This window comes from Triturus cristatus, chromosome 7 (genome assembly GCF_964204655.1).
Source record: "Triturus cristatus chromosome 7, aTriCri1.1, whole genome shotgun sequence".
Classification (NCBI taxonomy): domain Eukaryota; kingdom Metazoa; phylum Chordata; class Amphibia; order Caudata; family Salamandridae; genus Triturus; species Triturus cristatus.
Genome location: NC_140590.1, coordinates 469,741,807 through 470,030,164, shown reverse-complemented (window position 1 = coordinate 470,030,164; position 288,358 = coordinate 469,741,807). Strand labels below are relative to the sequence as shown.

General features: G+C 45.2%; 1 protein-coding gene across 1 annotated transcript; it reads right to left on the bottom strand.

Moving 5' to 3' along the window:
- Positions 1–145,491: 145,491 nt before the first annotated feature.
- On the bottom strand, positions 145,492–258,022 carry TRIM16 (tripartite motif containing 16). The gene is made up of 6 exons (XM_085616799.1): positions 257,364–258,022; positions 198,505–198,600; positions 186,003–186,236; positions 185,283–185,454; positions 158,236–158,331; positions 145,492–146,732 (listed from the first exon to the last, which is right to left on the bottom strand). Exons 1-6 carry the CDS (start codon positions 257,934–257,936, stop codon positions 145,864–145,866), a joined length of 2,040 nt encoding a protein of 679 aa, XP_085472925.1. The 5' UTR covers positions 257,937–258,022; the 3' UTR covers positions 145,492–145,863.
- Between the last annotated feature and the right edge of the window lie 30,336 nt (positions 258,023–288,358).

Genomic DNA, 288,358 nt, shown 5'->3' with positions numbered 1-288,358 from the left:
ATACCCATCCAATCTGTCCAAACATGCCAAGAAAAACTTTAAGCATAAACTACTGACTCATCACCCTGTAACTCTCATAGTTAACTCCTACCATAGCCTCACCTCGCGTATAAAAACTAACCTTATTTTCTACTCCAAACGCCCCTCCAAATGGAAAAGCATCTTCCTGAATTATCTCACAATCACTAAATCCGGCAATATCCCATACGGTTTCAAATTATCTACCTCCCCATCCCCAGCTTTCAGGGGAGAAATTGACATCTCCATTTTCAAAACCGGCAACATTCTCATTCAAGCATCCGAACACCACCTCAACCCTTTTGACCACTTCTACAGTTCCCTGACAGACCTTCTATCCAAACCTGCCTCTAAACCCTCTCCCCCAAACGTCTGTCACCCATATTTCCCTCCCACCAGCCCAGAGCCTACACCCCCTAGACTCCCTAATTGAATATCCCAACACCCAAATCCCCACCCTATCTAACAACCAACATCCCCAAACCCTCCTCGCTACCGATGACCTCTCCACATCTCTCGAATCCCTCCCCCCTGAAAGGTCCCCCTCCCGATGCCCACTGCACCTACCACAAACTACACTCACCCCGCGCACGCGGAGGTCATCAAGTCCTGGCTCCTGCACCCACTACTTCCCACCGCTTACCCCACTACACCTACACCTCCACCACCGAATTTCACTCCTCCCCCTCATCATGACCTTACCTCCCCGCCTCCCCTCTCTCCAACATATCTCCTCCCCCAGCCTCATGAGCTACCTGCACGAGAGACCCCTCCACCCCAACTTCCTACCTCACTAGCTCCCCTCTGATCCCACCACGCTGTATCATCCCCCTCCACCCATCAGGCTCTTGTCTACGTCCAACATCGAACCCCCATGCTCCACCCTCTCCTCACCGCCCGAGCTAACACTCAACCTTATCGCTCTGACACTTTCCAACTTTGAACTGAATCTCTCAACCGTTCAGACGGAACTCATGAGACTTAGAAAAGACTTCAGCGCTCTGAACAACAAGGTCCTCCTCAATCAGAAAGGCTCTGCCTGCCCTTGCTTCACTCACCCCTTCCAACATAACCACTGGAAACTATTCCCCTCTACAACAGATCTTCTAGGCTGCATCGTGCTATGAACAGTCTCTCCCCCTCTGCCACTACGGACCTACACAACTCTTACCTCCCAAACCCCTGATCCTTGAATGCACCCTTCATTTCTCCAGCATCCCAGTGATTTGGGGAACGAGCAGAACCCCCTCCTCTCCCATCTCGCCCAGACCCCCAACCCAACCTACCACCATACACTCGTGCACTACAGTCAAAGCCAACCCTATCCTGCATGCTTGTTAACTGCCGTTCGGCTGTCCGACACGCAACTGAAATATCCTCCTTAGTGAATCCATCGACATCGCCTTCCTTACTGAAACCTGGCTTAATGACCACTCAACTGCCATCCTACTCACCCCCCCCGGGCTACTCCATCATTAGGAAAGACAGAACAGACAGAATTGGAGGTGGCCTAGCTATTGTTTACAAAAACGAACTGCAACTCTCCCGTGTAAGAAACTCCGAACACTTAACCTTTGGCGCCAATCTCACTATTCAGGGTTTCCCCACCCTCCGGGTGATTCACTTCCCCCTCACTGAGGAACTATCCGACCTTCTTTCTCAATCCTCTCTCTCCAACTTGAAAAACCTCTTCCTTGGAGACTTTAACATCCACTGGACAAATACTGCTGACCCCACAGTCACCCATCTCTTCAATCTTCTAGAAATCAATGGTCTTGTTCAACTTTGTTACTCGCCCTCCCACACCAAAGGTGCCACTCTCAATGCCACCATATCCAATAATGACCTGGCTTCCATCTCCAGCATCCTTCTCATTGACTGGTCTGACCATCGCCTCATCCTGTTCAAGATCGAATTCGCCCCCACCCCTCCCTATTAAAAGTCACCTACCCTTGAAATGGACAAGAAACCTCAACCAAATCCCTCCTGGTGAACTCAAGTCTAAACTACAAACTCAACTTCTTCTCATCCCTACCTCCCAAGACGCAAATGAGCTCACTGAACTCTTCAACAAGACCGCCAGCGAGGTCATAGACCTCCTAGCCCCTCCCAAACCAAAAAAGCAAAGAACCATTCCATATAAAACTTGGTTTAACTCTGATCTCTACGACGAAAGGCGATCACTTACACTGACGGAAAGATCTTGGAGACAACATCCCTCTGCTGCCCACCTTGCCTGTCTCAGGGCCGCTAGATCATCCTATAAAAACACATCTTCAAGGAAAAGGCCTCCTTTTTCCGAATACAACTCGATTGGGCAAAAAACAGACCCAAAGAACTATTTAACATTGTTCGCAACCAAACATCCACAGCCCCCCCAAACGTACTACCTCGACAAACAGATGTGAGGAAATTGCCAACTTCTTCTCCGAAAAAATTACAAAATCGATCACTCCTTCCATCTAACGGAGATCCCACCCCTCTCATCGCTGACAATACACTAAACGATCCTCCCGTCTTGACTCTGTCTCCTTTCCCTTCCACTCTTCCTCTCGCTACTACCCCTACAGAACCCAACCTTCCCCCCAAAACTAAAAAACTATGCATCTTGTTCTAATTTCTACCCTGTGACTGAACTTGAAGTCTCTAACATCATAACAAAACTTAAATCGTCCTCACACACCAAAGACCCTATCCCTTCCAGTCTTATCAAGAATCTCAAACACATCATTGCCCCTTACTGGACCAACATCATCAACACTTCCTTTTCCACAGGTTGTGTCCCTGACTCACTTCAACTCGGTCAAATCACGCTTATTCCAAAAAATCCCACCTCAGACCCAAATGACCTGAACAGCCTCCGCCCTATCTCTAACCTACCTCTTCTTTCCAAAGCCCTGGAAAAATGTGCCCTGCTTCAACTAGATAAACACATTAACAACTTCAACCTTCTAGACCCCTTGCAATCCGGTGTCAGAAAAGGCTGCAGCACGGAAACCGCCATATTTAATATAACCAATGACATCCACTCTTATGACATCCACTCTTCCCTTGACAATGGTGAATCCTGCCTCCTCATTCTCCTTGACCTCTCAGCTGCCTTTGATACAGTCAACCGCAACACTCTTTTCAACTCACTCAAGTCCTTCTTTGGCCTTAACGGTCAGGTCCTTAAATGGTTCACCTCATTTCTCCAACACAGAACTCAACAAGTCAAAATGAACGACTGTCTATCCAACCCCTCTCCGGTGTCTCTAGGCGTCCCCCAAGGCTCTATTCTCTCCCCTTCACTCTTTAACCTATTTATGGAACCTCTTGCCCTCATCCTGAAACAAGCAGGAATCAACTACCACCTCTATGCTGACGACACACAATTGTACTATAAGATTAGGTCTCACACTGATGAATTTCATCTTAACCATACCTTAAACAAGATCCAACACTGGTTCCACTCCAACCATCTCAAACTCAACCTCAAGAAAACTGAAATCATCCTCTTCTCCCCTAAAAACAATGGACTCCCCATCCAAACCTGGATCTCTGACCTCATTGCACTCAACTGCTCGCTCTCTTTGTCAAACTCAGTGAAATCTCTCGGTTTTACCATTGACAAAAATCTAACCCTCAATGATCACATAAAAATCTCTGCTAAAGGAGCTCCATTCACTCTCCGTCACCTGAAGAAAATCAAACCCTTTATCCCACCTTAAGACTTCAAATGGGTCGTCCGATCCCTGGTACTCTCAAAAATTGACAATGGGAACGCTATCCTCACAAGAACCCCCAAAGTCCACCTAGCCCCACTCAGATCTGTGCTCCATCTAGCAGCCAGGCTCATCACTGGCTATAAACGTTTTGACCACATCTCCCCAGCCCTGAAGGCTCTCAACTGGCTTCCTGCTGAAGGTAGATCCTCCAACAAGACAGCATGCATCACACATAAAGCCCTACACCAGAATGGTCCGCTGTACCTCACAAACAAACTTAAAAAGCAGGCAACTCCAGAACGATGAGGAGCACAAACACTTTCTGCCTCATCACCCCCTTATTGAAAAAGAAAACCATTCAATCTCGCTCCTTCTCTGGAAACGCACCGATCGTCTGGAATGCCCTCCCAAAGGAACTGCGTTGCAACCCCTCCTACATTGCCTTAAAAAAAGCCCTTAAACTGCACCTCCTCGGCAAATACTGGGGTCCTTAATCAGACCTTTGACCTCCCCCGACCCTACCCTCCTCTACTTCACTCCCTCCCCTTCACCTCTCCCCTCCCCTGTCTATCCCCTCCATCCTACTCCCACCTCCCCTCCCTCCTCCCTCTTAAAACCCCTCCCGGCTGACCATCCCCCCCCTCCCAATCTGTTTTACCCCGCTTTTGCTGTTTCAAAATGTCTATCTCACCCACAGCTCAGCCCTTAATCTCTCCCCCCAGCCACTATATATGTAAATGTATCTGCTCTTGCGATGTCTCTGTTTATTAGACCTCAACTGAACGTTTGTTTTTATTTATTGTTTATATTGTGTTTTGTTTGAGCAACTCCTGTAATCTTGTTTTTCACACATGTAAAGCGCTCTGATCCCCCCGGGTCTAGCCAGCGCTATATAAAACCTTTCAAATAAATAAATAAAATAATTAGATAGTAGGCCTGGTGGAAATAGTGGAAGTCTGCAGTGTCTGCGTCTTAGGTTAGGAATAACATGAGACACTGCAGGCTGGTCTGGCACTTTAGGTTAGACCTGACATGATGGGGGAGCCGATAAACAAAATATGATTGGTGGGTCCAAGGGAGTTTAAAGACCAGCACGGGCAAATCCCCAAATACCAACACTAGAACAACAAAAGAGCCCGTGGGTCTATGCACGTCTACCTAACAAGGGAAAGCAGATACCAGTTTACAAACCCCGATAGAGGATCCTATCAACAAGGACCAAGTCCCATCACCCACCGAGGTGGCATGCTTCATCATCTGGGACCTCCCATTAACCCCACCTGGTGCGGTTAAAGAGCTACTACTCCTTTAGTTACTTTAAAAAGGAGGAGCTCAGGGATGTTTTTAGCTAATAAACAAGGAGGGGATCACTCCCAAAATAGAAGGAAGCTGCCTCTGGTGTAGTGAAATGAAGTGCAGTGTGTGAAAAATGTGATATTAAAATTGATTACCACGGGAAAACTGCTTTATTAAATATCCAGTGATATCAACAATAAAAAGACGCAGAAATGATAGAGTAAAACGTGTACAACAAACAATAAGGAACACGTACTCTAGGTGTAGGTCTACATGTTTCAGCCAACTAGCGTCTCAAAAAGATGACTGTGGCTTTCTTCAGGACCATAATGATACACTACTGCAATGTGAAAAAGTGTGCAAGGGAACATAAAAGGAACGATACAACCAACAGTGGTACCTGCTCATCATTTGATATGTGGCACTGTCTGGGAGTATTCAGGTCACCTGTTAAGAAAGACAAAATGGTCTCTATTCAGATAAAGTCATTGTTGACCTAGGGGAAACATACAAACTGTTGAAAACTGGATCAAAATAACATTGAAGGTAGATCTATAGCACACGTTACAGAAATGAACGTCTGTCTAGAAGAGGATCAAAATGCCTCCTTACCCGTCAAGAGATCGGGGAGCGTCCCACACTCCTGGTCACAACTCAGGGCGTGAGGCAGCGCTCTAAAAGACAAGAGGAACAGATACACCAAAATATAAGCTGCTCACTGATGTCAACGTTTACTAAGGTTAGCTATACGAACTCAAACATTGCAAACTCCTGGTCAATTAACTATGACTCAGAAAAACTCAAGGCCCCTAACAAAAGATCTAACTCTGGGGCCATCCAGTGAGTCTAAATTAGAAGACCCAGTCGCTCCCTAATGATGCCACTGGGATAAACACGGGTATTCGTGCCTGGCGGCAATAGACACTAGGGCTGTAATTGAAACGCCACAGAAAACAGTACATATCAGGAATCTAACGGTTCCAACTATTAGTCTTCTCAGGCCCTAAAAAGATTAGCAGACAGGACCTTAAAACCTCTAGAGTAGAGCTAGAGTGTTAAGAAAACGCCATAATACAGCCATAATAAAGCGTATAGCCTAAGTCAGTAACCTATATTCCTAATGTTCTAATGCTGTCAAACAGATGGAATAGACAGCATAGTTTAACAGTAGGTCACTCTGTTTAACCTGAGTGCTCCACACAAATGCCCAGCAAATATACAACTACAGGCTGAGCGTTCCCTACAACAACGCAGTAAATATCTCTAGCCATACAGCTCATACATTAACAGGGCTACGCTAGTGCAGAGTGCTAAGAGCTTCGCCTACCTGTCCGTCGCTACCCCGGACCTCCTTCCTGGATGTGCCGAGTGGTAGCCGGAACCGTGTGGACGCGACCCTTGAAGCCTCACAGAGTCACATGAACCAATCGCGTACCCGGCCCCCAGCGCGTGACATGAGAGTTGAAACGTTAGGAGGGGCCTATTAGCGGACAGCGGATCGTGTCGGGTAATGTAGTTAGACAAGCACCCTGACCCGCTCCGAGTAAATCGTTTTATCTGCCACAAACTCGCACGGTGTAATTACGCACATGGCCCCTATCTGATCGGAATAGATCGTTTATTCTGCCACCTAATAACACCATATGATTTGATATAATTGCGGTCATTGAGTAACCACACAAATTGTTCTATATCAATTAGTGTCCCGCACCCGCAGTGAGTGTCCCGCACTCGCAGAAGTCCCAACTGACAGCCAAAACGGGGGGGGGGGGGGGAGGGGGGGGCGATGCAAAAAGAGGGAGAGGACACAAGCCTAGCCATATGGTGTAAGTCCAAGCCACACAGCAAACAGGACATTATGTTTAAGTCCTACAAATAGGTTATCGTCGCCACAACAATTATGATGATGATGTCAGTAAACAGTAAACAGTAATTACACATCGAACGTGGCAACAATAAACACAAAGGGGGGGGGCGATGCAAAAAGAGGGAGAGGACACAAGCCTAGCCATATGGTGTAAGTCCAAGCCACACAGCAAACAGGACATTATGTTTAAGTCCTACAAGTAGGTTATCGTCGCCACAACAATTATGATGATGATGTCAGTAAACAGTACTTACACATCGAACGTGGCAACAATAAGCACAAGGGTGGACACGCAAAAATAAAACAACACAGTCTGTCAAAATGGCAAGAAGACTCCTACATGTCCAAAAACACCCTCAACCCAATCACAGTGAGGTCCACGGGATTGCCTCGTTGAGCCCTGACTGATCACTGTTCAATTTGAAGACCCAGCGCTGTTCAATTCTAAACAGAAATTTGGAAACATCTGTGACATGAGGGGATCGAAGGTTGTTCCAATACCGTCCACCTGATGTCATCAGAGCTATGTTTCAGATCCAAAAAATGTTTAGTTAGACATGTCGCCTGTCTATGGCATCTTATGGTGCTTCTATGCTCCATAATCCGTATTTTGACCTTTCTGATGGTCATACCCACATACTTCTTGTGACAGGGACAGGTAATCAGGTAGATAACTCTCTCGCTGTTACAATTGGTATGTTTCAGTTGTCTCCAGGGTTTGTTACTGCCAATGTCGATCTCAGTGGTATGTTGTGTGTAGGCACATACACCGCAGTTACCACAAGCATAATGACCCCGGACTGGTGGCAAATTCCAAAGTGTGTTAGCTGTGGCAACCGGCATATCCCTTGGACGTGTATGAACCAAGGTATCGCGCAAATTGGCGCTTCTCTTGAATGAAAACAATGGGGGAGCTAGATGTAACTGCCCAGCATTCAGAATACGCCAATGTTTGCGTATGATCTTCTGAAGTTGGTTCGACCGTGTGCTGAATGTTTGTACACAAGTGAGTCTGTCCATCGGGGGCTTTGGTGTAGATGGTTCAAGTAAGGCCTCTCGGTTGTTATTAAATGCCCGTTTGGATGCACGACGGATCAGACTAGGAGGATACTGGCGGGCCTTCAAATTCCGAGACAGGACAGCGGCATGCTGTTTGTAACTATCAGTAGTAGAACAGTTACGCCGCAGTCTCAGGAATTGCCCAAACGGTAGGCCTGCACGAAGAGATTTCGGATGAAAGCTGTCGAAAGACAAAAGAGAATTCCTCGCCATCGGCTTGGTGTACAACTCACTAGCCAGGCCATTATCCGAAGAAAAGACCCGGAGGTCTAAGAAAGGCAAGCTGGATTTTCTGGCTTCCATAGTGAAATTTTTTTTCAATTACAGCCCTAGTGTCTATTGCCGCCAGGCACGAATACCCGTGTTTATCCCAGTGGCATCGTTAGGGAGCGACCGGGTCTTCTAATTTAGACTCACTGGATGGCCCCAGAGTTAGATCTTTTGTTAGGGGCCTTGAGTTTTTCTGAGTCATAATTAATTGACCAGGAGTTTGCAATGTTTGAGTTCGTATAGCTAACCTTAGTAAACGTTGACATCAGTGAGCAGCTTATATTTTGGTGTATCTGTTCCTCTTGTCTTTTAGAGCGCTGCCTCACGCCCTGAGTTGTGACCAGGAGTGTGGGACGCTCCCCGATCTCTTGACGGGTAAGGAGGCATTTTGATCCTCTTCTAGACAGACGTTCATTTCTGTAACGTGTGCTATAGATCTACCTTCAATGTTATTTTGATCCAGTTTTCAACAGTTTGTATGTTTCCCCTAGGTCAACAATGACTTTATCTGAATAGAGACCATTTTGTCTTTCTTAACAGGTGACCTGAATACTCCCAGACAGTGCCGCATATCAAATGATGAGCAGGTACCACTGTTGGTTGTATCGTTTCATTTTATGTTCCCACACTTTTTCACATTGCAGTAGTGTATCATTATGGTCCTGAAGAAAGCCACGGTCATCTTTTTGAGACGCTAGTTGGCTGAAACATGTAGACCTACACCTAGAGTACGTGTTCCTTATTGTTTGTTGTACACGTTTTACTCTATCATTTCTGCGTCTTTTTATTGTTGATATCACTGGATATTTAATAAAGCAGTTTTCCCGTGGTAATCAATTTTAATATCAAATGTTTCACACACTGCACTTCATTTCACTACACCAGAGGCAGCTTCCTTCTATTTTGGGAGTGATCCCCTCCTTGTTTATTAGCTAAAAACATCCCTGAGCTCCTCCTTTTTAAAGTAACTAAAGGAATAGTAGCTCTTTAACCGCACCAGGTGGGTTTAATGGGAGGTCCCAGATGATGAAGCATGCCACCTCGGTGGGTGATGGGACTTGGTCCTTGTTGATAGGATCCTCTATCGGGGTTTGTAAACTGGTATCTGCTTTCCAGTGTTAGGTAGACGTGCATAGACCCACGGGCTCTTTTGTTGTTCTAATGATGGGGGAGCCTACAGGCACAGAGTTTAAGCCTGCAGGCCCTCAGCTGAAGGCACATCTAACTATGCCTTACAGAGCTTTCAGAGTCTGCAGTCCCAGTGCCAGGGTTAGGTCTGGCTGTGATGACGCAACATCCATGCACAGCAAACTGGATTGTACTTGCTAGGTACCTAAGGGACCAGTTCATTAGCCTAGGCCTGAGAGTAATATAGAAGCTTGCAGGCTCGGTAGATGTTTATGTTGGCATGAGAGCAGGGGGTGGGGCTAAAGACCCCGAAGGCTCCCCTTGCTTTGACTCTGATGGCTGGCCTGGTGGCTTGGTGCTTTCATCAAGGCCTGTTTGCAGACGAAGTGCCTTTGACTAGGCCTAACACCAGTAGAGAAGCTTGTGGCAAGTACCTATGGATAGGCCTGAAATTAACACGTAAGATATGTGTCCATTGCTTGACTGTAGGCCTAGAGGTACAGAGAAACATACATACCTATTGCCTTAGGCTATTTCTGACAGATGAAGGGAAACGCTGGCCAGACTCTGCGGATATCAGCTAGAAAGTGAAAGACGTCTCCAGGCCTCACCTTTGTGCTAAGAATGACATCGATGGATGTTGCATAACGATGCTGTCTGACCGGGCGCCTTCCCCGACAGTCATAGTGGGGGATGCGCACACGGGGCTGTTGCTCGGTTAAATATCTTTTTTGACTGGGGCTGCTGGAGTCCTTGTAGTGAAAGTAGGCCTGATAATAAAGGGGCTGCGCCCCAGGAAAGTAGATCGACATAAACATTTCTTGGTAACTGCAGCGCTCACTCGCCGAGATAGCAGGAGCTGGCATTACAGAGCCGCGGAGGCCCGAGCATCACTCTCTCTACAATGAGCTCACCCGGTGGAGATCATTGCTGGGATAAACAACCATTGCACTGGGAACCGGGCTCATTACTACCGGAGACTGATGAAAAGTTGTGCTATGGGGGTAACAGGGTGAAATAGCGTGGTGTCTTTGAAGTGATGCAATGTGCTCTCAGTTGGGGCCCGGCTCTTGGCCAAGGCTGTCATCGCAGTCACTAATGATGGAGTGAGGTAGGTGTGTGTGTGTGTGCGTGTGTGCGTGTGTGTATGTGCTCGCGCGCCCGTGAGCGTGAGACTGCTCGCCTCCCAGAACGGTGTGGCTACGGTAAGACTGTGCTAACACAGCCCAACTATGTGAGAGCAACATAGACAGAGAGACACCTAGTTGTGACATCCTGAATGTTTGGGCAGCTGAGCACCTGAAAGGTTTCACTTGGCCTCTGCTTTTATTACAGAAAAACTAAAGAAGGTACCCAGGGCTGTGCCGCTCTCGAGGCCACCTGGACTCAACGTCTTGCACATAGGTGTAGGGATTTTATCCAGTGCTTAATTTGTAAAAAGAGTAAGTGCCAGAACCCTTCACAGAAGGCCAGTGCAGCTTGCACCACCCATTACCCCTGCCAGCACTGCCAATGACATACCAACATAACTACCAAACATAGCACTCCTACATGTGTGACAATTCAGATTATTCCAGGCCACTCAAAGCTTTAAGAATGGCCTTGGCAGCAGGCATTATTCATTTTTAATGCATATTAAAGTATTACACACTGTTGTTGTGCTCATCTCATTATTAGACAGACAGCTTCACTATGTGGTGCACTGTCATTAGTGCAGGTGCTGTGCAGGGGAAACCACTGGCTCAAATTAATCACTGATTTTATCCCTGATTTAAGTCAAAATCAGAAGATGGGGCCTGCAACATTCCACCGAGCACCAATATCCTGTTTACATTAATGATATCAAGAAAGGCAGAATATAATGTAATTAGGCTGTCCTACTTCCCATTAACACTTTTTCAGCACACGTTTTGTGCGCCCAGACACTTTCCCACACAGAGATACCTTACTAGACGCTTATTCAAGGAAAAGGCCATATCATGCCCTCTCAAACTAAATTAGGAGCCTGGGCTCTATCTCTTTACAAGATACAACATTGAGATTTTCCCATAGAAACACCTCTCTACGGGTTTCATCCTAAATAGTTATGATTATATTATATTTTCGGGGCTGGAGTTGACAGGTAATGACCACATGCCCGATTAATAATAGCTGAAAACACAATATTTAGTGCGGTCTGCACTGTCACTCACAGTGCTGGAACATTTTTCAGAGTGGGGGCTGCCATCAATGTTACATCACTGAAGCCAAGGGTATTAAGAAAAGTCCAGGTGTTTCACAAAGAACGCGTATTGCGAATGAGCCAGGTCCACTCAGCAGGAGAGTCGTAAAAGTGTGGCATGTAGGCAGAGGTGTATTTTGGAGAACACTGTCACAAGTATATTACTAAAGCATGGTGTGGTAGTACACTGTCAATTACAGACAGCACTTTGTCTTTTGAAATGGCCTCCAGATTTTCACTGACATGCAGTTTTACTGATAAATATATGTAGTGCACAAGCAATAATGTGTGGAAATCGGGTTTCAGCAATTATTTATCATTTGCACATGTCAAGTACTGTGTCTTGATTTGATTCTGTGAAAATATTTGTTTCCATCACACTTCAGAATACAAAAAAATTACAAAAAATGTGCTTCATTTGTGCTTTCCGAACTACTGGTCTATTTTGAAATATTTGTACAGTTCATTTACAGGTATTCACATTTTGATGTGTGTTAGAAAAAAAACAGACATCCCTTCTCCACTCACTCCCTGTACCCAGCAAGATTGTCAGAGAGTTCACTTTAAAAAATCCTCTAACTTTGAGTCAAAGAAAAGGAAACACCAATCTCCATGTTAAAAGAATGAACAGAAATTTGCCAGAAACATAGGCTGACATTTGACCTGTCTTTGAATGGTCCCCAAATGTGACAAGATAAAAACATTTAAAGGGATTTTTATTGCTCATCAACCTTCTGAACTCCAGCACACCCCTACTTTCAGCACCTAACGTGCCTCTAAATAGATGCCCAGAAATATCAAACTTCCAATACACAGACAGAGGGGTGGGAAATTCCTGAAGTCACTAAGTTGTATTTTCACTCTTCTATTGACTGTGGATGGGTAAAGGTATTCCAATGCTATCTGTCTCCTGCAGTGTGAAGGGACTAAATAAAGAAATGAATCAATTCTTCAAACACTGCATGGCTATTAGCTCAATCTGGTTAATGTAAAGGATTTAGAAATATGGTGGCTTCCATGTTGGTTCAGGGCCTCTTTACTGGAATTGCTGGCATTCCTCACCATTAGCACACCTAAAGGTATGAGGGCACCTTATATGCTGCATCAGCTCCCAAGCACTTACACGGTAAATGGAAAGTGCAGCTACTCACAGCCCTGCTTGAGAGGTAATATAGAAAATTTAGCACTTTGGGGAGTTATACTTTGTCTAGGGAGATGGACAGGGTATATAATAGAAGTTTCACTAGTGGGTCACATAAAGTTCATTGTGAAAAGTGGGGGCTGTAGGCATGCCCCAGTGTTTGAAAAATAGGGCATTACAGGAGGGGGCCAGTATGTTAACTATTAGAAAAATGAAATGTTAGCAGCTCCATGCAAGAGAAGGGAGAAGGCGAACCAAATGATGGCTGTCATAGGCCTGCTGCTCCAACATCAGAATGTTTCTCTTTTCTCTAACTAAGATGTAGAATAGGCAGTGGGTAGAATGTTCCAATAGCATTATAGCCTTCATTTGGCCAGGGGCTATGCCATCTGTTTAATACTCTACTGTCTGTTATAGCCTCGGGGCAAAGCCCTCAAAGTGGGCTATAACATTATTCCTACATCCGTCATCCTCGTCATGGTAATTACTTGTGAGGCTGTCCCACCTCGCGACAGTGAGTGCTACCCAAGCTTTCTTCTATTTCAATTATGACAGAAATACCCCATGATCATAAAGGTCCCTCCCTCCACTTCCTCTTCCTGCTACTCGATGCAGGAATTAAGGTAAGAAAATGTGACACTAACCATGACCAGCTGTAGCAGATGCATACAGGGTGCATACAGCTTCAAACGCTTCCCCACTCAGGTGCTTCAGCTAGAGCAGGGAACAAAGTAAAGCGCTTGTTGCTTTGCTGAGGATCAGATTGAATGCTCTTTTCTCGCACCCTAAATGTGTTCGCAGGAGTGTGTGCTTCGTGGTAGGCGTGCACTTGGTTGTTTTAGCACCAGATCTCATGATGTGCGAGATCTGTTTGCTAAGCAGCCTATGTAAACAGAGGTCACTTCTCTAGCACAACTTGAGGGAAAAGATGGAGCCTTTCCCAGGCTCTTCTACAGCAGTGATATGGCTGAGAAAGAGGTTATCACTGTACCAAGAACTGATCTACAAGCAGTGATAGATGATTTGGTTAGTGTGACACTATTGCAGATTGCACCGAGAAGACTGACATCTCTTCCAGATGATGAAGAGGATTCCGAGACCAGTCCTAGGAGGAGATCTGTGCAAGGAGCACAACTGCATGACATGCACAAACATATAAGGGACATGTTAGGCTTTCAGCCCAATGGCAGCCAAGAGGATGATGTTTTTTTCTCGATACAAAACCCTTGTTGCAAATGACATCCGAATCACAATGTCACTGAAGGTGGTATTTAAAAGAGGGGAAGGAAATTCGCAAGTCAAATTTTACCTGCTTCCTATCAAAAAAGTATCCATTACAGTCGTTTAAGAGACATTTCCTCAAATTCCAAAAGTTAATGCAATTTTGGCCAGCATTACATTGCCATATTCCCTCGCAATAGAGACTGCTTCCTTATCAGAAGAAAATGATAACAATGCAGAAGCTCCTCTAAAAATGGATTCCATGGCTCGAGTTTGACCCTTGTAGTTACAACATATGCAACCTATTCATCACAAACCATGCTAAAAGATTTCCAACGTCTTTACGATTGCCTCCAACAAAAGAAAGATCCATGGAAATTCTTGCAAGCATGGAGATTTTGGAACAAGTTTTTTCAGATGTTTAATTTGACTTCTTCAAGTCCTCTGCCATTTCTGCAGGAGTGGCAATTGCGGCTTGATACCAGCTTTGGCTTACATTGTGGAAACTAGAAAAAGCCCAGAAAGTATTGATTTCACATATAAATTATTTTCATGCAACACAAAAAGATGATGGACAGAATGTTGAATATTGTCAAACATTCACTCCCAGTCACAGATCTGGGTTTCTTCCATTGTTATTTTGCTCGCCACCCCATTCCAGTTTATACCCAGCCATATGCAAATTACCTTGACCCTGTTCCCCATGGGAACAGTCCAGCCCGAACTGCCAGGTCAGGTCCTTCCTGGACCGGAGAACAAGCATCCTGGGACCGGTTTCAGGGCATCACCCCTCATCAGCCAGGCTAGCTTGAAACTGTTGGTGTAGCGAACACAGGACCCACGTCTGGGCATACCATTCACACTTAGGGTAAAAATGCACCACAAACAGATGATGGACGGATTGTTGAACAGTATCAAACATTCACCCCGAGTCACAGATCTGGGTTTAATCCATCGTTATTTTGCTCGACACTATGCCACTGGATTCAAGCTAGCCTGGCTGATGAGGGGTAATACCCCGAAACCAGCCCAGGATGCTTGTTTCCAGTCCAGGGAGGACCTGGCCTGTCAGTTCGAGCTGGACTGTTCCCATGAGGAACAGGCTCAAGACTCAATTTCATAAGGCACAATCTTTCAAAGTGTAACCCCCATGTCAGTAGGAGCACTCTTGGTGAAAATGCCCCATCAAAGGAGCGGGGAATTCTTCATGTGATGTGCAGAATGCTTCCGGGAGGCTGACTCAGGGCTTCCGACACTTGAGTAATTTGGCGACACATCTGCTGTAACCATAAATGAACCCCTTGGCTTACAGATATTTACTGCTTTGATTTTGGAAAGCAATCCTTTGCTTTCTTTCCATATGAATCAATGTATGTATATGTGTAAATTGTTCCAGAATACCCCTTGTTTCACCATACAGGTGCAATTCATATATCATTAATTTTATTTGGTATGAAAGGAAGTGCTTTCTTTGGCAAGTCCTAATCTCTTTCTACAAATTCAAATACAGAGCACAAGGGGGCATATTCACAAGGAGTTATTGCCGCGTTAGTGGCACTTCTCTGCTGATAATGCGGCGATCATTTTATCGCCCTATTACCAAGCTGTCGCTAACAGCCGTTAGCGACAGTTTTTAGGCAAAAACGTCTGTTGTAAAGATCGCCTCTCCATGATAATTATATGCAGGAGAGGCGTTCCCATGCAAAAATGCCCGCAAACAACACTACTCCATATTCACAAGGGGATCCTTGAAGTTCTGAAGACCAAAAAAACTGTCTCTAGCGGCAGTTAGAGCCAGTTACTTAAGACCAGAAAACAGCTGGTCTTAGAAATGGGGATAACACTTGGGGCCTCATCTCAACAGGTTTTGGTGCTGGATAGCGCTGCAAGCAATGTAGTATCGCTGCCCTGAGACAAAACTACAGGGCAGGAATGCGCACCATCAATAAGATTGCGCATTCCTGAGCCCTCAGTCATGAAAAGTGTTGCAGCGCTGTGACAAGACAGCGTTGCAACACTACTCACTATGCCCTTCTTGTGACAGCATGGATGCCCTGTATTCACTGGACAGTGCTCCACGACGCAAGTAATGACAGATATGTCAGGAATCCTGATGTATCTGTCTGTACTAAAGCCACACATTGCTGCAGTCGTGTCACAACCATGATGCAACTCCATCAATGCATGGGGCCAGCCTATCCCTGTGGCACTGCATCCCCCTCACACATGCCATCAGGCAGGCGGAATGTACTGACGCAGTGCCATTCATGTGGGATGCCCAAATGTCAGCGCTGTTGGAGATCCATCGGTAGTGGTTGCATGCTGTGGTGTCATCGTCTGTAAGCGAACAAGCGAGATGTACTTCGGTGGCCTTGATCCAGCCGCGATGGGGTGCGATGATGGCAGTGGTATCCGGTGGGGAAGGTGAGAACGTACTGTTACCAATGATGGTCGGTCCAAGAGAGTCCGGTGTTGTGGCTGTAGATGAAATTCCCACTGGCGAAGGTGACGTGCTCAACCGTGTGTCCTGCTATGTGGCTTGTTGAGGTGTCTTGCTGCTTGCATCTGATGTAGCGGACCCAGGAGGAGGTGGTGTCCTGGTCACTAGGGTTGTCCAGGTGGAACTTGAGCTCACCAAGTAGGATGTCGTCAGTGGATGGGAAACCCTGGGGTGCATTGAGGTCTACAATGGTTATGGAGAATGGGGGGCAATGGCCCGGATGGCCTGCACATGAGGGTGCTGCAGAGGATGTGCTTGGGCTTGGTCCGTATCTGGGAGTTGAGGTGGTCCATTGTCACCCTTGGGTCATTAGAGAGCGTGGTCAGTTGGAGTGTGCTTCTGTAGGTGATGGCAATGCCTCCTCCTTGATGGTCGGGTGCTCCTTGCGGGTGATACTGCAGCCGTCAGTGATGGCGATGTCCAGTCCGGAGCAGAGGCTGGTCCTGGCAGGCGAGGTGGTGTCCAGGGTTGATGGCGAGGAGGGTGCTGGTGTCGTAGCGGTGGAGTGTCCAAGAGGAAGACTCCTTGGTGCTAAGCGCAGTCCAGGGGCAGACGGACGCAAATGGCATAGCCTATGGGTTGCCTTTGGCACGGGAGACAACCACTACAACTCAGGCAGTACATCGTTAACAACGCAACTCCAACAACGCAGGTGCCTTTGCATCGCATTTGGTTACAACGCATTGTGAGGTCAGTAATGGGGTCATTTAAAGTTTTTCGGGTGGGTATGGGTTTCGGATGTAAAATATGAAAATTGGGGTGTGTTTTGGCATAAAATATGAAAATTGGGGTGTGTATTTGGGTCAAATTAGATTTTTGGGTGTGTTATGGGGCTCAAAATGAATCAACTGCATTGGGAGGTTTACCTGCAGGAGCCTCAGCCAGGTGGGATTTCACAAGCCTGGGTACAGCAGTTACTGCCAAGTCCGCTGGTAAACCTCCCAATGCAGTTGATGCAGCAGGGCCCCCTTAGGCGTGAAGTTGCAGCGCTCCCGCCACACAATTTCAGCGCAGCTCAGGGGCCTCAACCTCCACAGCGTCCAGCCAGCCCAACATCATCCAGCCTTTGATGCAGAGAGGTGGCACCCACTGTTGGTAATCCCCTCCGTGCACCCTGGTGTAATGGTGGATCATAGTATGCGATGCAGACCTCCCTACATTGGGGCGCAGGAGCGCCTCTATTATTAACAGCTCCTAGGTGCCCAAGGCGGTCTTCTCACAATGGTCAGCAACGTGTCTCCATGCGACCTGCCAGGCTTCACTATCAGGTACGGGCGAGCGTCGCACCTCAATGTATACCACCATGGCTCATCGACTCCACAGCTCCTCGGCATCCCACTCCAGGATCCAGACGCAGGTCCAGCGAGGCATACAGGCTCCAGACGCAGGTCCAGCGAAGCATCCAGGCTCCAGACGCAGGTCCAGCGAGGCATCCAGGCTCCAGACGCAGGTCCAGCGAGGTATCCAGGCTCTCATCCTGGTCATCCTGAATGTTGGGTGGCTTGCAGGGGTTGTTGATGTATGCTGCACTTGGCCCAGGCAGCTCCATTCTGCATTTTTTTTGGTTTTTATGCCTATTTTCTATTGGATGTTGACTGATAGGCTAATTTTTGCATTAGAGGCAAAAAAAAACTCACGTTGGGCTGGCTACATGAGTTTTTTTGCCGCTAATGAGCTTATCAGTAGTTTTCGCCCACTAAAGCCAGATTTCCTATCGCCTTTGCGCTGATGTTAGCGGCAGTTTTCACCGCCGTTCCCTGATACTATTGCCATGTAGCGACGGCTTGTTAATACGCTGCTAACATGGCGATCGTTTTCAGGGTTAGGCAGCAATAAAAAAAATGCCGCTAATTGGGGTTCACGATAGGTATCGCCGGTCCTTGTGAATATCCCCTAGAGGTTTGTTGAAGCCATTGTCATAGGTGTGTCTGTGGTTTTTCTACAAATGAAACCTCTCCATAAGAGTAGCCAGGATAATAAAATACCCACATTTTGAACCATATCATGAATGGCGCAGAGTGAGAAAGTGAAGCGAGCAAGCCGAACATTGACTAGAATTATTCATGGGGAGTGTTCTTCCCAAGGAAATTTTAGATAGAATTGGAACCCAATTGGTGCATTTGACAGCACAATATTCAAAGAATTTAACAAAAGAGTTATGTGTGCAGGCAGATTAAAAGGGAATCCTTAGGCATTTTTGACAAAATGAGCCCAAAAATTAAATTTTGAAATAATTTTGGCTACAAAAGTCATTGGATTTGTTGTTAATTCTGAAGAGGCACTCACAAAATATTTCAATAATTTTATGGTGTGCCAGAAATGTCTGATTCTCTTTAGGGGTGATGGAAGCCTAGTCCCTTCAAAGAACCTGGTAAAAAAGTATGCTAACGTGCAGCATTTTTCTGTCCAATTTATCTAAAAATTGATTAAAAATAGGATTGGACATAATTTGCGTAATTTGTTGTAGCATAATTATGTAAAATTACGTGGCATTATGCAGAATTTCACAAGGGGCATAACCCTGCATTTAGAGCTATTTTCTTAGCACAAAATGCACCAGTACTTTCAAAATGGCCCTGAGGATGCATTTTACCCAGAAATAGTGCTAAATGCAAAAGAACAGGGACAGCAGCAGCCGCTCGCACTCTGTTCCTGTGCTCTTGGGACTGCTTTTTTTGCCCAACATTAAGCAAAATTTTGCAAGCAGGTGTAGTCGCATAATTTTTGGTAATTTCATTTCACAAGAGTAACAAAAAGTAACAAAATCACTCAGATTACTCCTGCGAAGTTCAAATCTCGCCCTGGCCAATTTAAAAAGCATTAGGAAATATGGGCAGTTTTAGTAATCAGGCTAAGAAATATAACATTTTCAAGATATACATACTCATCCACCTTTCTTCAGTTTCACCTTCACCGTAATTTGATTATTCCATCCTGCCATATCCATATAGTTTTGAAGTTATAACGTAGAGAAAATACTTGAAGGGGGCAGTATATGAAATTAATAATATCAGTAAAGCTTTATCAATATAGATTTAGAAATGCCACCTGATGGTTTGGATAAAGTATTAATTAACAGCCATAGTAGCAAGATATCGCTAGCACCAAGGAAATAACATTAGTAGTAAGGGCATCCAGCTCAGCACGAATTATCACTCAAAAATCAACTTTACATATAGTATGAAATTAAAATAATTTTGCCCCCAAATATCAGATTCAAACTTCCTGAAAGGGCACAACTTTTGTTCCCAAGAACCAACTTTTCATTTTAGGTAAATAAAAATAATTTCGCCAGAAAAGCTTGCACAGTTTAAAAAAAAAAAAAACTTTCTGTCACTCACGATATTTCGGTCCATTCGTCGATTTATGTTAAGCAAAAAGCTGTAGGGTGGTCAACTGTACTGAATAACAGACAAATATTCCAGATTCATGAAAACATCTAGCGGTGGGCTCCGGCACTTCAGCAATTTTATCTCTGCACTTGATATGTCATGCATCAGCTTCTCCACCTCAATATGTTGTCAATGCTTATGAAACCAGCATTCATTATTTGGGCCATTCCCTGATTTCCAACAGAGAACAAACAACATTTTAGCAGCACGCATCACTTGCATCAAAAGTGCCTAATTTGCTGTATTTAATCCCCCCAGCACTTGATGCGTCAATTCTGATAAAGTAAGCTTGGACCTTCTGGGATCAGGAAGAACATGACCCCCTTAATATGCCCCAGAACTTCCTTCCATCATGTTTTTAGCTGTGACATTCACAGAAGATGTGTGAAGGGTCCTGCTCCAGAGGAGCATTTCCAACATCAGTCTGGTGCAGAGAGGAAATGCTTAAGTAGGCATTGTGGGGTAAAGTACTACTAATACATGATTTTGTAAGCTGATTCCCTACATGGAATGTTTATGAAGGTGTGTGGATGTCCTACCACAGTTCAGACCAGTCTTACACTCCAAATACCTTGCTTAATGTTGTCTTCCATCTTTCTCAATAATTCATTCATCTCTATCAACTATTCAGTACTGGAGGGCTGTTATGAAATATTTGGCTAACTAATTGGCCGGGAACAGACCCCAATAATGCAACTGCTGTATTCTATGCAGCTCCTGTTTTTTAATTCCTCCCTCCATTATTTAAGGATTTGACCCACCCTTGGACAGAGAGATCAGACAATAATCCCCACTTCCACATTTCCATATCTTAAATGAGTCCTCTAACAAATATAGGGCGAAGTGCAGATTATGGTGAATTGGTGTGTTAGGGGACAGAAACAACTTTAAGTTCCCTTACATGGCCACACAATTCTAGACCATGAATTAACAGCCTGTATCTCTTTTCTAGGTAGGCTAGGTCCCACAGTGTCTTGCTCACCACTTTCTGACCCACTAGCAGCCATATCTTTTTACATTCTCTAAATGTCCTCTCCACTATCGCCTTAAGATGTCATGGTTTGTAGTACTTCAAAAAAATCAGAGCAGGCTACTCCTCTTTGCCCCTCTACGGGCCTAAAGACATTTCTTATTAATCCTCACTTTGCCCCCGCCCAAGCAAAGTTGATCTTGAGCTGTAAGCCCAATAATTCAGGCCTTGGACTAACTACCTGTGGGATTTGGAACAGATACAATAGTTGAGGAAGGACATTCACCTTTATCACATGAATACTGCCCAGCCAAAATATTTGAACAGTCAATGCCAACATCTCAGATCCTTCAATGTTTGGCAGCATGTGCTGACCAACTGGCTGCATACCAGCCCTATAGCTTCTTTGGCAGATATAAACTTAAGTTTTTTTCGAGTTGTACATTTCACCAGCAATGTTTGCGGTACCATTCAACTTGGTCTTCGGGTATAGAAATGTTCAAGAGGTCACATTTATGCTTACTTGAATTGAATCCAGACACCTTTTAACTGGTTAAGTAGGTCGAGTAGAGGAAGTATTGTTATTTTTTCCAGATAGGTTTAGCATAATGTCCTCAGCATTAAGGCATAGTTTAGAAATGTCCATTGAGGATGTAACCCTCTTAATCTGTGGGTGCACGCAAATTGCTAAAGCAGCTAGTGGGAATCATAAGACATCCTTGTCTTCTCTCCCTCAGCAGGAGAAAACTATCTCACCTCCTGCCATTTACTCTGAAATTTTCACTCAGTGCTTTATAGTTGACCACCATCCACCCTAACAACTTGGGGTCCAGACCTATCTCCTAGAGAATTGCAAACTTAAATTCCCAGGTCATGTGATCAAATGCCATTCAGGAGTCAAGGATACTAGATTTATAAGGATACCGTTCCTTGTTGCCTTCACAACTACAACTCTTCTGATTTTGTCTCTCCCCTGTCTATGTTTGATAAAGTCAGCCTGGATGGCCTATCCCAAAAATGGCATCAGATTGTTCAGCCTAGTGACCAGAATTTTGGAAAACATTTTTACATAAGTATGTAAGAGTGCAAAAAACCTGAAAGATGGACACTCTTCTGGGTGTTTCCTTGGCTTGTGAATGAGAATAATGTCTGGTTCTTGCATTGATGTGTCACCGCCTTTTCTCCAATGAATGTATTAAAGACGTTGATGATCTCTGTGCCTAATTATGAGAAAATTGCTTTGTAAAATCCCAATGGAAAAAGTACTTGGTCCAATGGTTTGGTTGGGCTACATGTGTTTCATTGCTAAAACGATCTCTGTCGTAGGGGTGTGCATTTCTAGGGCCATATCATTTTTCCCTGGAAACTCTGGTAAGGCTTCCCATCTCTTTTAATCATAAAAATGTAAAAATTCCAAACTAATCTCACTTCGGTTAACTACTCTACATCGCCATGCAACTACTTCCCTAAAACCTGCTTCTCCTTCCCTCCTAACCAAACCACATATCACCAATGCATTTCACCACTCTCCTGCATCTCACCAGTCTCTTTGGAGACAGATAGGGTCAACCAAAATTTGTGATAAAGCGGTTGACACTGTCACAGCAGTGGTGCTACAGTCTAACATCACTGCCATGCCTTCTTGTCCCTTCTCTTCTTTGTTGTTTTCCAGCTGTAATGGTTCCCTTCTTCTTGGTAATGGCTTCTTCCTCAATGTGCAATAACGACTGCCCCACTTCCAGCCAAATAACTGTAATTACCTTGCCACACCAGAGGCATTTCAAACCACAGTGGGGCCACCGCCTGTACAGAGTGTTTTTCTACTGAAAATGTGTCACTGGGTGGAGGTCTCTTTCTTCTTTTGAGTGTTTGTGTGATGACTTTGTGTAAATATTGAAGAGATGCTCTTGAGATTTTCTGGCAGCAGTAGTTACATGCTGTCTCAAGGTGTACATTAGCTTATTCTAGTAAGGTTGTCTGCCCAACCTATGTTCTCTAATGATGCCAATGTTGAATTCTGGTCCTTCTTTCAGGATTCCTCTAAAAATCTACTCAAGCAAATATTCACCATTGCCATTTCCTTCTTGAATTTGGTGATGTTATCCATTCTAGATCTTTTCTCAGGTCTTCCCTTTTGCCTAAGAGCATTTTCATCTGTGATTCCAGGTGTGCCACTCTTGAATGTAGGTTAGGTTGTGTGTAGTCCACCACTGCATTCACCTTAAGCTGACACTCTGAGGCCTTGACTTGATCATTTTTTTGGTGCCTGTTATCAAGATAATGCACGCCCACTCAAGGGGGTGTTGTTTCATTGATTTTTTGGTCCGCTGGCTCAGTAGACATCCTCCTTTGGCTTGTGCACCAGTAGATGACTTCCTTTCAGCTATTGTAAACTATGACTGATTAATTTGATTTTAATATTTTGTTCGTGCGAAACCACTTCTTTATGTGTGTGGTTCGTGACAGGATTATGTTGTAGATATTTGTGAATATTTGGTACTAGTATAAAATGTGTCGTGCATTTGTCCTCTAGGAATATGTGACAATGCCTTCCATTGGTCCTGAGGAGACCATAATTTAACATGGCCGAAACGTGTTAGCCTTTGTAATTGGAGGAGTCCTTATGTATGAGATGGACCATGCTCTAATTAATTTAGACTGCAAGGTGCAAGTTAATAAACGGATGGCTCTTCGTCTGACACTGTGATTTTGACTACCTCCCTGTAGATTATGAACTAACAGGCACATGCATCAAGCACAAAACCGGTCGCAAACGGGCAGATTCTCAGAATCTGCCCCTTTGCGACCGGTATTTTTGCATTTGGGATGCATCATCCCAAATGCAAAAATCGCTATTTAATGAATCTCAAAATAGCGATTCCTTAAATAGCGATTGCATGTAAGGAATCCCTAATTGAGATTCCTTAAATGCAATGCATTACAGTTTAAAAAATAGTGATTTCGCTATTAGCGTGAGCAAATTACCATGAAGCTGGACTTCATGGTAATTTGCGAAAACTTAGAAAAATGCACTTACTTGCATTTTTCTAAGTTTCATGTTGCCCACACACATGCCCTTAGTAGAGCATGTGTGTATGCAACATTTGTGCAGAGTTAACATACATGGGTGCACCATCGAAATTGCGGGAGCAATTTGCGAGTACCTACTGGTACTCGTAAATTGCTCCCGCAATCTCCAATTCATTCCTATGGGCCCGGAGGCCCATAGGAATGAATGGGAAGACATTCCTTAATTGCGACTCGCAATTTGCTAGTCGCAATTAAGGAATTTGTGGGAATCGCTATTTCTTTAGCGATTCCTACATGCATAGGGTTTTGCTATTCCTTAATTGCGATTCCTTAATAATCGCTATTAAGGAATCGCAAAACCCTATGATGATGCATGTGCCTGTAAATGATTAGATAAATACCAATTCATTCTAAACTTACATCTGGAGACAGCAAACAAATACATTTTAAAATATAATTATTTTGTATGTAGGGGTGGGCGCTACTAGTGAAGTTTCACGGAGTTTCATAAAAACTCAGTGAGATTCCACGGAGTTCCACAAATGGGACTGCTTACGCTGCAATTTAGCACTGGTAGTGCGAGCGGCACTAAACAATCTAAAACAAACTAAACAAGAATTTTCTGGATCCTTGTGGGAGGAAAATTCGACCACACAGCAATTGGCAGAATTTAGCTGGAATTCCATGCTAAAGAGTAACACAGCATGACTAATTTTCAACAATTTCGTGGGCAGAATAAAACATTCTGCCCATTCCTCGTTGTATGCTGGGTATATATGTGATGTAATGTATGTATATTGTCCAGCGACACAAAAGTCTAAAGAAAATGTAATAAGCAAATTTGTGTTATAGACTTTGAATAAATTATGTTGATCTGTTGGCAATCCAGATAAATTCGGATGTACAATGATAAATAAACATTTAATTGTAAAATCAAATACCGTAGATGCACCATAGTTTTCTGTTCTCCTTGTTTGTCACTCTGAGGCCTTGAGGCACTGATTAATATGCTGCATGTCACATTTCAGTTCAGAGATGTCTTTGCTTAGATCAACTCCTAGATTTAGGCTGACTGTCAGTGATAGTGTTCTTAAGGTCATGTTCCAGATCAGCCAGTGACGTTTTTAAGTCATTCTTCATCTGAGTTTAGTTGGCCGTGATCACCATGCTGCTCATTAGATAGTTGTGGTTCAGATGTTGAAAGCATCTGCCAATCCCATCAAGTTTCTGCCTCTTATATGATTGCTACATTGATAGGACCCTTCAACAGGTGTATTCTACAGCATTTTAAGCTATTAATCTGGTATGGCTAAATGCCTAACAAACACCCTATGCATTGTAGTGCCTTCTGGATACTGCTGGGCTGTTCTGCCTCCCTAGCTGGTACCGACGGGGAGAATACTGGATGTATCTCAGATCACTTTAAGGAAGTGTCACACTAGTCACTCTTTCTCCTACACTCCTCTTCTACCAAGTGCTGGGCCCCATTTATATACACAAATAAAGTGGACCCCAAAGGTCCTCACACTCTTGTTGCAGAATTTGACTGTGTAAACAATCACTCACGGATTGCTTTGCCAGATCTGTCTCCCTATTACCATTGGTTGGAGTGTGCTTTCAGAGCTGGGGACAAGCCAGAAATAGACTGATCTTGTGCACCTTGGCCAGAATCCATCTTGCTCCCTCTAGTTCTTTAGTACTGCCAGGATGGGTCGTCCACTCTCCATTGCTTTGCTGTGCTGGGGATTCAGGGTCTTCTAACTTTCCTCTGTGTGAATTTTGGGGCACCAGTGAGTTCCAGATGACTTTGTCCCATTTGCAGTGAGACGTCAGCACATGCCACTTCCATTACGTGTGGCCTCCATGTTAGCACTGCTATCAGACCCATCAGACCCATCAGGCTTCCATTGTGATGCAATAATTCATGCCCACACTTTGTGCATGTTGGGCCCTGCCACAACTCCCAGGATCTCAATGACACCGCTGCTGGATCCCTGTGTGGGTTTCTGCTTCTGGGTCCTGGTACCTCTCACTGACACAGAGTGCGATGTGCATTGTTGCAAGACAGAGTGGCTTCTCCTGTGTCATATTAAGGGGTACTCCGCATAGCGCTTTTTCCAATTGAAGCGTGATTCCCAACAATGCCCAGTGCACCACACCTCTTTTACTTGGGCTCTCAACTGGCACCTGCACAAGTCAGTAACATCTGCCACTTTGACCAAAGACATTTGACTCTGAATCACAACAGATGTTCTCCAAGGTGGCCATCTTGACTGGAATTTGCAAACAGGCTTTTGCGCAGGATGAACGACGGAGACGACAGTGGTGACTGCTTTGAATGAACTATGCTGGTTCTCGGATGATTGTCCTTCTGCTGCCCTGATATTACTCGGCTGTCAGCAACAGTCATCACTGTAGGTCACCCAGTTCCTACATATAGGCTAAAGTTCTCTTGCCGTCAAAGATTGTGCTCCATGTTGGTTTGGGGAATTTCTGAGAGAGAGGATGCAACAAGTTGTTTTGACTCCTTTCTCCTCCTCTATCAATCACTTTCCTGTGGCGCTCCACAGGGATCCATTCTTTCTCTACTTCTCTTTCAGTCTTAACATGATTCCTTTAGTTCACCTCCGCATACCGTCCTTTGGTTTTAATTCTTCATGTATGCCGATGACATCCAGATTGTTTTGAATATCTGAGGTGATCTAGTCAATGTGCTTCAAATCTGCTTGACTGTTCTGGTGCTGTAGAAAACTGGATGTGTTTCAACCACCTCCAACCTAATGCAGATGAGGGAGCAGTCCTGCTGCTTTTCAACCCCTTTTCCTTTTGGAATTTACCCTTTTGACTGCAGTCCTTGGGTGACAAACCTGTCCCTGAGTCCTGTGTAAAAAGAAAAAAGAAAAAGCATTACATTTTACTCACAACTTAGCTTGATTAATCAAATTTTGGTTTTGAATAGAGGAGCGATCATACATCTAGCCATGGCATAATTCTATTGAATGGCTGTGAACAAAAGGGGTATTTTCCCAACTCTCGATCTTGAGCCTGAAGTTTAAATGGCCAACAAACTCCTCCGTCTTGCTGTTTTTGTTGGTATCAATGAGACCGCTGTTGGCGGTGAAGTCTCCCTACCCCTTGCTATCCGGGCAGAACCAAACTAGCTGAAAACTCAGTAAAGTCTTAACGTTTTGGCTTTTGTCTTCCTAAGTGGACCAAGCTCTCTGTACTTAGCATGGTCTTTTCATGAGATGTGTCCGCCAGCTCCAAGATGCCCTACGGCAATGCTGTGCTTAATAAAACTTCATGGATACGTTTTTGCACTTGGAGGGGTGAAGAATGTAAAAGTTTAGGAAGGAGCCAAAAAGAGGACATGACATAGTTTTATGTGAAGCACATACATTTAAAAGCTAGCTCATTCCTGTGCTCCAAAATGTTACTTTTTGTAGGAATTAAAGATATTAGAGACAAAAATGCATTGATCAAATAAATGGGCCTTGTTTACACCTGTGTCACTACTGTAGTTTCATTTCCCAGCTAAAGCCTTAGGGGCCTATTTATGAGCCCCTTGCGCCATCAGTGAGTCATGTTGCGTGACGCACCGGCGGCGCAACCTACTGCGTGAAATTTACAAGCAACGTAAAGCCCTGCATGGCTTTATGTGTGCTCGTAAATATGCTCATAATTATCACCCCTTTTCCAGCAACACATTGCGTGTTAGGAGCGTGACATGGGTTTTGTTGTGAGTTTTGCCATGCAACACCCATGTCCAATGATGCATTTCCAGGTTTATGAGCAATCGTAAACCTGGAAATGCGTCAGAAAGCTATGCCACATAGCGAGGTGCAACAAGGAAAAATGTTTTCATTTCTCCTTGTTTTTTCCTCTTTCAATGCGTGCTGCATTCTACAGCACTCATTGGAAGAGGAAATCACCTCAAGTGATTGTTTTTGTGAAGGAAGGTGCCTCTTCCTGTACCGAAACAATCTCTCCATGACGCAGGCATCCTTGCACAATGGTGCAAGGGTGCCTGCGGCGGCGCATGGCAGCAGTTTGTGCGCCAGTGCTGGGAAAGTCACACAGTTGCGACATGTTGCTGTTAATATCTTGCATCCTTGTGCCTCGACACTAACGCAGCGTGGAGCAAATTAACTTGAGGCACCGTGCTGCATTAGTTTCTCATAAATAAGCCCCTTACATTTGCCAGGATACAGACCGTATTACCAGTACAGTCAGATTTGTTTGCAGTGTCAGGTGGCCAGAAGAGAACTCACAAAAGCACAATACCGATGTACACTACCTTTGCAGCTTCGTCCACTGAAAACTCAATAACAAGTTCAGCAAAGTCCTCCATGCTGGAGAGGAACATTTGTAGCGCTATAGGACACATAAAATAAGTAGACCTTTCTATCACACTGGGATAGAGCAGAGGCGCTCTAAGGCATGGGGAAAGTGCGCCGCCCGATAGAGCCAGCTCTGTCCTGCAGTCTTGTCCTGGTTGCCTTGAATAATTCTTAAGCAGATTGTTTTAAATACCGTTTTCCTTCAATTTATTTTTAATGTGGGTGATGTGTGAGAATCTATTACAGACATTTTGCAGAGAAATGCTGTGTTTATGTTTCATGCGACATCAATAAAAAAGTATATTTCAGAGCAAAACAGGACGTCACACGTGAAAAACGGGAGCGGGTCACATACATTATTTGCAGTAATGTCAGTGAGCTGCTGCTGTGCTACAATATTGAAAACACAAGTCTCTATCCCCGAACACTAGATGCAAACACATTAAGAGGGAATGAAAGAGCTGAAAATGCATCATAAATCCAAAGCTGTTCCGAACAGGGGGCCCCAAGCTACGTTTGGCCCAGGGCCCCCTCTTCCTTAAGATGTCCCTAGGATATAGTATTACAACCCAGTTTAACTGAAGACTCCTAGATGACGGAGAAATTGTGACGCTTTGAGTTTCAGTCCTGCCAAGTGTAAAACGTCACTTCCCTTCTCGCCCGAGCTCCGGCGAGGAATGTTACAGGCAGCAAGATGCACGTGAGAAGGATGAGGCGGCTGTCACAGGAAGGCTCGTGCTCGCATTCCTGGAGAGCTGGAGACAGTGTTGTGTTAACCTCCCTGCTCTTGCTGTATCAGTGATCACAGGGTCACTTGCTTACCCCATTACCCGGTGATCCGTCATGCCTCCCCAGCCCTTCCTTAGTGCAGCCTCCCTCTGAGCAGGGGAGGTCCATGGAGGAAGGCCTTCTGGGAGGAGAATCCATCTGCACAGCCAGATCTGTAATCAGCTTAGAGAGGTCTTGTCCAGGGTGCGGCCAGACTGACAAATCACTGGGAGGTCCCCGACCCTGGCGCCCACTCCTGTTGCAGATTCTGAGAAGGGAGTGGAAAGTGAGGAGCTGGGTCTGCTGATGATATTTTGTGAGCCTAGGAGGGCATTATATCAACTAAAATGTTTTGTTTTATAGAGTGCTTTTATGCCGGTCTTTTGGCTTCGGGCTGCTATAAATTTCAGGCGTTAATATTAGCCAGCTTAATATAACTCTGAAGAGTAAACAGCAAATTCAGCTCAGAAGATATTCAACCCACAACAAGAAGGTTCTAGATTTTTAGTTGAAAGCGCGTTAACCGTGATCGCTCTGCTCAGCTGCTCTACGGGATTTGGGAAATGGGGGATGTTTTTAAATTAGGTAATAAATTGGAGATGATGGAGGACTTTCCATGTCCGCAGAAGTAAAGGGAGCACCTTGAGGGGGAGGATACAAAGAATTTACTCCAGTATTATTTTGGCACTGAGAATGCAACAAAATGGTATTCATCAAGTAAATGCTCGCCTGATCACAAGCAATCATTTGCTCTCGGCCAGAGGAAGTAAACCAGTGCTCATTTCCATCATTGATGACATCCACTTGGCAACCAACCACAGACACGCTGTGGCTGTGATCTCTCTCAATCTGTCCATGGTTTACACAAAGGTGATCTTTCTCTCCTCCTTGACAAGCTGGCTCAGACAGTGTTGATGGGGACATTTCTGACTTGTCCTCTGTAATTTCTTTCAGTCTATAGCGAATCCTTCGCAATACCTTCTGCAATGTAGGAGTTGATCTTTGGCATCCGACAATGCTCCTCGCTGCTACCTTTAATTGTATCTGTATGTTCTACCCCTCACAGTAAACCTCTAGTTTCCCATGCTCCAGTTCCTAAGTGGGTGGCACTAAGAACCTGCTCTGTCTAGATCTGGGCATAGTCACCACTTGAGGGACATTCAGGTGTCAGTCGACTGGCTATAGCGTATTGATCAGAATGAGATTGTGATTATGAGTCGTAGCAACAATATCGAGAAACCCCCTCTCTTTGGGACCGTTATTGGGATCTCAACAAACCATCAGAATTTAACACAAAAGCACAAAGAAGGGTCAAGGCACCCCAGTCCTGCACTAGTCAAAACCGTGTAGTGGCAATAGGAAAGAGTTCAAACGTGGTGCAATGAACCAGAGACGTGACCCTCCTGCGTCTCCAAAAATGGGGAGAAGGATCCCCAGAACAAAAATAAACACAAAATGGTTCTGCACTCAACCACACAGGTAAGTTAATAAGCAGTGGATATTATCGTCCATAGTCCATCACAAGAGTGAGCAAAATGGTATCTCCCAAATAAACCATTGTATGAGTCGTTCTTTTCTTTTTTTTTATAACTTTATTTTTCAAATGTTCTCCTTAATACATAATGCAGAAATGATGGTAAACTTTTTAACAAGGTTACATATCAAGTCGTTCTTTTCTTTGAAAAAGTTTCTTTTATTCTTTATTCAATTGTCGTTTCTTATAGCAGCACACAATTGACAGCCAACGTGTTTCGTCCCACCTGGGACATCTTCAGGGCTAAAAATATACACAAAACAAGACTTATTTACAACATGTACAATAATTAAAACCAATACATATTTACACCGCATAAAGAACAAGACATTACAAAGTGTTATTTCCTACAAGTTTGTATGTGAAATATCCAGTAGTGATTGCCACATACTGTGTATTCAATATCGGGGAGATAACCAAACACAATATCTTTTAATGTTAATATACACTTTTGAAGTAACATGACGCGTACTGTACACATATTTACACATTTACAGGGAGATAGTCAAAAACGAAACTATCCGCCGGTTTGCATGAACTTTTTGATTGACATAATACCCTATCATTATCCAGACAGTTGATGATTTATCATTTATACTTGTTACCACTTAATCATTGGGAAAAACAACAATAAGTCAAATGGGATACTAGTCTAAGTGATGTTATAACAAAGATTAACTCTCAAACCTTAGCAAGTAAAAAGAACAATGTTTCGCACATTCTCCATGTCGGGCTTTTAAGTAATGTGATGTTGATATGAAGAGTAAATCGTTAAAGATATTAGAGGAAAAGCTCACAATTGTTGCGTAAATATCAGTTAAACTAGTAAAAGATGCAACAAAGGTCTCCTGATATAATGCCAAATTTCTCTGAATTTTCTTTCATGCTCATGAATGGTTCAAAAGTGTAGTACTTCCTAAAAAACACACGTATTATAGAGCATGCTGTCTCATAGTGACAGTATGTCACCTAATATGCATAGGTGTGTCTTCTCATACCCGCAACCTTATTGTGAAGGTGTGGTTCCCATATTACGTTTCCAAGAGAACAATAGTCACAATCATTAATTGACACATGCTCAGAAATTGAACCTATGGTTAGAACGGTCTTCATGAAAAAGTCATCGCTCGTAACTATATCAAAACATACAGCGCACAACAAGCGACATTGATCTAGACACACATGAAAATCCAACGCTTTATTAAGCGTTGATTTGAAATAGGCACATGTTTATGATATAAACATGATAGTTTACTTGAAAACATAAATACATTTGTGCTTGATAAACACACATAAGTGCGCAGTTGTCCTGAACCAAAGTTATGACCAGAATATTTTTTCCTTTTCGAACTGGACGCAGAGCAGTGGGGCGATGCTTCTCCACCTTAGCGGACGAGCCTCCCCTGTTGAAATCCATAGTTCCACACCAATTCCTGCACGTTTTCATCCGGAGTTTCGCATGGGGATTACTGCTACTTTAAACAGCTGAGCTCTCTGTGTAAAAACCAAAACTTATAATTCCGTCAAGGCCAGTAAATCACATTAAAAGGTCCATCAATATTACTCCTAATGAGTTCCTTTTTGTTGCTTTCCAAGCCAGAGTAAAAGTCCACAACATCCAGGTATCCGAACTGGCAGTCCGGCTTCCCATTCTGAGTGCTGTTGGATGTTAACCTTGTGGCTAGTGTGTGAGGGAGGGATACACCTGTGCCCAGCTTCACATTACAGGGCCACTGTGGCCCACAGGAGGCCTTTCTTGATTTTGGTATTTTACCCCATGCTGCCCTGGTAAGCTCCAAGCTTCAGTTTCAGCAGTTTGGAGGCAGGACCCATTATTTAAAAACCACCAGAAATCCTCAACAGCAGCTATAATTGCAGCTGTTTCTGTAGTCTCTATCTACTGCACTTTTATTGTGTGTGAATACCGCTGCACTAGTAGAGTGTGTAAAGCTGAACCCGTAATAATCATAATTGCAGCAGATTCCCACTTGCTATTGATTAAAGACACAGTGTAGGAAAGTGCCTCTTTTGGCATGGTTAATCCCCACTTTTTGCGTGATACCTGATGTGCTTTCAAATTGTAAGTGCACTGGGTCCCTGCTAACCAGGGGGCATATTATCAAGGACGGCGTTAAAATTATCACCGGTTTAGCGGCAGAAAACTGCTGCTAAAGCGGCGATAATGGGCTTGGTAATATGTCCTGGAGAATTCAAATAGAATCCCATGTTCACACCAGAACATGCACTTCTATTGGAATTCTCAAGTGCATATTATCAAGCCCATTATCGCCGCTTTAGCTGCAGTTTTCTGCCGCTAAACCGGCGATAATTTTTAACGGCCTCGACATGACACACAGCCCTGTGGTGCAGAGGCAGGCAAGGTAGGAGAAGGGTCTCCCTCCGGCCTTGGTCTTGCGGATCCGTGGGATTGTAGCCAGTGCCAGTTTGGGGGAGCGGTGATGTCTGGTGGGAGCGTAGAAGAGAGACGGTGGTTGAGGTATGCGGGTCCAGGCATTGTGGAGGGCTTTGTAGGCATGCGTGAGAAGCTTCAATGTGATTATGTTGTGACTTAATTGTCGTCTCGCCTTTCCCTTAGTTACATCTTCCCTACTGCTCAGCCAGGATGAGAGTTGGAATGCTTGGTGATGTCATGGAATGCATGGGTGCCTGGTGATGTGCTGAGTGTCAGTTGGTGTGTGCAGGCTGAGCAGCAGGGAGGCAGCTCCTGGTGGGGCGATCAGCTATCTTACTTACCATCTTCCTCATCTATATCTGGAATTAATAAACCACCATGTTATAACTTACTACCTGACTACATCAACATTTTGGTGATGATTTGAAGTAAGAACCTGTGTGTGTTGGAATTTGAACTAAATTTGAAACTGCTGTGGAAACCTGAATCCTGTTACTAAGAAAACTGATAATGAACTGCACTGCTGGAAACTTCTAAAGAAATTTGTCCTAAAGAAACTTGTAACTTGAAGGAAATGAACGCTCTTACCAGCCCCACCGGTGTCCTTTACTACCTGGACAGCCTGCTTAGAGCGTTTGACCTTTCTTAAATCTAGGAACTTGGACATTGGGAGTTTACGTGCATCCTTATTTGTGCAGCAACCTACAGTTACTGTCAGAGCGTGATTTTTATTTTTCACAATGACTGGCAAGACTTCATACAGCCCATCTACAAAGTCTGGCAAATCTCTGCCACGGCGTGAAGATATTGATGTGGACTGATTTCGGCATTGTAAGCCATTTGGATTAGTGAAGATGTGGCAAAGGGACTTAGCACTCTTTTTTTTGGGTGAGTGGCTCTTTCACTGTGTTTGAGGATCGCCGTTTGCCGTCATCTTATGCGGCATTTGAATCTGCCGCAGTCCGCATGATATTGGCCATAGCGCACACACCTTACCTTAGTCTGGTGTTGCGTGAAGCTCCTGTGATGTTTTCGGCTTCCATTATCGAATACGAGCTTTCTTGTGACATCGTACTGCTCTGCCATGTTGTGAGAGCATGCACCTGCTGTGAGATACCCTAAGCTCTTCATCTCTGCGTGCTGCCACCTTTGTTTCTAGACATAGCGATGATGTTCTTCTCACAGCTTCGTTCAGTCTGTGGCTCTCTCTTTGTCTTGCTGTCACTCCGTATGAAGTATATTTAGAGGAGGCCTCTCTACAAACTGGAATTTATTAAATGCAAGCCGTGGTACAGATGACTCCCTGAGGACTTCTTTGAATTCTGTATGTGTGGTAACGTGCTATGCTCTTTCACGTGGTATTGCTGAAGAAGACTTGGAAAATTTGTGTTCTTAGCTGACGTTTATTTACAATCCAATGTGATTTTATTAAGAACTGAAGGGTTGTTTTGTTGGTATTCTATGCTTTTGATTATACATTGTTTAGAGTAAGTGCCTTGGTGCAGCAGAAGGGGGTGTTTTTGAGATCTCGCACATTTGTGGGAGTTCTTGCTGGGTATGTTCACTCCTTTTCTTGCTCTAAAGGTATTATGTCATTATATCAAGTCCTGCAAATTTTTGTGGCACAGTTAAAGATTGGAAAGTTTCATACGTTTCTGCATTACAAGCACTTATATGTTGTTATATGCTGTGCTCATTTTCTTGACTTATTGTTGAGGGTGCTGTTATTTAAGCTATGCAATTTAGTCAGATCTTCTTTGTTTTTGAGTTTCGTGGTATTTTACTGCAAGTGGTTGCTGAATTTAATATTTTTAAGGGTTTTGTTCCCTGGTACTGCATGGTAATGTTGTGTGCTTGGTACTGAGATATAGGGTTATTTATCCTTGTGCTGCGTGAAGGGTTGTGTACTTCGAGGTGTTTTGCCTGAGACGTTATGTCTTGTCAGGTGAATAGCACACTTTTTGCAGTATAGGGTTGGACGCCCTAGAGTTTACTGTGTAGTGTGTGCTTTGCCTGAGACATTTTGTCTTGTCAGGTGTACAGCGCAGGTTTTGCGCTATAGGGTTGGTTGCCCTAGTGTCTACGGTGTATTATGCGCATTGCCTGAGACAGGGAGTCATGTCAGGTGCATGGTATATGCTTGGTTGCCTGAAACATAAGTCTTTTCAACTGTACAGGAGAGTATTTGTGAGTTGCCTGAGACACTTTGTCTTGTCAGGTTTACAGTGTAGTGTATGGATTAGAGGTTTGCCTGTCTTACAGTTTACTGTGTAGTGTGTTTTACCTGAGACATTATGTCCTGTCAGGTTTATAGGAGCGCGTATGTGTGTTGCCGGTGAAGGTAGTTCATGTCATGAGTACATTATAGTGTGCTGTGTGCTGGCATCTTTTCTCTTGGGAGGAAAAGGGATGGGTGTGAGTGATTTCAAGGTAATTATTTTTCATATTTAATGCATTTTCATAATTTAATGCCTTTATGACTTCAGGAATGTTCTATCAATTCTTCTCACGTTTTATTGCATTTATGAATTCTTTCATGATTTAACTCGTTTTCATAATTTAATGTTTTATGACTTCAGGTATGTCCTATGTTGTAAAGAAGAACGATACGTAGACCAAGTGATGTAGAACAGGATCACAGCTTTATTTATAAGATCACTTCTTGGTTACAGCTTGGAAGATGTCAGTCAGATCCCCACCCCACCAGGAGCAGCCTCCTCGCTGATCAGCCCTTCCACACCAACTGATTCTCCCTTCCAATAGAAACACCCTCCACATTCTATATGACCTCAGCAGCAAGACAGAGAAGTTCTGTAGGGAGCGTGCATTGAGTAATTAGTACATTACAACACATCTCCCCCTTATAGTGATCGAAAACATTCAAAATGTGTGAAGGTGATAAAACACACATCTCAGCAAAGGAGGATGCATTAACAACAAAATAATTACACATCACCCCCCTGCTATAATGATCATAACAATCAAATGCATGGGGATTGTGAAACATACAAATGAGTGTAAAGGAGGATGCATAAAACAACAAAATTACTATACACATCTCCCCCTTATAATGATCATAAACAACAAAGAATGTAAGTTAAAGAAATACATTCTTAAAAACGTAAAAATCGTGGATACTATCCACCATAACACACACCCCAAACTGCGGGTACAATACCGTCACACCTCACAGAGTACCCATTGCGCCACAAACTAAGGCACAAAACTGCGGCAGAACAGGGATCTACAATCCTCAACTGCACATACTAATAACAGGACAGGTCTACCTCAAAGAAGAGGAATAAGGTTCTACCCATACTAAAACAAGGTAAATATAATACAAAACACTCTTGAAACACTTTTGAAACTTAATATGGGTAATATTACCCCACCTGTAACGCACAGTCCAAACACCTTCCATGAGGAAACAACCACATACAGGGTATTACCAAAACCAATAAGTCAAAGAAGCCACACAAGAGGTAGACTTCCCACGTGCACACCCGTAACGCACAGTCCAAGCACCTTCCATGAGGCAACAACCACATACAGGGTATTACCAAAACCAATAAGTCAAAGAAGCCACACGAGAGGTAGACTTCCCACATGCGCACCAGTAACGCACAGTCCAAATACCTTCCATGAGGCTACAACCACATACAGGGTATTACCAAAACCAATAAGTCAGAGAAGCCACACGAGAGGTAGACTTCCAACGTGCGCACCCGTAATGCACAGTCTAAGCACCTCACAAGAGGTAACAACCATAAACAGAGTATCATTAAAACAAGTAAAACAGAGAAGCTTGGTAAGAAGAAGTCTCCTCACGTGCGCACCCGTAACGCACAGTCTAAGTACATACTCAAAAGGCAATCCTCATACTATAAGAAAACATTTTGCAAGATGAGATACACAACACCCTAAAGCATCATATAAAGAAATACTGAAAAACGAAACACCCCATACAAGACAAAATATGTACTGTCACATGAAAACAATAAACTAAAAAAAATGAAGTAGTCACCGTGGTCATACTGAATCTTGGAAACGTGTGAACAGCAACATGGAAAAACAGTACCTTGATTGAAGATTACCCTTAAGCACACTTGGTTTCCTTTGACATCATCCATAACCAAAGTCCACGGTGTGGTGCTCAAGTGGAGATGGCAGGAATCCGCAATCCAAGAAGACCTTGCAAAATGTGGAAAGCAGAAAGTTGCTGCAGCAAGAGAACATGAAGAAGACGTTAGCGATGGAATCTTCAATTAAAAAAAAACATGGTTGGTAAATCGGTAGCATAAGAACAGGCACCAGCAAGGAAAGAGGAAATAGCGGTCGCCAACCACAAGATGGTGGCACGCTGATGACCTCACAGCAGAGTGGCTCATGGTGCATCCATGCACCAAGACGTCCGAGGAGATAACAGAGAACAGGAACATCACTGCTGAGGATTGCAAGGTCATGAAGAAGAATGTCACCAAGGGAACAGCGCGAGAACGCCGTGTAGAAGGTAAACATGCTAGCGCTTCCATTTAAATATTCTGTGGGCCAAACTGCCAGAAAGTAACGAAAGCTTGCAGGGCACTCAAAAACCAAATAAAATAAAAATTGATGTCCCCAACAGCTCCTTTATTAACATACTAGCGGTGAAGTCCAAATGACAGAAGTCAGCAAGTGCGAACAGGATTGTGCACAAGATCAAACAGGTCACTCTTTGAAATATCCATGGGACAGCTCACTTCCAAAATTAACCTTGATACAATCCAAGACAGGTGGAACACAATACCATGACACTCCTCATGTGTGCTAAAGATCCTCCCAGCAGACGTTCCTCACAAAGCACGCAAGAGAGTCTCCTATTATAAAAAGGCAGGATTCAGCTCACACAGCAGACTGAGATGCTGTCCCAAGGCAATTCAACTCTTTTTGGGTTCAACCGAAACTGGCAAGCCCAGGACAAGGCTGATCGCACACAGGTAGAGAGGAATGTCAGGAACTTCTGTTAGTCTAGTTACTTAACACTCACCCAAGTTCAGCCGGCAGGCAAACAGAAACTGGCACACTTGAGGGCGACCAATGGCAGGGTCACTGGTGGGGCTCTGGTTCCAGTTAGCTTGAAATACACAAGTTTCACTCTTGAGAGAAATTCTTTTACCTTAGAGTCCTTAATGTCTTTGGTTCCTTTGGTCTTGCTTACTCCACACGTAAGGTTTTTCAGATCGTCGCCAGTGTTGTAAAGAAGAAAGATACGTAGACCATGTGATATAGAACAGGATCGCAGCTTTATTCATAAGATCACTTCTTGGTTACAACTTGCAAGATGTCAGTCAGATCCTTTAAAGTGCCCCACCAGGAGCAGCCTCCTCGCTGCTCAGCCCTTCCACACCAACTGATTCTCCCTTGCAATACAAACACACTCCACATTCTATATGACCTCATCATAGGCTGAGCAGCAAGGCAGACAATTTCTGTAGGGAGAGTGCATTGAGTAATTAGTGCATTACAACACACTACAAATTATTTGCATGTTTCATTGCATTTAGGACATTGTTGAATGTTATGTCTACTATTTGGTGATGCTGATGTATTTACTAATTTTTGCAACCTTTTAGACTTGTATTTTCAGTTTGTTGAATTCACATTTTTACATTCCTGCACATAATGTTCTTTACTTTTGTCTTTATCTTGGTTATAAGCTGTATCTTTGTTCTTTGCATTACTTTTGTCTTTTGTTTCTGTAAAGAAAGGAGATATGTTGTGACTTAATTGTCACCTTTCCTTTCCCTTAGTTACATCTTCCCTACTGCTCAGCCAGGATGAGAGTTGGAATGCTTGGTGATGTCATGGAATGCATGGGTGCCTGGTGATGTGCTGAGTGTCAGTTGGTGTGTGCAGGATGAGCAGCAGGGAGGCTGCTCCTGGTGGGGCTATCAGCTATCTTACTTACTATTTTCTCATCTATAACTGGAATTAATAAACCACCTTGTTATAAATTACCACCTGACTACATGTGGACTTCTTTTACCCACAACAGATTCCTTGATTCACAGGTATCCAGTGAAGGTCTCTCAGGTGGCCAGAGATGTGGCTACAATGTGGGATGTTCAGAATGAATCTGGTGGTGGCGTTCTGGACGTTCTGCAGTTTTATTTGGTGTTTCTGGGTGGTGCCGGAGTAGAGTGCATTGCTGTAGTCATGTCTGCTGCTGACGAGTGATTGGGTGACCATTTTCCTGGACTTGTGGAGATCCACTTGAAGATCTTACAAAGCAGGTGGAGCGTGTGGAAGCAGGAAGACGAAACGGCATTGATTTGGTGGTTCATAGGGAGCGAGGAGTCCAGGACGATGATGAGGTTTCTTGTGTGGTCCATGGGTGTGGGGGAGTTCCGAGCACTGCAGGCCCCCAGGAGTTATCCCGAGTGGAGGGGGAGGAGCCCAGGAGGATGACTTTGGTCTTATCTGAGTTAAGTTTGAGGCAGTTGTTCTTCATCCAGGTGGTGACAGCCTTTAGCTCATTGTGCAAGTTGCTCTTGGTGGCTGTGAGTTTGTTTGTGAAGGAGAGAATCAGCTGGGCGTCATCGGCTTAGGAGACGATGTTGAGTCTGTGGATGATGATGGTTGAAAGCGGGCCATGTAGATGTCAGTCACGGCCGGCATGACTCGTGGGTGGGGCTGGGGGCTCGCGCAGAGAGGGGGTCGCGCGGGGGTTAATATAAAATAAAAAAATATATTTTTTAAAAGTTAACATACCTTTGCCGGCCCGGTACTGCATCGTCTCTGCTTCTCTCCTGCCAGGAACAGGAAGCAGGCAGCCTCCCTCCTCTCCCCTAAGCCAATCACAACGCTGCATTGTGATTGGTCAGTACGCCGACCAGCCAGGCGCTTATGGAAAGGCCATTTTCTCCATGTAGGCTGCATGCAGCCTACATGGAGAAAAGTCAGAGTGTGCATGACTGGCTTGGTCGGCCCCAGAGGGCCGACCAAACAGTCAGCGCCCTCAACAGTGGGAAAGCCATTCCTCCCCTGCTGTAGAGCAGACCCACCCAACCAACCAAACCCTTCTGCTTTCTCCATTTTATGTTTCTACTTCTCGCACTACGAGAAAGCAGTGGGGAGATGCTCCTCCGCCCTAGTGGAGGAACCGCTCCTGGTAGATGTTGAAAATGGCGGGGCTCAGAGAGGATCCCTGAAGCCCTCCGCACCTAATCTCTGTGGGTTCTGAGTTGAACGGTGGAAGTCTGACTCTGCGTTTGGCCGGTGAGGAAGGAGCGGGTCGATTCCAGGGCTTTGTCGCAGATGACGGCATTGTGGAGTCTTGTGCAGAGGTTATGGTGGGATAGGGTGAGAGCCAGCGCCCTCAGAGGAGAGAGACAAAGCCTGCTCTGGGCGGGGGTGCCTTCAGGACAGTATTGCCTTCCTTGGTGGGAAGCTTCAAAGGTGAGGCCGCCATTGAAATCCAACCCAGGAACCTCCATATAGTGAGGAAAGCCAAGCCCCCTTTCCTGCGCCACTTTTGTCAGTAGTTAAGGCTGGAAAATTAGTTAGATTAGTAGGAGGGGCAGGCGATGTGAACCCCCTCCTGAAATTCCACCATCTTGGGATGGTGGAAAACAACCTATCAGGGCTAGGGTAGTGCACCTTTCAACAGAGAGTGGTAACTAGAAGGTGCAGACATCCTAAAGGTAAGTAGTCCACTAGCTTCTACCTGTCTCTTCTTGTAACGCCCCTTAAATTCAATATTTAGATGGCACCCCGAGACCTGAAAATCAGATTCTACGGACATGAGAAATCCCGGACAAAGAAGGCCCGCTGCATCAGAACTGAAGCCCTGTTGCAGAAGAAAAAGGTTCAAAACCCTGCCTGCTTCTCCAAGGACTCGACAATTGCTGCTGCTGCTGTTCTCCTGAAACCTGAAAGAACTCCAAGAACCCCGGAGCACCTCCAGCCTTCAAGAAATCACCAAGAAGCTCCCTGGAAGTGAAGGTATCACTCCTCTGCACTCCGCAGGCACCGATCCCATGAAGGCCGGTTTGTCGACTTGCTATCGCCCAATGACCTCTAAGCAGCACTAAAGCAATAAAAGGTACTACAGCTCCGGAGGGCCAGATCTGACTTCCCACCAAGTTCGGAGTCACCAGGAACTACTGGACCCGTGAAGCACCAATACCTGGGGTACCGGACCCCCAATGACAAAAAACAAGAAGAAGGGTGCACCCTGGACTCTAAAAATAACCGGAAGCAAGCACCTATCAAGAGACGTCAAGTCTCCCAAGATTCACTTCCTAAGGGGCCCATCTTTCCTGAAATTCCCTCTCCAAGTTGCCTGCTCCTGACCACGAGGACCTCAAGACGCACCACGCCCAGCTAACCTGTTCCTGCACCAGGCTCTATTTGCCCTGGTAACGACCACCCAACTGTGCTCCCGTGGTCTCCAAGCCCTTTCGACCACCTCTATCCAAAGACACCCACCGGACTTACCTATAAGTCCTCCTGCGCAGTGTGTTTTCAAGTGGCCCCCTCCGTCTTTACACACCAGCTTCCAAGACCCTTAGCATTCTGCTCCCAGTCGATATGGGATGCTCCCAAACTTCTCCTTCAGGAAATTTGGAGCTGGTCCCAACATCGACCTAAAATGATAAGGTGAAGTTTGTGAAAGGATTGTCTGATATTATATATGTTTCTCTACTTTTTACTAATTGTTTTCAATGGTACGTAATTGCGTGCAAAAGTGATATATTTTCCGATCTTTGAAATATTGTTACTCCAAAAGTACTTACCTTAGAATTGTGTTCTTGGTCTTAAACATTACAGAAAAATCGACTTTATTGTATAAATTGGTCTCAGATTGATTCTTGAGTGTGTGCCTTATTTATTACCTCAGTGAATACAAATGCTTAACACTACCCTCTGATAAGCCTAACTGCTCACCCAAACTACAACAAAAAGAGCATTAGATTTATCTGCTTTTACCTCTGCATACCATTTGGGGATTCTCTGGACTCTCTGCACAGTGTACTCAGTTTGTGTACACTGTATAGAGAGCCAGCTTCCTGCACACATGCATGACATCTGGCAGTAAAATGCACCAGCGATATTTAAAAATGGATGCACTTATGTCAGATTGTTGTACCCTGAGAGTCTACATTAGTGTTCTCTGTCATCTTGGTTGCACCCTTTCCATCTCTTATTACAGCTGCATATATATATGCCGCATAACGAGTTGAGAGGTAAAGAGGTCGGAATGACTGGGCCAGAATTACAAGTTGTGCATAGTAGCCTTCCCTTTAACCATACTTTAAGAGCTACACAGGCCAAAATAGGCAACAACTATTGCAGACCTTTTTTTTCTGGGTCAAGTTCTGCTTAGTTTTCCTTATTCCTTCCTGTTTAATGCTCCCATTTACCACCGTCTTTGAGCAGGTAAGTATTAATGCATGTGGGGGGTCCGTAGCGGGTTGCAAGGTGTGGGGTCGGGGGTTCAGGAGGAGGGCCAGTAGGGTGGGGGAGGTTCTTCTACCTTGGGCCTCTTCATCTTGATTGGGGGAACTTTCTACTTTTTGAAGATTGCTTGAGGGGAGCAATGGTCTGGAGCTTAGCGCTGATGCGCTGGAGATGGGGGCCATTCTTAGCTCCCGATGCTGTTTACAGGGGTTGGCAAGAGCTTGGCTGCGCCACTGCTTGTAGGTTTGTTTTACCAGGTGCAGAATCACACCGAGTTATTCTTGGGCCAGTGTTTCTAGAATTTACATTTCAAGGACATATGTTATGTTATGTTATGTTATGTTATGTTATGTTATGTTATGTTATGTCATGTTATGTTATGTTATGTTATGGTATGTTATATTTATTCACGGCTACTCAAGAGTGTCCCGGCGCTTATGGACATTTCAGGTCCGGAAACCCCGAGCACTCAGAATCAAGCAGTATCTAACCCAGAGACACTGCTTCACCTGACGCAAAATCAGCCCCGTAGCATCTGTGGTCGTGCGATGGACTTTCTGTCTGTGATTCATAGGCATCTAACATAACAGCGATTTAAACATTGTGTGATTAATACTTTTGAAAACTATATGTAACAGTTTGAAAAATTATGCTTACAAAAAGCATGTAGCAAGCCCACAAAAAGTTATCAGTACACATATTTCGAATAACGACCCACAATATCATTCCAGAATGTTTCCCAACCCAGAGGTTGCCTAACAAAGTATCAAAACGTGGAGCCCACTGCGGCCAACAGGTGACATATCTAAAGAGAAGAAGGCAGTAATATCATTCAGTTTAAATTTCAGATCAGCCAGATCAGAAGTAAAGAGAACATAAAATGATGGCGCCCCCTGCAGAATGAGGTGGGGTCCCCATGGACCTCTGTCTCTTGCATTTATTCATAGGTCTTAGGTTGACTGAGTGGCCACCCGGCAGTGCTTTATTTAAGGCGGTGGTAGCAGGTGGGGCCCACTGCCACAGAGCCTATTTTTGCTCCATACATTTTGATCCAGAGCAACGGAGAGAAATACGCAAAAGAGGGTAAAAAGAGAAAGGCAGGGAAAACAGAGACAAACGCAGAAAGGAGGAATGAAAACGAACAGGCAACACTGAAAGTGTGTGTCTGGTGGTGGATAAAGAGTCATGAGGTGGAATCCAGACTATTCAGCCGGTATTCGGCACCCCAACCTTTCGGAGTGCCCGCTGGCTTCTTAGCAATTCTTTGGTCCCTCCCTGGCACTTATTCTTTTACAAACTAGGCACTTAAAGGAGCATTTACCGAAATGGGGGTAACGGCCGACATTTTGCCGATGATCCAAGATCTCTGGGATGTACTGTGGGAACACTATTTTATGACGGTGGATATTCATTCACTTTTGGCCGCTTGATGGCGCTCCTACTCCATAAATACAAAAAGGTTACGCCCTGTTTCAATGAATATTGAAGTTGTACAATACATCTTGACTCGTTACGGTAAATCACAGACTGACATTTTGGAAAGACTACTTACTGTTTGATTGATTCTGACAAGTGGAGTTCTGCGGTCGAGATTAGCAGACTGAGTTGCAAAGTGGGAGATGCAGTCATTCCCATGGCTCCTTTCAGCAGTGTGCCCATAAGACCTCTTGAATGAAAAGATGGCCAGAGGTCAGAGTGGAAACCCCTGAGTTCTTTCGAAGGACTGTGGGCGACGCGTCGTGTGGTCACAGCTGGAGATTGCTCCCTTACCTGAGGTAGGGCGCATGGAGTACAAGGTGTGGTATTTTAGCTATCCCATTATTGCAAACCTATTTCCATAGCATAACCAGCTGGCTTTGTAACAGGTGAGTTACTGCATAAACACCCGTCTCTCTCCCAAATGAGATCAGACATGAATCTCAGGGTGGCACGGTGACTGCATGGGGTTCAGATATGTATAGGGGCGGACACTGCCCATCAAGTCCTGGGCACCCAGTCTGTGGTCATTCACAAATCGCACATGTACCCAGTGGCGGCTGCCCTAGTGGGCGCCAGGGTATGGGCCTATTATCTCGCTCAGCTATTGTTCAGCAGGTTACAGCTTTTACATGAAAACAAACGATCTCACAAATCGTTTGAATCTAAAAGTTGCAATATTAACAGAAGAGGGCTAAACAGCTGTATTGAGCATGTGTCAGTGGGGGCTGTTACAGTCCGGCCTCACTCAGACACAATGCATACCTGACATGCTGCACTAGGGTCATACAGTGCAGCATGTGTGATAATTGAGCTTCAAGGTTTGTCAATAACAAGTCCTCTTGCCCTATCAGAAACTGGAATAGAGGAAAATGTCTATCTCAATACCGTCAACCCTATTCCAGCTTCTGATTGGGTGAAAGCTCGAGGGCTTGCCACTGGTGTGCTCAGACGGAAGGGTGAGCCAGAAATCGTGGGGCTGCCCCAGGTCAGTTTTTGTGCTAGAGTGTGTGCTTGTCTTTGTGCTGGGGAGGGCATGTCTTTGTGTGCATGTATGTATGTTTGTATGTGTGAGAGTCTCGTTAAGTGTGTGTGTGTGTGATTTAAAAGCCTGTGAAGGGGTTACCAAGGCTGAGGCCGGGTGCTGCAGGGTACATTTGGGGCTCGAGGCTTCCCACCACTTCCAAAATCCATCAACCGACAGTGAAGGATTGCAATCTTGACTAGTCCTACTGACTCAAAACATTTATAGGAAAGTACAGCAGTGACGAAACAACAAGAAGCCCTGGATGGCCTAGGGTATTACTCACGACAGACTGCCAATACTGTGTGATCCCTGCTACTGTCCTATCCTGAACTACCTTCGTCACATACCCGAAGTTTGGGTCTGTAGTTAGTGATGGCCCTCCTATTCTCTCATTTAGGACATTCATATCAGGGTTGGGCTGTGGAACAGTGCAATTTAGGCACCACCCCACTTACGTCATCTAGATACATTTATGCGCTAGAATACAACATTTGTACACAAGTGTGGTATAACGTAACTAGTGTGTGTGAAGTAACGGAGGCACTCAGGTTCAGTTTAGCAGTAATCCTTTAATTATCTAAGGAGCGCAGGTGGACACATCCATCTTCCAGTCCACCAGTAACAATCTCCTTCTACAACATTCAGAAGAACAGAACATACACTTGAATGGAAACATTCCATCAATGTCACGAGGATGTAAGGAGGCAACCTAGTTGCCAAGCAACACAACAGTATGTGACTTCTTTTTAAATAAAAGGTGTGCAACTACTGAAACCACTGAGGATTTACATGTAACTGTGTGAGGCTAACTTATAGACTAATGTAATGATGTTAATATACATGTAGTCGTGTTTATCATACATCATGAACCCTCACAGATTTACAATACTGTAAGGCGCTTCAATGTTGATCCTCGAGCTAACTTAGCTTGACATTAGACCTCAAACTGAAATGTTTGCTTTAACATTGCTGGTGTGCTGTCTTCTTTCCTCTGTAGGCGCGATATCATGATCCTTGTTAGCTAGTGAAAGACCTATTGTTGTGTATTAGACGTCTGACAGTGAGGCCTGGGAGAAGAAAGCTGGCAGCGAATGAGGGGCAATGATGTTGAGAGAAAAGCCTGCTGTTCATGGTGCACCTGCGAGGATGTAACATGCAACGCCAGTGGACGCATGCCTAGTTTCACAGAGATGGGAAGCTGAAGGGGTCTATCGACTACCCTAAAACTGCTGTTGGATTGAATCTCAGTTGTGGGAACAAGATATGAACGTTCTAGAAGCTGCAAATGTCATTTTTAATCATTGTTTCATAGTTAGACATACTTCATCCTGACTCTGAGAGGGAAAAGATCTTTCTCTGCTGGTCTTTTTCCGAGTGCAAGCTTCATGCTGAGCACTCATCCTAACTCGTGAACTTCTAATGAAGTTCTATATTGTGCTAGCGCCATCTATGCTTTCCCTTTAGAATTGCTCTCAAATCTGGTTTTAGTTTATGGTTAAACTAGAGAAGGGTAGTTCCTTTATGAAGCACCAGATTGCAACTATTTGCATTTTTTGTATTGTGCTTTTACTATTTTCTACCTCGTATCATTCTGACCTAACTTAGTGGTACATTTCGGTCTTCAAACTGCATTATTATATCTTTTGAGTTTATTCCTACTTTGCATATATACTGGATGGTGCTAAAGTAAACCTTTACAGTTACAATTATTGATTCCTGGTCATCATTGTGGAGTCACATTGACTTCAAAGAATTGAAATGCATTTCTGATGTTTGCTCTCTTACAACGCTTCAAGTCGTCTAACAAAGGTCCAAATGACCAATGGGAAAATATATTTGATTATTTCACTAAGAGATTGAGGTTCAGATACCAATGCTTGATCAGCTGCAAGAACTCTGAAGCAAGTGCAATAATATGCACCCAGCAATGTGTCCTAACCCAAACAAGGCTTAGTGCCTTATTTAGAGTTTGGCAGACAGGGCGCTCCACCACAAATGTGGCAAAGTACCCTGTCCATGAACCTCTTGGTCCATCCACTCAATTTAGGGTCAGTGAATCGTCATGTGGTGCCTCTTCTGCCGTTGGGGGCAGAAACCTTAGACTAACTACCTCATGGACATTGGGCCGCCGCTCTAAGTACTTCAGACCATCAGACCTATTTTGGGCGGACATTCAGACATAATTGTTTCCTATTTTGGGACCAATATGAAAAGCCTGGGGGTTCAGAACAAGAAAACATAAAAATTACGTCCATATGCTGGGAGACCAAACCAATAGTGTTTTATTTGTCAAAAACAAACTCCTAATTCAATAGTCTGCTTGTAAAAAGCAAAGAATGTTACTGAATGTCCACAATAAATATGGCGGCTGCTTAGAAAAGCTACAGCGCCTTCAGAGGAACAGCAATTGGGTGGCTCCTTTGGAAGAACAGAGAACTCTACCAGGCATGCAGAGATCTCTAACTTTGTGAAAGTACCTGAAACCGTCTACCCTGTTTAGGGCGAATGTTAACAGAATCTGACTCGTTCTTCTAGATCACTTCCCAGGTATACACTAGGTGCAGCTATGGGGCGTGGCACCGGCGTGTTGCGTGATGGCTGCCTGCTGAGGGAGCTCCGCAGGCTAGACTGCAACATTCAACAAATACCATCCTTAAAACTCAGTCTGAGTTCGAGGCAAATATATGCCCTGATTGCTAGACTTTCTTCTGCTCAAAAGGATGCATTTTGCGACCTTGAAATTGGCGTAGAACCCCCAAGCTGAGGAGCGGCGCGGATCGGCAGAGCTGCCGAGAAAATGGCCGCCGCGATCTGAATCGAAGCCGCGGGTGCGGACCATATCCGGAGGTCGTGAGGCTGCTGTGACATCACCGGCTGCGAGCGAGGAGCCCCGCGCGGCAGGGACACTATCGTGAGGTGGCTTTTGGGCGTTTATTGGTCCGCGCATGCTGCGAGGCAGGAGCGGTAATCACCGTCTGCTGAAGGCCGGAGGAGCAGGCAGCTGTTAACTGACGAGCGGCAGAGGGACGCGGTTGCGGAGGCCCGCCGGAGCTGTGGATCTACCTTCCCGGAATCCAGACACAGACAAGGTAGGAGCGGTGGGGTCCTATTCGGCTGGCACCGTGCTGGGCATCGCGGGGTGGCCCGGGCCTGTTTTGCAGCTAAATGGGCTGTGGGACCTGTGGCTAGCACCACGCTTGCATGGGCCTGTGCGGGAGGTTTGGGTCTAGCCGGCCCCCTTCAAATAAGGCGCTCCCCCCTACATTGCTGCTGCGGGTTTGGTGCAGCACGCGGAGGGCTACGAGCATCGTCTGACCCCCGCCTTGCAGTGAACGCGGGGGGCTGTTTAGTGCGGTGTGTGGGCTGTCCAGCTCTGCCTTCCCTTTGCGCAGCGAGCGGGTCGGAGCCTTCTCACGCAGCGCTCATCTCTGGCTGGTGACCACATTGCTAATGTATACCCACCCCCTGGGGAACACTGTCAGGAGTGATTCAAGTGCTGCCTGAAACAGACTGATCAGGGCGGAAAAGACTGCTCTCCTGTTTTTCACTGGAGGGTGAGCGATCCTGGACCGGCCCCCTTCATCTCTGTTGAATGTTGCTTGCCCTGACTCTCCGCTCACACCACTGACTGCCATACCGCCAACCAAGTATACTGCAGCCACAGACCGGTGCAGCGTCGGTGATCTGTGAATATGGGCAAAACAGAACCCAAACAAACTAAACTTCCCTTCGAGAGTAAGAGGCACATACGCTCGGCGGAAACGCCGATGGTGACGGGCGCCGTTCAGGGTGCACCAGACAATGTTGATGACCCAGAGTAGGACATGCGGTTCATATTACTCGAGGTGCGTACTGGCTTAAAAACAATCTCAGCAAGATCGATGCCCTTGCAACCAGCCTCGACGCAGTAAGAAAAAAAAAGGTAGACGTGCATGAGACCAGGTAGAATGTCTTGGAAAACAGGCTGTCGGACACGTACGACGCCATTGCTGAAACGAGGACACAGATTCTGAACATGGAGCAAGTGTTTGAGGTTATAAACTTGAAGAATGAAGATTTAGAGGCGCGGTCGCGCCGGAACAATGTTCGAATTATCGGTCTTCTGGAATCGACGGCCATCTCGAAGATGGAGATCTACATTGATAACCTCCTCCGTGAGCTGTTCGGTGTGGTGTTGTCTCCGGTTATGATCGTGGAGAGAGCGCACCGATCACTTGTTTCCCGGCCGGCCCATGGAGCGCCACCGCGCCCGATAATAGCACGCCTCTTAACTATGCGGACAGGGATGCTATACTCCGGGAAGCGAGAGCTAAAAGTCCTATCATCCATCAAGGCAACACCCTATTCTTCTTTCCGGACTACACCCCGTCTGTGCAGGCTGCTCGCAGGGCGTTTCAACCGGTAAAACGAATCTTGCAGTATGCCTCCGTCCCATACGCCATGTTGTATCCTGCCTAACTGAAAATCACTCATGAAGATAAAGCACACTTCTTTACGGACTCCAAATCGGCCCTGATATTTGCAAAACACATCTGTCCGCGCAAATCTGTCAAGACTGCCTCCCAGATTTAACCTCATCACCACCTCACAGTGATGCTGTCTGATAGTCAAACCACACTGGTGCCAATTAGGAGAGATGTTATGTATGATCACTCTGGTTGTCTCTCTTTTGTTTTGCTGTCCACTGTAGTCAATCTGAATCGCAAAGTATGATGTCGGGACACCACCAAGGCACGTTGTGGTTGGATCTTTACTCTCTTAAGACATGTCTCTAAGAGGATGGAAGGGCTGCTTCATTGGTTCTTATCATATATGTGTTCTCAGAGAGAGTTGATTATGCTATCAATGCAGTCTGGCCACCCTGCCACTCGGCGGGTGTTCGCTGCCATTCCTCCCCCCAAGAGGGTGATCCCCTACCTGGTTGTAATTCTAAATATAGTTTGGGGTAACACAGGGATGGGGAGGGGATTGTTTTCTCGACTTAATTGGGAGGTTGTAGTGGGAGGGGGTGAGTAGGGGGGCACCGGGCATTCGAAATTAGCCAATGTAATTATACAGCCTTGACAGAGAAAGTTCTTCACGATTGTATCGACACCATGTTTACATTTTGTACTGTTTATTGAATGCACCATGACATTCAGATGATTAATGTACCTGTATATCATGATACCACAGGGATCTATGGGTGAGAACTACAAAATAATAACGTGGAACATTAGAGTGCTGAATTCCCCAAAGAAATCCCGGCAGGTGCTTGCATATCTAAATCGCCATGGCACCCAAATCGCAATCCTACAAGAAACACACTTGACCAGGGCTTCGGCTGCAAACTTTGCACGCAACTGGGCAGGGTTTATGTTAGCCTCCTCTTACTCATCTTACGCTAGGGGGTCAGCATACTGATCAAAAAAGGTGTCCCGTTTACGCCTCACCGCACCCACACTGACGAGGAAGGCAGATGCGCAATGGTCCAGGGTAAACTGGAAGATACATTAATTACTCTCATCACCGTGTATGGTCCCATAGCTGATGAACCAGAAATATTCCATTGCATGTATAGTGAACTCTGACGGTGGCCCAGGATGGCTATAGTGTGGGGGGGACCTCAACACATACCTAGACCCTGCATTAGATAAGTCCAACCCACAGAGCAATCGCACCCCTAAAGTAGCTCGGAGTGTTAACCAGGCTATGCTGGAATTTGGACTGGTAGATGTATTGAGACTGCGTAATGCTATGACTAGAGAGGCCACACACGCCACGCCTGGGCACAACAGTTGGTCCAGACTGGACTACTGGTTGCTCAGCGAGAGTGCAGCGGAGTGGGTGACGGAGGTCACTAACCATCCACGAACGCTCTCTGAGCACAATCCCGTACAGCTCACCATATGTATCCCTACTCTAACCCGCCGCCCGTTCACATGGCGATTCCGATCGGAAGCGCTCCTTGATCCACTGTATAATGATACTGTTCGTAAGGCAATAGAAACTTACTTCCTGGAGAACAAGGGCACTGTTGCTAGTGCCGCCACATTATGGTAAGCGTTCAAAGTAACGATTCGTGGGGTCTTCATGAGCACTGCCGCCGGTATACTGAAGGATTTATGGACCCAACTTCGCAAGTTGAAAGTCACCCTATAAAGCCTCGAGAGAGATTACACAGATAACCCTTCTCTAGATACGCTATCGCGCATCCAAACTCTGCTTCATGAATACGACTCAGCTGCGGACACGGAAAAACGATACATCAACCGTAGACACGTGGCCAGGCACTATGGTGAGGGAGGGAGACCGGGCCGCACACTAGCTGGGAAAATCAAAGCGCGGGAAGACCACTACCATGTCGATAGAATAGTTGACTCTCAGGGTAGGGAGCATTACACTCCACTGAGCATATTAGAACAGTTTAGAGACTAATATGCTAGTATGTACACGTCTTGCGGGACAGGACCGGACTCCGCATCTGAGGAATATCTGGAAAACATTGCGTGCGCATGGCTGGCTGACAGTCACAGAGAGTATTTGAGTCAACCGATAGACATGGCGGATATAAAGGCCGCGATGTGTGCCCTGCCAAATACCAAGGCTCCGGGCCCGGACGGTCTAACCGTGGAATTTTATAAGGCATATGTGGACCTCCTGGCTCCATATTTACTGGAAATGTATGCTGAGGCGCATGATGCTGGTGGGCTACCTCCGTCCCTTTGGCAGGTTCTTATCATTACTCTTCTAAAAAAGGATAAGGCCCCCGATGCCTGTGAATCTTATCGGCCCCTCTCTTTGATCAACACTGATGCAAAAATATTAGCCAAGATTCTGACCACGAGACTCCAGCCATTAATGCTGTGCTTGGTACTGCCAGGTTAATTGGGATTTATACTGAAACGCTCCACCTCTCACAATTTGCAAACCATTTCCGCTATGATGCAAGTTCTCGACCCTAACCTATGCGCTGCGGCAGTCATGCTTGACGCAGCCAAAGCATTCAACTCTATAGAGTGGAACTACATGTTTCGCATTCTACAGCGCATGGTTTTTCTGCAATTGTTTTGGGGTGGGTCCGGATCTTATACGCGGATCCATCGGCCAGAATTCGAGTTGGGGAGCTAACATCTGAGGCTTTTTCTATCGAGAGAGGCACCCGACAGTGATGTCCCTTATCGCCACTGCTCTTTGCCATCGCTATTGAGCCACTGGCATGTGCAATACGGCAGAGACACAGAGAGACCGCCCTACACTTCAATCACCGGCCGGTCGGCATTTCGCTCTATGCCAATGATATGTTTTTATTTTTGAGGGAACCTGAGTGTTATTTGGTGCAGGTGCTCCGGGAGTATACCAGATTCGGATTGATCTCAGGCCTCACCATCAACTGGGAGAAATCACTCATTATTCCCCTGACAGCAATCACCTTGGCACCTACTTTGGAATACCCGATAATATGGACTGCAGACCCAGTGAAGTATCTGGGAATCTGGGTCCACCGGGACCCTGAGATAGTGGTTAGGGCGAACTATGAACGGGCCTGCACCACACTGGATCGCCACATAGATATGTTAAATGGTAGCGGCAGTTTCAGTCGATAACCTTTTAAGTATTGCCCGGCGGTAATCGCCTCTCATACCACTCGATAATTTACCAATGAAAGAGGCAGGCGCCGGAGACTGGAAGGCAGGAAACAAAGTTTTATTCCGTCGGAGCAGAACACATCAGATCAGACAGCAAGGTATCGTCACGAGGTGCTCTAACTGCATCTCTGAGACCTGGTCTCTTATACACAGGTGCTTTATTACATATGGTACATTCTTATTGAGACTTTGATGTACGGAAAAACATTCCTTGGAACCCCCACTTCAAGCTCGTTCCCACACATATCTACAGTAGAAGTCCCCACCCCACCCACAGTAGGAGATGGCTATCACGCAGCTGGACATTCCGCCAATTCCCGGGGGTGTGTGCAACCGGCCGGGTCTCAGGGGGTAGGGCCTTTGATCCACCGTAATCCCTTTGATGTGGGGTGTTTCCCTTACAGTAGGGGCAATAAACTGCATCCGCAGGGCTAGGTGATGGCCTGGGATCGGTTCGGACAATGGGGCGCAGAGGAAGGGGGTTTATCAAAGAGGGGCATGACCATGTATGGGATGTCGGTCAGGTGTGGGATGTGGTTCCATGGCAGGGTCGCGCTGAATGAGAGGGTTTATGGCCCGTGTATGAGAGAGCGGGGGTGGCCGGCGCGCGGGGGATACTTGCAGCGTCAGGGGAACGCGCTGGCGATCGACAATGAGCGGGGGAGAGAGTGGGGTGCCTAAAATGGCTGTCGTGTGCTCGCTGTGCGTGGCGCTGAGGAGAGGCAAGATGGCGCAGATAATGTTCAGTTTGCAAGCTAAATTTCCACAGTCCTCCCTTTTAACATATCTTGCCAGCTTGCCTGGCCGACATTTACCTTCGTTAACCTTCAGCTATAATATCGTTAATGTCTTTCGTACATTCCTTAAAGATACAGAGTTTTTAGGGCAGGCAGGAGTAATCTGACACATTTGCTCATAGTTACATACAGGTGATAAAGTAGGCGAGGAGGTAGTACATACAAAGTTACATCAGCTGTGCCGCATGTCAGGCCCAGGGACAGGACTAACTACCTCATGGACATTGGGCCGCCGCTCTAAGTACTTCAGACCATCAGACCTATTTTGGGCGGACATTCAGACATAATTGTTTCCTATTTTGGGACCAATATGAAAAGCCTGGGGGTTCAGAACAAGAAAACATAAAAATTACGTCCATATGCTGGGAGACCAAACCAATAGTGTTTTATTTGTCAAAAACAAACTCCTAATTCAATAGTCTGCTTGTAAAAAGCAAAGAATGTTACTGAATGTCCACAATAAATATGGCGGCTGCTTAGAAAAGCTACAGCGCCTTCAGAGGAACAGCAATTGGGTGGCTCCTTTGGAAGAACAGAGAACTCTACCAGGCATGCAGAGATCTCTAACTTTGTGAAAGTACCTGAAACCGTCTACCCTGTTTAGGGCGAATGTTAACAGAATCTGACTCGTTCTTCTAGATCACTTCCCAGGTATACACTAGGTGCAGCTATGGGGCGTGGCACCGGCGTGTTGCGTGATGGCTGCCTGCTGAGGGAGCTCCGCAGGCTAGACTGCAACATTCAACAAATACCATCCTTAAAACTCAGTCTGAGTTCGAGGCAAATATATGCCCTGATTGCTAGACTTTCTTCTGCTCAAAAGGATGCATTTTGCGACCTTGAAATTGGCGTAGAACCCCCAAGCTGAGGAGCGGCGCGGATCGGCAGAGCTGCCGAGAAAATGGCCGCCGCGATCTGAATCGAAGCCGCGGGTGCGGACCATATCCGGAGGTCGTGAGGCTGCTGTGACATCACCGGCTGCGAGCGAGGAGCCCCGCGCGGCAGGGACACTATCGTGAGGTGGCTTTTGGGCGTTTATTGGTCCGCGCATGCTGCGAGGCAGGAGCGGTAATCACCGTCTGCTGAAGGCCGGAGGAGCAGGCAGCTGTTAACTGACGAGCGGCAGAGGGACGCGGTTGCGGAGGCCCGCCGGAGCTGTGGATCTACCTTCCCGGAATCCAGACACAGACAAGGTAGGAGCGGTGGGGTCCTATTCGGCTGGCACCGTGCTGGGCATCGCGGGGTGGCCCGGGCCTGTTTTGCAGCTAAATGGGCTGTGGGACCTGTGGCTAGCACCACGCTTGCATGGGCCTGTGCGGGAGGTTTGGGTCTAGCCGGCCCCCTTTAAATAAGGCGCTCCCCCCTACATTGCTGCTGCGGGTTTGGTGCAGCACGCGGAGGGCTACGAGCATCGTCTGACCCCCGCCTTGCAGTGAACGCGGGGGGCTGTTTAGTGCGGTGTGTGGGCTGTCCAGCTCTGCCTTCCCTTTGCGCAGCGAGCGGGTCGGAGCCTTCTCACGCAGCGCTCATCTCTGGCTGGTGACCACATTGCTAATGTATACCCACCCCCTGGGGAACACTGTCAGGAGTGATTCAAGTGCTGCCTGAAACAGACTGATCAGGGCGGAAAAGACTGCTCTCCTGTTTTTCACTGGAGGGTGAGCGATCCTGGACCGGCCCCCTTCATCTCTGTTGAATGTTGCTTGCCCTGACTCTCCGCTCACACCACTGACTGCCATACCGCCAACCAAGTATACTGCAGCCACAGACCGGTGCAGCGTCGGTGATCTGTGAATATGGGCAAAACAGAACCCAAACAAACTAAACTTCCCTTCGAGAGTAAGAGGCACATACACTCGGCGGAAACGCCGATGGTGACGGGCGCCGTTCAGGGTGCACCAGACAATGTTGATGACCCAGAGTAGGACATGCGGTTCATATTACTCGAGGTGCGTACTGGCTTAAAAACAATCTCAGCAAGATCGATGCCCTTGCAACCAGCCTCGACGCAGTAAGAAAAAAAAAGGTAGACGTGCATGAGACCAGGTAGAATGTCTTGGAAAACAGGCTGTCGGACACGTACGACGCCATTGCTGAAACGAGGACACAGATTCTGAACATGGAGCAAGTGTTTGAGGTTATAAAGTTGAAGAATGAAGATTTAGAGGCGCGGTCGCGCCGGAACAATGTTCGAATTATCGGTCTTCTGGAATCGACGGCCATCTCGAAGATGGAGATCTACATTGATAACCTCCTCCGTGAGCTGTTCGGTGTGGTGTTGTCTCCGGTTATGATCGTGGAGAGAGCGCACCGATCACTTGTTTCCCGGCCGGCCCATGGAGCGCCACCGCGCCCGATAATAGCACGCCTCTTAACTATGCGGACAGGGATGCTATACTCCGGGAAGCGAGAGCTAAAAGTCCTATCATCCATCAAGGCAACACCCTATTCTTCTTTCCGGACTACACCCCGTCTGTGCAGGCTGCTCGCAGGGCGTTTCAACCGGTAAAACGAATCTTGCAGTATGCCTCCGTCCCATACGCCATGTTGTATCCTGCCTAACTGAAAATCACTCATGAAGATAAAGCACACTTCTTTACGGACTCCAAATCGGCCCTGATATTTGCAAAACACATCTGTCCGCGCAAATCTGTCAAGACTGCCTCCCAGATTTAACCTCATCACCACCTCACAGTGATGCTGTCTGATAGTCAAACCACACTGGTGCCAATTAGGAGAGATGTTATGTATGATCACTCTGGTTGTCTCTCTTTTGTTTTGCTGTCCACTGTAGTCAATCTGAATCGCAAAGTATGATGTCGGGACACCACCAAGGCACGTTGTGGTTGGATCTTTACTCTCTTAAGACATGTCTCTAAGAGGATGGAAGGGCTGCTTCATTGGTTCTTATCATATATGTGTTCTCAGAGAGAGTTGATTATGCTATCAATGCAGTCTGGCCACCCTGCCACTCGGCGGGTGTTCGCTGCCATTCCTCCCCCCAAGAGGGTGATCCCCTACCTGGTTGTAATTCTAAATATAGTTTGGGGTAACACAGGGATGGGGAGGGGATTGTTTTCTCGACTTAATTGGGAGGTTGTAGTGGGAGGGGGTGAGTAGGGGGGCACCGGGCATTCGAAATTAGCCAATGTAATTATACAGCCTTGACAGAGAAAGTTCTTCACGATTGTATCGACACCATGTTTACATTTTGTACTGTTTATTGAATGCACCATGACATTCAGATGATTAATGTACCTGTATATCATGATACCACAGGGATCTATGGGTGAGAACTACAAAATAATAACGTGGAACATTAGAGTGCTGAATTCCCCAAAGAAATCCCGGCAGGTGCTTGCATATCTAAATCGCCATGGCACCCAAATCGCAATCCTACAAGAAACACACTTGACCAGGGCTTCGGCTGCAAACTTTGCACGCAACTGGGCAGGGTTTATGTTAGCCTCCTCTTACTCATCTTACGCTAGGGGGTCAGCATACTGATCAAAAAAGGTGTCCCGTTTACGCCTCACCGCACCCACACTGACGAGGAAGGCAGATGCGCAATGGTCCAGGGTAAACTGGAAGATACATTAATTACTCTCATCACCGTGTATGGTCCCATAGCTGATGAACCAGAAATATTCCATTGCATGTATAGTGAACTCTGACGGTGGCCCAGGATGGCTATAGTGTGGGGGGGACCTCAACACATACCTAGACCCTGCATTAGATAAGTCCAACCCACAGAGCAATCGCACCCCTAAAGTAGCTCGGAGTGTTAACCAGGCTATGCTGGAATTTGGACTGGTAGATGTATTGAGACTGCGTAATGCTATGACTAGAGAGGCCACACACGCCACGCCTGGGCACAACAGTTGGTCCAGACTGGACTACTGGTTGCTCAGCGAGAGTGCAGCGGAGTGGGTGACGGAGGTCACTAACCATCCACGAACGCTCTCTGAGCACAATCCCGTACAGCTCACCATATGTATCCCTACTCTAACCCGCCGCCCGTTCACATGGCGATTCCGATCGGAAGCGCTCCTTGATCCACTGTATAATGATACTGTTCGTAAGGCAATAGAAACTTACTTCCTGGAGAACAAGGGCACTGTTGCTAGTGCCGCCACATTATGGTAAGCGTTCAAAGTAACGATTCGTGGGGTCTTCATGAGCACTGCCGCCGGTATACTGAAGGATTTATGGACCCAACTTCGCAAGTTGAAAGTCACCCTATAAAGCCTCGAGAGAGATTACACAGATAACCCTTCTCTAGATACGCTATCGCGCATCCAAACTCTGCTTCATGAATACGACTCAGCTGCGGACACGGAAAAACGATACATCAACCGTAGACACGTGGCCAGGCACTATGGTGAGGGAGGGAGACCGGGCCGCACACTAGCTGGGAAAATCAAAGCGCGGGAAGACCACTACCATGTCGATAGAATAGTTGACTCTCAGGGTAGGGAGCATTACACTCCACTGAGCATATTAGAACAGTTTAGAGACTAATATGCTAGTATGTACACGTCTTGCGGGACAGGACCGGACTCCGCATCTGAGGAATATCTGGAAAACATTGCGTGCGCATGGCTGGCTGACAGTCACAGAGAGTATTTGAGTCAACCGATAGACATGGCGGATATAAAGGCCGCGATGTGTGCCCTGCCAAATACCAAGGCTCCGGGCCCGGACGGTCTAACCGTGGAATTTTATAAGGCATATGTGGACCTCCTGGCTCCATATTTACTGGAAATGTATGCTGAGGCGCATGATGCTGGTGGGCTACCTCCGTCCCTTTGGCAGGTTCTTATCATTACTCTTCTAAAAAAGGATAAGGCCCCCGATGCCTGTGAATCTTATCGGCCCCTCTCTTTGATCAACACTGATGCAAAAATATTAGCCAAGATTCTGACCACGAGACTCCAGCCATTAATGCTGTGCTTGGTACTGCCAGGTTAATTGGGATTTATACTGAAACGCTCCACCTCTCACAATTTGCAAACCATTTCCGCTATGATGCAAGTTCTCGACCCTAACCTATGCGCTGCGGCAGTCATGCTTGACGCAGCCAAAGCATTCAACTCTATAGAGTGGAACTACATGTTTCGCATTCTACAGCGCATGGTTTTTCCGCAATTGTTTTGGGGTGGGTCCGGATCTTATACGCGGATCCATCGGCCAGAATTCGAGTTGGGGAGCTAACATCTGAGGCTTTTTCTATCGAGAGAGGCACCCGACAGTGATGTCCCTTATCGCCACTGCTCTTTGCCATCGCTATTGAGCCACTGGCATGTGCAATACGGCAGAGACACAGAGAGACCGCCCTACACTTCAATCACCGGCCGGTCGGCATTTCGCTCTATGCCAATGATATGTTTTTATTTTTGAGGGAACCTGAGTGTTATTTGGTGCAGGTGCTCCGGGAGTATACCAGATTCGGATTGATCTCAGGCCTCACCATCAACTGGGAGAAATCACTCATTATTCCCCTGACAGCAATCACCTTGGCACCTCCTCTGGAATACCCGATAATATGGACTGCAGACCCAGTGAAGTATCTGGGAATCTGGGTCCACCGGGACCCTGAGATAGTGGTTAGGGCGAACTATGAACGGGCCTGCACCACACTGGATCGCCACATAGATATGTTAAATGGTAGCGGCAGTTTCAGTCGATAACCTTTTAAGTATTGCCCGGCGGTAATCGCCTCTCATACCACTCGATAATTTACCAATGAAAGAGGCAGGCGCCGGAGACTGGAAGGCAGGAAACAAAGTTTTATTCCGTCGGAGCAGAACACATCAGATCAGACAGCAAGGTATCGTCACGAGGTGCTCTAACTGCATCTCTGAGACCTGGTCTCTTATACACAGGTTTATTGCTTTATTACATATGGTACATTCTTATTGAGACTTTGATGTACGGAAAGACATTCCTTGGAACCCCCACTTCAAGCTCGTTCCCACACATATCTACAGTAGAAGTCCCCACCCCACCCACAGTAGGAGATGGCTATCACGCAGCTGGACATTCCGCCAATTCCCGGGGGTGTGTGCAACCGGCCGGGTCTCAGGGGGTAGGGGCTTTGATCCACCGTAATCCCTTTGATGTGGGGTGTTTCCCTTACAGTAGGGGCAATAAACTGCATCCGCAGGGCTAGGTGATGGCCTGGGATCGGTTCGGACAATGGGGCGCAGAGGAAGGGGGTTTATCAAAGAGGGGCATGACCATGTATGGGATGTCGGTCAGGTGTGGGATGTGGTTCCATGGCAGGGTCGCGCTGAATGAGAGGGTTTATGGCCCGTGTATGAGAGAGCGGGGGTGGCCGGCGCGCGGGGGATACTTGCAGCGTCAGGGGAACGCGCTGGCGATCGACAATGAGCGGGGGAGAGAGTGGGGTGCCTAAAATGGCTGTCGTGTGCTCGCTGTGCGTGGCGCTGAGGAGAGGCAAGATGGCGCAGATAATGTTCAGTTTGCAAGCTAAATTTCCACAGTCCTCCCTTTTAACATATCTCGCCAGCTTGCCTGGCCGACATTTACCTTCGTTAACCTTCAGCTATAATATCGTTAATGTCTTTCGTACATTCCTTAAAGATACAGAGTTTTTAGGGCAGGCAGGAGTAATCTGACACATTTGCTCATAGTTACATACAGGTGATAAAGTAGGCGAGGAGGTAGTACATACAAAGTTACATCAGCTGTGCCGCATGTCAGGCCCAGGGACAGGAGGAGGGGAGTTTGTTTGAGCACAAATAGGATACTGTAAAGCAAACAGGATGTTTCTGGCAAAACAAGGGATATTTCGTACATTACTTAAGGCCCAGACTTCGTGTGGATCGAAAATAGTCAGTATAGTCGTGTACATGGCTGGTGTTGTATGAATGTCACTATACAAAGTTACATTTTCTTAACTTCTCAGTGTACAGTCGGAAGTGATTGATGCAACATCATGAAAACTTGATAGGAAGATAGTTAATATAAAAAGGTGGTTGGGAGAGGATTTTCAACTTGACATGGGTTCTTCTTTCCAGTGTCCTTTTTTTATAAAGAGCCATCACTGGTAAGCTCTTATTGTTGTTCTTCTTTCGTTTGCACTGTTGAGCACCGGCGGTGGAGCTAAGGTCCAGCTCAAATCCAATTTCTCACGTGGCAGGGTGTGACCATTCACTGTTCTCCGATCACAGCCCTGTTCCTTAACACAGTTCACCATAGGTACTTTGAGACAGGGTACCTGCTTTTTGTTCTTCTGTAGGTAAGTCAGATTCATAATCCATATAAAAGAGGGAGAGAGAGAGAAGGGTGTGACGTGCTTCGGGATGCCGAGGGAAGAGGGGGTGGAGTGGGATCGGATCAAAAATGCGGACCAAGGGGAGCAGAATCTTCCAGCACTGGGCCCATCAATCGGGCCCGACGGGTTGAGACTTCAGGCACGCTGGTCAGTGAGCCCTTCGCGCTTATCATCCTGATAATGGTGTCTCGTCTCACGCCCTTTTTGCTTCGTAGCTTCCCCCTTGGTCGATGTCATAGATGTTCCATGGTCTGCAGCCAGGCTGTGCGTCACGTCCGACCCCTCCCTTCCGATGGCAGCACGTTATCTTTAAATGAGTACAAGAAACAAAATCTTAGAGAGTTGGCAGGGAAGACATTTACATACTTCATCCTCTCTCCCAACCACCGAGTAGTTGCGGACATGCTTTTATCGGTTGCTGTATGATTGATGTCTGTTAACTCTGATGTTAGTGTGTGTGTTACTAATCTATTAATCATTGCTGTGGTGCAAGTTTCTGTGGGGTGTCCCTGTCCATCGTCTGGCCTTCTAGGTGCTGATTCCTGTGCCCGATACTTGTTGCAGGAAGCCTGACATCCGTCAACCTTCTAGTCTATTAAAAATTCAAACCGGCTTCTCCGGTAGAGACTCGTTCATCTCAACACAAGTTTTGGTAATACACATCTTCCTCCGAGGACTACTAAGTTTATGAAAAAGTAAGTGCGAGGTGCTACTGTCATGCGTTCACGAGTATCCTTTTTCGGAGAGGAACATAAGCTAAGCATTATTTTTTGCTGGGGACAATAGGTAACCCTTTATCAGTTTAGGCGATGTATTATTAGAAAATAGGGTCATCAGCTGTTTCGTTCAAAGTACTCTGAGACAGCTAGTATAGGGCTGGGGTTATCTTTGGGAGAACAGGGTGCTTTAGACGTTCTATTTCGGGGTAATTGGTCAGGGGTAATTCTGGGTGGTGGAGATGGTGTCTTCTAAAAAAAATAAAAACCACTGACATATAGTCCCCGTGCTGAGGGCCAGATTGGGAGACATCAGTCGTCTTACCTGTCCTTTCTTTCTCAGCCGATTAAGCTCAACATTTGCAAAAAGGAGAGGTAGTAACGTGGTAAAGTATGGTCGTTTTTGTTTCTGTCAATTTGTTCGAACACCACCGTGTTTCAGGCCAATTATACACTTACCGAAGAGGTATGTGTCGTTAATTTATTCAAGAAGAAAGAGGGCAAGAAAGAGCCTTTTGTGAGGGAGGGGGAGAGAGAGAGAGAGAGAGAGAGAGAGAGAGAGAGAGAGAGAGAGAGAGAGAGAGAGAGAGAGAGAGAGAGAGAGAGAGAGAGGGGTGTGCATCAAGTAGGCTATTTGGCATACATACGACACAAAACGAGAGAGACATGGGTAAGATAATAGGCCACTTGGTGCACACACAACATGGAGTAGCATGGGTCTGTTCCATGTAAGAAAACACAAGCGGGGAAAAGACATAAATTCGGTGATCACGTACACACAAATGCCGGATAGGGTGTGACAGTACATGCATCAAGCGCAGAAACTTAAGACGGAGACTCAGGGCTACGTTGAGTATGGGGACCTCTCCTTTCCTGTCCTCTTTTCCTATGCATGCTGCGTACTTTCAGTATTTTGTAGTTTATCCCAGGGGGTGTCGGACCCTTTATTCTCCTCCCTTTGATCGGTGGGCGAGCACTTCAATCATACAGTGACGCTCTCTTCAAGTGACCCAAGCATGAAATGCATACACATTCATGCCGTATAATCGTAGCACGCACGCACAATCATATCATACAGTTTTTCATGTTCCCAATGGTGGTCTGTACTTTACGCACTATCTCACAATCGTTTGTCTATGTTTTCCCTGATATTGAACTTGGTGCGGTCATTGTCCACTCCACTCTTCAGTCGGAACTTCGTCGTGACCTATAGAGGGGAAAAAAGAGGGGAGGGGATGTGCAGTATTCAAAAGTACCCTAGCGCGCGCAGACACGAAAAAGTTCTACTTACCACGTACCAGGCTAGTCGCAGGAATGGGTAATACCACAGACCTATTATTCTTTTTGTCCGAGACAAAGATGCTCTAATTTATTCATTTCCTAAATTCGGGTTCCCTTGTCATACATGCATTTCTCAATCGGTCGTGTATTAAGGTGCAAGATACCATACCTTGCGTTCGGCATATACCCTGAGCTATGGTTGACCATTGTTTAACAACTCTTGGAAAAAGATAGGTGTGATGGGTACAAATTCCGTTAATCAAAAAGATTCAGGCAAATGGGGACTGCATTATCTGTTTTCTATTGCTATGGAGTAACAATCATTTATTCAAAAGAAGAAATCTTTATCAACCTATGTGATTAGTCATGACACTGATTCCGTAATTCTTTCAAGAGGCCCTTTATTTTAAACAATGTCAGTATACAAGATACGGGCCTACAACCGTTCAGGCCGGCCACGGCGTGAGAGGCGTCGAGTGTCATGAGCAACACTACTACGGCATAAAATCGGTTCCCTCCCCGCCCCTCCCCGACCACCATGTGTGGAAGCATCGCATATATATATATATATATATATATATATATATATCTCTTTTTAACACAAATGTCACGTGACTGGAACGCCAAAAGGGTTTGTAGGCCTCTCCTACATCGGCGCCATCTTGGGGCGAGGTCGGGCCAGAGTACAGTCTAAGTCTTTCCATGAATTAGCTGTTGGACCAGAATTCCTTTTGGTAGTTCGAGAACTTTCGTTAGCGTCAACTTTGCGTCAGCATGGCGTCACTGCGACCCCGTAGAAATGCCATGGTTCGTTCTTGGGGCGGGGCAGCAGGCGGGTTCTTCCGCCGACGCTTCGAACCAGTATTTCTCACTGCACCAAGCGGAGGCAAGGTGGCTGCCGTCCGGGGCAAAGAGCAATGGCGGCGGTTTGTCCTTACCGGAAGTCCGTGGGAGTCGAGTGTCAAATGACTCCAGCCGATTCTGCAAAGCTGAGGGGAGCATTTTGTCAAGGGTGGGGCCCACGCCCAAGCAGACAAGCTTTCGAGTCCAGAATTGTCTCACGGTGGGCTTAGGCCTGGATCCGGAGGAGCCGACCGCCGGAGTCAAAAGGCAGCAGCAGTAGCAGCTCTTCGGTACAGCCACCGGGTGGGTCCAGTAGCAGCGACAGCAGAAGTTCGGATGGTATCGCCACCGGGATGATTCCAGTAGCAGCAACGACAGCAGTTTGGATGGTATCGCCACCGGGGTGGGTCCCCGATTACTTGGCTGCGGGGGCCCACTCCTCGCGTCGGGCGCTAGTGGCGATCCTGGTGAACCCGTGCTTGGGCGGTTGTCCGGTGGTCGCGTGCAGCGGCAGGGTGCAGCTCAGCTGGCCGGTGAGTCAAAGACGGTTGGGTGCAGCTTAGCTGGCCGGCGAGTCAAAGACGGTTGGGTGCAGCTTAGCTGGCCGGCGAGTCAAAGACGGTTGGGGTGCCCTCATCTGCTGGCGAGCCTCCACCTGGGGAGGTGGGGGAGGCCTGTCCGCGGCGCTTCCCCCGGCCAGGGCACCCCTCCGTTATTGAAGAAAGAAGAAAAGAATGGGAAGATCCGCCCAGCGTGGCAGACTCCATCTTGGCGCTGTTAGAGTTTTGGCGCTTCGTATAGCCTCCGGCCTATTCGCACAACCGTCCGCCACTGAAGTCGATGGATTTGGCATGGTTTTTATAGCCCAGAGCTGACTAAAAGGACCGCCCAAAACAGGCCAATGTTGCAATTTCGAGGAAGGAGAGGCGAGGACGGTGTCACGTGGACGTTAAGGCTTTGGGATGGAGGTTGCAGCAGACTGTCATGTAAATAGTTGTTTTAAAACGTGTTTTAACCTGTTTACCCTGTTGGTGTGTTTGTTATATCTTATAAGTTATTAAAATGTTATAACTATACTACTTCGTTGGAGTGTTTGTACATATTTGCAATCTGGCGACGAGCACAAGGAGGTTACTGCGTAATCGGAAAAATAACATAGCCCAATTGCGCGCGATCTAACCCTAGTTTGGTGACGTCGATGGTGGGTGTCAGCAGGCTTCCGTTTGTGCAGGATTTTGTCATGCTTATTGGGCGGGGTGGGCAGTAGGGCAGACATGTTTAGGTAGCGAGAGTAATGGAGTCGGGCTACCTCGTGGCCGTCTCGACCGTGAGCTTGGCTCCTTCCCTTGGTTTCATATGTCCCACAAAGGGCTATCTCCTAGCGTTACTTTAGTTTTGTAAGGTCAAAAAAGGATCCCACCAGTGCCTTTACTATTTTGTCGATTCCTGCTCGTTCATCCTTTGTTAGTCGATTCATTCTGGTGGACTCTTTCTTTCTTATCTCAGGGTCATCCAACGTTATTGCCGACGTTGTGTTCAGTACAGGAGGCTCGGCCGGCGCGGAGGCCGTGAGGACCGAGGCCCCTGTACTGCTTTCGCTCGTGTTTGGGGGTTGTGGGTGTTGCACTATTGATTGGGAGGGTGCGTATGGAGGGGGCATGTAAATGATCGGGGGACCTAATAGTAATTCATCATTCGTTCGCTGCTTAGAGGACAACTCAGGGTAGAGCAAAGAAGGGGTCCTAACAGCGTACTGGCCTGATGTTTCGGGCTCCTGTCTTAGTTTAGTTTCCCTTCTCTCCTTTATTTCTTCTTCTATCTTTCTAGCGGCAAGGTGAGCTGCTTTTCGTAATTCCTTTTCTGCTTTTACTTCTTCCCTCTTTTTCCGTTGCGTTGCTTCTTTGCGCCACATGCCGATACTGTCAAGCATAGTAGGCGTCGTCTTATTGCTACGCAGAGCTATTTCTAGCACTTCTATCTTATGGTCGTCGAAGGATCCCATCAGTGGCCACTGACTCTCGGGGTCCTTCTTGGTATATTTATGCCACAGCTTGCTATAAGCTACGGCGACTAGTCCATATTTAGTGAACATGTCCTTATTAGGGGTGCCCTCCAGTGGAGCCGGATGGTTCACCTCTAATAAGCGGTCCGGGCAGAACCAACTACCAATCAGTGGGGAGAAGATAGGCATGACGGGTTTCAACGGGGACAAAAGTCAGCACTACCTATCTTTTCACTGCTTGCAAAGACTAGACAGAATATCTCTATTCCTCGTTATTTGTAAGCAGAGAATACCTCCAAAGAACCAATATCGAACAACTAGTGTTCGGACAATCAATCAATCAATCAATGGGGAGATAAAGATAGGCACGACGGGTTACAACGGGGACAAAAGTCTGCGTTACCTACCCTTCACTATTTGCAAAGACTAGACAGAATATTTCTATTCTACGTTATTTGCAAACAGAGAATATCTCAAAGAGCACTATTCTTCAAAACAATCAATGTTCGGACAATCAATCAGTGGGGAGATAAAGATAGGCACGACGGGTTACAACGGGGACAAAAGTCTGCGTTACCTACCCTTCACTATCTGCAAAGGGAGAGAGAGAGAGTATTTCTACTCCTCCCCGTTTGTAGACAGCGAATATCTCAAAGAGAACAATCAATGAGCAATACTAGTATTTCAAAACTTCAAACAATCAATCAATTATTTCGCAATTTGTCGTGTATCACGACCTTACCCGGACCGCGTGGACAGTTTCTCGTCTTCCGCCTCCAGCGCCCGATCGTCCTCTACTCTCCGTATTTGCCGCGGCACTCCTGATGGTTCCCAGTCAGGACCGTAGATCACTCGAGAGAGAGGTCTGCTCGGAACCAGTGAAGTTCGGATGATCGGCTGCCAGACGAGGGTCTATTGGGCAGGAGCTCTCCCGATCGTTGCAGTCGTTCACTCTGTCGTCGGGACCTCTCCCACTGGATCCACGTGTCGCTGATGGGCCCCACGCTTGGGACGCCAATTGTTAAATGGTAGCGGCAGTTTCAGTCGATAACCTTTTAAGTATTGCCCGGCGGTAATCGCCTCTCATACCACTCGATAATTTACCAATGAAAGAGGCAGGCGCCGGAGACTGGAAGGCAGGAAACAAAGTTTTATTCCGTCGGAGCAGAACACATCAGATCAGACAGCAAGGTATCGTCACGAGGTGCTCTAACTGCATCTCTGAGACCTGGTCTCTTATACACAGGTTTATTGCTTTATTACATATGGTACATTCTTATTGAGACTTTGATGTACGGAAAGACATTCCTTGGAACCCCCACTTCAAGCTCGTTCCCACACATATCTACAGTAGAAGTCCCCACCCCACCCACAGTAGGAGATGGCTATCACGCAGCTGGACATTCCGCCAATTCCCGGGGGTGTGTGCAACCGGCCGGGTCTCAGGGGGTAGGGGCTTTGATCCACCGTAATCCCTTTGATGTGGGGTGTTTCCCTTACAGTAGGGGCAATAAACTGCATCCGCAGGGCTAGGTGATGGCCTGGGATCGGTTCGGACAATGGGGCGCAGAGGAAGGGGGTTTATCAAAGAGGGGCATGACCATGTATGGGATGTCGGTCAGGTGTGGGATGTGGTTCCATGGCAGGGTCGCGCTGAATGAGAGGGTTTATGGCCCGTGTATGAGAGAGCGGGGGTGGCCGGCGCGCGGGGGATACTTGCAGCGTCAGGGGAACGCGCTGGCGATCGACAATGAGCGGGGGAGAGAGTGGGGTGCCTAAAATGGCTGTCGTGTGCTCGCTGTGCGTGGCGCTGAGGAGAGGCAAGATGGCGCAGATAATGTTCAGTTTGCAAGCTAAATTTCCACAGATACATGGATAGTGCTGCTGTTGTCCCTAGCGGATCGTATCGCTATCATCAAAATGGTGTTGCTACCCCGCCTCTTGTACCTTTTTCCTAACATCCCAATACAATTAACGCAAGGGTTTTTCACCACGTTATGGACCTCTATTCTTCGGCTGATCTGGGGAAGCAAGCAGGCCTGTGTGGCCTTGGACATTATCACTCTAGATTAGACTAAAGGAGGTTTTGGTGTGCCGGACCCCTATATATATTATCTAAGTGCGCAGGCGCAATATGCGTACTATTGGGTAAACATACATGACTTCATACCCCATGTGGCAGCTGAGGACGGGGACGCCTCGCCAGTCCCTCTCCACAGTATTATCACTCATACGCGGCGTGACACTCCAAAAACAGAAATAAACACGATTGACACTACAATAGCAGCTTGGTGTGCTATTGGGCAGCTTGCGAACAAACTACCACTCTATGCCCCTGCTATGACGATAGAAAACCACGCTGTGCTCTCTGCGACGCAGGAAACCGGCGCCATGCTCTTGCTCAGGGTGGCGGGACTGACCACTATGCAAGACCTCAACCCGGGTGGCACTTTCCTGACCCCTGCAGATCTGCTGTACATTAATAATCCCACGTAACTCTTTCAATTTGCCATAAACCGCCTGAGACATGCTATTAGAACGCACTACCCCACATACCCGGCTGAACCGCCGACACTCCAATCCCTTCAAATGTTACTGATTACCCCCACGCGTAAGAAGTTGAGCACAAGACTGTACATGGCAATAAAGGACGAGAAGGTCGGTAAGCCAGACGGGAGTCTGGCAAGGCGGAATGCTGTACTGCCCATACCGATGACGCTGAAAGACTGGGAACATGTGTGTGGCCTCGCTAGCAAACTCTCCCCCAACGGGAACCTCCGCATCATACATTTTAAATAATTACACCAGACGTACCACACACCCCTTTGTTTATATAAATTTGGGCTGTGGGACAATAGCAGATGTAAACGTTGTGGGCAGATGGAGGCTGACTTAATGCATCTTGCTTGGGAGTGCAAGAGGGTGGCTTGCTACTGGGAGCGGGTGGTGCAACATATAAAAGACATGTCCGGTTCGGATAGCCAGTGTACATCTTTAGATTGCCTTTTAAGCTACGTCCCTCATGTAAAGGGTGTCCTGGGGAAATTCGTACGAATTGCTCTGCTCATGGCTAAGCGGGGAGTTGCCATAACGTGGGACAGTAGACGGGCACCAAGTGTTGCAAATTGGATTAGAGACATGGTTTATTGTAAAGAGACGTTGGAACTTTATGCGGAGGAACTGCCGATTTCCTCTAAGCCCAGAGGCATTTGGGAGCCACTACATATGTATCTGCAAAGACAGACCAGTGCAGTCACACAGAGTGCGGCGTACTGAACCCCGTATATTCAAGAGTTTCATCCGCCTTGTGGAACATTGGTTGTAGAAATCTGATTTGTTCTATTTTTTTTTTCCTGTGGTGTTGATTGATCACATGTTATACCTGGCTGTTCTGACACAAACGATAGTGTATAACGCAGTATTGGTGTTTCTTATTTTTGAAATGCAAATAAAAAGATATAAAAAAAAAACACTAGGTGCAGCTATCCACTCACCTGGACAATCACACACTGGTTATTTATCTGCATAGTAATCAGGCCCTACTGTGTACCTGATTTTAGTGCTCTCTCATTAACTGATGTTTTCACTTTCTTATCGATGCCCTTCCTGCTGCATTTGCTGTGTTCTAGTGTGGAACTGGGCATTTTTATCTGCAATCAGCACTGGCGTGCTATGTTGCCAGTTAAAAAGCAGCAGTCAGATGTGTCCACCTGCAACTACGAGGAAAGACTTGTTTCATTACCGTGCCACCAAAGGAGGCAACCAGCAGCATAAACACAGAGGAGCATATTCTCAAGGATCTATCGCCAAGTTATCAGTACTTTATCACAGCCAAAGTTGCGATAAATTGATCGCCCCATTCACAAGCTGGTGCTAACAGCCGATACCACCAGTTTACCTGCGATAGCATCCGCCAAAAAAATCGCCACAGATGACCCTGGCAACTATCGCTAATGAGATGCAGACTAGGCGTTCCCAAGCAAAAAGCCGCGACAACACCACACCGCAACATTCTCAACGACCAGCCAGATCAGCGATAAGACCACGAAACAAACAATAAGGCGCGTTAGCAGCAGGAAATTAACACCTGCTTTGACCTGGTGCAAAGTCGGACGACAACCTACACCAGAAAAGGGAGCCCAGCCCACAGCTACACCTGAAGAACAACAGATGCCATGGAGCCACTGATCATGCAGCTCAGAGCCCCAACAGGGCTACAATACCCACCGCAACCACCCCCAGGACTGCCACCCCTCTTACCCCCCCTGACCACCACAGAGGCAGCACAGACAAAGGCAGCGGACCTTCAGGAAATGCACCAGCCTCACAGACCTAACACCAGACAATGTCATTGCCCACTACAGGCACAAATTGTCTGGTGATCCTCCGCATCCTGACCATCATTGCCCACAGGCAGATGGTACCAACACAGCGTACAACCAACATCCCACCTCAGCTGCTGCCTGTGCTGCACCTGTTGGCCTCTGGTACCTCCCAATCAACAACCTCCAGAGTCGGAGGAGTCTCGCAGCCAGCCCTATTCAAGTTCCTCACACCTGTCCTGGATGCCATCATCAGCTTGTTACCCCAGTACCTATACATCCCCCACAGTTCGCAGGAACAGCTGGAGACCAAGCAAGGCTGCTACGCCATAGCTGTATTCCCCCATGTGTTGGGGCAATCCACTGCACACATGTCCTACTTGTATCCCCTGCCGACACTGCACATAATTACAGCAACAGAAAGCACATGCATTCCCATCAATGTGCAGGCAACAGTGGACCGCCGGGAAATCTTCACCAATGTCGTCGCCAACTACCCAGGCAGTGTGCATGACTCATACAACTTCCGACAGTCCATCATCAACCGGCGCTTCCAGGATGACACCTATGGAAATGCCCTGCTCGTTGGTAAGTACCAACTGAATACACCACACCCCCCCAACTCCACAATCATGCAACATACAACTCCGGAAATGCACATGTCACAGACTCATATTCAACATGCCCACCCACCAGACACGACAGCACAACTTACTATGGCAACCTGGGATGGCCATGTACATGAGCCATCAACGGCATGGCATCTCAGCCACACAGTAGCGGAATGTGGGGAGAGGTGGGACCCAGGCATGTGCCAAGGAGGTAAGTGACCCATGAATGCGAATGTACACAATACCAAGTGTGGCGGAGATGTGCTGGATAGCCTGCAGTATGCAGACCACAGACATATCCATGTCTACATGCACTGCTGGTGTTTGGAGTGTAGTGGCCAGTGGACGCAACCATGTCACCCCAGCCAGTGGGGAAGATTTTGGAAATGTAGCTTGTGACGTCCCCCCTGTAAGCATTTGCAGAGTGGGCTGGCCCGGCGTACGCCAGGCTAGCGCACCAGGCTAGCGTAGGGGTGTGAATAAAAAGCATGTAGCTCTGGGCGTGGTTCTCTTCCGGAATGCCCAAAGTGACTGCCAGGGTGGCACCTCCCAGCACACCACGAGGCTGATGCCGTCGCCGTGAGTGGTGTTGCCTGCGATCCTGTGCACCTGCTGCACCCCGGCCCGCTGGTCCCCGAACCCGTCTTGCCCGCCCCTGCGCACCCAGGCCTCACTGCTCACCTGCCGACACCGGCGTGTGTCAAAGAGGGCCCACCACGTGCCGGCGCACACTCCAAACCCAAGGCCTGCGACCTTGGCAGCCTCCTCAGACCATCGCGGCCTCTGTGACACAGGCCCGCAGTACTCCTTTCTCGTTGACATACTCCACTGGCCTACACAGCTGCTAAGTAGGTCACACATTTGGAACTGAGTCTTGATTATGCAATGGCAGAGTACACAGTTCATGGTAGATTTGATGTCACTGTACTCCCTTCGATGTGGTGCCACCAACTCCGTGCCTAGCATCCGAATGACACCTGTCTGCGGTCCCTTGCTGACTACTGTCTTCAGCCTACACAGCGGTTGAGTAGGTCACACAGTTGGAACTGAGTCCTGATTGGTGTATGGCAGAGTTCATATCATTGTACGCAAGGAGAGGAGTAAGAGGAAGACGTGGTGCAGTCCGTAGGAAAAAAGGATCCTCGTTACGGAGGTGTATGAACACTACCAACACCTGCTCTGGTGCCACTAACTCTGTGCATCACAAGCCAACGACATGTGGCTGTGGGCCCATGCTGACCGCTGCCTCCGGCCAACACTGCAGTCCAGTAGGTCAAACATTTGGATCTTAGCCTTGATTTATTTTGGGCAGAGGTTATATCATTGTACTGGCCTCATCGCAGACTGCATCCCCTTTCAGCTCTGGTGCCACTAAGTCTGTTCCCTGACATACATGGACACTTTCTGGTTGAACTTTGGTGGTGACTGAGTCTATGGACTGGGGGTTGTCTTCATCATCATGTCAGTGATACTGACTTTGTGGCAAAAACGAGGCTGTAGCATTCCACTCCTCTATTTGCCGCTTCCGGCTGGCTTCTGCCCTCTGCATCATGCCCTGGAGGACACCTTCCACTGTCCCCCGCAAACCTCCGCTACATTCACCTTGGACATCAACGAGGATCCTCTCTGCTCGCGTGGCCATATCTCACTGCACCGCAAGTCATCGTGCCGTGGCAGTGTGCCTGTGCCGGCCGCAGTGCATCCCAGGTCACTAACTCTGTGCAGCTCAAGTTATGGACCTTTCTAAATGAATATTGGATGGCCTCTGTGTCGATGGCCTGGTGCACATCAACACCATGTGTCTGTGGCCCTGTGCTATCCGCTGCCTCTGGCCTCAACTGCAGTCCACCTGGGCTCACACATTCAATCGAGTCCTGACCTGCCCGGATGTCGCATCACCGCAGGATGCACACACCACCACCGCCAGGACCAACTCCAAACAACAGGTGCCAGAGTCGGAGGTGTCTTACTACCAGACTATCAGAATTGCTCACACCTGTCGTGGGTGCCATCATCAGCTTAATACCCTGCTCAGCTCTTCAGGTGCCACTGACTCAGTGCACCACACCTCATGGACCATTGTGGTTGCATATTGGGTGAACACTGTACTATCTCCGGCTACCACCATGATGCTTCACAGTTGTTTCTGTTATGCTGGTGTTTTCTGTTTCCGCTTTAATTGTGATCACTGTTCAAGTTGTTGCCAACACCAACGACTACATGAGGGCTGTCTTACACTCACCCCACACACATCCAGCACAGGCGTCACTGTACATGTGACCCTGGCAATGAAAAGGTGTCGAGCGCACGTGCACGTAGCCAGTTCAATGAACTATGTTATGTTATGTTATAAAAAACTTGTAGAGCGCACGGACACCGGGGGGTTTCATGGCGCTAAGCTTCAGTAGTGTTAACGGCGAGAAGGCTTAAGCATATGCTTGCATGAACAGCCAGGTTTTAAGAGCTTTCCTGAAGTTTAAAAGATTATCACAGCTCCTAATCGGTAACGGTATGGTGTTCCAGAATTTAGGAGCAAGGTAGGAGAACCTGCAGCCGCCTTGTCGCTGGAGCTTGAAGCGAGGGAGGATAAGGAGATGAAGGTGGGCGGAGCGCAGATTGAGACGCGGTGTATGTTTGGAAATCATGTCGTTGATGAATTTGGGGCTCCTGCAGTGTAATGCTTTGAATATCACACAACCAGTCTTAAATGCTGTGCGTTGGGCTAAAGGTAGCCAGTGAAGTTCGGATAGGCAGGATCTAGCGGAGTGCCAGTTAGATTTTTTTTAAATTAGTCTTGCTGCCTGATTCTGAACCAGTTGGAGACGGTGAAGTAGAAACAGGGGGAGACCAAAGTAGATGGAATTAGAAAAGTCGAGACGTGAGAGGACCAAGGCGATTACAACTTGTGTGAGTGCTGAGTGAGATAATAGGTGCGAGATCTTGCGAATTTTACGCAGTTGAAAGAAGCAGGAGGAGACCACTGCCCCAACCTGTCCTTTAAGAGACAAGGCGGAGTTCGTGTTTTCGTGTGCTCATGATGTATGCATTAGGGCCCCGGGCCCTACAACATAACATTGTGCCGTGCACAGCGGACGCAGCCATGTCACCGTAGGCAACGGGTGAGACCTTGCAGATGTAGTGTTGTCGTCCCCCACTCAATACGTAAGAGGAGTGAACTGGGCCAGCATACGCCAGTCCAGCGTGGGGGTGAGGATGATTATCCTGTGGCTCTGGGTGTGGTTCAGTGCTGATAATGTGCAAAGGCATGTGCCTCTGTCGCAGTGTGTGTCTCTGTTGGGGAATGTGGGTGATCCCTGATGGGACTTAGACACCCATGTATGTGATCTAGTTTGGCTTCCACGAGGTAGAACCCCACCCGCAACTGTTCGGCCACCCCCTTCTGCCAGTCTGACACCTGGCCTTGGAATGCGATGTGTGCTTCGGTGGGCTGCTGGGAGTCAGCCGTGGTGGTGGGTGCGTCCAGCTGTGTGGTCTGTGCAGAGGGTGGGGTATCCTCGATGCAGCTGGGCTGCCCTGCTCCTGGAGGTCGATTGCCTCAGATGTCCATGAACTGTTGTAGGACGTCGGTGTCGGAAGTGTGGAGGTCCTCTTCAGCATTACTGTAGAGTTGTCTAGTCTGCTCTGCTGAAGGTGTTTGTCCCTCTGCAATGTGAAGGGGAGACGCTTGTTGACATTGTGCTGGCATGTATGTTGACGCATTGTTCAAGTGTACATAGAGACTGCATGACAATGTACATTGTGACTGGGAGGAGTAGACTTTTTGATGCGCGACAGTGGACATTTGGACTACATGACGTGGGTGAGGTTGTACACGTACATTTTCAGCTCATAGTTTCCTGCTATGTCAGATGTGATTGGTTCTTTTCTATGCACCAGCGGACCCAGTTGTGTCCTGTTTTCTGCAGTGTAAGTGTTGCACTGTGTACCACACTGTCGTCCATGTGGATGTGCTGTCATTGCTATGTGTGTGTGCTGCATTGTGGGAGAGTCGCCCCTGCAGCTGTGATTTTGCTGCCCCTTATCCCTTGGAGGCAGTGTGCCTTTGAGTTTTGTGCTTTTAACGTGCTGTGATGTTGGCGACTTGGGTCATTTGTGCTCTTGGACAGTTTTTGTACTCTTGTGCATTGTTTGTATGCAGATGTACTGTTGACATCAGTGGTTGTTTGTGTACATGGATGTGTCAGAGTGTAACCTGCTCCTTTACGGATGTGGTCCACACTCAGCCACCTCAGTGTCGTGGCATGCACAATGTCATGGTGATTGTACTCCAGCCATGCTGCTCGTCATGTTGTGTCACTTGCATTGTCAGTGTGGGTCACAAATACGCATCTTTGCTGTGTTTCGCACGGGTGCATGTGTGTGTTGTGGAATTGGTGATGTGTGGGGTGGGACCCCTTTGGGCACATGGTGGACGGGGGCCTACTTGATGTTTGTATGTGTGCTTCAGTGTGCCACGGGGATCAGGGACATGACCCAGGGTCTTTGTGGGTGTGCGGTGTGCTACACGTCGTTGTGCATGTGTGCCATTGTGCCCGTCAACCCCCGTCCCCCCAGTCCCTATTCGTTACTCACCCTGTTGATGTTGTGTCAGGTCATGTCGAGCCGTGTCCGGACTCCCGCCTCCAGGCGCCGTTGCTGCCTTCCTGGTGGCAGCGGGTTTCTGCTTGGTTAGGCTTTTCACGTCATGCCAGCGCATCTTGTCCTCCTCAACACTCCGACTGCATTCAGGATGGAATGCCATTTTTCCGTCTGTGTTGTCAATGACACGGTGGTGGTGACGGACATTTGTTGTTAGTGTTCTGTCACCTCCGTGACGATGATCCGGTTGTCATGCGGACTGTACCACGTCTTCCTCTTCTCCTTGGCCTTCCCCGAGCCCGAGGCTCCTTGCTGGTGGTCTGTGGGGCTTGTGGGGTTCGCGTTAACCTGGGCACTCGGTCCGGGTGCATCCATGTTGCTACGCAGTTTGGTTTTTTTGGTGTGTTTTTCTTGTTCTGCTTTTATAGTGCATTTTCCCGCAAGAGGCGTGGGAATTGCAGGCCTGTTGCTGGTTATCGCGGATTTTTGTATCGCCATTGGCCTCATCACAACCTTTTTGGCATTCGTGTTTCACTTTTTTCCGGCGTCAGGGTAATTTTAGCGCGGTCATTTTGTGCGTCATCGTGTGACTATTGCATGGTGCCACCGGCTTGGGAATACCACGTTAACACTGAGTTATTTTCCCGCAATAGACTGCGATGTGAAGAGTTGCCTTAAGCTAATTTTGCAATGGTTATCACACGTTCTTGAGAATATCCCCCAGAGTACTTCCACGCCTGTGGCCTTGACAAACGTAAAACTCTTCTTCTCATAAAACCCTTTGACCTATAATATTAGGTTCCCCACGAAGAATAAAAAGAGTTTTAAAGTGCTGGCATAAGTTAATAAAGCAATCATTCATTTAAAATTATTTTAGTCTTATGGCTTAATCTCCACCATTACAACTAGTGACAAGCGAAATCCTACCCGAGTTCATTGTGCTGCCATGTGGCTATGGCTACCGGGTTCCACTGACTCTTGCTGTGCTTGAAAGTTTGATTACTTCTGTGTTTACTAGCAAGGCCTGTCTGTGTGAGTAAGCACAGCATCCTTACAAAACAAACTACCAGAATATTATGGCCGAACTATTGTAGTGAAAAAATGTTATGACCACATTATCAAGCAACAAAAGATCACAAAGGCAAGAACTTATAGGGAAGCATATGCTTATATACTATAGTAAATCTATACTTACATATATATACTAATTTCACAATATTTTGGTTCTCGATATTTAGACTGCAAGATCTTTGTATCATATTATTTTTGTCCTTGATAGTTTGACATAAACCAAGGTGGTCACTACCAGCATTGTACCCATGAAAGTGTACCACACTTTTGTACCGAGATGCATTACCACCAATGGGAGAGTAATGACACTTCTTGGCAGTGATGCATTAACACCAATTGGAGAGTAATGACACTTCTTGGCAGTGATGCATTTACCACCAATGGGAGAGTGCCAGCACTAATCAGCAGGCATGCATTACACCCAATGGGAGTAGGAGCTCTTCTCGTGGGATGCAGACACTCAAGGACAGTGGAGCAGCGTAATTTTGGTTGCACCCTTACACGTCACAAATACTTAACATAACCATGTACTTAGCACATGTTTCCTGTGTGGCCTAACGACATTAATATAAAGTGTTGCACTTGACATCATTATTGAAGTGCACTCATTGTAGATTTAGAGAATGCTTTAACCGCATTAAATAAATATTCTTTGGAGACTTGATGAATGAACCAGCCTTGCCTATTGAAAATGTGTTTACTTTACAAACGAGAATGATTTATGTAATGCGTGCACTAATGTTTCATACATTCCATATAAAATGTAGTTCTTAGCCAAACTTACACATCTGTATTAAAGATTTTACTGTATGCCACATGCAATATGAATCTAATGTACTGACAAGTTTATATTCATTTGTCTTTGAAAGTGCACAAGGATATTAAATGTGCACCATTGATTTAATACTTTAAAGTTGTACTGACTAGGACTGTTTTCCATTCTGCATAAAATAATGTTTTCCATTTCAGCCTGGATGACTTTGTCCTTGCAGGTGCGTTGACATACAATCAATCACAGTATTCTAGGGCGCAGCTTGTCACCCATGAGGGTATTCAGGTGCTGTGCTGTGCGTTATATTCGAAGAGCTAGGTCTTGAGTCCCTTCCTGAAGTCCATCAGTGACGGTGACACACAGAGGTGGAGGGGAAGGGTGTTCCAGGATGTGGAAGCAAGGAGCGTCCTCCGCTGCAGTAGGGGTGGATGCGCAGTATCTGTGCGAGGGCGAGATGAACGCAGGTTTCTGGATGGTAGGTGGAAATTGAGGCGGGGGTTCATGTAGGCAGGTCCTTGGTCGTGGAGGGCTTTGTAAGTATGGAGGGCTGTGGAGAGCTTTGTAGGCGTGGATACATACATTTTTAGTTTGAGAATAGATACAAAACTGTACTGGCAATACATCGAGAGCCTGAGAAGAAGACCTTGGAAAGGGAACATGGAGAGCTAGAGCGTTAACTGAAGAGTCCTATTCGGCATTATTGCATCATGGCTTGGTTTAACAAGGACAATGTTGTTCCCGTGTTTAGGGTGGGGTATTTCATAAATGTTGCAGCCTACGTGAGAATGGAAAAAGACAATGGAACCCCATCTGATGCGAAAAGAGGGGTGGTATCTGAGAGATTTTAGTGCAAACAACTTGGAGTCTACACTGTCTGGGATTGCCACCACTTTTTCTTGGAATTTGAGAGGTTTAGACCTTTATGCTTCGCTTTGATTCTTTGCTGAGAGTGGCTTAGGCTAACACTCAAATTCCTCTGACCCAAGAAGACTACTTATCAAGTTTCTGAGATGCTGACACCTTTCCTTTACCTTCCTTACATCCCTTTACTTCTTGAACATTCCAGTTTTTCCTATTTTTTTCTGCATTTCCCTGAAATTTGAGATCCCTTAGACTATCAAACCATCCTCTTGGTTTTTACTTAAACTTAGATGATTCTAGATTTTACTCACATAAAGAAGAGAGAACCAGAAACTCTTCTTTTAGCACCAAATCGTGCTGTTAGTCTTTTTCATTGCTGTGACTGAACTTCTAGTTTGTCTCATACTGGTACTTATTTAATTTATTGATTTAAAAAGTTTTATTTAGCATGGACATGACCCAAGAGGGTATCAGAACGCTTTACAAATAGGCATGAATAAATAAAAGGAGACAATTAATAAAAACAAATAAATACAGAGCATGTTTGTGACAGAGACAGGCAGTCACCTCAGAGCTGATGGAGGAGGGCCAGTATAACATAAAGCCCAAAGGTCTATAAGCAATAGCATAACTAAGCAATAAAACAAGGGTGTTGAATACAACAAAATTATCAGGAACGATCCAGGATGTAGCAATGCCAAGCTGGGCAAGGAGGCCCGTACAGAGCCAGCTGACAGGACAATAGACAATAGTTAATTTCTAGTTCAGGAAAGTATTCATCAGCAAAGCTTTCATTTCTTTTTTGAAGGACACCGGTGAGGGATCCAGTCTTCTTCAGGAGGGTGGATTTCCCAGTTGTTATTCGGTATCTTTATAGCATGGTGCTAAGATCTGTGTTCCTTACCTTGACTGCTAGCTGGTAATAAATCTTCTTAACTACAGTCACTTATTCCAGGCCCTTACTGTGTAGCTAAATTGGTTACACTGTTAGTTAAAATTGGTTGTAGTAATGCTAACTCCCATCACCTCTCAGGCAGAAAAGAAAAGAGTCATCCGGGGACAAATGGTAAGAGGGTTGGCCCAGAGCGCTGCGTCAACAGTGAGAGCCTGCAGTTTTATTTTATCATTTCAAGCACTCTCTGGGAGTACCTTGCCAGAAAAGGCAGCTAACGAGGCCTTGTGAATAAGCTGTTGATTGCAAAACCGGGGAACTGGAGATCAAGTCCTGCACTCCACCACTCAGCCAAGAATGTTTTTTTGTTACATAAGGCTGTTTTGATTACATAAACTGTACTTAGCACTTCATCTTCCTGCACCTCAGTTCGATTACGTACACATTTTGAATTTACAAGAGCTTTACCAACCCTAAACCTTTATGTCCTGAAAACGAAAAAAGTCCATTTGTGAAGTTTAATTTCCACTGGTATGCCGTGCGTGCTCATGGACGTGCGAGCCCAAACATCAGTGCACTCAGAATGACTGTGCGCATCAACAAATGTCACAAAATGGCACCGCAGCAGGTTAGAATAAAAACCTCCGCCTCTATATCCAGGACCGTGACAAACACCGCAGAATGTGATCATCAAACACAGCAGATCAGTTTCAAACGCGTTTCAAGACAGCCGAGCGCCCGATGGGCAAGGCAGAAAGGGCAGGATGTCCACAGCGTGCTCGCCGTCCTTCGAGTGGCTCGTTGAAATGAAAGCTAAATCATTAAAACATGCAAACCCCGCAGAGCGGCCTTGTTTGACGGAAGCGTACATCCTTCCCAAGTGCCCTCCAGTCTGAGGACGCCCTGTGGCGCTGCCAGGCTTCACGCGCAGGCCCAAAATCCTCAAGCAGAAAAACTCCGCTTCAAACGCCTGATGGTCTAATACCATCAAAGACACGAGTGCTCTTTTCACAACAATGCTGCGCCTTTCAGTGTTTTTTGGAGATAAATTTGCTTTGTTCCGCTTTCAAAACAGTTAAATGTGTCTGGTGTGGGTAGTGCAGGCCCAGACAGTGTGTGTGTGTGTGTGTGTGGGGGGGGGGGGGGGTACAAAACTAGTGGCACTGGCAAGTAATGTTATAGCTAGTGTTAATTAACACGTGGTAATTTGTCATGCCATCTAATGGGGGATGGGGCACTAGCCCAAGAGTGGGACAGAGCGACACCGTGGCGCGGGGAGCTAGAGAGGACTGCGTTGGAACTCATAATTGTAATCAAGATGGGACGCCTGGACAAAGTCTATTCTCACTGAAATGTAACCACGAGCCCACATTTTATCACTCAGCAGTATTAAGAAACATTGACCAAGAGGTTTAGCAGGGAGAGGTACACAACTTCTAGTAAAACAGGCACACGTACATGCACAAGGAGGAACACAGACACAAGTGCAAAAAAAATACACACAGGCACCAATGCATGACGACACCCCATAAACAGGTTCCCATTCACACTCAAATCCACAAACACACATTCACATTGCCAGCACGTTAGGTAACCATGTATATAAGTAACGCATATTTATATATTGTAAAGCACAAAGTGGGGCTATTTGGTGACTACAGAGCACCGAGAAAGGTGCAAAAGAAAACATCTACAAAAAGAAAACATTATGGAAACTTGAGTCTGATAATATGTGTTAGGACATGTGTCCTGTGTTCTTCAATTTCCAGCCCTGATCTGCGTTGATGCTCAGCTGAAAGCAAATCTAAAACGTTAAGTTTTCAGAAGTTTTCTAAACTAGTTGTGATTGGATTTGAATTTAATATTAAAGCTGAGAGCATTACACATCCTAGATCATTGAATTCCCAGGGATCTGCAATCATATTTCACCTACCTGGAAGATCACTGGGTCGGTGGAGGGACGGACTATGAATGTATGGTCCTAGTAGGCAAGATGCCATTTTCTGTAGATATTCTAGGCTTTTTTTCTCAAAGTCCTTAAATTTGGTCCTAGTGCCAACTGAGAGCCAATGACGAGTTTTTACTGCAGGTTAGGTTTGTTCTTGCTTTAAAAGCACATTCTGGCTGCATGGTTATATTATTTGTAGCCTGGTAATGAGATTCTTGGTAGGTCAGTTTAAATTCAGATAGGTCAAAACACAAGCTCTTTTCAGCTCTACCCTTTGATCAGTTGGAGAAGTGGTGGTATATTTTGGAGGGAGAGTCAGAGCTCTGGCAAGGAATTATGACAGGGTAGAGGTAGTAAGCAGAATATTGGATACATAGCCATCCGAGGTCAGGCAGAGTCAGAGGTGAAAATAGATCCATAGAGAAAGCTCTGCTCAAGGGAACAAGAGGGTCAACGCTCAGGAAGGACAGACACCCAAGAGGCAATTTTGCATTCCGACTAACTTAACACCCAGGATGGACGTGCAAGACATATAGATAACAACATTAACAATAAAGGGAATGTGGGGTAAAGCACTCACAAGCCCCACACTGTAAGACTGAAGCTCATTGAGCTCCTCATCCACAACTGCTGGCACAGATACTGACTGCAAATATGCACATATATGATATTCATGCAAAGGCAGAGCTGATACCGATGGTGATGTTATGGAAGTAACTCAAAGACAATACTCACATTGGACAAGAAGCACCACCATGGGTGTCAGCTGTACCCACAAATCCTGGCGATTAAACAGTACATGGAAGGTACTAACAGCATGGGTGTAGAACAAAAATGCACAGCCACAATAGACAAGGAGCTAGCAAGTGGGATTTCTTAACAGGAAAAGGGGAAAACAAAGGGCACACTTGGTATAAAGCAAGTAACAACAACACAAGAAAACTAAATGCTACAACATCAGGATTAGGAAGGTAGCAAACTAGAAAATGGAACAAAGGGAAAGAAAGCGGGCATAAGGAAAAAGGTAAGTACAGGAGGAGAGAGAGTTCAGGGTTGCATGAAAATAGTGTTGGCTCAGAATCGAAGGGAACAAGGTACACTGCAGGCAGTGTTATTTCAGGAACAAAGGAATAGCTACAGTGCAGGAACAGGAAACAAGGAATAACCAGGTGTGGTTGGTGCAGGTAAGCGCGGTCAGTGGGTTGGGGGGAGTCAATAGACGATGACGAGGGAAGATACCATAAAAAAAGAAAAACACTTACCTTGCGCTCGCCACATTGGGTGTGTGAGTGAGTGGTTGTATGGGTGTGTGAGTGGGTCTGTGGATGATGTCATCAGTGATGTCATTTGAGATGTCATAAGTGATGTCATTGACCATGTCATGAGTGATGAAATATGTGAGGTCATAAACAGTGCAATGCGGGAGGTAAGTTATAGTTAGCTCAGGTAACTATAATTGCAGAATTTCTATGGTTTTGTGCGTGTAAAATGTAAACCTAACTATAACGCCCCTGTATCCTTTGGTTTTTTAAGTGAATTTGTAAAGGTTCTTTTTATTCTTTTTCCTAACTATAACATCCCTCTAACCTTTGGTTTTTCAGGTAATTGCAATATTTTTTAATGTTATTTCCTAACTATAACGTCCCTGTAACCTTTGGGTTTTTTGTGAATTTCAAGGGTTATTTTAACTTTATTTCCTAACTGTAACCTGTAACCTTGTGAGTGGCTGTATTGGTCAGTGAGTAGGTGTGTGGGTGGCTGCATGGCTCTGTGAGTGGCTGTAAAGGGTATGTGACTGGGTGAGCTAGTGTATGTGTTAGACCCGGCCCTCGTAACATAGTCAGACCTGACCCCTGCACCTCACACCAGCCCCGAGCCCCTGGCCTGGCCGATCCTTCCCACCAGAACACACACACCCGACCCGGACTTCCCCCGTCCGTAGGCCTTCTTCCTTCGGCCACCCCGGGCCCGCGTGCCCACTTCATGCACCAAGATGGCCGCCCGGCCCCAGCGCGACCCTAGCCTACAGGCGCCACTCCGGCTGGAGGACATCGCGCTCCCCTTGGGATGAGAGAGGGAGGAGCAGTTTCATCACACCTCTGCGCTTCCCTGGGAAGGTGGGTTTCGATCGACCCGCCGGCCTCCCCGAGGGCTGGCTCCACGCCTGCTGGGTGTCTGGGGCTCCTCCCGACCCGGCCCTGAAAGGATCAAAGGACAATAGCAGGAAACCCCCAACAAGCGACCCCCAGGTGACAAGACCCCTGCCTGCACAGACTCCGGACATCAAAGAGGAGTCGCCCTATAACAAGGGGTGCCCTGGGACTGTCCGGCAGATTCGCCTTGGAAACACCTGAGCCCTGCTGAGTGACTCGCGGCTCCCTGAAGATCGTAAGACCTCCGAACTTGTGCTTGAGCCCTGCTGAGTGACTCGCGGCTCCCTGAAGATCGTAAGACCTCCGAACTTGTGCTTGAGCCCTGCTGAGTGACTCGCGGCTCCCTGAAGATCGTAAGACCTCCGAACTTGTGCTTGAGCCCTGCTGAGTGACTCGCGGCTCCCTGAAGATCGTAAGACCTCCGAACTTGTACTCGAGCCTGCTGAGTATCTCGCAGCGCCCCCAGACTCCCTTGGTCCCGCCGGACCCCACGACGACAAGCGTAACCCCCAGCTCGAGGATTGTGAGCTGTGCGCCGGATACGCTCCTGCATTTGATCCATTCCCCCAAAGACTGTCCCGCTACCTCCTAACCCCCCTCCAAGACTTTGTGAGCCCGCGCTCCACTTGTATATATATTGCCTTGCTGATTATAAAGATCTTACCACTCCGATCTGATAAAGATTTGCTCTTAAGAACTCTCGGTGTGGTGTCTCTTTGTCGTGTGGTGCCGAGTGTACGATCCTAGATACGAGATTCCTCCCCTGAGGAGTCTCCCGCCAGTGCCCGGCTACGATACCTCGAGGGTTGGTCTCAGGACAGTCAGGGCCCCCTCCGGGCCCCTCTGAGGTCGCCTTCTAACATTGGTGGCAAGCGACGGGATTCGGGCCCATAATCTAGAGATCGTACCGTGAACGGCTGACGCACTACCGACAAAGATGGCAGAAGGAAACACCGTGGTTCTCGTAGAAGACGACGCCAGTACCGTGTTCCAGGTGGAACAGCTGGAAGAGTACACTCACAGGGAACTAAAGCAATTCTGTAAGGAACTCAGAATCGCTACCACTGGTCTCAACACCAAAGAAGATATGCAAAAGGCACTGAAAGCTTGGGTGGATTCGGGAGCCCCCCGCCCAGAAGGAGCGGTGGAGCCCCACGACGAAGCAGGACCCTCCCAAGGAGAACGCAGCAGCAACCAGGTGCGAGGCTTCGTACCAGACGGGGGCCTATCCCCGGAGGAACTCGCAGACAGAGAAAAAAGTCGCCATCACGAGCTCGAATTAGCCAAACTCAAAATTGAGGGCGAGTTGAAATTAGCCGAGAAAAAGCTAGCAGTAGAACAGTTGCGAGTGCAAGGAGAACTGGAAGAGAAGAAACTCCAACGTGAACACGAGGGAAGGAGACTTCAACTAGAGCATGAACGCAGTTTGAAGGAAATAGAACTGAAAGCAAGAAGCGAAGAAGCGCGGCCCCGGGGAACCGGGAGGCGGCCGCCCCGACGGAACAGAAGGTCCACATCCCCAAGGATGTGGTCAAGGAATATTACAAGAATGATGACATTCAGCAGTGGTTTCGGGCCTACGAGGTCGCCATGACCTCCCACCGGGTCCCGCAGAAGGATTGGGGGGCTGGGTTATGGGGACGGTTCCTGAGCAAAGGAAGAGACACCCTGCTCGACCTACCCACCTCCATGCAGACCTCATATGAACACATGAAAGCGGCCCTCCTCACAAGGTACGGCCTCACCCCGGAGATGTACCGCCAGCAGTTCCGGGACTGCCGGAAGATCCCGGGTACCACCTGGGTGGAATATGTGAATTTCTTCAGCCGTGCCTTCGATGGGTGGATCAAGGGCAGCAAGGTAACCACCCTGGAAGAACTAACTGACCTTATGTTATGGGAACACCTGGCTGCCAACTGTTTTGTGGAACTACGCCAGCATCTGCTCGACAGCAAGCTCACGGACCCGAGAAAGCTGGCTGTCGAGGCGGATCGCTGGACCAACACCCGGGTCTCCCGGGGCCCTGTAGGAGAGTACCCCCGAGCCAGTCAGGGACCACCCCGCCAGAGAGGGGGGGGGAAACCAGGGAGGGCAGAGAGAGCCCCAGGCTAGCCCCCCGAAATCCCAACCTCCGCCTTTCCCGGCACCCCCACCAGCTGTATCCGGCCCCCCCCTGAGACGGGGACACCGGGTAACCATCACTTGTTTCCGTTGCCAGAAGCCCGGCCATTACGCCAACGACCCTGAATGCCCATGGCCCCACGCACCAACCAGGCAGCACCCCCCGCTAGACAGATAGCCAATGTAGCCCTGGGGGAGGAGGTTGAGGAGGCCGAGGAGTGGGAACCCGCCGCTATGGCCCTAGTGTCCTTAGGAGATAGAGAGATGGTCCCTGGGAGCCTCCTGCCCTCTAACACAAAGAAATATGGGCAGCTCGTCACGATCAATGGCCACCAAGTAGAAGCCCTCCGTGACACCGGGGCCAGTATCACCGGTGTTCTCAGCCATTTAGTCCACGAGGACCAGGTCCTCCCCAACGTATTTTGCCCTGTCATTTCAGCCGACAACACAGAAAGCCCATGTAAGGTAGCCCTGGTGCCTTTCGAGTGGGGAGGGGTGGTCGGTAAACTGAAGGTCGCAGTGAGAACATCCCAGCCCGTCGACTGTCTCCTGGGGAACGACCTGGAAAGTTCCCCCTGGGGGCAAGTTGAGCGCAAGACCCACCTAGGGATGATGGGCCTCCCTGAGTGGGTGTGCGCCACCACTCGATCCATGGCGGCTCGACTGACCCCCCTGAGGGACGTCGACGACGCCCCGACCCCTGAAGATGGGATGGTCCCATCCGAGGGCCCCCACATCCCCCCACCAGAAGAGTCGCTCGCCAGTGACGAACCACCGCCTTCCGACTCCACCCCAGACACCGAGTTAGGCGATTTGCCCGAATTAGCACAGTGGCGCCATGAAGGAGGCCCCTCCCGAGAGGAGTTCTGCCGAGAGCAGGCTACCTGTCCCTCCCTGGTCGGGCCCCGGCAACAGGCAGAGGCCCAGGCCGCAGGCGACCAGACGGGGACGCACCGGGTCTATTGGGAGAATGACCTTCTGTACAGCGAACAGAAGTCGGTGGAGCTAGGGTCCGGCCGAGTGCTGGTGGTACCCCTACGCTTCCGAGACCTCCTCCCGGGCTTGGCCCACGACGTCCCCCTCACAGGCCACTTGGGTCAGGACAAAACATACAGTCGCCTCGTGACTCACTTCTACTGGCCCAGAATGAGAGCGGATGTAGAAGCCCACTGCAAGTCCTGCCCCATGTGCCAGGCCAGTGGGAAGAGTGGAGGAAAGCGCAAGGCTCCCCTCCAGCCCTTCCCTGTCGTCAGTACCCCTTTTGAGCGGGTCGAGATCGACATTGTAGGACCTCTGGACCCCCCAACTTCCCAGGGGCACCGGTTCATCCTCGTCCTGGTGGACCATGCCACTCGTTACCCTGAGGCCATCCCCCTGCGCACCGTCACGGCTCCCGTGGTGGGCCGGGTGCTGATGGGGATCTTCTCCCGCATGGGTTTTCCCCGCGAGGTCGTGAGCGATCGCGGTACCAACTTTATCTCCCGATACATGAGGTCCTTATGGCAACAGTGCGGGGTGTCCTACAAGTTCACCACCCCGTACCACCCCCAAGGAAACGGCCTGGTAGAGCGGTTTAACCGGAATCTGAAGGGGATGATCGCGGGCCTGGAAGAGCCCCTCCGGCGTAAGTCGGACCTCCTGCTCCCCTGCCTCCTATTCGCATACCGAGAAGTTCCCCAGAAATCCTTGGGTTTCAGCCCCTTCGAGCTACTCTACGGGCACCCCGTCAGGGGGCCCCGCAGCCTGGTCAAAGAAGAGTGGGAGGCGGCACCCCTGGGCACCCCCCGAGACGTGTTCCGTTACGTCCTGACCCTCCGCAATCAGACTAGGAGGTTCCGGGAAATGGCAGAGGCCAATCTGGAGGCGAGTCAGGAGGAGATGAAGCGCTGGTACGACCAGAATGCCGCGCTAGTCGAGTTTCAGCCGGGCCAGCTGGTGTGGGTCATGGCCCCCGTGAAACCCTGCGCTCTCCAGGATAAATGGACCGGGCCCTTCAAAGTAGTTGAGCGAAAGAGCCCGGTCACGTACTTGGTAGACGTCCAGTCCCCCCGGGACCCCCTCCGGGTCCTCCACGTGAACCGCCTCAAGCCCCACTTTGTGCGGACAGAGCTGAGCCTCCTACTGGCCACTGACGACGGGTCCGAAGAAGAGTCGGATCCTCTCCCCGATCTTCTATGCTCCAAGGAGAAGGACGGCTCCGTAGAAGGAGTGAACCTCTCCCCGTCTCTCACTCCCCAGCAACGTGAGGATTGCCGCCAGCTCCTAGGGCAGTTTCCGGACCTTTTCTCCCTGGTCCCCAAGGTCACCGACTGGTGTGTCCATGAGGTGGATACCGGGGACAGCCCACCAGTAAGACACCGAGCCTACCGAGTCCCCGATCGGGTCCGGTCCTGTATCCAAGCCGAAGTCTCGAAAATGTTGACCCTAGGCGTGATCGAACCCTCAGACAGCCCCTGGGCCAGCCCCGTGGTCCTGGTCCCAAAAGCAGCCGCCCCCGGGGTCGCCCCGGAACTCCGCTTTTGCGTGGACTGCCGGGGACTCAATGAGGTCACCCGAGCCGATGCCCACCCCATTCCCCGAGCCGATGAGCTCATTGACCGGCTCGGAGATGCACGGTTCCTCAGCACCTTCGATCTCACCTGCGGCTACTGGCAAATTGCGTTCACAGAGGGAGCCAAGGAGCGGTCCGCCTTCTCCACCCCGGATGGGCACTATCGCTTTCGCGTAATGCCCTTCGGGATGAAAAATGCCCCGGCCACCTTCCAGCGACTGGTAAATAGAGTCCTGGCCGGGCTGGAAAAATTCAGCGCTGCATATCTCGACGATATCGCAGTTTTTAGTTCAGAATGGAGCGAGCACCTCCAACACCTCCGGAGGGTGCTAACTGCCCTACGCAAGGCGGGCCTCACCGTGAAAGCCAGCAAATGCCAGATTGGGCAAGGTTCGGTAACCTACCTGGGGCACCAGGTCGGAAGCGGGCAGGCCGCCCCTCTACAGCCCAAAATCGACGCCATCCTAGCCTGGGAACCTCCCACTACCCAGACAGAGGTCCGAGCCTTTCTGGGCCTCACGGGCTACTATCGGAGATTCATCCGGAATTACGGCAGCCTGGTCAGTCCCCTCACGGGGCTCACATCCAAGAAGCAGCCCAAGCAGGTACAATGGTCCCCTGCCTGCCAAGAGGCGTTCAATGCCCTGAAAACGGCCATGTGTACGGCCCCCGTCCTCCAGGCCCCCGACTACTCCAAAGAGTTTGTGGTACAAACTAATGCCTCCGAGCATGGCACCGGGGCCGTCCTCTCCCAAGTAAATGACCAGGGTCTGGACCAGCCCGTGGCCTTCCTCAGCCGAAGGCTGTTGCCCCGGGAACAGAGATGGAGTACCATCGAGCACGAGGCGTTCGCAGTAGTCTGGGCCCTCAAGAAACTACGCCCTTACCTGTTCGGCACCCATTTCAGGGTCCAGACCGACCATCGCCCCTTGCGATGGCTCATGCAGATGCGAGGAGAAAACCCCAAGCTTCTGCGGTGGTCAATCTCCCTCCAGGGGATGGATTTCACCGTGGAACATCGCCCTGGTACGGACCACGCCAACGCCAATGGCCTCTCCCGATTCTTCCGCCTCAGCGAAGAGAACCCCCAAGAAGATGGCTAGTTCTCTCCGGCTTTCAGCTGGGGGGGACGCGTGTTAGACCCGGCCCTCGTAACATAGTCAGACCTGACCCCTGCACCTCACACCAGCCCCGAGCCCCTGGCCTGGCCGATCCTTCCCACCAGAACACACACACCCGACCCGGACTTCCCCCGTCCGTAGGCCTTCCTCCTTCGGCCACCCCGGGCCCGCGTGCCCACTTCATGCACCAAGATGGCCGCCCGGCCCCAGCGCGACCCTAGCCTACAGGCGCCACTCCGGCTGGAGGACATCGCGCTCCCCTTGGGATGAGAGAGGGAGGAGCAGTTTCATCACACCTCTGCGCTTCCCTGGGAAGGTGGGTTTCGATCGACCCGCCGGCCTCCCCGAGGGCTGGCTCCACGCCTGCTGGGTGTCTGGGGCTCCTCCCGACCCGGCCCTGAAAGGATCAAAGGACAATAGCAGGAAACCCCCAACAAGCGACCCCCAGGTGACAAGACCCCTGCCTGCACAGACTCCGGACATCAAAGAGGAGTCGCCCTATAACAAGGGGTGCCCTGGGACTGTCCGGCAGATTCGCCTTGGAAACACCTGAGCCCTGCTGAGTGACTCGCGGCTCCCTGAAGATCGTAAGACCTCCGAACTTGTGCTTGAGCCCTGCTGAGTGACTCGCGGCTCCCTGAAGATCGTAAGACCTCCGAACTTGTGCTTGAGCCCTGCTGAGTGACTCGCGGCTCCCTGAAGATCGTAAGACCTCCGAACTTGTGCTTGAGCCCTGCTGAGTGACTCGCGGCTCCCTGAAGATCGTAAGACCTCCGAACTTGTACTCGAGCCTGCTGAGTATCTCGCAGCGCCCCCAGACTCCCTTGGTCCCGCCGGACCCCACGACGACAAGCGTAACCCCCAGCTCGAGGATTGTGAGCTGTGCGCCGGATACGCTCCTGCATTTGATCCATTCCCCCAAAGACTGTCCCGCTACCTCCTAACCCCCCTCCAAGACTTTGTGAGCCCGCGCTCCACTTGTATATATATTGCCTTGCTGATTATAAAGATCTTACCACTCCGATCTGATAAAGATTTGCTCTTAAGAACTCTCGGTGTGGTGTCTCTTTGTCGTGTGGTGCCGAGTGTACGATCCTAGATACGAGATTCCTCCCCTGAGGAGTCTCCCGCCAGATACCTCGAGGGTTGGTCTCAGGACAGTCAGGGCCCCCTCCGGGCCCCTCTGAGGTCGCCTTCTAACAGTATGCATCATTGAGTGGGCGTGTGAGTAGTTTTGAGGGTGTGTGAGTGGGTGTGTGTATGGATCTGTGAGTGTGTGTATGAGTGGCTGTATGGGTTTGTGAGAGGTGTGTGGGAGGCTGTTTGGGTCTGTGAGTGGGTGTGTAAGTAGCTGTATGGGTCAGTGACTGGGTGTGTGAGTAGCTGTATGGGTCTTTGAGTGAGTATGTGAGTAGTTTTGAGGGTGTATGAGTGGGTGTGTGAATGGATTTGTGAGTCGGTGAGTGGTTGTGTGAGTGACTGTATGGGTCTGTGGGTGGTGTGTGAGTGGGTGTGCAGGTGTGTGAGTGGGTGTGTGAGTGTGGTTGTATGGGTTTGTGAGTGGATGTGTGAGTAGTTATATGGGTGTGTGAGTGGGTATTGGAGTGAGTTTATGGGTCTGTGAATGGGTATATGAGTGGTTTTGTGGGTGTGTAAGTGGATGTGTGAGTGACTGTTTGGGTGTGTGAGTGAGTTTGTGAGTGGTTGAATAGGTCTGTGAGTGGATGTGAGAGTGGCTGAATGGGGTGTGAGAGGGTGTCTGTATGGGTGTCTCTGTAGCTGTGTGAAGAACTGGGCCTGAAAAGAACCTCATATGCCCCTTCATCCAATAAGAGTCCACAGTTTTGCACAACATTTCTACTTTCTGTTGGTTAATTAGTAAGTGCCACCTCATTGGGTAAATGTCTAGTGCATATTCTACTCTGCAGCTCTGTAATGGAACACGAGGACATTTCTCCAGTGATATTGTGTGCGTTTTGGCAATGTGATTGTTCCTCATGCATCTTCATCCTGAAATCTGTGATAACATGAATCCTCATACAGAGGAGATGATGAGACTACAAAGAGGCAATTCGCCACCAAACAAGGGCGCTTACTATTAAATATACAAAGCAAGTGCTTCTTTGTTTGGTCGAGATGGCCTCTTATTGTTCGGTTTCAAGAACACGTCACTAAAATCGGTTGGAAATGCACAGGGGGTTTTTGGTAGGCTGTCCATCATCCCAGCAAAAGGCGGGAGGACCATTGCATACTATTAAGCTGTACGGGGCATGCCCAAACAAGCGAGGCTTCCAGGTGATTTTGCACATTTGCATACTTGTAGTAATTTAAAGGCAGAACCATGGACTCTGCTCTCACCAGGAGAGGACAAGAAAGAACCCAATAATCACACTCACTACAGATTGTGCTCTCATAGATCTACAATGCAGACCACTTGATGCTGAGTGCCCTGGAGCCCACCTAAGGCATCCAGTGTGTAGTGTTGGGGACCGCTGGGAGCTTTAATCCTCCTGCGGTCACTGCTGGCTTCCACCTCCAGTGGGAGCCGGCATTGCTCCCATATGCACGGAGCTGCAAAAAATGCTGCTCCTTGCATGTGGGAGCAATTTTTACATCTCTACATATGAAAAGTCCGCTCCCAGTGAGTGGGGACAGTTTTCCTGCTCCCACCCACTAGGAGCGGATTTACTGTGTGCTCTCGCTTGGTGGGAGCTATCAAAGCTCCCACCAATCAACAGCAAACTACTGTGTCCCGGGGGTGGGCACCTCGGGACATAGGGAGCTGGCCCTGGGGTTTGCAATCCCCAGGGCAATTAATGGTTCGAGGAGGAGGGCCACAGAGACCCCTCCTTTATGTAGGGCCATTTGTGGTCCCCAGGGCGGCAAATGGCCCGGGAGAGGGCCACATGGACCCCCGCCCTTATTGTTAAATCAAGCAGGCCCAGGGGAGGTGGTGGTCTACGAGGCCGATATCAGCCATGGAGAGGGGGGCCACATATGCCCCCTCCTCAAAATTAATGTTTAAATTTCACCCCAGGACCCGGCCTACCAGGGGAATCATCTATAAACAAGCATGGGAGACTGCGTTTGTTTATTTTTTCAATTATGTTGCAAATTCCCAGGCCCACCCACGATTTCATGGCAAAATTAAGAAAAAAATATCTTTTGGACCCTGGGGGACCCTACCCAATCACAAAAAGCACTCTTTCTGGAACAAAATCTGGGTTTCTGCCAATTGGGTGTAATTCTGTTCAGCAGTTCGGGCTGTAGTCATGTCTAAATCCCTATGGAAAATTGCATGGGGAAAACGTGTTTTGGGACCCCCTTTTTCTCGGCCCCCACTTGACAAATCACCCTGAAATTATCAAGACTGCAGCTGAAGTGAGTGGCAAATTCAATTTGAAATTTTGGGAAGATTCGTCAAATGACGCCAAAGTTATTAGCAAAACAAAACATTTCTTTGACTATGGAACTTAGGTACTAACTATAACTGCCTATTGGCATTCACCATTAGGTCATATATATTACCTACTGGCGGTCGCCAGTAGGTAGATATAGTTAGGACCCTGTTTCCATAGGAAATCCGCAACATTCTATTTGGAATAACTTTGGCGCCGGTCGACGAATCCTCGCGAAATTTTCAAAATAGGTGGGGCGCTACGCTCCGCTCCTACCCTGAAAGTCTCGGGGGGATTCGTCAAGCAGGGGCCGAGAAAAAAGGGGGGTCCCAAAACGTGTTTTCCCCATGCATTTTTCCATAGGACCTTTAGACACAGCTACAGCCCGAACGGCTGAACAGAATTACTTGAAATTTGGCAGAGAGGTAGCCATAAGGTCAAGGAAGTGCCTTTTGCAGGTCTGGTGTAAATCTGTTCAGTATTTCCTGAGAAAATAGCATTTAAAAGCATATATATATGTGGGCGGAGCCTAACCGCACATCTCATCCTGAGATCTGATTGGCTGTCAGCACTTCATCCAAGAAGTGTTGGCAGCCATCTTGGGACCAATATACATGATAGCACCTCATTAAAAAGCATTGCAGTTAATAGAAGGTTTTAAGACTTTAGTTACATTATAAATCATTTGTTGATGGTACCATACTCATTTTAGGAATTGTGGTATGTTCTAAGGTGATTTCACCATGTGAAAAAGCCTTCTGCTGGGATATCATGATTGAGAGAAAAATATTTTCTCATGCTTTTACCACAGAGGTTTGGAAGGTGATCTATAGGCTAAACTGAGAGCTTATTTTCTGTAAATTCACATTATCTTTCTCAGTCATGTGAGAATGAAGTCTGACATTCTCAGTAAAACATGTACATCAAACAAGGGCAGAGACTGTCAGTTGATTCCTTTGTGTTCTACTGCAGCTTCCCAGAGTGTTCCAAAGAACTACTAGAGCGCTAACAGTCCTACTTATGATAAACGTATGGCACACCTGAAGCCATCTTGCTTGGATTAAAGTGGTAACTCTTAAAACATTTAATTTAAAAAGGAACAAAATGAGGGGGTTCATTTTTCCATAAAAAGTATGATTAGTGCTATAGAAAGAAAAATGAGGGCACATTTTGAGTGACTTCTCAAATCCTCTTCTATTTCATTAAAAAATTCTGACATGCAGACTGAAACATGCACTTTTAATACCAGGAGCAGACTTCCATGGTGCAGTAGTTTTACTACAGTGATCTAATGAGCAACTAGAGTGCTAACATTCAGAATTTATGGCAAATGTGTGACATATCTGAATACCTTCATGATGGAATCAAAGTAAAAAACTGAAAGCATTTCCTACTGAGGAGACTGCAGTACATGAGGAAATTAGGAAACTTCATAACAAATAAATCTCCCAAGATGGCCACCGGAGACAAAAGAGCCCAAATGCAGCACAAATATCACCCATATGTAGCCCACATGTAGCCCAATGACAGAAGTGTGCAAAACGGTCCCCAATGTTGTATATAGGCCCCGGGGGATGGGGTCCCCGGGGAGAAAAGAAATTAGTGAAAGGTCCTAAGTTTTTTTTTTACAGGCAAATTAGGAGTCGCGCACCCAGCGCGGTCCTCAGCATGGCCCCCTGGTGTGCACACGCTGGGTGCGCGACTCCTAACGTGTCGAACACGTGTATGACATCACGTGCAAGCGCGCGAGTGTCGCGTAAAGTAATACATATGTGTCGCGTATGCGCCTGGAGTCTCGTACCGGTTGCATAGCAATCGCGCAGGAAAATACGCACCCATCCCACATCCAACGCGGATCCTACACAACAATCCTAAAATGGCAGCTAGGTTCCGCGCAGCGATTGAGAAAGGTACGCTTTGGGTGCGCGACTCCTAAAAAAATGTGGAAAAAAAAACAATAAAGAAAATAATATAAATATATTAATATATAAAACAACAAAAAAACATTAGTTTCAATATTTGAATTTTTTCCCCCATTTATATTAAAAATATATAATGTAATTTAAAAAATAAAATATGTAAAAATAAATAGTTAAACAAATGTAGAAAATCAGTAGCAAAGAAATAAATATAACTATTATTACATTTAAAAATTGTCATTTAAGAAATCTTTGAAATTCACTGAAAAAAAACATAGGTTTCAGACATGATATAGTTAGCAATTAGCATTTAAAAAGCCTTTGAAATTCATTGAAAAAAACCATAGGTTTCAGACATGTTATAGTTAGGAATTAGCATTTAAAAAACCTTATAAATTCACTGAAAATACCATAGGTTTCAGACATGTTATAGTTAGGAATTAGGATTTAAAAAACCTTAGAAATTCTCTGAAAAAAGCATAGGTTTCAGGGGTGTTATAGTTAGCTGGACATTTCACTCGTACAAAACCATTGAAATTCCCCTGTTATAGTTAGTTCTACTAACTATAACTCCCGCGCCCGTAATCCACTGCTGATGATGTTACATATTAAATCATTCATGACATGGTCAGTGACATCACTGATTACATCACTGATGACATCTCAAATTACATCACTGATGACATCACTGATGACATCATCTAGTAGATGTAATATGTTATGTCATCAGCAGTGGATTGCGGGCGCGCGAGTTATAGTTAGTAGAACTAACAATAACGGAGGAATTTCAATGGTTTTGTACGAGTGAAATGTCCAGCTAACTATAACACCCCTGAAACCTATGGTTTTTTCAGTGAATATATATATATATATTCCAATAAAAGTGCATTCCTTAACCTCCTTTACGGCAATAAAGACTGCATGAACTCCTCTTGTTTGTGCGAATGGTTTTTATTTGTCTCTCTCGTTTATGTCATGACGTGTTTCGGCCGGTAAAACGGCCTTGATCACATAAAGACTGCTTTGTGGTAAGACATTTTTTATATATTTTTTTCAACAGTGTCACGTGTCCCCAAACATAGAAAAAATACTTTTGCCATTCATATATATGTTTGTTGAAACCAGTAATTGATCTAATTTTTCCACTATGTCAGCCGGCACATTTAAATTACATGGTTTGTAAATTCCATAATTTTTTGGACATGGATCTCAATTATTCACAAAATAAGAGTAAAAACCGTAAAATGCAAATATGGCCCAGTTTTAAACACATTCTGCTGAAAATATATATAACCACAGCAATTTCAGTGACTCAATAGACTGTATAAATATATAAATATCTAAATAAATATATGAATATATGATATATAAATAGTAGTCTAAAACCAATATAAAAGGTCAATCTGATAGTGCATTCAAGAATATTTCAGTACTATGACTATTATATCTCCATAAATGCAAGCTAGAGTGCTCAGGAATATGTGTTATTCTTTAGGCTAATTTACCAATTGTTTGCAATACTCATAACTATTGAAGTATGTATCCAAGTTCCCCATAACTTCATAAATCCATGATCTACTGTAAATGTATAAGATGTCTTTCTCCATACAACCTCCTAAAGTGCATAGTGCAATTGTTGCTTGTTATGTGCAAAAAAATAATAAAAAGTGCAAAGTACTATACAGTACATATTTATATAAAGCGCAAATATGCCAAGATTAAATACACATCTATAAGATCATTTGTTGGGGGGATATTTATGTTATTTTCTGTATACTATGGAAAAAATCTAATTATGTACAAGTGATTCTAACAAGGCTGATTGTTGTACATGATAGGGTTATTGACTATCCTATCTTAATCTCAGAATAGGCATTTTTAAAACTATACTACTGATGCATTGTTACATAATGATTACAAAAATGCAACTAGTTGTAAAATCACAGGAAGTTATGGAGGTCCTCCGTGGTATTGAGTCCTATTGGGGCCTTACTGTCAAACTCAATTATCATGCGAGTTTCCAATTGTCTAAGCATACGTTCTCTGTTGCCCCCACATCGAAAATACAGGAATCGCATTTATCACATAGTAGGTCAGGCATTCAAGATTGTTATTATGCTCAATCTTAAAATGACGTGCCACTGGATAAGTGCCGTCGTTGTTTACAATCTCCCTTAAGTGTTGCGTATGCGCACGTGCACTTGCAGCGGGGTACTACCAATATAGTTCAAGCCGCAAGTACAAGTGAGGACATACACTGCATATTCAGTGCGGCAAGAATAATTACCCTTAATTGGTATACTCCAGGGACTAAAACGTGTATCATAATGGGTCTTGTTGATCCCAAATTTACAGGCCCTGCATGACGTGCATTTAAAAAAGCCATGTTTTGGTTGGAGCCATGGTACCCTTGATGTTATTTCTGGGATATTTTTTACCAATTGTGCCCTCATAGACACTGCCCGTCTGAAGGTGACTGTTGGTTTAGAAGTTAAAGAAGGCGCAAGTACTGCATCAGTCAAAAGTATAGGCCAATTTTGGTTGATGATTGCTTTTAATTGCCTTTGTTGCCTGCTATATGTTGTAATTAAGCGAGGGGCGACACATTGTTTATCTTTAGTAGTAGTGTTAGACTCAGGTGCCTGATCTGTTTTGTTTTTATTTTTATCACTTGCTATTGAGGATTCCCTAGTTTCTGAATATGCTTTCTCACTGGCTTCTTTCAGTATGACTTTATTATATCCTTGTGCTCTAAATCTCAATAATGTTTCTTGTGTACACTTGTTCAGTTCATTCCTAGTGCTGAATATCCTTTTTAATCTAAGGAGTTCCCCATAAGGGATACTCCTGATCAAATGGTTTGGATGTGAACTCTTAGCGTGCAGAGTAGCGTTTCCTGCTGTGGGTTTCCTGTGTAAAGTAGATTCCAGCCTGCCTCCAGCCACATATACCGTAGTGTCTAAAAATGCTATGCTTTGCTCACTAATATGTGATGTGAATTTCAGATTGATATTATTGATGTTCATTTATGAAATGAAGGTTTCAGCACTGTGGTGATCTCCCTTCCATACTAAAACACATCGTCAATAAATCGTAGCCAATATAATACATGGGTGGTAAACAATCTAGCACGGGTTCCTCTTAGAACCTGTTCTTCCCACCAGCCCACGTGCAGACACGCGTAGCTGGGGCAGAAACAGGCTCCCATTGATACTCCATGTTTTTGTATATACATGTCTTTACGGAACATAAAGAAATTATTGAATAGGCACCATTTAGTCAATTTAAGAAGCATTAAATTATGACTATGAAATGTCAAGGGTCTAGTATCCAAATAATGTTTGATCGCAGTTAGACCTACATGGTGATCAATGCTCGTATAGAGTGATTCTATGTACAATGTTATTAAAAATAGATCATCATTTCATTGTATATGCTAAATCTTGTTTAAAAAAATCACTCGTATCCCTTACATAAGAAGGGAAGGTCCGCACATGACTTTGGAGAAAATTATCAAAGTATTGACTTGTATGTTCACCTATTCCTCCAATGGCTGATATAATAGGTCTGCCTGGCATTGGAATTACTTCTTTATGGATTTTCGGGATGAGATATAATGTTGGGATCACCGGAAAATCATTTTGCATGAATTTGTGTTCTTGAATGGATGTTAGACCTTCTATTTTCCATGCATGCAAGTCTTTTTTCAATGTCTCTATTGCCTTTTTTTTACTCAGTCATAGTTGTTCTCTCAGCATTCAATATTGTTGAGCTGCTTTTGTGCTTCCTGAATATACTCCTTGCGGGGCCAGATAACAACATTCCCGCCATCATCAGATTTATTTATTATAATTTCTTGATTATTTTTGAGTTTTTTGATCAAGTTCTCATATTGTTGATTCCTATATCTCAATCGTTTTTTACCTTGAATGGTTTTGCGATAAAGTTATTTCGCATCATCCGTTATTCTGTCATGAAAAATGTCTATATCGCATCTTTTGGCATCATTGGATAGAAAGGGGATTTGGCCTTCAAAGGGCTGATACCCGCACTTGGTTGAGTTAGATTCAGTGCTAACAGTCTATCTTGTGTTGATCCCTGTTCTGCTTGGTCTCTTTGATCTTGGTTCATTTCATTGCTCAGTTCATGTAGAGTCAGTAATGTTTGTGCATCAGAAACTTGAAGATTTGCATTTATCGTTGTGACATTATTCTCTTGGTTTTCACCCGAACCCAGTTATTTATTGCCTTCTTTTATCGTAGAGAACTTTTTTAGTTTTAATTTTCTGATGTAACTGTATATGTCAATTCTTGCACATCAATAATTGAAATTGCTCTCCGGGTACTAGGAGAGTCCAAGGGCTAACAGCTGTGTCTCAGCTTTAGATAAAACCACTGATGACAGGTTGACAACAGTATTAACATTCTTTATTATCGTCTGCGCCATTGCGGTTTCTTTGGTCTTCCTCCGCCTAAGTTTGCGCCTTGCTCTGCACCTCTGGTTTCTTCGCTGTTTGGCATTTTTTTCCGGTTCCGTTGGCGCAGTGTCTGCCGGCGATCCGATAAAAAATTAAATTTTTCCACTGGGCTTAGTTTGTTTCTTTCATCTGGTATGCTTCGCGGATTGAATCTCCCGTCATCCGATTCATTGTCACTGGTTAGTGAACTTAATTCCGAACCAGACATTTCTATATTGGCTGTGCTTGTAGTTGCTCCCGCATTTGGATTTGTTGTAGTTTTAGTAGCATTGCCTAACCTTGATCTTTTAGCATTATCATACTTGCGCGAAAATGTGAACACTTGGCCCAGTTCATAATCAGCCTTATCGCTGGCGAACTTATAGGCTTTTCTTGTCTTTATTTTGCCTTTTGTTTTTTTATTCTGTCGTCAATTTATTTTCTAGTTTTGCTTATATAATCTGTTTGTTCTAATTTGCCCAGTTGTTCATTTATATTATCAATTTCTTTTAACAGTTCTTCACGGTCACTTTGTGTATATTTGATAAATTTTTTAACCAAGTTTATTGATGCAGTTAGGTTGTTGGTAGCCCATTCCTTTAACATATTTGGATTTGGATTGTCGAAGCTCGGTGCCAATAAGATGCTTAGCCCACGGGGAACACGTCCTGCCTCCTCATATTTTTGTAGGGACTTCTGTTCCCACCATTTTGTTACTTCCTTGCGCATACATTTTTCAAGTTGTTTTAGCAATAACTTCGCATCAGTTTCATTAGTACTTGTTTGTGCTGTTTGACTCTGCACCGTGGTGCTCGGTAAATTACTGAAAAGCTCATCGGCTGCCGCCTCGCGCTCCCGCATTGCGTCCGCTGACATTTTGACTTATTGTGAGAGCCCCACGTTTCTTCTTGTTCCGCCAGGCAAAATCTGTATAGCCAAACCCTCCCCACCTGCGCTTAAGATGTACTCACTCACCGCTCTTGAAACTGCTACTGGTGCGGCCTCCGACCCAACAGTTGCTGCTCCGTGGCTGGTGATAGATTTCCTCGCTGCGCAGGGGGCTGCCGTCGTAGTCTCCTTCCGGATTGTTACTCGCAAGTTGTGGCTGAAGACGGCTGCCTACTTTTGGAGAGGGGGTTCGTCAACAGGAAGCAGACCCACTTCCGTAACGTTTCAATTCCAATGAACGCACATTCCTTAACCTCCTTTACGGCGATAAAAACTGCACAAACTCCTCTTGTTTGTGCGAATGGTTGTTATCCGTCACTCTCGTTAATGTCATGACGCGTTTCGGCCGGTAAAACGGCCTTGATCACATAAAGACTGCTTTGCGGTAAGACATTTTTTTTTTTTTTTGCCAGTGTCACGTGTCCCCAAACATAGAAAAACTACTTTTGCCATTCATATATACGTTTGTTGAAACCAGTAATTGATCTAATTTTTCCACTATAGATAGATAGATAGATAGATAGATAGATAGATAGATAGATAGATAGATAGATAGATAGATAGATAGATAGATAGATAGATAGATAGATATTTTCATTGAATAGACCAAAAGGTTAAAGTAATGTTATAGTTAGGTCAAATATTCACTAACAATGTAACATTTTAAACTCTAAAAACCACATAAATTCTCTAGTCAAATTTTATCGTTATTGTTATCTCAAGTAACTATAACTCATGCCCTAAAATAACTATAACTCATGTCCTCGCCATGCATAATTTTCTCATCAAGTATTTCATTGCAAATCTTGCTGTGATATTATCAATGTTGTCATAGAAGATGTCATGAATCATGTAATATGTGAGGGTATTAACAGTGATGGCAAGGACGTGAGTTATAGTTACCTTAGGGCACGAGTTATAGCTACTTGCGATAACCAGTGAATTTCTTGGATTTCTTTTAACGTAAAGTAATATTTTATTACCATACGCATAGCTAACCCCCATGGCGGGCATGGCAGCCAACCCCATGACGTGAGGTTGACTGCCATATTGTGCAGTAGCATTAATTTTGGTTAACATTTAAGCATTTTATGGAGGTGTCCCTATGGCTCACATCTATTCTCATTTGTTAACTCTCAATGTAATGAAGTGTGGTAATTATAGTGTTCCAGATTTCTCTTTAATCTGTTTTAAACTAAATCAATCAACAGTCTTTCGAGGCAATTTTTTTGATATTTTTGAAGCAGTCTTTTCTGTGCCAGACTGCCTGTTTTAAGGTCTGATTAGATCCAATTTCAGATGTCTACCTGAGCTCTAGCCACAGCAAACAAGTTAAAAAAAATCTATGCTGCAGATAGTGTTGACCACGTCATATGACATTGTGTGTATGGTTGTTTACCGATGCACGTTCGTTGTAGAACATCATGCTGTTTGTTTTAATGCAGAGTAATAATATTGCAAAAGACCCAGGTAGGAGTAAACTCCGTTTTTGAGTCCAGGGTGAGGCCTGGAATGCTATCTGCTGAGCAATAAACGTGTAAATTGTAAATGTATTTAATAAATACATTTTCAATTTACACGCCTATTACTTTTGCCAATCCTTGTTCACTAAATTACACGTAGACCGCAAAAATGTTCATTGCAATACGAACCAGTGCCACTAGATAGAGCGTCAAACTATATTTAATGCATTGACAGCGTTGCCTGTAGAGAGTATATTGTTTTATTATTATATTTCGTTATATTATCACCCAGATGAAGCGCGCGCACAGGCACCGCGGCCAACATTGCAGTTTGTGGGTTTGCAAATGTTTATCAATAACAAAAGTGTAACAGAAAAAGCCCAGCCAACTCCCAGAAAAGCAAACACATTACACATACATCCATGTGATCTAAAGCAAGGCAAATGAGCATGTCAGAAAATTGCCCGGCAAACATTCCAGACAGAATTATGTTCTCAGCAAAGGCAACTGCACAGGCGAAATAACTGCCCAGGGAAGATTCTCAGACAAAACTCATTTTATTTTTGTAATATATTTTGGCTATTAGTAAAGTGTGAACCTAGCATCAGAAAGCAACAGACCTCTATTAAAAGATGAAAGAGGTTATGGTGGACATATAACTAAAATGAGAACATGTTAACTTAAGGCAGAAGACCTCACCTCGCATAGATCAAGTGCAGTGGGCAGATACGTTGGCATTGTTTACTTCATGTCCGGTTTCGAGTAGGATATAAATCAATTTCATCAAATGACAGCACAGTATTTTGCCAGACGGCCACGCCTCCTTCCCATGCCTTCCTCCTCTTGGTCGTCTCTCCTAATCAAAAGATGATGTACTTTAGGCCCGAGTCTGCCATGTATAGGAGTCTACAACACAGCAGCGATGCCATCGTCTTGATGGGGTGAGAGACTCCACACTCCTACCTCCCCATGCCATATTTGTCAATCCATACCATCTGCTACCAATGCATTTTCCGGTGAGACCATGCCATATTTAATAGCACACCCATTATTTTTTATATGAATTATGGCCATGCATTGAACACCAAGGTTATTATCTATGTTCCACGACTACTTCGGGCTCTTTTCCCCTTCCCCTCTGGTCCAGATCATCAAGCCATGGCCCAGATTCTGAATGGTGCCATGCAATGAGGCGCAGCACACAAAGATGCTGCGTTGCGTTGCGTGACAGGGAGAGAGCAGGAGAGCACCATATTCACAGAGATAGGGCTCTCTCCTCCCCTCTCCATAGCATTGGCGCTGATTTCATCTGCTGTGTGTCAAGCACACACCTTAGCGCCATAGTGCTAGGGTTTGTGCCTGAGTCTAGCATTGGTGTTGGACAGGAAGGGTTCCCTTAGCGATTCCTCTACAAATACCATGCCTAGACAACTTTAAAAGCTGCTCCTCCTTTGTATGCGTACTGTACAGTGCAGCACGCTTGCAAAGTCGGAAAAGCAAGAAGAATTGAAAACATTCCTCCGTTTAATTCCCACTTTTCAGCGGCATTAATGTTTGGCATTAAACCCTTTCTACCAAAGTTAGTGAATAGGGTTTAGCATCAAAAAGCATGGGTGGTTGCATGGGAACGACCACGTACCACCCATATATCACCCTCTTGATGCAAACGTGTTACTTTTACATACAAACCAACGCTAATACCAATTAGTGTTGGTTTGTAAATAAAAAGATTCCTAGCTATCGGAACAGAAAGTTTCAATTCTATTAGGGACTCAAAGGTAAGGATTATGCTATACTTTCTTCCTATGTTCATTTGTATGCATAGCAGCCATATCAAACCAATAACCATACAACAAAGGACTTCCTTTCCCATGGGTCCAGGAAAACAGTGAAGTTCAAACACCAAAAAAAACAAGCATTGGCATAGCCAATAGGTCTCGTCTTTGGGACTTTATAAGTGTTTAGCCATGCAACAGGTGATGTTGTTGCACCAAGGATATTGTGCTGCATAACTAAATATAAGGTCCCAAAAGCGAGACCTATTGGCTATGCCAATGCTTGTTTTATTTAACCCTCCAGAAATCAATCAAAATAAAGTGTTAGCATTCCTCAAAAATCTCTCTTTTCCCTCCCTTCATCAAAGATCTGATTCTCCCAGGTGTGTTTATCAGTAGCACATCCAATTCAGGAATATGTTCGGAACTGTGGGACTTGTAGCCCTCACTTTCATATTAGATCAACAGGAACACAGATCCCAGAATCCGAACAAAAAACCTGGACCTGTAGTGTGCGCTGGGACTCTCGAGTTCTGAAGAGCCTTGGGTTTGTTTATTTTCAAGAGTTTGTTCGCAACCGGTTATCCAGGCGAGTAGATTTATTTGTGAATATCATGTATATGTTATATTAAACTATAACCATCTTCTTCTGATAGAAAGTCACTTAGCGCTTTATTGCTAAATTGCTTAGTTTATCAGAGGCACGCCCAAATAGTGGTGCCAGTCCAAGTTTTTCTTTGCTTTCTAGGACTTGTAGTCCAGATTATAGCATGACAATCAAGGACTACAAGTACCAAAATGCAGAGAAAAAACTTGGCCTGGAGTGTAAGCTGCTTACGGTCTTGCGTACATTCGCAAGGCGGTTTTTGTATTACAATATGGGTCGAGTTTTGTCACCACCCCACGCAAGATTTCTACCTTTTCTGCCCCCCGTATGCCAGGAGCATGGCACCCAAACTTTCCCAGGTCCATATGTGAGTAGTTCATTCAGCCCAGTATTTTTCTTTGCACACTGGGACTTGTAGTGCTGATTTTATAATGGGGTAAGAAGGCCTACATGCCAAGAAAGTACCTGGGTTTGATAAGCTGTTCGTGCATAAACTTGAGATATTTGGGACCTCTGCAGGATGGCCACCACTGGGTTGCTTTTGCACGCTGCCCATCTACATTGGCATCTGATCAGCCCTGCCAGGTTTCCCAACTATGGCTGCAAACTATGGTTTCCCAGGTCCATAGTTGACTAGCTGAACCAGTTCCGGTTTCTCTTTGAATTGTGGGACTTGTAGTCTTGTTTATTCCGTCATAAATCCAGTCCTACAAGTCCCAGCATTCAGCTCCTCCTCTTGCATGAACTTGGAAACTTGGCAGCTGTGCAGATTCCATGGAATCCTGGCAAATGACCCTTCTGGTACAAAGCCACCCACTTCTCAAAATAGAAAATGAAGACAGCCTCATCTCACAATCTCGGCCGTGCCATGATTCCCAGGTCCATGTATGACAACTTCTGCAAGCCAATGTATTCTGGGACTTGTCATTTTATTTAATCCTGTTATAAAACCAGGACCACAATTCCCAGAATGCAAAGACCAAACGTGCACTGAGCAGCTAGGAGTGGCTTGACATTGGACTCTTGGCAGCTGCATGGTATAGCTTCACCACATCCACTCCTGGTTTTCCAGCCGACCACACTTTGCATTCAGCAAAAGACACACAATTGATGGACGGAATGCAGAACAAATCAAGACATTCACATCCAGTCAAAAGACATTCAGGCACTTGTGACCCTGCTTTTCTTGTTAGAAGCATGGTCTTAAAAATACTGTCATACGAAGGGCAATTTGCTGAAAAGCGAGAAGTAGTTGAAGGTGTCACACGTGACCTGAGCTCTCTTGACAGCTATGTTCAGGTTTATTTTAATTTTTAAGTAATTTTCCAATGTACAACAACAAATTGACACTAATCTAATTTAATCACATTTATAGCTCACACACTGAATTATTTATCGGTGCTTCGATAATCAGTGCTCTTGTAATGTGATCTGCACATAATCCGCTTGAAATCAGCATATTTATAGCGCACACCACAATCTGAATTATTTATTGGCGCTTAAATTACCAGTGCTCTTATAACCCGACTCTTTTTTTCTGTTTCAAACTTAGAAGAATAAAGGACTGTGTCAGCCCTGGAAGGATTCATGCCTGTAAATTACGACGGATGCTCGCGCGCCTTTGCGGCGGGGGCTCAGCCTACGGAGCTATCTTCCCTTTGACGCCTGGGCACACCCCACACCGGTCTCCCAAGGTCATGACCCTTTATCTAGAGGTAAACTTGGGTGCGACCCAGGCCCGGTATCTGCGGCTGTACCGAGCATTGACATTGACAGACACCAATTACTTCCGAGGAGCTCCCATGATGCACCGCTCAGGATCCACCCCTGTATTATGCATAATTGATTGATTGTGATAATAATGCAGCAGGAATGTGGTGGGTTCTAAGTTTGGGAGTTATGCGTGTGTAATTACGTGCTTATATTTTATTATTGTGGATTACAAGGGGCATCAATACACATTACCAGAAATAATTGAATGAGGATAAACCACATTGCTTTAAAGCATGGACCGGAGCCACGCGGGGGACGTGATCCTGTGCCAGGCTCGTGCGGGAGGCGGGGCTTACAGAGGACGAGCCAGTGTGCTGGAAGTAAGCGTATAGCGCACTCTGGGAGCTGGGCAGCTTCTAGGCGCCAGAGCGCACAGAACACTAAAGCGATCGCTTGTGACCTTCTTCATGTACAAGGGTCTGCAGGCCTCTGGTTGGTCTTGGCAGGCCGACCCTCTGCCAAGACCCCCCTCTACCCTGGGGATCATCCCAGAACAAGACATATGGGAGACACAGGATACAGCAACTCCCCCTCGGGAGGGTGTTTACAGGTTGTTAAAAATAGTGTGATGGAGAAAAAGCAAGCTCCCCACGGGCCTCCTCGCCCCCCTGAGCTTTAGTGCACTATGTTTCACAGCGGTTGGGGCCCCCTGGTGATCCAAGTTGCGACCTTTGTAGAAAATTTTATCGTCCTTGAGAAATGAGGTGTGTTATTGCAGTTCGGGCCTCCGTAAGGCGGAGTGCACGGAAGGCTCTGGCAGCAGCCGGGCCTATAGCCTTCGCTTCTGACCTTGGAACTGGGGAACCAGGTCCGAGTCCCGGCCTCGGCTCGACCCCCAGTGATTCTGGGCAAAACACTCAATCTCCCCACTGGAATGTAATCTCGTTCTTGGGTAAAGTGCTCTAATGACATTTGGGTAAATTCACGGTAAATAAAAATGCAATAATAAAAAAAAAAACTAAAAGATACAGCTAAATGCGCGCGTCTGTGAAAGTGATCGCAGGGACGCGCTCTGTGGTGGGGGAGGGGCAGAACGAGGCACTTGGGATAGCGCTGTAAGGCTTTATGAGCCATGAAGGCCAGACGGAGGAAACACAGATGGCGGCTGCGCGCATGCACGCGCTCGTGAACGCAAGCTTGAGGCCAGGAAAAGCCTCTGGTAGCACTTTAAAAATCCACTACCTAAATGTCTCTCAGAGCAGCGCATGCGCTGGCTCAGCGAGACCTAAAAATGTCCATGATCAATCAGGTGCCTCCAGCTTCTGAAAACGGTATTCTCCCTCCTTAATCTTCCTCTTTCATCGCTGCTAGCAGCCATGTCAGTTGAGTAACTGAGGAAAGTATCAGTGCTTTGCTTTAAAAGACCATGGGAATGCTGCATCACGCCTTCGCAGCCACTCTTTTGATCGCTTACCCTGTCACAGGGAATCAGGGCCGAGGTGTGTGGCGGTCTGCCAGTCACTAGAGGGCATGAGCCTCCAGCGCCAATTTCCTGATGCTGACAGTCTCAGCACGGAGCGAAGCCCGCGTCATTTACAGCATTTGCTGAGCGCTTGTTAGTTTGCCAAGCTGTGTGCCCCCACAACCTTACTGTTGACACCCTGCGGGGTAAGGTGATTAGATGCGTTTGACTCCTGTGTTCGGGCAGATGTGGCCCAAGCTGCTACCTCTCCTATTTGGTGCCTTTTTATGACAGTGTGAGGGTGATTGGTCTGTCTGGGCCCTAGTAACATTCGTTTGGGCCCGCATTTACTGTTCCTTTGCCCTTCAGGTTGTACTCGGCTGTTCCCCGGTTCCTGGAGACCTTATAAGGTCTGTGGTTTCCCTGGGTTGCTAGCAACCTTATAAGCACTGTGGTCATTTGTAGTTTTGGAGACCTTACACGATCTATTGCAAAGCATTACTTATTCCTGGGTCCTCCCCATACAGATACTCCCTCTTACCTGGTAGGTGGCTACCATCTCCTGTTTGCCTCAGCCGGGTTGCAGCACGCATATACTTACCTCTAGGAGAAGTTTGCAATCATTATGAGGAAGAGGAGAACGTACAATATTTTTGACATTGGATCTCAAAACAGGTTTAGCATCAGGTTTGCGTTGAAAAAGCAATGCTAACCCGTAGCTAAACCTTTGAGAATCTGGGCCCATATGTCATGGCTGCTGTGGGATAAGAGTCCAGTTGGCTCACCTCCTCAAGCAAATCCAGTGGTGATAAACAACAGCCACATTGATAATGTTTTGAGAAAATATACAGGTAAATCGGTATACTGTATCGTATTAAGTGATTACTATGTTTATTATTCATTCGTTTATGCAGTATCCACCCACAAATTAATTTAGAGAAGGGGAGTGAGAAACAGAAGGCAGTGTCCCGGTATCTGCCCACTCACAGCCCACCAATCCCTTGATACGTAAAAATCACACACCAATTTTACATGGCAGTATGACCTGCCAACTCAGAACTGAGGGTAAACCCCCAACCCTCAATAACTTGAGTACACAGGGAATGTAATACTAAAAAATAACATAGTACTTTTGGAGTGGGCCCAGCTGGTCTTCTGAAATCGACCATAGTTCACATACACATAACGTACCCTACATGCATGGGAGTGCTGGGTTGGATAGCCCAAGGCTCGTGGTTCTCCATAAGGTGTGAGGGCCACAAGGCGGAGACAATAAAAGGGTGGTACTTGCACTACCAGGGTTTTATGTGGGCATTAAGTGGGCCAGCAATAAAAAACCCAGATATTGAAACATGTCCCTATCTGGTCCTATATATTTGACCTTAACTTAACTGGCAAATAACACTGAGAGATTTCTGAATAACTAATGTAAAAAGCATTAAGGTAATCCATGTCACCGATTTTGCTCCTTTTAATGCTTGACATATTCTGCTTAATCTTGCATTCCCTAATAGTGTTTGCTTTTTCTAGGATGCTCTGTTGTAGTATGGTTTTTTTTGGGGACAGCATATAATTCTTGTATAGTACATACTTTGCTCCAAGTTCCCAACAGGTGTTTATAACCAGCCGCGCAGCAATGCAAGTTTCTCTCAGTAGGATGAAAAGGAGTTCAGAATACATGGTCATCCTACCCCTGGCGTCTCAGCACAATACACAGAGCAATGGTCTATTTTTCCAGTTGCAATTGTGATTCTGTGAAAATGTGCTCAACCCCCTGATAGCCTGGCACAGAGCAGTCGGGATTCATGTAGGGGCAATATGTAAAGTATTTGTGCAAGACTTCAACAGTAAAACAGTAAAAACACCACCCAAAAAGAACCCACACTAGGCTTGAAAAATAAAACTTAATTTAATAAAGAAGATCAAAACAACAAAAATCTAATTAGGAGAACTGGAGATATTGATTTTTAACGTTTTTAGAGAAAAAAGTGCCACAAGGCGCAAAGCATCAACTGTGGATATCTCATCTTGCTGGAGCAGGAAGAAGGCATAAGTTCAGGCCGACTGCGATGGAGCATGGGCCCTGCTACAGGGACCCTGTTAGGCCCGCTAAACAGAGTACCTTAAATCCTGGTTTGTGGAGCATTGTGTGGATCCACGTCAGAGATGCATTGCGCAGCCGAATCAGTTTGTCAGTTCGGAGATTTGGGAGGCTGCGGTACGAGGTCCTGCTGCATTGACATTGAGGATCCTGTCTACTGGGCTTGTGATGTGAAGTCTGGTGTGGTGTCAAAAATGCAGTGCACAGTCGGGATGATGAGTTGGTTACACAGAGATGTGAAACTGCAATTCAGAGCCCGGCATAGTCAGTGAGGCTGCCGTTGACGAGGGCCTTGGCCCAGGATGGTTCTGAAGGTGATTTGGGTCTACATGCAGCAGCGGCGATGCGCCGGTTTTGCTCAGGGTTGCGCAATGCAGCTGATGAGATGCATCTGTTCTGCTGGATCCACAGGGGCTAGTAAGCAACTTAAGCCCACTTCGAAGGGTCCAGGACTGGGGTGAAACCACTTGACAGGGTAGACTCACAAATGTCAGAGAACAGGTGCAGATGCAAGGTTGTGGGAAGCCTGTTATATCCCGGAGTCTTCAGATGAGACCAGCTAACTCTGGAATCTGGGTTCAAGAGATGCAAGTTCAGTCCTTCTCACCCAAGCAAGAAGGTAGCAGGGCAGCAAAGAAGGAGCCCAGCAGAGTGGCAGTCAGTCATCAGCACACCAGTCCTTCTTCCTGGCATAGTATCCACAGGTCCAGAAGTGTAATGGAGTGGTGGTGTTTGAGGTCTTTCTTTTATACACTTTGTGCCTTTTGAAGCGGGGAGAAGCTTCTAGAGGCATGTCTTTGAAATGCCTAGATGCCCTGCCTTCCCTGCCCTGGCTCCAGATTAACTACAGGGGGTATGCAGCCCTTTGTTTGGATACAAAAACAACAGTTGATGAACAGAATGCAGAACAATGTCTCACATTCACCCCAGTACAGAGATCCGGGCCTAAATCCATCGTTTTTTTGCTCACCATGCCATTCCAGTTTGAACGCAGCCATATGCAAATCAGTCTTGACCCTGTGCCTCATGGGAACAGTCCAGCCCGAACTGACAAGCCAGGTCCTCCCAGGACTGGAAACAAGCATCCTAGGACCTGTTTCGGGGTTTCACCCCTCTTCAGACAGGATAGATTGATTCCAGTGGCATGGAGAGCACGGGACTCACGTCTGAGCATACCCGTCCCACTCAGGGTGACAAATGCAAAAACAACAGTTGATGGACAGAATGCAGAACAATGTCTTACATTCACCCCAATACAGAGATCTGGGCCTAAATCCATCATTTTTTTGCTCACCGTGCCATTCCAGTTTGAACCCAGCCATATGCAAATCAGTCTTGACCCTGTGCCTCATGGGAACAGTCCAGCCCGAACTGCCAAGTCAGGTCCTCCCTGGACTGGAAACAAGCATCCTAGGACTGGTTTCGGGGCTTCACCCCTCTTCAGCCAGGATAGCTTGATTCCAGTGGCATGGAGAGCACGGGACTCACGTCTGAGCATACCCGTCCCACTCGGGATGACAAATGCAAAAACAACAGTTGATGGACAGAATGCAGAACAATGTCTTACATTCACCTCAGTACAGAGATCTGGGCCTAAATCCATCGTTTTTATGCTCACCATGCCATTCCAGTTTGAACCCAGCCATATGCAAATCAGTCTTGACCCTGTGCCTCATGGGAACTGTCCAGCCCGAACTGCCAAGTCAGGTCCTCCCTGGACTGGAAACAAGCATCCTAGGACTGGTTTCGGGGCTTCACCCCTCTTCAGCCAGGATAGCTTGATTCCATTGGCATGGAGAGCACGGGATTCACGTCTGAGCATACCCGTCCCACTCGGGGTGACAAATGCAAAAACAACAGTTGATGGACAGAATGCAGAATAATGTCTTACATTCACCCCAGTACAGAGATCTGGGCCTAAATCCATCGTTTTTTTGCTCACCATGCCATCACAGAAGTTCTCACCCTGATTACTGCCGCAAGGTTTTTCCTCGCAGACATCAGGTAAGCGTTTTTTCCAGAACGAATTGTAGCGAAGCTTTCGGTTTTCTTTCCCGCAGTACATTTACCTTTTCGTTTTACAGATAAATTATTGAAACTGGATGATTATTTGTATTTCTTGATACGTCGGTTGTAAGTAAATTTCCCTTCGTTTTTTTCATGAACTCTTTCATCACGATCATTTTCTATATTCAGTGCATCACTTGGGTTCGAGTATTTCTTCTATTCTAACTTCGGCCACTTGAACACTGCGTCTTTGACTTTCGTTTGCACGCTTCAATACCAGTTCAGTTTCCTTACTGCTCACTAACTTAAACACTCAGACACACGCAACATGCTTTGTATATTGTTTTTCGGTGTTTTTCACGATGTACACGATTTTTCACCATGATGCACATTTCAGTCTAGTGAAAAAAATATTCTCCAGTGATTTAACTCAGTGCCTTGACTGACAAATACGTTGTTTCATGATTTTCAGAGAACCGGCCCCTGAAGAAAGGCTCAGGCCCGAAATGCATTGGGCGGGCTGAAATTTATTTGATTTTTGCAAGATGTCAATATTTTGATTTACATGAACTTAAGTGAACAAAAGTGAAAATGTATTGAAGAAAAATAAAGCAGGCACAAAATTGACAGTGAATAAAACTTTATTTGAACTCAACAAATACAATTTGTTACGAAAGTGAACTCATTTTTTTAAAAATAGCATTTTTGAATGCGGATGGGGGACGCCCCTCTACGGAGGATAGCGCTATCATTGCAACTTTCTAAAAGTGGCATTTTAGGAATTGTGATTTAAATTCCAACTTCATCGTAAGTTAGGAATTTAAATTAGGATTCCAAGGACACCATACATGATCCAGTTGGAAATTACACTTCTAAAATGTAATAAGGCAACCCCAATGTTATTATATGAGAGAGATAGGCCTTGCAATAGTGATTAACAAATTCAAGAGTTTTTCACTACCAGGACATGTAAAACTTAAAAATACATATCCAACTGTTTAAATACATTGCATCCTGTCCACTGGGTTGTCCAGGACCTACCCTAGAGGTGACTTATATGTATTAAAATGGAAGGTTTAAAATTAAATATGCCAATCGGGGATAAGTCAATATTACCATGTTTTAAGGAGTGAGCACATGCACTTTAGCACTGGTTAACAGTGGTGAAGTGCACAGAGACCGAATGCCAGCAAAAACAAGAGGAAAGCAAAAATGGTTGGCAGAAAACTACCCTAAGGCTGACAGGTCTAACACGTGTCCCCCCCCAGCTGCACGTAGGTAGCACTATCCAACCGCTTGGGAGTTCTCATCACTAAGGCAAAAGAACCTGAATCAACTATCAGCATTGGCGTGGTCTGACCCAGGACAGTGTTCCATCGTAAAGTCCATTCTCTGTTGGGAGATGGACCACCTCAACAGCTTGGGCTTTTCACCCCTCATATGCATGAGCCATCTGAGGGGACTGTAGTCTGTCTGAATCCAGAACAGGCTTTGTCTCAACTTCTTCATTGCCCAGACCACAGCAAAGGCATCCCTTTCAATTGCACTCCGCCTCAGCTCTTGTGGATTCAACCTCCTGCTAAAAAAAGCTACCAGTTGGTCTGGGACCTACTCATTTAACTGTGCTAAGAAAGTCCCTAAGCCAAGCTCTGGGGCGTCTGTCTGCACCATGAACTCCTTAGAGAAGTCAGGAGCCTTGAGTATGGGTGCTGTACACATTGTCTCCTTGAGGGTATCAAAAGCTTTCTGGCAGGCCTCTGTCCAGATTACCTGTCTCGGCAGCTTCTTTGAAGTCAGCTCTGTTAAGAGGGCAACAATTGTGCCATATCCATTAACAAATGTCCTATAGTATCATGGGAGGCCCAGGAAGACCCTCACTTCTGTCTGTGTTTTAGGGGGTTGCCAGGCCAGGAGAGTCACAAACTTGGCCTAGAGGGGCTGCACCTTGTCCCCAACCATCATGTGGCCCAGCTACATCACAGAACCCCACCCTATCTGGCACTTACTTGCTTTGATAGTCAGGCCCGCCTGTTGTAAGACCTGACGTGCCTCCTCGAGATGGTACAGATGTTCCTCCCAGCTGGAGCTGTAGACAGCTATGTCATCCAGGTAGGCTGCACAGAATGCCTCCTTCCCAGCCAGCAACCTATTGATCAAACTCTGAAGGGTAGCAGGGGCATTCTTCAAACCAAAGGGCATCACCCTAAACTGGACGTGGCCCTCTTGGGTTCAGAATGCAGACCTCTCTCTTGCCCCCTCAGTCAGAGCGATCTGTCAATGCCTTGATGTTAAATCAAAAGTACTAGGGAATTCGGCAGTGCCCAGCCTGTCAATGACTTCATCAGCTCAGGGGATGGGGTGTGCATCAGTATTTGTGATGGAACTGAGACCCCTATAGTCCACACAGAACCTAAGTTCTGGAATGGCGCCCAGTAGAGCAGCCTTGGGTACCAGCACCATGGGGCTGCACAAGGACTGTTGGAGAGCTCAATCACCCCCAACACCAGCATCTTGGAGACCTCATTGATACTGGCCCTCACCTTGTCTAATAACCTGTAAATCTTATTTTTAACAGGCGGACCGTTTTCAGTGTCAATGTCATGGATGCACAGGTGTGTGATACCAGGGAAGAAGGAGAACAGAGAGGCGAACTGCCCCAGTAACTGTTGACAGTCATTCTGCTGTTCTGGGGGATAAGAGTAGGGGAGAGGTTGACAGCCCCTCCACTGACCCATTGTGTAGTTGGGCAGACAGGAGGTCAGGGAAAGGCTAGCTCTCTTCCTCCACGCACTCAACTGTCACAAGGAGTATGATCATTTCGCACCTCTCAAAGTGTGGTTTGAGGCGATTCACATGGAGCACCCTTAAGGGGCTCCTAGGGCTCTTGAGATCCACCAAGTAGGTGGACTCCCCCTTCTACTTCTTCACCTCATATGGGCCTGTATAGAGATCCTGGAGAGCTCTAGGCTCCACAGTCTCCATATTCCACACCTTCTGGCCAGGTTGAAACTCTACCAGAGTGGCCTTCTGGTCATACCAGAGCTTCATAACCTCCTGACTGGCCTCAATATTATTTTTTGCATTTTTCCAGAAGCAAGGCATCTGGTTGCGGAGGGGCAGCATGTAGCCGACCATATACGGAGGAGGTTTCCTGGGAACTTGCTCTCACCCCTCTCTTAGAAGGCTAAGTGGTCCCCTCCCATAGAGGACTTCAAAGGTGCTAAACCCCACACCATTCTGTGGCTCCTCCCTGTAGGCAAAGAAAAGGAAGCAGGATGTCCCACTGATGCCTCATGGGATCAGGTAGGCCCATTGTCATGCCCTTCAGGGTCTTGTTGAATCTCTCCACAAGACCGTTGGTTTGGGGGTGATATGGTGTGGAGAACTTATATGTCACTCCACACTCATCCCACATGTATTTTATGAATGCTGATATGAAGTTAATAGACATTAACTTCATATCAGCATACATCAAATGTGTCAGACACTTCCTGTTTGGGGAGCCCCACACAGGTAAAAATCCCCATCAGGGCCCTGGCCACCACAGGTTCAGTCACCGACCTCAGAGGGATGGCCTCTGGGTAGTGAGTGGCATGGTCCACCAAGATCCCGATGAACCATTTGCCTAAAGCTATCTTGGGGTCCAAGGGTCCAATAATGCCAATGCCTACCCTCTCAAAGGGAGTGCCAACGAAAGGTAATGGGGTCAAGGGAGCCTTGAGCTTTATCCCTGACCTCCCACTAGCCTGGAAGGTGCAACAGGACCTACAGAACGTATCTGAAGCTGTCTTCATCCTGGGCCAGTAGAAGTGGACAACAAGCTTGGCGAAGGCCTAGTCTCCCTAGATGTTCTGCAAGTTGTATATTATGAGCCAAACCCAGTAGGAATGTCCTGTAACTCTGGTGCACCACCAGCACATGGGCTACATCAGATCCAGGAACCTTAAGTTTGCTGTATAAGAGGTAATTATCCCAATAGGTTATGTGAACTTGCCACCTCAAGGCCTCTAGAGTGCGGCACCCTTTCTGCTCTTTGCATAATTCTTCCCTAGTGGACCCATCCTCAACGTGCAAACCGGCAAGTTCAGACAAGTCACCCAAAGTGGCAATGGCCTCCCCGGTTGGCTCAGGGGTATCCTCTTGAGGTTCCCTGTCAACCTCGACTGGGGGAACTTAGGGGGCTGGTTTCCTGCGACTCTTTCCCCTCTACTTACTTGCAGCTGTCTGTGCCATTGTTCCAGGCTCCAGACACCATTCACCGACTTCCCGGGCATCCATGGACCTTGTGGTTGAACAAACCCATTAAGGCACTCCCAAAATCTTCAAGTATGACCTGAGCTCTTCCTTCCTCCATATAGTGTGATCCAGGTTGTTGCCCAGCAGACAAATCTACAGGAATGGCAGGGCTCAAGGCTACGTTTACAGCACCTGAGACTTCCCTCACCCAAAGTGAACCAGAGCTCACGATTATCAGTGACTATGACTTGGTGGAATGTTAAGGAGGACTTGGTCCAAGGGCACTAGCTGAAACCATACTGGAGTAATGCTGGCTCCTGTGTTCCTCAGAGCCTCCACCTGTTGTGCATTGATTGTGACCAACTGCCTGTACTTGGATGTATTGGCAGGCATATGGGCTTTTGGCACCATATCCTTATCCCCAGGAAAACTAGAGACACCACTGTCTGCTCCCCAAAGCTAACTGGGACTACCTCCTCCCCCAGGACTACGCTCGCCAACCTAGGTGTCTGTCCACTGGTTGGGGAGCTGTGCTATCTTGGGACATTTGTAGTCGCACTTGGAGTGCCCATACTTGTAGCACTCCGTGCATTGGGGTATGAACGTCCTTGTCAGCTTGTCAAAGAATCCCTTCTTTTTAGGCTCAGACTGGGACTGGTTACCACTACTCCCTTGGGAATTATTTTGGGGGCCTTTTGAGAAAGCCTTATTTTTAAGTTTTTCTCCACCCTCTTTCTTCCGGTGAGACCCCTGACCACCCTTGTTGGAGTCTACCCCAGATACCTTTTTGGATACTCTGGTGCTGGCCCAGAGGTTCGGGTCCTCCGCAAGCTTCCTGAGGTCAGTCATCTTGCTGTCAACTAGGTGCTAGTGCAGCTCTGGAAACCAAATATTGAGCATGTGCTCTCTCAAGATCAGATTGTGCAGCCCACTGTAGTCATTGACCTTGCTGCCCAAAGCCACCCATTCAGTGCCTTGCAGAAGTAGTCCACAAAATCCACCCAAGGAGTGGTTGGGGAGCTTCTGGCTGTGCCTGAACCTTTGACAGTAATTTTCAGGGGTCAAGCTAAACTTAGCAATCAAGATGGCTCAAAAGGGAGTGTACCTGGTTTGGTCCCCAACCTCTAAAGTACGAAGTGTGTCCCGCCCAATGGTAGGCATGCGTTTCCCAAGACCAATCCCCCCTAATGCTATTCAGGGTTGCACTCCCGGCTGTTGGATGTGGTGCTTCATTCACCCGCTTACGTCCTTGGATTTACTCCACACATTCCGGTTCGATTGACCTGGACCCTGTCAATCCTGCCATATGTACTGTTAAACCAACGTGGAACGCTGGCCTCGCTGATTACACAGGACCACGGCAAAATTATTTTCTTTCTTGATTCTGCCGCATGCATAACCCGATCTCCCAGTGGACCGCTGGCCACGCTACCAAAGTGACGGGCCATTCCCCGAGGACCGATACCCCCTGTGAAATGATTTCCTCCCTACCCGAGGATAGCCTTGTACTTCCATTGTACCGAACTACTTTGAATAAAGTAACTCTGTCCTAATGATGACCTGGAATTGAAAAGGTCGAAACACCGTCGACTATTCAGCATATACTTGGCATCACTGTGGTCTACTTAAACAGCCTTAACGAAGAAACCCTCATTGTATATATTCTTTATCGTTTCGTTGACCACTATTTCTGTATATAATCCCTGCGCTGTTCACGCTGTTTTTCCACCCCTTTCTGTCACTGCGCAGTTCACTATCACTAGCACATTCAGTGCGCAATTGTGTGTTTTGGTTACTTTCCCATAAACTGTATTGTAGTGCTGATATAACTACGTACAACAAAGAATTTATTTCCTAATGAAACATTCTGTGGTCTCCCATCTTTCCCTTCCTTGAGTGATTGGTAGTCTCCTAGAACTTACCCCCCCTAAATGATTACAGTTTGAGATGTTGTTCTTTAGTTACAGCCTGCACTGGGTCTCTGCTGGGTTAACGGGTCTACTCCATTTCTTCGACTCCTTCTGGGATCTTGAGCACCCTCATGGCTACCTCATAGGCAGAAAAACCTTTGTCAATATCATCATTATAGTTGTGCACTAAATCCTTGGGGTTGCAGAACTTTTTGTGTCCTTCAGACACTGTAGGCATGCTGCCACCAATGCTGCTGGAATCTGCCTTTCTTGCTTTCAGTTCCAGCTCCTTAATGAGTTAAACGCTCAAAAGCTAGTTTCTCCTCCATGGCCAGCTTCTTATCCTCCATCCTAAGCCTGGCCATCTCTAGCCTGAACTCTCTCTCCTTCCTCCTCTCTGCCAGCCCCCAGGGCACAGGCTTCAGGAAGATACACAGTTCCTTGCCCTGGCATGGAGCTCCAAGTTAGGGTCAAAACCCCTCCAAGTTAGGGGTCAAGGCATCCTGTTGGCCCTCATTACTGAGATCTAAGGGCCATGTGTATGAAAAACGCGTTTTGCGATTCTCAAATTGTGATTTTAATGAATCGCAATTAGAGAATCGTAAAATGTAATGTATGTAGAATTTGCTAAATATTTTGCGAATCCTACATATTCCTTATTTGCGAATCACAAATTGAGATTCGCAAATAAGGAATACCTTCCCATTCATTCCTATGGACTAGAAGGCACATAGGAATGAATGGGAAGACATTCTCAATTTGCGATTCTCAATTAGAGAATCGCAAATTGAGAATGCAATTTCAAGGTTACAAGAGTGTCAATAGGACACCCTGTTGCACCCCTTAAATAAGCATGTGTGCACATGCGGCGCACATACATGCCCTAAGGGCATGTTGGTGCGCCACATGGCACGTTGAAAAATGCAAAAAAGTGTTTTTTTCAAAGAAATCACAAATTACGACCAACCTGAAGTTGGTGGTAATTTGCGATTCCTTAAGCCAAAATCGCACAACTTGGGTGCTTCCTACATTGCATTTAAGGAATCGCAATTTGGGATTCCTTAAATGCATTCGCAAAATAGGGAATCGTAAATTTTGCAAGTGGTTTTTGTGTGCTACATTGCACACTGCCTAAATTGCGATCGCAAACGCTGAAATTCTGTGAATTTCAGCGATCGCAATTTGGCTTCATACATATGGCCCTTAATACTCTCCTTGGCTGTCCATCTTCTCATCTAATTCAGTTGCTGTAGCAAGTGACAAGTGGACTTCTGCCCAGGCCCCCAGCGCCTTTTGCAATTCCACCTTCTGGTGGTGCTCTTGTTTGGAAGCCCCCGTCCTTTACAGAACTGTTTGAGCTCGGCCACAGTGTACACCTAGGTGTTGGCCAGCTCAAACTCCATGCTTGAAAGGTGGATTAAGGCACAAAAGGCAAAAATAATATTTTTGAAAAAAATCAAAGAGGCCATAAGGGAGAATTTAACTCAAATTGGTCTTCGATTATATATGTGGGATAGTAGCGCAACACAAAATTATGGTATGTCACTGCACAAACATAAATCCAATCCCACCGCTGAACACCAGTGTAAGAAATTGGGTTGTTGGTTGACTGAGGTGTGAGCTCCCAGGGTAAGGCACAAGCAAACCCCAAATCAAACTGTCAAGAGTAAGGTACGCGAAAACCTCAAATTAACCAGCGCTGAAACCCCTGGTAGCTGGGCACAGAACAATCAGGCATTAGTTAGGGGGAATCTGTAAAGTATCTGTGCAACACTTCAACAATTAAACAGTGAAAATGCCATACAAAACGAAAATAGAACTTAATTTAATACATAAAACAAGATGAAAATGACTAAAATCCAATTAGTAGAACCAGAGAGATTAAATTTTAATGTGTTTAGAAAAAAAAGCAACAAAGGTGTAAAGTGTAAACTGTGGATATCTGGTCGCGGTGGACCGAGGCAAAGTCACAAGTTCAGGCCGACCGAGATGGAGCATGACCCAGCTACAGGGACCCATTTAGCCCTGCTGAAAAGAGTACCTTAAATCATGGTTTATGTGGAATCTGTGTCAAAGATGCATTGTGCAGCGGAAGAGATGCGTCAGTTCCCAAATGCGGAGAGGCTGCAGTGTGAAGTCTTGTGTCAACAACGAGGATCCTGGAAACTGTTATGTAGAGCTGTGAGGCTGCAAGAAGGGATGTGAGGGCCTGCACCGAGGATGCATCACGCAGTGGCGGTTCCAAAGACAATGTGGGCGGTGGAGGCGATGCAGGTCTTTGGGACAGGTCCAATCCACGCAGCAGTGTCAATGCATCAGTTCTGCTCAGGGTTGCACCGTGAAGCAGAGGTGATGCATCGGTTCCACTGGATCGACAGAGGCAGGTAAGCACCTTAAGACCATTTCCAAGGGACCAGGACTAGGATGGCAGATCTTGGCTGGCGTAGACTCAAAAATGGCAGAGCCCAGGGGCAGATGCAAGGTTGTTGAAAGCCTGTTATATCCATGAGGTTTCAGATCACGAGGCCAGCCAGCTAGCACATGGAGTCACTCTAGGTTTAAGAGATGCAGGCCCTGTCCTTCTCACTCACGCAAGACAGCAGCAGGCAGCAGGTCAGCAGAGCAAAAGAGGAGTCTAGCAGAGTGGTAGTCCTTCAGCAGCACAGAAGTCCTATTCAGGTGTAAGTGAGGCCATGGAAAGCTCCTTCCTCTCATCCTGACAGTGATTGCCCATCCAGTCACTCCTAAGCTCATATTGTGTGTGGCTATCTATGAGGACTGCAAAAACAACAGTTGATGGACAGAATGCAGAACAATGTCATACATTCACCCCAGTACAGAGATCTGGGCCTAAATCCATCGTTTTTTTGCTCACCATGCCATTCCAGTTTTAACCCAGCCATATGGAAATCAGTCTTGACCCTGTGCTCATGGAAACAGTCCAGCCCGAAAAGCCAAGCCAGGTCCTCCCTGGACTGGAAACAAGCATCCTAGGACCGGTTTCAGGGTTTCACCCCTCTTCAGCCAGGATAGCTTGATTCCAGTGGCATGGAGAGCACAGGACTCACGTCTGAGCATACTCGTCCAACTCGGGGTGACAAATGCAAAAACAACAGTTGATGGACAGAATGCAGAACAATGTCATACATTCACCTCAGTACAGAGATCTGGGCCTAAATACATTGTTTTTTTGCTCATTATGCCATTCCAGTTTGAACTCAGCCATATGCAAATCAGTCTTGAACCTGTGCCTCATGGGAACAGTCCCGTCTGAACTGCCAAGCCAGGTCCTCCCTGGACTGGAACCAAGCATCCTAGGAACGGTTTCGTGGTTTCACCCCTCTTCAGCCAGGATAGCTTGATTCTTGTGGCATGGAGAGCACGGGACTCACATCTGAGCATACCCATCCCTCTCGGGGTGACAAATGCAACAACAACAGTTGATGGACAGAATACAGAACAATGTCATACATTCACCCCAGTACAGAGATCTGGGCCTAAATCCATCGTTTTTTTGCTCACCATGCCATTCCAGTTTGAACCCAGCCATATGCAAATCAGTCTTGACCCTGTGCTCATGGGAACAGTCCAGCCCGGAAAGCCAAGCCAGGTCCTCCTTGGACTGGAACCAAGCATCCTAGGACCGGTTTCGGGGTTTCACCCCTCATCAGCCAGGATAGCTTGATTCCAGTGGCATGGAGAGCAGGGGACTCATGTCTGAGCATACCCGTCCCACTCGGGTGACAAATGCAAAAACAACAGTTGGACAGAATGCAGAACAATGTCATATCACCTCAGTACAGAGATCTGGGCCTAAATCCATCGTTTTTTTGCTCGCCATTATAGTTTGAACACAGCCATATGCAAATCAGTCTTGACCCTGTGCCTCATGGGAACAGTCCAGCCCAAACTGCCAAGCCAGGTCCTCCCTGGACTGGAACAAGCATCCTAGGACCGGTTTCGGGGTTTCACCCCTCTTCAGCCAGGATAGCTTGATTCCAGTGGCATGGAGAGCACGGGAATCACGTCTGAGCATACCCGTCCCACTCGGGATGACAAATGCAAAAACAGCAGTTGATGGACAGAATGCAGAACAATGTCATACATTCACCCCAGTACAGAGATCTGGTCCTAAATCCATTTTTTTTTTGCTCACCATGCCATTCCAGTTTGAACCCAGCCATATACAAATCAGTTTTGACCCTGTGCCTCATGGGAACAGTTCAGCCCGAACTGCCAAGCCAGGTCCTCCCTAGACTGGAACAAGCATCCTAGGACCGGTTTCGGGGTTTCACCCCTCTTCAGCCAGGATAGCTTGATTCCAGTGGCATGGAGAGCACGGGACTCACTGAGCATACCCGTCCCACTCGGGGTGACAAATGCAAAAACAACAGTTGTTGGACAGAATGCAGAACAATGTCATACATTCACCCCAGTACAGAGATCTGGGCCTAAATCCATCATTTATTTGCTCACCTGAAGAGGGGTGAAACCCCGAAACCGGTCCTAGGATGCTTGTTTCCGGTCCAGGGAGGACCTGGCTTGGCAGTTCAGGCTGGACTGTTACCAGGAGGCACAGGGTCAAGACTGATTTGCATATGGCCATGTCTAAACTGGGGTGGCGTAGTGGGCAAAAGAACGATGGATTTAACCCAGATCTCTTGACTGGGGGAGAATGTCTGCATTGTCAGCATTCCGTCCATCGTTTGTTTGTTGTAACGCTTTTCGCCCTAAGTGGGATGGGTATTCCCAGACGTGGGACCCGTGCTCACTACGCCACTGGAGTCAAGCTATCCTGGCTGATGACGGCTGATAGCCAGAAACCGGTCCTAGGATGCTTGATTCCGGTCCAGGGAAGACATGGCTTGGCAGTTCGGGCTGGACTGTTACCATGAGGCACAGGGTCAAGACTGATCTGCATATGGCCAGGTCTAAACTGGGGTGGCATGGTGAGCAAAAGAATGATGGATTTAACCCAGATCTCTTGACTGGGGGAGAATGTTTTGATTTGTTCTGCATTCCGTCCATCAATTGTGTGTCTTTTGCTTTCTCGACCTAAGTGTGCCGGGTATGCCTAGACGTTGGTCCCGGGCTCCCTTTGCCACTGGATTCAAGCTATCCTGGCTAAAGAGGGGTGAAACCCCGAAACCGGTCCTAGAATGCTTGTTGCCGGTCCAGGGAGGACCTGGCTTAGCAGTTCGGGCTGGACTGTTCCCATGAGGCACTGGGTCAAGACTGATTTGCATATTGCCAGGTCTAAACTGGGGTGGCATGGTGAGCAAAAGAATGATGGATTTAACCCAGATCTCTTGACTGGGGGAGAATGTTTTGATCTGTTCTGCATTCCGTCCATCAATTGTGTGTCTTTTGCTCTCTCAAAGGGGCATGGCCAAAATAATTAAGGGCATGGTTTAAAAAACTTAAACTAAAAATCTGCTTAGCATAGTGTGCCGCCCGACTTGTATTTTGCTGTTTGTCATTGCATCTAGATACATGATACAACAAGTAATATCATACCTACAACAAGTCAGGACTATTGGCTTTGTCAGTGGTTGCTAGTTGCATAAGATACATAAGTAGCAACTATGACCTGTATATAATACTGAAAAAACTTCCACTTAGACCCTGGTGACACCAGGACAGTGTTCCTGCTCCCGAGTTTCGAAAAGAGAAGGTACGTCCAGAGAGAAAATGACCATAGATTTCCCTTCCCCCAACAAAGCTCACCTGGCTTGACCTTCTCCACTAGTGAGAGGAGAGCAGTGTGAGCACGTGCACATGATGTGCCTGCTGGCACTGCAGTCTGGAAAATAACGGGCTGCAGTGACAGCAGGCACAAAACAGCCCGAAAGAGACCTGTTTCGAAGCCCCCCTTTAAAAACCTGCCGGTGCTCAGACCCGGTGCGACCCGGCCCACTTAAAGCCCTGCTTCCAGCCATGGCAATATACTGGCAGTAAGAAACACAAGCATATGCTACCGATCTATCCTCTGGGGGTGTTTTAGCCACCGGGTGGCACTGTTCAACTGTTTCTTTTACATTCGGTTGATGGTGTGTTGGAAGTTTGGCAGGTTGGAGCCTACAGTGATCCAAGTGGGGCAAACCGCCGCCTCAAAGACTACGGAGGCATACGTGATCTGATAGGCCTTAAAGTGTAGCTGCACTATTACAGGATGCAAGCAAAAAAGCTCTAATGCACAAAGAAGGATGGCACACACAGTTTTAATACAGAAACGAGATGGTAAAGGTTCATATCACCAGTTTCCAATTAACTCAAGGATAGGACACCAGCATGGTATGCGTATGTATTCACCCTTTCCAAAGCATCAACTCCGTGCTGCCATGTGGTTGTAGTTTTGATACCGTTACAGGCTCACTTGGGCAGATTGTAGCACGATCGTTATTAACCGCATTGTTCATATCATTGCAGTTTACTTGGTGTAATCGCCGACTGAGCGCCAAGTGGTGGTACGATGCATATGGATGCCCAAATGGTGTGGCGCTAGGTAGCATTTCGGTTTCATGAGTACCGGTCGCATCAACAGTTTTCTTTGCGATGGCACAGTAAGGGCTAGGGTAGCTCTGGGGCCAGGGCTACTTTGGCTGAAGAGTGCAGGACGATTTGGGCTTGTAATGAGTACACTGAGCAAATACTACTTACTCAGTAGGTTGGAGCATGGCCATTCCCTGCTGTAGGGATACAAAAGCATTAGTCCCCTATAGTTAATGCAGATACGGAGATAGTGCCTAGCCAACTAGGGCACCCACTGTAGGGGTCCGTCATTGGTCCCAAGGCCCAGGTTCATATCCCGGCAGATCCACCAAGCATTTCATCCTGCCAGGGGCGATAAATGAGTACAGTTGAGCTGGTTATCAATAACCACCTAGAAATCAGCATCAGGATACCTCCCGGGCTGAAGTAGTGCAGAAATACACTTGTTATGTTTGGCAGAGTCAATGTCAATCGTATTTGGCCAACTTACCTCCTCCTGTGGCAAGGACAGGAAACACATAGAGAGTAGCACCTGCTAGAGACAGAACTGGGATAACAGAGCACAGTCTGAAGTGCTAGGGAAAATAATTTATTTGTCCAGCCTCAGGTGTTAACTTTACTCTGCAGGGTTGGTTGTCTGGCAATGTGGCAAAGACTTGGGGTAGGTCAGCAGATCTCAAAGGGGTCTCTGCAGGTCTATGTGTCTTTCTCGCCGAGTAGAGCCAGTCTAATTTTGCATAATGCCGGTGGTGGATGATCAGCTGACACACTTGAGAGATATTATGGTGAGGTGTGAGAGCCTGCTGCAGCTGAAGGCTGTGTTGGTTCATGCTATTGCCATAAAAATAAGTTTAGTTAGATCAATACAGTCCATTAAAAGCCCGGGATGTATTGAGGCCCTCTTATATATGATAAAGGAGATAAAGTGCCTGTCATCGACAAGTTTTGATGGCTCAGGGAGCGGCGAATGCATGTTCTGATCACATTGGCAGGTGAGTTTCTTACTTTAAACGCGGTCAGTGTACAGGCCTGTGAATGTCGGCATGCACCTGTGTGCTGGGGGATGGTTTGTTGGTGGCAGCGTTGCGGATGTTTGTCGCAAGCTTGCACATGCGGTTTCTGCAGATTTTGGGGCCGGTTAGCATCCCAGCATGTCTCCACAGGGATGAAGTGTCTTTCGGGTCAGGAGGAACAAGTAGAGCCTGTCAGGAGTGATGGTTAAAGGGATTGCACTTAAGCCAGGAATGTTAGCACACATCCACACCAAGCCGATTGTTTAAGGTCACCCTGGGCCGCATTTACACAGCCCAATAGTAGGCCCTTGTGGTGGTCAGTGCCATGAATTACTAAATTGAACTGACAGGAGGCATGACCGTGGGTTACAACAGCACAAGTTTGGGGAGAGCTAGACTCCACCCATGGTCAAGGTGTAGGTTCTATTAGTTGGAGTTAGCACTCTGATTTGACCAGGGATTCGATGCTACACAAGGGCATCACAGAGTTGCAGCCAGAGCACGGGCGTTGGGTGTTTCCCAGGGGGCAGCAAGTGAAGGCAAGGCTCTTTCCAAATCTGTCACCAGAACACAAGGTAGTCAGGGCCAACTTGTCTGTTGGCTGACTTGTGTAGTCACATGTACAGTTGTCACTCCATATGGGGGTTGTTTTTCTCCAATAGAGGGCACAATGCATATATTGTTTCAAACCAGAATTGACACCATTAATGTGTTCACCAGGGTCTAGCAATCAAAGAGGTCGGTGAAATTGTCTGGTCAACGGCGCAGATTATGTGCACTATAGAACCGAGGTTAGGTGACACAGGAGGGTGATTCAAGATACACAGGTGGTGTGACGGCAACGCGAGACGGTCAGCTTATGCTGGGTAGGAGTTTCCGTATCACCAACCAGAAGGGTGCCATGTGGCAAAACCGTAAAGAAGTTTAAGAATGATATAGATGCAGGTCAGGAGAGGTTTGTCAAAGGTATTGCATTTATTGCCAGGCATTGTTAACAACCCATCCACAGCAAGCCTATTGTGTGGGGGCAATAAGTTAAGGCACAAATATACCACAATGTATTGAAGAACATTCGGCATTCCCAGTATTCAAGAAAGGGCAGGTATTGATACATATTGTTCCCCTCCTGTTCCCATTGTCTTGTCTGCTCTCTGGTATACTAGCAGACGTTTTGGAGGGCAAGACTTCACTAGGGGGGTGACTGGCGTAATGCGATGGACAAATCCAATATGTTTCACATTTACTAACGTGTGAAAGTTGTCAGCTGCTGGTGCATAGTTTTATTCATATGCACAGTATTAATTTAAATAATCGCTGTATGGAGTAGTGCAGCTACCAGGCGTTTATGCACCAAGGCATCTTGCAGCGGTGAGTGTTACCATGCTGTAAGGATATAAAGTTTAAATACGACTGCCAGGTCCCGCTGGGGTGTCAGCCCATTGGCCACTTTCAGGTTTCAATCAACCTTCCTTCCTTCTGTGGTTGGTAAAATGAATATCAGTAGCGGGGTATGAAAGATCTCTGATCCAGCTGCAACATGCCTACGGGAACACTGTGCACTTCAAAAAAACACAAGCGTCATGCTCCAACAAGCGCTATACACCGATAGCTGGGGAAGGAAATAAGGCGGGCTGGATAATTTTTACTTCTCCCTGGATTGGCACATCTTGTCAGGAGTCCAAGGTATTTCACTTCAGCCAGGCAATGTTAACATCCAGCCACTCCAAGACGATTATTTAAGGTCAGCTTGGGCCTCATGATACACGGCCCAGTATTAGGCCCCTTTGTTTGTCAGCGTCGTGAATGACTAAATTCAACTGAACAAGAGGAGTGAACGTGGTGTACACTAGCAGAAGTTTGGGAGTGCAAAACTCCACCTAGGGGGGTGGCTGGCTGAATTTGATGGACTAGTCCAAAAGGTTTCACAGCAACTGCACGTGGGAGAACGTCAGTTACCTGTGCATAGTTCTCGCAGATACACCATATCATATTAATTGAAATAATAGCTTTAGCTGCAAGTGGTAAGCTTGAGATTCCCTCAATTTCAACAAATGGTCACATTGTCAGCAACAAAGCTGCCTGGGGGGTCTGGGTGCAGTCACCACAGATTAAACTGAACAGGCAACAGCTTGGCAGGAAAGGAGGGGTGTTGAATCGATTACCCACTTAGCAGCATGACTATTACACAGGAGGATGTCAGCGTATGCTGGGTAGGAGGTTCCGTATCACCATACGTTAGGCACTGCTTACAACGTAGCACATACAAGCAGGCGTTGTTTTATTGCAAGTTGCAATGGGAGATTCCCTTATTACGCCAGTAGCTGCGCACATGGCCAGCAGTATGCAGCCTGGGAAGACTGGGGGTCAATAACACAGATTAAACTGTAAAGGCAAAATTACTGTATGACAGGAGGGATAATGGAAAGTACACGAAGACTCCATTGCTTAATGTCACATATTCCATGGCGGGATAGTCACCAACTGACACTGGGAACCTTTGATTCTAATAGTATCATTGGTAATATACACACGACTCTGTGGAGTATGTAGTCCCACTCTGAAGTGTAGAATGCAAAAGAACTGCATTGCCACTATTTTGAGTGACAGATGCAACAATTTGATCCCTGCCAAAGCAAACCAAATTTCTTAGGGTCAGATGCACAACATACAACCGTTCACTCCAGCCTCACTGAAGGTAGTCTGTTAGCAGAGGTGTAGAACAGGATGTCTTGCGCTAGGGTGCTGTCATTGCACGGGCGACACAAAAGATATTCTGCCGTCAGACAGGGGTACTTGCGGGCTAGGAGGCCAGGCAATGTAGCAGAACCAACGCTAAGGACCTCCCTCCCCCACTGGACTGCCTGAGACTGTGAGTGCAATATTACAGGTATTTTTCCGCCCATACAGAGGCAGAAGGGTACATTTCAGGAATCTGCATAAATAGAGTGGGGGGAAGACCTATAGAGCATCAAGGGTCACAGCTGGTTAGCAGGTATGTGGGTATCTGTGATCGAGCTTTAGTTAAGCAAGCCTGGTAGTTGGCGTAAATTGTCACTCCAAATGGTTGATGTGACTGCAATAGTGTGTGCTATGCGAACAGTCTTGTTCGCCATGGTTTATTAATCGCAAAGGTCTGTGCACATGTCTGGTCAACCCCAACAAAGTAGGTGCACTCTGCTCCCAGGGCAGGTTACGGGCTGCTTCAGTGATGCACGACATACCTCGTCCGCATAGCCAGAGTATATAGGCTGGTTGTGGAAGTGGTCTTCTTGGCAAGCGTGCTGCTGTTCCATAAATTGGGGAAACAGGCGTTAGGGAGCACATAATGCTAGAAGGGCTGCAACTACAGGTTGCAGGGGGTGGGAGCCACATCACCTTGCAGGGTAATATAGCGATATTTAAGAGAGCTCCCTCCTGGGAAGCCATCACCTACTTGCAGGTTATGTGAGGCACTGGTACATTCCCAGAGAAGGATAACCCGCTCCATGCGCAAGTTCGCAGAGCTAGGGGCTTTGGCTTCAGCAGGCATGGGCTATGCCGGGCGAACACCAAAGGTTATTTTGACAAAGATGGGGTGCACCTGGCACAAGTGGGCATGAATCTGTTCATACTGGACCTGAATGAGGCCTGGGACTTAGGTGGCAAGTGAGAATACAGCTGTGTTGGTGGGGGGCTCTTTAGGTGACGGAGGCCGCCTCCAGAGCTGTGGCAGAGTTACAGGGCGATCTGGAAGGATACCTCTGCAAGAGCACAATAGGGGTGCCGGAGCCAAATCCCAGGAGCCTCATGGGAGTGTCCTGGAACAATGACGTCGGCGCCCCATTAGTCCTTCGGGCGGTTGTGGGCCTGAACAACCGGGGGCTTGCCTTGCTACGCTCTGCCCTGAAAGGGGCGTGAGTAATAAGGGACCAATGTGTCACGTGATCCAGTAAGAGGATCACCCCTATGAGGGTAGCGCTGATTGGGTTTTCCACAGTGCTTGGCTCATCAGGCGGGTAGGGCAGCATAGGTTGGTACAGCTGCCTGCCCTTAGATTGCCAGTAAGTTAACCCACCGTATTTGCATACTTTTGTATGGAATAAACCTGCAGCAATATTTTCTCCAAACAAAAAGTTGTGTTGTGTATTTATTCATGCATGCCTATTCTTCTGTGGTGTGGGTGGGGTCTTGTGCCTATAATGGAACTATCAATACCTCAGGGGGTAGGTGCATCGAGCCTCTAACACGCGCCTCCCGGGAACGAGGAATAAATACCCCCTAGGGCCGAGCTGCACCGCACAAAAACACCGACTCTACCTCCTGACCCACAAACACGGCGTGGAACCAGGAGCTGACATAGACAGCGTGACCAGGAGGAACCTAATGGCGTGAAGTCTTGGAGTGCAAAGGATCGCCAGATGGGCAGGGGAGGTCTATATACCTGCCTCCCCACCCACTAGTGCGCTGGAAAAGACATTGTTAGGTAGTGCTGGACCCCCAGTGGGTCCAAAGACTAGACTTGTCGGGGCTTGTGCCCTCATGTGGCACTAAGGTGGCCGCCCTCCTATGGGGGCCCCTGCGTGGGCTGCAGGCAGCCTCAGAGTGGAGCAAGGGATTGCCCTGCACATCTTGCTAGTGTTTATTGACAGGGGAAGCAAGATTAAGTTGGAAATTGCATGCTTCAATGTACAGGAACAGAGGAGGCACGCAGGCAGCATCGGTCAGTAGTGCCATTGGAGGACTGTAAGTGCATTGTTTTAGCTGGTGACACCATCGTGTCAACTACAGGAGGATAAGAATGCTAAGCAACAGTGATGTGCTTTGTCTTGCTTGAAGTACTTGTACAAAGTCAGAAGTCGCACATTTCCCGTGCATTCATGCACAAACTGTCACCTAACATGAAACTTCCTCAGACAAAGCACTGCTTATTATTCGAACACAGGGCTGTGTTTACTGTTCATTTTATAACCAAAAATGTGGGGTGTTTTATCATTTTAATTAGCGTCACTGTGGCTGAGGTACAATTACATTATTCTGGAGGTTTTCTAACACGCATGCAAATAAAGACACGTGCTTGCTTTGTAAAGTGAAGAAATTCTATAAATATTTACATATCTGGTCTCATGGTAAGGGTGCTCTTACCCTAATCGAACCAAGACCCGTTTGCACGGTTTGATATTGTGATAATGACTAACTGCCATAATTGGGGTGCAGAGTGTCCATCACTATCCTGGGCACCATTGCCACTGCACGTGCTAAACTATAGATAATTAACTGCATCCCTTACACAGAAAGTACAACAGAGGGACGCAAGTCCCCACTCTGAAACTTGTTCGCCTACCACTGAAAGTCTGGGTGGCTGGGATTTCGGCTTCACGTCGTGGGGGACTAAGGTGAGACAATGTGTCCAGCTCCATTGTAACTTGAGGATTTTGGGGTGAATCCTTTTCTTTAAATCCACTGGTCCCTGTGTGGGACAGAGGAGGAGTTGCCATGCAAAGGGGTCCAATTGTGAGCAATGGTAGAAGGGACCAACCTTAGCCATGGGTGGCCTATTCATCTGTCTAAGATATGATGCTCTAGCCACTGGGGCACAGAAACGTGCAGAAAGGCTAGCAGTGGAACGTTCTCTCCCATTTCATCCCTAAATTCATTTTAGCATCTTTCTTCTCATCTCCCCTCTTTTTTCAGGTAAATGATTTGTCAGGAAGGTGGAACTTTGGCCATGGCCCCATCCTTAGATGTGTATCACTCTGTGCATCTGCCATTGCTCTATCTGGTCAGTATATAATATTCACATACAGAACGACTGCGACCGATACTTGCTCTGCTATTTCTAGTGCTGTGGTTCCTCTGGGCTTAATGGACAGGCATTGACAAAAACAATGTATGTGTTTTTATAAGTAAAATGTGTCGCCCTTGTGCAAGCAAGGGCAAGAATGAATTTAATGGTCATATATATGAGTGAGTGAGTGAGTGAGTGAGTGAGTGAGTGAGTGAGTGAGTGAGTGAGGCATAGATTAATTAATGGGTAAGTAAGTGGATTGTCTGAGTGTAGTATGAATGCATATGTGCATGGATGGACAACGGTAAATGCCAAGAATAATGACTGCACATATGGATGACTCAGTGAGTGAGTGTATGTGGGGTTAATTAGACCACATCTATCAACCACACATTCATGTCCACTCCCTCATCAATTCATCGAATCTTTTTAACATTCACCACTACATACCAACTTGGGAATCAATGAAGAAGCACTTCCACTAATTAAAAGGCCAAACCTATTGACTTTGCCAATGCTTGTTAATAAAAGCAGCACCATCCGACAGGTGCATGGCAACCTGATTAGCACATTTTCTAAGAGTTAAATAGACTGAATAGCTATATTCATATTTTCAAATGGCTGATGTTGGAGAGAAGCGAAATTCAGCCTTTGCAATTTACTTATAAAACACTGATATTTTGAAGTGGTCACTTGCCCACTGTCAGCGCATGAGCTCGTAGTGAGTGGCTATTGGAAATCATTAACTGAGCTGTCACAGAAGGAGCCTTGCACCACCTCCTAGCGTTCTGGCTCAGTGTTACAGTATGAACAATTTTTAACAAAAAAAGGTCCATATTGAGGCACCAACAAAAATCTAATAAGCTCCAAGGTGTGTTCACGTGTATAATTGAGTTTTACCGAGCTGCAAGTGGGTAGATTAATAACGGGACCAACTCCATTGGCAATGAAAATAAAGATGTGCCTTAGCAATCATTCTTCACAGAGGACAATTACTGACATAGGCTGCAAGTGTATCCATCTGTAGAGTACAGCAAATTATTCCACCCGATTAAATCTTTGCTGGAGTAAGCTCTCACATTCACCCGGGACATGCACTGTGCATTAGTATTATTTTGCAATACTACCACGCATTGTCACCATGTTTTCTGTCTGGCATTTAATAATCAGCTGAATTCAATAACTATTATCCAACACTGTGCACGGCACAAGAAAAGAACAAGACAAATAACTGCATATCCCAAGCATATCATAGCAATGGTTGCTGTATGGCCTATGTCAACAACAATCATAAGCAATGATTGCTTAACAGTGTAGCAATGATAGTAGAATGGTTTGCCTTAGACATGGTCAATAGTCTACCAGGGCAAATGAGGCCTGAACATCTACCACAGCAATGTTGACAGAATGGCCTACCATTGCATTGCCAACAGAATGCTCTATCACACCATCAACCAGGGCAACTGTAGCCAGAATGTGTACCACACAGCAATGATGACACAATGGCCTACCACTGCAATGATGACAGAATGGCCTCTCACTGCAACGATGACAGAATGGCCTCCCACTGCAACGATGACAGAATGGTCTGCCATTGCAATGTTGCAATGTTGACAGACCGGTCTACCACACTGTCTACCAGGGCGGCTGTAGCCAAAATTTGTACCACACAGCAAAGATGACAGAATGGCATACCACTGAAATGATGGCAGACTAATCTACTATAGCAATGATGTCAGAATGGCCTACCAGTGCAACCGTGACAGACTGTTCTACCAAAGCATTGATGACAGAATGGCCTACCACTGCAATGATGGAAGACTGATCTACCAAAGCATTGATGACAGAATGGCCTACCACTGCAATGATGGAAGACTGATCTACCAAAGCATTGATGACAGAATGGCCTACCACTGCAATGATGGCAGACTGATCTACCAAAGCATTGATGACAGAATGGCCTACCACTGCAATGATGGCAGACTGATCTACCAAAGCAATGATGACAGAATGGCCTACCACTGCAATGATGGCAGACTGATCTACCAAAGCAATGATGACAGAATGGCCTACCACTGCAATGATGGCAGACTGATCTACCAAAGCAATGATGACAGAATGGCCTACCACTGCAATGATGGCAGACTGATCTACCAAAGCAATGATTACAGAATGGCCTACCACTGCAATGATGGAAGACTGATCTACCAAAGCATTGATGACAGAATGGCCTACCACTGCAATGATGGCAGACTGATCTACCAAAGCATTGATGACAGAATGGCCTACCACTGCAATGATGGCAGACTGATCTACCAAAGCAATGATGACAGAATGGCCTACCACTGCAATGATGGCAGACTGATCTACCAAAGCAATGATGACAGAATGGCCTACCACTGCAATGATGGCAGACTGATCTACCAAAGCAATGATGACAGAATGGCCTACCACTGCAATGATGGCAGACTGATCTACCAAAGCAATGATTACAGAATGGCCTACCACTGCAATGATGGCAGAACGATCTACCACACAGTCTACCAGGGCGCTGTAGCCAAAATGTGTACCACCCAGCAATGATGACAGAATGGCCTACCACTGCAATGATGACAGATGGCCTACCACTGCAATGAAGACAGACTGATCTACCATGAAAATAATTTGAATGATCCACTAATGCATTAACGGTTGTCACTGACATGAGGCGTTGCTAGAATGGATTGCCATTTCAATCATGCCCTACTGATAGGCCATGCCAGTGGTAGGCAAAGAGTTTGCCACAGCAATGATGGCTGAGCAATGCACCACATTAATGATGACCCAATGGTCTACCGTGGACATGAGAACTCAATATGTAGCCAAGGCACTGATCAGTGGACACTCTAATAGAAGATAGCACTATAAAGGACTACGATATTTAAAATGTGGCAAACAGTTGATGTTGTCTCCATATACTGATGCAATGGCTTGTATCTAACCCACAATGGACCTCTGGTGTCATGTCCTGGGACCTTATAATTCTCGGGCTAAACCTGTGTAAGTTAGGTAGTCATCATGATGCTAACCTAGCAATGAATAAAGAAAGAGTTGTATTGATGTATTTGCTCTATAAAAAGCCATCCTGTTGAATAAACTAACTGCTTATCTGAGAAGATAAGACAAGAACATAAAATACCATAATGTTTTAGAAATAATGTTAAACTTCTCTTATAAGCTCTAGCAAAAGCAGCTATGGTGTGAAATCTGCATTAAGACGTTTTTATTGGCACTGGAGCACTATATAAAATGGCTGAGCAACCAGAGCATGGGTCAAAAAACCCCGTGCAGAAAGGCGAGAGTACCATCTATCAACAGGAAGCGGGGTGTCACCACTCAAACTCTTATCAGCACGAAAGGAATCTGTACTAGATCGACCAACCCAATGTCCCCTGCCTCAGGCTCCCCAGGCCATGGCACCGTCAACTCTATCAGCACACAGACTGATGTTACTCATTTGCAACAATGGAAGATTCTGTTGGGGGAGTTGTATCTCCCGCTACTATACAGAGCACCTTGGACAAAGCACTGGGGAAAGTATTAGCCCACTTTCAAGACTTGCTTAACAAGAATCTTGGCCCCCTACGGGAGAAGGTTGAATATTTTGAATAGTCACAGAATCACTAAGGCTCCAAAACCGGTGGATAGTGCAGGGGAGGATTCTGTAATAATGGCAGATGATAACCCAAGATTGAACCTGCCAACCTCATGCCCCAACATGTATAAAGTATCATCATCTGTAAATCCACATATCCCCTCTCGAAACTCTAAAGTATCATCTGAGCCGCAATCTAATCTGGGGCAGAGGAACTCGCAGGTCCGTAGGAGGTCCAACACAAGAACGTTGGGCCCATGCAATAGCCAGCTGGAATGTCAAGCTTCTGGTAACGGGTAGGGTTCACCAACCCTACCCGTTGTGAGTCGGGATGCAACGGGCAATGTGACAAGAAAACAATTAAGTCCTAATGCAGAGGCCCTAAACTTACCCCCAGCTTCTTCCCCTTACGTATTGGTTTTGGCAGGTGTCCCTGCTCTATTAGAGGATCAGAAGGGGGGGGCGTGGTCTGCAGCCCACGATGGCAGTCGCTTAAGCGACGAGCTACGGGCCGGGGCACACAATCCGGCAGGATATCTGAATCTCCCTACCTGATCAGACGGCGGTCGGAGAGCGGCTGGCGAGCTCAAGCGGTGGGCAGCTCCGTCGGAGTGTTCCGGCGATTTGGACCTCCGGAGGACGTTCCTGGTGCCGGAGTTGATTCCAGGCCTCCTTGGAGCCTGAGCGGAGGGCTGAGCAGCGGGCTTTCCTGAGGTCCGGCGGGGCTGGAGACGCTGATTCCCTCGGGCGGCGCCCACATGAGGCCCCGGAGCAGGGCCTGTTCGGGGATATAATCGCGATCTCCCCGGCGTGGTGCCCTTCCTGGGGGTGGCAGAGACGTGGAGGCTCCGGATGTGATCTGCTGGGGGCTGGGATCGCCAGACTTTTGGGTGATCTAGTGGAGGCTGCTTCATCCGGACTGCGCCCGCGCGGGACCCCGGATCTGGACCTGGATGCCGCCGCTGGCGCAGAGTGGCACTCTCCCCAGGGGACTTGGTGCGAGGAGAACCCCGGCTACGATTTGCCCAGGGGGGGCGCAGCAGGTATGACTTGGCGTTGCGGTGGCTGATGTGGGGAGAGGTTCCTCGGGAGGCCCCCCTGCACAAGAGACTGGCCTGCACGGTGGAGCGGCGGTGATCCCGGGGGTGCTCCTTGGCGGTGTCGGATCGACAGTACTCGACAGGCGGCAAGTCGCTGCCAGTCGGACCCCCCCTGCTGGTCCTCGTTGCTGGGGGGATGCCCTGCCTGTCCTGGCGGAGTTTGCAGAGGAGAGGCCCTTGGAGGTACATCGCGGCTGGTGTGCACCGGTAACTGGGGCATAAATTGTGGAGCACTGGCTGAGTGAGGACTGTATTGAACTGCGCACCCTGGGTGCTGTGGGAGTGCCCCGAGCTTTCAATGGAGGCCTTTGACGCTGTTTCGGGACTGGGGTGTTCATAGTGGCTCACTGTTCTTCTGGAGCGTGGCTGCCATAGTCGAGACGCTGGGGTGGCCCCTGGGCTCGTTCTGGGGGCTTCAGTGTCATTGCCTGGGATAGTGGCTCCGTAGGGACCACATACACGTTTGGAGCAACGCATCGCAGGCCGTGCAGTAGCCACTGCTCTGCCGCTGCCACGGGATATCTGGCACTGAACCCCAATACACTGCAGACTATGGGGAAGGGAAGCCTAGGATACCGCCGCGATCCGAGGGGGCAGGGTCCCTCTCCCCAGCATCGGGGCACTCATCTGCCCAGTCCCATCAGGTGGAGGGAGCAGCGGAAACCGACACGCCATGGGACAAGCTGGTCATGATACTGCGGGAGATTTGTGATTCCCGTTCTGTGTTGGAGGCTCAGCTGGGCATCGTCTCGGTGGAGCTCAACTTGTTGAAGGATGATCATAAGAAACTGGCGGAGAGGGCCCGTACGACTGACCAGAAGGTGGATACCATGGTGCCCCAGGTGCAGGCCCACGACGAGCAGATCCAACATATGCGCCAGCAGATTGACTCCCTTCAGGCACGGGCTGATGATGCGGAAGGGCGGGCGCGCCGGAACAACCTCCGCATAGTGGGGATGCCGGAGGGGACGGAGGGATCTACGCCCACGGAATACATAGAGGACTGGTTAAAGTCGACTGTGGCCCCTACCGGACTATCGGCACATTTCACGGTTGAAAGGGCGCATCGGGTCCCTGCATGTCGCCCAGTACCAGGAGCAAACCCTCGCCCTATCCTGGCCAGAATTTTAAACTATAGGGATCGAGACCATATACTGCAGGCAGCGCGGAACCAGGGCCCTCTGCTGATTGCTAATGTCAGGGTATCCATATTTCCGGATTACACTTTGGCAGTGCAACGCAAAAGGTTTTCCTTCATGGAAGTGAAAGCACGGGCTCGAGCGGCAGGCCTATCATCTGCCTTATTGTTTCCTGCAAAATTGAAAATCCTCTATGAACAGCGATCCCTGTTTTTTGATACCCCTGACAGTGCGTGGGAGTGGCTAGACAAGGTATTCCCCGAGGTGCACCCCATGAGACGTATGGACTCCCATTGCCCAAATCGCAGGGTCCCCCTCGCAGGCGTAAGAAAGGCCTTCTCACACAGAGTTCGATCTCGGACACTCTGGACCGCCAGCAGGTTATGGAGGGCAGGCGGGGGGCCCTCCGCCCTGCCTCTACATTGCGCGCCTCCCGCCCAGACATCACACACTAGTCAATCTGAGGGTGTGCATTCAGACACTGACTCTGAGGGTAGCATTGCATTGTTTCCTTCGGCAGCCTCGCAGCTTAGCAATGATCCTCTAGCCTCAGCAGGCTCATAAATGCAAGTCCTCGAGCTCATGGGATATGCTTCGCCTACTGTTATTATCCTGTCTGGACTAAAGAGTCATGGCGCGTTACACACGCCTAACCTGTTAAATAACGCATTATAGATCATGACCGCCGTTATGACAGAAGGGAATAGATGATTAAGTCCCTGGCCCGGGCTCTGTAATGGGCTCTCACGTGTGTGCCTTATTGCTTATACACGACTGTTAATGGAGTTAGCGACCTTCCCCCAAAGGCGGTAGCATTGGTTGGATGAGTGGAATGTTTATTTTGTTTGCATGGTTTGGTCGAACGATGTTTGTGCGTTGGACCCAGTATTGGGAGTTAGTTAAATTTGTTGTATCTATGCCGCATAGTCTGAAGTTCCCGGGGATGCGGGTGGGGTTGGGTGGGTTGGGCTGGGATCCGGGGGGGTTCCCCCCCTTTTGTCTTTATTTGATGATGGCTATTGTTAATTCTTATACCATGGTTTTGTGGAATGTGCGAGGCATGGGTTCCGTATCTAAGCGTCATAGAATAGCTGCGCAGCTGCATCGCTGTAAAGCCCAAATCATTTGCTTTCAAGAGACACATTTGCTTCCCACTGAAACCGCGAAGCTGCAACGGAGATGGCATGGTCAATTGTACGTGACGGCGTATTCTGCCTTTTCCCGAGGGGCAGCCATTTGGATTAGGGCGGGTATCCCCTTTTCTCTTACTGAAAGTAGAATAGACGACCAGGGCCGATTTGTCCTTATATTGGGTACATTGGACGGGAGACAGGTAGTGCTGGGGTCCCTCTATGCCCCAAACACGGACCAAGAACTGTTCTTAGCGCGGGTATCCGGGGCACTTGCGGGCTGGTCCCATGTCCCGTGGCTTCTGGGTGGTGATTTAAATGCAGTATTTAACACCGACTCGCTCCCATCCTCCCTTACTCAACACGGCAGCGAGGGCGCAGGTGGCAGCCTTAACCCGCTGGGCGCAGGGTTGGGGTCTCATAGATATCTGGAGGGCACTACATGTGAATATGAGGGAATATTCTTTTTATTCTTACCCCCATAAACTACACACGCGGTTGGATCATTTTCTTTGCTCTCCTGAGCTCTCCACTGCGGTAACGCATTGTGAGTTTCGGGGCAAGACAATATCTGACCACAATCCTATTGAGATGCGATTGCCCTTCCCTGACTCCAATTCCAGCATGGAGGATGCAGCCGCTACAACTCGAGGACCAGGTATATCGGGCGGCATTGTCTACAACTGTGGACACATTTTTTGTGGAAAATGATGGCTCAGCCTCGTCTAGAGCTCTTGAATGGGAAGCTTTCAAGGTGACGATCCGTGGGGTTGCTATGGGGACACTGGCGGGGTCACGGAGGGAGGCGCTCAGGGACCTTACTGACCTGTAGGAGAGGCTGCAGGCTCTAGAAGTTGTGGCCCAGGAGGCATAGCTGGTGCGGAGCCATTACAGTCTGCTAGGATTAAACATGCAGAGTTGTTAGAGCGCCTACGTCTGTTGGACTTTGCTGCTTATACACAGCGTACGCGGACAGGGCAGGCACCCTATTGGAACGGTTGATTGAGCCGACGTTGAGTCCTACTCCGGTTCTGGCAGTGAACACGGTTAACAATGGTTACATCCCAGGGGGAGATTAATATGGCATTTCAGGAACATTATGCTTGCTTATATACGGCCCCTAGTGTGGATAGCCTAGCTCCCACGATGCCTTTCTGGCTCAGGTTCAGCTAACTAAGGACAATGATACAGTGGCCCAAGAGATGGCTGCTCCAATCACAGCAGCGGAAATCCGGATGGCAATAAAAGCACTGGCCCGCAACAAGACTCCGGGTTCAGATGGCCTTCCTATGGAGTTTTACTCCACTTTTGTGGATAAATTGGTCCCGCGATTGTTACAACTCTATAATACCTCTCTGGAAACTGAGATTCTGCCACCTACTACCAAGGAGGCGATTGTTACGTCCTTATTGAAACCGGACAAGGTACCGACTGATCTTCTGTCCTACAGACCCCTTTCTATTCTGAACACCGACTATAAGATACTCAGTAAGGTCTTGGCATCGCGGCTACTGCCCTGTCTGCCCCGCTTAATTCACACTGACCAATGTGGATTCATACCCCACCGCAACACCTCCTTGAATATTCGCCGGCTGCATACTCTGATGCACACGGTATCGGCCTCCTTCCCGCTTGCTGGCTGCTTGTCCTTAGACGTGCGCCAAGCTTTTGATACCCTAAGCTGGGAATATATGTTGGCGGTGTTATCTAAATTTGGCCTGCCCCAGCCCTATTGTGCATGGATTAAACTGTTGTATACTGGGCCCACGGCGCGTGTTAAGACGGGTAAGGCGATCTCCCCCTTGTATTCGATATCCCGGGGCACTCGTCAGGGTTGCCCCTTATCCCCCATGTTATTTGTGCTGGCCCTTGAGCCTTTAGCACAGCATCTGCGACAGATTATGGCCCCTTATGGCATTCCGCTCCGTGGGGGTGCATTCGGTATCTTTATACGCGGATGACATGTTGTTATATTTTCGCGACCTGGGGGCCGATAAACACCTACTAGCTGCTGCTTTCTCCAGGTTTGGGGACATATCGGGCCTGGGTCTTAATGCTACAAAATCAGTGGCCTTCGCCTTTTATAATACTCCGGTGGCCCCTACCCTACAATTTGGTGACCTGCAGTTTAGGATTGAGCCTATCACTTTTAAATACCTGGGGATTCATATTTATAGATCGGACGCTGACACAATAGATGGTAATGTAGTTCGCACTGTTAACTCGTTGCGCTCCCAGATCGTCTTCTGGACTTCATTGCCATTGACGGTAGCGGGCCGCGTGGCAGTGTAAAAAATGGTCAGGCTACCCCGCCTCCTTTATTACTTTGTGAATATACCAGTGGTACTGCCGGCCTGGATTTTTAAATTGCTTGATACATTATTAATATCATTGGTGTGGGGGGCGGGCAGGCGTCGATTGGCGCTGGCTAAGCTACAACTGCCCACCTCTGTGGGAGGCATGGGGGCGCCGGATTTTAGGTCATATTGTGTATCGGGGCAGTTACAATGGCTGGCGTATTGGTTGGCAAGTAAGAACATATTCGAAATTGGATATACCCCGGAATTGTTACAACAGGGGCCACTTCAGTCGCAATTGTGTCCAGGTGCACGGAAGTTGCGCGATCCTCCTTACCTGTTGAGAGTTGCATTACAGTATTGGACACAGGCAAAGAGGATGGCGAGGTCACCGTCTCCGTATGCCCCGAATGTCCCCTTATGTGGGCTACCGACTAGGAGAGGGGTCTTGACTCGGAATCAACTGTGGAGAGGTGTGGCTCACTGGTTAGAGGCGGCCGACCCGTAAGCAGAGAATCGGCCAGGGACCAGGGTTCAATTCCCGACGCGGCAGGGTCATGGACCAGGGTCAAAACGGACTCGATAATTCTCGCCTCGGTACCTACTCTAACCAGGAACACACTCGGCAACTCTGGGCATTAAGGTTGCCTCATCTCTACAACGGCCCCCCACAGACGCCGGGGATGCCTGGTTTCACCTTGGAGATACCCAGAAAGGGACCATCTCACAGGGAAAACCAGGATGGGTTCCCCAGCGGTCTTCAGCGCCAGGATACTCCATGGAGTCACAGTGCGCTTTACAAGTACACCCACATTTACATTTACTGTGGGGATGGACTCGGGAGGGAGTGGAGTCAGTCGGGGATTTCTTTCTCGTGGGCCAGCTGATGCAGCATGATGAGTTCACGCATGCCAATTCGGTGCCTGGCACCTTATTCCTCACGCATGCGACCATAGTACATTTCATTCGAACTTACTGGTACACGGATCACGTGGAGCCCCCAACTTTCCAATTGCTGAGGTCCTTACACATTATGGATCATGGCCGATACTTGGTGCGCTGGCTCTATCATGGCTTGAGAGAGCATTTGTCTGTTCCATTTCTGCATCTTAGACAGAAGTGGGACGTTCTCTTGGGACGGAATTTAGACGATAGGGAATGGACACAGGCGCTGGAGCATCCCCGAAGAGTTTCCTGGAATTGCCGTTTAAAAACGATACAGTTGTTTATCCTCCATGCAGCGTATCTTGCCCCAGCAACGATACGGAGGATGTACCCCACGGCATCTGCGGCGTGTCCGAGATGCCAGGCACCAGACGCTGATTTCATACATATGATATGGAATTGTCCAAAGCTGCGGGGGTTTTGGTCAGAGGTAACTCGTGGGCTTGCGGTGGTGACGGGGAGTACTCCTTGGGACACCATTGAGGCCTGTCTGCTGGGGCTGCTCCCCCTCCCTGCAACGCAGATTTGCTGGGCTGGCCCTGATATTGGCGAAGCGCATGATAACGAAACGCTGGAAGACTACCCGGGCACAGCGAATTGACGCCTGGCGTGAGGAGGTGGGTAGATGGGCGGTGGCGGAGGGGGAAGCCTTATATCAGGAGGAGTATAGGGGTCTGAGGAAACGACCGATGTCACTGGATTGGGCTCAACTAGTGGAACGATTCAAGGCAATAGAAGTCTTGGATCCCGAGATATCGCAATATGGCCTGCGAGAGTGGGGCAGACATATAACAGCGGGTGGATGTATGTTAGTCGGTGCCCTACGTGGGTGCCTTCCGTGTACTCCGCCTTTTCCCGGCTGGGACTTATATTCTTTCCCTTCCTCTCTACCTCCAATGATCCTTTCTTTTGCTGGTTTTTCCCCCTTCCTTGTTTGTTTCCTTTCTTTCCCCCCCTCTCCCCCTCCTCTCACCCCTTTTAGCCCCCCCTCCCTCCATTCCCCATGCCCCCCCCCCCCCCTCGGAATAGACCCCTGGTCGGGGTTCTTGGGCTTGGCGCGCACCTGACGCAGGTACATCGGCGGGGTGTTCCTGCCACTCAGCGGCATTTAGGTACTTTGTTTTGTTAGGGTATGGTGGAGGGAGGGTTGTTGTGGGAGGGGGTTGAAATGGGTGTTGCACTAAACTGCATTTATCAAAATAGCCATTAACTGCCTGGGGTACCGGTTTGGTTACCTCTGATGTGACAATATTGCAATCGCTGGGAACTGCTGTTATTCTCTGAATGTGGGGCTATAATCAGGGAACGTGATATCGTAACACTGAACTTCTAGTAATGTCTCCAGCACGATTACCAATTGCATTATGTGCATGTAATTTCAATGTGATACTCAATAAAAAAAAAAAAATTTAAATAGAAGATCAGAAGGAATCCTGGACTGATCTCCGCAATAAGACTGTGGACTGGTTAAACAAACACAAATGGTTTCACCCCTCACGTATGAATGAGATCCTCATGGTCCGCCGAGTAGGGTGGATTGGCCAATCTTCCAAAAACATCGACGGGGACTGTGTTGTGATTAATTTTCGCAGGCCACAATTGGTTCATTGTATTTTAAGTTTTTGTGAACAATCATTTAGTCAAAGCTCAAAAATGTGTGCGATCCCTTTGGGCTTTTTCTATAAACCACTATTTAGGCCTATAGATTATGTGACCAACGCAATTCCTGTTTCCAACCAACTTCAGGCACTGTCAGATTTAGACGCACAGGATTGACAAACACCCTCAGTGGAACACCGTCCTCGCCTCCTGGTAAATCTTCACGATTCTGTTTTTCCTGTTCCCATACCCATTCCAGACGACCCCCTTGTCTAAAGTCAAAGCCGAAACAGACTTAATAATTCTGAGCTGGAATGTCGCTGGCCTCCAATCGAGGCTTAGCAATCAGCACTGGTTAGGCCTGATCGAAGTACAGGACATTGTAATGTTCCAGGAGACTTGGGCTACACAAGACCAACACCTAAATGGGTTTCATTGTTATAATGTCTTAGCTCGTAGTTCTGAATCTGGTCACCCCTCGGGGGGCTAATTTATTGGAATTAATATTGCTGCAGGTGGCAGTATTAAGGTTCTGCCCACTAATAGTCGTAATTTTCAAGTTTTGTTATATAAAAGAAGAGTTTCTTTGTATCTGGTTAATTTCTATAATAACGATTTTATCACTATCTCCAATAGAAATTTTATTAAACTTTTTGACTTTATCTCCCATCTTGACTCCCAGCAAGAATCAGTTAAAAACTACTGGTATTCTTCTGGGAGGTGATTTTAATGCAAAACCTATAGATAAATTAGATAGCTCTGGTCTCCATAACCCCAGTGCTACTTGTCGTAGGGGTGTTGAGCTGGTCACTTTTTTGAGTATGCATAATCTCACTAATGTGATGGACATTGTAAATGAAAATCGTGCTATTAATCCCCCTGTGCCAACATTTCAGGTAAAAGGGTGTTCCTCCACCATACATTTTTTTCTTCATATCCCCCACCTTGCTGACCACCTTATGGAAGCTGAAGTTATCCCTATGAGCCAAGGGGATCATAATCCTATCAGAATAGGACTGAGCCTAGCACCGCGGCCTATGTTTAATTCAGAATGCGGTGCTAGGAATTTAACACCCTCCTCTGACAATTTGAGGCTAATATGGAGGGGTGTAGATAATAATGACCTTTTCCAGAAGATGGTTAAGGGAAATATGCCCCTTATAAATTCGTGTTTATCAACTCAATATCAGCTACCTGAAGTTGTCTATGACTTTGACAAACTTTGCTCAGCATTAAAAACGCTCCTGTCAAAACCGACATCCTGAATGAAGCGAGATCCGAGATGGTTCGATCACGAGTGCTCGGAGGCTAACAAACAACTCCGGGGAGCCTAATTACCTGACCCTTGATGCCCCCTTGAAGTAAAATTGGCGAGGCGGAGGTATAAAACCACGATTTTTAATCGGAAAGGGGAGATTCTAAAAAATCGGTGGGAGGCTCTAGAGGTAGCAGCAAATACTAAAATGGGGGACACATTTTGGGCAGCCGCGAGGGACTTGTGGTCCATGGGTCAGCTCCTCACTCCGATAAGCTGTGCCATAGCGAGTGCGTCCTGGCAAAAGCACTTTACAGAAATGTATGCTGCACCAACACAGGAGGCTGAACACCTTGTGCTGGAGCCATTAACAAGGATACAGATGACCCTACCTGAGGTGGAAGAAGCGATTCACCAGAGTTTGGGCACTAAAGCCCCAGGACCAGATGGTCTACCCAGCAACCTTATCAAACACAAGCCGGACTTTTGGGCCCCCTTACTCCTAAATGTTTTTAACAATTTACCATACACCCCATTACCCAGCTCCTGGTCCACAAGTATTATCGTTCCGATTTTTAAAAAAGGGGATCGTTCCCAACCTAATTGTTATAGGCCTATCTCCCTAATTGATAATACCCTAAACATTTTAGGTAGATTCCTATACAATAAGATTTTAGAATGGTGTGAGGAAAATGAAATTCTAGATCCCTGTCAACTAGACTTTCGTAGTAAGGTGGGCACCATTCAACAATGCCTTAACCTCAACTTAATCATGGGGAACTACACCATTGCACGTGCTTCTCCGGTCTATTTGGCCTTCATGGATTTGACCTCAGCTTTTGACCTTCTTAATAGGTCAAAGCTCTGGTCTATCCTGCTGGCCTATGGATTGGACAATCCTTTGGTGTACTTTCTGGCACATCTGCACAAAGATCTCAAAGCGCGGGTGAGAATTGGGTGTGGGGGTGAGGTTTCGGAAGCCATTGAAGTAGGCAGGGGGGTCAGACTGGGCTGCGTCTTAGCCCCTCTCCTTTTTATAATCTACATCAATGGACTGAACAAATCCTTAAAAACCTTAAACCAAGATGTTCCAAAAATCAATCGGAGGCCTCTCCCCGTACTCCTCTATGCGGACGATGCGGTCCTTATGGGCTGCACCCCGAACTCCCTACGCAGGTTAGTACATGGTTTTGTTAGTTATATGGACAGCCTGGGTTTACGCACTAATTTTGAAAAGTCTTTTGTAATGTTGTGTGGCCCAAGGAAGAGTCAACTTAATACTATACTTGTGAATAATCTGAAGCTGATGAGTACTAGTTCTTCCATATCTTGGGGTGGTCTTTGCTGCGAACGGCTCCTGGTGTGAGCATATGGCTCACGCCAAAAGCAAGTTCTCAAAGGCCACCAACTCGACTCTTAGCCTTCCTCGCCCAAAGAGAACAGGTGCCATGTTAGCCATTTTATAAATTTTTAAGTCTCAATGTGTGCCGACTGCCACATACGGCACTGAGATTTGGGGCTTTGCCAATAGTACCAGTATCCAACAGGAAGAAAATAGATTTCGGAGGAAAGTACTAGGCATCCCAATCTCTACACCTCAATATATTTGCCATAACGAACTTAATTTACATTTTATTGAAGATTTTACTAGAGCGCATCCTGCCCTCTTTTGGTTAACAGTCTGGAAGAACCCGGCAGCATCCCTGACGAGAGAGATTATTAGTGACTGAATGGCATGTGCAGAAGGTAAAGACATACGATGGCTGTCAGGGGTGCACCAGAGCCTTTGTAGTGTCAATAGGGAAAGCTTTTACACAGACCCTAGTACAGCGATGGCCGCAAATAAAGGCGAGCTAAGGAGGGCACTTTACTTATCATATAGAACTGAAAGATATGAGAAGGAATACAATAAACCTCTTGTCCAGAGCTACATGGCCATTGCGGATTGTGTACACCAGTTGGCTAATTATATCAGACTGCCAATGAGCCACTGGGAGAGGAGCCTTCTGTTTCGCTTAAGGGCTGGTACCATCAAATTTGTACTATGTTTCCCTCTTGGTTACCACCATGACCTCGATCACATTCCATGCCCGTGCGATGGTCAGAGTGGACAATTTATCCAGCTCTTTCGGTTCTTCTGCAAATATTGTTTAAAATATATTAAGTGGTTCTTAACTCCTTATTTTAAAAAACACATACCCATCAGTCTGGAACTTACCTATTTAAAATTACTTACTCTAGACGATGAAGAGTTGGTTTTCCGCACTGGCACTTTTTTGAGAATTGCTGCTTGAGCACGATTAACGATGTCCAATTCCTAGGCTTTAGGTCTTTTATGAATGAATTATAATATTATTGTACATTGTATGCTGTTATGGTTTAAATGATTTATTATGACTTTTTAATCTGCACGTTTTTATCCGTTTGTTGTTGTTATGTGCTTTTATGGATACGATGGTATCCGAATAAAGTGTATTTGAACTTTGAACTTGAGTTGTATTGCTGTATTTGCTGTATAAAAAGCCATCCATGTCATTCCGGACCTCTGTTCTACTTTGTTCGTAGAAAATAAAAACAGACCTTATTAAAAAAAAAAAAGCCATCCTGTAGAATAAACTAACTGCTTATCTGAGAAGATAAGACAAGAACATAAAATACCATAATGTTTTAGAAATAATGTTAAACTTCCCTTATAGGCTCTAACAAAAGCAGTTATGGTGTGAAATCTGCATTAAGACGTTTTTATTGGCACTGGAGCACTGTATAATGGCTGAGCAAAATATAACTTACACCTACCAGTGGCAATATACCAGCAAAGTCAGGACACATTTCTACTGTATTGAACATATAATTACAGATGCATAAGGAATGTGTGCAGTACAAAAAATTATTAATATACATGTTTTTGATTCAAAGTAGTACTACAGATCCTATGGGCCCTCCTCCTCCATAAGAGGTTGGCCTCAAAGAATGCTGCATCTAATTATTGCTATGACACATGTGCCAAGTCAACATCTTTGGCAAGCCATCTAAATGAGAGAACTGCTAACAGGGTTACTGGATAAAGGTATTGTAACACGGTACGGTGTCGACTAAACAGTGGCAATGGTTGCAGCAGCAGGGCCGTCAGCTGGAAGGGCATTAACTGCTGTTGACAAAGGGACATTAGATATAAAACTGGAAGGCTCAAGAACTGGACTCGACTGCTTAGAGGAAGAGGGAGGAATGCTAACATTTGACCCATGAATAGTTGTTGTCTCAACTCTAACAGCGCGGATCGATGTATTGACCAATATTTCAGTTTTTGGATCGAGAATTGCACTCGATGATGGAGCATCTGCCACTGCAGAGGTAGTGATTGTAGTAATGGTTTCTGTTGAGGAAACCAGAGATACTGGGGAAGGTAACGGGCTCTTTCCAGGGCCTTCTTCTGGCCCAATAATGGTGACTGAATTTTCCTTTTTTGGTAACCAAAAGGCAGGATAGAGGGGCTCAGTAAATTCACTTTCAAACTTGTGTAACAGATTCATACTGCTGGTAACTCCATAAAAAGACAAAGTCCCTCTTTGATAGTTCAGGTAAACTCCAACTCTGCTGTACTTTGCAGACTTCAGTAGGGTTTCCACATCACCGTGCCAAGCAGAGAATTCTTTTCCATTCCATTTTAAAGTCCAGGAGAAGTTGTTTCCAGTGATGGTGCTGTTTGACTCGGATCCCTTCCGGTCAATGCATTTGTAGGTCATGCCAACATGTGTGTTCTCCCCTTTCAGCTCTACCTCGAAGTAATGGCGTCCCATATACATACTTTCAGCACACAGCACTTGGCGCCAGTTTTCAAAGCGGTCTGGGTGATCAGGGTAAGGATGCTGCCAGGGAGAGGAGTTGGTTACTTTTCGATTGTCGTCCAAAAGCCGGAGATACCGGTGGGCTGTGTTTGGATCCAGGGTCAACGAGGAATAATCTGAGAAAGAAAAAAAAATCTTTTTGTCATGCGACCATGAAGTCAAAGTTCATTAAAGACAGGACACGAGTAATGAAAAAAGAAAGAAGGAATAGATTTAGAGTAATTCTTCACACGTAATCTTGCACTAATCAAGTAATATAAACCCACATTCGTAATAATAAGCCCAGGGCTGTATCATTATGGTCTTTTCTGGTGCAGTTTACAGGCGAGCGCAGGGTGTGTGTTGGTTAAATTATGGTAATTCACAAGAAATACAAATAGGTGAACACATCTGGCTTCCTTCAAGTTGACACCAATTACATCTGGTTCAGCCGGTAAAGCAAATGTGAATGGCGTGTGAACGGAAATGTGATCATATATGCTTTATTTCTTCAGCAACACGGTCATCAATTAAACCTACAATAACAATTGAAATGATATATTATTTATAGTTCACACCGCTTCCGAGTATCACTAATGCTGCACAGCAGTAACTGTATCCACAGTGAGGAGCCACACCTCAGAGGATTGCTCATTCTCTAATGAGAGAGAAACTAAGGCGTGACCTACATACTGTACTGGAAGGAGTGTGGCATCGGGTTCCCGTCTGCGATGACTCGTGCACGTGAATAAACGCCCTCAACTCACGACAATGCCACTGTGAAGAACGGAGTCCAATGTGCTTCATGCTGTCCTTCATTGGCCAATATACGGGCTGTGACATATCCAATGATGTTTCACATTCACCGAAACAAAAACTCCGAATTAAAAGGGCTCAAAGGCAGCTGGCCCGTACAGGTGAGCCGAGTTCCACCTAGGGGTGCAGCGAGACCCGAACTTCATGAAGAGGAGAAGGTTAAGAAGTTAACCAATGGAAGTGGAGCTAACACTTCAAACAATGGGATGGAACTTCCTTAGAGCCAATACAAGAACATAGGGTGATAAATTGTGCATTTTAAACATATTAGTCAAACCGGATATGGGTTACTAAAGTGTTCTTTTAAACGTGGAACCAGTTCTCACAAGGTTATTTCAAGCTGGCAACCTTTTTTTGCCATTTCTCTGAACATTCCTCGGGTGTAAAACAATGAGTTCATGAAATAATTTTAATTCCATCTTCGGTGGCGTTCCTGTCTCACTGTTGACTAAAGATACATTTTCAGTCTGACCATCGGGACATTGCAACATATGCTTGTTTGAGGCCGCACACACACATATAGGTCTCAGAATATTGACCTTAGTGGGTTAATGGACCTGATTTTTGAATGTGTGGCTGGCAAATCTTGGCTATGATTTATAATATATCTTTAATTCCTCCTGAGATTGAATAAGCAAGGACAAATCAGATGGCAATATTACCTCTTATTAATTATTCTGCCCTGCAGAGGTCACTCCAACAGAAACAGAAATAGTGCCTCTTAAAATCATATGTTATGATAACTGCATTATATCAACAATCATGTGTTTTGAAGCTTCCAGCACATAACGTGTTAAATCCACTAAAATAATAATAACTTTTGTTTTGTGCATTATAAAATACAACATTTGTTATGAATTTCTCCCAAGTTCCTTTGAGACGGATGACCATATCTTTTATCAGAGCTTAAAGTGAGGGTTGAGGAAGACTCTCAAAGGATTGAAGCCTATGTAAAGAACAAGTAAACTAATTTTTGTTTTTCCCATAGTGTGCCAGCTGACTGGTTTTTTGGTTCTCCTTTAAGCTTTCTGATATTGCATCCACCTAAATTCAGCCAGGACTATTACCTTTGACAATGGTTGTTAGCTGTTTAAGATAAATGGGTAATACCAATAATTTTGTTATTAATCGAAAATGCTTCACTTTTCAAATGGAAGACTGTGGATTAAATATTATTGAGGTCTGTGGAAGTGGTAGTGGTCTTCAGAGGATCTCAATCACTCCTGTTATGTTAACTTTATGTTATACATGTGATCCCTTTTTCTCTTCACATCGGGCCCATCTGCTTACCTTTAACCTCATCTTTTTCCTCTTCAGCACCCTCTCTTCACTTGCTCCTGAATGCATTTCTTTGCATTTCCATTAATTCACCAACCCCAAACACACAACTCATCCACTCACCTGTAAGCAATGCATTTCATTTTTTAAAAAACTTTTGTCTTGTTGATATTTTGAGAACTGTGTACTTCCTTCACACACATTTGCACATAATCACAATTATAACTGGAATATTTGATGCACTGACAGACACTGCGAGAAACTTGCACTGCCTTCAGTCTCAATTCTAGAGTTCTTATTTGTGGCCTGTTAAAAATGCCTGGAGGCGACTTAGTTTAGAGTATGCACTATACAAGACTAATATGATAAACGAAAGAAAAAAAACCAGAAACACATCCTGAAACTACGTAACGGTCTTAGGGAATGTAAGATTAAGTAGAAAGTGAAATATAAACAGGAACTAAATCACTGACATGAATTGTTCTAACCCTTTTTACCTTAATTGTCCAAAAATCCATCAATTTTTTTGCCAGTTAAGTTAAGGACATATATATTAGGCCCGATGGTGAGCTATTTCAAAGTCTGTTTTTAAATACTACTGGTTCTGAGATCTGAATGGAATCACATATGATACCTAAGCTATCCTCAGGTGATAGTGCTCCATCACACAAGGGCAAAAGTCACAATCCATCATTTCATCTTGATTTCTTCTAAAATGCCCACCGGCCCGGCATCTAGTGCCTGGATGCACCCACTAAATATACTAAAAACCTATACATGCAGGGATCACTTACACCTGGAAGAAAACCCAAAAGCAGCATGAGGCCTGTTTTATAACTGGCTCTGTGGCCAAAGCAGAGCATTGTATAATGGATCCTTTGAGAAACTGGCAACCAGAGAATCTTATGGTCTTAGGGCCTCGTGGTACTTATTGCTGAAATTCATGACAAGTCATATTATGAATGTCGAATCTAAACATCTGACTTGGGAAGGTCAACATAGCAAGCACTGGCGTAGTTCATAATATGGGAGAATTATCAACACAAGCTTTCAAGTGGCACAGAATAAGACAAAGATTTTTCTTCAAGATACTCATTTGAACGGCACAACTGCAATATTAGGAAGAGGCAGGTGGAAATAGCATCATTGTAATCTTTTCAGAAATCATTTAAATACAGCAACAAAGGTAGTTACAGTGCCTAAATCAAGCTAAACTCGTCTGGTTAGAAAGCTGATGAGCCCGAGTGTCTATGTCTATAGTTAGCATCGACCTTGTTTCAAATTTTGACTTCTTTCAAATGTGTTTTCCATCCACTAGGGGCAGTGCCAGATGAAAACAGGTGTTAAGGATAAAGGTAAAAGTAGGTGTACAACTGCAGATTTAGAGCCTTGACTGGACATACACAATTCAGGAGTCCTAATTTAGGGATGGAAGAATGGAAGAAACTTCCTCCTCTTCCTTAATCATTAGAAGAGCTGTGAAAGTGACAAAAAAGAGTGAAGGCTTGTAATCGTGCTGACTGAGGGTGGATGAAACCAGAAGCTGGGCAACAGAGTCATGAATGGCCTTAATCTTTTCATAGAAAAAAAGAAGCCAAATTGTCACAAACAACTTGGAAGATGGAAACAGTCACTTTGACACATGGCAAATTGGCTAGACTAGAGACTACCTGATAAAGAGCCAATGAAAATTTGGATGACTGAGAACTAGAATTTGAAGGTAAAGTGGTCTTAGTAGAAGTCAGAGACAATTTGCAATGTATGCTTTGTTGACAATTTTTAATGCTTTCAAAGGCTGTCATGTGTGCATGTACATGCAAGTTTGATTGATAGATTGATTACAACAGAAATGGGCATCCTGGGTGTTTGTGTTTTGCTAATTGTAAAATTGTATATTTTGTCCATACAAAGTTGGAAGCATTGCAGCCCTATTTCTTTTCCCTTACCATCAACCAGTATGGTTAAAAAACCTCTGCCCTGTCTTATTCTATAAAGAACTATGCTTTGATGATTACCACATCATTTCTGCAGTTTCCTGTATTAATATATACAGCATTCTGGTAGTATGGCACCAGGAGCAAAGACACGTAAAACTAAGGGTTTTATTTAGAGTTTGGCAGAGGTAACTGTGGTGCTTCCGCCCCACCAAACTCACTCTTCTCCCGGCCGATTACAGTGGGTGGGAAGGCACTGTTTTCATCAGTGGAGCCTCCACTGGCTCTGCTGGTGTAAACCTCTGACCTGGCTGCCCATCGGCCAATGGGCCACCAAAGTCAGAATGATGGTCATCCCACAAAAAATCAGGGCAGGTTTTTAATCCCTCATTTTCTCTGTACCGAGCATGGTAGATATAGGCAAGAGAATTGTGGAATGGTCCTCACACAGGGGGAGAAAGGCCTTCTGTGTTATGTACTGAGAAAAGAAATTCCCTCTTTGAGAGCTATATTCCCATTACAGAGAAAGTCACAGCTAGACATGTGAAGTGGATGGTGCTCTGCTTGAGTGGCGGAAGCCATGGGCTGATTCCCCAGCCAATCTGCTGACTGTCCACTAGGTGTTACAATATTGCACTAAGTGTGGTCTACATTGTTATAGTAGGCAGGGTATCTGACACATCAAGCTAGTCTGGTGGTATTTGTGTATAATCAATACATATGCATGATCTTAAATGCCTATTTAGCTATCTTCTATAATGTTATTACAGTGCAAGAGCAAAGGCAGAGCTAGTGACTGCAGGTAAATGGTTAAAATAGCTGGTTCCCATCACTCTCTCCAAACACATCTACACACATCCAAATCCCCTTCTCTATTTTCAATACATAACTGTATCACCAGGCAAAGACAGAGGAGGGGATTTAGAGACAGTGAGGTTGCAGCAGGTAGAAACATGGACAATGTTGGTGGACTTGGTGACCCGAAAGAGAGACTAATATATTGTAAGCTATAAACCTGTAGTTATATCAACATGATGGAAGCATAAAGTCTTAAGTGGGTGACTGGAGATGCCACATTTATGCTTTGCACAAACCAGTGGACCCGGGAGCTTCATATTCTTCTTTTATTGTTTTGCTTAAAAAGCAGTAGCTACTGTTTTTTAAGGTAAACAATAAAAGAAGAAGAATATGAATAAAGAATTTTCTACAAAAACAATTTGATGGAATTTGAAAATATGTACTGTGTGTTTGGATTTGTTTAACACGTGTGTTGAACCCTCATGAACAACAAGTGATATACAATGTAGAATTGTGGTGCTGAACCATTTTGGTTGATTAATGTTTAAGGAGTGTTTTTTTCTCTATTGGAAGGTGAAAAGGGCTGATCTTCTGGTTCTGTGCACCATTTTTACTGTTTGATAACTCTTCCCACCAAAGTGGGAGGTGTGGTAGTTTTTTGCCTCATCCCCTTCTTGCATAAAACTGTTTTTATTTGTCCAGTTACTTTTGTTAGTAAGGATTACGGCTAACCAGAGGATTACCACTCAGCAGGTTGTTAGTGTGGTTTTCGAATCGTCCTCTAACCATTATTATGAGACTGACTCTGCATCTGAGGCAGAGGAGGAAGTTCATGATTCTGGCAGTGAATTTTCTGTCCGATAGGAATCATCTGATGATGAAGACACTCTCAGTGTGGAGGAAGTGCCTCTTTTAGAGGAGGACACTGATGTGCTGATAGTGCAGCAAGAGGCATCTGGATTGTAGCCTGGGGCTGAAAGGCTTCCCATTAGAAGAGCTGAACTCTGGGTTGCCCCAAATATGGTGCAGCCGGCATTGCCTGCCTTTAGTGGTGTTGCAGGGTGTAGAGGGAATACTGATAACTTTTTTGCCTATAAAGTTCTTCCAGTTGTTTATCGATGATGTAGCATTGGATGAGATTGTTGATCAGACTAATTTGTATGCAGAACAGTTTATGAGGTACAGGAATGCCAGACTTAAGCCCCACTCTAGACCTCCCTGGTGGACTCCTACAAATCTGGATAAATTGAAGAAGTTCTTGGGTTTCACTTTTTCGATGGGCTTGATAAGGAAGTCATCACAGTCTTCATATTGGTCTACTAGTCCCTTGATGACAATGGCTATTTTCTGCAACCGTAAGTCATGATCTGAATTTGCTTCAGATGCTGCATTTTATTGATAATGCTGTAGCATTGCTACGAGATCACCCTGATTGTGACGGTCTTTTTAAAATTTAGCCTGTCCTTGATCACTTTGTTGATTGATTTTCAGACACCTATGTCCAAGGGAAAGAAATAGCTGGAGACGAGTCTTTGGTCCTGTACAACGGCAGTTTGGTATTTAGACAGTACGTTCCTTACAAGAGGGCACATTATGGAATTAAGATATATACGCTGTTTGAGAGCAGTACTTGATATCCTTATAATTTCAGGGTGTACACTGGTAGGGATTCCACTATTGACTTCCCTGGTTGTTCCTCCACTTTTGGAGTTAGTGAGAAAATTATGTGGGAAGTTGAGAAGAGGATTTTTTAATAAAGGACATAATTAATACGTACATAACTTCTACACTGGTGTGCAGTTGTTCAAGGATTTGTTCAAAGTAGACACTGTTGCTTGTGGCACAATTCGCTCTAACTGTAAAGGTTACCCCAAACAGCTTGTTTGTAAAAAACACTTCAGAGGGGACAGTGCAGTGCCTTGCGCAGTGATGAACTTCTTGCTGTAAAATGTTCAGACAGGAGAGATATGTACATGCTGACTACCATTCATGGTGAAGGTACTACACCTATGACTGTTATGCTCAGGCTGATGAAGTGTGCCAAAACGTATGTGCATTTTAGACTGCAATAAGCACAAGAGTGGAGTAGATAGAGTAGATCAGAGGTTGAAATCTTACAGTGCTGATCGTAAGGATTACATTTGGTATAGAAGTTGGCTAGCTATGTATTCCATTTAGCACCCTCCGATGCTTTTGTTGTATTCAAGGATTGTTCTCAAGAGGCAAAGGTGACATTTGTTCAGTTTCAGCAGTCTGTGATAGGCAGCCTTGTTGTAGTGGAACAGGCAAGTGTTCCTACAGTTGGAGTAGTGGAGGATGTGACTAGATTGAATGATCGCCACTTTAGTGATCATATTCCTCCCACGTCCAAAAAACACTTTCCCTATAGGAGATGTAGAGTCTATATCCAAAGAGGTGTGCAGAAGTGAGTGGTATGTACTTCCCCGCGTGTACTTCTAAACCTAGGCTGTGTTTGCCCACATGTTTTAAATTGTACCACACACAATGGAGATATAGGGAACACCATAAGCGTAAAAGTAAACTGACTGATCTCTATCATTTTATAAGTTTTGTTCAGATTTCACAGTTGACATTAGTGTGATGTAATTAATGTTGTGTTTGCAGTTATAGTGTTGCATCTACTTCCAATCAGTTTGCGTTTTCATTTCTGTTATAAAAGAAATGTGATGATGATGTGCGTGGACTGGCCCTTGGCTGGTGGTGTGCGTGGACTGGTGGTTGGCTGGCGGTGTGTGTGGACTGGCATATGGCTGGCAGTGTGCGTGAACTGGCGTTTGGTTGGTGGTGTGCGTGGACTGGTGTTTGGCTGGGCGCAGCAATCACAACGTCTGGCGGCCAATGGAGTGTGTGGACTGACGCTTGGCTGGAGGTGTGTGTGCGCTCGTATTTGGATGGCAGTGTGTGAGTAGTGACTTGCTGCTGATCACTACACACACACTGCCAGCCAAACGCCAGTCCACACACTCCACTGGCCGCCAGCCGTTGTGATTGCTGTGTCAGTCGTGTGGGCATATGAAACTGATGGGCCCTTCACTGGCACTGTCTGTTGGTGTGAGTGTTATTGTGCTGGGCCCACAGCTGGGGGTGAGAATGGTCTTGTGTTTGTCATGAATGAAAGGTATGTGAATGGCCTGTAGAATGGTTGGTGCCTTGACCCGGCTTTACAGCTTACAAGCTGTGAGTCATTGGTTCTGTTTTTTTACCTTTCAATTAGTAACAGTGTATTTACTTTTTGGGAAATCTCTAGTTAATAAAATTTACATTTGGAACCTTTTACCCTCGTGCCAAATCTAAATGGGCCCAATTATGATGTCGGTCGAAGTTGCCTCTGACTGACATCATCGTGGAATCGGGACTGACAGACCTCAGGTAGGTAGTCCCGACCGCAGAATTACCATGCAACCGCACATGGTGCAGGCCCATACTCCCCATTTCTCAATGGGAGCTTATGCAAGGCCGTAAACCAGCCGTAGCACAAGATCCCAATGAGAATAGGGAGATTATGTTCATCCCTGCACAGGTGAGATGTCTGCCACGCATTGCAGGGATGGACAAGGAGGCACCACAGGTGACCCCTCGGCCCCAACCAAAGGCTTCAAACAGAAAAAGGCCCTGCTAGGGGCCTCCAAACTCGCTTTCTGATAGGCTTTCCATGTCGGAAATTCCGGCATGGAAAGCCTGATGAAAGCGAGCATCGTAATGCCAAGGGCAAAAATGCCGTCAATTGGGATTATGGGCCGGCCTCTGACTGGCCGACAAGCTCCTTGAGCCTGTCGGAATCCAGCTGGAATGATCGGCTGGCTTCAATATTGACCACCTATATTGTAATTAGGCGGTCGGAATTTAAACCGACATTGTTGGTCGGAAAGCCTCTGACCTAAGGTTTGAGGCTTTCCAACCAAGATCGTAATAGGCCTCTAAGTGTGTGTACTTGAGAAATAGATGGTTGTGAAATAATATTTGTCTTTTCTGTCCTTATCTGCCATGGTGTACATTGTCTGTAGGGAACATCTACCAACTGTAGACATTTTCATAAACTAGACCCCAGGGGTGTACAGGGTGGTGTGTCTCTTTTGGATCCAATCAAGTTCTCTTACCCACAAAGCCCTGCGAACCTCAAAATGTGACTACAATCACACATTTTCTTGCATTTCTGTGCCTTTTTCATACAGAATCAGACGAAAACTACACATTTCCTACCACCCAGGGTTCCCCCAGATCTCCTGATAAAAATGTTACCTCACTTGTGTGGGTGGGTCAAGTGCCTATGACAGGGAAGGGCCCAAAACATAATATGGACACATCATAATTATCGATCACAAAATGGCCTGGTTTTGCAAGGGGTTCACCTACATTTTTATCCAGGGCTCGGCGGCCATCTAGGGAAACCTACCAAAACTAGACATTTCTTCAAACTAGACACCCGGGGGAGTCCAAGGAGGTATGGCTTGCATGTATTTCCCAACATTTTCTTACCTAGAATTCCCTGCGACCCTCAAATTTAGCTAAACAAAAATCACATTTTCCTCACGTTTCTGTGTGGGAAAGTTGTGATATCCCAGGTCTCCTGATAAAAATACTATCTCACTTGTGGGAGTAGCCCAGGTGCCTGCAACAGGAAAGGGGACAAAACGTATTGTGAGGCATCAAAATTATCAATCACAAAACAACCTGGTTTTTGCAAGGGGCTCACCAATGTTTTTGAACTCAGGCTCGGCGGCCATCTACAGAAATCTACCAAACCCAGACATTTCTGAATACTAGACACCAGGGGGAGTCCAGGGAGGTGTGGCTTTCGTGGAGCCCCCAAATTGTTCTTACCTAGAATCCCCTACAAACCTCAAATTAAGCTTAAAAAAAGAATCACATTTTCCTTACATTTATGTGTGAGAAAGTGGTGGGATCACCGGACCGGCACAAATTTCCTACTTACCAGCGATCCTCCTAGTCTCCATATAAAAAATGCCACCTCACTTGTGTGGGTGTGCCAAGCGCCCGCAACACGGAAGGGCCCAAAACGTATTGTTTAGAATTTTAGTCATCAAGAGAGCTCTTGTTTTCGGAGGCGTTTATCACCCCCTATGAGACTTTATCATTTTTGAGAAGACTCACTGCAAACTGCCTGACTAAGGGATATCTCTTGAAGAAAGAATATAGAGAGATGACTAAAATTCCAACAAATTGAATACCCCATTTTGAAGAAGCTACACGCCGAGTACGTGCTTGAAGAGTCGTAGAGCGGGCTTTTCTTCACTTTTATCCTTGCGGTGCCAAGAGTAGGAAGGTGGAAGGATAAACCTCCTATTTAAGAGTTATGCCTAAGCGAGAGATTAATTAATCCTCACATACGAGTTTGCAAGGAGTATATCCTGCAGTTAAAATCGGAGGTGTCTCATGATATCCAGACAGATCCAAAATTCCATGTGGGAAATATTATTTCCTGTCCAGAGGAAGGTGGTGTTTTAAGCAGTGAAACCCACCGAAACGCGTCGACGCAACTGTGCAAAGGAGTACGGTAGATTGTGGAGACATTTGTTACTTTCATTGTCCAAGCTTTCTGTATAAAAATTACATGTTGAACAAATGATCTTGATCTAATGTATGGGCCTTCATTGATGATTAGAAACTATTTTTCTTGCAGGTTCTCCCGATAATTAATTTTGTGTAATAAATGTCAAAATGTTTTTAACTTAAAACACTGTATGATAATTTACTGTATTTGACCATATGTTTGGTTAATTGTAATGAAATATTTTTATAATTGTGAGCACTTGGCCTTTGATGGTGGTGGTGTTATGTTCTGGTGATATATTTGTTCGCATGAGTGTTTTTGCCTTGGTGTACTAAGCTGCCCAAAGGGGATCTTTTCTTGACTTGATCTATTTTCATGCCAAGATTCTTCACCGCTTGTTTGGGTACGGGAGTGTGACCCAGTTGATGGGGCAGCCAATCGTCGTTCTAGATAGAGGGGGCTTTTCCAAACAGCATGAACTTAGTCTTATCTGCGTTCAATTGGAGATAGCTGTTATTCATCCAATTGGAGATAGCTAACATGCAGAGGGCAAAACCTTTTAGATGCTGTCAGATCAGGGCCGAAAGTAAACATCAGCTGGGTGTCATCTGCGTATGTGATTATTTCGAAACCAAAACGATCTGCAATCCCGGCGAGGTAAGCCATATAAGTAGAGCAATTTGCATCTCCACAAGATTCTGGACACTTAAAACTTTTCTCTCAGTTGTCAACGTCCTTGGGCATGCTACAAGGTCGAAAATGTCCAAAATTAATTATGAGTAACTTCAAACAAATGAATGAATTTCTTTTGAAAAGTAATTGCCCACGGGACCATGCCATGCATAAATGTAAAAAAGAATGTATAGGTAATTTGGGGCAGGATCAATTGTTCACAGTGAGTGCCACAACTATAGCCAAAATATTGTTAATTGTCATTATGTTATACATACCAAACACTGCAAATTTAGAGGCCCTTTTCATTGCTTGACATTATAGAGACTGAATTATTATCGAGGTGCAGTGAGCACAGAAGTAGAACTACCCGCAATCAGGAAAAAGTCTGTCCTGCATACACGACAGATTTACAGCAACTGAGCAAATAGCTCTCAAAGAGACGTGCTTATTCTGGCGAGAAAAACCTCAGCGTGGACAAGGGTAGGGGACAACTACTACACACCCTAACAGCGACCATGCCAACAAATCTAAATAGACTAACACTATAAATCTCTGAAATATAGCATAAGTTATATTGTGTCCGTTCTTCACGTGCGGTGTACTTACATTTCAGGAAATCACTTCTGGTCTTTGGTTCCGGCGCTGAGATGCGATGCTTGGCCGGGACGATCGCAGACACCATTGTTTTTATCCCACATTCCTCTGCAGAAGGGAACAGATGAGATAGAGGTAAGTATATGATTTTCTCTCAAGTCATTTTCCATTTCTTATATTTTGCTTTTGACGCTCAAGGTCAGCCACGTTTACAAGGCACTGCATTCAGACTCTTGGCGACATTAGCACGTTGGTACAAGGCTCAGTTCACGTGTCTGCACACAGTGCTATCTTACTCGCTGCATTTGTGTGAACTGGCAAAAACCCGAGGGTGAAGGTGAAACGATGAAAGGAAAGAAAGGTGCGGCTTATCGTGAAGCTTGTAAGGCACTGTGAGGTTGTGGGCTCCTACAGACAATAACGTATTTAGGATTATGCGGCTGCGACATAAATCCAATAGCCCTTTGCAGCACCGTCCCAGAGGCCGGTTTTAGGTTGGCTACCGCACAACTCTTTCCGCCCTTTACTGATTATAGAGTCTGCTACATTTTCTGCTTCTTTGCTGCGTACTTAAATATATTCCACATTTTAGCACTTACAACTCCTTCTTTCACCGGCACTATTGTCACGCCTCTGAGAGGTAACACCAAGGTATCATAAAGAAAGTGTTCAACAGACGCTGGTCGTGATGTCTAATTTAATTTCCTAGTGAAGCAGGAACAGAATAATCTCTGGACAGGCAGCGGATGTGTTGTGGGTTACACTGCACAGAAGACAGTGATTTTCTCACTTCACAATGTCCACATTTGCAATAGCCTGGTCTCTACTATGGCAATGAGAAAATGGTTAACTTCCAGACAAACAAGCTGTGGGTCTTTTACCGCTAAACGAAAGTGGGCTGCATTTGCAGTTGTTGTTTTAGGGGACTACAAATGTTTAAACATTCTAGCCCAATGGGTAACATTAACAAACCTACATAGTTAACGTATCATGTAAGAACATGACCACAGCACACAAATGTGCAGCACCAATACAGCATGTCTTCTACAAGTTTAAAACTGCTCAGTTTGCACACATGGGACACTTTTTCAGCTATCTCATTCACTGATAGGAGCCACCTTTATTCTAGTGCCTGGGCTATCCTGGCTACAGGTAAACTATCTTTCTTTCTAGCTCCTGCCTTTAACTGGAATACTAACCTGCTAATCATAAGACTCATACTCCAACCCCACCAGCTGTGTCAGGACCTTCTAGCACCATGTAAACTACATTCTACCACTATTACTACATTGCAACTCAACGTTTGATGTATCTCAACAGTAGAAGTCGCCCACTTAGCTGTAAAGAGAATTGTCAAGGTCCAGCTGCAGTTTAACGTCCGTGAGATGCTAGGCCAAGAGGAAGGCGAGGAGAAGATATGATTTGGCGATCTATTTCTGGATTTCTGAGGCAGTCAACAGGTAAATAATGTTGACTTCATTGCTGACTCTCAGGCAGGGCTGAGTACCACCAGCATACTGGTGAATGATCAAGGCCAGGTCAGCTCAATGTTTCCCTCCATCGTTCATGTATACGCTGAACCGTGTGGCGGAAGAATGAAGCGTTTCAGGACCTTGCAGCATGCAGGCACCTAGGGGAGTCATGACTGGCGCGCTTTACAATTTGAGAGCGATGTTTCAAGCAGAATGCAAATAATTAGGGTACTTTGTCTACATAGGCATTGAGGGTATTAGGGTATCAAAGAATGTGGACAATTTGGTCAAGGAGTCAACGTCCCTCACTTGTGTCCATTATGCAGAAAGCATCATGGAAAACTTCAAGTTCCTGGCTGGGAACAGGGGCGTCGTGAACCCTCCATTTTGGCAGCTACAGTGGTGGTGGGGCTTTTTATGAGACTCTTCTGTCTGCAACTCAACAGACAGTTTTAACACTAGGGTGTTGGTACATTGGAGGTATTTTGTTTAGCTTGACATTTTTGGGTGGGTCCGTAAATACTCGGGGACGAGGGAGGGTGATTCCCATCTTCATAGTGTGAGGGTTCGAATCACATTGGGTAGAGTCAGATGGGAAGATGTGAGGTTCTAGGACCTTCGTTACCCTGGGTATATAGCTATTCTTCAGGGGTTTGGGGGAAGTGATGTGGAGAAGCAACTTAAGCAATTTATCCTCTCTTAGGGCCTCATATAGGAAGCCAAATACCGGTCGGTAACGGCCGAAATTCGGTAAATATCCCGTTACCGACCGGTATTTAGGCATTTGCGATGTAGGGGGCTGATTTCTGGATTCGGTATTTACCGAATCGGAAATTAAGAAATCGGTAAAATACCGATTCGGTAAATACCGAATCCAGAAATGCTATGTAGGAGGCACTCTAAAGAGTGAAAATAATTATTAAGAATTCGTTATTTACCACCAAATACAGGTTGGTGATAAATAATGAAAACCTTGCAAAATATAATATTTTGCAGATTTAAGAGTGCCATGTGGCAGACATACATGCCCTTAGGGCATGTTGTGCGCCACATGTGCACACATGCAAGATTCAGGGGTGCAACAGGGTGTCAATGCGACACCCTGCCACCCTTGAATATGCTCCCCCCATTACCGAATCGGTATTTACCGAATCGGTAATGGTGACTGGCTTCCCATTGATTGCTATGGGCCTTCAGGCCCATAGGAATCAATGGGAAGGTATGCCTCATTACCGAATCGGTAAATACCGATTCATAATTACCGAATTTTTCCGATTCGGTAAAATTTACCGAATTATTACCTACATCACATTTACCGATTCATAAATACCGAATCGGTAAAATTCGGTATTTATGAATCGGTAAATGTGATGCTACCTACATATGGCCCTTAGTCTTTTAACCTTGTCAATAATTCTTATTGAAACTTGGAGGTGGTCTAGAGGTGAGTTTGCAGACACAGCAGATCTTCCTATTCCGTTTCACAATTGTTAATTTCCGCAAACATAGCATATGGTGTCATGTTATCTCATTCCAGAGAGTGTTAGAGAAAGGTTTTGGAGCATTGCTTACAGGATAGGAAGTTTTAAGGTTGAGAAATGTGAAAACAGCAGTATTAACGGCACTCAAAATATCTGCACACACTGCAGTTTCTACATATCATAGACACAGAGAAACAGTGAAATGATTATCAATCTTAGAACAAAGGCAACCAGAAAGTATAGGAGCTCTTAGGGGAGGTTGTACTTTTTCTCCTTATGAACTCCTTAAGTACTTTGGGGCCAGATGTAAGAAGCATTTTATCACTCGCAAACGGCCCAGCGGGCGAGCTATATAATGCTATTTGGCATGCACCACACCCTATTTGCGATTCCGTATCCCATTACCAAATCACAAATAGGGTTTGTGATTCGGTGTTAGGAAGGGCGTGTTTAGGGTGTCCCTTCCTAATATCGAATCGCAGCAGTAGGTAAGAATGTTTTGCATTCGTGAATGCGGTCGCCAAACATTCGTAGTTACCACCAACTTCAAGTTGGTGGTAACCCATTCGCAAACTGGAAGGGTTCTCCAAGGGACCCCTTCCCCTTTGTAAATGTGGACGCCAACATTTTTTAAGAGCAGGCAGAGGTCCCACGGTCCACTGACTACTATAAAAAAAAAAAAAGTTTCATTTTTTTTTTGTTAACACTTCCATTTTCCTTTAAGGAAAATGAGCTGCTTTACAAAAAAAAAGTTTGCTTTGTTTAAAAAGCAATCACAGACATGGTAATCTGCTAACCTCAGCAGGCCACCATCCCTGTGATTTTTGTGATTCCTAATGGGTCGCCAATTGCGACCTCCCTCAATAATATACATTAGGTAGGTCATTTGCGACCCACTGGGAATCGCAGAAAGTGTTCAACGTACTTTTGTGCATGCCGTTTTGCAATTTCCCAACTGCGAATCGCAACGATTCGCAATTTGGGAATCGCAACACTGTTTCTTAGTACATCTGGCCCTTAGGTACTAAAGTGCTTGGTTAAGCGAGGAGCAAAGTTTAAAGAGCTACAGTCAAAATCAGCAACTCTGGCCATTACTTCACATCCTAATGAGTTTGGCAACCTTACAAATATATACTGTGGAATCACAAAGTCAAAATAGGAATTTCCGGATTAAGGGAATCAACATTTGCCAAACGTTATTCATTATGTGAATCAGGACCAGTAAAATTAGTATTAGAGCTCGCCTTTAGGAAGTTTTCCAGGCACTATTGAAATCAAGTAATCCAGCTTTAATGTCAGGATTCTTTTTTTTTTGCAAGTAACAAGAAGCACGTGAAGTGTTTGTATGCAGAAATGGAAAAAATATTTCCACTCAATTCAGGCGCATTCATTTTCTTTATTCGGTGTTTCAAAGACAACTGTATCTTATGGATTTGCAGGGAAAATGAACAAAGAAAACAGGTACAACACTGAGAAGCTACTACAACTCAGAGTCAGGAACAACTACCTTGAACACTAACGTTTCTGAATCCACTTACGGAGCGACATCACAAAGTGGGAACATTTAATTTGTATGGCGCAGAAGCTCCTGTAACTCTGGTATCGAAGCTTTCTTTCTTAAAGACCTTGTGTGACTTTTCCAAATAATTATAATATCTACATCAAGGCCCAGAGACTGATTCAGTTTATGATGACAATAGTAAGAAGTAATTGTATATGCAGAAAGTACAAATAATTCAATTAATCTTATTATTATTTAAAAGTTCCCGAATCCAAAGTACTGTTGGCTAAAAACCAAGGCTAGTTGAAAGTGATGCTCAAGACATGAGACTAATTGGCAGCTATATTATTGGGTGACGGACTTAGAATTCACAACATGTTTATTATGAATCAAACACCTCGAGGCATTAAAAAACTAGACATCAACAAAGGCCAAGTATCAACCTAAATACATGCAATTTCAACAGCACCATACGAGTGACCAGAAATAACTTTTAATTCCAAAGGCAAAGCACATCAATGCTAAAAGTATAGGGTGTAAAAATGGAAGTTAAGGTTCTTTCATAAGTCAGAACTATAAAACCAGTGATAAAGCCAAGATTGCTGACTATCGCAACTATTTGGTTCAATTGTGTCCAAGAGTGTCACGTCCAATCAATACAGTAAACGCTGCCATTACTTCTATCCAAATGAACCCAGAAAACCTTTGTTTCGATAGCACAAGACTTATGGGACTGGTGGTAGTGAGACGGTGAGTTATTGGAGTTTAGGGAAACTACAATTCCCATGATCACTTACACGGACTTCCTAAGAGATTAGCATATGAAGACTGCCGACACTGGAAAGCTTCCCTTCCCTTCTTGGTGCAGTAAGCAAGGAGTTACGTTTCGGAAGACACAAGGGGGCGTTTAAAGGTAACGAGAATGGCTGACCTCGCATTGACTGCCGTTGTGTATCTAGTTCCGGTGGAAGGAATGTTTGCTGGTTTGGGTCTCAGTGTGGAGACGTGCATTACATTTCCAATCAAGGACATGGCTCACGGCTGTTGTCGGAGTCGTTTATGAAATTAAATTGATCAGTTACGAGTTTTATATTGTTAAGATAAAAAGAATGTGTGAAAATGTAAGAGTGACCCCTCAAAGCCAAGAGCCAGGGTACAATAGTCAATATTCAACAACAGCTACTCTTGGCAAGTGAATAACCAATCCATATATACGCTATTTTTCAAACAATCACACCATACTACTTCACCATTCTGGGAAAGGAAAAACCAAAGGATATGTATGTGTACAATACATTTAATTGAATTAAAACATCATCAGAATGTACACTTCAAAAAATTAATAAAATAATTTGTCATACAAAGATTCAACATATTAAAAAGAGAACAACAAAGAGAGATGAAAAACAACAGACATGGGCATTTGTAATTGGTATTGGTTATTCCGAAAGAATCAATAACAGTATTGGCAACATTTGATTTGTTACAGTCAATACGTTTGTTCCTCGGATGTAGGAATGTTGAATCATTGTATGACAAATTATTTTCTTAATTTTCTGATACTGTTTTAATTCAATTGAATTTATTGTATACATACATATCATTTTTTTTTCCTTTCCCAGACTGGTCAAGTAGTATGGTGTGATTGTTTGAGAAATAGTGTATATATGGATTGGTTATTCACTTGCCAAGAGTTGCTATTTTTGAACATTAAGATAAAAAGAATACCTGCGAGCTACGGTAGCATTTGGATATCGTATCTTCCTTCATGGTATAGCGAACCTTTTAGCTCATGACGTTACAGCGGAACTATCTGCCGAACCAATGGTACTGTGGGTTATATATTTTCGTTTGGATTTCTTAGCTTATAACGTCTAAAAGGATGTTAGCCCATTTACAAAAGATGACAAAAGAAACTATAAAAGGTTTTGTACGTTGAAAATAGGAATCCATTTAATTATCTATAGAAAAGTAAAGGGACCTTCTAATTCAGAAGCATATATGTATAATATTTGTTTATCTTCATTGCCATTAACAGAGGAGTTTGTGTATTGGGAGAAAGAGAGTGCTTGAAGAATTCTCTATGTTCTCCAACCTCCTGTGATGTATTGGCTTAGGTACTACATGGTGGGTATTCCGTGACTATATGAGTTGTTTCTTATGGTGATGTCATCCTAAGCTGAAAGAAACTCTAAAGTGGGTTAACAAAAAACTGTATACCATTCATTTCTTGTTGCAACAGTACAAATCTCTAAAAGTTTGAACAGAGGCTATGTTCTGTAGTTTCAAGGATTCTCCGAGGGACAGAGTCTACTTTATCTTTTGTTACGGGTATAGTGTTCTGAAAGATTTCTAGATAACTCTCATTGGCATCGCTTAGTTATGTATGGTGTATTTCATGATTCTCTCTCTCTTGTCTCTAGGTCTTCTTTCCTGCTGGCCCCTTCCTTTCCTTCTCTCACTTGATCTGATCAAAATGCTGTGCTATACCAGCAATTCGGAATTGAGACGATCAAGACGTGGATTTGTTGTGCATCGCATCAATGCTGAGGTACTTCAAGGCTAACAGAGAGAGCAAGAGACTATTTCAACTGGTTTATGGATGATAAAAAGGGATATGAACTTAATTGGTAAACAGCGGCGGCTCCTCCGCCGTGGCGGAGGAGCGTCGGCCCAGTGCCTCAGAGCCAGCAGGTGAAAAAGAAAATTATATTTTACTATTCTTTTATTTTTCTCCTCCTGGCATAGCCAGTGTATGCAGGACGGGGGGCTGGGGCCATGGAAGGGGGAAGGAGGACTGGTTCCTGCACTGTAAGTGCATGTGTGTTTGGCCGGCCATCTCAGGCTAGTCAAACACATATGCGCACTTAGGTGTCTCCGACTCAGCTGTATTGAATACAGCCGGGTTGAAGAAACAGCACAGACTCCCTGTTCTTAGCAGAGCGTCAAAGCAGCCCACTGAGGTCAATCCCAGCGCTGCTCTCATGCTTCAGAGCAGCACGGGGATTGCACAGGGTATCTATGATGCTGGCCCAGGGGCTGCAGAGACCCAGGAAGCCTCAGGGAACTGAGGCACAAGGTGGCAAAAGTAGCATCAGGTAAGTTTTTATTTTTAAACCTGTGCTCCCCACCCTGACCTACCCACCTCTGTGCTGTTGGTAAAGTCACAGCCACACAGTGAACAGTACAAAATGTACAATCTGTACACTAAATCATATGTTCATGTACTGTTTAATCTTATTGTAGGACTAAAACAAAAGTCTCAGTTTTATACTATAAGAAAGTACAAAAGCACTCCAAGAAATATGGGTGAAGAATCTGGCAACACTCAAATGGACAGGAAGGGTAATCTCAACCCATGTTTTTCCCAGAAGGAGAAGCATTCACAGGAGGTGTGCGATATGGTGATAACAGATCTACTTTAGATGGAATTGGTTACCTCACCAAACACTGTTGAGTTATTGAAGAAAATCTGTGAATAAACATATCACCAATCACAGAGTTAAAACAAGTCATCTTGGACATTCCCAAGAGCAGGCAGCATTCCATTCCTAGGACTGTATGAAATGCTGCAAGCTCTTACCTTCGTCATGAAACTGTGGCATGTTAAAATTCCTATGACAGATTTATGAAAATACACTGTTTCCACAAAGCTCAGATAATTTTTAATTAAAAAAGTAGAAGAGCAATGACAAATCAGCCATATGCCATCAGAGATTGTCAAAAAGCCTTCTGTGCACAACTGTAATGCCTTTTCATGGACCAAAAACAGAGGTGAAATAGATGTCAATGCAGCCTAGCTTCTTTAAAAAATAAATAGTGATACTTTGTTTGCTTTTTGGTTGGTTTAATAAAAGAGCACACCACACACAACATCGAAGATCTCAGTGCCAAGATTAAGGCACAACATTTTAGAATTTGGCTGGATGCCTGGACAAAAAGGCTCTTGTAGGAACAGATGAATCATTTTTAAGAGATAAAGTACGGATGGGAGTTTCTGGGGTGGAGTGACTGGACAAATCTGTCAGTGCGAGTGACTCATGTATGGCTGAGTCAAGGGCTTGAGAAACAAATAAACTAGAGAGCTGTATATTGCAAAGTCATTGGGAATCTTATGGTAGCTAAGAAATTATTTTTGGATGCATCAATATCCAGTCGAAACCTTTCTAATGAAAGGGAACCAACTATAGAAACATTTTCCAAAAGCAACCTTCTTTTATAACTCCAACAATGCAGAAATATTATCATTGATTGCACAGACTAATAAAATGGCAATATTGTGTAATCTGTAATGAGATGAGCTTTGGTGACTCTTTAAGGCAAGTGCATTTTTGGGTTTACGAACTCCTACACCCTAACCCCAGCTCAATTGTAATTCCTTGCCAATCGTGTCATATTTTATATCACAATTGTGATGGAACATGGCTGTGGCCCTACCCCTGAAAATTCTCACTGAAAAATATGTTTTGCATCTGTGTCAAATCACTGTTTTTGTACAGGTACAGTTCCTGAGGGGAAATACAAAAACTGAGAAAAGGAAATATCTGTTCTAATTGTTTTATGCCGACTAAGAGGTATTTAACTCCTGTAACTAGAATATGTCAGGATTTAGGAGAGATTTAAATCCATATAAAAGTTCTATGTTGAGGACAGGAGAGTTCTATAGTACCCTGTAGCACAAAGCTGAGCCTCTCGGTAAAACAAAATTAGTTGGACCTCTACTTGACAATAAGAACTATACCCATGGCCACAAAGAACATTCTTGTATTTACCACAGTTGGTTAATTTGCCGTAACGTCTATGGACATTGTTCACTGCCTGAATTATGGACTAAATAAAATAAAAAGTCTACTTCCTGGGCTTCAAGGATGTTACATTTCTTTTTCAATATAACTTTCAATTGGCATAGTACCGTTTTCTAACAATAATTTCATTAGAAGAGAGCATTTTGTTGTCATCGAAAATTTCCACAAACTAGGCTTGACTCTTGTGCATGAGGCTTGGCTTACACAAGATGGTTGTTTAAGGTACAGATAAGGCGGAAGATTTAAGGTAGGGTTGAAACACAACTGAGAATGCCTTTTAGATTTCCAGATGCCTGACATCGGACTCCATTAAATTTGATAAGGACTTCATCACAAAGGACTGAGAAATAAATTCCTGTAGCGATCACCCACTGGATAATGCCAGACAGGCTCGTCGCCGCATTACACCGAAGCCCGTTTTCGGGCTGAAACCACACAAATGCGCCAAAGACTACAATTCCCTGCAGGCAACGGGGCGCAACACTAGGCTGGCAGTACATAAGCACTTCCTCCAGAGGCGGAAGGTGCTTGACAACAAGAAACTTAGAAGGACCTTAATGGCGGATGGTGCTCCCCGCCGGATTCCAGCGAGAAGCATTTCCGCACTTAGTCCCGAGTCGGGCCGAGTCCCGTTCCTGTTTTCAACACGCGACGCAGCTGAAGCACCAGAGGTGCCCGGAGAGTCGTCCCGCAGCGGTCCAGGTAACACGGGGGATACCCGTGCGTTACCATCTTTAACCGCTTCCCATTTGACCTAGCGAGTCTTCGAGTAGCGACATTCAGGCACAGAGGTGCCTTTCCTCGCAACATTTGGATTCCGTTTGTGTACACTATAATCCATACCAATAATGCCGGTGAGCGTAACGGAAGCACCGCGACCCCTGTGGCTGTTTTGGGTTACGGGTGCTTTTACTTACTTTACTGCTACTTTTAGAGTTTATTAGCGCCAGAGAGACGAAAACATTCAAAGCCAGATCACTGGGAGCGCTACGCTTTATCAAACCCATCGGTTTGATTGTCATTGGCCTTTTCTACTGTTATTTTGTGGCGCTAGCAGGCAGTGTTCTCTAAGGGTCATTACAGGCACTATTGGAAAGCTGGAAACTTACTCCTGATTGATTGGCATTGACCCCCTATGGAAGTTCATAGCGCATAAGTGGCGAGAGGTTCCCCCTTTTTACGCTGTGACAGAATTGCCGTGCTACAAGAGAATTGTACATTATGCTTTGAAGAAAACTTTATTTGCTTATTGAGAATTGCGATAACATTAGTCTTGCTGCAGCTCTTCTGGTGGGTAGGAGTAGGATTGAGTATTTATACCTATATGTGGTAGGGAGATCACCCTTACATCTGCTCTCTCCCGGTTCTGCAGGGTTGTTCCACTTGCGCTAACGCTCCCTCCCAGACCAGACCCTGAAGAAACACTACCGCTGGCAGCATATTCTTTATTTTATCCCCTTCCCTTTTTCCCCCTCGGGCACGACCTCACGCAGCAGGGTTTTTCTTTCCTCTGCTGGGGGTTATGTTCAGAGGAATCGGGGTCTAAATCGGCTACCATCGTCTCTGCTGGAGTCATGAAAAGAGGTTAGTGGCGTGCTTTATGTATATGTGCTGCTGACAACCTGACAGACCTGACAATTCCCAACCCGCTGATAACAGTCAGGGATCACAAAAAACATCAGATTTTCGGTATATTAGGCTTATAAAAGATCACAAATCAAAGTATTTGGTAATATGGCATCTTTTAATCAGTTTGCCTTCCAATCATTCAAGGACTTGAATTCTGTGTTAAACCAAAACCGTGGATGGTTTGATTCATATAAGACAATGGTGAATGTACCACAAGGTTAGATTCACAAACTAATAGCTCTAAAACAACAATTAAAGAATACTACACGGTTTAAGGAATTCCATGTTCATACTCACCAACTGGGAATATCTAAACTCAGACAACTGTTTTCCTGCACCCCAACAAAGAGAACTAACAGTTCATCATATACCAGGACAGAGAGATGTTCAAGGCTGAGAACAACAGTTCAAGTTTCAATGGGATGGGAAACCGAACGGATTTTGCAGATGCACTCAAGTAAGCTTTGGTTAGTTCCTGGTGGTCTGAAAGGTGATAAGGATGTTCTTGAATCTCCTGTTACTTTTAAACTGATGTTCTCACAGTTAGAAGGCAGACATTCCCTTTTAGACTTAGAGAGGTACAAACCTCTGTGCTTGCCTTCTTCTTGCAAGTGTGAAGCTTTATGCTAAACACATATATCTCTTTTTTAGCCTTCTACTGAAGTCTGATCATGCTAACATCTTCTATGCTCCCAAAATAGAAACCCCAGATAGATACTCCGGTACCTAATTCATGTTTAGAAAATAGAAGTTAAGTTTCCTTACGGAACCCCTGTTTGCTTTAATTTGTTTCTTGTAGTTGTGGTGTCACAAGCCTGTATCTCATTTTATTGAGCCTCAACCTACTGAATTTTTTCAGCTTATCTGCTGTATTGCTGTACCTATTGAACTTATTAGTGGTTTGCTTATATACTGGCTTGATTGGTAATCCAAAATTAAACCTTTCTTGTTCTCCTTTACAGTGCCTCACATCTAGAAAGGTCCATACGACCAAATCTTTGAGGACTTTAATAGGAGATTGCGTTGTAAGTTGAAGGGGCATCAGCATAACGAGCACTGCAACAGATAAGCAATTATGTTATTTTACAGTAGCTAGGGAGTTTGATTACTCTGAGCTAAAGCCAGGTTGTGAGGCATAATTAGACTGGTAAATTGGAGGGTCAATCTTAAAAATATTTTGGCAAAGTCTGATAATGTCCTATTTCTAGCGCTCGGCAAAGTTTCAAAGTTGTCGCTTCCAGCAGTGTACAGCATTTGATGAGATTCTCACCTTCACTGAACTTCCCTGACAGGAGATATGCCCTACACAGAAGTTATTTCTTTGATCATTTCATCACAAAAATGTTCTTATGAGAGAATTGTGCCAAAAGTGGGATTTTGCTGATTTTTCTCTTACTACAAACCTCCTTTTAGCAAAAGTCTTCTAGCGCTGTCTGTTGCTTTTTTCAAACTTTGCAAATGTGATCAAGTTCACAAAGATTACTACATTTAATCAAGAAAGCCAAAAAACACAGTTTGTATCTGCTTTACAGTTCTGCGTTTCAGGCACTTATCACATGCTTCTTTTCTTCTCTGCGCTCTATTTGTTGTTATGCATGTTGACTACTTGATTCTTTCCTCCCTACTGGTGGTCGGTGAAGGATAATCTTTGCTGCATACATCACTAAACAACACTTGATACACAGTTATGCTTTAAGAGGGCCACTGTATATTCATTGCTGGACTACAATTTGCATGTGATTGATTGCTTTTTATCAATCCTGCATGAACATATTTGTATAGCTTCTTGTTTATGGTCAAATAAAAAGAACATGTCAAAGAAGAAAACATGCATCTTTATTTTCAACAAAACCTTGTAAACCCTGCTAGTTCTAAAATTAGTAAGTCTGCATGAAACCTCGTCTACTTTTGCCCATCCGCAGAACAGCTAATTTCATATAATGAATTGCACACATTCTTATGTCCACAGCTAAGGCCCTTTAAAAACACTGGTGAGAGTTCACAAACTATCTTAATCTGAAAAAGTTGTGAAGTGAGTGGTAATTGTAATTGTATTTATATAGCACTTACTACCCCTGATGAGGTGTTGATGCGCTTTTGGCAAGTAAATCAAGGTAGATTAGTTGTGGATTAGTAGAGGGAAATTTAAATTGTGTTTGGGGAATGGTGGGTGTGAATGAAAGGTGAGTCTGTTAGTTGGATGAATATAATAGAGGATGGATAGAGGAGGGTAGAGTTTTGAAAGTATTATTTGGGAGTTCATAGTAGTAAAAGAGGTTTGGGAGGAGTCAGAAGTCCTGTAAGTTGGATGAATAGAATAAAGGACGGACAGATAGAGGATGGAAGAGATTGGAATGGGTTCCTTGGGAGTTCGAAGAACTAAAAGCGATTTGTGATGAGCCAGATAGTAAAGGTAGGGGATATTTTGGAAGAGGAATAGGATGAGTCATAGAGAGGTGGGTTAGTGAGGTTTGGGGTATTAATTAACTTTTCCTTTTCTGAAGGGGGAGGAAAATATATAAATATGTAGATACATCAACACACATAATAGGTATACATACAGAGATTTGTGAAGCACTTATAGAGAATAATATAATCATACTTACACATTGTGACAGATGTATTATAGGAAAATAAACCCAAACACTCCTCACCTTATATGGTATTGATGTATTAATCTACTTCTGTATGGATATAATGATAACGTTATACATATATGTATGCATATACTTTTCTTTTTCTTTTTTCTTTAAAAAAATAAAATATTTATTATATATTTTTTTCACTCTAATGAATATTACAATACATATCTATGAGGATGCGGCTATGGAAACCCCCTAACCGCCAGGAAAGATGATTGTACTTATTCCTGAAATGTAGGAATCTAATCTGATTGGAATTGATGTCGCCTGCTAATATGTCCTTTATGTACTACAGTCGAAATGGTTTAATAAAAAGAAATATTAAAAAAAAAAACAATACATATCTAGAGATACATACCAATATGGTTTGTGTTTGTTTGTTCTCATTAATTAATTGCTAATTAATTATAAAAATGTACTAGTTCTTGCTTCCATCTACTTATTGATCAGATTGCCTTGAGATACACTGTCACTGTGTCACCACATGCATCCCTGTAAAAAGGCGATCTGAATTAAAGGGATGCTACAGAGGCAGGGCTTGGTATCTCTCATGATGGGAGCTACCTGAGAGAGCTCTGGCCACTCTGTGGGGAATTTGAAAGATTACCTGTCTTTTCCAGTCCTATAGGGACAGTGTTGGTGAGCAGGTTATTCCCAGACAGATAAAGAGAGAGATGAGTCAAGATGTCCTTTTAAATTCTGATGGCCCCTGTTTGTCCTGTGGTGTAGGTCTTCAGCTAGAGTGTGCTGTATTTGATCTTGCTCTGTTTTTCTTATTTGTTTGTTTGCTCAAAATATAAGTGTGCCTTTGTCACCTGAACTTTTAGGGAAAGTCCAATGTTGTATATTTAATGTAGTCTCCCCTGTGGTTGCTTAGGCTGGTGTAGCTGGGGATGTATGTGGCATGTACTGTTTGTGTCATTTAGCTGTGGGTCTCAGAAGGGATCTTAACTGTCTTGGTATTTTCCCAGATCCTCCTTTCTTGACCCGGGACTCTCACTGATAATGCTTTTCACAGGATGGAGGCCGTTAGGTGTTTGATTCGTCTATATAAAGTATAGTTGGTTGACTTGCCTTATTTAAGGTTAGATGATACAAGTCTTTGCTGGTTATTTGCCACATAGTTCATTTTGGTCCCCATATTTGAAACACTACAGTTTATAAAGGGGTCGTCCCGTGTCGCCACGGCTGTTCCTGCTTGCACTTGAGCTCTTGGTGGTTGCTATTAAACAGAGTGCTAGCATTGAGGGGATTTTTACAGCAGCTGGATATCAGAAATTATTCCAGCAACAAATTAGATTATTCTCATTTTAATCAATGCCGACCATGATGTTCATTGTTGCTGATTTCTCTTACCTCTTGGGGCATCAAGTGAAGTAGGATTCGAGAAAGGTACTGCCCTTTACCATGGGACCTACTACTTATGATGGGTCCGCAGAAACTTCAAATATCTCTTGAGTCTTTGATGCAGGCTTGGAGCCCTCCTGGTAAGAGAGAGAGCGACTAGCAGAGACCTATTCCTAGAGCACAGGTTCTTTCAAATGACACTTGCGTGCAGTTTCTCCTTGGACGACAGAGCAATGCGGAAAAAGGTGAAGGTAAAGGAAGCCAGCAATTATGAACAGTGCTTTCCAGAGCTATCTTTTGTAGCCTTTGAATACAGGAGGGGTATAACCACTGCAGTGCTCAAGTTCAGCTATAGTTTCTCCGTTGCCAGTTTGAGCTGGTCCAGGTAGAATGCATATCAGTCTCAGAGATGATGCTAGATTCTTCAGTGATATAGATACCGGTGGGAATAAATGATTGGAGAAGCTGGTAACACTCCGGCACAGGCCCTGTAGCCAGTGGCGGCTCCTTCGCTAAGGTGGAGGAGCGTCGCCTCACTGCTTAACAGCAGTAAAAGAAAATAAATATAAAATTAAACTAGCTTGATGTTACTATCGTTTTATTTGTTCCTGCTGCGGTGTCTTGGCTGGGCAGGGCGGGTCTGCTCTGCTCACAGAGCAGGACAGGGGAGGAGTGGCAGTGCGCATGACACTTTGGCTGGCCATCTCGGGCGTGTTTTCCACCATGCCTCATTGATATTCATGAACTAGGTCATGAATTCTGGCTCCCTCTAATTGGGGACCACTACAGAGTTGGTGGCCTGCTTGGGTCAGCAGATAACTTTATCTGTAATTATCTTTTAATTAAGTATTTTTTTTAAATGCAGCTCTTTTTCCTATAAGGAAAAAGGGCGGTATTTAGAAAGGAAAGTTTACTTTTTTGTTTGCTTGAGAGTTAGCAGTGATCCCATTTAAAAAAGAAATTCAAAAAGGGGAAGGAGTCTTAAGTGGATCCCTTTTTGCGAATGTATTTTCCAACCTAACTTGAAGGTCGGTAAAATGTAAATGTTTTGCAACCAGATTACCAATTAAGTATTTGGGCGGGACATATTTGGAAGTCGGAAAACCTATTCTGAATCCAAAAGTGGCCAAAAGCATTCTAACTGTCAAAAATGCAGAATCGGAGCATTTGTAACCATTAAAATGTTTCGTACATCTGGCTTGAGGAAACCTAGAGCAAAAACAACAAGATTTTCTCTTTCATAATTGAGATATTCTTATGTGATGAACAAGACCCAACCCAATGTACAACATATTTTGACATCCCTGCACGCACCCCAGCAATGACTCCAGCAGGAACACTGACCATTACTAAATAAAAAACAAACATCACTTTTATTAGTTCTGTTGTGAGTTATTGGGAAGACTGCACATTTTATTTTGTTTGTGCATTTGGCATTCATTGCTATACATTTCCAAGCCATCAACAAATTTTCATGTCAACATAGTTCCATTGTTCCCATCAGATATTAGAAAGCTTGTCCAACTGGTTTACAATCTCACTGCTTGTATGCATGCCTAAAAGAAGTGTGTCAATTACAAACTGCACTAGGGTCTGCCGTGTCAAAGAAGGAATAGGAGTTTAATGACTGCTTTTGCAGTCAACTGCTACTTTACAATGATTTTTGTGATGCTATTTTTAGGTTTCGCTTGAGCTGTCTTCCAAAATCTCTCGTAAACTAAAAAACAAGTATCTTAAAACGGGCTTAGAGCCCATCCATTATTTAGCATTACTTGCCATTGGTTGGCTCTGACGTTATTCTCGTTTCCTTGCTTCTTATTGGTCAGAGCCTCATCCTTGCCTAGGTTTCTTCCTGGGGCTACTCGGTTTGTCCCTGCTATGGAGCATGGACCAAGTACAGCTTCTTGTCTACGGCCAGTGTTCTTCCACTAGCTACAGGGTCCTGCATACTTTTTTTCTTTTACTTTTGTACATGCATGTGTCTGCAGGTCCTCTCCCCTTCCTTCTGCTGTCCAGTCTCTTTCCCGACACCCCAGCCCTCATCCTGCAGTCCGTTCTGTTTAACTACACCTCCTTCCTTCCGCTGTCGTAATGTTTCTGAACCTCGCTCCCTCCTCCCACTGTCCCCTCTGATACTCCATCCCGCCCTCTTCCTGCAGTCTGGTCTGTTTCCCCCAGCCTCCTTCCGCTGTTTGTTTTCTTTAAACCTTCTGCTGTCCATTCGGTTTATCTCCCCACCTCCTTTCTGGCTATCTCAATATCAATTCTTTGTTCCCCAACCTCATGTTGCTCGTTCTCCAAGCCCCGTGCTGTTTTAAGACATATTGAACAGCTGTATAGGTTGCTGTGCAACATGGCTTAAAGAAAAAAAAGCTCTATGATATGGTCAACCCTGGCTGCGTCATGGCGCTTTTTGTTTCTTAAAGCAATGTTGCACAGCAGCTCGCAATAAGTGTGAAAAAAAAAACAATGACAAAGTCAATAGATCTCTCATTGGTGCAACCTATTAGCTTTGCCAGTGCTTGTGTTAGCTAGCTGTGAAAGATTTTAGTAAGCTTTCTGCAGCGGTCTATAAGAGGTGGATTGACTTATAAGTGCAAAAGTAAATTTCTCATCAGGCATGTCCGTTAGGGCTAGGGTAGACGTGACACGCAAGTGGTTGACTCCGCCCCAGTGTGACCTGGTTTTCAGACTCCTGCCTGTCTGGACTCTCTAGAATACCAGCTCTCCAGCTTACCACTATTTCAGCTTTTCATCACAGTACTATCTAGACAGATTCAGTATAAGTCAAAGATCAAGACAGGGTCTCTTTTATGATTCAGACCTTGCCCAAGGACTGTCATTTCAGGGAACTCTAAGCACACTGTTCACTGACTTACATATAAACACACAGAGTAACAAAAACAATAAAACTGTTTTTGAGAAAGGTTTTATGGAGCCGCAAGCTAGCAAAAAACCCATAAAATACTTATCATATTGTCAAAACGTTTTTTCTTCTATGATGTGGCAGCTTCTCTGCATCGGCTGTTTTATGTTTCTACTTTTTATGTTTCTGTTTCCGCGTTCATTATTTCCTAACCCAGGTAGAACAAAACTGGAAAGGCAACATTTTAGCCGCTGACTGACTTCATAATAGTCAAACTACAAAACAATTCTGCCTGGTTAAAACATAGAAACATATAATCTGAAATTATTAAGGAAACACTATTTCTGTAATCTACTTTGAAGAAGACCAATGCAGCAATACATTTGTCCAAGGGCTGTTGTCTATGCACTGCCCAGTTTTTGGTTAGAGACTACGACAATCTGGCAGGATCCATGCAGGAGAGAGAAGACTCTTCTGAGATGATGATTAAAATGGGACAACAGGCAACATTTCTCTCTGAATTAGCTTGTGATGACGTGGGAGCCTTTAGAACCAATGATGGTCTGATAGCCTCATCCTTAGCGACTGGTGGTGTAATCTAGGCAAGAAGGCACAGTTGGCTGAGATACTGGAAGTCACAAAACTCGGAGAAAATGGCTGTATTAAAGATTCAATTTTCAGGAGTGAAACTCCTTGGTAAACAATTGGATGCAACGGTGATGAAAGTGGTTGAAGACCAAAATCATGCATTTCTTTACAAAGGGAAGTCTTCATCTTGCGGCCAGCTTCTAAATTTGTTTGCCTTTAGTTTCTACAGTGCAGCAGTCGCAAAAACAAGCAAAGGAAAACAAGTGCTTTTCAATGCAAGAAGATCCACCCGGACAGAAGCAGTCAAATGAAAAACCTCAGCAGTTCGGACTGCTGAGGTGCAGTGGTTCGGAGGTTCTGGTAGGGTGGCGTAGCCAAGACTTTGTTGAACACAGAAAAGATATATCAGATGCCTGGGCGTTGAATATCATCATCATAAATAACTTTATTTCGGCATAGCCATAAAAGTAGACAATAAATAAAACTTGTTACATGCACACAACACCACAGTATTAACAAGTAGTCAAATTAAATAACTTATTTGATTCCATTTCATGCAACAATCACAATTCACTTAAAACAAAACCCATTACAAACAATAGTACCTATTAAATGTAGTTAAAATTCATAATAATAATAAAATTCTGCACAATAAATTAAAACCTTTAAGGAACTTTAGCATTATTAGCTGCAATAGTAACCCTCATTTTCGCCCACATCAAGCCCAAACATTTGGCAGTGACACAAACGTACAGCAACAAAGTGCAACCCCCAAAGCCTTAGCTTCACAGATTTTCAGGCAGGGGCAATGGGCCTGGTGTAACTAGCATGCAGTTCTTTTAAAACAACTCCCGCTCTTTGTTTTTGTTTTAGTGTAGCAACGTCAATTTGTTGCCCCCAGGATAAGTGAGATGTAAATGTAATCCCTAGGTAAGAAAAAGAGTCGACCTGTTCCAAAAGCTCAATGCCTAGGGATAGTTTTCCCTTCAATTTATTACAGTGACTAAAGGTCATAAATGTAGTCGTTTCAACATTAATCTGCAAGCCCCTCTCTACACAAAAGTCACTAAAGCTAGCCAGAAGTTTATGGAGGCCACGTGGTGTTTTTGAGATTAACAGAGTGTCATCCGCAAACAACAGCAATGGCACTTTACCATTCGTCAAACTTGAGCATCCGCCCGCCATTTAAAAGATGTTGTGCCAGCTCATTCACATATAGAGCCCATTCACATATAAAGAAAATAATGTGGGAGCCAGGACAAATCCCTGGTGGACACCCTTCAATACTGGGATTTATTTCAGCCAATTGTCCCTGGGAGCCCCACAGTACCCTGGCAAAGTTATTTTTGTGTAATCTGACCAGCAGAGATAATGCATCGGAGGGGACAATAATTTCTCCAAGAGTCGCCCACAGCTTGCCTTGTGATACTAGATCAAAAGTTGATTTTAGATCGACAAACGCGACATAAAGGTCACCTTTTGTGATCAAGACCGTCCTCCAATAAATGATAGCAAAACGGAAGACCTGGTCAATCGTTGAGGTCTTAGGTCTGAACCCTGCCTGCAGATGGCTTATTATATCATTGCTATCCACCCAATGCATAATTTTAGTCAAGGCCATACGGCAAAAAACCTTCTGTAGTCAATCAATTAGACTAATCGGCCTGTAGTTGGCATGCAAACTCTTGTCCCCTTTTTTGTACACCGGGACCACCTCTGCACCCTGCCACTATACCGGAATAGTGGCTCCCAGGGCTATCTTGTTCGCTATAGCCAGTATATATTGGGCCCACACATTTGTATCATGCAGGAAAACATCTACAGGCACAATATTATTCAGCATAGTTATACAATGCTTCTACGTCTCCAAGTCAAGTTTTCAACCCTCATTGGTCCTAAAGAACTGCTGAAAAATGGAAGCTTCATGGAAACGTACAAGGGAGCTGTTGGAGAACAGGGCAATCACCTCAATTCCACAAAAAGAGCAACACCAGTGGATTTATTTATACTTTTTCTAGAGAAAAAGACATCAGGGGGCTAGTGTTCTGTGCTGGACTTAAAAATGCTGAATAAGGAGGTTTCTATCATTCACTTCAAAATGGACTGTTTACAAAAGATCATATCCGTAGTGCAAGCACAGGAAGACCTAGCGAAATAGAATTCACAGTATGCGGATCTGCAAATTCTGATAAACAAAAATCAGAGGTTTGTACTTTTCTTAGTGGGCAATCAGCACACTCAGGTTTGGGTTCTGCAGTTTGGGTTGAAGTCAGCCTTAAGGCTGTTCCCTAATGTTATGGCACCTTTAGTGGCACTTCTGCGTGGTCAAGGGATGGCTTTCCATGCATATTGGGACAATTGGTTTATCTATGCAGTGCCGAGGGAGATGGCAGAAACACATCTCCTGAGAGTGATAGTAATGCTTCAATAGTCAATTTGAATCAGGTTGGCACTTCTGAGGTTTTCTTTCAGGGGGCAGAATGGTGATAATGATGGGCAACTTCACTACCAGTCATATTTGAACAGACGGGGGGAACCAGATGCACATCACTAGCAGTTCTGACAGATGTTTTTTAGCTGAAAGAGCACAACATTTGCTCTCTGACATCTATATATATTTACCAATCTATATATATTTACCAGTGAAATAGAGGTTCAGACAGGCTCAGCAGAGGGTTTCCTAAATCTCAGGATTTTTGTCTGGATCCCCAGGTATTCAGGAAATCTATTTGAGGATGGGTTATTCGAAGCTAGATCTGTTTGCATCAGAGAAGAATGCTCTCTGTCAAATGTTTGTGTCAAGGAAAATGGTGGGAAGAGCATGGGTGGTGGATACCATATCATTAAGGTCGCACAAGGTTCTAATGTATGCTTTTCCACCTTTTCTCTGGATTCCGAAAGTACTAATGAGATTCAAGAGAGCGAAAGGCAGGGGGATAATGTGTGTACCTTTCTGGTAACACTCATCTTGGTTTTCTCTTCTGCATCAGATGGGAAGAGGTCAAGAATGCATACTTTTCTTGTCTCTGCCTCCACTGTTGTCTCTTATTATGGGTGTGACTGTCACAGCCAGAAAGGATTCAGGGGAAATCGAACAAAAAGCATGACAGCTTTCTGGTCAAAAGCCCAAGGGGATTCTATCATTGAGACTTGTAGGACAGCCACCAGGACAGTTTCCTGTACAGTTTCCTGTACATTTGTAAATCATTACAGAATTCATTGTGTAAGCACAAATTATTTGATTCTTAAGTATTTTTAATAGCAGTGCACACTTAATCGCAGCATGTTCAAATAAATTTCACAACATAGCAAGACGTATCTTGTAATGTTTTGAGTGACCGAATTGAAAAGTTTTGTTGAACCTCAAAGCGAGGAGGTGACCGAATAGGTAATGTTTCAATTGCTTACTGGTAATTCCATTACTCTGAGTTGTTCCTTTCTTGCGCCAGTCATTAGGACCTGTCCGCACTCCCCTGAAAGGAGGCCATTATGAGGTCAAATTTAGAGGATATCCTTATTATGACAAGATTTCCTTACGTTGTAAAGATGTGCCTTTGCCTTAGGAAATGTATAAAGTAAATTAGTACTATAAAAATGTGGGTCTATCAGAGTAGATGGGCTCTCCTCAAAGAGTACGACTGTAGTGAGGAAGAAAAGAGTAATGGAATTTCTGAAAAGTAATTGGAATATTCTAATGAAATGAACTTTTATATAACAACTCAAGCACGATTAATCTAAACGCTAGCAACCCTCCCACTGATAATTTACAGTCATGTAATCAAATCTGTATCATATTGCTACCAACACCTCCCAACATTCTTATAATTAATTGACATAAAATGTGTGTTTTGGCTCTTGAGATACGAGTAATATTATGTTTCGTATTTCAAAGCTAATCAATGTTAGTAGAACAAGGTAGCTTGTCATATTGTGCCTGTGTGTGGGAGGTGGTGGAAAGTCTGCCCGCAGTGGCAGTACGTTCTCAAGATAAGGGTATTTCAGGAAAGAATTCAGATGCAAGTCTATCATTCTTCCTCAGTGTGAGATCTATGCAAGCCAGGAAAGGAACGACTGGCTGTCGTAATCTCACACGCAGAAAATAGGGCTAAGCGTAAAGAGAAAAGTGACATTTAAGGGTAAAGAGAAAAGTGGAAAACATTTGCTCCGGCATAACCGCCGATCCTCTGGTTTCTTAAGTGTGATTGGAGGAAAGTTCTGAGGCTTGTTGGTCCATGCGTCATGTGTCGTTTCTGGATGCTGAGAGACCTGTGTGGTCTGGACAGGGTTCTATGCACAATGCCAGGCCTAGATAAACTGTAAGCAGTAATTAATCACATGTGGAAATCGAATAAGGTTTGCACAAATATTTAACACACCCTCATATAGTACCCTCACCCAACACTACAATACTCAGGCTGATAACGAGTCTCAGGTCGAACCAGAACCTTGCTCTAAGACTTGGAATATAGAGAAACCACAGCGTTGTTTTTGGTATAGGTATTGAAAGGACTAACTCAGCAAGGTAAACTAGGCCAGAAAGTCTGTCGAAAGCCTCAGGGAAAGGAGAACGGTGTCAGAATAACAAAATGCAAGGACACCAAACAGTAACAGAACACACTCAGTAGTGGTGTTTTTAAGAAACATGTGTTGTTTTTTCTTCTTTTATATCACAAGTACATCAACAGCACAAAGGTTCAATCAGCCTCCATCTATCTTCACGGATGTCCCGCCCATGCCTATCGATCACTTGCCTCCTGAGTCTAGGATTCCACATCTTCTACCCGACCTGTCTCGGTCTAACATTTGCTGATTGTTTATATGGCTCTGTCTCCCTGCATTTTAGGAAGTCCTGCTCCATCTTTTGAACCCACAAGGCCTTTGGCTAGCCTGGAATCAACCAACATAAGACTTGTATTGCTTCCCTTTTCTGCGTTGGTTGGGAATTTCTTTACTACTAGGTATTCATCCTGTGTCCAACAACTCAGCTGAGGTTTCCTTTAATTACTCAAGGGCAACTACTTCTGCCTGTTCCTTACTGGAAGCAAGAGTAAGCACCAGAGTTTCCTCTAGACCTTAAGCAAGAAATAGGGTCCTTTCCAGACTTTCTACTTTAATTATCTTTACTTGCAATGGCTTTCGTAGGAATATAGCCACACTGTCTGCTGAGTGGATTCTTGGAATATAGAAATCCAGGTCTGCTTGGACAGTTTCCATCATATGCCTAGCATTTGTCTCAATGGCAGAAGAGGCACCCCAATATATGTTTTTCAAAGTATCAGAAATGACCTCCTTTCCCCTACTTTATCAGCTACAGGAGTCCTGGGTGTGCATTACGTTATGCTATATTCAAAAAGCACACTCTAGGTAATTAATTGGCACAAGTCACAGTATACCATGGGACATCACACTGTAACACCACGACCCCACATCTCTCACCACTGCATATCATGCCACACAACACCTGAACTCACAATACCAACAATCTATCACCAGTACCACAGCATCACACTAAACATTCCCATAAATCACTGCATCATCCAACACCATACAACAGGCACCAAAGGCATGAGATATTATTACTACGCCAACACACTCCAGCAGGGACATCTTGAGGACTTTGGGGGCCTTGGGTCAAACGGATTCGGGGTCCCCTGTTCAGAACAACTTGTATTTATGATCCAATTTCAGCTCTTTCATGTCCTCTATGACCAGGTCATTGACAGTGCACAGGGATGGTGACCTGTGTTTTCAATACTGCAGCACAACAGCAGCTCACTAATATTACTGCAAATAATCTGTGACACCCTTCCATTTCTCATATGTGAGGTCCTGTTTTACTCTAAAAGAAACTTTTCATGGATGTTACAAGAAACATAAACACAACATTTCTCTACATAATGTCTGTGACAGAGTCTCACAAATCAGCCACATTAAAAATAAATTAATGGAAAATGGTATTTAAAACCCTGTTTAAGAATTATTCAAGGTCATCGGGACAAGACTCTCTCCAGAACAGTAATGGCTCTCTCAGGGGGCCCCCTGAAAGGCTGGGGCCCTGGGCCAAAGCCGACTTTGCCCATGCCTTAAAACGTCTCTGTAATCCAGGAAGTTCCATTAAATATTTGGTTACACGCCTAAACCAATTCAAATTTTAAGAGAAGGACATAGGGAAACTCAGTGAAAGCTAGAGGCAGGGGGGTCAGAAAATTGGATGGCAAGTCAAAAAGGCTCTAGAGGACAAGGAATCTTGAGGATAGAGAATGCTAGGAATAGACAGTTTTTGAAACAGAAAGCCATATGCGTGGGGGACTGAAGGTTAAAGAACTCGCGACAGGAGGCAGGCTCTGCAGTAAGAAAAAACAAAGACAGGGGGAGACAGAGTGATGGGACCATAGAGACTCTGACACCAATTAACACCAGATTCCAACACAATTATAATAAGGAGCTTAAGGACAAACAAATATAAGTGGGCAGGCGTGATTCCGAAATAATTTTGTAGAGTAACAGTAAGCACAATATGGGCAATTAGAAAACACAGAGATGCATCAACACTTGTCATTTTGAAGGGCACGAGTCTTCTCACCTGTGGGAGGCCCTTGTAGGTGTCCCTCAACAACATAAAATAGCTACAGCAGAAACCCGGTACCGCAGACAGGGGAAGGGACAAATGGTTTTAGCCTCTTCCATTAATCCACACAGAGAAATGGTAAGACATACCCCACACTCATCCAGGTTAGGACGAATGTCAAATGCTTTGTCCCATTACGGATACTGACACAGAAAAGACCAACATTCTGTATCAATTTAAAGGGCAACTGAAGCGCGGAGGACGCCCTCAAGACATGGATCAGACATGGAGAAGGCCCTCTGCGAGGGAAACCTACAAATCCCAGAGCTCAGCCTGCTCCAGAGAGCAAGACGGTGTCAAGAAGCCAAACAATTGCTGAACACCATGTTTCACAAAAACATTTGACAGTACTCACTAAAAGCAAAGGTATGTGAAAATGTAACTAAAAACAAATTAAGGTAAAGTGTGCACGTCAGCCACGGCTAATGGAGGAGAAATACAAAACTCTGCTTGAAACTCACTTTTTATGTGCAGGTGATGTACTTGGACGTGTTAAACTACATTTCAGGTTTATGTATTCTTAAAACGAGCTTCTTTTCTCCAGTTATGGATTTATGTACGGAAATTCCAGCACAGACACAAGGATATGCGCATCTTTTCACGAGGATTACCGAAAATTAACCACAACAGGTTTACTGCATCCTGCATTTGCAATGTCACACTTGTCTATTGATACATTTGTGCTGCTATTGGGTGTATTATAGTAGATGGTTTGTCATATTTTATTCCTAGGTGTGTTGTCGTCAATGGAGTGAAATTGTTTTTATTGGTAACTGGCAGTTTAAAAGAGGACATATACTCCGCCCATTTCGGCTTTAAGCATTTAAATGCAGGTAAAATTACATAGGCTCAAGTGAATACGAGCGATATAAAAATCTAGAGTACACTGATAAGGATTCAAAATAAATATATACACAATGGGACTAAATAGTAAAAACTCAGACATACAAGTTAAAAGGTTTTTTTTGTTGGCTATCTTCTTCACTCCATGCAAAATGTATTTTAAGTCCAACCAATCATTAAGTTCACCACGAAGTCCTAGCAAGAATTAAAAAAAAATGCACTCATGTCATAATGAACTCGCCACATAATCAACATAATGTTACCCCAAACAGAGCATGGATGTCATCACAGCACTAACCAAGGACATTTACTCCCAAATGAGTGACAAAAATGCTCCTCCTACATAAGCCTGAGACTTTGACATCACATGACCCTTTGACCTTATGGACATTGTCCTTCTTGATTAATGGACGCTGGCCCCACATATGTTGTGTACATCGGTATAAACAAGCTACAGTATTTATCCGAAAGAGCCTTAAATATTCCCCCCCCCCTCCCCATATGAGCCAAAGAGAATTGCCTGATAGAGATATTTTACCCACAGAAAGCCATGGACTGTGCATCACACATGAGCCGGGGATATTGCCCCATATGGCCATGGATATTGGCCATAAAACCATAGATATTGCAATAAACCAACTTTAGACAATGTGCACATCAGACTATATATAGCCCCACTGCCACATGAGCCATGACTATTAATCCCTAAATGGTCCATGCACGTTGCCTTTCATCCACTTCCACAGACAGGAGACATGACACCTCTACATGAATCATGGACTTTCCGTCACACTAATCCTCTTACTAATACCCAACACAAGCCTTTTGAAATCGTTTCATACGAGTCAAGAACTTTGTCCCGCACACAAATTATCTACACTGCATTGATATTGCACCAACATAATTGTTGGACAACAAGCCTGCACAAATGATAAAAACAGTCAATCTTTTACCGAGAGAAGTCCACTTCCACACATTTAGAATGACAAAAGAGTTAGCGACCGACATAAAATCTCCCCCTTTCAAATAAATCAGTGCACCAGTGACAGAAGGAGGAAATTGTACCCTTTGATGTTGTACTTAATTCTCTCTGTGTATATATCAACTCAGTCTAATGGCAAATCTGTAAAGGATGAGTACTAAACAGATATTCGTACGAGCTATAAGTTTGAATCTTCATGCAAAAACTTGAGTAATCCCAAAAGTGGCAGAAATAAAAGTAGGATAACCAAAGAGGCACTCACGCTGCACACTAACCTTCTTTCGCAAACTCCTGCAGCTTGTCCTTGTAGGAGTTCTGGAGGTTCTGGCTAAAGTGTTCTGTTAATTCTGTCACAACTTTTCTGATTCCAGAGAGTTTATCTTTCAGGCCAATGTAAACGCTTGGTAGGCTGTCATCGCTTGTACTTTTCTTGAATTCGACATATTCCTAAGGGAATAACAACACATAGTACTTTGCTTTCAGGTGCACCATCCCAGACTTAACAAGAATCCTGTTGCAATCTGTGGGTGGAGTTTCAGGGATGGATGAGTAACTGGATCTGCACACTTTCTGGGAAAGGGAAGAGCACCAACCCCTCGGAGACTAGGAGTAACACCAAATCATGGGAGCACACGGACACAACTAATCACAGGGTGTAGAAGCCCATTTACAAAATGGTAAAGACAATAAACCTGTAATACAAACGTGGGAGCAGGTGTGCCCAGATGTAGAGAAAGAAGAAAGAATAGATGGAAGATGATTCACCTCTAAGCCACCATAGACTGTCAAATGATAATGTCAATAAGAGAGCACCTCTGTAGGAGCTTTTCATGTTGCTAATGCAGTGTCAAAAGAACTTCAGACCACCAAAATAGGCAGAAGAAAATGGTACCTTGTATTATTCCTGAGGGCCCTAATTTAAAAACCAAACTGAGTTAATTTCAAATATAGGAAAAATTGTTGAAAGGTTTCCACAATCTCAGACATGCTCATACCTGCAGGAAATAAATTTCGTTCCTGTGCTTGGCCAGTTTCTCAGCTTTGAGCTTGCTCTTTTTCAGTTCATTGTACTTTTGTTCCAAGTAAATCTTGATGCCATTTGATTGATTGACAGCGGCACGCTCTTTGTCCTCCAGAAATTCCAAAACATGGCTGTGGGCCTTCTTGACGGCCTGCTGGAGCTCATCAAACTGTACATTTATTGCTGATTTGGCATCAGTCACAGAGTTCTGAAAGGGGAAAAATAGCACATTTCTCATTCATTCCATTTGGCAGAGATGGTCCATGGTTTTCTTATTGGTTTTGTAACAAAAAGTCTCTGCAACTATTCTGATGTTCAGTGTGATTAAATAACACTGTCCAACTATACAACCTCCTCCTTAAGTTTGTTTACTTTTGCTTACTTTATTTGTATTGTTGAATGTAATTTTACAGGGACCACTCACTATTGTGCAGCATCACTAGCTCGGCGCTGTGGTGGGCTCTAAAGCCTGCCCGTCTCTACCCAAGTAGTTGATGTTCTTCCATAAACATCGATTGAGTTTTGAGGACGTGCTGTTCCATTATTTTAGCCAGAAAAGGAAGTTGGGAGATGGGCCTGTAGTTTTTCATGTTGGTGGTGTCTGCTCCCATTTTTTTGAGTACGGGAATTACTCTGGCTTCTTTAAAATTCCTGGGGACCTTCCCTGTTTCTAGCGAAAGGTTAATCAAGGAGAGGACTTCTCCCTCAATCGCAGGGAGGGCTAGCTTGAAAATCATTGGTGGGCAAGGGCCAGCAGGTGAGCCTGACTTGATTCTGGTCGCAATATGGACCATGGAACATGAAGTCAAGTCTTAGAGTAAAAATATCCTGAGTCCAAATCCAGAGACCGACTAATGTAGTTCTGCTCTACAAGAGTCATGGCAAACCAGACTTGCACAAGTCCAAATTTTAGGACTTTTATAATAAAATTCATAGTGAATATAGTATTATCAGCATAAGGTGATCATACATCATTATGGAGTTCACAAATCAGAACACAAAAAGTAATTTAGCAACATCTAGCACTATCCCAGTCACATCCCACAATATAAATATTTAAACCACCCCGTTAGCCTAATGTCATTGGATGTGTCAGTACAAATCTGGTTACACTCAAAACAATAACAGTCTCATATATGAACAGACCTGCAGTAACAAAGGCAAGAAGAGCCTTGAATGTTGCAAAAAGGCTTCCTCCAGAGTTCTGTGAGAACAGGATGTCAACACAGAGCATTGTACTGGTGCACATTTTGTTACTTGTGAATAGATGAGAGGAGAAGTGAAGCTTGTGTTAGGGTTCAAGGTGGTATTTAGGTCTAGTGTGGGCCTAATTGAGCCAAGTACAAGAAAAATATGATTTTGCAAAGTGCTATGTTTTCATTTAAATGCAAAAATAATCATAACGTCAGACGCACAATTTTAATAAATCAAAATCAGCTCCCTATTTAGTATAGTAGATGTCTACTTTAACTAAATCGGTTAGCATTTATTACTAGAACACGTTCACACTAGTTAGAATACTAGTATGTAGAATATGAGTGAATGAGTGAATTTACTGAATGGGAATTGGTGTCTAAAAGGTTGGAAATAATTATGCATCTTTATCCCTTTCTGCTGCGTAGGTGAGGAAAGTGCGGAGCATACCCATTTCCCAATAATCCATTTCAAAATTGGGTGGCCATGTGGTACCAGTCCTCAAGGAGGCAACCTTGATGTCCCACTTTGCCAGGATGGGTAGGGTCCTCTACAATCTCTTCACCGTTGATGCCTGTGGGTATCTGAATCAGAACATCTCACTCTGATGCAACCACAATCAGCAACTAGCAGGTCCTTATGGCAATGGCACCACCATACTGAACTGGTATACAAGCTGCAGTGCCAGGTTTGCCTAGGTAAAATAAGCTGCAGTTCGCTGCCAGTGACCAGCTGGTACAACGATTCCACCAGCAGGAGTCCATATCTGTCGCTGCTGTGGTTTCTGTAATCAGTGGTAGCTGCCTCCTGTTTTACCTTTTATGGCCTTTTCATATAGCACATGCCAACTACTGTCACTTCAAAGCATGACACACGTGACGCTTTCTTTGAAGTGTTCATGAGAAGGACTAAGTGCCGAGCACAGGAAGATGAAGACTTGTAGAGTAAACACAAGCCTTGCTCAAGAGAAAGGGAACTGTGCAGGTCAATTTACATGCTCACTTGAACCCTGTAGAAGCGGACAGTATCGGTTTAATTATGGTTTAGGCTAAATGATGGCAAGAGCATTTGCCTACTTAAGTCAATAACTCATTTGACATTAGTAATGAATATCAAGTTTGTTTATAGTGATGTGAATCTCCTGACTCCCAACTTTGTGAATGAACAACAAAGATGCAGCCAATTTTGTGAAGTGCATACCTTGTGAATGTAAGAAAAAAAAGCAGTGGCAAAGCCAACAGGTCTGACCTTTGTGAGGTCCTGGCTTTGTCAATGTTTTAACTATGCTCTACATCAGCTGGCCCGCTGAACAGTATGGCTGAATGTTAAAAATAATGCGCTATGACATGGCCATTACTGGGGAGGTGACATGGAGGGCCGGTGGGGATATAAAAGCACTAGGACGCGGCCAGCAGTGTCCGCAACATGGCACTTTTTTGTTATGGCTTATGATGCCAAGCAACAACAGAAGGATGATGGGTGGCTAGGATTAAGAATACAGGCAGCAGACAGGGGAGAAGTACCTAACAATGAGGAGGGGAAGTTTGTGCAGTCCTTTGTGGCAGCAGGGAATAGTTACAACTGCTATAAAGGACCAGGAGGCACAGCAAGTTGGCTGCAGACTATTAAGCAGCAGACCCCTGTCAGACCACCCCCACCACTCAAACTTCCCACTACTTCCTTACCTGCCCAGACTGCACAGAGGTTCCTGTGGGTGAGCCCCTGCATCTCTAGCCCCTGCACACTGTCTAGTATCAGTCTCCTTGACAAATCCCCAGTCCCCTCCTAGACCCCATCCAGTTCTCTGCCTTGAGCTCCTTCTGTACTGACCCTGCTATACAATCGGATCCTCTGCGGTTTTCCAAACAGAGAATGTCCCACCCTTCATGGGTGGTCCACCTTGTGTCAGTAAAAGGCTCAGTTGTGTAGGAAAACATTTTATCAGTGATGGTGAACCACTTTGCCAGGCTTCGCAACATGGGCAATTTACTTGAAACGGGCAAAGGTAAAATCTTACTGTATGGTTAGAATCTTACTAGTCAAGAAATTTGAATTTCAAATATTCAGCATCTTTTTCCGTAGTGTCCTATACATCTTTTGGTGACTAATGAACATTTTAACATTTTAAATTAAGCCTGATTTCAGATTAACAAAGTATTGTCCTGTGGTACACGGTGATCTCATCAAAGCAGCTCTCTTAGAAGAATAAAATGATGCACTTGCAGCCTGTTAGAAAGAATCTCCTTCCCACTGAAGGTTTTTAAATTCTTCAGTAATTCCTAATTTGCAGACGAACACTGGAAGAAAACTTTGAATGTGTGTTTCATCTAACCCTATGAAAGTTAATAGGACATGGCCAGGTTAACTGGTAATCTGGCAATCAAGATGTATGTAAATAATAGCAACATGGTCAAAGGGTGAGTTATGGGAGAAAATGGTGCGTCAAGTACTATACAAGGCGCTCTGGGCATTTTTGTCGAAAGGGGCATAATCTCCATTGTGGCATAATACAGGGCATTCTTGCAATTGTGTGTGAGCGCCCAATCTCACCGTGGCTGACTGATCCTAAAGCACAGTGTTAATATCAAGGAACTTGTGGAGGTCCCCAGAGAGGATTCCATATAAGGTTGCTACTGAGGATTTGAAGTCGATACAAGAAGGTCATAGAAGGATCGATGGAGTGACCACCATTGTTTCTATGGTACGAGAGGGGTATGGTAAGTATCGTGTCATTGGAATAACCCACACCGAGACTGGTAGGTGATTATCTTCTTCTTTATTCGTTGCGTATCTCAGTGCTTACATGCACGTCCGTTCCCTCTGCCCTCGTGTCCAGTAATCCCCGCCCCACTCCCTGACCGGAAGTGGTGTCCGGCCTCTGTCCCCTCCCCTTGGTCGAGTGTAGGGTCCTAGTGCCCCTGACCCAAGTCACTACATCTCCCCCTTTGTCACGAGAAGAATGCGGAGAGAGAGAGAGATAGATCTATGTATGTGTCGAGAAGAAAAGGAAAAGAGAGAGAGATAGAGAGAAAATGGGAAGAATGCAGAGACATGTATTCATCCCCATCACTGCATTTCTTCAATCAGTCTTTTTGTCCTTTTGCTCACTCTTCTTGGACAAGTCCCTTCTTTTTCTTCCTTCTTGTCCTTCACTCTTGTCCGTACCTCTTCCTTCATTTTCCATTGCTCTGTTTCTCTCCTCTGCGCTGATGTTCTCTGCGGCAGTGTCCTATTCCTCTTCATCGATGGTCTTCACTCCTTTGAAGTGAGAGCTGTTTCTTGTTATTCGGTAGGGGCCTGACTCTGCCGTGATCATTGGCCCCTTGACCTCCGTTATGGTTAGCTGGTCCTTTGAAAATGGACTGTCAGACTTTCTCCGTTGTCGCTGACGAACCACTTGGTCCCCTTGCTTGAGGTGCATGTCGCCTGGCGTCAGCATATGCTTTCATCTTCTCCTTTGCCTCCTGGTGCTTGACAGCAATACTGCTGTGATCTGGTGACCTCTTCGACTCTAACTGTGGTAGCCTCATTCTGCTTGTCCTCCCCAGCCCTAATTCAGCTGGACATCGTCCTGTGGAGCTGTGGGGGGGTGTTTCTATAGTCCTGTAGTATTTGACAGAGCGCCTGTCCTATGGAAATCTGTGACAGCTTTGCTCTTTGGACAGCCTTCTTTATGTTGCCCATGAACCTCTCCATCATGCCATTCGCTTGTGGCTACAGAGGCTTTATCTTCCTGTGATGAATGTCTAGGTAGGTCATGAATTTTTTTAACTCCTCCCCTGAAAACTGAGGACTGTTATCTGTCTTTAGTGTCTCGGGTGATCCCCAGGCTGCAAATATGTCATCTAGTATTGGTAATGTCGCAGTTGCTGATGTCGAGGAGATGTGGCGTACTATGGGAAACGTCGAGTATTCATCAATGATCACGAGCAGGTAGTTACCCGTGTCTAGCGGCCCATAGAAGTCTGCTGCCAACGTTGTCCACACTGCCTTTGGAAGTTCTGACATTTGCAATGGTGCCGGCTTTGCTGGCTGGCCTGTTGTTTGGCAGATGTGACAGATCAGGATGGTGTCTTCCACCATTCTGTCTAGGCTAGGGAACCATACCTTCTCCTGTAGCATCTTCTTTGTTGCGACCATGCCTCTGTGTGACTCATGGGCTAAACTAACAGTCCGTCGACGTAGTTCCTTTGGTATTACTATCCTTGTTCCTTGCATTAGTATACCATTTCCAGTCTCATATAGTTCTTCATGTATCTTTTTGAATGCTATAATTTCCTCCTTGTTGACTCCGTCTCCCATTGCAAAGTTGTTGTTGATGTGTCTCCATCTATGCTGTCTTGTTGCTTTCACCGCTAGCATGGTGTCATCCTTTGCTGTCTCCTGCAAGTGTTATTAGCGCCGGCGTGTTCTGTCTTAGTACAAAGTTGAGATATTCTTCTGCCATTGAGGTCTTCTCTGGTGCCTGTGGTAATGGGTGCCGAGACATGTAGTCAGCCAGGTTGTGTTCTTTGCCCAGCTTGTGCACTATTTTAAAATCGTAATCCATCAGTCTTATGCCCCAGCGCTCAATGCGAGGCGGCATCTTTGCATTCGGATTGACATATATTGTCACCAGGGCCTGATGGTCAGTTACGATGGTGAATGGTTAGCCGTAAATGAACATGTGATAGTGTTCACACGCCCATATCACTGCTAAGCTCTCCTTTTCAGGTTGGGAGTATGCCCTTTCAACGTTGACAGACTTTTGCTTGCATATGCAACAATTTTTCTTGGGGAGCAGGTGTTGTGCTAGGATTGCCACTAGTCTGACTGGGCTGGCAGCTACGGTCAGCTCGGTGCATAGCAACGGGTCAAAATATGCAAGATGATCTACGGCCATCACGGCCTGTCTGATGGCTTCAAATGCCCAACTGCACTCTTGTGACCAGATGAACTTCTGACCCTACTTTGTTAGGTACCGCAGTGGTATGCTCATCGTGGTGAAGTCCTTTATGTAGCGGGCACAGTAGCTGGCAAGACCAAGAAATGACCTCACCAGAGTAGGCTCCTGGTTTCGTCTTCTTCTGTGGTCGGATGTACACCTGACGTCGTCTCATCGATCTGCGTACCAGGGTGGGCTCCTAGCTCCATGTGGACATAGTGGGCGAGGCACACTTCGTGTCGCTTCTGGTGGTGGCTCCTAATCCCACCTTCGTCGCCAGTTGTCATGTCGTTGGAATAACCCACACAGATACTGGTAGGTGATTATCTTCTTCTTTATTCGTTGCGTATCTCAGTGCATACATGCACGTCCGTTCCCTCTGCCCTCGTGTCCAGTAATCCCCGCCCCACTCCCTGACCGGAAGTGGTGTCCGGTCTCTGTCCCTTCCCCTTGGTCGAGTGCAGGGTCCTAGTGCCCCTGACACATGTCACTACATCAAGAAGGATGGGAGACCCTACTCTGACAATGTCATCTTTGTTTTACACTGATTTCTGTCTCTAGCAAAAAAAGGTAGACCTAGGAGAATGGAGCGTAATTGTGAGGGGCTATCCAGATGTTTCTATTCAACTAGTCATGGAAATTCTGGAAAATAACATGGGAACAAAACTCTTGAACAAATAATAAAGACACGTTCCACTGGATAGCAGAAATTTAAAACAGTAGGCAGGATAACAATATCAATGACCCCCCTACGCCCTTTTCGTGAAAGAAGGATTACACTACCTTCGTTGTGCCTATGGGGTTGAATACATTTATTTGCATGGCTTTTGGCTTAAATTTTGGCTTCTGTAATTAAAAAGGCAATTACATCCATGCTAAGAGGATTAAAAGGTGGCAGATTCTATCAAGATGATGTCTTGATATTTGGAAGAGACTGGAATGAACATAGGGTGTCAGAGGTTTGGGACACGCTATTACTGAGCAAGGCATACAACCTAAGGTATATATGGTGTATGCATTAGATAACGTTCAGCCACTGGTCAATAAAGATAAGTTACTTACCTTTTGAGGAATGGAAGAATTTTATGGCAGGTTTATAGAACAGATGTCATAAAAAAAACTCATGCTATGAATGTGCTAGCAAAAAAAGGAGTGGAGCACATATGTAACGATGAATGTGGGAAAAGATTTCAAATGATACAAGAACTAAAGAGTGTTCCCTCTTTAAAAGCATTTGTGCATGGACGTAGATGTATTATTACTGCAGAGGCCAGTTGTTGGATCTGGCCCTTTTTGCAGGATCTTCCCATGATTTTTCTCCTTCTTCCTCCTGTTTATCTGACCTTTTAGTTGGCATTAGGACTCAGGGCACTTTACAACTGTTCATCAGTGCTAAAGTGCATATGCTCTCTCTTCTAAAACATGGTATGATAGGTTTCTCCATTACTGGCATATTTGATTTACTAATAAGTTCCTAGTTCAGTGCACTGTGTGTGCCCAGGGCCTGTAAGTCAAATGCTACTAGTGGGCCTGCAGCACTGATTGTGCCACACACGAGTAGCCTTGCAAACATGTCTCAGACCTGCCACTACAGTGTCTCTGTGTGCAGTTTAAACTGTCATTTCGACCTAGTGCACCCACTTGCCAGGCCCAACCCTTCCCTTTTATTACATGCAAGGCACCCCTAAGGTAGGGCCAAGGTAGTCCCATGGGCAGGGTGCAGTGTATTTAAAAGATAGGGCATGTTCTGTTGTTTTTTACCTGTCCTGGTAGTGAAATACTGCTAATTTCGTTTTTCACTACATCAAGGCCTATCTCTCCCATAGATTAGCATTGGAGCTACCTTGTAACTCCTTACAAGTGTATCTGCCAATTGGGAGCATATGGAAAATTGGAGTTTGGTGTCTCTGGACCCACAATTTAAAAACACATCTTTTAGTGAAGTAGGTTTTTAAATTGCAGGTTTGAAAATGGCACTTTTAGAAAGTTGCTGTGGCAACAAATGATGCAAACAAATGCAAATCAGACTTGACCCTGCACCTTATGTCTCACGTCCAGCTCGAACTGCCCAGGAGAGTCCTTGCTCGCTGTGCCACTGGATTCAAGCTAGCTTGGCTGATGGGAGAAACAGAAACAGGTCCCAGGATGCTTGTTTCCGGTCCAGGGAGGGCCCTGCTTGGCAGTTCCTGCTGGACTGTTCCCATTAGGAGCAGGCTCAAGACTGATTTGCATATGGTTGGGCCCAAACTGGGGTGACCTGGTGAGCAAAAGAACGATGGATTCAACCTAGATCTTTTGACTAGGGCTGAATGTTCGATTTATTCAGCATTCCGTTTATCATTTGTTGTCGCAGCACTTTTCACCCTAAGTGGGATGGGTATGCCCAGACGTGGGTCCCTTGCTCGTTGTGCCACTGGATTCAAGCTAGCCTGCCCGATGAGGGGTGTTACCCTGAAACCAGTCCCAGGATGCTTGTTTCCAGCCCAGGGAGGACCCAGCTTGGCTGTTCGGGCTAGACTGTTCCCATGAGGAGAAGCGTCAAGACTAGTTTGCATATGGCTGGGTCCAAACTGGGGTGGCGTAGTGAGCAAAAGAATGATGGATTTAACCCAGATCTCTTGACTGGGGGTGAATGTTTGATTAATTCAGCATTCTGTCCATCATTTGTTGCCACAGCACTTTTAGAAAGTTGGCATTTTCTTACTTTAACTATTCTGTGTCTCTGCCTGTCTGCTGAATACATGTATTGGGTTATGATGACAGTTGGGCTGCTTGTGCATTCACTCAAGACTGTCACACAAAGGGAGGCTGCATATACTGATGGCCCATCACCAGGCTGATGGGTCTTCCTGAGGTGGAGTGGTAGGAGGAGTTGACACCGACAATTGAACAGGGCTATCCCTGTCCTCACACAAAGCTGTCTCCACCCCTCTGTAGTAGATTTGGAGCGAGGGCAGGGAAAGGCAGGGCCTTGTGCACTACAAAGACTGTCCTTTGATGTTTGCCTACTTCAAAGATTAAAATGGTTATAAGTACTGGACATGTGACCCTATATCTTCTGAACACCTCTGGACTAAGGACATTCTGCCAAGAAGAGCTAGATAAGCTGTCAGGAGAGACTGCCACTCTGCTGTGTTGGCCTACTGCTTGCTCTTTCTGTCATGGGAGTGAAAGGACTGGACTTTGCTTTCTGTATGCTTCTTCCAAGGTTCTCCAAGGGCTTGAGTTGAGCTTGCCTCCTGTTAAGAAGTCTCAGGGCCATCAAAGAATTCACCTACCAGCACCTGGACTCTTCTGCTGAGAGTCCTGTCTAGGCAAGTGGTGCCACATCCAGTTCCTGTGCCCTTGGAAGTGAGTTCTGGTGATTTCAAGAATCGGCTCCAAGCGTCATTTGGAATCGGTGTAGCACTGTGAAAACTCAACGCATCGCCACTGCCTGCACCGGAGCGAGGTTACCGCTGTTTGCAACGTCCGCGGCTGACAACGCAGGACCCAGCTTTTTGTTGCAGCATCTCCGAAGAACTGCCGCCGCGTGAGTCTTGAGTACCACATCACCGAAGTCTATCGCCCCGACTCTGTCGCAGCGCCTGCTTCAACGCGGTGGAATCGATGCAGCGCGACTTGCCTTTCGACGCATCATAAACACATTGTCCTTGGGCACCATTTTCTTCATTGACACTTCAATGCAGTAAGGAACCGAGGCCGCGTGTCCGAAAAAGGTTAATCACCTCCCCTGCGACAGTAAGGAACCAACGCATCACCTTCCCTGCCCCGCAGTAAGAAACCGATGCCTCACCTCCCCTGTAGCAGTAAGGAACCGATAGATCACCTGCTTTTTCGGTGCCTCACCTCCTCTGCACCTCACATCATCTTTGTATTAAGATGCATCTAAGGTACCTTGTCGTGATCAACCGCATCCATTGAATTTTAAGAACTGCACTTTATTTAATCTTTGAAAATTCATATCTTGACTTGTGTAGGTTGGATTTTTGTCATTTTGGTCTTGTTTGATTCAAATCAATATTGGCTATTTATCTAAACTGGTGTGAATACTTTTTGTAGTGTTTTCACTCTGTGTGTAATGGGTGTATGTGTGTGTGTTTGTGTGTATGTGTGTAATGGGGGTGTGTGTGTAATGGGTGTGTGTGTGTAATGGGTGTGTGTGTGTGCGTGTGTGTGTGAGTGTGTGTGTGTAAAAATTGCCTATGGTATAAATAAGACTGACTACTCTTTGCCAAGCTACCAAGGGGATGAGCAGGGATTATCTTAGCAGTGAGGGTCCCTACTTGGACAGGGTGCAAACCACTGCCAATTAGAGACCCCATTTCTAATAGTAGTGCCAAAGCTTCAGGAGGAATGCTAACTCAAGTCAACAATGGGGAAGAATTTACCATTGCTTTTGCTTCCAGAGCACTAGAAAGAGCGGAATGCAACTATACAGTCATAGAAACAGAGGATTTGGTAGTATTCTGGACCATTAACAAATTCAGAAACATTCTGTGGGGTGAACCATTTACTACACGCATTGATCATATTCCTCTTCATGGGATTTTTGCAACAAGGTTTTGAAGACATTTATTCCTCCTATGTGTTGTAGAAAGTTGCCAGGAGTACCTTGGGAAGAAGCTGCAATAAATCTAGTGGGCCTTTACCAGGTTCAGTGATGTTTCCATATATTTTTGTAGCTATTGATTATTTTCAATATGGCCTAATGTAAAGTGGGTATGGGTATTCAACTCAAGTGCTGTGAAGAAGTTCTTGTCTGATTTGGTCTGGTCTGTAGAGAAAGGTGTCCAAAGTCCATTCTTACCAACAATGACCTGTAGTTCTGTTCAGAAGAATTGGAAGACTTTCTAAATTCTTTAGGAATTGTACATAACAAAATTGCTCTTTACCATCCCAAATGTAATGAGATGGTAGAGAGGTTTAATAGAACTTTAAAAGAAGGTATACAGTTAGAAAAATGTCTAATATGGACTGAAAAGAAGCAGGGGCATAATGGATAGCTTGTCTGTGCTGTAATGTGTGTGTCTTTCTAAAACAGTAAGTGGCATCGTCTGAGCGGACACCGTATAGATCCAGGACTGAAGAGAAACAAATAGTTAATTTGTTTTTCTCCCAGGCAGAGTCTGCAAGGTCCATTTCGATAGTGGGAGTGGGCCACCCTCACACAGAGTGTCTTTCATAGACTACTCCTAATCTGAGAGTTAAAGAGGTAGCACTAGATTCACTAGGGCCATAACGTAGGTCTCTTCAACCCCAGTGCAAGGGGCCCCCCAACACTTCAGGAACACCCACAAACCTTCTCGGGAAGATTCCTCCCAAAGCCCAGTGAACATCTATGATGTATGGGTGACTCACTGGTCCCATTTCATGTTCTGCAGGGGGGGCTCTATCATTTTACATTACGTCCCTAGAAAGAAGAGTTGGTTGATCACAAGAACAGTTTGAGAGACCACAAAGTAAGTCTGGATTGTAGTGGGAGATTTAGAATGCATCAAAACTCCTATATGACATGAGAGATTCTCAAAATTCACTAAACTGTGCAAGGTGGTCAAATTGTTCAAATAAGCCAACAAAGTAGATGATGTGAGAATTTGGAATCTTAGCAGAGTTTCACAATGTACTGTTCACGTGTCTTTGGATAATGAGACTCTTAAAAAGAAGACTAAGACAAGCAGCAAACATAATCCTAGGAGTATGATAGAAGAAAAAGATTTAAAAAGAAAACAGTGCCACGTAGACCTAGTTATCTCAAGGATTTTGTGCAACATTTAATTTTTCTCTGCTCCTGTCACAATAAGACTACTTTTATCACTACAAATGTGTAGATAGTCTGTTTAATGTTATTTAGCTCTATTGCAATTAAGAAAACATGGCAATTATTATGTGTTATCCCTTTCAATATATGTTTAAAGTGGACAGATGGCTGGTATCTTACGACAGCATTGATGTTAAGCATTATGTTCAGCATCTGTATTGTGTATTCCATTCTGAAACACAGTAACTGAGCAAAGGGTTGATGATTCGTATTACGTCAGATCAACCGTGGCCGAGGTTCACTTTAATTAACCTCTTATTTTGAACTCACATCAGGGTTCATTTCTCACTTCATTATATCCACTTAACTTAATTGTTCGATGTATTAGCAATGTCTTCCTCGTTGCTTGAGCTGTTAGCCTCCCCCAAGAACTCCCTCCCCCCCAAAGTTGGTGTTACCCGCGCCCCTGTACTGATGTAAAACCTTCCAGCACTGTTGGATCATTATACTGTTAGTCAAATTAGGGGTAACATTTATACTGAATGTAGAAGTTTGATTGAGATAGATCTGGTAGAGTGACCTGATGAAGGTTCTCACCTGTATAGACGTGGTGTTAGCTTGCAGCTTGACAATGGCATTCTCTGCAGACTTCAGTTTCCACTCATACTCCGACACTGTCTGGAGAAGCTCACTCTGCGGAAAAAAAAGGCAAGGTGTAAACCGATGGATGTACTTTTTTTTAATTTTAGAATTGCCTAAACACGCTGCAGGATTAGGGGGAATTGCAGGACATGAGAACCTGTAAGGACACTGGGAGTGGGAGGGGAGGGACCGTTACCTTTGGGATCGACCTGTATCCACATGACGCACTGGGACCTGCAGGACATGGCAAAATGAAGGGCCCTGGAAAACTGCACGTCTACTGAGAAGGCTGCACCACTTCAGATTATAATGGCATTTAATACTACAAATATCTGTGTCAATTCCTACCTACTACTTGAACAGTTGAGGGCACAAGGCAAAGATATTCCATGCACGGCATCAGGTGTGCTTTTCTCTATAAGGAAAGCACTTAGAAATGGGAAAAAGTGAAACCACCGCACAAGTGTCTTTAAAGTCAATAAACCAGTTTTCATAGATCGTTGTCACTTGACTTGTTTACAATCCGTGTACTGATTGTGAAATTAAGTGAGCACTCTGTGTGTTTTTCATCAAAATAACACAAGCCTATGATATTCACAAAGATATCTAGAAAAATCATAAGTTTGTTATGATATGGTAGTTTGTATTGTGCTACATGTACTGCACTTGGACACTCGTGTTCCACTATCTGTACTTCTGATTTATTTTAACTTTTGCTCTATACAGAAAACATGTTTTAAACTTTTTTTTCTCCACAGAAAAATGATTTCCCTTTATGAAGAAAGCCTGTACCCAATTTTCCTCATGACGTTCTTTGCTGCTTTGGGAAGGAAACATTCATGCTTCGATAATAATATTAAGAGGAATAGGTAATTTCTAAGCACTGTGAATAACAAGCGTTATTCCACAATGTAATGCTACTTAATTGACCATCCTGGTAAAGATGAACTGATGCTGCTAGGATTCGAACTCATGATCAGCAGATGTGAGCGGCACATCATTTCATATTTGACTGAATGAGCTTTGTTGATGATTGGACCAGCTCTCCGAGCTGTCTTGCTACTGGCTCATCTTTTCACAGTAGTAACTTTCCGGGGTTAGAAAGGGCGTTTTTGAGTATCCCTAAATTCATGAACTCATGGCCATGGGTGGTCACCAAATTTTTGCTTTGTAACCGTCCTAGGAATGCACCTATTTTCTGCCCCAGTGAATAATTTACTCCAAAATACAAACTACACAACTAGTATATTATCCGGAATTGTAAATCCAATATGTCAGCAAAAATGTCCACTATCCTGATTTTGTGACATACGGTCGAGATATTTCCCCTGCAGATGTATTTTTGTGTTTGCCAGTCCTAGCTCTATGTGCATAAACTCTGTGAATCAAGTTCATATAGATGATAGATCAAAACTTGCAAAACAACATAACAAATACGTTAGCAAATTTACTTTGGCCATTTATCATTTCTGCTGTGTTTATAGTTATAGAGAGTAAAGGTTAAAGCCTACTCACAGCTGCAGCATTGTGTTAATGACTTGTCAAAAATAAACAGAAGGCAGGACCAGCTGTAGTGAATTGAAAGTAGGTCAATGATCTGAAAACACAGGAGAACCACACCAGCAATGAACAAACTGCCGACTAATTAGGAGCGAATCAGGTAAAAGAAAATTGCAATATTTAGGAAAGTGATACCAAGGATACTTAGACACATGCATTAGTGGTAAAGTACAGTCCACCGTTCTTTGCTCTCATGCTAGATGTAGTGCACAATCGAGCACAAATTGATTTGCCAACACACACACACACAGCTTTTAACCAGTGATTGCTGTGAACGTAAAGAAACTGGAAATGGGTTAGAAACGCCTGCAAACACATATTTTAAAACCTTTCATTAATCCAGCCCTCTCTAGAAGAGGGTCATAACAAAAGTTCACCCACTCTAATTAATTAAATGAATGAAAGGGTGCCTGCTGTATGGCGAATCCGACAGGTAATGTATTGACCGAGAAACCCTTTTTGAAAGTGGCGTGGCATAATACCGAATTGCAAAGACTAAGGGCCATATGTAGGTAATTTCTATTTACCGATTCCTAAATACCAAATTTTACCGATTCGGTATTTAAGAATCGGTAAATAGAATGTAGGTAAAAAAATCGGTAAATTTTACCGATTCGGTAATATTCGTTATTACCGATTCGGTATTTACCGAATCGGTAATAAGGCATACCTTCCCATTCATTCCTATGGGCCCTCTAGGCCTATAGGAATGAATGGGAAGCCATTCACTATTACCGATTCGGTAAATACCGAATCGGTAATAGGGGGAGCATATTCAAGGGTGGCAGGGTGTCACATTGACACCCTGTTGCACCCCTGAATCGTGCATGTGTGCACATGTGGCGCACATACATGCCCTAAGGGCATGTATGTCTGCCACATGGCACTTTTAAAAAAGCACAAAATTGCTTTTGAAAAGGTATTCGGTATTTACCATCAACTTGTAGTTGGTGGTAAATAACGAATCCTTAAACCAAAAATGCACTCACTTGAGTGCTCCCTACATAAGATTTAAGGATTCGTAATTTACCGATTCGGTATTTTACCGATTTCTTGAAATACCATCGGTAAATTACCGAATCCTTCAATCCAGCCTCCTACATCTCAAGGGGCTAAATACCGGTCGGTAGCGGAAAATTTACCGATTTTCGGCCGTTACCGACCGGTATTAGCCCACCTAGATATGGCCCTAAGTGAGCAAATTCGTAATTCCTCATGATTGTTTGGGAGCGGGCAGTTCTCCACCATTTAGAAACAAAATTGGACCAAACAGTATATTTAATAGCACAGTTTCGGTGTAAATTTGTATAATTTCACATTTGAATGGATACTCATTAAATATTCGAGTACTTTCTTCGTATGTTAAGCAAGCTTGACCTTCCCAACGACTGCTGTGGGTTTATTCTGTCCAAGATAATTTTAAGAAAATGGTGACAATATGGTGTATTGAATAGTTCAATTTCCCTAAAGAAAAATCTAAAATGCCATGGGTGATAAAGGTAGTTCACAAAATTCAACATCACATGGCTTATCATTCACCTTGCCATCTATCCACACTTCTGCATTTCAATTGATTCCATCCTGCCCCTTCCAAATAGATTCTCAAATATATAACATGGCTCAGAATCTCTTCGGAAAGGGAAAGATAAAAATAATAAAAAATGCAAATATCTTGCAACTGAGGAAGTACGGTGGAATAAATAGAATTTTTGCAGACTTAATCAGCAGCGTTGTGCTCAAGTTACAGAGGTATTTAAGGTTTTAATATAGCAGACGGGCTACACTACTCTTACAGATAGTACTAGTGATTATCACTCAAATATGTACTTTAGATATATACTTGCTAATGCAACTACTTTGTCCCAAGGCCTTCTTAGTTTGCTACATTTTCAGTTTAACAAATACATATTTGGTACCCAAACTTCAATTTACCTTTTTCATCAAATATTCATTTGTGCTTTTGCCACAACTGGATGTAATCCCCCTTGCATGCCCATTTGGCACCATCTCATTCCTTTGATGACCCCCATATGGCAAGAATTAACACCATAATAATAAATATCATGGATGACTTCCAAGTCCAATATGCTGTTTTTCTCATTTGGGCATTATTAGGCCATGGAAGCCTTCTATATGTAAACAATTATAGGACGGAGTTAGCTTTTTTATGGGGACTCCATCATGCCATTGATGGCCTCATACACCAAGAATTGCCATTAGTATGCCAGGAACAACCTTTTGCTAGGGAGGCACCATTATTCTATTGATGCCCTCACCAAATATAAAGAATAACCAATAGACAATTCCAACATGTTGCTAGTGGTGGGCACGAGCATGTCATGTATGTATCTCTTATGCCAATAATTAATACCAATAAGCCAGGGCCAGCATTTTTTGAGAGGTGGCCATCCTCAAACATGCACAGTTCAGGGACCCAGCTACAGACTGACATGTACTTACACACCATTCTTCGGATGGATCATTATCATGGTTCAGCTCTCAGCCCTCCCTCCTCCAGTCAAGATTGCAAGCGGATATACCCACAGGCAGGTATCGCAAAAATAGGATCTGAAAAGATTGTGCTTGTATGCAGAGCTGGCGTGGGTTGCTGAGCAGTTTTCAGTGTGCTGTGTGTGAGGTTTCTGTGGTAGTTCGTAGCACACGGGACCACCATCCTCTTGCCACTAGCCAGGACACATCTATAGTCCAGAGGTGATTTCCAATCTGTGCCCCAGCATACAGAAGTGCTCATGAAACCTCCGCAGCATAGGAACTGCAGGGTTGTAAAACCTGAGGGCAAAGGCCCTGTTGCCGGGCTACTGTGCTGTGGAGTGCACCAGCACATGGTCTTTCATTGAGTCTGCCAATGCAGCCTCTTATCTTTGTGCTATGACTGGTTTTGCTAAGTGAAGAATATTTCACTAGGCTGTGTTGCACACCTCAGTTTACCATATAAAGTCGAGGTTTGTTTGCTCTGACGGATTAGTTTAGATTAACTTTTGTGAAGCTCAACATTCACCGTGTGACTATCCTGGTGCTGAGAATGAGAACCGGTGTTACGAAACAAAAAACAATCATTGGCAAGGCTAAAAGGTCTCAGCAATGCCAGAGTTATTGGCCTAGTCAATGTGGATGTCTTTTAGCCATGTTGTCTAGCAGCAATTCTGCTATTCAGCATGGCTAAAAGTCACAAAAAAAAGTGCTATGTTGTGGCCAGCGCAGGCAACGTCATAGTGCTTTTTTGTATGTGAGGTGTGGGGCAATGAACTCAACATGGGGGAAAACACTTGGTGTCTGCTCAACATCCTGTGATTCTTGGCTACTCTACCCCCTGCCTATGGCAATAAATGAGGTTATTGTGTCATGTAACTATTGAGCATGTCAAGCGGTCCAATACCTTTAGATCGCATTCGTGCTGTGGAAAACTGCAAAGCCCCAAAACAATTAAAAATAAAAGCAGCAGCTACAATGGAGGTAGTATGGGTAGGGAGAAAGCAGGAAAGCAGGAGGGGATGGGGATGAGGAGACGGGCAGGTAATGACGGGAGAGGGAGGGTTGAAGCAGCAAAGAAGGGGAGACCACAATAAACAAGCCATAACGGCTGCCTGGCAGAGATCTTAAATAACAGGAGAACAAAAGGATCTCTTCTGCATGCTCCATTTTACTATCCTGGGAGAGGTTTTCGCTGTGTGCTTCATACAAATGAAACAGAAAGGTAGACACCCATTTAAGAGTGGTATCCGTCACTCATTGCACCCCATACTGGAGCACTCGACGGAGCGCACATTTTGTCATAAGCAAGACCAACCGGCTGCTAAAGTAAGTAGGCCAGGGAACAGAAGAGCTAAAGGGAAAGGTACAATCTGTCTTAAAATTAGAAATATGTGAGCCTGAAACATTGAATCAAGAAGCTTTCCCTAGGACTGTCTTACTACTTAAAATGCTGAATGACTATTGTCTTACACTGTTAGAAATGAATAAGGCGTACAAACAGTTTCACTTTGAGTACCTTGTTAAAAATGGAATGGAAGTAATCTGCCACTTACAATACACACAAAGAGTATAACCTATCGATGATGTGCAATACTGTTTACACTGCAACCAGGAGTGTGCACAGCACCGTAAAAATGGCATAGATATAATATAGATTAATTTGCTATTTCTAAATAACATGCAAATCTCTTCATGTGTTAAAAATTTAGATTTATATATAGGCGCTGCAGTCTTCAATCCACCAGAAATCGTATCTTTATTTATTTTATTTTTCATACTAGGTCTTTTTCAGTTGGTTTGACTGTTTGTATACATCCCTTAGGTGGAGTCAGAGGACATGCAGAAATATTCGCCAACTGCTGAGATTAATAAAAGAAACAAGCAACAACAGGGTAGGAGTGACTGACTACAGGGGAAGCAACAGTAACAAGCAATGATGGGCGAAGGGGGCAAGCAAGGATGGGGCAAGAAGCGATGAGGGACATTATAATAAAAAAATATCCTCTCACTCTGAAGTCAGATAAGATAAGAACAAGATTTACAGGCCTGTTTACAGAAACAAACCTTAGACCAAGTGAAAACAAGAGCGCTCATGTGAAGTGCTCAAAAACAAAGAAAGTAGTAGTTCCTAAAACAGATGTTAAAATGGGAGCCGTGGATGGATAGTAGGAATTGGTCTGTGCTCTCAAGGAGGGCTAAACACAGGAAGAGGCATGACGAATGCAAGCCATGGGGAGAAAGAATTACTAAGAGTGACGATAGAGTCAGCAAATGGGAAGCCTACGGGTGGCCTGAAGCCCACATATTGAATACAATTGTCTCTTTGAGACCGCACATGCGCTGTCTAGCCGAGACCTGAAATGGCTAGAGCAGCTGACAAAAATTATGTCAGAGTGCAGAAAAATCCAAGTCTTTCAAGCTTTCTGAATTTCAATAAAATCAAATCCAATTATAGGGCAATAGGAAGTGCTTTCCATTTTGAGGCAGCAGCCACAGAGAAGGCCACCTAGAACAGCCGTTTACCTTAGGGAACCTCAAAAAGATGAGTTCCTCTGGGTCTTAAAGATGGCTGAGATTTAAAAAAAAATATTAAAATATTGAAAAAGAGGAGATGTCCTCTTATCATCAAGAGCCTTGTGCACTACATAAAAACATTTAAACAAAATCCTTTTTTAACTGGATGTCATTGTAGGGAGGCTAGAGCCGGGAAAATGTGGTCCCATGCCAGTCTGGTGGAAAAGTTTTGCACCATCTGAAGCTTATGCATTGCACATCATGGAAGATCCAAGTAAAAGACACTGTAATAATCTAAACGGACAGATAAAAAAGCATTCAAAATTTGAACACTATTAGGAAAAATTAAAAGTAAAGAAAACTTCAGAGAGTACTTAGTTGAAACAAGCATTTGCAATGCATCGGTCTCGCCTTTGGGACCTTATATGTATTTAGCTATGCAGCATATTAGCCTGGGCGCTGGAACATCTGCTGTTCTTTAACCTAGAAGTTAACTTGCCTGCTGAGATGGAAGGAGTGCACAAACCCTGCAGGATGTGTGAACGTCAAAGTCGATCCAGAAGCAGCTGACCACGGAGCTGAGGGTCCATCTACCTACAGAGAAATGTGCGTGCTCCTAGATTGGAGTGCAGTCTTTTCTCTGAGCGTCTGCACCACAGCACTTTTGTGAAGTAGGAGGGCGACACTTTTAAACACCCCTTTTTATTTGCGATTCAAAATATGAAGCATTACCCCTTTGACAAGTCGGAAAAGCTTTCCTGACTAGTAAAAGTGATTTAGCAGATAACAAAAGACTCTTTTGCACTTTTATACATGATGGTTCCGACTACGAACGATGAACTGTTGAAATGCACCTATAAAATTAGCAAGAGTGTTTGCCAAAGTGTTTTTCTCCTTCCCCAATGAGCGATCCCATTTTAAAAACCCCACTGCTTGAGAGGAATCAACTTGCAAGTGAAAGGATATTGATGGAAAGGATAATGACGTTAATGAAAGAGGGTCCCTTGTCACATGCCCAGCATACCAGAGGCCTTTTAGATGTAAAATGCCTGCACATGGAGCAAATGGTAAAAAAGACGAACACGGTTTTAATTAAAATATCTAGGCTAATAAATGTGTTTCCTTGTGAATTTCTCTTAGAACACGGAGCTACTAGTAATATTTCCAATGTACTCAGCTGAAGCGTGAAGCGTTGCACATATTTCTTATGACAGATGTTGTTCTGTATCTACTGTCTGCCAATAGAAATCCCTCCCAAAAAATTGTGACTTCATTAAAAACCAGACGTTTATAGCTTGTGAATGAAACAAACGCAAAGGGAAACCAGGTCATTGTTTTTCTTTCACATTGACTAAATGTAGCTTACACGATAACTTTCATAGCACGCAAGTTGATTTAAATGATGTGTATTTAACCTTCCAGCCAGTGTTAAAAACGTTGAAGATATTTATGCTGCTATAAAGCATCGAGCAAATAATTTGACAAAAACTTTCATACAATGTGACGCCATTTTGATGATCTTTGTAGATAGATGATGGTATTTACGATAACAGCTTTAAGCGCCTTCACATCACAGCTGTGGCGAGGCATAATGTGGCAGGAACTGTCAGCCCGGATCCATACATGCTTTTCAGCCTTCTCTTGGTGCTATAATCCAGGTCCTGCAAGAAGTGACCTCATGAGGCGCCTAACCTGCAGTTGTCCTTGTTCTGCTTTGTTTATTGAAGAATATCGAGGCTTGTAGAGATGGCAAAGCCGAGCAAAATGCCAATTATGAAAGAAAAACAGTAAAAGCAGGGGTGAGGCTGGGTCAGCTGCAAATGGGCGTGAGAGCCGGCTCACTATAGGTGCTGCTCATCTCTCAAACCCGAGTTGGTGTGTGAGGTGAAGCTGCAGTTACTTTTCAGCGCATTGTCAAATTAAAATTACTGTTATCTCAAACGTTTGATACCACATGAGATATTGATTATTTGAATGGAAAGTCTGCAGCAGAGTCAGCTTCGCCACATTAATCTTTTGCAAATCGCCCCAGGGCATGATGAAGGCAACGGTTCAGAACAAAATACTCAAGAGTAGAATGAACACAAGTATTGCAGCACCGCCCATGTGCCGCGTGAACTCCCGAACAGCGTCACAAATGTAGGCATGCTCTTAACTTAACGTTAGCTTCACAAAACAAAAAGAAAGAAAAAACCACTGAGCGTGGAAACATATCGCTCCCTCTTAGCCCGGACTCACACCCACTTCCTACAGCCAGCAGCAGTTTAAATCCCAGGCGGAGCCCCACTCATAAAGCCCTCTCTGTTACAATTGTTTTCCTGTTCCGTCCCCCCAGATGCAAAGCCAGGTCTCTCTGTGGTACACAACTGACACACAGCCCTGCTCTGCGTCATGTCTATTGACATATGTGGAGTTTTCAAATAATGCATTTCTGGCAGCGAGAAATAAAATCGCTCCTTGGACACAATGCCAGGAGCTGTTTCTTATACTGTGTTCAAGTGTTTCTCGGCGGGTTTGGCTCCATTCATTGATGAAATGCAGTCACTAGGGCGGTGCACGAGGCAGGCAGCAGAGCTCAGGGCACTGGGTTTTCCCAACACCTTTCTCACCGAGAAATCGTCTATCTGCCCCGTCCTGGGAACTGCTGGCTTCGTGTCACGGGTTCAAATGTAATAAGCCTCACCTGTGTGATTGGAGACACGTCTTAACTGTGTGGCAGCTGGAGACCTCAGGGTCGAGGGAAAGGCTGAATGCCAAGCTGCTGGACATGCGCTTCGATGCCTGGTGGGGAGAGAGGAGACTGAGGAGGGGCGGAAACATGAGACAAGCAGCCGAGGGGAAATGCACACTAGAAGAGGGCGTGCAAAAAGGGGCTTTAAGAACCGGAATGAGGGAACGGAAGAGGAATCAGGCTGTTGATTGTCCGGCTGTTCAGAAAGTGAAAGCGCGTAAGCAAAGCACGTCCTGACCTATATACAGAAATAGTGCTTACAAGTATAAAAAACAAACTGTGGCAATGCAAATCACGCGAGGCCTATTGCATTGAAACAAAATTACCGGCAGACATGAATGGGAGTGGGGGGTGGGGTTATGGGGGGCGAGAAGTCACAGACTGAGGTAGGGGGCGGGGGGTGGGGGGGAGACAGAGAAGAAAAAAGTGCTAGGAGTAAAGGGGCCAATAGCCGTGGAAGGATACAAATGATGAATGAGGAGGGACTAACAAGCCCCAAACCAATCGGAAGGCAGTATTTAAGACAAAAGCCAATGGGCAGAGAGTGGGAGGAGCTTCCACGAAGCTTCCACACTACAGTGTATACTGCATGCCTCGCAAAGCGATGGCAGCATATTTGTGCTGCATCGCTAGGCGAGACCTAAAAAGCACAAACTGACCATAAAGTTAATCTGGCACATAATGGAAAGGGCGTAATCAAATTTGATACCCAGATTTTTCACACATGAGAGAGAGCTAGGTTTAGACAACAAGAAAGATGGCCAAAACTGCAGTCCCTAGAAAAATGAGGGATAGACAAACAGCAGAATCTCCACATTGTTGCTTCCAATTTTTGACATTGGTAAGACCTTAGTGCAAATCAGAGATGCTGCTGATAATGTCTAATGTGATTTTTAAAATAATGTGTGTGTTATCTGCATATAAAAAGGGTACGGTGACTTTATGACATAGGCCATCATATGAAGATTAAAGAGTAGTGAAGACAAGATGGAGCCGTGATGGTTCCCATGTTTAAGCGATGTAACAAAGAAGGTATAGGCAGATACAACAATCACTTGAGATCTATTTGATGAGAAGTCTTTAAAAAAAAAAGAGCAGATCTATGACACCAAGATCAGCTTGGATGGCAAAATCTAGTGGACTGTAGTGTTAATAGCTGCAGACAAATCAAGAAAACCAGAGCAGCCGGAAAACTTTAATCAGCACAGCAGCGCAAATCATCCAGTGTGGCAACTGCAACCATTCCTATTGTGCATCAGGTGAAAAAGGTTATTGCAACTTGCATGATCTTCGGTAGAAAGACTGCCCTTTCTAAAAGCTTGGTACAGTAGGGAAGTTGAGAAATTGTCTGACAGTTTGACAATGTTTCAGGGCCTAAAGAAAGATTTTTCAAAAGCGGAGTTACTTAAGAAATCTTTTAATTGCTCAAAACTTCTCTTGATGACTAAGAGGTGTTATGGATGGCCCTGGCTTGGATATGTTCTAATAGCAAAAGACCTTGATGCAGTTTGGCTACCTTTTGTAGGTATCTGCAGGAACTAGGCCCGGGAGGAGTTCACAGAGTTTTAGTCTCTGGAACTCTGCAGAGTGTCAGAAAAACTCTGCCGTGCTCCGAGGAGTTCCGCCAGTGGCAGAGTCTGTTAAGTCGTGCTGCTCACACTGATTTTCAGCACCTGGAGTTTGTACTTGAACGACAGCTTCCTCAACGAGAGCGGTAGATTTCTCAACGCGAGCGGTCACAACCTGCCGCGAATGTCCGCTTTGACAAATCTCGCCGGAAGGAGGTGTAGCACGTGTTTTTTTCTTGCAAGCACTCGCTCGAGAGAATAAACTCTGCGTCACTTCGGTGAGCTGTTTGGAACTCCGAGTGGATTGGGCAAAACTTCAAAAACTCTGCCGGTGGTGCGGAATTCTTCACCCACCTCTACAGAGGACTGAGAGGGCCTACTATTATTTCCCCAAGTTTCCTAAGTTTGCGTATCATAGAAAAATGGCAGTAACCATTTTTGAAGCAGAAGGCAGGCTTAGCAATTATAATGGAAAGTAAAATTCCCAGGCAATATTTAAAATTGTCAATTCAGACTGATGAAGTACAGAAATGAATAAAACAGTGAGAAAATAAAAATTCACAAATTTAATTTGGAAAACATATGTAATAACATGATAAAATGCATACTTTGATATGGACAATAAACAAATGAAATGAATTTTCTAATAACATAAGTCAAATTAATGCAATACAGTAGGTTGCAGAGTAGAATTTCTAATCTAAGAATTAAGTAAAACAATAATTATACATACATGTCTGTACTAAAAGGTAGAAGATACATTTAGATATGCTGGATTGCTGTCTCTTGAGAGGAATTACATTAATTGCAAAAAACAGCGATTTATGGTGAATAGCATTTACTTGATGATTCTGTTTAGGTATGTCATCTATTGCTGGTTGTAAATTTTAACAAGAGAGAAAAAAAGAAGAGGGTATGGATATGAAATAAAGAAAGTGAGTAGAGGGTGCAATGAAGAAATGCCCAAAATTGTTTTATTTTCTTTTTTATTATTTCTATTCAGAGCACCCGTGAAAAGATGAAAAAGAGCGATTTATAAAAACAAACTAAATGGTGCTTACTTGTATTCTAAATGAAATATCGTTCAATGATATATATGAATTTCGAAGAGCCGTGGAGGTTCTTGTTCTATTGGATGAAGGCAAGATAATATCAAAAATGTATTATAAAGATCATAGTTATGGCGCTATATAAGTGATTGATTATATTTATTTTAAGAGCGATTTACTTGCCTATGATATAAATTCCATATATTAATAGAAGGATCCCCTTTCGGTTAAACTGAATTGGCTGTTTGGTAAAAAGACTGAAGGAAGAAAACTTCTCTTTCAGAATTATTTTTATAGTGATAAAATCTGTAAAATAAGAAAGTGATAAGGACAAGTTATTGACACAATTATCGACGTAATGTAAATGTTAACATCGATTTAGGATCTATAGTGATACTTTGTGAGACATTTTAAGTAAATTTTTTGTCTATTTTCACTTTATGACCATATTGAAAAAATGAACATTTTTTATTGACATTAGTTGGTATAGAGGGTGCGTAACAGTTAATAGACCTCTAATACTTTTGTAATATTAATTTCACCATCATAGGTTTGATAGGTGATATGATGGTGTGTTTTTTTATGGAGCTACATGGTAAAACCAAATATTTTTTATATATGTGTTGTTTATCTATTTCGTATTCAGAGCATATTGGACGAAAGGTAAAAATAAACTATTAGTTGGAGCTAGTTCGTGAAAGGTGTTTATAACGATGTCGCAAAGTTTTTACACACATTATAATTCAGGTATTAATATTACCTTGGAGGTAAAATACGAGACGCGTCACACTGTGCTTAGAGATCGCTTTACGGAGCTGTTTTTAAGGAAGTTGACTTTGCGGGTCTAATATGGGCAAAAACAAGAGAAAGGATATGGAGATGGAGGAATATAAAAGGTTCTGAGGTTAGTTTAAGGGCGTGCTAGAAAGGTAAAGAGTCTTTTGTTGCTTACGGGGTGATAGTCTTGATAAAGCTGGTGGGAACGGGAACATAAATAACAGAATACGTAAGGTTGTGATAAAAGTGGATCAGGTTAAGCAACTGTGTAGGTTTAATGAGAATGATTACGTGAAAAATAAAGAAAGCTACACTCACCTGATAATGATATACGTCTCGATTATGAGGGATCTTGGAACTTGCGTGTGCGGATGTACTGCAGTCAGCTATAGGCGGAACTAAGTGGTGTTAAATAGAGAAAAGTAATTGGGTAATGGAGTCACGTGATGTATGTGACGAGTTCTATATAGTTACCGGTGATTGGTTCAAAGTAGTAGGCTTAGAGTTTTTTTGTGTGTGTAACTGTTGGCTATTGGTTTACCGTAAAGCTGAAATTCAGGGGACTAGGTGCTACAAAATATATGTAGCTATATGCTATTGGCTAACAACATGTAAACATGATGGTGTGTCTGACTATTGGTGATTGGTCGACAATGGGAGGGATAGACTAATGAAAATAGTAAGAAGACTGAATACTATGTGTTGATGTATCTTTGTGTATAATAGCATTCAGATATATACATAAGGAAATTGATTGAATGTATAAGGCAAATACAGAATTAACTGAGAATTATTTTTAGTTTCTACTTAGTGGACCAATACAGTATTAACCAAATTTCAAAATAGTAAATAAAATGAATCTGGTATGTTGTGATTTAAAGGATGAATAATGAAATGAAGACATTATGGGACCATTGTGGATCATACATATAGCAAATTAAATAATTGCATTTTCCCACGGTAGGTCATTATTCAGCCCATGTTAAAATGTGTCTAAAGTAAAGATCCAATATACTTCTCTTTTTTTCCGAATTTGTGACCCGCTTTTTTCATCAGATGTTTTGATTTTCTCTAGTATTCGCCATCGGATGTCATCTGATTTGTGTTTGAACTCCACATAGTGTTTAACTAAGGGAGCTATCATTTTGGTAGTTTTAATCGCTGAGCGATGTTCCGTAAGTCTTGTCTGGATGGCTCTAGATGTTTCTCCTACGTAACCTAGGTTACAGGGACAGAGAAGGAGATAAATCACATTTTGGGTTTTACAGTTCCATAACCCTTGTGCTTTTATGTTAACGTTATTTAGAATCATGTTTTCACCTTCTAATATGGTATTACATGATTTGCACATGGTGCATCGTATTGCTCCTTTGATAGGATTGCTGCCATCTATAGTTTTTTGTACAAGAGGGGGTGTTGCTGTATTGGAGGTGAATCTTGAATGGACTATAAGGTCCTTAATGTTTTGATTTCGGCGGTGTGCAAAAACGGGTTTTGCGATCTTTTTTTGATCTGGATTGCAGTTTAGAAGATGCCAGTTGGAAGTAATGATCTGTTTAACTTTGAAGTTTAAATTAGAATGTTTTGTGATGCATACCAATTTCTGAGTTGTATCTGTTTTATTTGTATTAAAGAGATGATCTCTATCAAAAAAGCGTGCCCTTTTATATGATTACCCTTACCAGCCGGTGTGGGTAACCTCTTGCTAAAAATGTCTTTTTCATGGCAGTTGCTTGGATATCAAAATCTGTGAGGTTTGTGCAATTACGTCTCACTCTTAGGAATTGGGAGAAAGGTATGCCTTGTTTTTGGCATCGTGGGTGGTTGCTTTCAAAGTGTAGCAAAGTATTTAAGGAGTAAAATCGTCTGTACTGTATGAAGGGAAATGGTTGAGGAAGCTAGTCAGTTGTCAGAAAATAAGTCCCAAGTAGGTGAGGTCAAGTTGTCTCTATGCAGCACTAATGCCAAAATGACAGGAGATTTTCCCTCAAATAATTCTGCAACCTGGTTGCATTTTTCAACAGTGGTGGACAGATCTGTTTAAAGGGTTCCTAAGTTTGCGTATCATAGAAAAAATGGCAGTAACCATTTTTGAAGCAGAAGGCAGGCTTAGCAATTATAACTGAACTCTAGTTCAGAATTTTCCATTTGTTTTTCTATAATGGAGCATAATCACAAACCTGACTTGTAAGAGCCTGTTTCAATTCCAAGACCGTGGGAAAACCAACCCGTTTGTGTTCTGGCTTTTTTAAAGGTCTTCTTCCTTAAAAGAGCCATTGAATCAAGAGCAACAGAAATCTGAGAATTATACTTCTTCAACAGAGACTGGAGATAAGTCTCTTTGAGAGGGTTGTGTGACATTATCAGGGAGCTAGACATTCCACCGGGACCTCCTCCCACTTATGATAAACTAAATATACTGGTGGATTAGGAAGAAACTATTTATAACAGAAAGGTACACAAAAATGGTGAGACCCCAAAACACTGAAAGGACGAATGTTCTAGCAAAAAGGGGTTATAAAGAGACTCTTTCTAACGTGTGACGCTTAGCGTGGGTGGGGACACACGTACACAGAGTTAAGTTAAAAAGGGAAAAAGGTCAATCTATCACGGTTTGTCTTCAAATGATAACTAAAACGAAGATTAAAATCTTCCGGAACCAGGTAATTGGCTGAGATAAGGTGGTGGCTACCAGGCCGTAAAACTCCATTCCACCCTAACGAGGATGGTACACTAAAAGTACATTTCAAAGTGCACTAGAAACATCAATAATCCTAACTAACAAGGTTTCCATGGTAGGAAGGAAGCTTAAAACCATTCTGAGGCATATGAGAACATTTTAACAACAATGGCAAGTCCTTCTCCCCGTTTGTATGACAGGCAGAGAAAAAGTAATAACCATTAGTAGTAAGATCATTTATAATAGCTCCACAGCTATCCAAGGAATAAGTCATTGAGGCAGAGGTATCACTGTACAGTTTCATCATATACAATACCCAGCCATGTGCACGATAACTCTGTTCGGTCAAGTCTGGCAGGTTACCTCCTGTAGTTTGGGAGTATGACCAACCACAACTGATTGAAGGGACTTACCATGCTCACGGCCAGGTATTGCACCTCTGTCAATGACTGACTACAGGATACCGATTTGTAAGGTTTAGGTCCCTTCTGCTATTAGAGTGGAATTTGAAAACTGGAAAGTCCAACTTGTTTTATAAACTATCATGAAGCCTGTAATCTCGTATTCATGTAACTAATAAAATATGGGGAAAAACTCATCCTGAAAATTACTTTTGCTACACCACGACTTTGCCTTTATACAATTGTAAGCACCGTTCCCCGCTCTACAGAGCTTTCCTACGCTTGTGATATGCAAATGGGCATATTCAAAGTGTGGCGCAGCGACAGAGAGAGGAAAATGCTGTGCCGCTGCCTTTCAGTCTGACTGACTGCAGCTGCAGCCAAAAGCAAACTGAGGGCTCACAGAGACGAGAGCTGAAGTGATATTACAGAGGTTATACTGTTAAGCAAGCCTGGCATGTGAGATTGCCTACAGCTTTGCATTCATACTGCAGTCAGAATATTAACAAACAATTTAGAAGACGTGGGGAAGGTGAGGAAGATCACAACTTGTCATAATGGTAAGCGCGCCCAATTGTATGCCAGATCGACTTCACTGTCTGCACAGTGAGCGCAGATTTCGGCTGCCTGCACTGAGTGACAGTGAGGTCCAGCAGCCTAAATAACCATGGTATGGGTCAGGTGAGACTGGTCTAACCCTTACAGAGGCTGAACCTACAGAGCTTTTGCGACCTCTCTATATTGTACATTAGTGGTGTGCATAGTTGTGCAGCCTCACAGCTTTGTGAATTTTTTTTAAAATCATTGGGCTGTGCTAAAGTTATAGCTCCTGCAGTTTAAAAACAATATTTGCAGATGACTCAGGTAAATTGGAGTGTGGGAGACTAGCATTGTTAGACCTGTCAGCCTTAGGGTGGGTTTCTGATTATCTCGACTCAGGACCGCACATTGCTGCTACTTTCAAGCAGCTATGCTAGCACCGACTGAGCACGACACATCTCGATGCCGAAAATCAGCCCAGTCCGAAGCATCTCGACTCAGCGGGACACATCTCGATGCACGTCCTTGCAGCTCCGACGGCTTAATCTGCATCCAAGCAGCGTGATGCCTTTCAATAATGTCTGCACCCGAGCTCCTGATTGGTGGTCTCACCAGCATCGACACAGCACGTCACATCTAGATGAAAGACATCGCACAGCAAACTCCTGTTGATGGCTCCTCGATGCCCACACCGTGCAGGCCAACGCAAGGTCTTCGCTTCAAGGACACTAGGTACCTTTACAGCGGACTGAACGCAGTCCTGTATCCAGCCCGCACTCCATCGTGGTCGGCCTGACTTTCTGACTTGGATCAGTCTACTGTGACTAGATAACTGTAATTGGTGCTTCTTGCTTCTAAGAGCTAGTATTCTTCAAAACTGCATATCTATTTGGTTCTACCTACTAAATTTTTGTCGTTTTGGTCTTATGTTATTTGTTAAAGTGTAATGGGTTTTTCTAGATTGGTATGGGTTTTTCAAGTGTTGTGTTTCGACTTTATTGCTGGTTCAAGTGTTGCATAAATACTTTACACAATGCCTCTAACTTAAGCCTGACTGCTTTGGGTCAAGCTCCCAGAGGGTTCATCACAGGTTAATTTGGGGACTGTTTGTTTTTCACCCTGACAAGAATTGTGATTGTTGCTGGAGTAGAGTTTCACCGCCCACCCCTAACAATAACCCAATTTCTCACAGGCATCACTTGGCAAGCATCCACCCCACCATCTGCTAGAAGCTCCTTAACTAACAGACGGAATAGCTGGTTCTTGTCTGAGGTAGTATGGTGGACAAAAAAAGGATGGACTGGTTTTCAGCCGCCAGGTAAATGTCAGTTGCTGAGATTAATTCAAGCATTCCACCCATCACATTTTTATTTTCTCAGTACAACACCTTAAGGGTGACATGTATGCCCAAATGTGGGTCTGATGTTCTCTGTGCCACAGGACGCAAGCCATTCCACACTGACAAGGCCTAATTCTGGGGTTGCTTGTGTTCCTGTTCAGAGTTGGCCTAGCTTGAAAGTTCGAACTAGACTGTTCTAACTGGATCATGACTACGGCTGTTTTGTAAATGGATGGATGATTCCTCTTTGAGGTAGCATGGTGGACCAAATAAACGATGGACTCTGGCTGAGATTAAGTCAAGCATTCTTCCCACCACTTTTCTGTTTTGCTCCCAGAAGACCCACACAATGCCCACCTTACCAGCCAAAACGTGCCCAGAAGATTTCGGAACAGGTCTGCCGTACCCAACCTGCCCAGTCAAAGCCAGTCAACCATGGCCCCTCCCACTATCACCCCAAACTTCACCAGCCCCCCTGCACTGCTGTGGCTGCAGCTCCTCTTGACATGTTCCATTAACAAAGGAGGCTGCAGCGCCATATCTTTCCTTTTTAGGTCTCGCCTAGCGTTGCAGCACGCATGCGCTGCCCTCTCTGCGAGACATATTGTGGATGAGGAGATTTCAGAAGGGGACTTGAAGCCCCGCCCCTCATTTTCATTGGCTGCCGTCATCGATTATGTAAAACGGTGACATCCGATTGAAACTGAGGCTTTTTGGTTTCCGCCCTTTCCCCTTTTCGTCCGCACTGGATCGTCTGCTTTTCGGCTGTCATGAAGCAATTTCTTATCTTTAGGAGGCGTGTACTGCCGGATCATGTTTCTGAGAGCTTGTTTACTGCTATTACGATGCCCAGGTTTAGCAGCATGCTTCCTGCACAGCGTGTGGACGGAACGAGCTGTGCTGCCTGTGCATGGAATGGTAAGCCAGGTAATGCAAGCCCATCTCGCTAGAATGAAACTTCTAGGGGCGTGCACACACTCTCGGCATAAGAATCCTGTCCTGCACGAGATGTGCATGGAATGACGTGCTTAGAATGGCAAGTCCAGTGATGCACATTCTTAAGGAGCGGGGATGGGGTGAGGGTCAGGGGGGGGCATGCTGTCGCTCCTGCTGGAAATATGCTTGAGTTGAGACGCACATGGTTGTGCAGGTTGTTCTACATGATCACTTGATCACTACGTGCAGTGAGTGTATGAGAATCCAGTGACGTGCATGGGGGCTGCATGGACCCGGACTCTATGATTGTCGGGCGTAGACGGCTTGGGTGATGCAGGTAACTGGGGGACCCTCCAAACCTGTCCCTGCAGGAGCTGTTGCTTTGGGAATGTAGGGACCTGCAGCTTCTCCCTGCAGAAGGCTGCACCCGGCATGGGTCATCGTGGGCCTGCACCATCCTCATGAGGGGTGGGTACCTTGCACACGGAATGTGCCAACCTGCACACACTCCCTAGGAGGCGAATGAATATATGAAGCTGCTAGGAGAGTGTTTGGCGCGAGGTGCGCTCTCGCACCCATGGGGCATGCATACTGTTAGTTAAGTGCACAGAGTAAATGCACGCGGCGCTCTGCTGTGAGGAAGATGTGCTGATGTGCACCAGGGGCAGCCTCGGGTAGTAGATACCTTATTGGGCTGTATATGTCTCGCCCGCCCCACTCCTTTGTCTGCAGCCCCGGTGTGCTTGGATGAATGATTGATTAATTGTGTGTAATGGAGTTCATGCGGTCTGTGGAGGCACAGCCGCTCTCCTCCCTGGGAACACACGTTACCCAGTATTCCAAACTCTTGTTACACAGGAGGCGTTTCCAGTGCTGCAGGCCCCTTGACTGCGCACCCCGACAGTCGCCATCGATAGTACATTTTGAGAGTTGGGCACAATGTTTAGTATTAGGTTATTCTGTCTTTAAGGCGCTTTCCTATGTGACAGGTTAAGTAAATTACATTACCCATTTTCACAAGATCACAGCGTTGCGAACATCATAATTAATCATCAAGTTTGAAACTCCGGTCTGTTGGTTACACAGTGATGGCTATTAAAAATATTGCTTAGGCAAGGGTAACGTTAAGGTGTGACATTGTAGCTCCAACATGGTTACGGGTGAAGTGATCAGGGTGCATTGGGATGTCCTGTGTTTGAACGTGTAGGTACGGCGCTTCCTAAGCCATCTTGTGAGCTCCCTCCTCAAGGGGTTTCTTCAATGGACGGGGTCGGATTCTTAAGTCGGGCCTCATTAACGAGGCGCTCTTAGCATGAATATTCGGGGGCTCCTATGAGGGGATATGGAAGTGTGATCACGTGAGGGACTCCTCCAGGTAGAAGGATGGAGGGGGTTGAGGGTGTCATACGAGTGGCTAAGGAAACAGGGACTCCCCTAAAGGCCTCGCAGGGGAAAGGAGTGGTGGCTAACACAAGGGGGTGGGGGCTGCCTTGCACATTCCTGGTCAGAAGGCTGGATGCTGTTTGTTTTTCCACAGAGATTTCAGGGAAAGGAAGGAAGTGTCCCAGAGGGAAGGTGGCCGTGCACAGTTTGATATCATTTGGTGGAGTATTTCTCTGGGAGTTTTGGGGGGCAGGAGGGATGGTAGGCAACTGGGCATGGCATTAAGTACCCTCAAAGTGACAGACACCCTCTCGGCGAGTTCAAAGCAGTGCTTTGTTTTCGTGTGAGCTGGCAGGCGTGGAGTGTTATCGCGTCAGACCAGAAGTGCTGGGTTATTTAAAGCGAGGGCCTGGATTACAGGGCTCGAGGGCAGGTCTGCTCGAGGGGCTTTAAGTGGTCACGTCCCCCCACCACCAAACAGGCCTGGAGACTCTCTGGCTAATGCAACCTCTGAGGCCCTGAAATCAGCCATTATTGTAACTTAAGCAAAGACCCCAAAATAGACAAGTGTCTGAAGCGGAGACCCCCTTTGAGCTTTAAATGACCGAATGCAAATTTTGCCTCCCACTGGGGGGCGTGTACCTGATTTTTAAAGATCATGTTAATTGCCCTTCCCCCGCCCCCAAACCGTGCACTAGGCCTATAAATTTCTGAGATTTAAGATTTAGAAGTTTAATTGTTACGCATTACTAGCCTGTTTCGTTACTGTTGCAAATGTTTTTTGTATTGCCATTAAACCAGCGCTGCGCACGCCGACGAGGCGCTGTGAGCGCATTTGATGTTGGCTCGCATGCTACCCCGTGGGTGTGCTTGGATTGAAGTGTGTGAATGTGTGTGCGAGGGCTTGAGTTGTGCTTTTTATGTGACTTTGAGCTGCAGGTATGGTGTGCAGTGAAGCAAAAGGAATGATTGATAAGGTGCTACTGCATGGATGGAGAAGTGCGTGAATGCATAATTTATGTAAAGTGAATACATACTACCGGCGAGGGTTCTAAGAGTGTCTATGTCTAGGATGGGACATCTGCCCAAGATCACACATTCATATTATGATCGATGATTAATATTGCGCACAATTTACCATTTAAGGGCCTCTTGGCGCTGTTACAGATGTTTTTCCCATTCCCTCACGTGTGTAGGTATGTAGGAGTGTGTGTGTGTGTGCTTGTATATGTGCATGCGTGTGTGTGTAGATGTATTCCCCCTTGGTAATGCTGTATATGTATGTGCATGCTTCGTCAAGTGCAGGTCTGTGTGCACATGTGTGTCTGTGTTTGTATGTATGTGCTTGTGCCTGCATATGTGTGTGCATGAGTGTGTGTGTGAATGTTTGCTTGTGTGTTTGCATGTATCTGTGTATGAGGCTTCAGCTGGCTGTGTTCCTGAATGTGGGCATGTCTGGGTATGCGTTTGTCTGTGTATGCGTGTTTCTGTGCCTACAAGTTTGTGTGAGTCTCTCTATGCACAACAATACAAACAAAATGGGGCCGTTACACACCTAAACGTGTTGTCATACTCTGTTGTACTCCTTTGTTTTACCTTTGTCTAATTTGTATATTTTGCTACTTGTTCTATGTACGTGCTTTGAAGCTGATGTCTTGGCATATCAGCACTATATACATTGGATACAAGTATTCTAGTATTAAAAACAACGAAAATATATTCAATAAGTGAAACAAAACCAAATATGCTGTAAAATGTCAAGTTTTTTATAAGCTGTGTTTTATGCCAGGAAGTAATTTTAATTATTTAAAACTGTGGCAATCAGGCTAGGTTAGTGTTTTATTACGGAAAGGACATTTCTCTTTTTATTTCTTTTTATTATAACTATGTTAATACTACATAAAAACATACACAACGGAGTACTTTATTTTATTAAGGTGGCGAGGGCATAACTATTGCATAATTAAAAAAAATTGGCATTTACAATACCAATAGCTCCAAAACAGACAACTGCGAGACCTATTGCATTTCCAATGCTTGTTCTATGAAGCTTTCCCGGAGCTTGCTGTTCATGCATAGGTACTATTTAGAGACAAAACTAGTCCTATTTTCCAAGGTACAGATAAGTCGCAGAAATTATTCATTTATCTTGACTAATGACTACGCCAGCTATACTGTAATATTGAGGTTAATAAGATTTGATTGCTAGGTTGTGGGGGTACGAGGACAAAAAACTTGATGCGAGTTGCAAAGGAGCTCCCACAAGATATAGTCTGCCATAAAAAGTAAGCTGGTTTCTGTGAGGATTACCTTGATCACCCATGATAGGCCCCAAACATTATTCAGAAAAACTGCATGCAGAATATGTCCAACAACTAGCCAAAATAACCACAGAGAAATAAGAAACTCAAAATGTCCTAAGTGAGTTATTTACAAAGAAAATATTTCATATAGAAAATTTCACTAAAATGAAGACAATTGTGAAATTGCAGCAACACGTAATTAAAAAGTAAAATAGCCACAACTGAAAACACAAGAAAAAGACGTTCCTATTACCCCCTTACTATTCTCCATATTGTTGTAGTTCATGAAGTCCAAAGTTTTTCAAGTAGTTCTGGTAAGAATTTATACCTGGGGGAAAGTCCTCTAATCTTCAGAAATGGCTCCTCAAATGTCAGTCCACAGTTTTCAATTCCAAGAGACTGGCCCACAAGAAAATTCCAGTTCAAACTGGTCCACTGGTATTCTCCACAGCAGACAACACCTTCCTTAGTTTCGGTTACCTTCTGCACATTCCACCCACACAAAGGAGGTTCCACTGATGCCAGCAGAACAAATGTCCACTTGTATCTTATCTGCTGAATCTGTTCGGCGATGGCAGATGCTTTCTCTGTCCTCTTGCACCTCTGCACCCCCCAGCCCCTCTAGAGAAGTTCCCATAGAGTCATGCAAAAACATGTCCAGTTGTAACTGGCCCACAGGAATGTTTAAGTACATTAACTGCTTCTTCTATTTTATGACATGCATCCTCCAACGACAGAAGTACATTTCACAACAACTTGGCTTCATTAGGAGAATCTGGGCTCAGTAAGCCCGAGGGTCAGCTGGAGGCAGGCACTACCGACCAAGAGGAAAATGCAGGAGCAGATGATCATAGATTGAACTGGAGACAATATGCTTTACTCATCAGCAGGCATGCACTATTGTGCAGAAAGGGAAGTCTTCCCTCACCTTCAATTGTAGGCATATTCTTTCTAAGAATAAAGGAAGCAAACCAGTCTGCTATTGGTGATGAGGCTAGCTAGTTCAAATAAAATTCGGCAGTACCCTGCTTCTAGAATTACTGCAGTGTGATGAATTTCAAATCCTGGAAACAGACTTCGTGGCTACAAAATACCCCAGAGTCCCAATTAAACCAACTGCATGTGGCAGAGGCATATTTATCAGAATATAGTTACAGTAGTGGCGAAAGCAACGAATGTCCAGAGCAAGACAAATGAAGTAAGTTGCAAAATGTAATTTTATTTCACAACCCACTAGGCCATGGGTACTCACAAACTTTCTCTCAGGGGCCAAATTTACTGTGTGGTTTGTGGCAGAGGGCCGCACCGCTGGAGGCGGGGTCAGTGGGGGAGGGAGCGGGGATAGAGCAAAAAAAATGTGACCATGAGGTTGAACACAGGCCACTGCAGCGGACGCCTTTGTCCACTTAGCCACCAGCACCGGCATACACATCTCTCTCTCTCTCTCTCTCTCTCTCTCTCTCTCTCTCTCTCTCTCTCTCTCTCTCTCTCTCTATCTCGATCTCTCCCTCCCTCGCTCTATCTCTCTCTCTACCTCTCTCTCCCCCCCTCGCTCCCATTCTCTCTCTCTCTCTCTCTCTCTCTCTCTCTCTCTCTCTCTCTCTCTGTCTCCCTGTCTGTCTCCCTCTCTCTCTATCCCTCTCTCTCCCTGTCTCCCTCCCTCTCTCTGTCTCCCTCTCTCTGTCTCCCTCCCTCGCTCTCCCTCTCTCTCCCTCCATCTGTCTCTGTCTGTCTCCCTCTCTCTGTCGCCCTCCTCCCTCTGTCTCCCTCTCTCTCTCTCCCTCTCCGTCTCTCTGTCTCTATCTGTCTGCCCCTGTCCCTGTCTCTGCCTCTATCTGTCTCTGTCTTTATCTCTGTCTGTCTCTGCCTCTCTGTCTCTCTCTGTCCCTGCCTCTATCTGTCAGCCCCTGTCCCTGTCTCTGCCTCTATCTCTGTCTGTCTCTGCCTCTATCTGTCTCTGTCTGTCTCTGCCTCTATCTCTGTCTCTCTCCCTCTCTCTCTCTCGGTCTCTATCGCTGTCTGTCTCTCTGTCTCTACCTCTATCTGTCTCTCCCTCTATCTGTCTCTGCCTCTATCTGGCTCTGTCTCTATATGTCTCTATCTGTCTCTGTCAGTCTGTCCCTGTCTCTCTCTGTCTATCTCTGTCTCTATCTCTATCTGTCTCTGTCTGTTTCTGTCTCTATCTGTCTTTGTGCCGCGGTAAACATCACATCACAGGCTCTTAACGCACACCTCATCCGGCTCTCACACCCTGCTGCCCTCCGTCACCTCACCCGGCTCTCATTCCCTGCTGCCCTCCATCACCTTACCCAGCTCTCACTCCTTGCTGCCCTCTGTCACCTCACCTGGCTCTCACTCCCTGCTGTCCTCTGTCACCTCACCCGGCTCTCACACCCTCTGTCCTCTGTCACCCTGTAATTTCACAGCTTGGATCAAAGCGCATATAATTAATTTTACTAAAACACAGGACTTATGTTTGTGCTCGCTTTCAAATTCTACACACCATTATCTTCATGTTCCAATTGGCGATTGCTATGTCTGTGATCGTGTTACTTATTTTGTTGATGGGCTGTAACTGGAAAACAAACTTTTCTCTCTCTCTCTCTAACTCACTCTCTCTCATTCTGTTTCTCTTTCTCTCTTCTGCTGTTTCTTTTCTCTTTATCTGTGTCCCTCTTTCTCTTTACCTTATTTTCCTGCCTGTGACTGCGTTTCTCCATGTATTGTCTCTTTTCTACTTTTTTGCTCTATCCTCCCCATCATTTTTAACAGGACACACTGACATAGCTTGCATGACTCTTTTAAATGGAAAATCCCAGTGAAATGCAGGGCCACATGCAGCATCACCTAGTTGGCTTTGGCAATGATATGATTATTCCATGTTACTTTCTGGCACACTTAATACCAGGTTGGCAATTTACCCCTTCATTATACAGCAGCCCCCGATTTCCTTTGCAGTTTGCCATCCACTTTCACCCTCTGTCGCCTCACCCCGCGTGTGTGTCAGCCCGGGCTGAGACAGTTTCCCGGGCGCACACACAGCCACACCCGAGTACTTCACAGGTCTTTAAAAGACCATTTACAGCTAACAAGGCTATGTTTTATTTAACCTCTTCTTAGCGCCCATGCATCTCCACTCTGACTAGAGCTGGAATCGCCCGGCCCGCATAGAGCAGAGTCTCTTTCAGTCTGCACTGCTGCAACCTGCGGTGTCTGCTGACACTATTTAAAAAAACACACAGGTACTATGTCTGCAAGGTCCGTGGGCTGCCAAGGAAGGCTTATCGGGCCGCTGGCGGCCCGCTGGCCGTACTATGAGTACCCGTGCACTAGGCGATGCCCAGATGGAGGAGTTTTATATAGCGCGAACTAGACCCGAAGGTATCAAGTATCAGAGCGCTTTAAACGAGCACCAGTTGCATTACATGAGGACACATTCATTTTTGTTAGGCACGGGGAGATCAAGTGATTTGCTCAGAATCACAGGATGTTGCACATCCTTGCCGTGACTCGAACCCGGTTCCTCAGATTTGAGGTCGACCGCCCTAGACGTTAGGCTACATCCTTTTCCTTTGTATTTCTACTGCATAGATGAAAGAATATGGACAAGTCATCTTTACTAGCGTGATCTGTAACGTGTTTATATCGCAATATGAAGCACAAACACCACCAAATGGAAACTGGCTACTTCAGCAATTTAGGAATTTCTCCCTGCGTCTGTATTAACCACCTGTATGGAGTGGGGTCTGTTGTAAATGTGAAATGTACGCTAAAAGCGAATGTTCTAAGTTTTTCAGTGACCACAGTGTGGCATTCTGTTCCCTTTTCCTATTGATCTCACAGTGCTCTCTCATTAGCAAATATATACGAATGACTGACATTTGTCGGTTTTGTTAACCCTAATCAGCTGAAACAGAGCTACGCATGTGCCAAATTCTTAACCGGATGTATGTATTGTGAATCCTTCACCTGCCTAATGGCATGCAGTGGCAAATTAGGAAACCTGTGTGGCTACCAGGAAGGTAATTCAGTTAAGGGTGCAACAATGCTCCACAGCCACTTTGCAAATCTGTAGTACTTCTGAGGCAGAGGAAGCTCCTCATTGAGGTCTTGGTCTAGGGCAGTCAGGATCGCTGGCTGGAGAGGCAACAGTTGAACCGCACTAACTTGCTGGCTGCAATTTACCACACATCTCTACTATGTCTAGCACATACTCGCCTTCACATTCAGACTTGCATGTTGCATGGACTTGAGTGGATCAGGTGGTCCTCTGAACTGGAGCTTTGGACCACATTGTCATCCTTTATAGTACACTAGACAGCTGATACCATATTAACAAGATTCAGCAGGTGGCAGGCACAGTTTTAAAAGTGGCTCTCTGGGATAGAGAATGCTGGCCTCTCATTTACACACTACAATACGGTGATCTGCCAGTTTCCAAAAGTTAAATAAAAAGGTACTGAGGAACGAAATCACTTCTAACCTGTCAGTGAGGGAATTAGCTCAAAGTATTGGGTATGCTTCAGTATCAGTGACTGAGTGCCTTGTAACCTATGCAATCCTGAGATTTGGGGGAGACACTTGCGGGTAGGCCATTAGTACCAAAGCTACTTGACTGGAGCATTGGAGGGTTTAACCAACGCCAGGCTCGGTATTCCTGACACTTTACCCTTTACGCTAGCATTCATCTTGTTTGCCAACATGCAAAGTTGAATTGCATAGATTATACAGTAGTGTGGGGAACAGTGGAGCGGCATAGAGTGGATTGCTGTATAGTATAGTGAGGTAAAGAATCATACAGTGGAACAGGGTCAAGTGGAGTAGTGTAGCGTAGTTTATTGGTGCGTCGCAGAGTGGCATGGAGTGGAGTGCACTAGTGTAGTGTAAGTAGTAAACTGTTATTAATTAAAGTGGGGTCTCGTGTGGTAGAGTGTAGTGCTGTGTCAAATAGAAAAGTGTTGTACAATGGAATGTACAGACATAGATTGGAGTCTAGAGTTGGACAGTGGAATGTACTGGGATAGAGTGGAGTAGAATGTCAAAGTGCCATGAAATGTGGTAGATTTTTATAGATTCAAGTTATATAGAGTGAAGGAGAGTGTCATACAATGGAGCGGTGGAGAGTGGAGTGTCGTATATGTATTGGCATAGAGTGGATTACCACAAAGTGGAGTAGCATACAGTGGAACAGCATAAAGTGGAACACTGTACAGTGGAGTGTAGAAGAGTGGAGTGGCATAGATTGAAATAGCGTAGAGTGGAGTAGGGTACAGTTTAGTGGCGCAGAGTGGAGTAGGGTGCAGTGGATTAGTACAGAGTGGAGTGGCATACATTGAAGTGGCGTAGCATAGAGTCGAGGAAAGTGTTATAAATTAAAGTGGTGTCTCACACAGTACAGTGGAGTGCTGTGTAGTACAGTGTTTTAAACTGGTGTAGAGTGAAGTAGAGAGATATTTAAAGGCAGGAATTATTCCACAAGGCCTGCGAGTCCGCAATATACCTGGACTATTTGTCCATCACAAGGAATTTTTAGAAAAGTGGAGTATGATTGCCAGTCGCTGCTCACGAGATCTAATGATATTGATCATTGAGACAGCCAAAGAGCTAGCATCGTCACTTAAAGTCGAACTAAAAGAATTAGAAGAGCTAATAAGAAAGAATAACAATATAGAAGAAGCAACAAAAAAACTGGAGGACTCAAATAGAGAATTAGCTTCCTTTGCAGAATACCTCAATAAAAGAAAAGTAGACAAACTGACAAAAGACAAAAGGTTCAACACATTAGAGAGAACATATCCTTATCTCAATGTAGATTTCTACAAACATAACCATTTTATAAACGACCAAACATCAAGACAACAGAAAGTTAGGACCTTTTCAGATACAACTGATTCCGACAATGAGGGACCATCCCATCCTTATGATGCATCGGATGCATATAGTTCCTTTAACCCAAAAAACTCTTATCAGCCTTTTTTAGGACAACGAGGGAGAGGCAGAGGGAAACAAAGAGTCCGATTCCAAACACAACCCCAATCCAGAGGGAGCTACCACGGGCATCATTACCAACCAGACCCCCAACACCTATTAGAGACAAGAAACAGGCAATATTGGAAAAGCGGAATGTAATTCCCATCTTTAATTTATCATCTCACCAATTAGAACCCTCCGCTATAGACCTTCTATCCAAAGGCCTCTCTTTTGTTCCCCACACATCGGCTAATACATTTGAACTTTTCCAAGACATCTTTTCATTCTTTAGAAAAATCAGACTTAGCAAGTTCTTCGCGAACAATGAACAGAATACAGATTTAGACCCCAATGTGAGTAAATTAAGACTACCGTCCACATTCACTCCTACATTAGAGCAACTAGGACCAGAGGTATCAATTTTTGAAAACACGGTCCTCAAACAACTTGAGCAAGATTTAAAATTCATTCCCAAACCATCCTACAATCTGAACAAACAAGAATTCACAGCAGTGAAAAGTCTAATAGGAAATAAGCACTTAACAATAAAATGCTGCGATAAAGGTGGCGGAATTGTCGTCTTAGACACTGACGACTATAAAAATAAGATGCTCAATATGCTACAAGATAATACCTTCTACTCAAAAATACAGACTAACTCTATTTTTGAAATAGAAAAAAGAATATTAACTCTAACAACCCATGCCCTAGATGAAAAACATATTACAACCAAAGAATATGATTACCTCAATTCCTCAAAAAACAAAACGGCATGTATATATGGAGTACCAAAAATCCATAAAAGCCTCAATAACCCCCCATATAGACCGATAGTCTCCACTATCGGCACAGTCACAGAACCTCTATCTAAATATGTAGATAATCAGCTAAGACCCTACATCTCTCAAATTACATCCTATGTGCAAGATACAAGAGACATAATCAACAAAGTTGAACATCTCACTTTCAACAGCAACCATGATGTATTAGTGACCCTCGACATCGAGTCGCTATACAGTAACATCCCACAACAAGAAGCAATAGAGGCTACTGACTGGTTCATAGATGCATTTAAAATACCTTGCTCTAAACCATTCATTAAAGAGTGCCTACAAATCGTACTCACAGAAAATATTTTTTCATTTGGACATCACCTTTTTCGCCAAACGAAAGGCGTTAGTATGGGAGCATCTGTAGCCCCATCTATAGCCAATATCTATATGGCAAGATGGGAATCCAAATTTATTTACAATGAAGTAGCCCCCTTTTTCGAATCTGTGACCCACTGGTCCAGATATATTGATGACATCTTTTTTATCTGGACTGGTGGGGACGACACACTCCCTGAATTCATCCAATGGCTTAACCTAACAGACTCTCACCTGAAATTCACAAGTGACAGCAGCAATAATCAAGTCGAATTTTTAGATATCAACATCATTAATCGATCAGGACTACTAGAAGTAGATCTCCATATCAAACCAACTGCAAGAAACACCTTACTACATTTCCAAAGCTATCACCCCCGCAGCCAGAAACAAAGCATTCCTTTTTCACAATTCCTAAGAGTCAGACGGAATTGCTTAACCTTTCAGACTTTGACAAACAAGCCACCATCATGAAAACCAAATTTCTAGAAAGAGGCTACCCCCATCGCCTCATAAGAGAATCATATAAAAGAGCTAGATTCTACGACAGAGACTGCCTATTGCGAAAAGAGAAAATGCAAGAACAAAAACAATTGGTATGTATAACAAGGCATTCAACTTTGAATGCTAAAGTCAAATACATTATCAATAAAAATTGGCATATTCTGAATTGCAGCTCCACTAATACCACCAAACTAGAAAAACCTCTATATGCCCATCGCAGGAATAAAAATCTGAAAGACATCTTAGTACATTCTAAATTTGAAGATGGCAACACCAAACCCCAGTACATACAGAAATCCATTGATGGGCAACGCCCCATTAAAGGAACATTTAAATGTACTAATTGTAAATCCTGTGATCTCATCATTCCAGGTGAGACACTAATACATAATGGTTTTACAATTCAGGCAACACAGATGTGGAACTGCAAAACACAAAATGTAGTGTACCTTATTCTCTGCCCGTGCCAATTAGGCTACGTGGGAGAAACATCAAGAGCAATACAAACAAGAATATCCGAACATCGCTCAGCCATAAAAACTAAAAAACTGACAGCCCCTCTGGTAAAACACTTCTTAGAACTTCAACACAAACCAGATGACATCCGCTGGCGCATCTTAGAGAAAATCAATATACCAGATGAAACATATGGAACCAAAATCCGCAAGAAACGGGAAGTCTTTTGGATTTTTTCATTAAATACTTTTAAAAATGGTCTCAACAATGAATTACCGTGGGAAAATGCAATCATTTAAAGTACCCTTTAATCTGCTAACCCTCCCAAAACAATATGCTTTCACCCCTGATCCTAGTAACGATACATCATCACCATTAGGAAATCTTGCAATCCAAAAAAACTCTGAGAAATTCCCTCCCTCAAAAATAATATAATGAAGGAAGGGTTCTCCTTCCTAACTCTTTCCGTAGAACTTCCCCTGTAATCTAAATTTGAGCTGTATCAATTAATTCATTACTACAGCTACAGTACACCCCAACATAAAAAGTTTAAAACTCACTGTTCAGTTAATGGTAAAAACAACGATAGGCCTCTCATTATGTCACTAATGTGATACATGATATACTCCATCAATATGGGGGTTGTAACTGTTTGCCAGCTACACATATACCTTTTTAAAAACGATCTAGACGATAAAAGTATGAATCAAGACATAGGAGAGATTGCTACGTGTTAATGAATTCCGCTACGCGCCTCTTTTTTTCACATCGCGTTAGAACACGACTCGAAAAGCGATACACTGCACTGATAGGCTAACCACTTAAACACGCTGTAAACGTAGCCTAACGCCATTAGAGCTACGTAATTTGCACACGTTAGGCTCTAGAATTGCACCAATCAGAAAGCACCACTCATAAAGACGAACACCAATATATAGACGGAATACATTGATACATTGTTTCAACCATTATCCACAGAGCCCGGTCGACACCGATAACGCGTCTAATACAAAGGTAAGCCTGCTCGCTACTTAATATCACCTTAAACATTTGAAAATAAATTACGTGACTGAGCTACTAGGAGCAAGCTTGAGACTGTTAATATTTTAGATTTAAGCATAAGTTTGCACCATCTTTATATAATCGCCCATCACTCGCCTTGCGCGTAAACATAATGTGACCGCGTCCTCGTGTAATATACTAACATAGAATCGTAGAATATCACTAGAAACGACACGGTCTATTTTTTAGGCGCCTCTAACGCTAAAGTAAACCTGCTTAGATCCACCGATAGACATCTTCATATTTAATGCGACACGACCTAGCCCTGCTAACAACTATCAAACGCTGCATGTTTAAACAACGCCATTACGATATTTTTCGCGCATACACGAATCATATTAAAAGATTTGATTCAAATATCACCCAAAAGCGATACTCTTTTCCATTTGGCAGACTATTAGCAGCATATATATTATTTTTTTGTACCAACAACACAGAAATTATTCTGACCTCCACATCTTTCCCCCACACATTGTTTATCTTCATCTATGTTACTTCCCACTCCTAGGTTATATCATACCTGCGACGCCTCTGCTGCCACTGTTTTATATATCAACCATTTTTATCAAGACTCGGCACTTACAAGAATTTATTATATACCAGGTAATGCGGCAACCATATTAAACCATAAACTAAACCTCTTAATCTGATCTAAATATATATTACAGCCATCTGAACATCCTCGTGCTTTCATTCTCTTAGGTTTTAACACATATATGAACTGCTTGCAATGAAGTATTAAAGAACTGGCATCCATACGTAAAACTTCCACTAAATAAGGTAATGTAACAACGGCACTAACTAGTAACCCAGCTGTGCTGTTTCATTACCTTCTAAATATCAGCAAGCTATATATTCACTAATTCCTATCATCTTAGGTTGTGCTATTTTCATGGATTTATCGGAATGCAGAAATTAAAGAAATAGCCATCCCCTCCCAACACCAACTATATTTGAATGAATAAAACAACAATTAAGGTATTAACCAACTTGGACTGAACTAGAGTAAAGAAAATGGCTTCTAACAAAAACAGCTAACCATATGTTCTACATTAATAGGTATTCACCCACAAGAAAAATAACCTACCTAAATTCCTGGAAACCCTTCCTTTGAACCTTGAAGCACAGGTAGACATGCAATGAATTATCCTCTGTCCTAAACTAATGGAGAACATAACTATCTGCTCTATATCCTCTCGTTTCTCCTTCTTCCTGTGAAAATTACTACTAAGTAGCAATAGGCTGAAATGTTAAAGAATGGAATATACTGTTTTAATAGTTCTATTGTATCTGGAAGCTAGTGATGTCTCAGATATTGTTCTCTTCTTTTTGTGATCGAACTCAGTATTGTTATAAAAAAATCACAATTATAACCTTGTGATCGAAGGCATACCATATGTTTATTAAATCAAATTATTTAGTCAGACTTGAGATATGTTAAACTCAACATTAAGAGAAATTGTAACAAATATATTGGCAGTGACGAAATATGATTTAGAATTTTTATATTTGTTTTTACATTACAGGAATTGTGGCCTTATTTTTCCTGACGAAGGCGTTAACTACGCCGAAACGCGCGTCGAATAACATACAGTTGTGCCACCACATTTGTTTATTCTTCATTCCTATGTAACCCACAATCTATTTTATTATTTGTCATGATTTTTTACTATGTGTATAATAAATTTGTTTTTAATTGTGAATGTACTCAAAACTTATAATTAAAAAAGAATTACAATTTTCATTTTTTCGTTTCACTGCTTAAACTGTTCTGACTATTAGATAGAAAAGATTCACCACTGCTACTCACAAGAATTGCCTAGGTTGTTATTTTTCAAACGTAGACTGGAGTAGAGTACAGGGGCATGGGGTAGAGTGTAATAGCATACTGCAGAGTGGCATACATTGGAGTGGGGTCTAATAAAAAGGCGTAGAACAAAGTGGCATAGAGTGGAGTGCCATACACTGCAGTGGTGTAGAGAGGAGTAGCGTACAGTGCAGTGGAATACAGTGGAAAAGAGTAGAGTTGAGTGGCACCCAGTAAAATGGCATAGAGTGAAATACCGCATAGTTGAGTGGCATACAGTGGAGCTGCGTAGACTGGAGTGGCATACAGTGGAATTGCGTGCAGTGTAACAGAGTAGAGTGGGGAAGAGTGGAGTGAGATAGAGTGGAATGGTGTATAGTGAAGTGGCGCGGCATACAGATATATGCGAAATTTAGCATCAATGTCGATTATGGTGTACAGAGTAATGCAAAACAGCAAATTGCGCTGCCTTGCATTTCTCCAGATGTGTCAATCAACAGAAGGCCACGCATGGTGGCCTTGCATTCCTTTGTAATCTGACTTAAGTATTGCATTGCCCATGCAACACCATGAGTGATGCAAGGGTACCACAATCCAGTAATACAGCTAGGCCTTAGTTATATTTTGGGCCACGGTATACCGTGATAGCTTTGCAGTATACCGTGGTACATAGCAATGACAAGCCAGTATATAATTGGGTATTCGATATTTCTAGAGAATGAAAAGGCATCCATATTGTTTAAATACACTTTGGCTGTGTTCAGCATAAGGGCCTTAGATATAGGTAAGAAGTAGGTCCCTACCTATTACCACTTTACAATAGGTAATAGGTAATACCTAGGTAAGTTAAATGTATTACCACTACCTATTACCACTTACAAATGTGGTAATAGGTAGGGGAATTTATATTTTTTAATATATATTTTGAAATACGTTTCTAGCCATGTTCCGCTGTAGTTTCACAAAATATGGGGAAAGTTTGCTAAATTAACGCTGTGACAAATATCACTAAGTTTAAACGCCTTATCACTTAAAAAATACTTACCCTACTTAACTTTAGTATTATCATCTCTTCACCATACTCTATAATCCAGCCAAATTTCATGTAATTCCATTCATCCGTTTTCACGCTACGTCAAAGTCTATAAAATGCGTTGGTGGAAAAACACGTTTTGGGATCTCCTTTTATCTTTGCACCCCCTTACTGATTCACCACAAAAATGTACATCATCTCAAAATATAGAAAATGCCACAGGTCTGGAAAGAGTTGTGGTGATTCGCCAAATGGGTTGAAAATTATAGGGAGCTAATATATGAGGAATTGCAATATTTGGGAATATTAACTATAACTACAGAGTGGCAATCAGATTTAATGTGATTTCTTTCTTTTTATATATTATAGTTATTTACATAATCATGTGATCATAAATACATTTTAGTTATTCATGTAGTAATTCTGAAACTTTACATATGCACTCTACTTTATTCTTTGGGTTTCTTTGCTACTTTTAGTAGGATTGTGCTAAATATGAAGATCAAAGTGAATGAAAGCCAATCAATGTTGTTATAACAATTGAGATTCATATTTTTTTCCTAATGGCCAATTATGGCCTTCATATAGTAGTTTGTGTAGATCACTGCTAGGTCATTTTTTCATTTTGTTCCAGAGGAATAAATAAGGAAGATGTTTTGTGTTTGGCTTGTTGGGCACAGATGTATTTTGTGAGCCAGAAAGCATGCAAAGAAAACTTATGTAAATTAAGATGTATTCTAATTGTCATGCATTTGTTTATAGGGCTCCATTAGCATGTGACCATAAATGGGTCTTTCAGCTGTTCATGTAGCAAATCTGAAAATTTACATATGCAGTCTACTTTATTTTTTGGGCTTCCTTGCTTTTTTTAGTAGGATTGGGCTGCATATATAGGCCAAAGTGAATGTTAGGCAATTGTTGTTATTATTATAGAAATTGAGATTATTCTTTTTTCCTAGTGGCTGTTAGTCCTGGCATCCTCGGCGTGGTTTCCCCTGACTTTTTGCCTACTGATCTCCTGTTTTGCTGACTTCATTTTTGCTGCCTTTAGGATTCTGGGAACTTTATCATAGCTAACCCGTGCTAAAGTGCATATGCTCTGTACTGTAAACATGGTAACGTTGTCTTATCCACAATTGGCATATTTAATTTACTTATAAGTTCCTAGTAAGGTGCATTATATGTGCCCAGGGCCTGTAAACTAAATGCTACTAGTGTGCCTGCAAAAAGAACAACTGTTGGACAGAATGCTGAACAATGTCAAAAATTCACCACCATTACAGAAATCTGGGCCTAAGTCCACTGCTTTTTTGCTCACCATGCCATTCCAGTTTGGACCCAGCTATATGCAAATAAATCTTGACACTGCTCCCCGTGGGAACAGTCCAGCTGGAATGCCAAGTCCTCCCTGGACCCGAAAAATAAATCCTGGGGCATGTTTCGGGGTATCACCCCTCTCAACCAGTCTAGCTTGACCCCATTGGCATGGTGAGCACGGGATCCACGTCTGGGCATACCCATGCCATCTGGATTACTTTTTCCTAGAATCATTGTTCTATCATATGGCCTGATATCTATCTTTTCTTCATTGGGCACTTCTAGATGCAATATAATACCTGTTTGTAAATGTACATCTGTATATGTGGTCTATCGTGTCCTTACTTGATTCACTCAATTTTTCTTCCGTCCAGTGTCTATTTATGAGCACTCTTTTAAAAAATATAGACAATTCAGTTTTATAAGTAATTTGATCATTTTCACTCGCCTTACTTAGCGAACTAAGAGTCTGCCACGAGTATGACCTTTCCCTTAGTTACAGTGGTATGCATAATTGATTATTGAACACTGTATGCTGCCACCAATGCTGCGGGTAAACAAACTAACTCAATAATTTTCACTCACCTTACTTAGCGAACCAGGAGTCCGCCATAAGTATGACCTTTCCCTTAGTTACAGAGTGGTATGCATAATTGATTATTGAACACTGTTTACCAGCACCAATGCTGCAGGTATACATAAAATGGCTCAGGAGGAGAGCCTGTGAACACTGTTGGCTCCACTGCACAGTCGCACTACCTCGCCGGCTTGCGCTCTAGTGGCAATACTCTGATACACGTATGGGAATGCACATTCTGGACTATATCGGGGTGATTCCAGCATTCGTGGCGTCCTCGCAATAGAAGCAGACACAAAGCCAGCAGATCCCGTCTACACCAATTACAGGTGTCTCCTAGTAGGCAGTCCACCACTAGGTATTAAGTAAGTGCTCTGAGTCCCACGCTCCAGCTCAGGGGCATAACAAAACCTGATGGGGCCCCCCTGCAAAGTACATGAAGGGGGGCTCTCCACTCAGGGCTCTTAGAGCTATGAAGTGGCATAAAGAGGCATGTGAAAACTGAATGCATGGGCTTAGAAATGCACTGTTTTTTCGTCAGTCCTTCCCTACTCTCTAAAAGTAGTCTAGAAATTCTCCTTAGTACAGACTTCACCAACCACCGTGTTATGTCTTTAATCCTGAGTTTTAACGCCTGATTTTGTTTTTCTCTAGACCAAGGACTCTTAACATATGACATCTATTAGTATCAATGACAAACAAGTGACTCTGACTCGTACATCTTTTTGACCTCATTGTCTTATGTAGTATTTCCTTTATGTTGATTGTACACACTTGTATGATTTATTGTCTTTGTATAATGTGTGTGTGATGTAAAGCGCTCTGTCACCCTACATGATAAGGAGCGCCTGTTGGCCTGAATGAAATCACAGGTAGTGACATCATATGACCTTTGACTCTGAATTTTCTGAGGAGATCATGTCACATGACCTTAACTCTGGTGATAACACAATAAGTGACATTACTGAAGTTCTATAATTGCTGTCTGATTATATAACAACGCAACACATGCACATCTATTTTAGATACCACATATATTAGGGTGATGCATCATCTTTGAAAGTTGTGGGGCATAATATTAGCCCTGAATTGTAGTGACCGAGTAAAGCATGTGAGCCAGAGCTCTCCTAATAGGGTTCGGGGGCTGCCCCTGAGAACATTTTGAAAAAATTGGGGTCAAATAGTGCATTTTAAAGGAAACTTTCACATAACTTTTCTACAAAGCTATAGTCTCTGAAAGGACACGTTAAATATCCAAGTCCTCAAATGGTGTGCCAAGCCAATGGAACCAGACACTCCCCTGGAGTTGACACCATTTTTTCAAACTGTGCTATGGGTGCCCCCACATATCAAAAAATACCTCAATTGTGCAAGGGCCAGCATTTTGTCATGGGTGCCCTCTTAGGCCAAAAATGACAAACAATATACCAGAGACAGAATTTTTTATATTAATGCCATCCTTATAACATGAGTGACACTTACGTCAGCAATTACCTCATTATGTCAGGGACAGCATTTTGTAGTGGTTCCTCCTTTCATGCATTCCTGTTGCCCTCATGTGTGACAATAATTACCTCCAATGTGACTGTGCCAGCATTTTGACACAGATGCTCCCATGCCAAAAATGTCCCCAAGTATGCCTGCTGCAGAATTTTTCCCTCCGTGCCCTATATGCCACCAATGACCTCTCATATGCCAGTACCAGTATTTTATCATTAAGTCAAGAATTACCTTCAGGACTAATTACCTCCAGCATGTAAATACCACTATTATACTGTTATGCCAACAACTACATCCAGTATGCCACTACCTTCTTACAGATGCCTGTCATGCTAAGAATTGCCTCAAGTATGTCAGTGCCAGAATTTTGCCATGGGTGCCTCCATCAACAATTACCTTCAGTATGCCATGGCAAACAGCAGACTCACAAGCATATTATCACAATCTTCATCAGGCTCATTTACGTCCACTTACTCACTTATTCTCACTCACACTCACTTATTCATTTTGACCAAATTGTACTCATTCATTGTCACTCACTATCTTGCACACACTCTTACTCTCACTTCCTAACTCTCACTCACTTTCGCTTTTCACTTGCTATGACTCACACATGGCAAGTCAGTCAAATTACACTTTCTCTGTATGACTGAGTCATACTTTCACTCAGGCATTCTAAATCGTTTTTTTCACACCCACTTACTCATTGTCTCTCTCCCTCATTCTCACTCACATTGATTCTCACACTCTCTAGCCCTTCCTCACTCAACCATTCTCTCACTTGCAGTCACTCTTACTCAGTCTCGCTTAAACTGACTCACTCATACACACTGACTCTCACACATTGTCACACACAACCTGTCATTGACTCTCACTCTCATTCACTCTCACATTAATTATTACACACACACAGGCACACCCAGCCACTCTCTCTCACACAAATGCACTCTCACAAGCAGTCACACTACATACATGTAAAAACATTTTGACCTGCCTTAGCTGCCAAGAAGGCCCCATTCCAGCTAATTGTACTCCATTTTTTATTACACTGATAGTGAATAACATAATGTTATTCACTATTAGTGTAACAAAAAAATGATAGAAAATCAGGAGAGTAAAGCCCCAACTGACGCCATAAGAACAAGCAGCTCCGAAGTTTCTGGCACTGATTTTGACATCTCGGAGGCCAAAGATCACAAAGAGCCAGGGTTCACTGCTGCAACTCCTGGTGACCCTTAAATGACGTGAGATAGATAGATAGATAGATAGATAGATAGATAGATAGATAGATAGATAGATAGATAGATAGATAGATAGATAGATAGATAGATAGATAGATAGATAGATAGATAGATAGATAGATAGATAGATAGATAGATAGATAGATAGATAGATAGATTCAGCTCACAGCTCCATCGGGTAATCGTACCCGTAACAGAAGACAGCACTCACGGGGGAAGAGTTCAGAAAGTTTTATTTCATGAACTCCGGGCAAGCAAGACGCGTTTCGGCACTTAGCCTTTGTCAATTTCTGCACGAAAACGCCGCGGACATATTTTATTTATATATATACACATTCATTAGTGGTATCCGGTATTGCAACAGAAAAAGGACCATTCATAAAACGGCACCAGTTCTTATCGTTCCGCCATCTTTAAATGCCTAAAAGCGGCACTTGAATGCAATATAGCATTTCTTCAACATTGCAACGTAAATTAATCGTTAATGGCAATTCATACTAGCCCTAGATGGGCGAAACCAATTACTCATGATAAATTCATTACTACTGTTGTCATTCTAAGAACCAAAATCACGCCCACAGATGGGCCTATGATTCTGCATTCTACCAGAAATACCATGACACAACATCTTAATATAATGTGAGCAATCAACAACAGCTAAACATTTCTCATATATTTCAAAATGTTCTTAAATCAAGCCATAAAAGAATTAGAAAGAGATTCAGAAATTTAGAATTTTAACATCTTCTGATTGCATATTCAATGTTTTAACATATTTATCCTAAATGTACAGCAAGCTCCTCACTGCTATTCAAACCCAGTGGACTCTTACATTGCAGATCTATAATATAGTGGGATTCTAAACGCCTTAATTTCTGTATCCTGTCTCCACCCCTAGGGTTGGACTGTACATGATCTAGACAAAAATACGTCAAAAGATCCCTATTCCGGCAATGTGTCTTATTGTAATGCCTCGCCACCGGGTATGATTCGTCAACATTGTTAATCGCCCTCATGTGTTCTAAAATCCGTATCTTAACCGGATGAATTGTGCTTCCAATGTAACGAAGACCACATGGACAAAACAAACAATAAATAGCATAAGGAGTGGTGCACGTGAGAAACTTAGTAATCTTTCTTGGTGTACTGAGACCAGGGACGTCATACGACAAAGTGTGCTTACTTTTTTTGCAGGCTTTGCACTTCCCACATGGATAAAATCCATTGAGTGCTTTAAAAGATGCCTTACCAGACTCTACATTGTGGTAACTATGGACCAGATGATCTCTCAATGACCTTGCTTTCCTGAAAGCGACTAAAGGATTCGATGGTAAATCCTCTCTTATAGTATGGTCAGTAAGAAGAATATGCCAATTTTTTCGCAATATTCTTTTAAGTTGATTAGCATTTTCAGAAAAGGTAGTGATCATACGAAAAGTCCCATTAGCAGAGGGTTGAATTACCTGCAGTAGTTTTCCGATAAAGTCTAGTATGCAACTGCCCATCTATTACATACACTGTCAGATCTAAATAGTTGATCTCCTCAGTACTCACTTCACCTGAGAATCTCAGGTTAACGTCATTGCAGTTCAAAACATCAATGTATGACTTTGCCAAATTTGGTGAACCATCAAACACAATGAACAAATCGTCAATATAACGATGCCATGCCTTTATTCTCATGTTCCAGATATATATATATATATATATATATATATATATATATATATATATATATATATATATATATATATATATATATATATATATATATTCACTACTCATAATTCCACTTATGTTTATGTCCTAAGATGTGGAGATTTGAACAGCAAATATATCATTACTTTACAATACAGTAGTAGGTTTCTATAACAGATGCAACATTATTGTAGGTTGATATGAACGACCTCGTTAGTGTCTTCAATAGGCCATGTAAAGTAAATCTTCCTGCACCTTATCCCTCTTGCATACAAATAAAAACTGACATGCCGGACATACATTGTGAAGTGCTCTACATCGACTAGCTTTAAGGGAGATCACTTTCATAATAATTTGCTATTTTATTTAACAGTTCATATCTGATGTTTCCAAGCGCAGCACAGGTGTTGATAGTATCCAAGCCAGTTGTATTCAATTCATAGCTCTCTGAAGTTTTAGAGGTTGCTGATTTTGGTACGGCTCAATCTCGAGACTCATAGAAGCAGTGTAGCTCACTGAGCCATCTGTCTGGCTATTTAACACATCTCAGGACATGGTCTAATTAATAAAAGTTACTCTGGCCTGCCACCACTCACTTGATGCGGGTTCACGTGGCATTTTACTCAAAGGATAGTGAGCCTGGATAAATTTATAACCCGACTGCACATTGCATGGATCTTGGGGGGGCAATACGTTTTTACTATCGGAAAACTTGAAAATATAAACCCAACAGTTTGCTGTGAATGGTCTTCACCACATGGCAGTGAGAAAACATTTTTAGCCTCATGGGGGTAAACAAACAGGAAAATCCATTGACCTCAACTTTCAGCAAATAACATTCACCAGCATTTATCCATTGCCCACCTGACCCCTGCCCATGTGCTATACTCTGAAATTACGTTGAAGCATTGACAACTATGGCACACTTCACTTAAAAGAAATATAGTCACCACCAAAGCTTCAGCAAGGATACTCTGAGACACAGAAATGAGAAATGCAAGTACACAGGCAGCAAGTCTTGAAGTAAAATGCAACTGGCTTGGAAAAGACCAAGGAGGTAATTTAATTCTGTAACATTCTCTTCTCACCTACATGGCCTCAGCAAGACCCTTCCTAGGAATGCAGCTTCATAGAGACAACAGCAATGTAGAAAGAAATAACCTTTTTGCATTTTGACCGACGACCAGCCCCTAAGTGGACGCCAGGGGCATCCATCCAGCAGTTGTCAAAATGCAAAAAAGGGTATTACCTATTTCTTCTAACATGACACGTGTAATCGATTCACCTCATGTACTAAGGTGAAGCGATTCTGTGTGTCTTGTTCAAAGAAAGAAATACCTTGGGCCTCTTGTGCATTTTGACTACCACCCAGAGGGTCCCACATGTGACTAGGAGCTCGGCACCCCCGCGCCGCGGGGGCTTCGGGCCTTACGTTACACCACTGCTCCAGCTGGGCCACCTTTAGATTAACTACATGCTATCACTACGTGTGTACTATGTGTTAGTAATTTCCCGTTCTCCTATTGTTACCCATACAGTCTCCCTATTCGCCAGCCCACATGACAGCACATCTTGATAGGTACTGCTGCCTACGTGGGTAACCAAGTTAAGGATTCCTCCAGCAGGCAGCGGCACACCGGACTTGAGTGAGTACCTTTTCCTTCCTAAACGTGAATACTGCACCCCTGGTAATTAAATTTAGTACCAAGTCTGTCACTGATTTGTTTCAGCCGCTTGCTCATATCTGGTTGTATGTACCGTCATACACACTTCTTCAGCCCATGTGAGTCATCGCCATCCGTTTTTAAGTCCTCTTTTAAAGGCTGTAGAAATTCCTTCCTTCCTTGTAGCATGCAGGTTTTAAATTGCAGGTGACAACTTAATTGATCCTTGTGACAGGACACATTTGACCCTACCACGCCACTGACCCTCCTCTTTTGTCCCCCTTCCTCTCACACCTTACCACTCTTCCCTCTTTGCTTTGCTTTTTTATTTTTTACCCTCACCCCCCTTTTATTTAGGGACCCATAAGATTAGTAAAATTACCTTTCTTTCTTCTAGGGCTAATTGATGGTCCGTGTTTGTGCGTCATCCCTAACGGGACGACTCCTACACTTACCCAAAAGGCAAGTCTTCATTACCATACCATACTTAAGTATGCAGGCTTTCCAAACCCCGCATCTAATCTCGATGTTTTTCTAATTTTGTTAGATACTATGTGGTCACACGCCTTATCCTGATGATGACCTCTCATCTATAGAGGTCGAAACACCACAACTGTAGACATACCGACTCTTTTTACTATATAAAAATAACTAACGGAATCATGGTCCTGTTTTTGTTAGTTGATGCAAATTTGTTATCACTCAGTTGTCACTGCACGTTCTTTCACCCAAATGTGAGCACGGGATCTTGTTCAACACTATCAGAATATGATATGCTCCAAATAATATGTACAAAGCATATGCAATGAATAAATTAATTGCATCATAAACACCGTTCTCGTGCCTGCCTTTACATTTGCCCTGGTATATTACAAATTTTCTGGTCAAAATTTATATAGACCAACTTTTCTCTTGTTTACATGATTTATGCCTCATAGTGAGCCACTGTTCTTTACAATACGGTTTATTACACCAGGTTCTCAAACCTTTATGGGTTTTGCCTTGTTTTGTAATATATACCTCTTATAATAAACACACAAAAACGATGCAGTTCTGCTAAATCCATTATCACTCCTTTGCCACTAGTGGACAGTCACTACAACCTTCCCAGCCAGAACAGATACAGAAAAACACTGGGAAAGGCGGTCAATAACTAGGAGTGTCTGAGCCATCCAGCACGAACTGGGGAAGAGGTGAGCCCCTTGCCTACCTGAAAGCTACAGAGAGCACCAGAGCAGTGGCGGCTGCTCCAAACTGGAAGAGGTGCAGCAATGCGAATGGGAGTTCAGGGTGGGCAGTGAGGGGAAAAAATAAAACAACTTACCTTCACCTGCGGCTGACGCCTCGATGCTCCTGTCCCGACGCTGGTCACGCTGCACAGGCTCCCAGGGGCCAATCACAGAGCTGCTCTCATGCTGGGAATATTATTTATCAGCACGAACGCAGTGCTGTGATTTGCGGGAACGGCTGACTTGGTGCTCGCTCAGGCACAGGGCACCTGCAGCTTTTCTCCAACCCGGCAGTACAATACAGCTGGGTTGGAGAAACCAAAGTGTGCATGTCTGTTTGGCCGGACTAAGACAGCCAGCCAAACTAACATGCGCACTTTTAAGTGCCCACCTCTCATCCCTACTGTGGTGCTCCATCACGATGGCCCCACCCACCCCGGCCCAAACGTCGGCTAGCAATGGTAAGATTAGCAAATAAAAAAAATGTTAATAAAATGGTTTTATTCTCATTCTATTTTTCAGTGGAGCGACGCTCCTCCGCCAAAACGGAGGAGCCGCCCCTGCCCGGAGGAGCGCTACGAGAACGAGTGCTGGCTTGTCACGGAGTGCATATTTCTTTTGTTGAAATTCAAGTTTTAAGACCCTGAGAATGCTAAGCTGGCATCACAGAGAAGTTGTTTTTCACGTCCCATGAACAAACTCGCTAGGAATGTCCATTTATTGACGTCAATCTGATGAAGCCCTTTCTTACCCTGTGGTTTGAGTCCCCCTCATATTGCTATAGTAACTCAAGGCAGAGTGCCTCATTGGTTATAGGGAGAATTCCAACAGAGAGTTTCATCTTAAAGTCTTGGAAAGCAGAGACACAACAATTTTAAGCAGGCCTTAAAAACACATCTTGCCACATTGAGTAGTCAAAGCATAAAATAGTTCAATGATAATGAAAAATAGAACCAAAGACAGCAATTTTCATTCACATTTTTCCATTTTCATTCTACAAAACTAAACAGATTTCAAAGAGTTCTAAAGGGGTGTAGGGGAGAGTAAACGAATTAGGGCTTTATTGCAAGATTTAAAATCAAACAGCATTTTACGATTCATTTACAAATAGTTTGGCTTTACAAGAGACTTCTGTCAAACGCTTGTAGCTTCCCATCACGGCAAATAATAGGGAATATCAGGTACCACAAATTCCTTTACCAATAAATAACATGGCAGTATCTGAGCCCACGCCCTGCAGCAGATGCATTGATACACTGGACTGGCTGCCTGTTGAAATCTCTGGGGACTTCAGGGGATACTTTAAAGCTGATTAAGGTGCGTGGGAGTGCTCCGACAATCAAAGTAATTTCTTTAGATCGAGTCAAAAAAGTACATTTCAAAAGCACATTTTTAGTGTTTAAATATCAAACAGGTTTCTATTTATTCAAGTTGTGTAGTTTTCACAGGACTTTAGAATCCTTAAATCTTTGGGTCCATAAGGATGTCAATTTGCCCATCAGTCTTTACAGCTAAATGTATGCCTCAAAGGACATTTTAAACATTTATCCAATTGATTATGCAAAGTAGAGAAAATGTTTTATGCCTCAGAAAAAAAGGAATAGTAGGGATGTATCATATAGTAGTACAACGACTTAAAGTGTGTTTATTAGAAACAAGGCATCATTTACTAAAATAAAACTTCAAGGACACCGGGACCTCACAGTATTTTCCCACTGTAGAGATAGTGGCAGAAAAATTATGTCCATTTAAATATTGTGCCAAAATAACAAACGTCCTGCCGTTGCAATTCACAAACAATTTCGGATGCTTACCCACAACTGTGACAACTTCAAGTGTGCTCACTATTAAAAAGAATAATCTACCTTGTATATCCATGATGAGAGTGAGCAGGTCTGGCCAGCCTTCCACCCCTCACCCATGCCTTCTAGTGCTACGTTTTTGATTCAGTAACACAATGATGCACAACAGACAGCTCTATCCAAGGCCGGGCTGGCTGTACAGGGAATTTGGCGTTTCCTCATAAGGCTGGAAGGGTGGTGGCCGGTTTTGTAGCAGTGCAGCAGTTTTAAAAGCACTGCAAAGTTTCTTGTATATTCAGCAGCAATAAAAGTGTCAAGTTAACTCTGGTGATTAATTTTCCTGCTGTAGAGAGATGGGAGTTTTGTCTAGTGGCAGTTTTGACTTTTAAGGCAGCACAGCGGGTGGATATGCTTGCTGTAAGGAACGTGTACCCTGCATATCAAAGAACAATGTTTTATGTGCATAGCTCAGTGGGATACTGCTGTTACACAGATTCTCTTGTTGCTGGGCAGTTCATAAGTTACAATCGTAATCTAGCACAGTGAGCTATGAACTGCCATTAAAGAGCTGCATGCAAGCTGCATGGTACAGGTTAGAAAGTTATGTTGTCCACCAGTTTTTCAATTATCATGATGTTGCTAAAAAAAGGTTTGGGGGGAAATAAATTATTATTAAAGTCAAACCTCACCATTGAGTTATTTTCTGAATCCCAAGTTTGTGCTCCTCTAGACTAAGCGCTCTTAAAAGGTGCATACCAGTATGGATCACATGTGAATCCTAAACCTTGTAGTGACTTTTGCCATAAGTAAAATGTTCTATACACGGATTTACACATGTATGATACATTGCCTCTGTATGTGTGCGTGAGATGCAAAGTGCTTCGACACCCTACACTGGTGTAAGAGGTGCTATACTAATAAAATACGTGTGAGAGAGGGACTATGGAGAGATGAGAGGCACTGGTGGAGGGGGGGGATAGTGAGGAATCATTGAAGGGCCCCAACAAAGATTGTTGTATCCTAGTGCACAGTAAAGTCATAATTTACTATTCTTTAAAAGCTAATGCAATTGAATATCTAATGACAAATGTGTTGTAAAATGCACCATTTCCCCCCAAATTTTCTTGGGGAGTTATGGGTACCCCCGCCCCCAAAACACCCCTTAGTTGTGGTTCAGCACAGCTCGCTGCATTCGCTATGCACCGTACAGAGCCTGGTATGACCACATTTTCCAGGGCTGTATTGGGCCCTCTTATGGGTAGTTAGAGAACTCATAAGCACGTGGGACTCAATCCTGAACCTTGCATGCTTCTGAACTCTATATTAAATCGTGTGAGTGAGGCCTTCCTTGCACGTGTTTTAGCATCTGCCAGAGGGATGCAAATATGGCCTTCGCCAAAGTTTGTCCGGCGCACGCAATTGCCACTTTGAACCTTCGTTCTCCTTCACAGGCATCAGTAATTATCCCCACTGGTGAAAACTTCAGCAAAAGAATCAAACACCTGGGGAGGCAGGAAGAAATACATCAAAGCGGTAACACTTTACAAAGACATTAATATTACAATTTCAGACGAACAGGGTCCCAGCATGCTGCGACAGCAGCACATCTTAAGAATACTTTCCTAGTAATAGTACTCGTCTCAGAATACCATGACAAAACATAACGGCACCACAGAAATATAATACTTATTGAATACAGAAGCCTTGTGAAAAAAAATGTTCTCGAGTGTGCTGTTCAAGGGCCTCCCGAATGGCGTGCCATGAGAACAACCGTTCGGGTGGCTACACTAGGAAAGAATTGCAGTTATGAAAAATGCCGGAAGTTAGTGATCTATGAGGAATAAGGCCTGAGCATAATGCCCTTCATACTGTCTGGAGAAAGGAATGCCCCTCGAGTGTTCTAAAAGGCAGGTTCATCGCCCTATAACAGTTTGTCAGGGGGGAAATGCCCTAGGATATTCGACGTTGAAAAGAGACTTGTTTTAATTCACCCGTGTCAATTCACCATGATAATTTGGGATTAAGAATAAGGACTACAAAAATCGGATTTTTACCTCCGCACAGTGTTTCTATGCAGGGGCTTCATGCTGAAGAAACAGAGTGTGAAGCGGGTCAAGAGTGAGAGATTACTGGGTCTCGGGGAACTCATAAGTACTCTATAACTAGCTTAGAATACTGAGCCAGAAAGAAAACACATTACCTCGAGGGTCATCGTTCGTGCCTCCTCGTCCTCAAAGGCTGCAGTGACCTTGTGCTCCAGTATACACTGTGAGGGGGCTAGGTGTGTGGGTACAAGGTTTAGGTTCGAGGGGCTCCATTTCTAACTTCTGGGCTGGGTGTGGTAGCCCACTGGGCACAACCACCATCTCTGAATCGTTCTAGGAGATGGGGCAAGAAGAGGGGTCAGTCCCTTAACCTGATCACTTGGGCCACTCGGCCCCCTTTTGGACCCAGCGACCCCCTCCCATGAAATATGCAGGGTCCCTTGTTGGATAATAATAGGCCCCAGTTTGAGTTGCTATAAATCCCCATCACCCTCAGACACGCAGGCAAAAACCTATCTTTCATACACCAGTATCAATAAGCAAGCATGTTAGAGAAAGATGACATGCTGTCAACGTTCATTTTGGTCAAGACAGGCTTGGTAGAAGTCTTGCTTATTTCAGCGTTAAATTGGTAACCACCTGCTTGTCCTCACTAATCCGTTCCAGCTGAGTCTCTCCTTCAAGCCCTGATTCTGCGCTGTGGTGAGGTTACCCCCATCCTTCCTTAATGTTACCCCCGCATCCCAAATCTCTTTGGGTCACAGACCACCCCCTACACCAGTCCCTTTCGTGAACAGTTATTGATACCAGACAGTTTAATCATTCCCCTCCGCCCTCTGGACCTCCTACCGTAGCTCAGGCGAGAGAGATACTCACCTGCTCTGTTGCACTGCAGCTCTCTCGGGCGAGAGAGATACTCACCTCCTCTGTTGCACTGCAGCTCTCTGGGGCGAGAGAGATACTCACCTGCTCTGTTGCACTGCAGCTCTCTGGGGCGAGAGAGATACTCACCTGCTCTGTTGCACTGCAGCTCTCTCGGGCGAGTGAGATACTCACCTGCTCTGTTGCACTGCAGCTCTCGGGTGAGTGAGATACTCACCTCCTCTGTTGCACTGCAGCTCTCTCGGGCGAATGAGCTACTCACCTCCTCTGTTGCATTGCAGCTCTCTCAGGCGGGTGAGATACTCACCTGCTCTGTTGCACTGCAGCTCTCTCGGGCATGTGAGATACTCACCTGCTCTGTTGCACTGCAGCTCTCTGGGGCGAGAGAGATACTCACCTGCTCTGTTGCACTGCAGCTCTCTGGGGCGAGAGAGATACTCACCTGCTCTGTTGCACTGCAGCTCTCTGGGGCGAGAGAGATACTCACCTGCTCTGTTGCACTGCAGCTCTCTGGGGCGAGAGAGATACTCACCTCCTCTGTTGCACTGCAGCTCTCTCGGGCGAATGAGCTACTCACCTCCTCTGTTGCATTGCAGCTCTCTCAGGCGGGTGAGATACTCACCTCCTCTGTTGCACTGCAGCTCTCTCGGGCGAGTGAGATACTCACCTGCTCTGTTACACTGCAGCTCTCTCGGGCGAGTGAGATACTCACCTGCTCTGTTGCACTGCAGCTCTCTCGGGCGAGTGAGATACTCACCTGCTCTGTTGCACTGCAGCTCTCTCGGGTGAGTGAGATACTCACCTCCTCTGTTGCACTGCAGCTCTCTCGGGTGAATGAGCTACTCACCTCCTCTGTTGCACTGCAGCTCTCTCAGGCGGGTGAGATACTCACCTCCTCTGTTGCACTGCAGCTCTCTCGGGTGAGTGAGATACTCACCTGCTCTGTTGCACTGCAGCTCTCTCGGGCGAGTGAGATACTCACCTCCTCTGTTGCACTGCAGCTCTCTCAGGCGGGTGAGATACTCACCTGCTCTGTTGCACTGCAGCTCTCTCGGGCGAGTGAGATACTCACCTGCTCTGTTGCACTGCAGCTCTCTCGGGCGAGTGAGATACTCACCTCCTCTGTTGCACTGCAGCTCTCTCGGGCAAATGAGCTACTCACCTTCTCTGTTGCACTGCAGCTGTCTCGGGCGAGTGAGATACTCACCTCCTCTGTTGCACTGCAGCTCTCTCCGGCGAATGAGCTACTCACCTCCTCTGTTGCACTGCAGCTCTCTCAGGCGGGTGAGATACTCACCTCCTCTGTTGTACTGCAGCTCTCTCGGACGAGTGAGATACAGTGCTTTAAATAGGCCGGTACTGTCCGGTACGGAGTACCGGCACTTTTCAATTTTGAGAGGGAGAGTACCCGCACTTCTGAAGAGAAATGCAATACTTTTCATTGGAGAGTACCGGTACTTCTCAGAAACAAGCAGGTACTCTGGTACAGAGTACCTGCCCTTCTATTTTTCCATGTCAAGTACTGGAGATACTCACCTGCTCTGTTGCACTGCAGCTCTCTCGGGCATGTGAGATACTCACCTGCTCTGTTGCACTGCAGCTCACTCGGGCGAGTGAGATACTCACCTCCTCTGTTGCACTGTAGCTCTCTGGGGCGAGTGAGACACTCACCAGCTCTGTTGCACTGCAGCTCTCGCAGGTGAGTGAGATACTCACCTCCTCTGTTGCACTGCAGCGCTCTCAGGCGAGTGAGCTACTCACCTGCTCTTTTGCACTGCAGCTCTCTCGGGCGAGTGATACTCACCTGCTCTGTTGCACTGCAGCTCTCGCAGGCGAGTGAGATACTCACCTGCTCTGTTGCACTGCAGCTGTCTCGGGCGAGTGAGATACTCACCTGCTCTGTTGCACTGCAGCTCTCTCAGGCGAGTGAGCTACTCACCTTCTCTGTTGCACTGCAGCTCTCTCGGGCGAGTGAGATACTCACCTGCACTGTTGCACTGCAGCTCTCTCAGGCGAGTGAGATACTCACCTGCTCTGTTGCACTGCAGCTCTCTCAGGCGAGTGAGCTACTCACATGCTCTGTTGCACTGCAGCTCTCGCAGGCGAGTGAGATACTCACCTCCTCTGTTGCACTGCAGCTCTCTCGGGCGAGTGAGATACTCACCTGCTCTGTTGCACTGCAGCTCTCTCAGGCGAGTGAGCTACTCACCTGCTCTGTTGCACTGCAGCTCTCGCAGGCGAGTGAGATACTCACCTTCTCTGTTGCACTGCAGCTCTCGCAGGCTAGTGAGATACTCACCTTCTATGTTGCACTGCAGCTCGCTTGTTATTTGGTTAGTGGGGGGCAGCCTTTGGCAAACATGATCTTTAGGGCCCCTAAGCCCCCTTTCTGTACAGAGCCCTGGCCACAATGTGACAATTCCAGCACACCCCCTTTAGCGCTCTTTTGATGGTGTTTCTGTTACCACCTCTTCCCCACCCCCTTCCCGGCGCTGCACTTTCTTGATGGGGAAGGTGGCGCCATCTTACCTACAGTACCACACGCACCTCACGGACTAGCACCGGCCCGCTGCCGTTTAACTGCCCTTGTCCCTCTATGGTCTGCCGCAGTGGCTGGGCCTCCCATTTTTTCACTTTCCTTATAAAAGTGGGGTGTACTGTATGTCATTTCATTTCATTTCATTGAAATGAAATGACATACAGTACACCCCACTTTTATAAGGAAAGTGACATAATTGTAGGTGTACTAACACATAGGGTAAAAGGAGCGGGGCACAGTATAGGCTCATTAACTATCTCCAAAACTGAGTTCAGGGTTTCACACAGTCGCACCGACAAGGCTTGCCAAGCATCTGCCTGTGTGAGGCGCCACCTCTCTCACTCTCTGCCTCACACAGGCAGATGCTTGGCAAGCCTTGTCGGTGCGTCTGCGTGAAACCCTGAACTCAGTTTTGGAGATAGTTAATGAGCCTATACTGTGCCCCGCTCCTTTTACCCTATGTGTTAGTACACCTACAATTATGTCACTTTCCTTATAAAAGTGGGGTGTACTGTATGTCACTTTGATAAACGTGAATATTCACACAAAAAAGTAGCCACATTAGGGTTGTCTGAGAGATAGGGTTTGTGATATGCCAGGAAGTGTGGCGCCTTGCTATGTTTGCGTTGTGTATGTTCACTATGTATGTAACATGGTACAACCAGGATAGGGGAAGTACCCTATAACCCCTATGTGTGTGTGGGGAAAAAACCCGCACTCTTTGAGAGAAACAAAACCCCGGGGACACGTTATTGGGTAGATATGCTTAATAGCAGAGTCTGTGATATCACAAATATTTCCATTAAAGGTCCATTCAAGGTTTGTGGAAAGTCTTCAATTAGTTTAATCTTTATCATTGACAAGCAGAACCAGCCAACACGTGTTTCGTCACAGTAGGAAGTATCCTGTGACTTCTTCAGGGCTGTAATGCAACACGTAGGAATTTCTATGCAACTGCCTCTCCGGTGATAATTCCAAACCGGCTGGTCTAAGTTTGGTAATGGAAAGTCTTAATCAATCTTAGGGTTAAGAAAGCAGAAAAACCGGTGTAACGGAGATCCTGAGAGGAAAGTGCCTGTGCAATATGTTGCGCGGCGGGTATGCCGTCAAGTACCGGAAGACCGAAGATCCTAGAACTGCAGCATTTCATAAGCGCTTGTCAGGCGGGTGCGCCGACAACCGCGACCTTTAGCGTGTACGCTGATGTGAGGCACAGGCACTGGTTCACCTCTTTTCCGGAAGTGGGGTTGCCATAAAACAAATACTTCTGCAATTCTAAGTTTAACTCAGGACTCCCACATCTCCATATGACTTCACGGCTGAGCAGGTGAGTGTAGAGTCGGGGTAGTGCAGAACATCGAGCTGCTCACAAGTGCTCATGGAGAAGAAGGGTGCAGCCTGGCACAGGCAATGCAGCTTTTAATGGGTTCAGAGTAGTCACTTCAATAGGTCTATTTAAAAGCTCTTTACAATAATTAAGATCATCTGATAAGTGTACAAAAATAAAAACAGATCTATGTAATTTATATAATCCTGAATTACTGCTGACAGTATCGCACTTCTGATCCCCAGCAGTTCCTTAATGGGACAAATAACCACTAAAATAACGGCATTTTTCAAGGAGGTTCCTGCTAAGAATGTTCATTACAACTTGTCAGAGGAAGGAGGCGCTCTACAAGTGCCACAACACTGCAAAATGCAACAAGCATCACGACCAAAAGGAGAAGAAAGGCAAGATGCACGTAGTTTATAAAAGTAAAATTAAGAGAGTGATTTTGTCTGGTACTCGAATATACATGCCACAGACATCGTTAACAACCCGTCCCGACGTGCAGTCCTTAAGCGTTAGTTGTGTGTAAATTGCTTTATCACGTGCTGTGGCCACCACCACACCTTTAAGGCACATTAAGATAACCAAACTTAGAAAAATAATTATTGGCTTCAGTGATGATACCAAGCAAAACATCATAAAACAAAGTCATCCACTTAAGTTTTTTAAGCCAATGGCAGATGTCTCCTAAGGCTATCAGACAATCACAGACGCTTTTGTCGCCATTTGTGGCCTATCAGGGTAAAGCGGTTTTAAAATGAAGCTGGACAGCGGATCCATACCAAACAATTTCAAAATAAAACAAGGAAGAGCCCTCACTGACATTGACAATTACTTTAACTTAAGTGAAAAAATGTGTAACGGTTATAGGTGAGACAACAGGTACCACATGGACATCAACATCAAGGACAAAAGTATCAAGAGTGCAGCAGGTGCTGTGGCACTGAAGTCTAGAAGTATGAATGCCAATTGCTCCCCAATTATGGCTGTTTTTTACTAGCCAAATGGGCTTGGTTGGAATCTTCCTAGCCTCCGTTACATACCATTACAGCCTGGGGGGCTGTAATGGTATGCAAGATCTGTCACATGCATTGAACAGCTGCAATGCATGAACTGGTAGAGCTGGCGCCCTTTTTCCTTCAGAATCATGAAGTTCTCATGACGAATAAGCTAAACAATATGGCAAGAATGCATGGAGACCAAGGGGAATGTTATAATGCAGAGGAAAGATATCCCGCAGGCCAGTGTGGCTGTGTTATGACAGCGCAGTCAACACACAACGAGTTGAGTCCAGTTCTGGAGCCTTCCTCTGACATGCTGTGCCCTTTTCTGGAGGTCACCCTCCTTTCCATTTCTGTTCTCGATACCTTCCATTCCCTCCCTCTCCTTTGAGATTTCAACTTAACAGGTCAACTATGTACTCGTGTTTTTATTTGCAATGGGGTACTTGAGGTTGAGAATTTCTAATATCAAATTCAAACTACAAATGCCAGCATGAAAAAGAAAATACGTAGTGGTAAGCTCCCTGCATCCCACTTAAGGCAACTCCAGACCTCTGCCCTTAGCCTCTGTCTCCCTACCTTGCTTTTTCTACTGTCTCCTCTCTGTCCTTCAAGGTATTCGCCCTGCATCTCTCCCCATCCTCTCTATTGAAGTTGCCTTTCTCTTTCTATCCCACAGCGTATCTTACTTATTTTCCTCTCCCTTCTCCCTCCCTCTCCCCATCTATCTTTTCCTTCCTTCCCTCCATGCACCCTTTCTGGTCCTATCTTCCTCATTTAGCCCCCCTCCCGCCTCTCTTCCAGCCTCCCTCCGCTCGTGCCATCTCTTCTTCTTCCTCATTCTCTTGCGGTCCTAGTACCTACAGTCAGACATTTGCCCAGTTCTACGTATTAGTTAGCTGACTCACTCCTGTTTTTCTTTGCTTCCTCATACAAGTAGCTGTGTATGTACACCTGAAAATGCAAAACTACAAATACTAAAATACAGAAGGAAAACTATGACTGGGTCAGCTACTCACACCTGACTTCAGACCGTCTCAGATCTGGTTCTCCACTCAACCTCTGCCTCCCCCACCCTCCCTCTTGTAGTGATCGTCCGATCACCAGTCTAGTGTTTTGCCTGGTGTAAGCCCACACTAAACACCCACCCACCACAGGCGTCACCAGTCAGGTAACCCTGATAATAAAAGGGGCCGAGCGCACGTGCTCGTGGCCAATTATCTAACTATAACTCCAGTGTCTGTGTCCATCCTTTGCGTGCATGTGGGCCTGAGGCCCAAACACTACAATGGCGACGAGGGAGCTGTGCTCGTGCGTGCAGCAGCCCGGCAGATGAAGGGTTAGGGGCAGAGAGCTGCCGCATGTAAAAGGCACCCCCCCTGCAAGGAGGCGCGCCACCCGCCTACCGGCCCGCGGGGCATGTGAAGAGCCCCGGGCCTACACGACGAAAGCGAGGTGACCGGGAGCCCACCCCACACCTCATGTGCCTGCTTCAGTCCGCCCCCTGTGTGGAAGAGCCGTAGGGAGGGGAGGTGCGAACTGAGCGGAGCCCACCCGCATCGGCCGCGACGGTGTTGACTCCTGCGAGGCGGCGCCGGACGCACACGATAGCCCACGGGGCATGTGAAGAGCCCCGGGGGTCGAAGAAAGCCGAGCGGGTGCCCACCCCGCGTCGGAAGAGTCATAAGCTACCACTGCAGGCGAAGAGGCCCGCGGGGCGAAGGTGAGGAGACCGGTAGCCCACCCCGCTTCTGACGTGCCTGCAGTAAATGTGTTTCCCCCCCCCTGCGAAGAAGCGCTGTGGGTGTGTGAAGAGCCCAGGGGGTCGACGAGCCGATCGGAGCCCACCCGCATCGGTGCGGCGCCCGCCGGGCAGAAGGTGAGCGCTGGCATGCATCTGCCACCGTCCTGCTAAAGCCACAACGTAAGCGGAGCCCACCCGCAATAAGTGGGGACAGTGTCCCGTAGCCACACTACACAGTGTCCGGAGATAGCTCCTGCCCCTCACCCCACGAGTTTGGGAGCTGCGAAAGCGCTGCGGTGTTCCCAGGGGCTGCGCGAGTTGATGGGAAGAACCGCGCGCAGCTCCTGCAGGAAAAGCAACGGCCGAGAACACATAACCCCCATGAGAAAGTGCGTAAGCCACCTGAACCTACGGAGCCGTAGACAGAGCCTTCCTGTGGACGCTGGTCACCCGTGTGTATGCAGGATACACAGCGATTGTGAGGTGAGCTCCGCAGCGCGTGGGGAGACACTGAGGCTAGCCGGAGCAACTAGTACCAGGAGTGAGGCCCGCAAGGCAGCGAGAGAGGTGTCCCGCCTACCGAAGGAAAAGCAGAGACTGAGGCAGCACTAGCGGTGCAAGATGGCCCGTGGTTACTGCAAACGCGACCGAAATACACACATCCTTCTTATTCATAAATAACAGAAGAAAAGAGCACTTACCCGGCGGAGAAGCTGCGTGGACTCAAGTGGCATGCAGGAAGCTTCAGCGGCATCAAGGAAAGCGCGTTCACGGTAGGATTGCCCCCACCAGAGTCAAACGTGGTGAGAAGGTTCACCGGGGAGCAAAGCAGCAAGGCCCCTGGAAGCTGGGAGGCAAGGCACGAGAGCCTGGGAGCGTCTGTAACTCGCAACCGGCAGAAACAGGGGGAGCACAGCATGATCTGACCAGCCGGTGCACTCGTTCAGTAACTGCACACGAGGCCCGCAGCGGTGGGAAGCTGCTAGGGCCTTGAAATACATCGAGAACGGTAGTGCAAACAGTGCCATCTAGTGGCCATTCTGCAGTACTGCACCAGTAACCCTCATTGAGAAGCAAAAGGAAAGGATTGCTGCAACCTACGAGCAGTGCCAGGGAAGAAGTTTCTCCAGGTGTTTTGGTTAAGGAAACTGCCCAGACATGCAGAGACTGCAAGTGGAGAGGCAACTCCATGGGTAGATGGGGTAAGGAAAACACAGCACCGCGCAAGAGCGCAGCAGCGCAGGAACAGCTGCTACACAGGAAAGCAGAGCAGAGAACTGCGCAAGTGCCCACACTGAGGGGGCAGACCTCTATAAGTGAGCATGCAAAGGATCCTCCAAAGGACCGACTGCCAAGGGGGCGCAATGTGTGGTAACGCCTACTGGCCAGGGGCGTTCACCACAGGAGTGAAAACAGAAAGGCGCAAAGCACTTGGATGGCAAAGTGTGAATAGATAGAACCAGGCAGAGAGTCTCAAAAGCAAACGAAGGGCGCAGTCAAAAGCACGCCGAAGCAAGGTGACTGCGGAGACAAGGAGGAGAAGTGGTTGCGCAGACCACGAGAAGCCGACCAGCCAGTTGGTCGCAAGGAGTAAGACGCCGACCAGCCTGATGGTCGCAAGGAAAAAGCCGACCAGCCAGTTGGTCGCAAGGGAGAAGCAGACCAGCCAGTTGGTCGCAAGGGAGAAGCCGACCAACCAGATGGTCGCAAGGACGACGCCGACCAGCCAGATGGTCGCAAGGAGGATGCAGACCTACAAGAGGTCAGAGAGCACACTGACCTGCCAAGAGGTCAGAGCGGGAGTTAAGAGGAAGACCGAGGGGACGTCAATGAAGAAGACCTCAGGAGAGGTCCGCGAAGAGGACCAGGAAGAGAAGGACGAGAGGTCCAACAACATCACTTGAAATCAGAAGTAATCACGAGAAAGAAGGTCGCGACGACCGGTCCAGTCACAGAGTGAAAGGAAGACAGTGTCCTAGTGCTGGGACAAGACCAGAGGGAAACGTGTAGAGTGCACGCTACACGGAGAAGCCTGGTAAGGACGAGCAAGAAGGCAGGAAGACCGGACCACGTCGCTAAGAAAGAAAAGAAAGCCAGATCCTGAGTGGCACGACGCCACGACGAAGGAAGAAGGGAAGGAGAGAAGAGGAAAAGAGAAGAGCAAGGAGGTGTGTGTGACAGATCAACACAACCCACGCCGGAAGGGGAAGACCCGAAGAGGAAAGTGAGAAGGTGCATGGACATCCAAACACGGTACCTGGGAAAATATCAGCACCACTGGGGAGTACACATCGATGTGCAAACCCGAAGGTCACCCGGGGACGACAGAGGTGAGCAGGCCGGTCCGTTGGTAACAACCACCTCTGGGATGGAACGGAAACAAGACCGTGGATATCCAAGGGGCAGAGGCCTCAGGGACACCGGTGGCAGCGGATCCCAAAACGAGAGATGGACTGTTGAAGCTTGCTCTGGAGGTCCTGGGAGAACAGAGGCAGAGCGCGAAGGACCAAGTGCCAACAGCACAGTTTTCAGGTGGAGCTTCGGACACGGAGAGAGGACTCGTAGCGACTCCTCCAACGCGGTTGGAGCGACAAGGCGGCAGTCCACCGGTCCAGTGGAAGCCTGGCAACAAAGGGCCTCCGGGTCGTCCAGTGAGAGGGGACACCCTCGAGAGAGGGGTATCCGTGAGAGGGATATCCTGCAACGGTGAATCCTGTTAGAAGACAACTACCAGTTGGAGAAAACACCTTTACCAGGACTATACAGCGGAAAGTAGAACAACAATGGTCCACCATCATTCCATCTACACTTTCACTGACGGCAGTACAAGACAGAGACTGTAAGGCGCACTTCCACGGTGCAAGTCCAAACGAACACATCCGCAGAGCACCCGGACATCGTGCCAAGGAGACAGAGTGGTCCCAGCCGCAAGGATACCATCGCCGGCAGTTGGCCATCAGCGAAGAGACTACGTGGAAGTCATTATCACTGACTTTTATATTTTATTTGTAATTTGTGTTCTCTCTCCCACAGGTTCGGACTTCATTGTTTTGACCTTTATTAAAGTTTGGGAGGGATGTAGTGATCGTCCGATCACCAGTCAAGTGTTTTGCCTGGTGTAAGCCCACACTAAACACCCACCCACCACAGGCGTCACCAGTCAGGTGACCCTGATAATAAAAGGGGCCGAGCGCACGTTCTCGTGGCCAATTATCTAACTATGACTCCAGTGTCTGTGTCCATCCTTTGGGTGCATGTGGGCCTGAGGCCCAACCACTACACCTCGGTTCACTGCCTCCCTCTGCCCCTCGGAGCACTCCCTTTGGCCTGCTCCTGGTTCTAATGCCAACTCTCTTTACCACAGTACTCAACAGTATCTTGAGTTCACCAAGGATTACCTTATCTAGTTCGGGTGCTTTCTTTGTACACTGGCACTTGTAGTGCTGAGTTTATAATTGGCTACGCATGACGGGAGAGGAAGAAAAAACATGAAGCAGACGAGCTACTCACGAGCGAATTCGGGAAACGTGTGCGATATGCCCACCACTTCTTTTTTTTTTTTTTTAAACAGTTTTTAATAATTCGCTCATTCTGTTAGTCTTCCCTTTCAGATCCCTAACTCTCTCATCTTCCTCGAAGAGCAAATGCCCCTCCGACTCCAGTGCTTATATATCTGCTGTTGACTGAAGTTCAATACCTTATGGTTTTCTATGGCTAGGCGTCAGTGATTTTGACAAGGATCAGGCAGAACCGCACTGCTCTAGCCAACAAGTATCCTTTTCTCTGTCCTCGCTCCCTTCCTACGAGGGATTTATTGGAGGATGGGCAGTGAATGGCTTGGCCAAATGTATGTCAAAACCACTCAGATGCAGATGGAGGGAGACCTTGGATTTGGTGGACCTCCTTTCAATACGTTCCAGTGGATGGTTGTCAGTTTCTGTGCACCCACCCACCCTATGAAATTATTTCATGTTCGCTTTTGCACCCCTACCTGTTTCAGCTTCCGGGCTTCGGCGCAGGGGACGGCGGCGTGCCCCGCGTGCTGCTCGGCCACGCACTCCTCGCAGGCGCACGTGAGGTCGTCCTGGCAGAACCACCGGAGCAGCTTGTGGTGCGCGTCGCAGGTGCGCAGGTCGGCGTCGCGCACGGGCTTCACCAGCCGGTGGGACTGCAGCTTGGAGTTCTCCACGTGAGGCCGCAGGTGGCTCTCGCAGTAGTTAACCATGCAGGTCAGGCACGACCTGGTGGCCTTGACTTTCTCGTCTAGGCAGAAGTCGCACAGGACGGCGTCCTCATCGTCTTCCGTCTTTCCTTCGTCTGGCCCAGGGGCGTCTGCATTGCCGTTGGTCTCGGACACGGGGTCGGCTGCGGGGCTGGAGGCGTTGGAGTCCGCGGCGGCGGCAGGTTTAGGGCTGGCTGCGTCTTTGCTCTCGGTTTTGCCTTCTTGGCTGCCAGCGGGGGTCCCTTCTTGCTCGGCCGGTGCGCTGGTGCCATCGGCGGTCAGGAGGTCTCCTGCACTGGAGCTCTGGGGGAGACCCTGCGCTCTTAGGTCCGTCTCAGCCATTTTCAATCTCGCAGTCTTTGCCTTGTTGCTTTTCGTCCAGGATATGACTGAACTGTACGCATTCTTGCTGCAACACCAGCCACACCTGATCTCTGCTGTCTGCCCACGGCGTTTAACTCGTTCCTTTCCGGAGCGCAAACAAGGAATGCTAACTTTAGTCGAAGAGAAGCAAGTTTAAGCACAGATTCTATATGCAAATGACGCCATACCTGTCAACGTTTCAAAACAAAAATGAGGTCTATGTTAGTGCCACGTTGCAGACAAGTTCAGCATTCAAATAACTCGGGTTTTGGCCCTGTGATAACCATTTAATTTTTAACTTTAAACATGATGTAACAATAAATGTGGTCCTAACTTGAAAGTTCGAAGACCCCATTCACAAGGGGGCATGTTATCAAGCCAGGCGATAAAATTATCGCGGCTTTAGCGGCAGAAAACGGCCGCTAAAACGGCGATAATGGGCTTGATAATATGCTCTATGGAATTCCAATTGAAGCCCATGTTAGATGTCCTTCACATTTAACATGGGCTTCAATTGGAATTCCATAGAGCATATTATCAAGCCCATTATCGCCGTTTTAGCGGCCGTTTCTGCCGCTAAAGGGACGATAATTTTATCCCCTGGCTTGAAAATATGTCCCCAAGTAATGCTGGGTATATCTCCACGGATCCATTATCTTATAGGCAATGGCTAGAGGGGGTTCAGTTTGTTAAATGTGCTGTAGAAGAACATTGGGGCATATTATCAAGCACGGCGTTAACATTATCGCCGGTTTAGCGGCAGAAAACTGCCGCTAAAGCGGCGATAATGGGCTTGATAATATGCCCTGGAGAATTCTCATAGAAGCCCATGTTACACCAGAACATGGGCTTCTATGGGAATTCCATAGAGCATATTATCAAGCCCATTATCGCCAGTTTAGCGGCAGTTTTCTGCCGCTAAACCGGCGATAATTTATAACGCCGTCCTTGATAATATGCCCCATTAAGCGCTAACATTCTTTTAACTATAAATCAGCGTGAAGACAAAAAGAACGTATGAACTTTGGGGCATATTATCAAGAAACGGTGTTAAAATTATCGCCGCTTTAGCGGCAGAAAACGGACGCTAAAGCGGCGATAATGGGCTTGATAATATGCCTGTGAGAATTCCCATAGAAGCCCATGTTCTGGTGTCAATATGGGCTTCTATGGGAATTCTCTGCGTCATATTATCAAGCCCATTATCGCCGCTTTAGCTGCAGTTTTCTGCCGTTAAAGCGGCAATAATTTTAACGCCGTGCTTGATAATATGCCCCGAAATGCTTTAGGACACACCAGTAAATGATTTGTAATTTCCTTTCTGCAGTGTTTTATAATTTTTGTGTGTTTATTTGGCTGAATTGTTCTCAGGAAGTACGAGAGTAACAAGATGACAATAGGGTCAGTTGGAAATGAAGTTATTTTCTCGTGTTTTCAAAGACTCATTTCTAGCTTTCTTTTTGTGTGCACTATCCTCCGAAAGTTTGAAAGGACTAACTGCTCTGTTAATAATTGTTCAGCATGCCAGTTACCTTTGTTATACTAAGCCGAAATAATTTGAAATCTATGCTAAGCATAGGCATCTCATTAACCGTCTGTAACTAATTTTCCAGAAAGTGGGGACATGTGAATATGTATCACTGTAATCGGAGTTGCATGTTGTGCCTAAGCCTGGGCGGAGTTCTGCGTAGTGCAAAAAAACACAACTCCGCTGCATTGCGCGAAGCTCCGCGATCAGCCGAGTGCTTTAGATAAATGCTGTTCGCTGTGATTTTCAGTGCCAGGTGCTTGTCTGCACTGTGCAATCATCACGAACAGCACCATGCACAGCGCAAGTGGGTGCTGCTTCTTTTCTGCCGCTCGAGTAGATTTGTACTCGAGCAGCAGCTTTCTCAACGTGAACGGACGGTTTCTCAACGTGAGCGGTCACGAGCATACGCGACCACTCACAATGAGAAATCTGACCGCCTACATTGAGAAATCTCACACGGGGGTTGATTTTTCATGCTCGCCAACTTGATGTTGACGACCCCGAACGAGGAAAAATCTTGCTGGGGGATGGATTTTCCTCGCTTGCACTGAACGCGAGCGAGGGAAAAAACTCTGTGAGCTCCGTGTAACGCAGAGTGCGGAAAACTCCGCAAACTCTGCGAGCAGAGTTTACTGCCCAGACTTAGTTGTACCACAGCTCACTAAGGACAACTGATGGCAAGAATATAAAGATAGCTGGTGCAACTCTCACATAGGCCTGGCAAGAGAACAGCAGTACTGCTTTTATATATGCAAAGACTCACATGATTGCCAGAAATCCTTGCTTAGCAATCCCCACACTCTTCTAAAAAAATACAATGTGAAAGAAAGAAAAGCATCACAAAAACACATAGACCTTGCCTTGTAATCTTCCTACGTTTAATAGTTTACCTCTTATGTTGCACTGCTTGACTTCATTCACAGTGTGACCTACATAATCAAATGACAAAGATCTCTTGAAGGTCATGACATTTCTTTACTATATTAGCTGTTATACAATACAGCAGCATGGTTCATTGTCCCCAAAGTCATATAACCAAATGGTTTGAGAATTATTTCATCTTCAGGCTTTCCCCATATGACTAGAGAAACAGGAAAAGGCCCAGGATAGACAGCAGGGGCGTCGTGGACTCCCTGCTTTAACAGCTTCAGTGGGGGTGGGGTTCTTTATGGGCCCCTTCTGTCTGCAAGGCAAACAATAGCACATCATTAACATTGGAACAGAAGAACAAGCTGGAACACGGAAAAACGACACTGGATAAATAGAACAGGGAAAGAAAGAAGGAATATTGGAAGGAAGGGTCAAAAAAAGGAAGTATGGATGAATGAATATGTGGATGAATGAGTGGGTGAAAGGAGAAGTGATTGATAGGTAGATGGACAAACGAAAGGATGGCAAACTAAAGGGGTGGATGGATGAGTGAGTGAATGGATAGAGGGATGGACACGTAAAAGGAAGGCAGAACAAAAGGATGGATGGATGATTGAATGGATAGGTAGATTGACAGGTGAAAGGATGGCAGAGTAAAGGTTATGGATGGATAAGTGGGTGAAATAATGAGTGAATGGTTGGCAAGGCGGATAAAGGATGGATGATTGGCAGGGTGGATGGATGGTAGATTGGAAGGATGGAAGAGTGGATGGATGGATGGCAGAGTTAGCGAATGGAAGGATGGCAGAGTGAATGTATATATTGCAAAGTGAATGAATAGATGATTGGATACCAGAGTGGATGGATGGATGAATGGCAGAGTGGTTGGGTACATGATTGATGGCTGGACAAGTGGATGGCAGAGTGAATTGATGGATGGCACAGTGAAGGTGTGGAAGGCAACATTAATGGATGGCACAGTGGATTGATGCATGGCAGAGTGGATGAATGAATGGTTGGATAGCAGAGTGGATGGATTGGTTGCTGAATAGATTAGTGGATGGATGAAAGAGTTGATGAGTGAATGGATGGCAGAGTGGATGGATGGCAGAGTGAATGAATAGCAAAACGAATGGACGGTTGGATGGCAGAGTGAATGGATGAATGGCAACGTGAATGAATGGATGATTGGATAGAAAATGGATGGATTGATGAATGAATGGCTGGATGGATGGAAGACTTGATAAATAGATGATTGGATTGAGTGGATGGATGAAGGATGGATAGATGGACAAGTGCATGGCAGAGTGGATAGCACAGTGAAAGGATGGATGGCAGAATGGATGGATGTATGACAGAGTGGATTGATGAATGCTCGAGTGGATGAATAGATGGTTGGATAGTAGAGTGATTTGACCGGTGGATGGATGGTGGAAAGGATGGATGGAAGAGTTGATGCATGGGTGGAAAGGATGGATGGAAGTGTTGATGCATGGATGGATCGATGGATGGCAAGGTGGATGGATGGCAGAGCAGATGAGTGGTTGGATAGATGGCAAAGTGGATAGATGGCGGATGGATGGCTGAGTGACTTGGATGGCAGAATGGATGGATGGCAAAGTTGGTGGATAAATGGCAATGATGGATGGTAGAGTGGATTAATGGATGGATGGCAGAGTGGATGGATGGCAGAGTGGTTGGATAGATGGATGGCAGACTGTAGGGATGGATGGATGCCATAGTGTCTAGATGAATGGATCGCAGAGTGGATGGATGACCAAGTGGATGTATGGATGGGTGGCTGTATGGATGGATGGCAGAGTGGATGGATAGATGGCAGAGTGCATGGATGGATGGCAGAGTGCATGGATGGATTAATGCTATATTTTGTGGATGGATGGAATGGGAAAAGACTGAATGGATGACAGAATGTAAAGGTGAAATAGTGCGTATCAGTAGGTGGATGGAAGGGTGAAATAATGAATGGATAGATACATGGATGGAAGAGACAAGAAAACTGTTCTAGGGAGGGTTCGGCTCACTTGTTTTCTTTGCTGGGAGGTATCAGGTCTTTAGTTCAAAGTGGGGCTATTTTAATTTTAAGGCTACTCTACATTTATTAGTTCCTTCCTTCCTTGGTATCGTGAAAGAAAGAATAGGTCAACGTACCAATTGTTTGCAATAATGGAGAACATGGATTACCTTTCAAGATATATATCTCTTGTCGTTAGCAGATAAGCCTCTTTCAGCTAATAATTGCCATTTGACTAAAGACGAGGGCTGAAGGATGGTGTGTTAACCTTTTATCTACTACAATCAAATCTTAATGAAGTGGAAAGGTATGTCCAGCCATGCCAGTCACTGGCATGGAGTGGGACTGGCCTGCTGGATAGAGGAGTTTGAGTGCTAGAAAATAAGAAAGGTAGAGAGATGATAGAAAAATTGAAACTTACATGAAAAAGCATGTTTAAGGAAAGACAGAAAGCAGAATTAATGCTTCAAATTAATAGCAAACAAGGAAATAAAAATGTCTTTATTGTCACTGGAAAAACACAGTTTCCGTAAATGTTTGCTACTAAACAAAAATGTAATAACTGATAACCACAGATGTTATAGAGTTTTGAAAATACTGACTAAACCCCAGAATTCACACTAAATGGAAACAGAAAACAGGAAAGCCTCCAATATGCTCCACTCTCTTGCCCACTTGTCTGATCTGACACATCAGCAGGTGTTGCTCGAGTTGTGAATATGAGGCTACTACCTCTTTACATTAGTGCAGCGTCACCCCTGTGTAGGGCTGGTTGGAGGAAGTTATTCTCAATTCATAAAGTGGTAAAAGGAAAGGGATAACGATGGAAGATGATTTAGAGCAGTTGGGGGCATAGGATGTTTAATACATAACGTTTTCTGGTTAGCGTGGTTTGTAACGTTATATGGTCTGCTGGTGGCAATATGTTTGAGCCCTTATCTGTCACATTGAAGGAACTTTCAACACACTACACCCGCATCTGTTCTCGATCAAAGTACCACTACTAGTGATAAGATATGTGCGTAGTTCTGCGATAACTCCTGCTTTCAGCATTTCACAAAAAGGTTGCAACACTATTATGATGCAGAGGAACACATACAACATTCTCATTTGTGTAGTGCTTGAAAGACCGAGCTGTATGGAAAATCCAGGTAGATATGGTACGGTATACGTAAACATAACTGAAAGGGAACCATTTTTTTGTAAAAAAAGAACTTGCATTTTACAGTATATGCATTCCGATTTCTTTTTTCAAATTGTCATTAAGTTAAATGAAGATATGTGCAGACGAAATATATGGAAAGCAACTTAGCTTACAGAAAGGTGTGAACTATAAAAAATAAAAACAAAATGAAGGACTGCAGCTTCACAATCTAGCGCACCAAAGGCAGGGCAGTAGTGTAGAGCATGGTGGCTGGGAGGGTACACTTCCAACTGCCCGAGTGGCACCTTTTTCAGAGAAGAACTGTGTGCTGTGGTTCCTCCAGTGGTGACTGATTTTGCATCTGACAGTCCTAGCGTCGTTGCCATCAAAGCTAAGCCTTAAGTTCAGTGACCCTGTGACAAGGGGAATCAGACATTTCATTTGGGCTTCATCATGACGTGACACCAATGAGAGTCTCATCTGGTAGTGTCTGTTACTCTGCACTAACATTCAGCTGCAGGGACTACAACATCAGGTGGACGAAACCAAGAAAAGTGTGAGCAAAGGCGGTGTTTTGGAGTGAGGTGGTGAGCAGCAGAGAAGAAACAAAAGATAGTGGCAGAGGAGGGACATAGAGGAAAAAGACTGGGTGCGAGGAGGTGGTACGGCATGGAGGAAGTGGATGAAAGGGAAAAGCACAAAGAAGCCCAAAAAGAATGATCCATACTTTACCATCTCCTACAGGAGACCCTGTGGTCGACATGAGAGAGACCCTGAGTCCCCGGATGCCACTGTTTCACTGAGGAGTTGTGGATAAGGCAAGTGTGGGGATTGTTTGGTCCTACCTGGTGAGGGGTTCTTTTCATTACATGGAAGCACACACATTGGACTGTCTCTGTACTGTAGAGATCTGGCTTCTAAAGAAAGTAGGAGGTGGGAGAATAATCATATTTCTTACTATAGATTCACTTGAATTCATTTAGTGATCTTGACAGTGGGGAAAATCTAGACAGTTACTTTCTTCACCCTCCCTTATTCCTTACACAATAGGTATAATACACACTAACATGGAAGCCTATTTGTCTTCATCGTGGCGTGTGTTTTTTTTTTTATCATCCAGAGAGTGACGTCCCCCTTGAGGTGTGTTGGGTCATCTGAAAACACCCCAAAATGGGAGCAGGAAAAAAATAAAAAATAAAGTTCTTTTCCTAATGTCAAAGGACAGCTGTTCCCTCCATATATGTATGTTGTATAGCCCTTTGTATCTGATCTAAAATGCCTGAATAACAATTTGAAGCACAGTTATGTCTTCTATCCCTCAAGCACATTGGTGTCAGAAGTGGGATCTGGAGGGATGCCGAATGTCTACACCCCTCCTTCTAGGAGCCATGGTACACCAGACATTTACCGTAAAAAAAAAGAAAGAAGTCTAAGGAAGCCCATTGTAAGCAGCCCTTATTCATCAAGCAAGGCTAATGGCAAACCATCAACATGTCGAAGACACCACTATCCTAGGATTATACTGTGTAATAACCAACACTGATGTCCATCCAAATATTCCTTTAGAGTCCTCGACAAGTATGAGAATAGAGAGGATCCAGATTGTTTCTTACGGACTTTGAGAGAATGACCACTAATGTTGCATGGCTCCCTAATCTGTGGGCCCAATATATAAACTTCCTTCTGTTGGAGCAACAAAGAAATCAACTGACTTCACCGGCACCATATCTTATGATGAGATGATGAAACCAGTCTTTGAAAGGTTGGGATTGCCTTGCAACCTATACAGCATATTTTAGGATAGATAAGTGCAGGGCCAGGACTAGGGCGGGCCACAGCCAGCCCTCCAACTTGGGGCCCACACCAATCCGACACAGCCAGGCCCCGGCATGAAAGGTGCCACCTTTCAAGTACGCCACTTTAGGGGCAGCCTCACTGCTAGGGTGTAGTGAGGGGAACCCAAGGGGAGGGGGCTCTCAGTCCCAATTGCAAGAAGACAGGTTTGTCCTGCAATTAGGTCTCCACCCCCCACCCATGCACTGGCAGAGCGGGATGACTATTTCCTTGCTGTTTAGCTCCCTGGCAGTATTAGCCCTCTCTGGAGATAAGCAACCTCACACCTTCAGCCCTTTATGAACTGTTAGGAGGTGCTTCTTGTTGGCTGAGAGGGAGGGGCTGCAGCTTCAGGAGCAGCGGTATCTATTGAGATGCAAACAGCCATGGAGGTGTCACATCTATGCAAATTAGAGGGGCCTCGCACATTCCCTTTCTGCCCAAGGCCCCAAAAATCCTAGAATCGGCCCTGGATAAGTGGGTGGCAGAGGAGAGAACTGTACTGTTGTATGAAGAACTAGGGGGTTAAATGTTTTTCTCCCTCTTCAACATCCATTAAGGACATTAGAGACCAAAAATACATATAAAAGTTTTAGGATGTCCTCCCAGCCAATAAACAAAAATGGCTTAGACAACAACCCCATTTAACACAAACATATGCTATAGAATTTGCATGTGCTTTTTTGGAACGATTCTACTGTTGTGCTCCACCTTAAAAAACAAAGGCACACTCTTTCGTTGTTATGATTATACTTACCTTGGGGGACTGAGAGTGCTCCTTAATATTACTTCCCTCCCTCTCTTGTTGTTTTCAGCAGCTTTTTTGGGGGGCATCTGCATTCAAACTCCTCCATGTCTCTAACTCAAGCGTTGATTTGTCCAGCGCCAACTAAGAGCCTCACACACAAACTGCAGTTTGTCATACTGAAAAGTACTACAAAGTGCTATTCACAAACTACGGGCTGAGTTTACGCCTCTGCTCTACTTATACCCATGTGTGTGGAGTCGCCCCCCCCCCCACCCCCAAGTATGAAGTCTCTGCACACGCAAGTATACTTTCTAGTAGTAAATGTGGGAGGGACACACTAGAGTGGCTCAAAAGGGGCAGACTTACTATAAAGGGGGTAGGATTAGAGAGGAGTAAGAGGGAATTAGGGAAGGATGTCACCCACCCATTCAAGAGTAAGCAAATTACTATGCACCGGGTGGTGACATGTAACGTACACTTTTTTTAGTAAATTTTTGCTCGGTGTTTGTGAATATCAAAAGAAGTAAAATTCATTAAAAAAAAAAAAATTCTCAAAATTGGAAATTGCCTTTGTGAATCAGGCCCCAAAACCTTAATTTATCTAGTACTATCCCAAGGCATTGATTGTTACATCACCTCCTTTGCAGACGCTTGCTATCTTCATCTTAGTTACAGGGACAGTGGTGATGAATGAGGTCAAACCGCTCAGATCTGTTACCGTAAAAACTAGGAGGAGGATGCCGTGGCCATGGGATACCCCCAATGCAGAATTGATACCTCAGGAGGATTAGAAAGACCTTTTAAATATATTATTGTGATACATGAGAGGCCTTTGAAAATTTGTGGTGTCTTCACACATTGGGACATACCATATGGATACTCTCGGAATGTTACATACTTAATTCTCAAGTGATTATCATTTGTGTGAATGTGGATGGAAAAAAAGCCTGTCCCATGCCTATCTTGCCAGTAACAGTAGCTGAGCAAACCATTATTTCCAATGACTCCTAATAGGGACCAATAATTATCTGTGTAAATCATGCCTCTCAAGGCAAGGATCTTTATTCAGTTCTGGTTAAACCTGATAATACTCTTTCCATGCAAAGGTAGAAACAAAAAACAAAAAAATGTCCTAGAATGCAGGTAAAGCAGGAACCTACAATAACAACAAAAGATATCAGTGCCAGCAGCAGGAGACGCCCAACCTTACAATTGCCTTACATACAGTGGCAGAAACACCTGACAACCAGGTATGTTCATGTTTTCTTAAAACTAAAGATCTATCATATAGAATATTGAATAATAAGAAGCCATAATAGTTATTAGTCCCAAAACAGTTTCATAAGCAGTTCCTGCACTTAGCTCATGGACAGGTTGGAGGCAATTAATTCAGCACAGATAAAACTGATTCCCACGCGCCCGCCACAAACTCCTGCACCTACCTGTTGGCCATAGCAAGGGCCAATTCCTACCTGCTAGCCCGCCGTGAGGGAACGGCAATCCATGTCTTCGAGCGCCGTGAGGGGAACGGCCGGCGAAGGATTCAACAGAGGCTAAAACTACATCTCCCAGCAGCCCCTCTCCCAGCCCAGACGACTGCCATTGTTGTCATCAGGCTGCGCCAGGGCTGCTGATAAGCGCAGCCGGTGCCCCGCAGCACGGGACACACCGCCACAAACTCCTGCACCTACCTGTTGGCCATAGCCAGGGCCAATTCTACCTGCTAGCCCGCCGTAAGGGAACGGCAATCCAGGTCTTCGAGCACTGTGAGGGGAACGGCCGGCGAAGGATTCAACAGAGGCTAAAACTACATCTCCCAGCAGCCCCACTCCGAGCCCAGGCGGCTGCCATTGTTGTCATCAGGCTGCGCCAGGGCTGCTGATAAGCGCAACCGGTGCCCCGCAGCGTGGGACGCGCCGCCGCAAAATCCTGCACCTACCTGTTGGCCATAGCAAGGGCCAATTCCTACCTGCTAGCCCGATGTGAGGGAACGGCAATCCAGGTCTTCGAGCGCCTTGAGGGGAACGGCCGGCGAAGGATTCAACAGAGGCTAAAACTACATCTCCCAGCAGCCCCACTCCCACCCCAGGCGACTGCCATTGTTGTCATCAGGCTGCGCCAGGCCTGCTGATAAGCGCAGCCGGTGCCCCACAGCGCGGGACACGTGCGGGCGGCGCCCGGGCCAAGGGCGGGCCCGTCTTTGACCGTCTGTGGCCGGATGAGGCCGGGCTGGGCCACCTCCATTTCCATGAATTCAAGGTACTGCTGTTTTGTTATTTTTTCTTTTTAAAGGGACTCAAGTGACACTGACTCTTTCATGCTATAAAAGCCCAGTTGCCTCAAACAAGGTCCATATGGGGAAAAGGAAGTGCATGAGGGAGGGGGTGAGGGTTTAAGTGTGTTGACCAAGGTAAAAAAAGCAAGGAAGACAAGGAAACTAGCCACACATGCGGGGAACAATTACGTCATGGATTGTATTGATGATTTAATCGAGGAATGTGGAGACCTACTTATAGCCAACCCCCTTCCAAGAATGATGGTAGAAAAAGGGTGTAAAAATCCAGTCACAGCATCAAGGGTTGGCAAAAAGCAAGGCCCAGTGCTTCCGGAAATGTTTGTAGCTAGGAAAAAGGGTGACAATCTTAACAAAGGGCCAGACCAACAGAACGCAGAGGGGGGGGGAGTGTAACCCCCAACATCAATATCGAGTCAAGAGATATCTGCCCTCTTGTGGTTGATCCCATTATAGTATGTAAATATAGATTCTCAGCTTTAGCAAATGCAGTGAGTGGTAATCACATGGAAGGCCACGATCTACCTCTATCCAGCGCATGTGAGTCTGATGCTCCCCAGAGTGGCAAAGAGTTAATATTGGGTGATGTGCTTGATTTCCCTGCACTCAATGTGGATGGTCGCACTGACCTGAGCTCTATGGTTCAACTACTATGTAAGGCAGTCGAATGCATGAAAATTAAGATTGACAACCTCACCTCTGTAGTGAGCATTAGCTTATTAGGTAAAGGCCACTGTCCAACTTGTCTAGCAAACAAGCAACTAAGCGGTAAATTTAAAGTTCAGGAAAATGTGATAGTGCAATCCATTATGCATGACACATGTAGGGATAGTGGCCTACCCGAAACTGCTGCCCTATATAGTGAAGTGGCCAAATGTAGAAAGGGGGTAGAGAATGCTCATAGCGCAAACCAAAAAAGCAATGGAAATTATTGCCCAATGAAAGGAGTGGTAGACAACAAGTAAGTGATAGGCATAGTAATTTTTCGTTTGTATCTAAGCAAGCTAACAGTAAACCTGCCACTGATGCTAGGGGAGATTACCCGAGTGTTGTAAAGACGCCTAGAGTACCCAAAGTTTATATGGTGATTGTCCCGAGACTGGGCCCAGGAAAAGACACAGAATCAATAGATTCTTTAACAAATACGGCTATTCATTGGATTAGGCATACCAGGGGCTGTCGCTCTGTGATCAGAGAAGATATTATTAGGGCACGTAGGCTTACTCACTGTGGGGAGTCAACCGATTGTATCGAATTGACATTTAAGCAGGCGGTCATGGCTGAAAACCTAGTCTTATTGGAGTTTAGAAGTTGTTCCCCAGATCACTCGGCTATACAACTCAGACCCACACCCCCTCAACATTGGCACGATAGCCATATAAAATGGTTAACTGAGAATGGTAAGGGCTGTTCGGGCCTCGAGCTTAATGATTGACTAGTGGGGCCAAGCGACCTATTCAATTCATTCCAGGGTAAGGTAGCTGAAAGTCAGAGCAAGCATGTAGGCCCCGATTTAGACATTACCAGCACTTTAGTAATTCCACGGTTATTGGAAGGTTTATCATTCTCCGGGCTAAGAAATTGTCCAAATGATCTTAATGAGATTGAGATTCTTAAATCCCCATATATTTTAGAAGATCAGGTTCAATTCTATCTTGGAATATTGCAGGATTGAATTCAAAAGTAATGATCCCGGAATGGACTACTTTTTATTAATTTGCACAGTATTTGCTTATTTCAGGAAACATGGCTTCTCGATCCACAATTTTTTGTAGGGTATTTAAATTTTAATATACCTGCAGTGAAGGGCGCAAAAGGGCGTCCCTCAGGGGGATTGACCATTTGGATAAAGCAGAATCTGGAAATTAGTGTGAAGATACTTCCATCTAATCATAGGGATATCCAGATTGTCAGTCTTAAACAAGGGCAGTCTAAACCTGTGGATATTTACAATGTATATGCTAGGAGCACAGGGGGCAAGAAATTTGAGACAATGGCTGCCTCAGAAGAACTTCTTGAAAGATATTCCACGCAATCGCATATAATTGTTGCTGGTGATTTTAATGTGACATTTGAGCCTTTGTTAAGTTGTGACTGGAACCTTTCAATGGAAGAAGATGCACAATGGGGTATTCCAAAATTGGTACTTGCGCCAATTAAAAGATGGACCGAGGTGGTAATCCAGATTAATTCAATTTGTTTAAACAAAGGCCTTATGGCAGCTAATGGCAGGACTGTGCAGGACAGGTTGGGGGTAAACTATAGGAGCGGTTTGGGCCAAAGTAGAATAGATTATATTCTAGTGAGTCTAGGATTGTGGAACTACCTAGAGGATATGTTGGTTATTGACCGTTTGGAGAGCGATCATAACCCCCTATGTATGTTTTTATCCTACTGGGTGCTGACCAAACCTGAAAGTGGGTACAACGAATCGTCCCCCCCCCAAATATAGTTCCTACAAATGATATGCGCCATTTGAAGTGGGCGCAAATGGTAGAAAACCAGGTGAAAATAGATTTTATTTTTAGTAAGCTAGCACACGCAACCCACGAGATGGGGACCATTCTTAGTAGCGGCTCAGATCTTGAGTCTTTTACCAGGGTTCACAAAACGCTTTTTCAACAACTAAAAAGCCTCTTCGTTAGACCACACAAGCCAAGTAAGGAATTGCCCAATAATTCGCCACGCTGGTCTAACAAAGAATGCAGGCAAGCTCGTTTTGCTTTGGGGCAGGCTATTAGAGCAGGACCTAGTAGTGCTGTCTGCAGCGCAAGGATTGACTACAAAAATGTAATGTATAAAGCAAAACGTGCATGGGACGAACAGAGGTGGCAAGAGCTTAAAAAAGCTAGTGCCCTTAAAAACTCAAAGTGTTTCTGGGGTATAATTAAGTGGGTATGTGGTGGGCAACCAGAAAAACCTCAAAACTGGGTTGCTCAGGATGACTGGGTGGTTTATTTTAAGCCCCAATATGCAAAAAGCCAGGCACTAAGTATAAGGGATCAACCTACCTACACACCCTTTTTGGATGAGGCATTTAACATCGGGGACGTAAACTTGGCGCCGGAATCTGTGGTTGCTGGCAGGGCGCCGGGCATTGACGGCGTCCCAGCAGACACTTTTTTGTATGATAAAAAGTCCTGGGGTAGGTACATACTGTTACTAGCAAATGCGGTGGCAAAAGGAGCACCCGTCCCGGTCTCATGGAATGGTGCAGAAATTATACCCGTTTACAAAAAGGGGGACAAGTCACTCCCTGGTAATTACCGCCCGATTAGTTTGATAGATTCAATGCAAAAGATTTTAGGTAGAATGATTTTAAATAAAATACAGGACTGGGAGCGAGAGCAGAACATCCTATCACACCTACAGGCAGGATTTAGGGCTTGCACCAGCACTATTGATCAAGTATTATATTTTTCAATGTTGCACTGGAAGACAGTACAATTGGATAAGGGTAATTTATATGCTGCCTTTATCGATTTAAGGGCGGCTTTTGATCTTGTTCCACGCTCTACATTGTGGTCGGTCTTGCATGACTTGGGTATGCCTTGTGCCCTTCTAACACTGGTCATGAGACTCCATGAGCATAATTACGCACAGATTAGGTGGGGTTCCCCTGGAAATGTTACCAGCCAGTTCCCAGTAGAGAGAGGGGTACGCCAGGGCTGTATCCTGGCACCCACCTTGTTTTCATTGTATATTAATGGTGTAGCCAAATTAATGATCACAGCCAATATAGATGCCCCAATTTCTGCTGGTGTCAAAGTACCAATTTTAATGTTTGCAGATGATACCCTAATTATTTCCAAGACCCCAAGTGGATTACAGAGAGCACTAGTTATTTTTGAAGAATTCTGCACCACTCGAGGCCTCGAGGTAAATGTGTTAAAATCTAAATTTATGTCCTTTAATCAGCACAAAACCTTACAGGGAAAACTTTTTATGAATAACCTACCGCTTGAACAAGTGAGGGCATTTAGTTATCTGGGTGTAAATGTTCAACTTGATTTGCATTGGAACCAGCAGACAGAGCTGGCAACGCTTAAACACCGTCAATTGACTGGAGCCTTATGCTCTGAGTTCGCTAAATCATTTACCAAGCCAATTGCTCCAGTCCTCCGAGTCTATGATGCGAAGGTGGTTAGTTCTGCCCTCTATGGTGCTGAGATTTGGGGATTTGAGAATCTAACAAAAATGTCTGTATCTGAGAACAAGTTCCTACGTAATCTTATTAATTTACCCCAGAGTACTCCCATGTGTCCCCTCTTTTATGATTTAGGAATGAAACCAATTAATTTTATTGCTAATTTGCGCCCGGTGCTATATTGGAGGCGCCTGTGGTCAACCCCTGAATTAAGAACATATGCCACAGGCCTTATGGATATTATCAAGTATGACACCTTTCATAAAATCAAATGGTTAACTGGCATCAGGGGCATTCTTGGAGAATTGGGAATGGAAACACTCTGGGAGGATCCTCTTAACACTAGTTTTCCATCTAAGAGGGCTCTCAAGGATAAATATTGGGAGATGGTTGCATTTAAGACTTCAGGACAAGTGCTCCACTTTCGCTCACAGGGATTTTCTTAGATTTTAAAGATGTAATTGGCCTTGAAGCATATTGGGATGACATAACTAAGCCACTCGATAGGAAGCTCTATTTTCAGCTTAGAATTGGAAGCTTGCCAACTAGAGCATTTGCTTCGAGATGGTCCCAAGGCGGAATGGCCACCTGTCCTAGTTGCCCAGCATCTACGGAATCAGTTACCCATATTCTATTTGGGTGCCCAGCATACTCTGCCCCGCGCAGGGTATGGCTGAGACCCATGTGCAATCTACTTGGTACTAGGAGTGGTGTGTTAGCAGTTAGAATTATCTGCACAAGTACCATTCCTTTTGTTTACATATCAGTGGCAAAGTTTCTTGGGTGGTCTTGGGCTCTAAGGAGGAAAACGATTAGTGGTTGATTTGGAAAGATATGGTTTTTTTATACCCTGTTTTGTATTATATTTATTATGAAAATATCGCACCTGCATTTTTAGACTATGAAGTTTTTATTGAGCAATGTTTTAGATTTTTAAAGCAAGGAGATGAATTTTTATGACTAATGCATGTATTGTGCTTTTATGACAATTGTCGAATAAAGCTTGCTTGAATTGAATTGATTCCCATTGCTGAAATCCTATTGACCTGGGGTTTTCATAGATATGTACTCAAGTTCAACCGGCTGTGTCATCACTGACAGTTGTATAGTCCTGTCATCATAACTGAGGTCTCTCTGAGAACACTGCCCGTAATCCAACTTCCATTCCAGCAAGTGGGTACGGATTTGGTTGGTTCCTTGCCTCCCTCAACCAAGAGATGCTGCTATATCAGGGGCAGCTCCTCTGTTATGGCGGAGGAGTGTCACCCCACTGCTGTAACCAGCAGATGCATGTAAAAAAAATTATAAAGCAGTTAATAAAACTGCTTTATTATCATTTTATTTTACTCCAGAGCCGCCGCTAAGTTTTGTGGGCGGAGCCATCAGGAGCAGGAGGAGTGATGGGCTCAGGGCAGTGCCAGTGCACATGTAGGTTTGGCAAACCGTTTTAGGAGGGCCAAAACAACATGTGCACTTGTATATCTCCAGGCTGTTGCTTGGAGAGATTGGCAGGTTCAGTAGCACAGGCTCCCAATCCCTGCTGTAGCATGGAACCAACCCATTCCACCCAATCACTACGCTTCTCTTATGCTGGACAATACCAGCATGAGAGTAGTGTCTGGATTGGCGCAGGGAACTCTCGGAGCCTGTGTGAACATCGTCAGAAGAGGCGGCGGATGTCAGGCAAGTTTTTTTAATTCTCCCCCGTTCCCCTCCACTGCCCCCGCTGCCTCACCGATTTCCCCAGCTAGTGGTCACCAGTGTGCTATATTCTACTCTGAAGTGGCTCACTACACACCATGAATACTGCTTGTATAGTACAGTTGATTACATATTTTCAAGGGTTGGGTTCACAAAGGAATATTAATTGACCAAGGGACCCCCTTTGTGTGCCAGTAGATCGACGAACCATGCCAACTACCACGGATCCATCAGCTATGGACTTCCGTGTATCGTCTGCAAACAAACGGCCTAATCAAGAGATACAATGGCACCTTCAAAACCCTACTAGTAAAAGTGTTACAGGCCATTGGGAAGGACTGGAACCACAAGCTTCCCCTAATAGTGTATGCTATGAGATGCCAAAGCTCAACTAAATCTCCTTTGAGCTATTATTTGGCCACCAATCTAATTCCTTATTGGATATGGCACGGGAACTCTGGGAAGAACAGAAAAATGAAGCAAATACAGTATTGGAATATACCCTTGTCCTTAAGGCCCAGTTGAACACCATGTGGACACTACTTCAAGAACATATGAAACAGGCATAGCAACACCAGCAGCAATACTAAGACAAAGAGAAAGGCTGTGGGGTGTGTGGCCAAGACTCCGATGGAGTAAGGCGCACTTCGTGTCTGCTCAGTCTCCCAGCGGCGGCCAAAAACATACAATAGCAGCAGGACCTCGGGGACACAGCCTGCCCTTATCTTGAGGATCGTTAGATCCCCCTCCTGCCCCACGATGTTCGGCCCGTGGTAAACTCTGGTCCCGAGTCGGCGGGCGATGAGAGAAGTTTGCCAGCGAGTGCGGCCTCACCCTCCATTTTGAAATTAGCTCTTGCGGGGACGGACGGCCTGACTATTACATGGGGTCTGGCTGACGGGCTTTGCCACCCGGGGGCTGGCCTTTGAGATCGGGGGCCACGGATGGGGCCCCGGCCGCCACCCGTGCAACTTTGATTATCAACCCCAGCTGAATCTGAGGCGGTCCCCCGGTCCTGCGGTGGCCTCGGGGCGGGCCTTCTTTCCCGGGGGCCGGTGAGGTTGTCACATACCAGGCTTTCTTTCCGCCTGCTTGTGGGCCTGCTGCATCGGGGAGGGAGCCCTGAGTGACCGGGCTCCTCCCTGGGAGTAATGTAACTGCCTGAGGCCGGCACTGCCTCCATTGTTCCGCCATTTTGTGGGCCTTCTCTCAGTGAAGGGAGGAGGGCCCGCCACATCATCATTACTGAGATTGAAGTGCGGTGCGCCCAGAAGGGGTGAGGTGGGCAATCCTGTGGCTCCCTGGAGTGGAGGAGGCACCAGTTCCAAGCCCTTGGACCAGGGGGCCTTGATCACCGCAGAGGTGGATGGGAGGAGAGCCGGCATCGTTTCCAGGCCCTTTCAGACATTCCTGGAGACGGGAGAACAGCAACACTACGCGGGAGCTGAGGTGAGGCGGGGCCTGTGGCCGGAGTGACGGTGGAGCATCTGTGGGACCTGCGGGGGGCGGAGGAGATCAGCTGTGCAATCGGCCAGCTAACTGGGCCCCGTTCATTCACCTACCTATCCTTGACTTTTGTTGGCTGTGTGGTGGGGACTCGGGCCTTCTTTCCTGAGAGGGGGCCCCACGTTATGAGGGTGCAGCTGGTTGCTCTTGGGAAGATTGGGGAGATCGGCTACACAGTCGGGCAGCGAACCAGATCCTGACTCGGTGCCTTTCGTACTTGACCCCGGCGGGACCCGGACCTGTGGTTTGGGATCGTATTGGCCTCCCTCTCGACCCTTTCTGCGTCCCACCACCCCCGCTGCATCCACTGACGCCTGAATGTACTTTTGTGACGGAGTTGTGGCAGGATTGGCTATTGGGGTGATCTTCCCCCCTACATGGAACCTTGTTGGGGGCTTTGGCTATTGCATCAGGAGGCAGGAGAGCGAATCCCCTTTAGCCTTCCCCTGGACTTGGAGCCGCGCTGCTCCCTCTCCAGGGTGAACCCTTGCCTTGCTGTCTCCCTGTGATATCCCTCTCGATAGCTCTAGACTTCAGGACTTCGGAGGAGAACCCACTGCATTCCCTGGACTGATAACCAAGAGTTCGCCCTCGAGAGTGGGCCACACTGATTAACGGGAATCCCTGTAGAAGCATGCCCCGCACCAAAGGAGGGAAAAGACACTGCTCCTGTTGCCTCTAAGGAAACAACTGTTGCTTCGCTCTGGGTGAAAACACCCTCTGCTGTGGTGGTTCAGCAGGCCCCCACGATGCCGACATCCCCGGAAGGTACTGAGGCGATTCCTTCTTACACAAGCCTTTATGAGCATCTTCCTCCAGGAGATAAAGGCAGAAATTGGCTCGCTCAAATCCGAGTTCAAGTCATGTTTGCAAGATATTCGGGGTGATGTGGTGGAAATTGGAACTATGGTCGACGACCATGAACGAACACTCGATATGCGAACGGAAGACCAGGAGGAACTTTAGCGCCGCATGACAACACTTGAAGAACAGCATATAGCACTCCAGATCAAGCAGGAGAATTTGGAAAAGAGGAGCCAGAGGAATAACCTACGTATTAGAGGGGTCCCCAGGGGCACGGAGGGCCAGGACATGATGACTTAGACGGCAAATCTCCCCCAGGAGAACAGGGGCGATGAGGATGCTTCCCCCCTACACTGGATAGAGCACACCAAGTACCAGCTCCCCGTGCCAATCCAAATCTAATCCCTGATATCTTAACTTGAGTGCACTTCTCCACAGAGAAAGAGGCAATCCTTCGTGCAACCAGGTAAAAGACTGACCTATCCTACAGTGGGCACCCCATACAAAGTTTTCAGGATCTAGCCCCAGTCACCCTGCGACGAGGCAAAGAATTTAAACCGGTCACTGATAAGCTAAGGGATCTCAAAATTCAGTATTAGTGGGGTCACCCTTATTCCCTGATCTTAACATGGGAGGGCAGGCATCGATGTCTCAGATCCTTGAAGGAGGCTCAACAGCTGCTCTAGCTTCCGTCGTATTCTTGACTCTCCAGTCCGAACTCATGGGCCGCCGGCCTTAGAACCTCTCTTCGCCCAGTATGGTCTACTGTGTCTTCCTCTCGGGGTCGGGCTCAGAGGCCAAGTGATGTTTCACAGCAGGCTAAACAGGACATTATACACCACCTCAAGTCCATGGTTGGTACACAATCCCCGGCTCACTCCCGGCCAGTTTCTTGGCTCCCCTCCGCCACTGCCTCTTGAACAAGGGGGCATAGTCTTTAGAGTGATTCAGGCCCCTAGAAGGGGAGTGATGAGTACCTAACCCTATATGTGTGTGATACCCCTGGACTATTTGTTTGATTTGTGGATACAACTATCTGGCCAGAGAGCCCCCTTGAATCTTGGCTAACTTGCCTCCAGACATGGTTTCGTAACAAGAGTTCCCTGAATCTCTCGGTGGGGAATGAAGTCTTACTCCCTGCAGTAATGCAGCGGGCCGCCCGCTGGACGGAGGGGTAGCGACCAATTACATGATCCTGATGAAGCCCCCCGCCATTCACTTGGTCCATATGAGGAGGGACTTCCTGAGAGTCGCCCTGGTCCATACCAACGGGCTTTTCCAGCACTGGTATAGAGTAACATGGCCCGGTGGCTGTTTCTTTGTTTGGTTTGTTTACTTTTTTTCTCTTTCTCTTCCCCATTTCATCCTGAGGGCTCTTTGTGTGGGGGAACTGCAATACACCCTATCACCCTGTTTCTCTAATATGAACGATACTCTGTTTTAGAAGGGATTGTGTTCAGGGGTTCAAACCTGTATGCATACCTCCTTCCGCATTCTCCACTTTATAGTTATGCTTCGTTGGTTGGGTTTGGGACACCCCGGGGAGCAGGCTGGTGAGATATTGTCCTGGTTGCTTCCTCCTTCACACACGAATGACCATGACACAGATTAAATGTCTCACTCTCAATGTGAAGGGGCTCAATGCACCTAATAAATGGCAACAGGTTTGGTGCTACCTCCTGATTCAAGAACCCCGACATTATTTTCCTACAGGAAACCCATCTTCTATAGGCAGACACTATGCGAATGGCACATCCTAAATACCCTGGCGAAGCATGGAGCTCTTCAACATCTAAAACAGCAGGGGCTGGCCATTCTCCTTAAACCAGGCATACACATACAGGGAGTTTGGATGGTTCGCTTAAGGAGGAACAGCATTTCAAGCCTAAGGTATTAATTAATAACAGACCCCTTACATTACTCAACATTTATGCTCCTAACCATTCTCAAGACACATACATTAGGAACCTATTAAAGGAGCTGGTCTCTCGGGAAGTGGCCTGATCCTTCTTGGGGGGACTTTAACTTAGTTTGGGACCCATGCTTAGATCGCAGTACATCCTCATTCCAAGGTACTGGGACTATGTCCGCAGCACTCAAGCAGGATTTCAAGGCCTTGGGCCTTCTAGATGCATGGTGTTATGCAGAACCAGAAACGAGGGATTATACTTTTTATTCGCATGTCCATCGGTCTTACTCCCGTCTAGACCATTTCTTTTTATCTCAATAACTTATTCGCTCGCTAGAGTCCGCGAATATATTGGATATATCGATCTCGGATCATGCCCATCTGGAAATCACCCTGGCTGACCTGGGTAGTACAGACCGCTCCGTGCCTCGTTGGAGGCTCCCCACACACATCAGGTCAACATAGCTGTAATATGTCAGGCAATCCAAATGTATTTTGAAACTAATGATCTTCCTGGCACTAGTGACCATGTACTTTGGGATGCTTTCAAGGCAACCATCCGAGGGATTATAACTTCAATTTCAATCGCCCAAACACATGAATCTCGCCTGGTCAAAGCCTGTCTTTCCCGCGATATTAAGGTATTGGAGAGGCAGGGGCATGTCACACCCTCCAGACAGTGCCAAAAACGCCTATTCTCACTCCGGGGCCAATTAGAAGCACTCCGGGTAAATAAAGATAAAAACTCTCTCCTTGCTCTGAAACAAAAATTCTATGAAGGGGGAATAAGGCGGGCTCCTTGTTGTCTCGTCAGCTTCGTATGCCCATATCTTGGAACCATATCTCCAGGATTGACATCGGTAAAGGTCAATGGGCCACATCGGAAGCAAATAAACAATGTACCTTCTTTTCATCTCTCTACGACCGGTGTAAAGTTGCCCAGGAGGAGATCGAGCCATTCCTCGCCTCGTGCACCTGAGCATCACTGGATCCATCCTATGCTCAGCAACTGGAGGATCCGATTACACCAGAAGAACTTCAAAAAGCATTAAAAAGCTTCACACTGGGTAAATCTCCAGGGCCCAAAGGCCTCAAGGTCTCTTTCTACCGTTGTTTTCTCCCTCAGCTGCGGGCTCCGATGCATCGACTATTTAACTCCTTTGCCGATACTACCAGTGTGACCCCTGCTATGGCTGGGGGGAAATAGCCCTTATCCTTAAACCAGGGAAAGACCAGACGTCCTGCACCTCCTTCCACCTCATTTCTCCCCTTAACGTTGATTTCAAACTATACACCCAAATTTTGGCACATTGCCTAGCGCCATTCATTCCTGGCTTGGTTTATCCAGACCAGGCAAACTTCATCCACCAAAGACAGGGAGTGGATAACATCAGTCGGATAGCCCACTTGGTGGAGAAGGCCCACCGGCATAACATCCCAGCATTTTTGCTTTCTCCTGACGCTGAGAAAGCATTTGACAGGGTTGATTGGACCTTTCTGGGAGCGGTCCTGTGGAATATAGGACTGGGACCAGTTATGACGTCTCGCATAATGGCCCCTTATATGTCACGCTCAGCACAAATTAGAATGAATGTCCTACTAGCCCCCATATTCAGATCCACAGGGGAACTCGCCAGGGATGTCCCTTGTCGGCCTTGCTCTTTGCCCTGGCCATAGAACCTCTGGCGATTACAAAACGCCAGTCAGTAGCAATAAAGGGCATTCCATTTGCGGGAATCCAACATAAGGTTGGCTCTCTTCGCAGATGACCTGCTTCTGACGCTTACTGATCCTCAGAGTTCCCTTCCCGCCTTGCTCCTCATACTTTCTCAATTTGAAAGTATTTCGGGGCTTGAAATTAATATTAGCAAATCGCAGACATTAAACCTCACCCTTTCCCCTCAGGAGATTGCCCAGTTAAGTGTGCACTCCCCGTTCCAGTGGGCCTCTCTTTCTATTCGATACTTTGGCCTTAACCTTACAGCCACACTGGATTATTGGAGCCAGGCAAACTGGCCAGAGTACCGACATTCCATTAGGGAGGACATAAGGAGATGGAAATCGCTCCCGTTATTGTGGCTGGGCCGCCTTAACACGGTGAAGATGTCTATCTTGCCTAAGTTATTGTATCTCTTCCAGGCACTTCTTACCTCCATCCCCCAACGGGACATTCTGAGCCTTCAGAATGAGGTCAAATCCTTTATCTGGGGCAAGGGAAGACCAATATTCTCCAACAAACTCTCAATGTCATAAAAGACCGAGGGGGTCTTGCATGCCCCAATCTCCTCGTTTAATACTGGGCTTCACATCTACGTTTTATCTCGGAGTGGGTGGTTCGCGAAAACGAGAAGCTTTGGTTTCATAGGGAAAGGGCAGTGACCTGTCGCCCCCTGTAGGACCTGGCCTGGCTACCAAAAAGAGCGCATCCTTCAAGTGCCTATATCACCACCCCAGTGAGAACGGTACTGGAGATATGGTATAAGTAGCGATCACTCGTGGGCTTACCTCTTTCCCCTCCCCAAACACGCCCCTCGCCCATAACCCTGGCTTTCCCCCGGCCCTGCAACCTAACTCTTTTCAGGCCTGGGTACGATAGCTTTTAAGACTTTTAAAACATTCAACCAATGTAGACAGGACTATCATCTCCTCCCTAGGGCACACATTCAATATTATCAAAGTAGGCACTGTTTACATACCATCGAAAATACACTAGGTGCCACGCGTCCACTGACTCCTTTTGAATTATTAGTACGATCATTTGATGGTTAGCGGGGCCTGATTTCTAGAACCTACAGGGTCCTTTAACACTCTCGCCCTCTGCCTCTCCACCCTTATCAACGGACGTGGCACATAGACATTACAGAAGATGCCCCCACTGAACACTGTGAACAGCTATGGAGAGACATTCCTCACACCTTTAAAAGTATCAAACAACAGGAGTCGGCCTACAAAAAAATGACATGTTGGTATTATACCCCCCTTCGTCTCCAGGAAATGTTTCTCACTTCCACGGCCTTGTGCTGGCGATGCAGGGCGGACACGGGTTTGTTTATTCACATATGGTGGTTGTGCCCACTACTGATGATCTTTTGGAAAGAGGTGCTGAGCCACATCAAGGACGTAATAGGGTTTTCCATTCTGAATACTCCCGGGGTGGTGGTTCAGGGACTTTGACCTCAGTCTCTCAAGGCCATGACTCACTTAGATTGGCTTTTGATACTTCACATATTAGGAGCAGCAAAACAGATCATTGCGCTCCACTGGAAAAAGGCTCTGACCCCATTCCCCCTTCTTCGGTGTGGCTAACTTGCCTCTGGCACGTAATAGCGATGGAGCTCCTTTCCAGCCTCCTTGCATACACTGATGCCAAATTCACATGTATCTAGCAACCTCTGTTGCTACATTTGTCTAAATTAGATGCTTTATCCGTTCCCCCCGCCTATGGGCTCTTCAGCTATTTCAGGATGCCTTACTCCCAAGAGGGGAGGACTTATCAGAGTGAGGTAGAACAGATAGAAGATTCACTACACTTGCTGCTCTTCCTTGTCTTCTCCACCTCCCTACTGGTGAGGGAGCCTCCCATGGTCAGGGTTGAGGAATATCTCTTAACTCCATTGTCAGAGGCACCTGTACAATGAAAGGCTAACTATAGTCAGGTGCTTTCAGTACAGGTGCAGGTCATAGTGTCATGTGTACCATTTAGTCCTAGTAGGAAACATTGCCATTTTTGCATATACACTGCTCTTTCCTAAAGTTGCCTTAACTTTCTACTCCAACTTTTGACACACATTTGGATCTGTGACACTTTGGGTCTGCTTCCTGGAAGCACTGACCTTGCTTACACAAACCATCTTCGCAGGAACACTGTCATATTTTCTTGGCAAAGTTTCTCTATATATACTTGCTTTATACAGGGCAAATAAACCAAGCTATACAATAAGGAATACAGAGAGAAACAATCTAACTATTGTCTTGGTAAAGATGGAATAATAATTAAAGCCATCGAAACACGTCGACGCATCATTGTACATAATCCAAGGGAAAATTTGGACCTGCAGATACAAACATGAGTGTATCCAGGCCATGTTTCTAAGCCTTCCTAGAGGATATGTTCCTTTGAAAGACAAAGTATACTATCTAACCATTGTTCTCTTTTTATGTCACAGTATATTGTGTAAACTGATAGTGATTGGGTATTTTTCATTTATTGTTTTTATGAAAATTGTTTTGCATAAAACTGTGATAGATAGGAAGTGTATTGAAATGTTAACACTGTAACCATTTTTTTGTTTAATAATAAAAGCTTTTTGTAAAACTTCAGTGCTATTTAGCAATTGATTTGAGGAAATATGAATTTTTATGATCAATTGTGTCCCCTATCTAGACCCCAACGGCTCCATGTACATGCTACAAGTACATGTATGTTCCCTCCACTTCAAGCTATGAAGACGCAAATACAATTGTGTCCAACGTTAATATGTCCTCTTTCAGATCTGCCATGAATGGGTCAGATATTCCGTTCCTAAGTATGCCTTGCCACCGTCTTTATATGGTATACTTTTCACGTTTTCCAGCTCTGGCAAGGTAGGCCCTGAATTCTGCCATCGAGCTTTTCCTGCTTCTGCCTCTGAATGCTCCAGCCTGGACCTGCATCTGTATCCATGAACTTTGTCTTACTTCCTGCGCGGCTAACGGTGCCTAGCCCGGCCTGTTGCCTGCCAAAACTGTATTCAGCCTTCAAGTTATCTGCTCCGCTCCTCGAGAAATGCATTCCTGTCTAGTAGCTTAGGTAAACATCCCTCCAGCTGCAGAGCAAAGGGCCCGGCCTTACTGTCTCCGTGCAAATAATTCATGACTTTCGTTACCATGGTAGGCCCATGCCCCCTCGCATCTCATGTAGACACTTAGACGCTTGTACACGCACTAGCAGTCAGTATAGAATGGGCTCTGTCCGAAAAACCTTTCCTTCCAGATAATATAGTTCCTTAAAAACAAGATATTAGATACGATTTGGGATTAGGTTGTCCTGACATCCCAGACTTCTGTCTCCTCATGTAGGGCTAAATGTCAAGTTCCCTTCACCCTCTAGTTTCACGTCAATCACACGTCATGCGGCTGCGCGCGCATCTCTGCCATGTATTTTTGCTGACTTTGCAGGATTCTCTTATGGATCCACCCACTTGTGTCATCATCATAATGACGTTTCTAGTATACGCCTTTATGCACGCCTATTGTAACGCCTTTTTTATTACGTATGTGTATTCTTATCTTTCCTATCAGCTGTTACGCCTCCTGCATCTGTCTTTACTGTAATGCATTTAATATAAATATGACAACCTGTCAATAATGTATTGCTGATCCCTTCCTGAACCTTCGTGGTGACGGAACTCGATTGCCTGGTTCGAACCATCATTCCTTTGTAAGGAATAAATTCCCTTTTATAACCTCAAATACCACGGATTCTGCCTCTTATTTTTACTGAGTTATTCTTATTGAATTTTACCGCATAAATTAAGTCTAGGTAATTTAAATTTACCACATAATTGGCGCCCGAACAGGGACACCTCTCACACCCCACGCGCCGGAGGTGCATTGCAGACCCGGTCTCCTGCCACAGCCGGACGGACAATTACGCGTACCCGCAGGATTTCCTGTATCTCCCTCAGGCCAACGGGGGCGACTGAGGCTGCGATCAACACCCAGACGAGGCGGTGAGGAGTGCGGAGAATCCCGACCAGAGCCTAGCTGAGAGAGCAAGATCCGAGGTATACAGAGGCCCACCAGATTCCGAAGTTCCGAAGTATCTAAGTCACGAGTCGAGTCCAGTCCAGTTTGGTCTAGTCCAGTCCAGACTTCCGAGGCCTTCCGTTCCGTGCTTCCCGGTGAGTACCGTTGCTGGGGACGCATCTAGACGTGCACATTAGTTTGTGCCGGTCAAGACGGGTTTGGGTACACAGACCTGGTCTGCACTGTTTTAGCAGTGTATCTGTACTGTTTAGCAGTACATACAGTATATTTAGTATTATGCAGTTAATTAGTTTTATTCTAATTATTATTGTTCGTTTCTAAAAAGTTTGTGATATGTTTTAAATGTCGTGGTATGAGTGATTGTTCGATCTTCATTAGTGTGTTTATTGTAATTATTGTGTTCCAGACCGAGTAAGAATTAAGTAGCAAGGTTCAAGATGCCGTTATTTTCAAAATTAAGACCGATAAAAACTAGAAAAGGGATACTCGAGGAAGCTGTTCCCATTCCACCTAGGGACACTCCAGGGTACTTTATGTACCATAAACATGGCCTAGATGCCGTATTATATCTTGATCTATGGGTGGACTACACGAAGGATTTAGCAGAGAGTCAGAGATGGCCCGCTACTGGAACATGGGATGCAGATTGCATCATGAGAGTAGAAGAAGTATTATGGAAAAAGAAAGCCAGACAGTCACAGAAAGATGCCATTGAACTATGGCGTAAAGAATCGCATAGACGCACAGAAAAAGCGCTCAGGAAGCAAGAGAAAAGTAGGGAAGATTCAGAAAGAGCCCGAGAAAACATATTAATTGACAAAGGTATCCGAGTAAAAACAGAACAAGTAGACAGACAACGAAACACTCTTATGAATGGTATGTATCCTCTTCTGGCCGAGGGTTTGCCTAAGGCCACCTTGGAGGTACCAAAAGATCTGCCACCTCCATTACTCCCGATTAAAGTACATCCCAAGACCGCAAAGGACATTTTCCTTTCTTCCTATTTAGATGATACAGCCCCCGAATATGCTAATGGTGCGCAGTCACGCACACCACCTGTTAACGACGCTCAACCCCAAGATCAGCTGCACCCACCTCCGCAGCAACAAACCCCTCCTCACGTTCTAAACATTCCATCTGTTTCTACAGTCCTTCCTGCACCCACACTCTCTACCCTACACCCAACAAATCCTTTTGGACTTGGCACCTCAGGAGGTGCGACAGGAGGTTTTTCCACGCCACCGCCAGCAACTAGATTGACTTATAGGGATTTAGCACACCAACGTACACCCCAAAGAGCTAACGACAATATATTAAATGAGCCTCTTACAGATTGTAGATATGATCCAGTGCCAGGTAAACACGTCAGAATGTTGCTATCTTCAGTACGTTTACGACGAGTTGCAAACTATTTAATGACATTACCAGGAATGGTTGAACATCTAGACAAAATATATCGCTTTGTCCAAACAGGGCAAGGTCCTGAAAGTATTGGCGAGGCCATGGAATACCAGAAAGTAGACATGCAAAAATTATTGTTACGCTTTTTCATAAACTGCTTGATCAGAAACAGAGATAGGCCTGAGGTAGATCCGGAGGAAATGCAAGTACTTACCAGATGGGGTCAGAATATAGCAGACGGAAAACATGATAAACAGAAGTATATAGAAGGCATGTGCCGAAAGATCAGAAAAGAAGTAGAACGAATACATGAAAGAAGATTAGAAGCAGATAAAACTGAATCAGAGGAAGAGGAGGAGGAACAGTCAGAAATGAACACAGGACAATTAGAATTACCAGCTAGACAAACGATAGCTTATGTAGGAAAAGGAAGATCTTTTAATAAAACAATACGTCCGATACGTCCAGAATGTAACAGAATTTTTCAAACAGCTATCTCAAATCCAAGGACCCCTGAACACTTATTCCAGGCTACTGATAAATTACTTCGAGAACGAAGGGGGTACCATGTGCTCGATTCTATGGATGAACAAGAATTAGCCAGGTCAGCAGTACAATGGGCTGACAGTTCTGAAAAATACAGTGATGATGCGCTAGCACACACGTTTCTGAATCTCGCCCCAGATGAACAGCGTTTAGCTAGTATATACATGATACAACATCTCCTTATATTATATAAGGGCCAACACTCCGATCCTGGTCCCCTGCCTGATATACTGATAGAACTACTCATGAACAAATGGAGAGGTCTAGGTACCGATCTAATTAAAGTAATTCTAGAATACCGACATAGATATAGTGCCTTTTTGTGTCCAGAACATGATCCAGCTCCTTCCCTGGAGAGAAAAACGTATTACATAGACAGACAGAATCCCTTACGCGAAGTACACCCAGTTAGGAATGATGATAATACTTTTAGACGCGTGTTTGTGTACACGCCCATAACTAAAATAGAACTATTGGAAATTAAAAAATTAGTGCCCAGCCATGACAAAGATCCAGCAGGTTTTCACCGTGAACTAAAGGACATGTTACTCATGGGCGATTATACCTATCCTGACATTATGAAAATATTGAAAGTATTATTGCCTGCCGGTATTTACGAGAAACTCAAAGAAAAAGAGTGGGAAGTGGGAGACCAAAAGATTGATTGGACAGTATTAGAAAACGAAGAAAATGCCCGAACTGCAGGCGTAGGGCTTGGGGACAAAACTAAAGCATTACCAGGATTATTAGTACAAGTATTGCCACGTTTATTAACTACGAAAAAGGAAGACTGGGGAGCAATCTCAGCTTGTAAACAGAAACCCGATGAAGACACTAGTGATTTTTATTCCCGATTTGAAAAATGTTTTGGTATTAATAGCGGCCTGAAAGCAAGTAGCGAATCATATCCACATCTTTTTGTAACAAAACTAGTCGAGAATTCCCTGCCACAGGTTAAAAACAGAGTATTGAAAGTTGAGAGCACTTGGCAAGCTAACACTCCTTCACAAATGTTACAAATGTTACAGTATCACCAAAATAGAATTAGAGAAGAACAAGAACACGAACAAAGACGTATGAAAGACACGAAAATGAAAATGCTCGTCGCTCAGTCAGTTCCAGCTGACGGTCATAAAAAGGGTGCGACACAGTCCAGTAATTCAGCGGTTCCCGTTAAAGGGACATGCAACTATTGTAAACAGCCAGGTCATTATATAAACGACTGTGCAGTTCTGAAACATAATATCTCTACGGGTAAAACCAAGGAGAGACCACGTCCGCCTAGACAGGATCAGATCCAACAACAAGCACCTCAACATGTACAGCCTATGCCGGTTCCACAACAGACCGTAGTGGTACCACAACCACAACCACAACCACAGCCACAGCCACAGCCTATTGCCGCAACACAAAACACGACACAACAGATGTACCAGTATGCACAAAATGACTATCCAGATTATCAGCGCTACACATGAAATAGCCTAGAGAGGGAAGTTGGCTTACCCCTTATTGAGGTTCCTGTAGATCAAGAGGGTCCTTATGTACAGAGTCAAGTATTAGGGAAAGACAGAAAGTTTCTACTTGATACAGGGGCAAGCAGAACAACTATAAGTCACAACGAGGTCCCAGGGGCACCCCTCTCAGGCTCACAAAATATTTCCCTTGGTTTCTCAGGAAAGCCTACTAGTACCGAAGTATCGCAACCGCTTGCATTTACAGTTGGTCCATTGACACGGACTACAGATCTATTGCTTACAAAATCATGCCCAGAAAACTTGTTAGGTATTAAAACATTGAAAGCTCTAGGAGCTATAATATGTTGTTCTCCGGACGGAGTACGACTATTTTTGCGTGACTTTAAAGGTCACTACGTGTCAAGAGACATGGATCACCGGTTACAGAATCTACCTGCACATTTATGGGCAAAAGGCCCCACTGATGTAGGTTGTATGCACATTACACCATATCGAGTCACACTCAAAGCAGGAGTGGTATTACCACGAATGCGACAATACAAGTTACCTCCAGATGCTGTAGTGGCTTTACTGCAAATCATTGACGAACTCATTGCACAAGGAGTGGTTGTAGAAACCGACTCCAATGTATGTAATTCTCCGATCATTCCGATTCTTAAACGAACTGATCCAAAAGCACCCCCAGTATATCGATTAGTTATTGATCTGCG

What these genes read in the sequence shown, in the direction of transcription:
- TRIM16 (XM_085616799.1), bottom strand. Translation starts at nt 257,936, where the DNA reads ATGGCTGAGACGGACCTAAGAGCGCAGGGTCTCCCCCAGAGCTCCAGT. An exon ending in AAGCCCGGAAGCTGAAACAG is followed by an intron (nt 198,601 to 257,363) that starts GTAGGGGTGCAA and finishes TTTTTTCCGCAG; the next exon opens with AGTGAGCTTCTCCAGACAGT. An exon ending in CTAACACCACGTCTATACAG is followed by an intron (nt 186,237 to 198,504) that starts GTGAGAACCTTC and finishes TTCCCCTTTCAG; the next exon opens with AACTCTGTGACTGATGCCAA.